Here is a 247,947-nt window from a genome sequence, read left to right on the forward strand (position 1 = left end):
TGCAGGTGGAGTCACTGTGTACATACATTACTTATCCTGTACTGACCCGGAGTTACATCCTGTATTATACCCAAGAGCTGCACTCACTATTCTGCTGGTGGAGTCACTGTGTGCATACATTACTTATCCTGTACTGACCCGGAGTTACATCCTGTATTATACCCAAGAGCTGCGCTCACTTTTCTGCTGGTGGAGTCACTGTGGACATACATTACTTATCCTGTACTGATCCTGAGTTACATCCAGTATTATACCCCAGAGCTGCACTCACTATTCTGCTGGTGGAGTCACTGTGTACATACATTACTTACCGTGTACTGACCCTGAGTTACATCCTGTATTACACTCCAGAGCTGCACTCACTATTCTGCTGGTGGAGTCACTGTGGACATACATTACTTATCCTGTACTGATCCTGAGTTACATCCAGTATTATACCCCAGAGCTGCATTCACTATTCTGCTGGTGGAGTCACTGTGTACATACATTACTTACCGTGTACTGACCCTGAGTTACATCCTGTATTATACTCCAGAGCTGCACTCTCTATTCTGCTGCTGGAGTCACTGTGTACATACATTACTTATCCTGTACTGATCCTGAGTTACATCCTGTATTATACTCCAGAGCTGCACTCACTATTCTGCTGGTGGAGTCACTGTGTACATACATTACTTATCCTGTACTGATCCTGAGTTACATCCTGTATTATACTCCAGAGCTGCACTCACTATTCTGCTGGTGGAGTCACTGTGTACATACATTACTTATCCTGTATTATACTCCAGAGCTGCACTCACTATTCTGCTGGTGGAGTCACTGTGTACATATATTACTTATCCTGTAGTGATCCTGAGTTACATCCTGTATTATACCCCAGAGCTGCACTCACTATTCTGCTGGTGGAGTCACTGTGTACATATATTACTTATCCTGTAGTGATCCTGAGTTACATCCTGTATTATACCCCAGAGCTGCACTCACTATTCTGCTGGTGGAGTCACTGTGTACATATATTACTTATCCTGTAGTGATCCTGAGTTACATCCTGTATTATACCCCAGAGCTGCGCTCACTATTCTGGTGGTGGAGTCACTCTGTACCTACATTACTTATCCTGTACTGCTCCTGAGTTACATCCTGTATTATACCCCAGAGCTGCACTCACTATTCTGCTGGTGGAGTCACTGTGTACATACATTACTTATCCTGTACTGATCCTGAGTTACATCCAGTATTATACTCCAGAGCTGCACTCACTATTCTGGTGGTGGAGTCACTCTGTACCTACATTACTTATCCTGTACTGACCCTGAGTTACATCCTGTATTATACTCCAGAGCTGCACTCACTATTCTGCTACTAGTGGAGTCACTGTGTACATACATTACTTATCCTGTACTGACACTGAGTTACATCCTGTATTATACCCCAGAGCTGCACTCACTATTCTGCTCTACATTAATGATGACACAAGGACAGACAAGCCGGTTGGAGGTTTCAGTGTTTTATCAGCCTGTAATAACGTTGTGTTATAATCCAGTGTGGAAAATCTGTTAGTAAAATGGGGCAACCAACAACCACATGAAGAACGGCTCCGGGTGCGATAACTGTAAGTCACTGATACAATACGGTAAGTAGCTGACGGCGTACGGCTTCTAAACATCACAGACAGCCAATCAGAAGCCACGGTTGGGATATTCTGCTACTACATGAGCTACAGGCAATGGCTGATGATTCCAGGGTCGCCCCCACAACCAATCAGAGTGCAGCGGTTACCCCTCTGATTGGTTATTGGCATCATCCTCCGGACGGTCCCACGCTGCGGTTCCTGTGCCACCGGTCGTGCCGCCGATCCTCCCAGCGCCCCACAATGATGCCAGTCCCTGCCGTTTTGCTAATGAATTACAGGGGGCTTCCAGGCTTTTACTATTGATGACCTTTCCTCATCTGATCGACTGGCATCTCTGCCAATCCTCTGTGTGCCGCCGCGGTCAGTGCAGACCCATCAACACCGCAGCCACCCAGTGTGTTAGACTACCAATGCAGTATACCTGCTTTCTGATTGGCCAGATCTACCCACAGTCCTGGCCAATCAGAAAGCAGTGTCCATGAGGACAGTCGAATATGAGACCTGTAACCGGCGGCCCGGAGAGACAGCAGATAATATACCCCTCCTGTCCTGAAACCAGAAGGTCACTTTAAGGCGCGCTCACACCGCAGAGGACATGGAGCCGGGATTCTGCATAAGAACCGCATCAAACTCTGCGCCATTAGAGATCACAAATATCAGCCCTCCCCACAGGGTCCTAAGGACGGATCCGAGCCGGGGGGCCGCCACTTGTAGCCAACATCATGAATGGAGGACAAACATGGCGGCCGTGCAGGTTGGCTGAGAGCCTCCTCACCATGTCTTCGTCGCTCTCGGTGCCGTGTTTGTGGATCAGCAGCACATTGCACCCTTTCAGTTGGGGGTCTGCAGTGGATCGGCACCCGTCATGCAGATTTTGCTGTTGTGGGATCTCCGCGCCGATGCCACCCTGTGAACGCACCCTACCGGGTTTTCCACGTTAGTACTTTTATATACTTTTGGCCCCCATGCCCAAAGCTACATACTAGTAATATACCGAGCGCTTCTGTAGTCCGCCGCCACATCTGACAGGGGACGCTAGAAGGCCGGGGGTCATCCCGCAAACCCGTCATGGGAGCCACTAATGTAGACACCCCACAGCAGATTTACGAGACGGCAGTGATGCCGTCACCGCTGCAGCCGATGTGAATAGAAGACCGCGGTGACGGCTGGGCAGTAATGTGGGCATCCCCCCCCCCCACAGACACCCCCTACTAATGCATTATCCCAGCAGAATCATTTATCACCCATTCACAGGGCAGCTGAGGATCGCCGCGGGACCAAAAGGGAGAACGGCGCAGCCTGATGAATGGCGGTCGGCGTGGGACTGAGCGCATCGACCACATGTCTCCACCGACAGCTGAGAAGTTCTCCTGCGCTGTATTATAATGAGCTGAGGCCTCCCACACCGGGCGATCCGGCTCTTGATTGCCGTACAAACTGATTTCCCGTCTTCGCTGTAATCCTGCGCTGGCGCCGTACTAAACCTCGTCTGCGCCTCCGCTCTCCTGTACTTGCGGCGTGGCACTGAAGGGCTCCAGGGTCGCCGTGGTGGCGCTGAAGGCTCCGGCGTTACGGAGTGGCTCCTCGGGCAGCGTTCTATCCCCTCTCGTGAAGCTCTTTGCTCCGCCTTCTCTTCCTTCCGGTTATGAGCTGGAGCCGCGCCAATCTCACATGTGCCAGATTGTCTGTATGCACGACCAAACCGGGGAAGAGAAGGCGGAGCGGGGAGCGTCGCGGGATGTCGGCCATGCTAGAGCCGACGTCACAACCGGAACAGGCGCGGTCCGTGGAATGATGTGGGAAACCATCAGCGCCGCCCCGGTGACTGCGGCGATGTCATGAGCGTACTGCGCACACCAGAATAAAGGGGCTCATTCACAAGGGTCTCTGCAGTTTCGGTCGCTGCGCGTGCGGCCGTGTTTCTTACATTCACTGTGTTTTTCACAAACGCTAAAAAGAAAACCGCAAAAAGACCCGAGTAATATTTTTTTTGCACCGTCTCAGAAAAACTGTGAATACGTACAACGGCGTCTCGGCTGCATTTTTACGCGATCCCGCAGACTGCAGCGCGCATTTCAGGCTGTAAATTAAGATGACAGACGGGCGTGTTGCGTTTATCTTTTTTTTTACGTGACCGACCGAATTCACGAAAATCCTGTGCGTCTGATTTACCGATTCATATCAGCGGCGTTGTAGGCTGAACGCATTACATCCGTGAAAACAGAGAGGGAGTGCGGGCAGAAGATCCGCCCCCTCGGGTGAACGGGCGCAGAATGGCACGCCAGCGATGCCAACAACACGTATGTAACAGCGGGTGCTGGGCGCTAAATACGCAAAACGATGTATTCCCCCCCCAGTGGCATTTATCGTAGACTCCTTTTTGGACCTCACAGCTGACGATTGCGCCAAAATGTCCCACAAGCGACGCTCCGGACAAACTAACCGCTCAGACGACGCGACGCGGAGGGCCTGAACCCCGAGATAAGAACGTACTTGACCCATCCCAAGTTGTATGATCTACTCTAGTCACCTCCAGAGCTGCAGCCACAAGTCTTCCAGTTACGGTGAGCAGCCTTGTAACTCGGGATCATTACCGCAAGGGGTTACTGGACACGGGCTGTAGATTGTGCGCAGAAGCGGACGGCAGCCATGATGGTTTACATCCAGTGACGTCACTCTGTGATGAAATTGGCGCGTTGTTGTTGTCTCATTGCAACATTTTGGGTCGTTTGCAGATAAAACGTTCACTTCAGGACTTCCCTACAAAAATCTGCCACATCTTCTCCGTGCGCGGCGCCGTTCACATGGCGGTTACCACCAGCGATCTGAAGCACAATCCACATGAAACCCTCAACCAGAAGCGCATCACGGAAATCCGCTCCGCACGCGAGGAAAACCAGTAGCGTCGCTTCTTGATTCCGTGCCGGGTCACAGCGCCGTGGACAGCGGCCAATCCGTGTGTATCTGCGGCTCGTGGTTTCTGCGCTGGATTTTTCTGCCATGTGAACAGAGCGTAAGGCTGCGTCCGCGCGGTGCAGATGTGCGCACTTCACCCCTGAGGGCTTATTCACACGACCGTATTTATGCAGGTACATGAAACGCGACCGTGCGAAGCCTCGGACTTCAGTTACTTCATTCAGACAAACGATTTTTTGCTGCATTAAAAAAAATCGCGCGAGAAAAAAAAAACATACGCAACGTTTCCGTGTTTTTTTTATACGGCGTGCGAAGCGATCGGTCCTGCCCTGTCCTTCACTGTGATACGCAGCAAGTTCTCATAGACTTCTATGGCAGCTGGAAAAAGGGAGGGGGAGGGGGTTACCCTGCGTACAACGACAGCGCGCCATAATTAGGCATTATTCGTCATTCCGAGCGTCTTATGGCGATCGCCGGTTCCCATCGCTTCGGCGTGGTTTCCTACATTCCCACAGCGGCGCCCGGGGGAATGGCTTGAAATATGTGAATTAAGATCGGGACTCATGCGAATAGATCGTGCGAACGTAAAAACGCATTCGGTTGCGTGAAGGAGGCCTTAGTGGAAGAAATGAAAATCCACCGCCTCAACCAACGTGCTGCAGATTTCAGCTGCGCGGATCAGTGTAAGCCGCAGTCTCCACCCTGTCCGGGCGACTTCTCATCCATACGGCCCGTTCTGTAATGCGCTGCCTCCGATCCCGCAGTGGAAAACCAACGCATTTCTGCTACATGATCATAAACTGAACCTTGGCCCTACAACAAAGCGCTATTTTCCGCTGTGGGCGGAGTTACCCTTTAGGCCGGGTCCGGACGCAGGTTTGTTTGCTGTGGATCTGTGGCAAAATCCCCGGCGGAAATTATCCGTCACGTCTGGACCCGGCTTACCTGGTGCATGCGCAGTCCCATGTACCAGCAGTCCCATGTACCAGCAGTCCCATGTACCAGCACAGGACGCATCCTAGGAAGACCCCAGAAGCTGTAACACCCTGCAGCGCCGCAGCGGTCGGCCCGTCACCGGCCTCGGTCAGCCGGTCTCTTTGTTTTCGGTTTTCTCGCTCTGTCGTAGCTGCGGTTCTTCAGCACGCACGCGGAGGCGGACACCCCGGCCACGGTCTTGGGTAAGTCTGTCCCTTTCACCCACCTCTTCCTCTCCTTGTCGTAGACTTGCACAGTCCTGGAGAAGGTGGTGTTCTCCCAGCTGTAGCCCCCCAGGATGTAGATCTTATTGTCCAGGACCGCCACCCCGGATTCGCTGTTGGGCTGCAGTAATGGCGCGACGCGCGTCCACAGATCGCACTGCGGGCTGTAGCACTCCACCGCCAGGATGTCAAAGCGTTCCATAGACTCCAGGTTGTCATCGCTGCCCCCTATGGCATATATGCTGTCGTCCAGCGTGCACATGCTGTGCCAGCCGCGGGCGACGCTCATGGGCCTCCTCTCCTCCCAGGCGTCGGCTCGCGGGTCGTAGCACAGCAGGTTCTTCCTGTAGGGTCCGATCTGGTAGTCGTGGCCTCCGGAGATGTAGACGTAGTCCTTGTGGACGGCCCCGGCGTGTCCGTAGGTGAACCTGCAGACAACAGAGAACGAGAGTGAGGCACATGAGCGTGCAAAACCCCTGCGCCAAACCTCCCACCGCGGACAATTGGTGCAACGAGTTCAAGAGGTGTTCTTTACCTGCAACACGGAGCCGCGGTATTGTGTGCGCAAAATAAGTGCTTCTGCATGAAAGCAATGGCTTCTATGTTCTGCATGTTCCCTTCATGAATACGCCGTGTGACCCAGGCCGAGGCGGCCGTGACCCCGAGATCTGTGAGAGGCGCACAAATATGCACCCCATTCTCTAGGCCGGGCGCACACGACCAGGTTGGATTCCATGTCTGACCGCGGCCGGCGACCCTGCGTACGGCACTATACTGTATTGCGGATGACCGCAGCGGCTCGCCGACAGTAATGCACCGTATGGGGGGGGGTTGGTTCGTATTTCCAGCGCCATCATTTAGCGGTGACGCGGTGAGTTGCTCATGGGCTGCGGATTGGATGCCTCCACTGACATCAATGGAGGCCGTCTGCGCGACTTCCACTGTAAAATAGAGCATGGAGCGCCTTCCAATGTCTGCATCTGACTGCAGAAAGTCCGCATGGACGCCAATCACACAATCCACAATACAAACCCGGTTGTGTGAGACCGCCTTAGGTTGGTGATGCTATTTCTGGTAAAGACCCCAAGGTGGCGCTGTGATACCAACTCCTGCCAGCAGAGAGCGGCCTGAAGGACCGCAGTAGCCGCATCCTGTTCGTGACGCTCAATACAGGGCGACCCGACCGCTGACCCGGGACTCTAGGACTCATCTGCACTACGCCGACAGGTTGTGTCCGCTGGGGCTAAAGATGCCGCCTCACGGCCGAGCGAACGTGTCCTATTACACGCAGCGCCGCCGCAGCAGGGATGGGAAGCTCTGACCTCCCATCAGCATCCATCCGACCAGATGTTTATAACGCACCCATCATTGTGACGGGCGAACACACTAAAACAGAGCAGACAGCGTTAGAAACGCCGCCCTGCGCGGCGGAGGCGTTTGGCGCAGCGTTTCCAACACCGCGCTATATGCTGTAAATAACAGAGTGTGAGAGCGGCCTGAATGTTTTTCCTCCATCGCGCCATTCTCTGTATACTCTCCACACCGTTACACGAGAAACCCCCGCGGTTGGCGTGAGACCCGGTTAGTCTGGCACCGATGACCGGGCTGCAGTAAGGCCGACCGCACACCAACGGGTTTGAATTGCGGAATCCACGATCGTCTCCCACACGGACGATCCGCGGCGTTCCGCAGCAATTCAAACCAATGGAGCGTCCGCGTGTCTGTGGAGGACAAATCGCAGCACAGAAGTCAATGGCGCCGTCCGGCCCGCGGCCCTGTCCAGGAAACATCTGTACCGCGCCGGCCGGACCATCCGCAGTACAGAGAATGACCGGACATAACAGGTACGCGCGGACGCCGCATCCGGAACCCGACCCGTTCGTATGCAGGTCATTCAGGAAAGCGCGCTGCCAACCCCTATGAACACCACGACGGCCGCCATGATTGCTGCTCACCCGCGGCGGCAATCAACATTGGATTCACCTTGGCAGTTCCGAGACGTAGCTCCAGGCGTCCAGCTGCGGGCAGTAGACTTCCACTGAAGACAACGCGCCATTTTCATTCCTCCCACCGACCGCCACAAGTTTGTCCGTTAGTGCAGCTAAATAAAAGTCCACGCGGTGCTGATTCATGGCGGCCACCTGCGAACGGCAAACAGGACACTCAATAAACAGCCCACATAGGGGGTGACTTCTCCCCCCCCCCCGATGAAAGGGGCTCATTTACAGCAGCGAGAAAACCGCGCAAAATCTGTCCTTTTGTGCGAAGTAAACAACTCGGATGAAATATTCACCTCCTGCTTCCAGGGGGCTCATCTACACGGAGAACTGCAGCATGTTCTGGCCCGAGAACCGCCCATTAGGCCAGCCTCACACGGGCGAGCGCGATATCGGGCTGTGAAATCCCCGTCACGGCTGCCACAACCACAATCGTGGAGTTTCTCCCATCGGGAGCGCGCACAAGATAGAACATGCTGCCATTTGATTCTCGCATCGCTCTTGTGTATGACCACTTTCAAAAGAATAAGGTTCATATTTGCGCATTTCGCAACGCACAAATCTTGCGCAATTTTCATGCAATGCAACTTTGACAATAGGAAATCCTACTGTCATAGCCGAAGCCCTGGGTGGGTGCAGGGAAAAAACAATACACCTTCTTCCCGGTCCCTGACACTTGTCTTCTTCTCTTCTGGCCGGCGATTGAAAAATCCCCGCCTCCTGGAAGCGCTTCCTCTGATTGGCTGACGCTTAGCCAATCCCAGCCAGCGCTTGATGAAGCCATTCATCAAGTGCTGGCTCTGATTGGCTATGTGTCAGCCAATCACAGCTAGCGCTTCCAGGAGGCGGGGATTTTTCAATCCCCGGCCAGAAGAGAAGATCAGTGCCGGGGGCCCGGGGAGAAGTTGCGGCGGAGCCACGGACAGCGCATCTAGGCAATCTATGATTTTTTTTTTTTTTTTAAAACCTTTTTCTTCGGCTACGGCTGATTTTCGGGGTAGGGCTTATATTTCAAAGTCGCGATATCGCACGGACGAGCGATGCGATATTGCTGCGATTTTCTCGCGGTGACGCCGTGTCACCTGTGTGAGTGAGGCCTTAACAGCAGCATTTAAAGCATAGACAGCCGCGGTCAGCGTGACGCTGGTAGTGGCAGGCGGTTGTCACAGACAGCCAGCACCCACCGTGCCCGGAGCAGGATTGGGAGCCAATCCCGCTCCATGCAAACCCTGAGGGTACATCTTAGGGCATGAAGGGGTTAAGAAATGCAACTTTGTTTCTACTACTTGCAGGCACTGACATGTATTGCAGGTAATGGCGTGGCACGGCTACATTGACCTGATGTGTCTCACCTGGATCCACTGACTCCAGCGGGGGTCGTACCTGTAGAGCAGGTTGGATGCGGCGTCCCCCCCGTTGTCCCTGGAGAAACTTCCTCCGGCCACATAGAGAAAGTTGCCCAGCGAGGTGACACAATGGTGGCTCCTCCGGGCGGGGAGCTGCGTCTCGGACATCCACTGCTCCTTCTGTACGTCCAAACTGTAAACGTCATCGCTCAACTCCAGACATAGTTCAGAGACCTCTCCGCCCACGAAGAGGAGGCGCTCCGCCGCCATGCGCAGGGTGCTGCGCGCGTTCTGCAGCAGGGGCTGCGCGGCCACGTTGCTGTGGTAGTACACGGCTTCCTCCACCAGACTCTCGCAGTTTGACTCCTTCGGCAGGAGAGAACATATGGCCGGCTTGACCCGATGCAATAGTTCGCTCTTGGCCATCAGCTGGAAGCGGACGTTCTGCAGGACCTGGTAGGCCAGGCCCTCGCGCTGCGGGCAGTGGGTCAGCCATTGCAGCGCGGACTGCAGGAGGTCGTGCTCGCTGGTGTGCTGCACCTGGCCGCTCATCAGGTACTGGCAGAGCTTCTGCACGGGGATGCTCTGCAGGAAGGCGCTGGTGAAGCAGAGGGCGCCGTAGTTGCGCAGGATGAAGGAGTCAATGTAGGAGCCCAGGCGCTCCAGGCTGTAGATGGAGGCCAGCTCCTGCAGGTACAGGTAGTTCTCCTCGTTGACCTCGTTCTCCAGGTACTCGCAGCAGAAGTCCACCACCTTCCAGATCTGCAGGAGGTGGGCCGTTTCCAGCACGTAATCAATGTTCCCTCCGTCCAGCGTCAGGTCCCCGCTGTACAGGAAGTCAACGGCCGATTTGAGGCCTATGAAGGAAGCGCCGACCAGCTCCACCTCCTTCTGGTGCGCCTCCTTCATGCCGATGGTGAACATGGAGTTGAAGTAGTCGCTGCAGGCGGACAGGTAGTTCCTATGAGCGGGCACCCGCTGGTCGTCGGCCACCAGTACGACGTCACAGAAATGGCCCTTCTGCCGCTGCTCGTTCAGCCTCTGAAGAACCAGACAGGAGAGGTCGGTCCACCGGTACAACTGTCGGAGCAAAGGAAGCGTTACTATATGTGGGGGGCGGTTACATGTATTAGAGGGGTCATCCATAAGAAGCAATAGGGCCTCATTCACACGGATGTATGTGCTCGGTCTGGAAAATACGTTTTTACATAGAATCTTAGAATGGTGGATTTGGAAGGGACCTCTGGGGTCATCGGGTCCTCCAGAGTCATCGAGACCTCCGGGGACATCCGGTTCTCCACAGTCATCAGGACCTCCGGGGACATCCGGTTCTCCAGAGTCATCGGGACCTCTGGGGACATCCGGTTCTCCAGAGTCATCGGGACCTCCGGGGTCATCAGGTGCTCTGGGGTCATCGGGTCCTCCGGGGTCATCAGGACCTCCGGGGACATCCGGTTCTCCAGAGTCATCGGGACCTCTGGGGTCATCGGGTCCTCCGGGGTCAGTGGGTCCTCCAGAGTCAGCGGGACCTCCGGGGTCATCAGGTCCTCGGGCCCTCCAGAGTTATCGGGACCTCCGGGGTCATGAGGACCTCCAGAATCATTGGGACCTCCGGGGACATCTAGAGTCATCGGGACCTCTAGGATCATTGGCACCTCCGGGGTCATCGAGTCCTCCGAGGTCATCGGGACCTCCGGGGTCATCGAGTCCTCCGAGGTCATCGGGACCTCCGGGGTCATCGGGACCTCCGGGGTCATCGAGTCCTCCGAGGTCATCGGGACCTCGGATCATCGAGTCCTCCGAGGTCATCGGGACCTCGGGTCATCGAGTCCTCCGAGGTCATCGGGACCTTGGGTCATCGAGTCCTCCGAGGTCATCGGGACCTCGGGTCATCGAGTCCTCCGAGGTCATCGGGACCTCGGGTCATCGAGTCCTCCGAGGTCATCGGGACCTCGGGTCATCGAGTCCTCCGAGGTCATCGGGACCTCGGGTCATCGAGTCCTCCGAGGTCATCGGGACCTCGGGTCATCGAGTCCTCCGAGGTCATCGGGACCTCGGGTCATCGAGTCCTCCGAGGTCATCGGGACCTCGGGTCATCGAGTCCTCCGAGGTCATCGGGACCTCGGGTCATCGAGTCCTCCGAGGTCATCGGGACCTCGGGTCATCGAGTCCTCCGAGGTCATCGGGACCTCGAGTCATCAGGTCCTCCGAGGTCATCGGGACCTCGAGTCATCAGGTCCTCCGAGGTCATCGGGACCTCCAGAGTCATCGCAGGATTCACCAAATCCTCCCATACAGATTGTGGGGCGTATTTGCTGTGTATGCGGTATTTTTGCGCAGGTTGCACCTGTGTTCACTGCATTATTACTCATACAAAAACACGTAAGAAGGCCAAATTCACGCCCCCTTTTTTTACGCTGTCTTCTGGCAATATCTGCAAGAACTGCAGCAACTACACACGCCACATTTTTTGTGCACCCATAGGGAATGTGCAGACGGCAGATTGCACCACAGGATCCCGCCTTTAGCGCTCACGCCCACTTGCGTTTTTTTCACGCTGCGATATCGCTGCGTTTTTTAAATGCGATTGTCGATGGGATTTTCTAATGTAAAATCGCATCACACAAAAGTCGCAGAGCGCAAAAATCGCAGAGCGCGAACGGACGATTCGTTAACATTAGAAAGTCACATTGACAATCGCATTAAAAAAACGCAGCGATATCGAAGCGTTTAAAAAACGCAAATGTGCGTGAGCGCTTATTCTGCAAATCGGCAAAATCCGTGTGCAGAATCCCACGGACAAACGAGGAGCCGCTGGTTTCAGAGTTGGAATTCCGTAATTAGATGTTGCCCACAAACGGAGCTGCATCTGCCCGCGGTTCTACGGCCGCGACTCGCGGACTTTGTCGTGATTTTTACATACTGAACACTCTGCGCCGAATCCCGCTGTGCGCCTCCAGACGTGACGGGACGTGCGGAATACGCACAAAATAAGTAAAAAACACGTCACAATGCACCAATGCATAAAAAAAATGCGCATAATACGGACCACAACACACCCGTGTGAGGGAGCGCCGCCAATCGGACTGCTGAGACGCCAATCTCTGGATGGGACTGAACAGCGCCGCCCGGACCACACCCACTACAATGGGGTCCGCCTGCTTTCCTCCCAGCAGGCAGGCTTTTGGACAGAAGAAGCGCTGCATTTCTGCTCAGCCGTACCTGTGACGGCACCTCCGGACAGCGGTTCCGACGCAGATGGGAAACCACCCTAGGCCTGTGTTCACACATTGCTGATGTGCTGCAGATCAGCAATGTGTGAGCGCACAATAAAGCACGTAGTGTTCTGCTTGACTCCTGAGCTCCCCCTAGTGGTGGCTGCAGGCTGGAAGAAGATCATCATGTAACGTTCTGCCCATACAGGGACTTCTGTACAGATACATTGTTACATCAGCAAAGGCAAAACATAAAGTTCTTCCTGTGCTGGAAAATTGCTACATTGTATACATTTCTGTAACATGAGGAGCGCGGCGGGGGGGAGGGGGGGGGGCTGTATAACCGGCCGTACCTTGGACGACTCACTGATCTTCTGGGGCCGAGAAATTCGGATATGCTTTGATCCTTCCATGTCTACTGAAAGGGTTAACTGTAAAGAGAATAAGACAAAGCTGATGTAATGTATGTACACAGTAACCAGCAGAACAGTGAGCGCAGCTCTGGATGTAACTCTTGTCCAGCTATTCACAAAGTAGAAACACAGCAGGAAACAACTACAATGTACAGCTGGTATAACCTGGGTATCTCCTGTATATAATTATATATGTACAGCTGGTATAAGTTATACATCTCCTGTATATAGTGATATGGAGCATGCTGGTATAACCTGGGGATCTCCTGCATGTAATTATATATGTATAGCTGGTACAAGTTATACATCCTCCTATATAGTGATATGGAGCATGCTGGTATAACCTGGGTATCTCATGTATATAATTATATATGTACAGCTGGTATAAGTTATACATCCTCCTATATAGTGATACGTAGCATGCTGGTATAACCTGGGTATCTCCTGTATATAATTATATATGTACAGCTGGTATAAGTTATACATCTCCTGTATATAGTGATATGGAGCATGCTGGTATAACCTGGGTATTTCCTGTATATAGTGATATGGAGTATGCTGGTATAACCTGGGTATCTCCTGTATATAATTATATATGTACAGCTGGTATAAGTTATACATCTCCTGTATATAGTGATATGGAGCATGCTGGTATAACCTGGGTATCTCCTGTATATAATTATATATGTACAGCTGGTATAAGTTATACATCTCCTGTATATAGTGATATGGAGCATGCTGGTATAACCTGGGGATCTCCTGCATGTAATTATATATGTATAGCTGGTACAAGTTATACATCCTCCTATATAGTGATATGGAGCATGCTGGTATAACCTGGGTATCTCATGTATATAATTATATATGTACAGCTGGTATAAGTTATACATCTCCTGTATATAGTGATATGGAGCATGCTGGTATAACCTGGGTATCTCCTGTATATAATTATATATGTACAGCTGGTATAAGTTATACATCCTCCTATATAGTGATATGTAGCATGCTGGTATAACCTGGGTATCTCCTGTATATAATTATATATGTACAGCTGGTATAAGTTATACATCTCCTGTATATAGTGATATGGAGCATGCTGGTATAACCTGGGTATCTCCTGTATATAATTATATATGTACAGCTGGTATAAGTTATACATCTCCTGTATATAGTGATATGGAGCATGCTAGTATAACCTGGGTATCTCCTGTATATAATTATATATGTACGGCTGGTATAAGTTATACATCTCCTGTATATAGTGATATGGAGCATGCTGGTATAACCTGGGGATCTCCTGCATGTAATTATATATGTATAGCTGGTACAAGTTATACATCCTCCTATATAGTGATATGGAGCATGCTGGTATAACCTGGGTATCTCATGTATATAATTATATATGTACAGCTGGTATAAGTTATACATCCCCTGTATATAGTGATATGGAGCATGCTGGTATAACCTGGGGATATCCTGTATATAGTGATATGGAGCATGCTGGTATAACTTGGGTATCTCCTGCATATAATTATATATGTACAGCTGGTATAAGTTATACATCCTGTATATAGTGATATGGAGCATGCTGGTATAACTTGGGTATCTCCTGTATATAATTATACAGCCAGTATATATGTTATACATCTCCCTGTATATAGTATTATGCAGCATGCTGGTATAACCTGGGTATCTCATGTATATAATTATATATGTACAGCTGGTATAAGTTATACATCCCCTGTATATAGTGATATGGAGCATGCTGGTATAACCTGGGGATCTCCTGTATATAGTTATGGAGCATGCTGGTATAACTTGGGTATCTCCTGTATATAATTATATATGTACAGCTGGTATAAGTTATACATCTCCTGTATATAACTATATGGAGCATGCTGGTATAACCTGGGGATCTCCTGCATATAATTATATATGTACAGCTGGTATAAGTTATACATCCTGTATATAGTGATATGGAGCATGCTGGTATAACCTAGGTATCTCCTGTATATAATTATATATGTACAGCTGGTATAAGTTATACATCTCCTTGTATATAGTGATATGGAGCATGCTGGTATAACCTGGGTATCTCCTGTATGTAATTATATATGTACAGCTGGTATAATCTAGACATCTCCTGTATATAGTGATATGGACCATGCTGGTATAACCTGGGGATCTCCTGTATATAATTATACAGCTGGTATAAGTTATACATCTCTCTGTATATAGTGATATGAAGCATGCTGGTATAACCTGGGGATCTCCTGTAAATAATTATATATGTACAGCTGGTATAAGTTGTACATCCTGTATATAGTGATATGGAGCATGCTGGTATAACCTGGGGATCTCCTGTATATAATTATACAGCTGGTATAAGTTATACATCTCTCTGTATATAGTGATATGGACCATGCTGGTATAACCTGGGGATCTCCTGTAAATAATTATATATGTACAGCTGGACTTGACAAAGACCCGTGTAACTTGGGTTGAAACGTTGTCTGTGGGCACAATAAAGATATCTCTTTGATATAATTCCCTGGAGTGCTGCTCTTCTCCATTTCGTTTAGCTCTGTTATATATGTACAGCTGGTATAAGTTATACATCTCCTGTCTATAGTGATATGGAGCATGCTGGTATAACCTGGATATCTCCTGTATATAATTATATATGTACAGCTGGTATAAGCTAGACATCTCCTGTATATAGTAATATGGAGCATGCTGGTATAACCTGGGTATCTCACGTATATAATTATATATGTACAGCTGGTATATGTTATACATCTCCTGTATATAGTGATATGGAGCATGCAGGTATAACCTGGGTATCTCCTATATATAATTATATATGTACAGCTGGTATAAGTTATACATCTCCTGTATATAGTGATATGGAGCATGCTGGTATAACCTGGGTATCTCCTATATATAATTATATATGTACAGCTGGTATAAGTTATACATCTCCTGTATATAGTGATATGGAGCATGCTGGTATAACCTGGGGATCTCCTGTATATAATTATATATGTACAGCTGGTATAAGTTATACATCCTGTATATAGTGATGTGGAGCATGCTGTTATAACCTGGGTATCTCCTGTATATAGTGATATGGAGCATGCTGGTATAACCTGGGTATCTCCTGTATATAATTATATATGTACAGCTGGTATAAGTTATACATCTCCTGTATATAGTGATATGGAGCATGCTGGTATAACCTGGGGATCTCCTGTATATAATTATATATGTACAGCTGGTATAAGTTATACATCCCTGTATATCGTAATATGGAGCATGCTGGTATAACCTGGGTATTTCCTGTACATAATTATATATGTACAGCTGGTATAAGTTATACATCCTGTATATAGTCATATGGAGCATGCTGGTATAACCTGGGTATCTCCTGTATATAATTATATATGTACAGCTGGTATAAGTTATACATCTCTAGTATATATGCTGGTATAAGCTGGGTATTTCCTGTGTATAATTATATATGTACAGCTGGTATAAGTTATACATCCCTGTATATAGTAATATGGAGCATGCTGGTATAACCTGGGTATCCCTTGTATATAATTATATATGTACAGCTGGTATAAGTTATACATCCCTGTATATAGTAATATGGAGCATGCTGGTATAACCTGGGTATCCCTTGTATATAATTATATATGTACAGCTGGTATAAGCTGGACATCCCCTGTATATAGTGATATGGGGCATGCGGGTATAACCTGGGGATCTCCTGTATATAATTATATATGTACAGCTGGTATAAGTTATACATCTCCTGTATATAGTGATATGGAGCATGCTGATATAACCTGGGTATCCCTTGTATATAATTATATATGTACAGCTGGTATAAGTTATACATCCCTGTATATAGTAATATGGAGCATGCTGGTATAACCTGGGTATCCCTTGTATATAATTATATATGTACAGCTGGTATAAGCTGGACATCCCCTGTATATAGTGATATGGGGCATGCGGGTATAACCTGGGGATCTCCTGTATATAATTATATATGTACAGCTGGTATAAGTTATACATCTCCTGTATATAGTGATATGGAGCATGCTGATATAACCTGGGTATCCCTTGTATATAATTATATATGTACAGCTGGTATAAGTTATACATCCCTGTATATAGTAATATGGAGCATGCTGGTATAACCTGGGTATCCCTTGTATATAATTATATATGTACAGCTGGTATAAGCTGGACATCCCCTGTATATAGTGATATGGGGCATGCGGGTATAACCTGGGGATCTCCTGTATATAATTATATATGTACAGCTGGTATAAGTTATACATCTCCTGTATATAGTGATATGGAGCATGCTGATATAACCTGGGTATCCCTTGTATATAATTATATATGTACAGCTGGTATAAGTTATACATCTCCTGTATATAGTGATATGGAGCATGCTGGTATAACCTGGGTATCCCTTGTATATAATTATATATGTACAGCTGGTATAAGCTGGACATCCCCTGTATATAGTGATATGGGGCATGCGGGTATAACCTGGGGATCTCCTGTATATAATTATATATGTACAGCTGGTATAAGTTATACATCTCCTGTATATAGTGATATGGAGCATGCTGATATAACCTGGGTATCCCCTGTATATAATTATATATGTACAGCTGGTATAACCTGGGGATCTCCTGTGTATAATTATATATGTACAGCTGGTATAAGCTGGACATCCCCTGTATATAGTGATATGGGGCATGCAGGTATAACCTGGGGATCTCCTGTATATAATTATATATGTACAGCTGGTATAAGTTATACATCTCCTGTATATAGTGATATGGAGCATGCTGATATAACCTGGGTATCCCCTGTATATAATTATATATGTACAGCTGGTATAACCTGGGGATCTCCTGTGTATAATTATATATGTACAGCTGATATAAGTTATACATCCTGTGTATAGTGATATGGAGCATGCTGGTATAACCTGGGTATCTCCTGTATATAATTATATATGTACAGCTGGTATAAGTTATACATCTCCTGTATATAGTGATATGGAGCATGCTGATATAACCTGGGTATCCCCTGTATATAATTATATATGTACAGCTGGTATAACCTGGGGATCTCCTGTGTATAATTATATATGTACAGCTGATATAAGTTATACATCCTGTGTATAGTGATATGGAGCATGCTGGTATAACCTGGGTATCTCCTGTATATAATTATATATGTACAGCTGGTATAAGTTATACATCCTGTATACAGTGATATGGAGCATGCTGGTATAAACTGGGGATCTCCTGTATATAATTATATATGAACAGCTGGTATAAGTTATACATCCCCTGTATATAGTGATATGGAGCATGCGGGTATAACCTGGGGATCTCCTGTATATAATTATATATGAACAGCTGGTATAACCTGGGTATCATTACATTGTTATTTTTGTTGTTCCCACAGTCTTCCAGCAGGTGGCGCCGCTGCACCTTGTGATAAATGCATATCGGCCTATTTTTCTGTATTTTTCTGCATAGCGGCCTATTATTTTAATGTGCATTCTGTAAATAAGCCGGCAAAACTCAGGTCCTCCACCTGTGACCCCCTGGACTACGAGCTGTGGCCCCTGGACTACGAGCTGTTCCTACTGGACTCCTAGCTGTGCCCCCCTGGACTCCTAGCTGTGCCTACTGGATTATGTACTGTGGCCCCCTGGACTCCTAGCTGTGCCCCCCTGGACTCCTAGCTGTGCCTACTGGATTATGTACTGTGGCCCCCTGGACTCCTAGCTGTGCCCCCCTGGACTCCTAGCTGTGCCTACTGGATTATGTACTGTGGCCCCCTGGACTATGTGCAGTGGCCCCCTGGACTCCTAGCTGTGGCCCCCTGGACTATGTGCAGTGGCCCCCTGGACTATGTGCAGTGGCCCCCTGGACTATGTGCAGTGGCCCCCTGGACTATGTGCAGTGGCCCCCTGGACTATGTGCAGTGGCCCCCTGGACTATGTGCAGTGGCCCCCTGGACTATGTGCAGTGGCCCCCTGGACTCCTAGCTGTGGCCCCCTGGACTCCTAGCTGTGGCCCCCTGGACTCCTAGCTGTGGCCCCCTGGACTCCTAGCTGTGGCCCCCTGGACTCCTAGCTGTGGCCCCCTGGACTATATGCAGTAGCCCCCTGGACTATGTGCAGTAGCCCCCTGGACTATGTGCTGTGGCCCCCTGGACTATGTGCTGTGGCCCCCTGGACTATGTGCAGTGGCCCCCTGGACTCTGAGCTGTGGCCCCCTGGACTATGTGCAGTGGCCCCCTGGACTATGTGCAGTGGCCCCCTGGACTATGTGCAGTGGCCCCCTGGACCCCCAGTGCCTGCTGATACAGGTGACAGTGGCCCCCCAGCCTCCATACTTGCCCCCCATGGCCTGTGCTCGCTGGTCCCTACCTGCAGCTCGGAGACTCCTCCTGCTGCTGCAGCGCCCTCTCCCCCGACATGGCCGGGCCCGGTGCCCTCCAGCTGCTGGGCATTGCAGTGCCAGGGGGGCCCGAGCTCACGACTCCCAGTAATGCTTTGCAGCTCGGCGGGCAGCGCAGGAAGCAGATGGCACCATTGCTGGCAGGGAGGCTCCGCCCACTGCTTGCAGAAGAATGAGCTGCCGGCCGGCGGCGCAGGGGTTAAGCTGTAGTCAGCGCTGAGAGCATCTGCTGCCAGAACTGCCAGAGGATCGGAGTCCGCACAAGCTGCACTACTACCCCCAGCATGGCCACCAAGATAGACAAGGAGCCGTGCAGAGAAGCCTACAACCTGGTGAGGGACGACACCAACGGCATCAGCTGGTGAGTGGCACCTCTGTGCCCACATGCCCGGGGATCCTGCAGTATTATAGCAGTGGGGGCATCTGTTCAGGCTATAACCCTGGGGGTGAGACTGTATATAGCGCTGGGGGTGAGACTGTATATAGCGCTGGGGGTGAGACTGTATATAGCGCTGGGGGTGAGACTGTATATAGCGCTGGGGGTGAGACTGTATATAACCCTGGGTGTGAGACTGTATATAGCGCTGGGTGTGAGACTGTATATAGCGCTGGGTGTAAGACTGTATATAGCGCTGGGTGTGAGACTGTATATAACCCTGGGGGTGAGACTGTATATAGCGCTGGGGGTGAGACTGTATATAGCACTGGGTGTGAGACTGTATATAGCGCTGGGTGTGAGACTGTATATACTGCTGGGTGTGAGACTGTATATAGCGCTGGGTGTGAGACTGTATATAGTGCTGGGTGTAAGACTGTATATAGTGATGGGTGTGAGACTGTATATAGCGCTGGGTGTAAGACTGTATATAGCGCTGGGGGTGAGACTGTATATAGCGCTGGGGGTGAGACTGTATATAGCGCTGGGTGTGAGACTGTATATACTGCTGGGTGTGAGACTGTATATAGCGCTGGGTGTAAGACTGTATATAGTGCTGGGTGTAAGACTGTATATAGTGATGGGTGTGAGACTGTATATAGCGCTGGGTGTAAGACTGTATATAGTGCTGGGTGTAAGACTGTATATAGCGCTGGGTGTGAGACTGTATATAGTGCTGGGTGTGAGACTGTATATAGCGCTGGGTGTAAGACTGTATATAGTGCTGGGGGTAAGACTGTATATAACCCTGGGTGTGAGACTGTATATAGTGCTGGGTGTAAGACTGTATATAGTGATGGGTGTGAGACTGTATATAGCGCTGGGTGTAAGACTGTATATAGCGCTGGGGGTGAGACTGTATATAGCGCTGGGGGTGAGACTGTATATAGTGATGGGTGTGAGACTGTATATAGCGCTGGGTGTAAGACTGTATATAGCGCTGGGGGTGAGACTGTATATAGCGCTGGGTGTGAGACTGTATATACTGCTGGGTGTGAGACTGTATATAGCGCTGGGTGTAAGACTGTATATAGTGCTGGGTGTAAGACTGTATATAGTGATGGGTGTGAGACTGTATATAGCGCTGGGTGTAAGACTGTATATAGTGCTGGGTGTAAGACTGTATATAGCGCTGGGTGTGAGACTGTATATAGTGCTGGGTGTGAGACTGTATATAGCGCTGGGTGTAAGACTGTATATAGTGCTGGGTGTGAGACTGTATATAACCCTGGGTGTGAGACTGTATATAGCACTGGGTGTGAGACTGTATATAGCGCTGGGTGTAAGACTGTATATAGTGCTGGGTGTAAGACTGTATATAGCGCTGGGTGTGAGACTGTATATAGTGCTGGGTGTGAGACTGTATATAGCGCTGGGTGTAAGACTGTATATAGTGCTGGGGGTAAGACTGTATATAACCCTGGGTGTGAGACTGTATATAACCCTGGGTGTGAGACTGTATATAGCACTGGGTGTGAGACTGTATATAGCGCTGGGTGTAAGACTGTATATAGTGCTGGGTGTAAGACTGTATATACTGCTGGGTGTGAGACTGTATATAGCGCTGGGTGTAAGACTGTATATAGCGCTGGGTGTAAGACTGTATATAGCACTGGGTGTGAGACTGTATATAGCGCTGGGTGTGAGACTGTATATACTGCTGGGTGTGAGACTGTATATAACCCTGGGGGTGAGACTGTATATAGCGCTGGGTGTGAGACTGTATATAGCGCTGGGTGTAAGACTGTATATAGCGCTGGGTGTGAGACTGTATATAACCCTGGGGGTGAGACTGTATATAGTGCTGGGTGTGAGACTGTATATAGCGCTGGGTGTGAGACTGTATATAGCGCTGGGTGTGAGACTGTATATAGCGCTGGGTGTGAGACTGTATATACTGCTGGGTGTAAGACTGTATATAGCGCTGGGTGTAAGACTGTATATAGCGCTGGGTATAAGACTGTATATAGTGCTGGGGGTAAGACTGTATATAGCGCTGGTGGTAAGACTGTATATAGCGCTGGGTGTGAGACTGTATATAGCGCTGGGGGTGAGACTGTATATAGCGCTGGGTGTGAGACTGTATATAGCGCTGGGTGTGAGACTGTATATAGCGCTGGGTGTAAGACTGTATATAGTGCTGGGGGTAAGACTGTATATAGCGCTGGGTGTGAGACTGTATATAGCGCTGGGTGTGAGACTGTATATAGTGCTGGGTGTGAGACTGTATATAGTGCTGGGTGTAAGACTGTATATAGCGCTGGGTGTAAGACTGTATATAGCGCTGGGTATAAGACTGTATATAGTGCTGGGGGTAAGACTGTATATAGCGCTGGGTGTGAGACTGTATATAGTGCTGGGTGTAAGACTGTATATAGTGCTGGGTGTAAGACTGTATATAGCGCTGGGTGTAAGACTGTATATAGCGCTGGTGGTAAGACTGTATATAACCCTGGGTGTGAGACTGTATATAGCACTGGGTGTGAGACTGTATATAGCGCTGGGTGTAAGACTGTATATAGCACTGGGTGTGAGACTGTATATAGCGCTGGGTGTGAGACTGTATATAGTGCTGGGGGTAAGACTGTATATAGCGCTGGGTGTGAGACTGTATATAGCGCTGGGTGTGAGACTGTATATAGTGCTGGGTGTGAGACTGTATATAGTGCTGGGTGTAAGACTGTATATAGCGCTGGGTGTAAGACTGTATATAGCGCTGGGTATAAGACTGTATATAGTGCTGGGGGTAAGACTGTATATAGCGCTGGGTGTAAGACTGTATATAGCGCTGGGTGTAAGACTGTATATAGCGCTGGGTGTGAGACTGTATATAGCGCTGGGTGTGAGACTGTATATAGCGCTGGGGGTGAGACTGTATATAGTGCTGGGTGTAAGACTGTATATAGTGCTGGGTGTAAGACTGTATATAGCGCTGGGTGTAAGACTGTATATAGCGCTGGTGGTAAGACTGTATATAACCCTGGGTGTGAGACTGTATATAGCACTGGGTGTGAGACTGTATATAGCGCTGGGTGTAAGACTGTATATAGCACTGGGTGTGAGACTGTATATAGCGCTGGGTGTGAGACTGTATATAGCGCTGGGTGTGAGACTGTATATAGCGCTGGGTGTGAGACTGTATATAGCGCTGGGTGTGAGACTGTATCTATATACTGGGTGTAGTGCTGGGTATTAGACCGGGTATAGTCCTGGGTGTAGTCCTGTGTATTAGACCGGGTATAGTCCTGGGTGTAGTGCTGGGTATTAGACCGGGTATAGTCCTGGGTGTAGTGCTGGGTATGAGACCGGGTATAGTCCTGGGTGTAGTGCTGGGTATTAGACCGGGTATAGTCCTGGGTATTGGACCGGGTATAGTGCTGGGTATTAAACCAGGTATAGTCCTAGGTATTAGACCGGGTATAGTGCTGGGTGTATTGCTGGGTATTAGACCGGGTATAGTCCTGGGTGTAGTGCTGGGTATTGGACCGGGTGTAGTGCTGGGTATTGGACCGGGTGTAGTGCTGGGTATTGGACCGGGTGTAGTGCTGGGTATTAGACCGGGTATAGTGCTGGGTATTAGACCGGGTATTGGACCGGGTATAGTCCTGGGTGTAGTGCTGGGTATTAGACCGGGTATAGTGCTGGATGTAGTGCGGGGTATTGGACCGGGTATAGTCCTGGGTGTAGTGCTGGGTATTGGACCGGGTATAGTCCTGGGTGTAGTCCTGGTCGTAGTTCTGGGTGTAGTGCGGGGTACTAGACCGGGTATAGTGCTGGGTGTAGTGCGGGGTATTGGACCGGGTATAGTCCTCGGTGTAGTGCTGGGTATTGGACCGGGTATAGTGCTGGGTGTAGTCCTGGTCGTAGTCCTGGGTGTAGTGCCGGCTATTAGACCGGGTATAGTTTTGGGTGTGGTGCTGGGTATTAGACCGGGTATAGTTTTGGGTGTAGTCCTGGTCGTAGTGCTTGGTGTAGTGCGGGGTATTAGACCGGGTATAGTCCTGGGTGTAGTCCTGGTCGTAGTGCTGGGTGTAGTGCGGGGTATTAGACCGGGTATAGTCCTGGTCGTAGTGCTGGGTATTAGACCGGGTATATATAGTCCTGGGTATTAGACTGGGTATAGTCCTGGTCGTAGTGCTGGGTGTATTGCGGGGTATTAGAGCGGGTATAGTCCTGGGTGTAGTGCTGGGTATTAGACCGGGTATAGTCCTGGGTATAGTCCTGGGTATTAGACCGGGTATAGTCCTGGGTGTAGTGCTGGGTATTAGACCGGGTATAGTCCTGGGTGTAGTACTGGGTATTAGACCGGGTATAGTGCTGGGTGTAGTGCTGGGTATTAGACTGGGTATAGTCCTGGGTGTAGTGCTGGGTATTAGACCGGGTATAGTCCTGGGTATAGTCCTGGGTATTAGACCGGGTATAGTCCTGGGTGTAGTGCTGGGTATTAGACCGGGTATAGTCCTGGGTGTAGTGCTGGGTATTAGACCGGGTATAGTCCTGGGTGTAGTGCTGGGTATTGGACCGGGTATAGTCCTGGGTGTAGTGCTGGGTATTAGACCGGGTATAGTCCTGGTCGTAGTCCTGGGTGTAGTGCTGGGTATTAGACCGGGTATAGTCCTGGGTGTAGTCCTGGGTATTAGACCGGGTATAGTCCTGGGTGTACTGCTGGCTATTAGACCGGGTATAGTCCTGGGTGTAGTCCTGGGTGTAGTGCTGGGTATTAGACCGGGTATAGTCCTGGGTATTAGACCGGGTATAGTCCTGGGTGTAGTGCTGGGTATTAGACCGGGTATAGTCCTGGGTGTAGTCCTGGGTATTGGACCGGGTATAGTCCTGGGTGTAGTAGTGGGTACAGGGCTGGCATCTCTGTTGCCCACATCCTCATGGCTCTGCTCCTTACATTATAGGGTTACATTCATATACAGCGGCTCCACAATCGTTCCCGGAGAGCAGGGCTCCAGCTATGAGGAGTTTGTGAACACCTGTACAGGTAAGTGGGTCGTCCGCTGCTCCTCGCTCTACTATTACCTGAGGACAGAGATCTGGAATGTGGGACAAGTCCTGACGGCACCGAGAGCCGAGCAGACAATACCTCTGCTATCACAGTCACCTATGTATACAGCGCTGCTTCCTTCCCCTCCTATATACTGTATGTGGAGCTGAGACAAATGTCCAGGATGTTATATGCTAACTTGTATACAGTATACGGGGTCCGATATGTCATATAGTAACGTATATACAGTATACGGGCTCAGCTGTGTTATATTATAGGTCGGAGGCTGTATACGGGCTCAGCTGTGTTATATTATAGGTCAGAGACTGTATACGGGCTCAGATGTGTTACATAGTATCTTATATACAGTATACGGGCTCAGCTGTGTTATATTATAGGTTAGAGGCTGTATACGGGCTCAGATGTGTTATATTATAGGTCAGAGGTTGTATACGGGCTCAGCTGTGTTATATTATAGGTTAGAGGCTGTATACGGGCTCAGCTGTGTTATATTATAGGTCAGAGGCTGTATACGGGCTCAGATGTGTTACATAGTATCTTATATACAGTATACGGGGTCCGATATGTCATATAGTAACGTATATACAGTATACCGGCTCAGCTGTGTTATATTATAGGTCAGAGGCTGTATACAGTATACGGGGTCCGATATGTCATATAGTAACATATATACAGTATACGGGCTCAGATGTGTTACATAGTATCTTATATACAGTATACAGTTTCACGTGTGATATATATAAAGTAATATACACTATATACAGCATGATGTGTTATGTAGTAACGTATATATTATATATCGGGTCAGGTGTCACAGCAGCCCGTATACAGGGTGAGGCCCGTCCTGTATATTATTACTAGAGATGTCATTTCCAGTCCCTTTACGTTGTCCGTAGCTCTGAGCCCAGCGCCATCCCGAGCCACAAGACCCTCTACCCGGGCACCACCACAATATTGTTACCCCCTCCTCTGACACCAGTGACTGACACTCTCATCCTCCGCAGTGACTGACACTCTCATCCTCCACAGTGACTGACACTCTCATCCTCCTCTCTTCAGTGACTGACACTCTCATCCTCCTCTCCTCGGTGACTGACACTCTCATCCTCCTCTCTTCAGTGACTGACACTCTCATCCTCCTCTCCTCGGTGACTGACGCTCTCATCCTCCTCTCCTCAGTGACTGACGCTCTCATCCTCCTCTCCTCGGTGACTGACACTCTCATCCTCCTCTCCTCGGTGACTGACGCTCTCATCCTCCTCTCCTCAGTGACTGACGCTCTCATCCTCCTCTCCTCAGTGACTGACGCTCTCATCCTCCTCTCCTCAGTGACTGACACTCTCATCCTTCTCTCCTCGGTGACTGACACTCTCATCCTCCTCTCTTCAGTGACTGACACTCTCATCCTCCTCTCTTCAGTGACTGACACTCTCATCCTCCACTCCTCGGTGACTGACGCTCTCATCCTCCTCTCCTCGGTGACTGACGCTCTCATCCTCCTCTCCTCGGTGACTGACACTCTCATCCTCCTCTCCTCAGTGACTGACACTCTCATCCTCCTCAGTGACTGACACTCTCATCCTCCTCTCCTCAGTGACTGACACTCTCATCCTCCACTCCTCAGTGACTGACACTCTCGCCCTCCTCTCCTCAGTGACTGACGCTCTCATCCTCCTCAGTGACTGACACTCTCATCCTCCACTCCTCAGTGACTGACACTCTCGCCCTCCTCTCCTCAGTGACTGACACTCTCGCCCTCCTCTCCTCAGTGACTGACACTCTCATCCTCCTCTCCTCGGTGACTGACACTCTCATCCTCCTCAGTGACTGACACTCTCATCCTCCTCAGTGACTGACACTCTCATCCTCCACTCCTCGGTGACTGACACTCTCATCCTCCTCAGTGACTGACACTCTCATCCTCCTCTCCTCAGTGACTGACACTCTCATCCTCCGCAGTGACTGACACTCTCATCCTCCTCTCCTCAGTGACTGACACTCTCATCCTCCTCAGTGACTGACACTCTCATCCTCCTCTCCTCAGTGACTGACACTCTCATCCTCCGCAGTGACTGACACTCTCATCCTCCTCTCCTCAGTGACTGACACTCTCATCCTCCTCAGTGACTGACACTCTCATCCTCCTCTCCTCAGTGACTGACACTCTCATCCTCCTCAGTGACTGACACTCTCATCCTCCTCTCCTCAGTGACTGACACTCTCATCCTCCGCAGTGACTGACACTCTCATCCTCCTCTCCTCAGTGACTGACGCTCTCATCCTCCTCAGTGACTGACACTCTCATCCTCCTCTCCTCAGTGACTGACACTCTCATCCTCCTCTGCTCAGTGACTGACACTCTCATCCTCCACTCCTCAGTGACTGACACTCTCATCCTCCTCTCCTCAGTGACTGACACTCTCATCCTCCTCAGTGACTGACACTCTCATCCTCCTCTCCTCAGTGACTGACACTCTCATCCTCCTCAGTGACTGACACTCTCATCCTCCTCTCCTCAGTGACTGACACTCTCATCCTCCGCAGTGACTGACACTCTCATCCTCCGCAGTGACTGACACTCTCATCCTCCTCAGTGACTGACACTCTCATCCTCCTCTCCTCAGTGACTGACACTCTCATCCTCCACTCCTCAGTGACTGACACTCTCATCCTCCTCAGTGACTGACACTCTCATCCTCCTCTCCGCAGTGACTGACACTCTCATCCTCCGCAGTGACTGACACTCTCATCCTCCGCAGTGACTGACACTCGCATCCTCCTCTCCTCAGTGACTGACACTCTCATCCTCCTCTCCTCAGTGACTGACACTCTCATCCTCCGCAGTGACTGACACTCTCATCCTCCTCTCCTCAGTGACTGACACTCTCGCCCTCCGCAGTGACTGACACTCTCATCCTCCTCAGTGACTGACACTCTCATCCTCCTCTCCTCAGTGACTGACACTCTGATCCTCCTCTCCTCAGTGACTGACGCTCTCATCCTCCTCTCCTCAGTGACTGACGCTCTCATCCTCCTCAGTGACTGACACTCTCGCCCTCCTCTCCTCAGTGACTGACACTCTCGCCCTCCTCTCCTCAGTGACTGACACTCTCGCCCTCCTCTCCTCAGTGACTGACACTCTCATCCTCCTCAGTGACTGACACTCTCGCCCTCCTCTCCTCAGTGACTGACACTCTCATCCTCCGCAGTGACTGACACTCTCATCCTCCACTCCTCAGTGACTGACACTCTCATCCTCCTCTCCTCAGTGACTGACACTCTCTCCCTCCTCTCTACAGTGACTGACACTCTCATCCTCCTCTCCTCAGTGACTGACACTCTCATCCTCCTCAGTGACTGACACTCTCGCCCTCCTCTCCTCAGTGACTGACACTCTCATCCTCCGCAGTGACTGACACTCTCATCCTCCACTCCTCAGTGACTGACACTCTCATCCTCCTCTCCTCAGTGACTGACACTCTCTCCCTCCGCTCTTCAGTGACTGACACTCTCTCCCTCCTCTCTTCAGTGACTGACGCTCTCATCCTCCTCTCCTCAGTGACTGACGCTCTCATCCTCCTCTCCTCAGTGACTGACACTCTCTCCCTCCTCTCTACAGTGACTGACACTCTCTCCCTCCTCTCTACAGTGACTGACACTCTCTCCCTCCTCTCCTCAGTGACTGACACTCTCGCCCTCCGCAGTGACTGACACTCTCGCCCTCCGCAGTGACTGACACTCTCGCCCTCCGCAGTGACTGACACTCTCGCCCTCCGCAGTGACTGACACTCTCGCCCTCCGCAGTGACTGACACTCTCGCCCTCCGCAGTGACTGACACTCTCGCCCTCCGCAGTGACTGACACTCTCGCCCTCCGCAGTGACTGACACTCTCGCCCTCCGCAGTGACTGACACTCTCGCCCTCCGCAGTGACTGACACTCTCGCCCTCCGCAGTGACTGACACTCTCGCCCTCCGCAGTGACTGACACTCTCGCCCTCCGCAGTGACTGACACTCTCGCCCTCCGCAGTGACTGACACTCTCGCCCTCCGCAGTGACTGACACTCTCGCCCTCCGCAGTGACTGACACTCTCGCCCTCCGCAGTGACTGACACTCTCGCCCTCCGCAGTGACTGACACTCTCGCCCTCCGCAGTGACTGACACTCTCGCCCTCCGCAGTGACTGACACTCTCGCCCTCCGCAGTGACTGACACTCTCATCCTCCTCAGTGACTGACACTCTCATCCTCCTCTCCTCGGTGACTGACACTCTCACCCTCCTCAGTGACTGACACTCTCATCCTCCTCTCCTCAGTGACTGACACTCTCTCTCTCCTCTCCTCAGTGACTGACACTCTCATCCTCCTCTGACACCAGTGACTGACACTCTCATCCTCCGCAGTGACTGATACTCTCATCCTCCACTCCTCAGTGACTGACACTCTCATCCTCCTCTCCTCAGTGACTGACACTCTCTCCCTCCTCTCCTCAGTGACTGACACTCTCTCCCTCCTCTCCTCAGTGACTGACACTCTCTCCCTCCTCTCCTCAGTGACTGACACTCTCGCCCTCCGCAGTGACTGACACTCTCGCCCTCCGCAGTGACTGACACTCTCGCCCTCCGCAGTGACTGTCACTCTCGCCCTCCGCAGTGACTGACACTCTCGCCCTCCGCAGTGACTGACACTCTCATCCTCCTCAGTGACTGACACTCTCATCCTCCTCTCCTCGGTGACTGACACTCTCACCCTCCTCAGTGACTGACACTCTCATCCTCCTCTCCTCGGTGACTGACACTCTCACCCTCCTCTCCTCAGTGACTGACACTCTCGCCCTCCGCAGTGACTGACACTCTCGCCCTCCGCAGTGACTGACACTCTCGCCCTCCGCAGTGACTGTCACTCTCGCCCTCCGCAGTGACTGACACTCTCGCCCTCCGCAGTGACTGACACTCTCATCCTCCTCAGTGACTGACACTCTCATCCTCCTCTCCTCAGTGACTGACACTCTCATCCTCCTCTCCTCAGTGACTGACACTCTCTCCCTCCTCTCCTCAGTGACTGACACTCTCATCCTCCTCTCCTCGGTGACTGACACTCTCACCCTCCTCAGTGACTGACACTCTCATCCTCCTCTCCTCGGTGACTGACACTCTCTCCCTCCTCTCCTCAGTGACTGACACTCTCTCCCTCCTCTCCTCAGTGACTGACACTCTCTCCCTCCTCTCCTCAGTGACTGACACTCTCATCCTCCGCAGTGACTGATACTCTCATCCTCCACTCCTCAGTGACTGACACTCTCTCCCTCCTCTCTACAGTGACTGACACTCTCATCCTCCTCTCCTCAGTGACTGACACTCTCTCCCTCCTCTCTACAGTGACTGACACTCTCATCCTCCTCTCCTCAGTGACTGACACTCTCTCCCTCCTCTCTACAGTGACTGACACTCTCATCCTCCTCTCCTCAGTGACTGACACTCTCATCCTCCGCAGTGACTGACACTCTCATCCTCCGCAGTGACTGACACTCTCATCCTCCGCAGTGACTGACACTCTCATCCTCCTCTCCTCAGTGACTGACACTCTCGCCCTCCTCTCCTCAGTGACTGACACTCTCATCCTCCGCAGTGACTGACACTCTCATCCTCCTCTCCTCAGTGACTGACACTCTCTCCCTCCTCTCTACAGTGACTGACACTCTCATCCTCCTCTCCTCAGTGACTGACACTCTCTCCCTCCTCTGCTCAGTGACTGACACTCTCGCCCTCCGCAGTGACTGACACTCTCGCCCTCCGCAGTGACTGACACTCTCGCCCTCCGCAGTGACTGACACTCTCATCCTCCTCTCCTCAGTGACTGACACTCTCATCCTCCTCTCCTCAGTGACTGACACTCTCATCCTCCTCAGTGACTGACGCTCTCATCCTCCTCTCCTCAGTGACTGACACTCTCATCCTCCTCAGTGACTGACACTCTCATCCTCCTCAGTGACTGACACTCTCATCCTCCTCAGTGACTGACACTCTCATCCTCCTCAGTGACTGACACTCTCATCCTCCTCAGTGACTGACACTCTCATCCTCCTCTCCTCAGTGACTGACACTCTCATCCTCCTCTCCTCAGTGACTGACACTCTCATCCTCCTCTCTACAGTGACTGACACTCTCATCCTCCTCTCTACAGTGACTGACACTCTCATCCTCCTCTCCTCAGTGACTGACACTCTCACCCTCCTCTCTTCAGTGACTGACACTCTCACCCTCCTCTCTTCAGTGACTGACACTCTCATCCTCCTCTCTTCAGTGACTGACACTCTCATCCTCCTCTCTTCAGTAACTGACACTCTCATCCTCCTCTCTTCAGTGACTGACACTCTCATCCTCCTCTCTTCAGTGACTGACGCTCTCATCCTCCTCTCTTCAGTGACTGACGCTCTCATCCTCCTCTCTTCAGTGACTGACGCTCTCATCCTCCTCTCTTCAGTGACTGACGCTCTCATCCTCCTCTCTTCAGTGACTGACGCTCTCATCCTCCTCTGACACCAGTGACTGACACTCTCTCCCTCCTCTCTACAGTGACTGACACTCTCTCCCTCCTCTCTACAGTGACTGACACTCTCTCCCTCCTCTCTACAGTGACTGACACTCTCTCCCTCCTCTCTACAGTGACTGACACTCTCTCCCTCCTCTCTTCAGTGACTGACACTCTCTCCCTCCTCTCTTCAGTGACTGACACTCTCTCCCTCCTCTCTACAGTGACTGACACTCTCATCCTCCTCTCTTCAGTGACTGACACTCTCATCCTCCTCTCTTCAGTGACTGACACTCTCATCCTCCTCTCTTCAGTGACTGACACTCTCATCCTCCTCTCTTCAGTGACTGACACTCTCATCCTCCTCTCTTCAGTGACTGACACTCTCATCCTCCTCTCTTCAGTGACTGACGCTCTCATCCTCCTCTCTTCAGTGACTGACGCTCTCATCCTCCTCTCTTCAGTGACTGACGCTCTCATCCTCCTCTCTTCAGTGACTGACGCTCTCATCCTCCTCTGACACCAGTGACTGACACTCTCACCATCCTCTCTTCAGTGACTGACACTCTCTCCCTCCTCTCTACAGTGACTGACACTCTCTCCCTCCTCTCTACAGTGACTGACACTCTCTCCCTCCTCTCTACAGTGACTGACACTCTCTCCCTCCTCTCTACAGTGACTGACACTCTCTCCCTCCTCTCTTCAGTGACTGACACTCTCTCCCTCCTCTCTTCAGTGACTGACACTCTCTCCCTCCTCTCTACAGTGACTGACACTCTCTCGCTCCTCTCTTCAGTGACTGACACTCTCTCCCTCCTCTCTACAGTGACTGACACTCTCTCCCTCCTCTCTACAGTGACTGACACTCTCTCGCTCCTCTCTTCAGTGACTGACACTCTCATCCTTCTCTCCTCAGTGACTGACACTCTCTCCCTCCTCTCCTTCTTGGAGTGTTATCTCGGAGATTAGACACTTTACTCACTTCCTGTTCATTGCGTAAATAATGAACCTATTGTGTTTTTTCCCACCGGGATCTATGAGAGCTGCTGCTGTATAACTACAACTCCCAGCAACTCCTATGCCAGCAGTTAGTGCAATCAGTGCTCAGTGTCAGATTAGTGCTGTAAAGCCAGCAGTTGTGTGAAGCGGCTGCACATGTGATACAGTGATATCCCCGCAGGCGTTGGATATCATCTGCTGCTCTGGAAGGGTGCGGCCGCTATTACAACAAAGTTTATTTCTGTTGGTCCAGTGCAGCTCAAATGAAAAACTGAAGCAATTTTGCAAACTCTGTGCCCCCCTTCAGACTCCTCTGTCTTCCCCCTCTGCCCCCCTTCAGACTTCTCTATCTTCCCCCTCTGCTCGCCTTCAGACTCTTCACTCTTCCCCCTCTGCTCGCCTTCAGACTCTTCACTCTTCCCCCTCTGCTCGCCTTCAGACTCTTCACTCTTCGCCCTCTGCTCCCCTTCAGACTCTTCTGTCTTTCCCCTCTGCAGACTCTTCTGTCTTTCCCCTCTGCAGACTCTTCTGTCTTTCCCCTCTGCAGACTCTTCTGTCTTTCCCCTCTGCACACTCTTCTGTCTTTCCCCTCTGCACACTCTTCTGTCTTTCCCCTCTGCAGACTCCTCTGTCTTTTCCCCCCTTCAGACTCCTCTGTCTTCCCCCTCTGCCCCCTTCAGACTCCTCTGTCTTCCCCCTCTGCCCCTCTTCAGACTCCTCTGTCTTCCCCCTCTGCCCCTCTTCAGACTCCTCTGTCTTCCCCCTCTGCCCCTCTTCAGACTCCTCTGTCTTCCCCCTCTGCCCCTCTTCAGACTCCTCTGTCTTCCCCCTCTGCCCCTCTTCAGACTCCTCTGTCTTCCCCCCCTGCCCCTCTTCGGACTCCTCTGTCTTCCCCCTCTGCCCCTCTTCGGACTCCTCTGTCTTCCCCCTTTGCCCCTCTTCGGACTCCTCTGTCTTCCCCCTCTGCCCCTCTTCGGACTCCTCTGTCTTCTCCCTCTGCCCCTCTTCGGACTCCTCTGTCTTCCCCCTCTGCCCCTCTTCGGACTCCTCTGTCTTCCCCCTCTGCCCCTCTTCGGACTCCTCTGTCTTCCCCCTCTGCCCCTCTTCGGACTCCTCTGTCTTCCCCCTCTGCCCCTCTTCGGACTCCTTTGCCCCCACCGCTTCCTTTCCAGAGTCTTTTGCTCCGCCTTTACATTAGTTGCAGGCAATAATAATTAACATTTTTTTGAAGTTTTGCGCTGGCACCTCCACTTGTGAGAAGTGGGCGGGGCTTAGTGCTCGGGGTGTGGCCAATTGGACTGTCCCAAACTGGCCTAAATTCTTGTATATGGTATATGGCGTTGATTTCAGATTTGGCACACGGGTGGCCCAGGAGATGCGACAAACATGTCCCAATACGTCTGGCGCCCTTCAGGTCAGCGTCGTCAGGACTTGGACCGCTGTATGAAACGCCCATGCAGTCTGTATCCAACCAGCAGACCGACACGATGGGTTTACATGATACTAACGAGATTCTGCGCTCATCCCCTCCGCTGCTCTGATGTGTCTGATAATTAATTGCCGCCGCTCCTCAATGTTCCCATTATCATTGTGCTAAATTAGATCCCGTCCGGACGGCCAGGAATCCTCCGGGTCTCTCTGGGGACAGACGGCCTCAATGCCAGCGCAGAGTTCTGCTCCTGAGGAGACAGTTGTCAAGAAGGAAACACTTTCTGCCTCCTCTGTGAGCGGAAGCTTGGAGGAAAGGAGGGTGAGATAACCGGCAGGAAGATGTCAGCAAGCAGGACTCAGAGCTGCAGGACTCTGCTGCATCGCTGTTAGCTCTCCGGCTGCAGGTTGTGACCTCTTCCTGCAACTCCTGCTGCTTCAGTGTCTGCACAGAGCGCCCCCTGCTGATTGTGCAGGCATACCAGATACTATATAGCGTGGTGCTGTTACTTACTGTATAGCCATATAGTAGTGCCAGCTGCAGAGCCCGTATAATGGTGGAATCTATGCTGCCCATATAGTAGCGCCAGCTGCAGAGCCCGTATAATGGTGGAAGACATGCTGCCCATATAGTAGTGCGAGCTGCAGAGCCCATATAATGATGGAAGCTATGCTGCCCATATAGTAGTGCCAGCTGCAGAGCCCCTATAATGGTGGAAGCTACGCTGCCCATATAGTAGCGCCAGCTGCAGAGCACATATAATGGTGGAATCTACCCTGTCCATATAGTAGTGCCAGCTGCAGAGCCGTTATAATGGTGGAATCTACGCTGCCCATATAGTAGCGCCAGCTGCAGAGCCGGTATAATGGTGGAAGCTGCGCTGCCCATATAGTTGCGCCAGCTGCCTACCCCCTGTAATGGTGGAATCTACGCTGCCCATATAGTATCGCCAGCTGCAGAGCCCCTATAATGGTGGAAGCTACGCTGCCTATATAGTAGTGCCAGCTGCAGAGCCTGTATAATGGCGGAAGTCATGCTGCCCATATAGTAGCGCCAGCTGCAGAGCCCCTATAGTGGTGGAAGCTACGCTGCCCATATAGTAGTGCCAGCTGCAGAGCCCCTGTAATGGTGGAAGCTACGCTGCCTATATAGTAGTGCCAGCTGCAGAGCCCGTATAATAATGGAATCTACGCTGCCCATGTAGTAGTGCCTGCTGCAGATCCCGTATAATGGTGGACGCTTCGCTGCCCGTATAGTAGTGCCAGCTGCAGAGCCCCGATAATGGTGGAAGCTACGCTGCCCATATAGTAGTGCCAACTGCAGAGCCACTATAATGGTGGAAGCCAGGCTGCTCCCATAGTAGTGCCAGCTGCAGAGCCCGTATAATGGTGGAAGCTACGCTGCCCATATAGTAGTGCCAACTGCAGAGCCGCTATAATGGTGGAAGCCAGGCTGCTCCCATAGTAGTACCAGTTGCAGAGCCCGTATAATGGCTGAAGCTACGCTGCCCATATAGCAGCACGAGCTGCAGAGCCCTTTCAATGGCGGAAGCTACGCTGCCCATATGATAGCGCTAGTTGCAGAGCCCATATAATGGTAAAAGCTACGCTGCCCATATAGTAGTGCCAGCTGCAGAGCCGGTATAATGGTGAAAGCTACGTTGCCTATATAATAGTGCCAGCTGCAGAGCCCATATAATGGTGGAATCTACCCTGTCCATATAGTAGTGCCAGCTGCAGAGCCGTTATAATGGTGGAATCTACGCTGCCCATATAGTAGCGCCAGCTGCAGAGGCGGTATAATGGTGGAAGCTACGTTGCCCATATAGTAGTGCTAGCTGCAGACCCCCTATAATGGTTGAATCTTTGCTGCCCATATAGTAGTGCCAGCTGCAGAGCCCCTATAGTGGTGGAAGCTACGCTGCCCCCCAAATAATGGTGAAAGCTGCGCTGCCCATATAGTTGCGCCAGCTGCCTACCCCCTGTAATGGTGGAATCTACGCTGCCCATATAGTATCGCCAGCTGCAGAGCCCCTATAATGGTGGAAGCTACGCTGCCTATATAGTAGTGCCAGCTGCAGAGCCTGTATAATGGCGGAAGTCATGCTGCCCATATAGTAGCGCCAGCTGCAGAGCCCCTATAGTGGTGGAAGCTACGCTGCCCATATAGTAGTGCCAGCTGCAGAGCCCCTGTAATGGTGGAAGCTACGCTGCCTATATAGTAGTGCCAGCTGCAGAGCCTGTATAATGGCGGAAGTCATGCTGCCCATATAGTAGCGCCAGCTGCAGAGCCCCTATAGTGGTGGAAGCTACGCTGCCCATATAGTAGTGCCAGCTGCAGAGCCCCTGTAATGGTGGAAGCTACGCTGCCTATATAGTAGTGCCAGCTGCAGAGCCCGTATAATAATGGAATCTACGCTGCCCATGTAGTAGTGCCTGCTGCAGATCCCGTATAATGGTGGACGCTTCGCTGCCCGTATAGTAGTGCCAGCTGCAGAGCCCCTATAATGGTGGAAGCTACGCTGCCCATATAGTAGTGCCAACTGCAGAGCCGCTATAATGGTGGAAGCCAGGCTGCTCCCATAGTAGTGCCAGCTGCAGAGCCCGTATAATGGTGGAAGCTACGCTGCCCATATAGTAGTGCCAACTGCAGAGCCGCTATAATGGTGGAAGCCAGGCTGCTCCCATAGTAGTACCAGTTGCAGAGCCCGTATAATGGCTGAAGCTATGCTGCCCATATAGCAGCACGAGCTGCAGAGCCCTTTCAATGGCGGAAGCTACGCTGCCCATATGATAGCGCTAGTTGCAGAGCCCATATAATGGTAAAAGCTACGCTGCCCATATAGTAGTGCCAGCTGCAGAGCCGGTATAATGGTGAAAGCTACGTTGCCTATATAATAGTGCCAGCTGCAGAGCCCATATAATGGTGGAAGCTACGTTGCCCATATAGTAGTGCCAGCTGCAGACCCCCTATAGTGGTGAAAGCTACGCTGCCCCCCAAATAATGGTGAAAGCTGCGCTGCCCATATAGTTGCGCCAGCTGCCTACCCCCTGTAATGGTGGAATCTATGCTGCCCATATAGTAGCGCCAGCTGCAGAGCCCGTATAATGGTGGAAGCTTTGCTGCCCATATAGTAGTGCCAGCTGCAGACCCCTTATAATGGTGGAATCTTTGCTGCCCATATAGTAGCGCCAGCTGCAGAGCCCGTATAATGGTGGAAGCTACGTTGCCCATATAGTAGTGCCAGCTGCAGAGCCCGTATAATGGTGGAAGCTACGCTGCCCATATAGTTGCACCACCATTAAACATGTGGCCAAATCAATATGGATTTTGCTCAGAATCCACACCCAACATGCGGTGACTGCGGCTCGAGGTGAAGGACGCTCAGTAATGGCCGCCATCGCTGGAGACTCGGGACGCTCGAATTCGCAATGATTTTGTTGTGACAAACAGGCGCGATGATTCCGGTCTGTAATTATGTCACCATGTAATTGTGGCGCCCCCCGGAGACCGCAGGAGGCGGAACGTGTTTACCTGCCTAGTTGTGCAGATTCATCACCTGAACCTCACACTGCGCAGGTTCACGGTCTTCGGCCGGCGGCGGCGGTTCGCTCCTGGCGTTTCGTCTTTTTCTGAAGTGAAGCGATTGGATCTCACCGGAATATTTGGGTTTTGTCGGTCGCCTGTAGACCCGCTGCGGGATTCCTTACAGGAGAGGCCGCGTCTCACGCTGATGTTTTACAACCTGCAGCTGTTCTGGCACTACAACTCCCAGCATCACATTAACTTCTGATTGCCGACATGCCCCGTTTCTCACCGCCGCTCCCTCACATTCCTCCTTTGGCTCGTCCTCAGTCACAGGGGTGCAGATACTGGGGGGCAGAGAGGTAAGAGGGCTCTGGTCAGCCACGCTGCGCCATTTTGTGCCTCTAATAGTCCAACCCTTAATAGGTTCCTTTAAATGATGGCATCTAGAAAAATCCGATCACAGCTGCTGACCTAGTGGTCAGACTGGGCCAACCCACAAGCTCCACCCCTATGACACTTTCTATTTCCAAAGAGTCAGGGATTTGTCATGTGACTTGTCTCTGCTCTCCTGACTGGTGGAGAGGCCTTTAAAGGGGAGGGGCTTATTTGACAAGCTATTTTCCAGCCTCCTGAGGGTGGCAGTTTAGTGGGTGCATGTGTGCCCTGTGTTATTGGGGCGTCTGTAAGGGTCTCAGCTACTGAGGGGTAATTACTATTGTATGAGGAAGGAGGGCAGAGGGAAGTGACTCAGGGGCAGTGCACAGGCTCTCTGTAGAGGGAAAGAACAAACTTCTGATAAAACTTTAATGCCCCCTCCCCCACCGCCTCAGCGTTCCCTGAGAAGTAGAAGCGGAGCTCCAGCAGAATAGTAATTGAGTCAGCACCAACGGATACTAACTATCTATCTATATCATATCTATCTATCTATCTCCTGTCTGTCTGTCTATCTATCTCATATCTATCTATCTCATATCTATCTATCTCCTATCTATATATCTATCTATCTATCTATCTATCCATATCTCCTATCTATCTATATCTCATATCTATCTATCTATATCTCATGTCTATCTATCTATCTATCTATCTATATCTCATGTCTATCTATCTGTCTATCTCATATCTATCTATCTATCTATCTATCTATCTATCTATCTATCTATCTATCTATCTATCTATCTATCTATCTATCTCATATCTATCTATCTATCTCCTATCTATATATCTATCTATCTATATCTCCTATCTATATATCTGTCTATCTATATCTCATATCTATCTATCTATATCTCATGTCTATCTATCTATCTCCTATCTATCTATCTATCTATCTATCTATCTATCTATCTATCTATCTATCTATCTATCTATCTATCTATCTATCTATATCTCATATCTATCTATCTATCTATCTATCTATCTATCTATCTCCTATCTATCTATCTATCTATATATCTATCTATATCTCATATCTATCTATCTATATCTCATATCTATCTATCTATATCTCATATCTATCTATCTATCTATCTATCTATCTATCTATATCTCATATCTATCTATCTGTCATATCTATCTATCTATCTATCTATCTATCTATCTATCTATCTATCTATCTATCTATCTATCTATCTATCTATCTATCTGTCATATCTATCTATCTATCTATCTATATCTTATCTATCTATCTATATCTCATATCTATCTATCCATCCATCCATCCATCCCTCTCTGTTACTACATTAGTCGTTGCCGCCCCTTCGCCCCATCCCCGGAGCGGATCAGCATTTCCTCTGGATGGATGTGGAGGGCAGCAGAATGTGCGCTAACAATATTTAGCTCCTAAATATTCTGTCCCGGTGGCGGTTTTTCTGCTGACTCCTCTTGGCACGGCCGGTGACTCTTCCTGCAGACTGACATTACTCGGCAGTCCGGGAATAGAACGCCCGGGGTCATTGTCTGCATTTGTAGAGGAACGGGCGCGAGTCGCTGCTGATTATCGGATCTGTGAGGTCATTTATCAGATCTATGAATGTTCATCATGTCCGACGGCAGAAGCCATATTGTTATGTAGATCCGTCTGTACGTCCGCCATGATGGATCCTATAACTCATCTGTATGGTGGTCGCATCCTGCTACAGAGCTCCAAATCCCCTGCGCAGACACAGGCCATGTGACCTCCTCTGTATCTGGGGGGCATAATGCTGCTGGCTGTGATGGATAGGATTACCCATGGTATCCAAGGGGTTAAACAACCCTGATCAACGCTGGCTCCTACCGCGGCCGATGTAGCAGGGCAAAACTTCTGAGCCGCGCCATCACAGCGCTGCCACTACCTACCAGCTGCGCTGCACATTTACGGAGCGGAGCGTTTACAGGGGGTGTCCAGGATTAGAAAAAAATGGCTGCTTTTTTTTCTTCAAAAAACGGCGCCGCATCTGGTTGTGTCTGGTATTGCAGGTTCAATATAAGGCTAGTTTCACATGGCTGATCGCAATATCGTGCGTGGCTGAAAGGATCGGCAAGTGTCTGCCATTGTTTTCTTGCATCACAGTGTGTTTCCCGGCCCCATTGAAAGCAATGGGTGAGGCGCTCCAAGGGGACGCCCCAAAATAGGACGGGAAAAAAAATCGCTGATTCAGGAGAACAGGCTTCTTATCCCTTCGAGGTTTCTGCGTCTCGCATCGCCCACGATCTCCCACGATTTTCTCGGCCGTGTGAATGCGGCCTAAGGGCTTCTTCACATGACCATTTGCGCCACTACGCTCACCGCTATGGAGCGTAGTCACGCATGAACGGGTTATTTTCTTTTTTTTTTTCTCAAACTCTGCGCAAGTTTCAGTAGAAAAGCATGGAGAGAGGTCTGCCCCATCTTTTCCCGCCCGGACTATAAAATCAATGGTTTTGTCCCGTTTTCCAGACGTTATTATCGCGGGACTAAATCACGCCCGTGAAGAAGCCCCAAGGAAGTGATCGGGGGAAACTGTTGTTCCACGCCCCGCCTATGTACAAGTGTGGCGCTGTTTCTGAGACCGCAGGAGGCTGTGACTTGCACATTGCCGGTCGCGGTGTTTGGTCTGCTTCAAGGACACCGCCCGCCGCCGAGTCCGCAGCGTTAATCCCTCCAGTCTGATCACATGACCAGGGCTGAAAAGCGGCAGTTTGATCTTTTCTTCTGCTCTGTTCATAGCTGAGGATGGGAACGCACTGCCATGGCGACCGGCCGAAGCCGACGGACAGAGGCTTAGCGCTGCGCTCTTTCCGTAGCCCTTATTGAAGTGAATGGGAGCTATGGAAACGGCGAAGCATCGAGCGCTGCGGAAAGAGCGAAGCGTTCATCTCCCTGCGACACACGGACGCAACAGAGCTCCCGCACTCTCCCATCTCGGCCATGGAAATACCCCTGTGTGTTCGCACATGCGGAAACGCTGCGGTTTTGTTGCGCAATTTCCGCAGCGGATTCACAGCGGAACGGCGGGGTAGAGTTCACATCTGCAGCGTTTCTTCCTCTACAGGATTTGCTTTCCATTCATTGTAATAATAAACGTTTCCGCTGCGTTTTTTCTGCGCTTCCGCAATGTGTGAGCACCCCCTCACTGTCTGAATGCCGATCCGTCATACACTTCACATCTCCGGTATTTCTTAGACGCGTCTCAGTTCTGCACCATTTTCAGTATCTCTGCTTCCTGTCAGTAACACGAACCCTCAGCTGTTAGAACACATTGGGCTCCAACTTAGGGCTCCCACACACTTGCGTTTTTGGTGCGTTGCGTTTTTAACATTAGAAAGTCCCATTGACAATTGCGTTAACAAAAAACGCAAACGCAAGTGTGTGGAAGCCCTTAGAGAATGGTGTCATTCACTGACAGCAAGTAGAAACATAGCGAGGAAAGGCGTGCCGGTCATGTTTCTAGAGCGTCTCTGGTAGTTTCGCTGTTCCGTTGTACCCAGGTGATTCGTGAGCATTTTGTTGCTTTATGGAATCCGTTATTTAATAAAGTTAATCAGTAGTGCGGCGCTGAGGTAAATATGGCGCATTGTGAGACGGCCCTCACTGATCTGCAGTGTCTGACCAGAGCAACCAATCAGAGCACAGCTTTCACTTTACCTCAGCACGATATGTAATGAAAGCTGCGCTGTGATTGGTTGCCACGGGCGACAGGGAACGTCAGGCTCTGCAGGTCAGTGAGGCCTAGTAATGGGGTTTTACAGGACTGCCACAAAATGGCTGCCGCCCTCGCCTATAGACTGAAGGTGGCGGGGCTGCGCAGCATGTGGGGGGCGGAGCCTAACATAACGCTGTTCTGAACTGTACGGCGTTACGATGCGTTCGCACGGCGGAAACCAATGTGGATTTATCAGTCGCTAAAATTCGCAACAGAAGTCCGCAAGGAAGCCCTGGATCTCCGCCGCAGCGATGCGCACGTAAACCCGCGGATTCACAAGGGGATTTAGCCATTTTAAGTTAGCAGATCCATCTGTGGAATTACCAACGCGGATACGGCCTAGAATTCACATTAAGAAATGCCACCAGCTGCGGCCCCGCCCCTTCTTCCACGGGCTGTGGGGATGGCAACCATTTTGTGGCATTTCCGTACAACCCCTTTAAGATGGGCGTACATCAGTCACAACAGACGCGGCATTTGATTGAGACGCACCTAATTTATTTCAGGGTCTTTTAAGCGCATCTCCTGCCCCACCCCGCACCCCTCCCCCACCCTCCTGTCTCATAATTTTTTTTTTAAAGTAGCAAGAAAAGGTAAAAGTCTGAAACTTTGGTGCCGATATGTGTGACTTGTAAACCCCAGTGACCGGCTCGTGCTTCGTGTTTTCGATCATTCACAGATCTTGCAATGATTTGGCTCTTTCAATCGAGCGTATTTCAGCCCGCCATTACACACATAAAACGGACAGCATTAACCCCATTGATGGGTATTGGGGTATTCGGACGCGCAAAATAGATCGCAGCACGGCCTGTCTTGGTTAGCGTTACAAACCGCCCATTAAAGTCACTGGGATTGCAGAAACACGTAGTGAATACGTACGATACATTCGTATGTGCGCATGCAGGACGGAGAAATTTACGGCGGAAAATCTTGCAGGTTTTTTTTGCGCAGAAATGCCGTGAGTTTGTATACTAAAAAAATTCAAGAAGGACCAAATACACAATAAATACGCCAAATTTTGGTTCGTGAAAATGCTGCGTATTTCACAGACCAAAACTGCGCCCCCGCGAGAATGAACTCTGAGGCCGGCGTCGCACATCTCGCACGAATATCATTCGTATCATATCGTTCTTTTTAATGTAGTCATAAACACGAGCGGTGTGTTCCTTCACAAAAGGTCGCTGCATGTCTTATTTTCGCGCATTCCTCGGAACGCTTCGCCCATTGTTTTCCGGTAAACACGTCGCACGCCGTGAAAACAATGGGAGACACTTGCCGCTCCTCTAACGTGGCTGAGAACGCGCCGGAAAATCGCTACTTTACTGAAGACAGAAAACCGCATCGCTGTGAAAACGCACGATGGCGAGCGCGAGATCACACCCGTCCGTGTGTCGGTGGTGTTCTGCGCCGAAGCTCAGAGCGCAGATCTGCTCTGAGGGTCACCGGATGGCGGCGTGGGGGGGGTGCGGCCGTCACATGGGAACTCGTGATTCCAGGGCAGACAATAGCTTAGTAAGGCACAATAGCCATGAATCTCCTCGTGGCGGTCAGCGCGCCCCGGCAGCCGTCACCTGAACGCAGCCAGAAGAACCTGTCCGACTAAGTAAATCCCTGGCTAGATCTGTTCCCGCGGTGGCGGGGCGACAACCAATATGGCGGCACCCAGCTGTCCTGGAAGGTGTAGGAGGGGCTGTACTGGTGGCCATATTGGTTGTCCCGGTAACCGGATGTGGTACAATAACGTCTCTGCCTTCTTCTCTCCGCTTACAGACGACATCCGGCAGTTCGCCTACATCAGATTCACCACCGGAGACGCGCTGAGCAAGAGGGTGAAATTCGCCTTAATCACCTGGATTGGTGAGAACGTCGGCGGACTGCAGAGAGCCAAGACCGGCACCGACAAGACCCTGGTGAAAGATGTCGTCCAGGTGCGTGAGCGGCACGCCGTGCCAGTGATAACGGCCGGTTCGCGCTCGCCGGACGCCGCTGTGAATGTCAGTTGTTCAAACGCTGCGCTAAACGCTGTAAAACCCCTCCATTGATCTCAGTGGGGCTTCTCAGACGAGCGTTCGAACGCGGCGTTCCTAACACGTTGATTTTCGAACGCTGTCAGCTCTATTTTAGTGCGTCTCAGCGCTTTTTAACGCACCTCATCACCTATCACAATGCTGGGTGCATTAAAAAACACTGTCGAACGCGTTTGAAAACATTCGAAATGCTGAAAAACGCTTTATTTTTACAGACGCCAGTGTATGGACAGTCGCACAGATACGCTTTTCACCGCGATTACTGCAGCGTTTTGAACGGCGCACTAATCGCGGTACACCACGCCCATTGATTTCAATGGGGCCTCGCAGACCTGCACTTAGAACACACCACGGTTTTTGAGCACTTTCTGCTTTATTTTGGCGCGTTTTCGTGCTTTTTAACACACTTCTTCACCCGTCAGGGTTGCGTTAAAAAAACGCTAAAAAATTCAGTAACCTGCGTTTAAAAACGCCAATAAAAATTGCAGTAAAATGCTGTGATAATAATCGTAGCGATTTACAGACGACCGTGTGTGAGAGCGGCCTAAGGGTCACCCGAAGTTACGCCCGTAACGAGCCCCACTTGTGGGTCCCAGGTTCACAGTAAAGGCTCATTCACACTTGCGTATTACGGATCCGTATTCTGTTTTTGCGAGGGGGTAATGGAATAGCCCTCGCCGCTGCACCTCAGTGGTTTTAATGACACGTCCGTTTTTTTGCGTACTGTGTTTTTTATTTCTAATATGCAGCACGTTCCCGCGGATCCGCACGGGAAGCCTTTTTAGTCCCTAGAAGTCGATGGGTTAAATTTAAGAGCGCAATACGTAACAAAGCTGGAATTGTGCGTCCGTGCGTGCTGCGAGAATGATCCCTAGTATGTAGGAGCGGCCGCGTTAACACCCTGCTAGGCATTAACAAGATGACTGTCAGCCGTGTGACTGCCATATGGCGCTCCAGCCTGGCAGCCTCGGCCGCGGGTCACCCTGGGTGGGCAGAGGCGGCCGGGGTCAGAAGGAAACCTCTCTGTACCGAGTCAATAGCGGTCAGTGTTCAGACCTGAACAAGCAGGCGTCTGTCTGCGCCGCCGGATTGTTTTGTTCCTTGCCGAATCTCGATGTGTTCTTTTCACATGCTGAGATATCCTTATCAGGATTACGCACGCCGGCGGCCATGTTTTTCTAGCCAGGACACGAAATGTACGTAAATGTATTCTTTCCCAATTGTGTGGTCTCTCTGCACATCCATGACTCTTAAAGGGGCAGTACACCTATATAATCAGCAGACAGCATCAATCTTCGGTGCTCATTATAGAGGGGGGTTGGTAGAGCCTGAACCCCCTTATGTGTCTCTAGCACGGCGCTCATCGTACGGCGCTACTAAGATGAAAAGATTGTGGCACGCTACGAAGAACCGCGGAGCCTTTATTTTGGGCATCAGTCTGTATGATGTCACAGGTTTATATGGAGTCGCCCCTTAATAGAACGTCATCTCACAATTGGGGGGCGCCTTCTAAATTCTAACCCACTAGGTAGAGCTGCATTATGGGGAGGACACACGGGGGCGGGGGAGGGGGGGGCGCGCGGATTTATCCGTAAATGATACGTTTTTATTTCTGTTTTGTAATTGAGTAACAATATGTTTCACCTTCTCTTAGAATTTTGCCAAAGAGCTGGTGATCACCGAACACAAAGACCTGGACGAAGAATACATCAAGGCGGAGCTGAAGAAGGCGGGAGGAGCTAACTACGACGCCCAAACAGAATAACGGGGCGACCTGCCACCGCTGCTCCGCGGAATTCACGACTGGAATACACGATATAAACTGGTTGTTTCTTTGCATTCGCCTCCCTATTTTGCTGCCCGTCCCAGGACTCTCCGTCCCTCGCTGCCACCGTGATGATGTCATCACACGGTCGTGCTGGTTGCTCCGCAGGCACGCGCCATTTTTAATTGGTCGCTTCTTTCAGATTGTTGTGAGGACGTCGTGGACGGAACCGTCGAAGCCGTGAAGTCTACTTCTTGCCTCATCGTCACTGAGAGTCACATGACCCTCCGATTCATTATCCATGTTTGTCATTTCAGAAGGGCAGCCATCATTGGGGGAGGAGCTCATTAACATACATAATGTGACGAATTAGGGCTCACTCACACGGGCATATGCTTCCCACGTATTATATGCGTATATGTTTCACACACGTAATACGCGGTCTAAGAGCCCGGTGATTTCTATTGGGCCACTCACACGGGCGTATGCTTCCCACGTATTATATGCGTATGTTTCACGCACGTAATACGCGGTCTAAGATTTCTATTGGGCCACTCGCACGCGGCGTTCCTAGTTTGCTTCGTATTACACATCTATATTGGCTGCGGGGATTTAACATACACCGCAAATACGTACGAGCGTAAAATATGCACATATGAGGTGGGACGCACACGCCCATGTGACTGAGCCCCGCGCACCCCACATGTCTCATTGCACTCAGAGGGGGCAGTAAATGAGCACAGAACAGTTGTCACATCCCTTCCCCCACTGCAGGAGGCGGTACTAAGCTGAAGAAAGCTCCTCCCACTGCATATAGAATATGCGCCCGATGTTGGGAGGGCTGCTATCCACGCGCCCGTGCTGTGTGACGCCTGCGCCATGATGTTTGCCACCCGCCATGTTGTCCTTTAATTCATTCAAACGTTTTTATTTGTAACTTCTAACCATTCCTGCCCTGATATAATCCCCGGCTGAGCCAAACCAAGATCTGCCCATCGCTGCCCGTTTTCCCATGCCCGCCCCTAGTTGCAGCCGCTTCGCGTTATCGGATAACCTGGCGCATATCATCTCACATCCACAATGTTGCTGCTGATCTTGTTTTGTAGATTTATAGCCCTTCTGCTTTTGAAATGAACTGGAATCCTCCGCTGCGGGTCGATGCCGCTTATCATCTGCAGGGAAAAGCGTCACAGATACGATATACCCAGAGTGCACTGCGCCTCATCGAAGGGACATAAGTTTTTTTTTATTTTAATCTTTATTTCTGGACCCCAAAACATGAATTGTCTGAGGGACCAAAACCTTGTGAACCGGACGGGAGAAACAATCACTGCTCAGAAAAACCGCCCAAGAATAAAATGTTTTTTTTTCCAATATTTGTCACTTTGTATTTCTTGGAGTTAGTGTCACGGGGGCGGGGCTGTGACTACCTCTTGTTATATCAGTGATGTCATCAGCAGGGGGTGGGGCTGTGACTACCTCTTGTAACAGTGATGTCATCAGCAGGGGGTGGGCTGTGACTACCTCTTGTTATAACTGATGTCATCAGCAGGGGGTGGGCTGTGACTACCTCTTGTTATATCAGTGATGTCATCAGCAGGGGGTGGGGCTGTGACTACCTCTTGTAACAGTGATGTCATCAGCAGGGGGTGGGCTGTGACTACCTCTTGTTATAACTGATGTCATCAGCAGGGGGTGGGCTGTGACTACCTCTTGTTATATCAGTGATGTCATTAGCAGGGGGTGGGGCTGTGACTACCTCTTGTAACAGTGATGTCATCAGCAGGGGGTGGGGCTATGACTACCTCTTGTTATAACAGTGATGTCATCAGCAGGGGGTGGGCTGTGACTACCTCTTGTTATATCAGTGATGTCATCAGCAGAGGGTGGGGCTGTGACTACCTCTCAGACATGATATGCAGGCTAGTTGTCAGCAGTTATAGATGAGGTCATTGTAGTATAAGGTGTCGGATCTCATGTCTGATCACATGTCATCATATCAGTGATGTCATCAGCAGGGGGCAGGGCTCTGGAGTAGTCATTACTGTAGTATAGGGTGAGCTGATGCCTCACACAGTGTAGTAATGATGCAGGGCGTGCAGTCCGGGCTACTCAGTATCACGGGGTCTGCACACACGTCACGCTTCCTACACGCTCCACCAAGTATGTGAATTTACATAGAAAACATCTCATCAGACATGAGAACCTTCTCCTCCTCCACAAGAGGAATTCAGGGGGTCACAGCGGAGAGTGAAGATCCGCGGATGCAGACAAAGAGCGATGTGTCTGATGTGGTGTGTCAGCCGCAGGCAGCAAAGTCTCACCGCACCAGCAGCATCTAGATGTACGGTTGTAGCAATTGTTAGCATGACAGGACAGCATGATAACTCGTGGTACTTCAATACATTGTAGCTATTGTAACACTATATATGTCAAGTTAACGGGTGCTACATCTGTAACTAGCGGTGCGGAGGCAACGGTCAGCTGCAGATACAATGTAGACCCTCCATGCCAGAGCCGCTTATAGACTTCTTCCTCTTCCTGCCGGAGCCGCTTATAGACTTCTTCCTCTTCCTGCTGGAGCCGCTTATGGACTTCTTCCCCTTCCTGGCAGAGCCGCTTATAGACTTCTTCCTCTTCCGGCCGGAGCCGCTTATAGACTTCTTCCTCTTCCTGCCGGAGCCGCTTATAGACTTCTTCCTCTTCCTGCTGGAGCCGCTTATAGACTTCTTCCCCTTCCTGCCGGAGCCGCTTGTAGACTTCTTTCCCTTCCTGGCAGAGCCGCTTATACACTTCTTTCTCTCAATGCCGGAGCCGCTTATAGACTTCTTCCTCTTCCTGCTGGAGCCGCTTATGGACTTCTTCCCCTTCCTGCCGGAGCAGCTTGTAGACTTCTTCCCCTTCCTGGCAGAGCCGCTTATAGACTTCTTCCCCTTCCTGGCAGAGCCGCTTATAGACTTCTTCCTCTTCCGGCCGGAGCCGCTTATAGACTTCTTCCTCTTCCGGCCGGAGCCGCTTATAGACTTCTTCCTCTTCCGGCCGGAGCCGCTTATAGACTTCTTCCTCTTCCGGCCGGAGCCGCTTATAGACTTCTTCCTCTTCCGGCCGGAGCCGCTTATAGACTTCTTCCTCTTCCGGCCGGAGCCGCTTATAGACTTCTTCCTCTTCCGGCCGGAGCCGCTTATAGACTTCTTCCTCTTCCGGCCGGAGCCGCTTATAGACTTCTTCCCCTTCCTGCCGGAGCCGCTTATAGACTTCTTCCCCTTCCTGCCGGAGCCGCTTGTAGACTTCTTTCTCTCCATGCCGGAGCCGCCTATAGACTTCTTCCCCTGCCTGCCGAAGCCGCCTATAGACTTCTTCCCCTTCCCGCCGAAGCCGCCTGTAGACTTCTTCCCCTTCCTGCCGAAGCCGCCTATAGACTTCTTCCCCTTCCTGCCGAAGCCGCCTATAGACTTCTTCCCCTTCCTGCCGAAGCCGCCTATAGACTTCTTCCCCTTCCTGCCGAAGCCGCCTATAGACTTCTTCCCCTTCCTGCCGAAGCCGCCTATAGACTTCTTCCCCTTCCTCCCGAAGCCGCCTATAGACTTCTTCCCCTTCCTGCCGAAGCCGCCTATAGACTTCTTCCCCTTCCTGCCGAAGCCGCCTATAGACTTCTTCCCCTTCCTGCCGGAGCCGCCTATAGACTTCTTCCCCTTCCTGCCGGAGCCGCCTATAGACTTCTTCCCCTTCCTGCCGGAGCCGCCTATAGACTTCTTTCCCTTCCTGCCGGAGCCGCCTATAGACTTCTTCCCCTTCCTGCCCGAGCTGCTCCTGCACTTCTGCTTCTCTTTTCTGCTGGATCCTCTTCTGTGTGACTCTGCCCATAACAATGCTTGCTGAACGGCTGCACATCTCTCGGTAGAGTGCAGCTGAGCGGTGACAGGCCCTCCGGGAGGAGTACGATCTGCCCCGTGAGGAATGAGCGCTGACTGATGGGCTTATTGTCACCGGCGGCCGCAGCGCCAACAGATTATCTACCTGAGTAAAGGGAGGCAGGAACGTAGAGATGTGACATCACCGTCATCCCCAGCGACACGACTAATACCCTCCACTACCGGTGGTAATTACCTGCCCCATGTCATGTGCCCACCTGCATCCGGGGCTGTGAGAGGTGGCTGCGTGCCCCCGAGCCTCACTGCGCCATCTGGCTCGGAGCGCTGAGAATATAATAATTCGGGGCCCTTTGTGTAATTTTTAGTAACACTTGGGCTTTGAAGAGAAATTCTGAGCGGGCCGCTGCGGCGGTAACAATGTACTCAGGAGGAGATCGCTGTGCTGAAGTTGGATTTTGACCTGCGAGGAGGCGGCGGAGGCGGCAGGCGGTGCGTTCAGCGGATCTAAGATAAATATTCTACCCAGTTAGTAAATACGCCGAGCAAATCAGATAATGAGATTTCCAGTGAGGACATGAAATGTTCCGCTACAATGTATCTGCTGGAATGGAAGGATGTTTACCCAGGAGATGGCATCACTCCCGTGTGTTACTGCACCGCGTGTTCACAGCAGGGCCGCCGCCACCGTGTGTTACTACACCGCGTGTTCACAGCAGGGCCGCCGCCACCGTGTGTTACTACACCGCATGTTCACAGCAGGGCCGCCTCCACCGTGTGTTACTGCACCGCGTGTTCACAGCAGGGCCGCCGCCACCGTGTGTTACTGCACCGCATGTTCACAGCAGGGTTGCAGCCACCGCGTGTTCACAGCAGGGCTGCCTCCACCGTGTGTTACTACACCGCATGTTCACAGCAGGGTTGCAGCCACCGCGTGTTCACAGCAGGGCTGCAGCCACCGTGTGTTACTACACCGCATGTTCACAGCAGGGTTGCAGCCACCGCGTGTTCACAGCAGGGCTGCAGCCACCGTGTGTTACTACACCGCATGTTCACAGCAGGGTTGCAGCCACCGCGTGTTCACAGCAGGGCTGCAGCCACCGTGTGTTACTACACCGCATGTTCACAGCAGGGTTGCAGCCACCGCGTGTTCACAGCAGGGCTGCAGCCACCGTGTGTTACTACACCGCATGTTCACAGCAGGGTTGCAGCCACCGCGTACAAGAAATGCACATGGGAAAAAAGGAAATGAAAACGAACCAATTGAAATCGATTGGCTCTATCCTCTGTGTACAGTGTGGGCAACCACGCCCGCGTGAAGGAGCCCTCAGTCTGAGTTTCTCGTCTTGCCTTCACCTGGGTAAACGCCACTTGAGGCCTCTTTTACACGAACGTCATTTTAGCGCTCCGATAGCTGTGCCAAATAATTGCGACTTTCAAAACGTAAAATCGTGTGAACGCAGAAAAGCCGTAACCAAGGCGCGGCTATTGTCCACGATGTTATCGTCCGTTCACATGCCTGCCGCGGTGAAATAACGACGCAGCCTGGAATCCTGCGGTTGGCAGAACAACTTTTGACTTAAATGCCTGAACTAGAAGCACCCGCCATTATTCAGCTGCGGCCACCGCTCTTAGACTCCTCCCCCTCCATTTACACGGAAGAGTCGCTGCGGATTTGCTTGTGGTGGAGTTTACTGATACAAAGGTACAAACATCAGTTCTGAACAGCGGGTGCAGCCAGAGCGGCATACGGGGGGCAGTATACACTGTGCAGCCAGAGCGGCATACCGGGGGCAGTATACACTGTGCAGCCAGAGCGGCATACCGGGGGCAGTATACACTGTGCAGCCAGAGCGGCATACGGGGGGCAGTATACACTGTGCAGCCAGAGCGGCATACGGGGGGCAGTATACACTGTGCAGCCAGAGCGGCATACGGGGGGCAGTATACACTGTGCAGCCAGAGCGGCATACCGGGGGCAGTATACACTGTGCAGCCAGAGCGGCATACGGGGGGCAGTATACACTGTGCAGCCAGAGTGGCATACCGGGGGCAGTATACACTGTGCAGCCAGAGCGGCATACGGGGGGCAGTATACACTGTGCAGCCAGAGCGGCATACCGGGGGCAGTATACACTGTGCAGCCAGAGCGGCATACTGGGGGCAGTATACACTGTGCAGCCAGAGCGGCGTACCGGGGGCAGTATACACTGTGCAGCCAGAGCGGCGTACCGGGGGCAGTATACACTGTGCAGCCAGAGCGGCATACCGGGGGCAGTATACACTGTGCAGCCAGAGCGCCATACCGGGGGCAGTATACACTGTGCAGCCAGAGCGCCGTACCGGGGGCAGTATACACTGTGCAGCCAGAGCGGCATACTGGGGGCAGTATACAGTATGTAGCCTTCTGATTGGCCCCCTACAGACTTCCATCTATGTGTAATTGAAGTCTGCGGGAGGCCCGGACCGCGACTCACGCCGCTCTGCCTACATTGTAACTAATGTCAGTGAATGCAGTCATGTTGCAATTCACAAGTTGCCACAACCGGACGACCACAATGTCACAATGCGACCACATTCAGTTACTTGTGATGCAGGCAGGGCCATGTGTACCTTGTAGTCAGGGTGGCCGTGTGGCTGAGGGCGCTGTCACTGAAGTCGGGGTGGCCGTGTGGCTGAGGGCGCTATCACTGAAGTCAGGGTGGCCGTGTGGCTGAGGGCGCTGTCACTGAAGTCGGGGTGGCCGTGTGGCTGAAGGCCCTGTCACTGAATTCAGGGTGGCCCTGTGGCTGATGGCGCTGTCACTGAAGTCAGGGTGGCCGTGTGGCTGAGGGCGCTGTTACTGAAGTCGGGGTGGCCGTGTGGATGAGGGCGCTGTCACTGAAGTCAGGGTGGCCGTGTGGCTGAGGGCCCTGTCACTGAAGTCAGGGTGGCCGTGTGGCTGAGGGCGCTGTCACTGAAGTCGGGGTGGCCGTGTGGCCGAGGGCGCTGTCACTGAAGTCAAGGTGGCTGTGTGGCCGAGGGCGCTGTCACTGAAGTCAGGGTGGCCGTGTGGCTGAGGGCGCTGTCACTGAAGTCAGGGTGGCCGTGTGGCTGAGGGCGCTGTCACTGAAGTCAAGGTGGCTGTGTAGCCGAGGGCGCTGTCACTGAAGTCAGGGTGGCCGTGTGGCTGAGGGCGCTGTCACTGAAGTCAGGGTGGCCGTGTGGCTGAGGGCGCTGTCACTGAAGTCAGGGTGGCCGTGTGGCCGAGGGCGCTGTCACTGAAGTCAGGGTGGCCGTGTGGCTGAGGGCGCTGTCACTGAAGTCAGTGTGGCCGTGTGGCTGAGGGCGCTGTCACTGAAGTCAGGGTGGCCGTGTGCCTGAGGGCGCTGTCACTGAAGTCAGGGTGGCCGTGTGGCCGAGGGCGCTGTCACTGAAGTCAGGGCGGCCGTGTGGCTGAGAGCGCTGTCACTGAAGTCAGGGCGGCCGTGTGGCTGAGAGCGCTGTCACTGAAGTCAGGGTGGCCGTGTGTCTGAGGGCGCTGTCACTGAAGTCAGTGTGGCCGTGTGGCTGAGGGCGCTGTCACTGAAGTCAGGGTGGCCGTGTGCCTGAGGGCGCTGTCACTGAAGTCAGGGTGGCCGTGTGGCTGAGGGCGCTGTCACTGAAGTCAGGGTGGCCGTGTGGCTGAGGGCGCTGTCACTGAAGTCGGGGTGGCCGTGTGGCCGAGGGCGCTGTCACTGAAGTCAAGGTGGCTGTGTGGCCGAGGGCGCTGTCACTGAAGTCAGGGTGGCCGTGTGGCTGAGGGCGCTGTCACTGAAGTCAGGGTGGCCGTGTGGCTGAGGGCGCTGTCACTGAAGTCAAGGTGGCTGTGTAGCCGAGGGCGCTGTCACTGAAGTCAGGGTGGCCGTGTGGCTGAGGGCGCTGTCACTGAAGTCAGGGTGGCCGTGTGGCTGAGGGCGCTGTCACTGAAGTCAGGGTGGCCGTGTGGCCGAGGGCGCTGTCACTGAAGTCAGGGTGGCCGTGTGGCTGAGGGCGCTGTCACTGAAGTCAGTGTGTGGCCGTGTGCCTGAGGGCGCTGTCACTGAAGTCAGGGTGGCCGTGTGGCCGAGGGCGCTGTCACTGAAGTCAGGGCGGCCGTGTGGCTGAGAGCGCTGTCACTGAAGTCAGGGCGGCCGTGTGGCTGAGAGCGCTGTCACTGAAGTCAGGGTGGCCGTGTGTCTGAGGGCGCTGTCACTGAAGTCAGTGTGGCCGTGTGGCTGAGGGCGCTGTCACTGAAGTCAGGGTGGCCGTGTGCCTGAGGGCGCTGTCACTGAAGTCAGGGTGGCCGTGTGGCTGTGTAGCAATTCCACCATAAATTTTGGTGCAAAGTTTTGGATGGTGCAGTAATTTGCCACATGTGGGCGCCCGAACCGCGACAAGACGCTGCGGAAAAATCTGCACCAAAATCCACATTTGTAAAAATGGCAAAATTCTGCCAGCGATTCCACTTCCAAATCTGACGGGCGTGAATTCTAATGCAGATTTTGGTTCGGAATTCTCCCCCCTCACTTGAAGAGATCTGCTGCTAGAGCTGACGCTCACCGGCGCTCGTCGGATTTACATTTCCATGGCGCAGTTCTTGTGCAGCGGTTTGCACAAGCGATCATTGAGACGATCACCTATGAACTGGTTGGCGTCCCTCGTTACGAGCGCGGATCTGCCGCTAACAAACAGAGAGTTTTGTGATTCAGAAATTTGCTCCGAGAAGTTGTCATTTACCCTCCGCCGCTCCTCCTCAGCAGGGGGTGACACTGAGCACAGGAGACCCCAGGGCAGGATGGGATGGAGTCCCAAGAGGTCTTCCCAGCGATGATCGCTCCTCTGCTTTTATACAAGAAGGGTCATTGCTGACTGAATGGAGGCGGAGCGTCCGGGATCGTTCCAGCCGCCTCTGTTCACAACGAACAGGCCGCCGTTCATAGATGATACCGCCTGTTCACACCGCGGATCCGGCGTTCAGTTTTATGCGCGTGTCAGAGAATCGGCAAGTGTTTTCACATCACATCGTACGGCATGCGAGTCCTTTCAGGTCCCATGGAAAAGGATGGGCAAGGCGATCTGAGGAGCGTCCAGAGAGAAAAAGCACAGCGATATTTATCTTTGTCGCTGCGAAGGAAAGTAATCGCTCATGTGAATAAGTCCTTTGAAAAGCATGGGGGGGGGGGGTTAGAGCGAGTTTTATGCGTCTCGCAACGCACAAAACTCCCGTGAGATTCTCGCCCGCGTGAACAAATCCTTCGGCTGCGCGTACAAAGAGGAGCGCAATATTGATCCAAGAAAATGTGGGCTGATATTGCGCTGATAATGGCGGTCCGTGCTGTTTTTACGTGCATGTATTTTCATTAGAATACATTACAAATGCCCTGGCATGAGACCGCGTGCGCGCGGCCGCGAGATGCGATTTTCTTCTCACCCATTAGGAAAAATGGCCCAAATTTCTGCAAACTCGCAGAAAAATAGAACTTGACACAATTGTACGATCTCGCAGCACCAGAGAATAACCAACTACATAAGCAGCTATTGCAACTAATCGGACGGATTTTCGTGTGAGTTCAGTGTAACTCCAGCCTGGCGGTTACACTGCGGCGCGGTATACGGTATATCCGCTGTCCGCTCGGCGCTCCAGGAATTCAGATGACTCTAAATTAATTAACCTACTTAGCCGAGAGGCTGGCAGCAGCTCATCCGTCAGCTACTATTACACAAGCGCCAGCGGTTACCTGATGATCGGCAGACTGCGCGGGCGCCACTTGTGTAATGTCACGCTGAAGGGCTTATTCACACGAACAAGAAACTCGCGCAAATATGGAATCTGGTCTTTCGAATGGATTTATTCACAGGAGCATCGCTGCGAGCGAAAAAATCACAGCAAGTTCTGCTTTTGTGCGTTCCAGCGAGAGGAGCCGCTCGCTGCTTCCTGCGGGACCTTGAAAAAAAATCATAAGGCGTTCGCATGTGTGTGAGTGCAAGTTTTCCCATTGAAGTCTATAGGAAAGCAGAAGTATGACCGCAGCTCTGGGTGTGACTGGAGGACGAACCGCCTCTCACTTTATAACACCTCCATCGCCTCCTCATTTGTACCCTACATTTTTAGCGGCGCCAATTTATATAGATTATTAGTGTTCCCGCCAATTTGCGACCATTACCAGAGCGCACGAAGTCCAGTCATGTGACGCCCCCTGGAATCTAAGAGCGCTCACGGAGATCATGAATTCGCATGCCACGGATCTGTTACAGAAAACTCATTCACCCGTCCTGTTCACCTAAATGAGGCCGCAGACGTGCGAGCGCAGCCCGCCAAAACTACTGCATGCTGGGAGTTGTAGTTGCACAACCGTGGGGGAGGCTCATCTGTGATCGGGGTCTCCTCGGGGGCTATTATTGAGTTTAGACCATCTAGAGGAGGCGCAGCTGGCTCTATAGGCAGTGGCGTGGGATCACATGACACCCGCGCCTCTCAGGCTGCAGCGGCTGTTGTACAGGCAGTTTGTGATCCGATCTGAGCTGTTATAATGTGATTACGCTCCGTCCCAACAATGGAAGCGTTAATGATTACAGGTGCGCCCGTTGGAGGCGATGCGTGCCAGGAAGCCTCCACCTGAGGGCAAAGTGCAAGACTAGACGGCAAACCCCAGTCTAGAGTCCCTATCTCTTACAGCCTGCAGGGAGGGGCCCACGCCCCGATATCCAGGAGTCTACTGCCCCCACACTCTATCCAGGGGGTCTCCTACCCTCACGCCCTGCTATCCAGGGGTCTCCTACCGTCAAGTCCCACTGTCCAGGTGTCTCCTACCCTAATGCCCTGCTGTCCACGGGTCTCCTACCCTGATGCCCTGCTCTCCAGGGGTGTTCCATGCTCATGTCCTGCTGTCTAGGGGTCTCCTACCCTCACGCCCTGCTGTCCAGGGGTCTCCTACCCTGACGTCCCGCTGTCCAGGGGTCTTCCACCCTCACGCCCCATTGTCCAGGGGTCTTCCACCCTCATGTCCTGCTGTCCAGGGGTCTCCTACCCTCACGTCCCACTGTCCAGGGGTCTTTCACCCTCCTGCCTGCTGTCCAGGAGTCTTCCACCCTCATGTCCTGCTGTCTGGGGTCTCCTACCCTCACGCCCTGCTGTCCAGGGGTCTTCCACCCTCACGTCCCACTGTCCCGGGGTCTTCCACCCTCACGTCCTGCTGCTCAGGGGTCTCCTACCCTCACGTCCCACTGTCCAGGGGTCTTCCACCCTCAAGTCCTGCTGTCCAGGGGTCTCCTACCCTCACGCCCTGCTATCCAGGGGGTCTTCCACCCTCACGTCCTGCTGTCCAGGGGTCTTCCACCCTCACGTCCCGCTGCCCAGGGGTCTTCCACCCACATGTCCTGCTGTCCAGGGGTCTCCTACCCTCATGTCCCACTGTCCAGGGGTCTCCTACCCTCACGTCCCACTGTCCAGGGGTCTCCTACCCTCACATCCCACTGTCCAGGGGTCTCCTACCCTCACGTCCCACTGTCCAGGGGTCTCCTACCCTCACGTCCCACTGTCCAGGGGTCTCCTACCCTCACATCCCACTGTCCAGGGGTCTCCTACCCTCACGTCCCACTGTCCAGGGGTCTCCTACCCTCACGTCCCACTGTCCAGGGGTCTCCTACCCTCACGTCCCACTGTCCAGGGGTCTCCTACCCTCACATCCCACTGTCCAGGGGTCTCCTACCCTCACGTCCCACTGTCCAGGGGTCTCCTACCCTCACATCCCGCTGTCCAGGGGTCTCCTACCCTCACATCCCACTGTCCAGGGGTCTCCTACCCTCACGTCCCACTGTCCAGGGGTCTCCTACCCTCACATCCCGCTGTCCAGGGGTCTCCTACCCTCACATCCCGCTGTCCAGGGTTTCCTACCCTCACAGCCCGCTGTCCAGGGGTTTCCTACCCTCACATCCCGCTGTCCAGGGGTCTCCTACCCTCACGTCCCACTGTCCAGGGGTCTCCTACCCTCACATCCCGCTGTGCAGGGGTCCTGACCACAACTGCCACGCTCAGAGGAAGGCACTGACTCTTATCATGCAGAGTCCACAAAAAAGGGTTTCATAAGACAGAACAGTTGTCACTTCCCCTCCCCCGCTCCACTTGGTGGCTCCTAGGCAGCATATAGCTCTGCAGGGGGCAGCACTGAAGACTATATGGAATCTATGCTGCGCCCTGAGGCATGATGGAAGATATTCTGAATACACGTAAGGGGCTTCAGTGAGGCGAATGAAGATATGGAAGTGTAACATTACAGCGACGGGGCCCCTCCACCTACTAGGGGCCACTTATAATACTGGTGTTTTCTTATGTGACAGATGGGTCTTCGGGCCCCTTGGGCTCCAGGGCCCGGGTGTGACTTCTGCACCTCGTTCCTCTTCGCTCTCTCCTTAGCGCCAAAGTCGCATCTGGGGGTCTGCACTGAGCATACGTCCTATAAAGCTGCAGACCCTCCAGCTGTTCCCGAAAGGAGGGGGGCGTCCTGTAGGAAGGGGCTGTCATCACTACAGAGCGCCTGGGATCTGTGCTGACAGGAGGAGCAGCAGAGCCCCTCGAAATATATTATCATCTGCACTGAACCTAGAATAGCGGTCTCAGAAGCGAGAGATGGGCGCCGGGGAGCGAAGGGTTAAAGACCCTGTAAATGAAGCTTCATGACTGCACCAGTTACAAGAAGTCTGCTTGCTGTCAGTGACTGGAATCCTATCCGCAGTTCCACTATTTCTGGGAATGACATCGCCTCGCGTTCTCTGCAGCGGTTTCTAACCAATATGGCCGCCATTACACCCGGCTTTCCTGCAGTCCTGAACAGTCATTTACATGATCTTATAGCAGCACCTTCGGACAGACTAACTGGTAGATCTCCCGCGGCCGCAGCGTGGCCCTCGCCGGGCGCTGACTCATTTTGGCGTTATATCTCACTTTGTGACCTTTTCGGCGCTGTCTCTGTCCCTGCAGTGACCGCCGCTCCCCGTCCAGTTCCGTATACAGACGGATCTTCAGATGAGGAAGAAGCGGGTCATAAATAGATGCTTCCCCTTTAATTGCGACAATTCCTTCTTCGCGGTTGATGATTTTGTCAGTTTATTGTCTTCCGCCGGCCGCTTCATCATTCGCAGACGACATCCGTGGTCTTAAACCGCGTTCGCATCGCCGCAACAATTATAATAAATGTGAAATGTCACGGGGTTTATGGCGGCGGCTCAAATGTCTCCGAATACTGACCCGCGAGGGCGCATTAACCCCTTGCTGATGGCAATGGCTTCTGAAGTGTCGCCCGTCGCCCCGAGTCATCGCCGCTCAGCAGTGAATGGGTTAACGGGCTCCGGCTCGGCGCCGGTCAGTTGTCGTCTCTGACACCATAAAAAGCGAATTCCATTTAAAATGTAAATGTCGGCGGTCGCGTGTTGTGCGCTGACCCGGCGCAGACGTGATTGGCGCGTACAGAAATAGAGTGACATGAATGGTAGCAAGGGGGGGGGGGGTAATAATGACCGTAATGCCCGCCCCACCCCCACACTGGCCATAGAGGCCCTTTTATTGCTGGATCCTGACATTACGGTGGACACCGCGAAAACACAACGTGCAGCATCCATGCGCCTAGACGTTGTACCGCGCAGCGTCTGTACGTGCACTGCGCATTTCCTGGGCTCCAGTCTCACACAGCGGCACATGCTGTAATATACTGTTATTACTCCAGCCTCTCTGTGTATAGCCCTGGTGCTGGGGGGGGGGATGTGTAGCTGCACAGTTCTGGTGAGGGGGATGTGTTGCTGCACAGTTCTGGTGGTGGTGGGGATGTGTTGCTGCATAGTTCTAGTGGTTGGGGGGGGTGTTGCTGCACAGTTCTAGGGGTGGTGGGGATGTGTTGCTGCATAGTTCTAGTGGTTGGGGGGGTGTTGCTGCACAGTTCTAGGGGTGGTGGGGATGTGTTGCTGCACAGTTCTGGTGGTTGGGGGGGTGTTGCTGCACAGTTCTGGTGGTTGGGGGGGTGTTGCTGCACAGTTCTAGGGGTGGTGGGGATGTGTTGCTGCACAGTTCTGGTGGTTGGGGGGGTGTTGCTGCACAGTTCTGGTGGTGGTGAGATGTGTTGCTGCACAGTTCTGGTGGTGGTGAGATGTGTTGCTGCACAGTTCTGGTGGTGGTGGGGATGTGTTGCTGCACAGTTCTGATGGAGGGGGATGTGTTGCTGCACAGTTCTGGTGGTGGTGAGATGTGTTGCTGCACAGTTCTGGTGGTGGTGGGGATGTGTTGCTGCACAGTTCTGATGGAGGGGGATGTGTTGCTGCACAGTTCTGGTGGTGGTGAGATGTGTTGCTGCACAGTTCTGGTGGTGGTGGGGATGTGTTGCTGCACAGTTCTGATGGAGGGGGATGTGTTGCTGCACAGTTCTGGTGGTGGTGAGATGTGTTGCTGCACAGTTCTGGTGGTGGTGGGGATGTGTTGCTGCACAGTTCTGATGGAGGGGGATGTGTTGCTGCACAGTTCTGGTGGTGGTAGGGATGTGTTGCTGCAGAGTTCTGGTGGGGGGGATGTGTTGCTGCACAGTTCTGGTGGGGGGATGTGTTGCTGCACAGTTCTGGTGGTGGTAGGGATGTGTTGCTGCAGAGTTCTCGTGGTGGTGGGATGTGTTGCTGCACAGTTCTGGTGTGTGTGTGGGGGGGTGTTGCTGCAGAGTTCTGGTGGGGGGACGTGTTGCTGCACAGTTCTAGTGGGGGGACGTGTTTCTGCACAGTTCTGGTGGTGGAGGGGGATGTGTTGCTGCAGAGTTCTGGTGGAGGGATGTGTTGCTGGAGAGTTCTGGTGGAGGGATGTGTTGCTGCACAGTTCTGGTGGTTGGGGGGGTTGTTGCTGCACAGTTCTAGTGGTGGCGGGGATGTGTTGCTGCAGAGTTCTGTTGGAGGGATGTGTTGCTGGAGAGTTCTGGTGGTGGTGGGGATGTGTTGCTGCAGAGTTCTAGTGGTGGTGGGGAGGTGTTGCTGCACAGTTCTGGTGGTGGTGGGGATGTGTTGCTGCAGAGTTCTGTTGGAGGGATGTGTTGCTGCACAGTTCTGGTGGGGGGGATGTGTTGCTGCACAGTTCTAGTGGTGGTGGGGATGTGTTGCTGCACAGTTCTGGTGGTGGTGGGGATGTGTTGCTGCAGAGTTCTGTTGGAGGGATGTGTTGCTGCACAGTTCTGGTGGTTGGGGGAGGTGTTGCTGCACAGTTCTGGTGGTGGGGGGATGTGTTGCTGCACAGTTCTGGTGGAGGGGGATGTGTTGCTACAGAGTTATGGTGGTGGTGGGGATGTGTTGCTGCACAGTTCTGGTGTGTGTGTGTGGGGGGGGTGTTGCTGCAGAGTTCTGGTGGTGGTAGGGATGTGTTGCTGCAGAGTTCTGGTGGGGGGACGTGTTGCTGCACAGTTCTAGTGGGGGGACGTGTTGCTGCACAGTTCTGGTGGGAGGGGATGTATTGCTGTACAGTTCTGGTTAGGGGGACGTATTGCTGCACAGCTCTAGTCGGGGGGGAGACGTGTTGCTGCACAGTTCTGGTTTGTGTGTGGGGGGGTATTTGTGTTGCTGCAGAGTTCTGGTGGGGGGGATGTGTTGCTGAACAGTTCTGGTGGGGGGGATGTGTTGCTGCACAGTTCTAGTGGTGGGGGGATGTGTTGCTGAACAGTTCTGGTGGGGGGGATGTATTGCTGCACAGTTCTGGTGGTGGGGGGACGTGTTGCTGCACAGTTCTGGTGGGGGGGATGTGTTGCTGCACAGTTCTGGTGGGGGGATGTGTTTCTGCACAGTTCTAGTGGTGGGGGGACGTGTTGCTGCACAGTTCTGGTGGGTGTGTGTGTGTTGCTGCACAGTTCTAGTGGGGGGGATGTGTTGCTGCACAGTTCTAGTGGTGGGGGGATGTGTTGCTGCACAGTTCTGGTGGTGGAGAGGATGTGTTGCTGCACAGTTCTGGTGGAGGGGGATGTGTTGCTGCACAGTTCTGGTGTGTGTGTGTGTGTTGCTGCACAGTTCTGGTGGGGGGATGTGTTGCTGCACAGTTCTAGTGGTGGGGGGACGTGTTGTTGCACAGTTCTGGTGGTGGAGGGGATGTGTTGCTGCACAGTTCTGGTGGGTGTGTGTGTGTTGCTGCACAGTTCTGGTGGGGGGGGATGTGTTGCTGCACAGTTCTAGTGGTGGGGGGACGTGTTGCTGCACAGTTCTGGTGGTGGTGGGGACGTGTTGCTGCACAGTTCTGGTGGTGGAGGGGATGTGTTGCTGCACAGTTCTAGTGGTGGGGGGACGTGTTGCTGCACAGTTCTAGTGGTGGGGGGACGTGTTGCTGCACAGTTCTGGTGGGTGTGTGTGTGTTGCTGCACAGTTTTAGTGGGGGGGATGTATTGCTGCACATTTCTGGTGGTGAGGAGAACGTGTTGCTGCACAGTTCTAGTGGTGGGGGGACGTGTTGCTGCACAGTTCTGGTGGGGGTGTGTGTGTTGCTGCACAGTTTTAGTGGGGGGGATGTATTGCTGCACATTTCTGGTGGTGAGGGGGACGTGTTGCTGCACAGTTCTAGTGGTGGGGGGACGTGTTGCTGCACAGTTCTGGTGGGGGTGTGTGTGTTGCTGCACAGTTCTGGTGAGGGGGATGTGTTGCTGCACATTTCTGGTGGTGGGGGGGGACGTGTTGCTGCACAGTTCTGGTGGGGGTGTTTGTGTTGCTGCACAGTTTTAGTGGAGGGGATGTATTGCTGCACATTTCTGGTGGTGGGGGGGACGTGTTGCTGCACAGTTTCGCTGGGGGAGGGGGGCCTTTATGTCTGTATCTCAGTGACCTCAGTCTACGTCCCCGGAGTGCTGTCATGGCAGCTGGCAGGGCGGCGGCCCGGACCCCGAGCATTGTGCATCAGACCAGAAGAATGTGCTGGAGATGATCATCCTGATCTCAGGGGGGGAGAAGGGAATCTGGAATCGCCGCCCCGTCTCAGCCTTAAAAAGTCAATTCTGTTCTTCCTGAGTTGTGTCTGTTCCTGGGAAAGCTGGGTGACAACCAACATGGCTGCCGGCCGGATCATTGTATCATCGGACCCCAGAGATCTGCAGAAGCGTCTGGGGGTCATTAACCCCTCCAGGGCCGTATAGTGCTGCCGCGGTCCAGTATGCGCTCTGCGTGCTCCGGCTCTCTATAGCCATCCGTCTATGTGTCAGTCTTAGGGCGCCTACCCACTGGCGTTGCCGATTTTCGTGCGTGAAAAACGCAGCGTTTTCCGCGCGTTTTTTGCGGCGTTTTTCGCGCCTTTTTCGTTAATTTCCATTGACTTTCATGGGTGCATTAAGAGAAAAATAAGGAGACATATGCAACTGACAGTTCCTATGTGAAAAATTGCAACGAAACGAGAAAAAAAACCCAAATGGACGAGAACACATTCTATGCTGATGGCTCTTCAGAAAAAACGCAAAACGCAATTTAGCATCACAGGAAAAAAAATCTCCAGTGGGTAGGTGCCCTTAATGCGGTTCTGGAGTTCCATTCATGAGCACTGGAGCTTCCAGAGCAGAGGATTATGGGAGGAGTTAACCCCCTCCTCACTGAGCTCAGAATGTCCTTCGCGTGGAGCGAGGATTTCCTGCAGATTACGGGTTACTTTAGGTGATATTCCAGGCGCCGCCGTCTGGCCGCTGTAGATTATGAAGCGCCGCAGCGATAACGCCAACTAGACCTAAAAGAACTGACGTTCCGGAAGTTTCCTGAGTCCAGTGAATGATCCCCCTCCCCCGCCTGCGCCACTTGTCACATGGACAACAGGATAATCCCGCCGCCTCGCAGGCGATGAAACATCAGATGTGAACAAGGCCGAACCCCGAGCATCCTGCCGCGACCGCCGACACTGTACGGACGAGCGCAAAATATCACCGGCTGCGGAAGACGTGGCGCCGACAAGAGGATTCTTAGGAGCCACTTTATCGGAAATTGTCCGTTATTGAAAGCCAATGGATCTCCACAAATGTCGCATCATAGAGGTGGCGGCGCTGCGTTCACGGGTGCGACTGATCATCCGCATTGTCGCCAATCACACCGTTACATAACGGTAGTTCACACGGGCGCCCGCAGCCTCGTCTGTGAAATACGCACGGGGTAGTGTGGTAAACACGCCCACGCACGCATCCGTAATACGCACCGTGGTAAACACGCCCACGCACGCATCCGTAATACGCACCGTGGTAAACACACCCACGCACGCATCCGTAATACGCACCGTGGTAAACACGCAATCATCCGTAATACGCACCGTGGTAAACATGCCCACACACCCATCCATTATACGCACCATGGTAAACACACCCACGCACGCATCCGTAATACGCACCATGGTAAACACGCAATCATCCGTAATACGCACCATGGTAAACACACAATCATCCGTAATACGCACCGTGGTAAACACGCCCACTCACTCATCCATAATACAAACTGTGGTAAACACGCCCACTCACTCATCCGTAATACGCACCATGGTAAACACACCCACGCACGCATCCGTAATACGCACCGTGGTAAACACGCAATCATCCATAATACAAACTGTGGTAAACACGCCCACTCACTCATCCGTAATACCTACCATGGTAAACACACCCACTCACTCATCCGTAATACGCACCATGGTAAACACACCCACTCACTCATCCGTAATACGCACCATGGTAAACACACAATCATCCGTAATACGCACCGTGGTAAACACGCCCACTCACTCATCCGTAATACCTACCATGGTAAACACACCCACTCACTCATCCGTAATACGCACCATGGTAAACACACCCACTCACTCATCCGTAATACGCACCATGGTAAACACACAATCATCCGTAATACGCACCGTGGTAAACACGCCCACTCACTCATCCGTAATACGCACCATGGTAAACACACCCACGCACGCATCCGTAATACGCACCGTGGTAAACACGCCCACTCACTCATCCATAATACAAACTGTGGTAAACACGCCCACTCACTCATCCGTAATACGCACCATGGTAAACACGCCCACGCACGCATCCGTAATACGCACCGTGGTAAACACGCCCACTCACTCATCCATAATACAAACTGTGGTAAACACGCCCACTCACTCATCCGTAATACGCACCATGGTAAACACGCCCACTCACTCATCCGTAATACGCACCATGGTAAACACACCCACGCACGCATCCGTAATACGCACCGTGGTAAACACGCAATCATCCGTAATACGCACCGTGGTAAACACGCCCACTCACTCATCCGTAATACAAACTGTGGTAAACACGCCCACACACTCATCCGTAATACGCACCATGGTAAACACGCCCACGCACGCATCCGTAATACGCACCATGGTAAACACGCCCACGCATGCATCCGTAATACGCACCGTGGTAAACACGCCCACGCACGCATCCGTAATACGCACCATGGTAAACACGCCCACTCACTCATTCATAATACGCACCGTGGTAAACACGCCCACTCACGCATCCATAATACGCACCATGGTAAACACGCCCACGCACGCATCCATAATACGCACCATGGTAAACACGCCCACTCACTCATCCATAATACGCACCATGGTAAACACGCCCACGCACGCATCCGTAATACGCACCATGGTAAACATGCCCACGCACGCATCCGTAATACGCACCATGGTAAACACGCAATCATCCGTAATATGCACCATGGTAAACACGCCCACACACCCATCCGTAATACGCACCATGGTAAACACGCCCACGCACGCATCCGTAATACGCAGCATGGTAAACACGCCCACGCACGCATCCGTAATACGCACCGTGGTAAACACGCCCACTCATTCATCCGTAATACAAACTGTGGTAAACACGCCCACTCACTCATCCGTAATTCGCACCGTGGTAAACACGCCCACGCACGCATCCGTAATACGCACCATGGTAAACACGCCCACGCACGCATCCATAATACGCACCATGGTAAACTCGCCCACGCACGCATCCGTAATACGCACCATGGTAAACACGCCCACGCACGCATCCATAATACGCACCATGGTAAACACGCCCACGCACGCATCCGTAATACGCACCATGGTAAACACGCCCACGCACGCATCCGTAATACGCACCATGGTAAACACGCCCACGCACGCATCCATAATACGCACCGTGGTAAACACGCCCACGCACGCATCCGTAATACGCACCGTGGTAAACACGCCCACTCACTCATCCGTAATTTGCACCGTGGTAAACACGCCCACGCACGCATCCGTAATACGCACCGTGGTAAACACGCCCACGCACGCATCCGTAATACCTACCGTGGTAAACACGCCCACGTACGCATCCGTAATATGCACCATGGTAAGCACGCCCACTCACTCATACGTAATACGCACTGTGGTAAACACGCTCACGCACGCATCCATAATACGCACCATGGTAAACACGCCCACGCATGCATCCATAATACGCACCGTGGTAAACACGCCCACGCATGCATCCATAATACGCACCGTGGTAAACACGCCCACGCATGCATCCATAATACGCACCATGGTAAACACGCCCACGCACGCATCCGTAATACGCACCGTGGTAAACACGCCCACGCACGCATCCGTAATACGCACCATTGTAAACACGCCCACGCACGCATCCGTAATACGCATCATGGTAAACACGCCCACTCACTCATCCGTAATACGCACCGTGGTAAACACGCCCACTCACTCATCCGTAATACGCACCGTGGTAAACACGAAATCATCCGTAATACGCACCATGGTAAACACGCCCACTCACTCATCCGTAATACGCACCGTGGTAAACACGCCCACTCACTCATCCGTAATACGCACCATGGTAAACACGAAATCATCCGTAATACGCACCATGGTAAACACGCCCACACACCCATCCGTTATACGCACCATGGTAAACACGCCCACGCACGCATCCGTAATACGCACCGTGGTAAACACGCAATCATCCATAATACGCACTGTGGTAAACACGCCCACTCACTCATCCGTAATACGCACCGTGGTAAACACGCCCACGCACGCATCCGTAATACGCACCATGGTAAACACGCCCACTCACTCATCCGTAATACGCACCATGGTAAACACGCCCACTCACTCATCCGTAATACGCACCATGGTAAACACGCCCACGCACGCATCCATAATACGCACTGTGGTAAACACGCCCACGCACGCATCCGTAATACGCACCATGGTAAACACGCCCACGCACGCATCCGTAATACGCACCATGGTAAACACGCAATCATCCGTAATACGAACCATGGTAAACACGCCCACTCACTCATCCGTAATACAAACTGTGGTAAACACGCCCACTCACTCATCCGTAATACGCACCATGGTAAACACGCCCACTCACTCATCCGTAATACAAACTGTGGTAAACACGCCCACTCACTCATCCGTAATACGCACCATGGTAAACACACCCACGCACGCATCCGTAATACGCACCATGGTAAACACGCCCACGCACGCATCCGTAATACCTACCGTGGTAAACACGCCCACGTACGCATCCGTAATATGCACCATGGTAAGCACGCCCACTCACTCATCCGTAATACGCACTGTGGTAAACACGCTCACGCACGCATCCGTAATACGCACCATGGTAAACTCGCCCACGCACGCATCCGTAATACGCACCGTGGTAAACACGCCCACTCACTCATCCGTAATACAAACTGTGGTAAACACGCCCACACACTCATCCGTAATACGCACCATGGTAAACACGCCCACGCACGCATCCGTAATACGCACCATGGTAAACACGCCCACGCACGCATCCGTAATACGCACCGTGGTAAACACGCCCACGCACGCATCCGTAATACGCACCATGGTAAACACGCCCACGCACGCATCCATAATACGCACCATGGTAAACACGCCCACGCACGCATCCGTAATACGCACCATGGTAAACACGCCCACGCACGCATCCGTAATACGCACCATGGTAAACACGCCCACGCACGCATCCATAATACGCACCGTGGTAAACACGCCCACGCACGCATCCGTAATACGCACCGTGGTAAACACGCCCACTCACTCATCCGTAATTTGCACCGTGGTAAACACGCCCACGCACGCATCCGTAATACGCACCGTGGTAAACACGCCCACGCACGCATCCGTAATACCTACCGTGGTAAACACGCCCACGTACGCATCCGTAATACGCACTGTGGTAAACACGCTCACGCACGCATCCATAATACGCACCATGGTAAACACGCCCACGCATGCATCCATAATACGCACCGTGGTAAACACGCCCACGCACGCATCCATAATACGCACCGTGGTAAACACGCCCACGCACGCATCCGTAATACGCACCATGGTAAGCACGCCCACTCACTCATCCGTAATACGCACTGTGGTAAACACGCTCACGCACGCATCCATAATACGCACCATGGTAAACACGCCCACGCATGCATCCATAATACGCACCGTGGTAAACACGCCCACGCACGCATCCATAATACGCACCGTGGTAAACACGCCCACGCACGCATCCGTAATACGCACCATTGTAAACACGCCCACGCACGCATCCGTAATACGCATCATGGTAAACACGCCCACTCACTCATCCGTAATACGCACCGTGGTAAACACGCCCACACACCCATCCGTTATACGCACCATGGTAAACACGCCCACACACCCATCCGTTATACGCACCATGGTAAACACGCCCACGCACGCATCCGTAATACGCACCGTGGTAAACACGCAATCATCCATAATACGCACTGTGGTAAACACGCCCACTCACTCATCCGTAATACGCACCGTGGTAAACACGCCCACGCACGCATCCGTAATACGCACCATGGTAAACACGCCCACTCACTCATCCGTAATACGCACCATGGTAAACACGCCCACGCACGCATCCATAATACGCACCATGGTAAACACGCCCACGCACGCATCCGTAATACGCACCATGGTAAACACGCCCACTCACTCATCCGTAATACGCACCATGGTAAACACGCCCACGCACGCATCCATAATACGCACTGTGGTAAACACGCCCACGCACGCATCCGTAATACGCACCATGGTAAACACGCCCACGCACGCATCCGTAATACGCACCATGGTAAACACGCCCACTCACTCATCCGTAATACAAACTGTGGTAAACACGCCCACTCACTCATCCGTAATACAAACTGTGATAAACACGCCCACGCACGCATCCGTAATACGCACCATGGTAAACACGCCCACGCACGCATCCGTAATACGCACCATGGTAAACACGCCCACGCATGCATCCGTAATACGCACCGTGGTAAACACGCCCACTCACTCATCCGTAATACAAACTGTGGTAAACACGCCCACACACCCATCCATTATACGCACCATGGTAAACACACCCACGCACGCATCCGTAATACGCACCATGGTAAACACGCAATCATCCGTAATACGCACCGTGGTAAACACGCCCACTCACTCATCCGTAATACAAACTGTGGTAAACACGCCCACTCACTCATCCGTAATACAAACTGTGATAAACACGCCCACGCATGCATCCGTAATACGCACCGTGGTAAACACGCCCACGCACGCATCCGTAATACGCACCATGGTAAACACGCCCATGCACGCATCCGTAATACCTACCATGGTAAACACGCCCACACACGCATCCGTAATACCTATCATGGTAAACACGCCCACGCACGCATCCGTAATACGCACCGTGGTAAACACGCCCACGCACGCATCCGTAATACGCACCATGGTAAACACGCCCACGCACGCATCCATAATACGCACCATGGTAAACACGCCCACGCACGCATCCGTAATACGCACCATGGTAAACACGCCCACGCACGCATCCATAATACGCACCGTGGTAAACACGCCCACGCACGCATCCGTAATACGCACCGTGGTAAACACGCCCACTCACTCATCCGTAATTTGCACCGTGGTAAACACGCCCACGCACGCATCCGTAATACGCACCGTGGTAAACACGCCCACGCACGCATCCGTAATACCTACCGTGGTAAACACGCCCACGTACGCATCTGTAATGTGCACCATGGTAAGCACGCCCACTCACTCATCCGTAATACGCACCGTGGTAAACACGCCCACGCACGCATCCGTAATACCTACCGTGGTAAACACGCCCACTCACTCATCCGTAATACGCACCATGGTAAACACGCCCACTCACTCATCCGTAATACGCACCGTGGTAAACACGCCCACGCACGCATCCGTAATACGCATCATGGTAAACACGCCCACTCACTCATCCGTAATACGCACCGTGGTAAACACGCCCACACACCCATCTGTTATACGCACCATGGTAAACACGCCCACGCACGCATCCGTAATACGCACCATGGTAAACACGCAATCATCCGTAATACGCACCGTGGTAAACACGCAATCATCCGTAATACGCACTGTGGTAAACACGCCCACGCACGCATCCGTAATACAAACTGTGATAAACACGCCCACGCACGCATCCATAATACGAACCATGGTAAACACGCCCACGCACGCATCCGTAATACGCACCATGGTAAACACGCCCACGCACGCATCCGTAATACGCACCATGGTAAACACGCCCACGCACGCATCCGTAATACGCACTGTGGTAAACACGCCCACTCACTCATCCGTAATACGCACCATGGTAAACACGCCCACGCACGCATCCGTAATACGCACCATGGTAAACACGCCCACGCACGCATCCATAATACGCACCATGGTAAACACGCCCACTCACTCATCCGTAATACGCACCATGGTAAACACGCCCACTCACTCATCCGTAATACGCACCATGGTAAACACGCCCACGCACGCATCCGTAATACGCACTGTGGTAAACACGCCCACGCACGCATCCGTAATACGCACCATGGTAAACACGCCCACGCACGCATCCGTAATACGCACCATGGTAAACACGCCCACGCACGCATCCGTAATACGCACCATGGTAAACACGCCCACGCATGCATCCGTAATACGCACCGTGGTAAACACGCCCACTCACTCATCCGTAATACAAACTGTGGTAAACACGCCCACACACCCATCCATTATACGCACCATGGTAAACACACCCACGCACGCATCCGTAATACGCACCATGGTAAACACGCAATCATCCGTAATACGCACCGTGGTAAACACGCCCACTCACTCATCCGTAATACAAACTGTGGTAAACACGCCCACTCACTCATCCGTAATACAAACTGTGATAAACACGCCCACGCATGCATCCGTAATACGCACCGTGGTAAACACGCCCACGCACGCATCCGTAATACGCACCATGGTAAACACGCCCATGCACGCATCCGTAATACCTACCATGGTAAACACGCCCACACACGCATCCGTAATACCTATCATGGTAAACACGCCCACGCACGCATCCGTAATACGCACCGTGGTAAACACGCCCACGCACGCATCCGTAATACGCACCATGGTAAACACGCCCACGCACGCATCCATAATACGCACCATGGTAAACACGCCCACGCACGCATCCGTAATACGCACCATGGTAAACACGCCCACGCACGCATCCATAATACGCACCGTGGTAAACACGCCCACGCACGCATCCGTAATACGCACCGTGGTAAACACGCCCACTCACTCATCCGTAATTTGCACCGTGGTAAACACGCCCACGCACGCATCCGTAATACGCACCGTGGTAAACACGCCCACGCACGCATCCGTAATACCTACCGTGGTAAACACGCCCACGTACGCATCTGTAATGTGCACCATGGTAAGCACGCCCACTCACTCATCCGTAATACGCACCGTGGTAAACACGCCCACGCACGCATCCGTAATACCTACCGTGGTAAACACGCCCACTCACTCATCCGTAATACGCACCATGGTAAACACGCCCACTCACTCATCCGTAATACGCACCGTGGTAAACACGCCCACGCACGCATCCGTAATACGCATCATGGTAAACACGCCCACTCACTCATCCGTAATACGCACCGTGGTAAACACGCCCACACACCCATCTGTTATACGCACCATGGTAAACACGCCCACTCACTCATCCGTAATACGCACCGTGGTAAACACGCCCACGCACGCATCCGTAATACGCACCATGGTAAACACGCAATCATCCGTAATACGCACCGTGGTAAACACGCAATCATCCGTAATACGCACTGTGGTAAACACGCCCACGCACGCATCCGTAATACAAACTGTGATAAACACGCCCACGCACGCATCCATAATACGAACCATGGTAAACACGCCCACGCACGCATCCGTAATACGCACCATGGTAAACACGCCCACGCACGCATCCGTAATACGCACCATGGTAAACACGCCCACGCACGCATCCGTAATACGCACTGTGGTAAACACGCCCACTCACTCATCCGTAATACGCACCATGGTAAACACGCCCACGCACGCATCCGTAATACGCACCATGGTAAACACGCCCACGCACGCATCCATAATACGCACCATGGTAAACACGCCCACTCACTCATCCGTAATACGCACCATGGTAAACACGCCCACTCACTCATCCGTAATACGCACCATGGTAAACACGCCCACGCACGCATCCGTAATACGCACTGTGGTAAACACGCCCACGCACGCATCCGTAATACGCACCATGGTAAACACGCCCACGCACGCATCCATAATACGCACTGTGGTAAACACGCCCACGCACGCATCCGTAATACGCACCCTGGTAAACACGCCCACGCACGCATCCGTAATACGCACCATGGTAAACACGCCCACGCACGCATCCGTAATACGCACCATGGTAAACACGCCCACTCACTCATCCGTAATACGCACCATGGTAAACACGCCCACGCACGCATCCGTAATACGCACCATGGTAAACACGCCCACGCACGCATCCGTAATATGCATCATGGTAAACACGCCCACGCACGCATCCGTAATCCGTACAAAAGTAGGGCATGATGTCATTTTTTTCGCACCCGAGAAAAACGCGTGTTTGAATACTTCAGTGCGAATCAATGCGGTTCCAGCTCTCCGTGTTACACGAGTAATAATACACGCGGTGCACAAATACGCCTGCCTATATGAGGCCTGACTCCGCCCCTAGACCCCGTACGCGGCGGCGTGCTGCGCTGATAGAGATCCGTGTTCAGATTCGCAGAGGGTTTAATTGCAGTTTAGTCGAAGGTGTTTTCGAATATGGCGTCATTCCTATGAAACACGTGCGGATTACATCCACGGTCACAGAGCCTCTGTGGAGGATGGGGACGTTCAGGAGCCTGGGAGAGCTGGGTGCCTCCTGTGTGACCTGCGGCGCGGAGACGCCCCCCTGTGTGGTAACTGTAAATGACGTGTTTCCTCGTGACACACAAGACGCTGAATCATGGAACTTCTCATCCCCTTATAAGGAGATTCCTCGCAGCCGCCTTCTTGTAGGTGAGGCGAGACACCAAGGGTTAACTGCAGCCGAGAAACATGAAAGGGCCTGAACCTGCAGGGGGCGCTGCGCTCGCCATGTCACATTAGTAACTAAACTGCTGCTACCTAATATGGAGAAAGAAGAGCGAGGAGGACAGGAAGCCGCGACAGCGGTGGGCCCGGAGCCACTGCTGCCCGTACGTGTTATGGGGGCCACCGGCATCCTTCAGGGACCCCTCTCCGACTGGTACTGGTGGACCTTGTCCTGCCATCAGCAGCCGCTGCAGCAGAGGATGAGCTGTCCGCTGGGGGGCGCTGTGAGCGCCAGCTGTTCACCCCACATGTGGGCACAACCCTATAATACTGTCAATATCGGGCAACCCATAGCCGCAGTCTCCTCACTGCCCATCACTGCACTGGGCAGCTGGACTGGCACTGTTCTGGGCAATAAGCCGCTCATCAGGCCAGTGATTGCCCCTCCCTGCAGGGTCCCGGGGAAAAACGTGGGGAAACAGAGTAATAATGTCCTAATTCTGCAAACAAAGTGCCCATATAATACCACCACATAGTGCCAATGTAATACCACCATATAATGCCCAAATACCACCGCATAGTGCTCACATAATACCATCACATAGTGCCAATGTAATACCACCACATATTTCCCATATAATACCACCATAGAATGCCCAAATGCCACCTCCTAGTGCCCTTATAATACCACCACATCATACTGCTCATAGTACTCCCATAGTTCCACAACTGCATAGTGACTAGATAATACCACCCTACAGTGCCCACATAGTACTGCCGTACCATGGTTACCTCTCACTGCACAGTGCCCATGTAATAGTGCCATACAGTGCCCACATTATGTGCCCTGAAACTATATCACCAGCTGGATGTGCAGCACTATATGGACGGGGCGGGGGCATCCTGGGGCAATTATGATTGCTGCTGTGCTTCTATAGCAGCTCTCTCTCCCCTGCGCAGCGCGTTGACACACAATATACCCAGCAGTCCGCGCTCGCGCCGCAGACCCTCAGCGTTGACTGCGGAGTGATGCAGGTCCAACAGGGGCCACAGAAGAGCAGTATACAGGGCCCGTAACTGGCGCCCTCTGCTGGAGGAGCTCTCAGAACACTTTAGGAAAAATTTATTTAACATTTTGCGCCGATTTTCTGCTGTTAAGAAGCCCCAAACTTTTGCGCAAATCATATAAAATACCCGTCTACGTAATTGTCCCGGTTTAGACTGCGGTAGTAACGCAAGAACTGTCACATAAGAAACCCATCACAATGCTGCCATCTAGTGGCAGAATCAGATATAACTGCGCTGCACAATACATTAATAATACTAAGCTTCACAGCACCAACATAGTCTGTGGCCATGTACAATCCAGGGGGACAAATACATCAGCCATCACACACTGAGACCAGAGGCATGAGGACCCTGAGCACAGGAGCTTACAATCTATGAGGAAATAGGGCGGACACAAGAGCTTACAGTAACATAATGTGTTAAAAAGCCCCCCATCCATCCAGTTCAGCCCATTACCCCCAATGTGGATCCAGAGGAAGGCAAAAACCCCAATGAGCTAGAAGACAATTTTCCTCATTGAGGGAAAAAATTTCTTCCTGACTCCAATCTGACAATCAGAATAATCCCCGGATCACCGATCCCTCTGAGTAATCAGTGATATAACATGTGATATTATTACACTCCAGGCCCTCTTACACTCTTATATCGTATCTCCATCCCCGCGTCCTCAGAAGAGATCTCTGTACTGACCCCTGATAGATCTATACATAGTTATTAGAGCGCCTCCTTGTTACAGTCCTGGGTATAATAGATGATGGGAGAGATCTCTGTACTGACCCCTGATATATTATACATAGTTATTAGAGCGCCCCCTTGTTACAGTCCTGGGTATAATAGATGATGGGAGAGATCTCTGTACTGATCCCTGATATGTTATACATAGTTATTAGAGCGCCCCCTTGTTACAGTCCTGGGTATAATAGATGATGGGAGAGATCTCTGTACTGACCTCTGATATATCTATACATAGTTATTAGAGCGCCCCTTGTTACAGTCCTGGGTATAATAGATGATGGAAGAGATCTCTGTACTGACCCCTGATAGATCTATACATAGTTATTAGAGCGCCTCCTTGTTACAGTCCTGGGTATAATAGATGATGGGAGAGATCTCTGTACTGACCCCTGATATATTATACATAGTTATTAGAGCGCCCCCTTGTTACAGTCCTGGGTATAATAGATGATGGGAGAGATCTCTGTACTGACCCCTGATAGATCTATACATAGTTATTAGAGCGCCTCCTTGTTACAGTCCTGGGTATAATAGATGATGGGAGAGATCTCTGTACTGACCCCTGATATATTATACATAGTTATTAGAGCGCCCCCTTGTTACAGTCCTGGGTATAATAGATGATGGGAGAGATCTCTGTACTGACCCCTGATAGATCTATACATAGTTATTAGAGCGCCTCCTTGTTACAGTCCTGGGTATAATAGATGATGGGAGAGATCTCTGTACTGACCCCTGATATATTATACATAGTTATTAGAGCGCCCCCTTGTTACAGTCCTGGGTATAATAGATGATGGGAGAGATCTCTGTACTGACCCCTGATAGATCTATACATAGTTATTAGAGCGCCTCCTTGTTACAGTCCTGGGTATAATAGATGATGGGAGAGATCTCTGTACTGACCCCTGATATATTATACATAGTTATTAGAGCGCCCCCTTGTTACAGTCCTGGGTATAATAGATGATGGGAGAGATCTCTGTACTGACCCCTGATATATCTATACATAGTTATTACCATAGATCGCACCCTTGTTACAGTCCTGGGTATAATAGATGATGGGAGAGATCTCTGTACTGACCCCTGATATATCTATACATAGTTATTAGAGCGCCCTCTTGTTATAGTCCTGGGTATAATAGATGATGGGAGAGATCTCTGTACTGACCCCTGATATATCTATACATAGTTATTACCGTAGATCGCACCCTTGTTACAGTCCTGGGTATAATAGATGATGGGAGAGATCTCTGTACTGACCTCTGATATATTATACATAGTTATTACAGCGCCCCCTTGTTACAGTCCTGGGTATAATAGATGATGGACGAGATCTCTGTACTGTCCCCTGATATATCTATACATAGTATTAGAGCGCCCCCTTGTTACTGTCCTGGGTATAATAGATGACGGGAGAGATCTCTGTACTGACCACTGATATATTATACATAGTTATTAGGGTGCCCCCTTGTTACAGTCCTGGGTATAATAGATGATGGGAGAGATCTCTGTACTGACCACTGATATATTATACATAGTTATTAGGGGGGCCCCTTGTTACAGTCCTGGGTATAATAGATGATGGCAGAGATCTTTGTACTGACCCCTGATATATTATACATAGTTATTAGAGCGCCCCCTTGTTACAGTCCGGGGTATAATAGATGATGGAGGAGATCTCTGTACTGACCACTGATATATTATACATAGTTATTAGTGCGCCCCCTTGTTACAGTCCTGGGTATAATAGATGATGGCAGAGATCTTTGTACTGACCCCTGATATATTATACATAGTTATTAGAGCGCCCCCTTGTTACAGTCCTGGGTATAATAGATGATGGGAGAGATCTCTGTACTGACCCCTGATATATCTATACATAGTTATTAGAGCGCCCCCTTGTTATAGTCCGGGGTATAATAGATGATGGGTGCCCCCATGTTACAGTCCTGGGTATAATAGATGATGGGAGAGATCTCTGTACTGACCCCTGATATATATATATAGTTATTAGAGCGCCCCCTTGTTACAGTCCTGGGTATACTAGATGATGGAGAGATCTCTGTACTGACCCCTGATATATCTATACATAGTTATTAGAGCGCCCTCTTGTTATAGTCCTGGGTATAATAGATGATGGGAGAGATCTCTGTACTGACCCCTGATATATTATACATAGTTATTAGGGTGCCCCCTTGTTACAGTCCTGGGTATAATAGATGATGGGAGAGATCTCTGTACTGACCCCTGATATATTATACCTCTCTGGGTATTGTAGTTCGCCCATTCCATTTATTACTTTAGTTGCCCCCTTTACACCCGCTCAAGCTCTGATATATCCTTCCTGAGTACCGCTGCCCAAAACTGTCCACAATATTCCATGTGTGGTCTGACCAGTGACTTGTAGAGAGGGAGAACAATGTTCCCATCATGCACCCCTAGACCTCTTCTGATGCCCCCATGATGCTATTGGTCTTTGCAGCTGCTGCCTGACACTGGTTGCTCCAGTTAAGCTTGCAGTTATAAACCCCCAAGTCCTTCTCCCTGTCGGGGTCCCCAGTGGTTTCCCATTTAGTGTGTAATGGTGACATGTATCTCCTGCCGCGTGCAGAACCTCACATGTATCAGTGTTACCCCTCAGCGGACACTTTACTGCCCCCAACTTCTCCAGATCCTCTTGCGATCTCCTTGCGTCTCTCTTGTATCTTTACGTAGTTTTGTATCATTTGCAGTCTATGAGGAAGCAGGGGGCCATGGAGATTGGTGGGAGGAGACATATGGTGGTGCAGCACTGGCACTGGTGAGGTGGGCAGGACTGGCATTTGTGCAGCGGTGACCAGTAATGTAAGCGCCTGATGTCACAGCTGGATCATCACCAATCCCTGATCAATCAGCGGCACTAAACTTGGTCACAGTGATTGGTCGGCACCAGACTATACACCAATGTCTGCGCATGCTGGGCGTAAACTCACCAAGTAGTTGCTGCCTGTCTGCACGCCGCTGCTGCCGCTTATCTGCCTGTCGTAGCTTATACTCATACATCTGATCAAATATTAAGGTTGATGGCCGCTATGCGGCAGTCACATGACTGCGGTCCCCAGTGGTGCATTGTGTATGATCTTGTGTCCCAAATCAGTGTTAATACGAGCGGCTCGGAGGATCGCCGGTCGCACAGTGTTTCAGTAAATCACGAATGATTCCATTTATTTGTTAACAAGCCGAAGTATTTATAGTCCTTCTGGACACTAGAGGTCACCTGACTGATATATGTGCAACATGTTATGCCCTATTACTGTTAGCACGCTTCGCTCGTGCTGGGCGCCGCTCTCTGGGTCTCGTGCCGGGGGCCGCTCTCTGGGTCTCGTGCCGGGGGCCGCTCTCTGGGTCTCGTGTCGGGGGCCGCTCTCTGGGTCTCGTGTCGGGCGCCACTCTTTGGGTCTCGTGCCGGGCGCCGCTCTCTGGGTCTCGTGCCAAGGGCCGCTCTCAGGGTCTCGTGCCAAGGGCCGCTCCCTGGGTCTCGTGCCGGGGGCCGCTCTCTGGGTCTCGTGCCTGGGGCTGCTCTTTGGATCTCGTGCCGGGTGCAGCTCTCTGGGTCTCGTGCCGGGGGCCGCTCTCTGGGTCTCGTGCCGGGCGCCGCTCTCTGGGTCTCGTGCCGGGCGCCGATCTCTGGGTCTCGTGCCGGGCGCCGATCTCTGGGTCTCGTGCCGGGCGCCGATCTCTGGGTCTCGTGCCGGGCGCCGATCTCTGGGTCTCGTGCCGGGCGCCGATCTCTGGGTCTCGTGCCGGGCGCCGATCTCTGGGTCTCGTGCCGGGCGCCGATCTCTGGGTCTCGTGCCGGGCGCCGATCTCTGGGTCTCGTGCCGTGCACCGCTCTCTGGGTCTTGTGCCGTGCACCGCTCTCTGGGTTTCGTGCCAGGGGCCGCTCTCTGGGTCTTGTGCTGCAGGCTGCGCTCTAGGTTTCGTGCCGGAGGCTGCTCTCTAGGTCTCGCGCCAGGCGCCACTCTCCGGGTCTCGTCTGTTCGCCAGCTCTCTGGGTCTCGCGCCAGGCGCCGCTCTCCGGGTCTCGGCTGTTCGCCGGCTCTCTGAGGCCGGTAATTGGAGATCTGTAAGGATTCCTGAGCGGAGTTAAGGTTTATATATGTAGAGGAGATGAAGTAAAACCGATGATATCAATTCTCTCGTCGCCGTCTGGCTGCACGTTGCCGTGAAGGTCGGTCGCAGCATCTTCCTCGTGCCGGGGGCCGCTCTCTGGGTCTCGTGCCGGGGGCCGCTCTCTGGGTCTCGTGCCGGGGGCCGCTCTCTGCGTCTCGTGCCGGGGGCCGCTCTCTGCGTCTCGTGCCGGGGGCCGCTCTCTGGGTCTCGTGCCGGGGGCCGCTCTCTGGGTCTCGTGCCGGGGGCCGCTCTCTGGGTCTCGTGCCGGGGGCCGCTCTCTGGGTCTCGTGCCGGGGGCCGCTCTCTGGGTCTCGTGCCGGGGGCCGCTCTCTGGGTCTCGTGACGGAGGCCGCTCTCTGGGTCTCGTGACGGAGGCCGCTCTCTGGGTCTCGTGACGGAGGCCGCTCTCTGGGTCTCGGGCCGGGGGCCGCTCTCTGGGTTTCGTGACGGAGGCCGCTCTCTGGGTCTCGTGACGGAGGCCGCTCTCTGGGTCTCGTGCCGGGCGCCGATCTCTGGGTCTCGTGCCGGGCGCCGATCTCTGGGTCTCGTGCCGGGCGCCGATCTCTGGGTCTCGTGCCGGGCGCCGATCTCTGGGTCTCGTGCCGGGCGCCGATCTCTGGGTCTCGTGCCGGGCGCCGATCTCTGGGTCTCGTGCCGTGCACCGCTCTCTGGGTCTTGTGCCGTGCACCGCTCTCTGGGTTTCGTGCCAGGGGCCGCTCTCTGGGTCTTGTGCTGCAGGCTGCGCTCTAGGTTTCGTGCCGGAGGCTGCTCTCTAGGTCTCGCGCCAGGCGCCACTCTCCGGGTGTCGTCTGTTCGCCAGCTCTCTGGGTCTCGCGCCAGGCGCCGCTCTCCGGGTCTCGGCTGTTCGCTGGCTCTCTGAGGCCGGTAATTGGAGATCTGTAAGGATTCCTGAGCGGAGTTAAGGTTTATATATGTAGAGGAGACGAAGTAAAACCGATGATATCAATTCTCTCGTCGCCGTCTGGCTGCACGTTGCCGTGAAGGTCGGTCGCAGCATCTTCCTCGTGCCGGGGGCCGCTCTCTGGGTCTCGTGCCGGGGGCCGCTCTCTGGGTCTCGTGCCGGGGGCCGCTCTCTGGGTCTCGTGCCGGGGGCCGCTCTCTGGGTCTCGGGCCGGGGGCCGCTCTCTGGGTCTCGGGCCGGGGGCCGCTCTCTGGGTCTCGGGCCGGGGGCCGCTCTCTGGGTCTCGGGCCGGGGGCCGCTCTCTGGGTTTCGTGACGGAGGCCGCTCTCTGGGTCTCGTGACGGAGGCCGCTCTCTGGGTCTCGTGCCGGGCGCCGCTCTCTGGGTCTCGTGCCGGGGGCCGCTCTCTGGGTCTCGGGCCGGGGGCCGCTCTCTGGGTCTCGGGCCGGGGGCCGCTCTCTGGGTCTCGGGCCGGGGGCCGCTCTCTGGGTCTCGGGCCGGGGGCCGCTCTCTGGGTCTCGGGCCGGGGGCCGCTCTCTGGGTCTCGGGCCGGGGGCCGCTCTCTGGGTCTCGGGCCGGGGGCCGCTCTCTGGGTCTCGGGCCGGGGGCCGCTCTCTGGGTCTCGGGCCGGGGGCCGCTCTCTGGGTCTCGGGCCGGGGGCTGCTCTCTGGGTCTCGGGCCGGGGGCCGCTCTCTGGGTCTCGGGCCGGGGGCCGCTCTCTGGGTCTCGGGCCGGGGGCCGCTCTCTGGGTTTCGTGACGGAGGCCGCTCTCTGGGTCTCGTGACGGAGGCCGCTCTCTGGGTCTCGTGCCGGGCGCCGCTCTCTGGGTCTCGTGCCGTGCACCGCTCTCTGGGTCTTGTGCCGGGGTCCACCCTCTGGGTTTCGTGCCAGGGGCCGCTCTCTGGGTCTTGTGCTGCAGGCTGCGCTCTAGGTGTCGCGCCAGGCGCCGCTCTCCGGGTCTCTTCTGTTCGCCAGCTCTCTGGGTCTCGTGCCGGGGGCCGCTCTCTGGGTCTCGTGCCGGGGGCCGCTCTCCGGGTCTCGGCTGTTCGCCAGCTCTCTGAGGCCGGTCATTGGCGATCTGTAAGGATTCCTGAGCGGAGTTAAGGTTTATATATGTAGAGGAGACGAAGTACAACCGATGATAGCGATCCTCTCGTCGCCGTCTGGCTGCACGTTGCCGTGAAGGTCGGTCGCAGCGTCTTCCTTGGGATCCTTCGGCTGTTCATGTGAATATGTACAATGGCGCGGTGAATACTGCGGTTGTAGATATGACGAGAGGCGGCGCGGTCCACTGACCCGGCCCGTCGCCAGCCCATTACTACAACTCCCAGCATGCACTGAGTCTACAACTGTCTGCATATGCTGGGAGTTGTAGTTCCATCGAACCACAGGCAGTAATGGCGTAACGGCCCGACGCTCCCGTCTGCTGAGATCTTCAGAGAACTACAATTCCCAGCAGTTTGGGCCTTCAGAGCATGCTGGGTGCTGTAGTTCTTTCTTGGAGTTTATTCAGGGTCCGTTCCCACATGGCGGAAAATCCACCCCAAAATCCGCTACGTGAGAATGAACCTTAAAGTGACCCTCCGGCCCGCGCTCCTGACTCTGGTCTGACATCGGGCGAGGCTGCTGCGCGGTGGGCGTTGTCATGGTAACCGCCGCCGTATACGGTGTTTAGGTCTTTACTGTAACTGATAGGACCGGTGTCGCAGCGATGTCTCCATGGCGACGGTGGCTTGCATGGACTGCAGCCCGCAGGGACATTTACGGCTCTGTTCACACGCAGCACGCGGACTTTGATGCAGATTCACCACAGACTTCATCCTGCTGTATTACAAGAGGGAAACCCACAATACAAACTGCGGCCCTGCGGGGAGAGCGATTCCTGCAGCAGGACAGGAGGGGGCGCTGAGCCTGCTGGGGTCACATGATGTGAGGAGGTTGGGGCTGCTGTGCAGGAAGGGGGGCAAGCGAGAGGCATGCTGGGAATTCTTGTCCTCCACCTTCCAGCAGTTCTACATGTCGGGCACTAGGACCCAGCTGGCCGCCCGTCTCCAAGATGGAGGAGTACGCTCACTGTCTCCGCCCACAAACCTGGCACTGATTGGAGAACGGAGCTGCCACTCACACAGACCTCCGGCATCGAGAATGAATGAATGAGGAGGGCATGGGGGCGGAGCAATGACGCCACGGGGATCCAGGGCGGGGCCTAAAAAGAAGTCGCAGGAGGAGGTGAGCAAGAGGGTCCCGAAACAGCAGGAAAATGGGGGGCTCTACCACTAGGACTGTATAACATGGGGGGGATCTACCACTAGGACTGTATAACATGGGGGGATCTACCACTAGGACTGTATTACATGGGGGGATCTACTACTAGGACTGTATAACATGGGGGGATCTACCACTAGGACTGTATAACATGGGGGGATCTACCACTAGGACTGTTTAACATGGGGGGGGATCTACCACTAGGACTGTTTAACATGGGGGGGGATCTACCACTAGGACTGTTTAACATGGGGAGGGGATCTACCACTAGGACTGTTTAACATGGGGGGGGGGGGAATCTACCACTAGGACTGTTTAACATGGGGGGGGGGGGAATCTACCACTAGGACTGTTTAACATGGGGGGGGGGGAATCTACCACTAGGACTGTTTAACATGGGGGGGGGGAATCTACCACTAGGACTGTTTAACATGGGGGGGGGATCTACCACTAGGACTGTTTAACATGGGGGGGGGGTCTACCACTAGGACTGTATAACATAGGGGATCTACCACTAGGACTGTATAATATGGGGGATCTACCACTAGGACTGTATAATATGGGGGATCTACCACTAGGACTGTATAACATGGGGGGATCTACCACTAGGACTGTATAACATGGGGGATCTACCACTAGGACTGTATAACATGGGGGATCTACCACTAGGACTGTATAATATGGGGGATCTACCACTAGGACTGTATAACATGGGGGGATCTACCACTAGGACTGTATAACATGGGGGATCTACCACTAGGACTGTATAACGTGGGGGAGGATGGACTGGAGTTGGTCCTACATTACTCCCTGGCAGTGAAGGGGTTAAGCCTGTGATCCCCAGCGATCCCTGGTGACTTATAATCACTGACACCTCACTGTTTTTGATGCAAATGTTCTGCCCCTGTGTCACCTGTAAATACGGGGGAGGAGAGAAGTGGCCGCCCTGCAGGCAGTGACCGCTGATCGCTGGTTACATCCAGAGCTGCGCTCGTTATTCTGATGGTCGCCATTCGCAGTAGACGGTGTTCGGACTAGTGGCACACCGCTATCAGTAAGGTGGATGTAGACCTGTGTGTGGGGGAGGTAAGGGGGGACTGGAGGAAAGAGTGGGGTCAGGGAGGGAGAGGGGGCGGAGGGGTCACGGGAGCTGAGGAATGGGGGGGGGGGGGGTGTCACAGGAGCCTGAGGGGGGCGGTGGGGTCACGGGAGCCTGAGGGGGGCGGTGGGGTCACGGGAGCCGAGGGGGCGGTGGGGTCACGGGGGGACGCCTCTTTACATGTAGGGTCTCACTCTGCTGTCGGTGCACCACACCGTCTGATCTGCGCCCAGCGCCGCTGCGTGGGACTTACGGATCCGTGTTTAGGCGCCAGGGAACATTCCTGGACAGATATTCGGCGCTGCTTATTTCTAGGGTGAAGGGGAATAACCGCCTGCGCCCTCCTGCGGGACACGATGCGTTCGTGGGGGTCATTCGCTGCGCGGACAGGATTATCCTGACCCCATTTGCTGACTGCGCGGTCTGCAGGAGGCGGCCAATCAGGGCACGGCGAGGCGTCTATAGACACAATACATACAGGGCGGCCACAGCACCGCGCCATTATGGAGAACGCCGGCCTCTGTCGCCCCTAGCAACCAGTCGCAGCGCAGCTTTCGTTTCACCTCACCAGTGTGTGATTGGTTTCTTGGACTGACACGGAGTTCTCTCGGACGGCTTCCACAATGGCGCGGGGGCTTCTCCGTGTCGGCCCTACGTAAAATACGTGTCCGGTTTTCAGACGCTTGTCGGGCGTGCGATCGCCCTCCCACCCAGCAGCGGTTTGCTTGCAGCTCTAGATGTGACTGGAGACGCCATGGACGTCGCGGCTCTCCGGTTAATGCAGGAATCTGCCGCGGGCGCCGTGCTGGAGTTTCCATTCGCAGTATTGATCGCCCTCGCTGTCCGTATCGATGGGTTCTGCCCGGGGGGGATTACCCCCCGCTGTATATAACGCTGCTCACAGTCTGCTCCGGCCATTCACCGCGCCGCTGATCTCTGCTGACTCTTGCTTGCAGTCTCCTCGGTGATGGGCAACGCGGAGAGCAGCGCCTACCAGAGGCGAACGGCGCGGGTGCCGCCGGAGGAGCAGGCGCAGATACAGAGAGGCTTCGACAACCTGACAAGGAACCCCAGCAAGAAATACTTGGGACTGGCGGCGTTCCAGGTGAGGCGCGGCGAATCCCCACGGGGCAGCGGCTTACTGACACTCATGCAGTTTAGTCTCTGCTGTTGTTCTCTGGTGTCAGCCAGTCAGGACTGCTGCTGGTTTGCATGAAGCGGTGATCAATATGACGGCCGCTGTTATTAATTGTATCCGCAAGTGGCGCTAATAAAGGGGAGGCGCCCGAGGGACCTGATCTGCTTGCTGTCAGTGAATGGAAGCATTTACATCCAGAGGTGGAGGAACCCATCCTGACCGCATCCTTCTCACAGCTGAGCGTTGGTTACAATGTAGCAGTGCAGACAACAGATCATTTGTATCAGTCTGCAGTCACAGAGGTTGTCTGCACTGCGACATTGTAACCAACCCTCAGCTGTGAGAAGGATGCGGTCAGGATGGGTTCCTCCACCTCTGGGTGTAAATGTTTCCATTCACTGACAGCAAGCAGATCAGTGATTCAGGCTCATTTACTGGACGCTGGCCCTTTTAAAACAACATGAGGAGGATTGTTCATGTCAGTTAGACTTGGCGCCCCCTGATGTGGCCGCCGCGCTCTGTCCCGGGCAACAGTGTGACCCCACGGTGAGGTCAGGCTCCACCCCCAGATGTTGTGACCCCACGGTGAGGTCAGGCTCCACCCCCAGATGTTGTGGCCCCCGCAGTAAGATCGGGCCCTGTCCCGGATGTTGTGACCACGCTGTGAGGTTAGGCTCCACCCCCAGATGTTGTGACCCCGCGGTGAGGTCAGGCTCCACCCCCAGATGTTGTGACCACGCGGTGAGGTCAGGCTCCACCCCCAGATGTGACCCCGCGGTGAGGTCAGGCTCCACCCCCAGATGTTGTGACCCCGTGGTGAGGTCAGGCTCCACCCCCAGATGTTGTGACCCCGCGGTGAGGTCAGGCTCCACCCCCAGATGTTGTGACCCCACGGTGAGGTCAGGCTCCACCCCCAGATGTTGTGGCCCCCACAGTAAGATCGGGCCCTGCCCCGGATGTTGTGACCACGCGGTGAGGTCAGGCTCCACCCCCAGATGTTGTGACCCCGCGGTGAGGTCAGGCTCCGCCCCTCATTCACAGATTGACTGCCCATTGGGCAATTTCCTAATACAGAAGCCACTGTGAGGGGAGGGGATGTGGGTGGGATCCTGTGCAGTGACTCCACCCCCTGCCCTCATTATAATATTACATGTTCCCCCAGAATCCTCTGCTTCTTCCTCTCAGGATTCCGTTGGCGATTCCCTCCCGGCCGCCATGTCTCGGCGCTTTTTTAATGGGATGCAGAGCGTGAATCTAACTGGAAAAATGGCGCCAGCGGCGTCCGGAGCGGAGGTGACGAGGGATCAGTTTGTTGTGTTCATCATCGACCTCTTGAAAGGGACGGCTGAGGAGAAGAGCGCCATCGTAACGCCGATGATCGCGGCTGACAACAGCGAGCAAATAACGGGACCCCAAGTGCAACAGGTGAATGTCAGTCCGTCCTGTACGGTATATATGGGGGGGGCTGTATGGTATATATGGGGGGGGGGGCTGTACGGTATATATGGCGGGCCGTCGTGTGGAGGAGACAGCTGTACGGTATATATGGGGGGGGCTGTACGGTATATATGGCGGGCCGTCGTGTGGAGGAGACAGCTGTACGGTATATATGGGGGGAGGGGCTGTATGGTATATATGGGGGGCCGACGTGTGGAGGAGACAGCTGTACGGTATATATGGGGGGGGCTGTATGGTATATATGGGGGGGGGGGCTGTATGGTATATATGGGGGGCCGACGTGTGGAGGAGACAGCTGTACAGTATATATGGGGGGAGGGGCTGTATGGTATATATGGGGGGGGGGCTGTATGGTATATATGGAGGGCCGACGTGTGGAGGGGACGGCTGTACGGTATATATGTGGGGCCATCGCGTGGAGGGGGCGGCTGTACGGTATATATGGGGGGCCATCGCGTGGAGGGGACGGCTGTACGGTATATATGGGGGGCCGACGTGTGGAGGGGACGACTGTACGGTATATATATGTGGGGCCATCGTGTGGAGGGGACGGCTGTACGGTATATATGGGGGGGCCGACGTGTGGAGGGGACGGCTGTACGGTATATATGGGGGGCCGACGTGTGGAGGGGACGGCTGTACGGTATATATGGGGGGCCGACGTGTGGAGGGGACGGCTGTACGGTATATATATGGGGGGCCGACGTGTGGAGGGGACGGCTGTACGGTATATATGGGGGGGCCGACGTGTGGAGGGGACGGCTGTACGGTATATATGGGGGGCCGACGTGTGGAGGGGACGGCTGTACAGTATATATGGGGGGCCGACGTGTGGAGGGGACGGCTGTACGGTATATATGGGGGGCCATCGTGTGGAGAGGACGGCTGTACGGTATATATATGTGGGGCCATCGTGTGGAGGGGACGACTGTACGGTATATATATGGGGGGCCGACGTGTGGAGGGGACGACTGTACGGTATATATATGTGGGGCCGACGTGTGGAGGGGACGGCTGTACGGTATATATGGGGGGCCGACGTGTGGAGGGGACGGCTGTACGGTATATATGGGGGGCCGACGTGTGGAGGGGACGGCTGTACGGTATATATGGGGGGCCGACGTGTGGAGGGGACGGCTGTACGGTATATATGGGGGGCCGACGTGTGGAGGGGACGGCTGTACGGTATATATGGGGGGCCGACGTGTGGAGGGGACGGCTGTACGGTATATATATGGGGGGCCGACGTGTGGAGGGGACGGCTGTACGGTATATATGGGGGGGCCGACGTGTGGAGGGGACGGCTGTACGGTATATATGGGGGGCCGACGTGTGGAGGGGACGGCTGTACGGTATATATGGGGGGCCATCGTGTGGAGGGGACGGCTGTACGGTATATATGTGGGGCCATCGTGTGGAGGGGACGACTGTACGGTATATATGGGGGGCCATCGTGTGGAGGGGACGGCTGTACGGTATATATGGGGGGCCGACGTGTGGAGGGGACGGCTGTACGGTATATATATGGGGGGCCATCGTGTGAAGGGGACGACTGTACGGTATATATATGTGGGGCCATCGTGTGGAGGGGACGACTGTACGGTATATATATGGGGGGCCATCGTGTGAAGGGGACGACTGTACGGTATATATATGGGGGGCCATCGTGTGGAGGGGACGACTGTACGGTATATATATGGGGGGCCATCGTGTGGAGGAGACAGCTGTACGGTATATATGGGGGGAGGGGCTGTATGGTATATATGGTGGGCCGACGTGTGGAGGGGACGGCTGTACGGTATATATGGGGGGCCATCGTGTGGAGGGGATGGCTGTACGGTATATATGTGGGGCCATCGTGTGGAGGGGACGGCTGTACGGTATATATGTGGGGCCATCGTGTGGAGGGGACGGCTGTACGGTATATATGGGGGGCCATCGTGTGGAGGGGACGACTGTACGGTATATATATGGGGGGCCATCGTGTGGAGGGGACGACTGTACGGTATATATATGGGGGGCCATCGTGTGGAGGGGACGACTGTACGGTATATATGGAGGGCCGACGTGTGGAGGGGACGGCTGTACGGTATATATGGAGGGCCGACGTGTGGAGGGGACGGCTGTACGGTATATATGGGGGGGGGGGCTGTATAGTATATATGGAGGGCCGACGTGTGGAGGGGCCAGCTATACGGTATATATGGGGGGCTGACGTGTGGAGGGGACGGCTGTACGGTATATATGGGGGGCCGACGTGTGGAGGGGACGGCTGTACGGTATATATGGGGGGCCGAGGTGTGGGGGGACGGCTGTACGGTATATATGGGGGGCCGAGGTGTGGGGGGACGGCTGTACGGTATATATGGGGGGCCGAGGTGTGGGGGGTCGGCTGTACGGTATATATGGGGGGCCGAGGTGTGGGGGGACGGCTGTACGGTATATATGGGGGGCCGAGGTGTGGGGGGTCGGCTGTACGGTATATATGGGGGGCCGAGGTGTGGGGGGTCGGCTGTACGGTATATATGGGGGGCCGAGGTGTGGGGGGTCGGCTGTACGGTATATATGGGGGGCCGAGGTGTGGGGGGACGGCTGTACGGTATATATGGGGGGCCGAGGTGTGGGGGGACGGCTGTACGGTATATATGGGGGGCCGAGGTGTGGGGGGTCGGCTGTACGGTATATATGGGGGGCCGAGGTGTGGGGGGACGGCTGTACGGTATATATGGGGGGCCGAGGTGTGGGGGGACGGCTGTACGGTATATATGGGGGGCCGAGGTGTGGGGGGGTCGGCTGTATATTATCGCTAATGGGGGGAGGGGTGTATTTGTTTTCTCTCACCAGTTCCTGGAGGATATGATTGGCGCGGCGGTTCACGTTTTACGTCAGCAGAATGCGCTTTCTGGATGGACTCTTGAAAACACGCGGGACTGTGACACCGGGGTCCGCGCCGTCGCCGCCCAGCTGGTGTCACAGATGAAGGCGGACGGTAATGCACTCAGCAATCAAAGGGTTAATCATACACCTTCCCCCCCCCCCCCCCACTGGTCATGTGATCCTTCATAGCAGGAGGGGATTTGTGTAATGCGGTGGAGGGGTGGCTGCTGATGCTAGGCGTGTACCCCGCTTCGCCCCCATATACCCCATTGTTTGTATCCGCGGCATGTGGGGGAGGGGCGCAGGACTAAAGGAGGACAGGAATGGCTATGAATTCCGCGGTTCGTCTGTGTTGGCGCTGAGCTCAGCTGTTCCTCTCATATTGCAGGTTTGCCGTCACCGGACGCGCCGGAGTCCTCGCACTTCTCGCGGGCGGCCATCGAGGACTGGCTCTACAAGGCTCCGATCGTGTCCGCGCTCCTCAGGGTCGTCGTCACGTTGGGTTTCTCAGTCTTACGGCAGAACGTAGAGCAGCAGAGGGACGTCGCCAGCCTGGTGCCGCGCTGCCGCGGGGGGCGGGCGCCGGCCTTCACCAGCCTCCTGGACCTGCCCGCCGTCATGTTCCTGAACTTCCACCTGCCCTCCGACATGCAGCACAAATGGCGGCTGCTCTTCTCCACGCGGCTCCACGGCGAGAGCTTCTCCCAGCTGTGCGGCCATCTTGTGGACCAGGGACCCAGCCTGCTGGTCGTCAGGGATGCCGGCGGCTTCATCTTCGGAGGATTCGCGTCGCACAACTGGGAGGTGAAGCCGCGGTTTCAGGGTGAGCGTTTACTGCGTGCGCGGCGAGCGGCGACAATCTAACCCCTTCATGACTGCCCGTCTTACGCCAGCCGAAGCCTGGCGCCGGTCTCCAGCGGGAAGCAGGCCTCCGATGTGTGATGGCGGCCCAACACCTGCTGCAGCGGTGCTGATCCCTGCTGTTTAACCCTTCACATGCCATGGTCAATGCGACCGTGACCTGTAAAAGGCTGACAGAAGGATGGGGGGCGCCCTTCACCTCTTGGAACCTGCAATGTGATCACAGCGACTCGATGGGTTGCTATGGCAGCACCTTGAGGATGGCCCCCAGGTCCGCCATCTACGGTGGCCTATGAGGCTCCGCCTCTGACTATAATACACTGAAATACGGATCATTTTGTATCTCGTCTCCAAAGGAACAGAAAGCGATCGAAGTCACATTAAAAGGTACAACTTATCCCACAAAAATACCTTTGCGCAGCGGCGCTGATGATCCGGGCGGCGCCGTCGGTGGAGGCGAACCGACCTCAGAAACCGCCAGTATAAATCTGATAGGATTAATTCAGCGCAGAATTTGTTTTTGTATTTTTTTTTTCCTTTTACGGGAATTTAGGAAAGTTGTGAAACATAAATGAGCGCCGCGGGTTTGGCTCCGCCTCCTTCAATGTGGTGATACAAAAAGTACATTTTACAAAAAAGCTGAAAAAAATCAGTCTTGTTGTACTAATAATAACAGCAGATGACGTGAACGTTATTTACGCCTCGCGGCGGAAGGAAATGGCGGATGTTGTTACTCCCTTAACGACCGACCGTACGCCTTCTGACAGCGGCCATTAAGGGCGATCTGCTCAGATGCGCGAGATGAAACGCCGTAAGGATGGAATGCAAATAAACAAATGGCGGATCTACAATGCAGTGTACCCCGACCCGATGCCATTAACCCCTTCACACCCTGGGATGTACTCCGGCATCATGGGGGGCTTGGCTACTATAGTGTGGGATCAGGAGCCGATTCGTTCCGTATGCGGCGGGTGACGGCTGTTTTTCACAGCTGCGATCAGCGGGATTGCTGATCACGGCTGTTAACCCTTTCAATGCCCTAATTGGTTTTCAGGGGTCCCGAGTTGCCGTTCGGTTGCCATGGCCGCTTGGGGTCTTCTGAAGGCCCCCAGGTTTACGGCTTGATAGACTGTCAGCATGCGGTATAATGCAATAATACGGTATTATACTGCATGAAGGATCAAACGATCACAAGTTCAAGTCCCCCGGAGGACTAAAGAAATGTAAATGAGAAAAAAAGGTAATAAAAAGAGATGCCGCGCTACCGGAGCGTCACGGTGACGTCATGCAGCTCTTATGGTGACGTGACTGGCTCTTTAAATTCCACATACGGGGAGGTGATGGCGCTGTAGTCGCTCCGCGCTGCTGACTTCTCCATGTCCGCAGGTGACAGCACGTGCTTCCTGTTCACCGTGTCGCCGCGTCTGGAGGTCTTCACGTACACGGGATATAATGACCACTACATGTACCTGAACCACGGCCAGCAGACCATGCCCAACGGACTGGTGAGTGCCCGCCGGGGCTGCCTGGGGGGTCATTCAGGCACATCCCCACCGTATGCTGGGAGTTATAGTTCCCCCTCAGCCACTTGTGTAAATCATTGCAGTTTCTGCCATCGTCCACAAGATGGCAGCAGATAGACGCGTAGAAGCCACAGACTGCAAAATACAAACCGCCTCCATCATTTAAAGGGGAAGTCGCCATCGGAGTGGGGGAGGTGCTGCAGTGGGAGATAATGGGGGGCTATAATGGCCGTCACCAATAACTTGCCTCCCTTCCGTCCCGCAGGGTATGGGGGGGCAGCACGACTTCTTTGGACTTTGGATTGACAGTAATTTTGGAAAAGGTCACAGCAAAGCGAAACCGCGGTGCACGACGTACAACAGCCCGCAGCTGTCCGCCAGCGAGGAGTTCACCATAGACGCCATGGAGGTGTGGGGGCTGGGAGACCTGACCGAGGAGCTGCAGGTAAGAGACCCCCAAACCCCTCAGTCACTGTATATACCGTATACTGCCCCCCTCATTGTAAATACCGTATACTGCCCCCCTCATTGTAAATATCGTATACTGCCCCCCTCATTGTATATACTGTGCCCCTCAGGCGCTGTATATATACCGTATACTGTCCTCAGGTGCTGTGTATATACTGTATACTATCCCCCTCAGTCACTATGCATATACCGTATACTGCCCCCCCCCTCAATCACTGTATATACCATATACTGCCCCCCTCAGTCAGTGTATATTCAGGGCAGAGTATCCAGTGTATGCCGCCATCCTGTGCTTCACTTCATGTATCACTCAGCCTCATTTTCTCATCTGCTGCATTGCATTGTGGGAGGTGTAGTCCTGTGAGCGCAGTCCCATGTAATATTCCCTCTCCATGCAGGTTAAGAACAAGAAGAGCATCCTGGACGCCGATCCGGAGGTGCAGGCGCTGATGGAAATGACGGGACGGACGCGGCAGAGCGAGGGGCTGAGAGATAAGGACGACGATGAGACGTAGGACGGCGGCTGCAGGCGACCGCCACAAACACGGACTCTACGGTGTTATATGGGACCTCCCGCCGCCATTGTGATTCCCACCCAATGGAGAACAAGCTTCAGGGCCTTCAACAAGATGGCAGCAGATGGATATAAAGGCGCCCCTCCAGCCCGGCGCTCGTCCCCGATGCACGATGTTATGGAAGAGCCTGTTTTATTACCTGATCTCACACTGCGCTGTCTGGTGGCGCTCCGGGACTCAGCGCCAATTTGGTATTTTTATATTTAAACAGCGTAATAAATGAAACATTATAATATGGCCTCCGGTGCTAGCCCCTCCCCCTCACGATCGTACAGGTGCTGACCCCTCCCCCTCACGATCATGCAGGTGCTGACCCCTCCCCCTCACGATCGTACAGGTGCTGACTAAGGATGAGCGAGTATACTCGCTCGAGTAATGTGCCTTAGCCGAGTATCTCCCTGCTCGTCCCTAAAGATTCGGGGGCCGCTGCGGCTGACAGGTGAGTTGCGGCGGGGAGCGGGGCAGAGCGGGCGGGAGAGAGGGATCTCCCCTCCATTCCTCCCCGCTGCTCCCCACCTCGCGGCGGCACCCGAATCTTTAAGGACGAGCAGGGAGATACTCGGCTAAGGCACATTACTCGAGCGAGTAGTGCCTTAGCGAGTATACTCGCTCATCCTTAGTACTGACCCTTCCCCCTCTCGATCGTACAGGTGCTGACCGCTCCCTCTCACCATCATACAGGTGCTGACCCCTCCCCCTCACGATCGTACAGGTGCTGCTATAATGCCTGTATGGCTTTGGGTTCCGTTCTTGGGCTTTTCGTGCTTCAGTTGGCTGTAATGATGCGGCAGTGACGTCACCCATCGCCCGCAGGGCCCCTCCCCCCGGATGTACAGGGGAAGCTCCGCCCATGCCAATGGAGAATTTGCAGTTGGTTCCAGTCAGATCCGCAGAGGATCACCGTATTGGATCTTCACCAGCGATTCATGATCTTCTGTATAATGGGGGGGGGGGGGGGGCGTCTGCGATGCATCATTTCCATCATGTTCGGTGGGGATTTACCGCCAGACCGTGCTCCAGGTCCAGCAGCACCACAGCCTCTACCTTCAGCGCCCGGCTGGTATGGGGTCTTTCTCTTGTGGTTGATGTCCTCACAGGGGGCGGCGTAGTTACTAAGATGAGCTGAACTGCCGGCCCCTGCGATGACGTCACGGATACTATGTGCCCCGGGGCCAGGAGTGGGGGCGTTGGCACCGCTGGGTCTGGACTGCAGCGAGTATTCTCTACCCCGCTGCTCCGTAATAATCATTATTAATGCCGTATCCGGTTCTGCTATTTTACTGAAGCCACGCCCCCTTGTTCAGCCATCCTGATACCCGCTGCAGTTAGTGTCATGTGACCGTAGCTGGAGTGCGGGGCACAGCGATGGCCAAACGAGGGGGCGTGGCTTCAGTAATTACACAGAACGGAATGCGTCATCAATAATGATTATTATTATACCCACAAATAAAACGCTCTTCTTGATGTTACGTATAAAGGGGCCTCCAGATTCTGGACCAGGAGAGACAACCGCTGGGCGCCGTTCACACGGGACGGAATTATTCTGCGCAGATATCTCTGCATCGCAGTGTTATCTCTACAGGGCTGGAATTCCGTCAGCCTCCTCGCCTCTCCTCCCCACGGCCCCAACCCGTCAGCCTCCTCCTCGCCTCTCCTCCCCACGGCCCCAACCCGTCAGCCTCCTCCTCGCCTCTCCTCCCCACAGCCCCAACCCGTCAGCCTCCTCGCCTCTACTCCCCATGGCCTTGCCTTGTCGGCCTCCTCGCCTCTCCTCCCCATGGCCTCACCTTGTCGGCCTCCTCCCCACGGCCTCGTCCTGTCAGCCTGCTCGCCACTCCTCCCTGTGACCTTGCCCCATCAGCCTCCACACCTCTTCCCCCCTGCAGCCTGACCCCGCCTCGCCTTTCCTCCCCACGGCCTCGCCCTGTCTGCCTCATAGCATCTCTTCCCATCGGCCTCCTCGTCTCTTCTCCCCATGGCCTCGCATCATTGGCCACCTCTACTCCCCACGGCCTCGCCTCGTCGGCCTCCTCGCCTCTCCTCCCCACGGCCTTGCCCCCCTCGCCTCTCCTCCCTGTGGCCTCCTCCCCATGGCCTCGCCTTGTCAGCCTCATCTCCTCTCCTCCCGTTGGCCTCCTTGCCTCTTTTTCTCCCCGCAGCCTCTCCCTATTGGACTCCTCGACTCTCCTCCTCATGACCTCCTCTCCTCCCCGCGGCCTCAGCTCATGCCTTCTCTCCTCCCCGCGGCCTCGCCCCGTCGGCCTCCTCTCCTCCCTGCAGGCTCGCCCTGGCGGCCGCCTCTTCTCCCTGTGGCCTCGCCCCAGCAGCCGCCTTTCCTTCCTCTTGCTGGATTTGTACAGGCAGGGCACGGGAAATTAATTTGGCTCCACTCTCTTATGATAGCAGTCTAAAAAGTCTCTGTTGCCCCAAACAACCAATCACAGCGCAGCTTTCATTTTTTTTCTACTGCTGAGGTAACATGCAAGCTGCACTGTGATTGGTTGCTCTGGGCGATAGCGACCGTGGTTCAGCTTCGGTGCGGCGCCGGCCCGCTCTATCGTATGATTTGCTCTTATAATCGATGTACCTCTTACAATATTGAACAGACTGGCGGAGGTTTACGTACGAGCGCCGCGGCCACGAGGGAATGGACGTTGGTGCAAATTTATTAGGAATTCCGGTGTCCAAAAGTTGCAATCTTAGTAAATGCGCCAAAACTGCCCCTTTCTGTTCGTGTACGCCAAGTGTCTTGGGCTGCAGGAGGCGTCACTTACTATAATCTACACCAGGAATTGGCAGATTATAACAAACAGACGAGGGGGATCCCCAAAGACTACAGGAATTGGGCCATATTTATCAAAGTTGTCTAGAAGAAAAACCATCCTTGTCGCCGCGAGCAACCAATCACAGCGCAGCTTTCATTTAACCTCAGCAGTATATGAAAGTAGAGCTGCTCTGTGATTGGTTGCCCGGGGCGACAGGACAAAATCTGTTTTAGATGGCTTTTCCATGGCCAACCCTGTACTAAAGCGTTCCTGGATGCAGCTGAGGCTCACGGAGTGCGGTGGAAGCCATATTACTGCCGCAGCCACGAGGAGCAGCATCCAACCACCGAACAGCCCTGTGTGAGTGGGTGCGATGCTCTGCTCAGCCTGCAGAGGGCAGCATCATCCCACCATGCCGTAATCCTGAGTGCGATGCTCTGCTCTGCTCAGCCTGCAGAGGGCAGCATCACCCCACCATACCGTTATCCTGAGTGCGATGCTCTGCTCAGCCTGCAGAGGGCAGCATCATCCCACCATGCCGTAATCCTGAGTGCGATGCTCTGCTCAGCCTGCAGAGGGCAGCATCATCCCACCATGCCGTAATCCTGAGTGCGATGCTCTGCTCAGCCTGCAGAGGGCAGCATCACCCCACCATGCGGTAGTTCTCTGTGTAAACTGATGTGATGCAATGCTCTGCTTCGCCTGCAGGGGGCGTCATCGTACCGCCGTCTTGACTCTCTTATTTAAAAAATAAATGATTCGTCTTTAATCGGAAATGAGCCAGAAAATACAAAAAACGGATAATGGCGGTGACGATGACGTTTCCTTCGGAGCGCTGGCGTCTTGTTTTACTCTTTCCGTTTTTCATGCCTGGTAAATGTTTTCTCCCATCAATCACAGCAGTGTCAACTTTACATAAATACATAATAAAGGGGACGGCGCGGTGCACATCGTGGGGGCGGGGCAGTGTCGGCGAGGGCGGGGCAACAGGAGAAACACGGTCGTCTTCAGATTTCTTCCTCCAGTACTTTCACGGTCTTCTTCCGGCAGCAGCACTGCTCGCAGAATTTAATCAGCTCCGACGCCACGAAGACGGAAGACGCCAAACCGGTGAGGAAGAGCAGATCTGCGGGAGAGAGGGCGGAGTTAGGGCGGGAGAGATGGGGATGAGCAACTCCCCCGCTCACAGAAAGCGGGGTGGAATGAACGTGGCCGCCATTATTGCTCATGGCAGTTTCTAGAGTGATGACGACCCATGGCTCCTGTATCACGATAGCGGTGGATAGAGACCCTCACGCCCATCCTCCTTTGCTCCCACCCCATTACTCCCCTCATCCTGTGTTCCCCACCCCCCTCATCCTGATCCCGCCCCCATCCCTCTGATCATCCTGGGATTTCCCCCCCATCCTCCTGTGAACCCACCCTCATTACTCTCATCCTCCTTGATCCCACTCCCATCATCCTGTGATCCCGCCCCATCCCTCTGCTCATCCTGTGATCCCGCCCCCATCCCTCTGCTCATCCTGTGATCCCGCCCCCATCCCTCTGCTCATCCTGTGATCCCGCCCCCATCCCTCCAATCAACCTGGGATCCCGCCCCCATCCTCCTGTGAACCCGCTACATCACTCCGATTATCCCACGTACTCATCCCATCATTATCCTGTAATTCCGCTTCATCCCTCCAATCATTCTGTGATCCCGCCCCCATCGCTTTGATCATCCTGTGATCCCGCCCCCATCCTCCTTTGATTTCCCCCCCCATTCTCATGTTCCCTGCCCCCATCCTCATGTGATGCCGCCACTCATCCCTCCTGTCCTCCCGTGATGTCCCCGCTACTCATGTTCCCTGCCCCCATCCCTCCGGTGATGCCGCCCCCATCGCCCCCGTCCTCCCGTGATGTCCACGCTCCTCATGTTTCCGCTCCCACCCTCCCGTGACGCCGCCCCCATCGCCCCCGTCCTCCCGTGATGTCCCCGCTCCTCATGTTCCCTGCCCCCATCGCCCCCGTCCTCCCGTGATGTCCACGCTCCTCATGTTTCCGCTCCCACCTTCCCGTGATGCCGCCCCCGTCCTCCCGTGATGCCGCCCCGCTCCTCATGTTTCCGCTCCCACCCTCCCGTGATGCCGCCCCCATCGCCCCCGTGATGCCGCCCCGCTCCTCATGTTTCCGCTCCCACCCTCCCGTGACGCCGCCCCCATCGCCCCCGTCCTCCCGTGATGTCCACGCTCCTCATGTTTCCGCTCCCGCCCTCCCGTGATGCCGCCCCGCTCCTCATGTTTCCGCTCCCACCCTCCCGTGATGCCGCCCCCATCGCCCCCGTGATGCCGCCCCGCTCCTCATGTTTCCGCTCCCACCCTCCCGTGATGCCGCCCCCATCGCCCCCGTCCTCCCGTGATGCCGCCCCGCTCCTCATGTTTCCGCTCCCACCCTCACGTGATGCCGCCCCCATCGCCCCCATCCTCCCGTGATGCCGCCCCGCTCCTCATGTTTCCGCTCCCACCCTCCCGTGATGCCGCCCCGATCGACCCCGTCATGCCGCCCCGCTCCTCATGTTTCCGCTCCCACCCTCCCGTGATGCCGCCCCCATCGCCCCCGTCCTCCCGTGATGCCGCCCCGCTCCTCATGTTTCCGCTCCCACCCTCCCGTGATGCCGCCCCCATCGCCCCCGTCCTCCTGTGATGCCGCCCCGCTCCTCATGTTTCCGCTCCCACCCTCCCGTGATGCCGCCCCCGTCCTCCCATGATGCCGCCCCGCTCCTCATGTTTCCGCTCCCACCCTCCCGTGATGCCGCCCCCATCGCCCCGTCCTCCCGTGATGCCGCCCCGCTCCTCATGTTTCCGCTCCCACCCTCCCGTGATGCCGCCCCCATCGCCCCGTCCTCCCGTGATGCCGCCCCGCTCCTCATGTTTCCGCTCCCATCCTCCCCGGACTCACCCAGCGCATGCAGGTTCTGAGTCTGGAACACTTTCTGCAGGGGGGGGATGTAGATGACGGCCATCTGACCCAGGATGGAGCCGATCACCGAGTACCAGAACATCCGGTTCTTGAAGATGCCGATCTCAAAGATTGTCTTATTCTGTAAAACACGGAAATACCGTAAAGAGGCGGAGCTAGGAGGCGCCATCGCAGGACAGCGAACCGTTCTCTATATATACACTGACCAGCGAGCGGCAGGCCAAGGCGTTGAACATGTCGAAGAAGACGAAGCAGGTGAAGGTCATCGTTGTGGTTCTTGGAGTCACTTTCCCATCCGGAATCTGAAGGTGGAGAATAAAAACGCATCAATCACAACGTGATCATGTGACAGCGATACGGGCGGCACGGATGTAGATGGCGGTAACGAGGGGGCAGGGAGCTGAGCGGCAGCTGTCTGACATCACTACGTGCTCAGCCGATGCAGCTCCTCGAGGGCGGTCCCAGAAGTGAGACCGCCCCCTCGTCATCACAGGGGCTCACTGCGTTTATACTCAGGTGCACGGAGCCCCCTAGTGGTGGCTGCAGGACCAGCAGGTCATCATATCACTGTGGCCATGCAGGGGATTTGGAGCTGCCCATACAGATATAGAATTATTCAGCGCCGACCACAATTCCCGGAGGGTCGCAGCGATGAATCCATTAATGCCGTTATCAGATCTGGTCGTTCATGAACTGGACCCTCCGACCATCTAGAACAACCCAGCGCCAAATCGTAAAAATGACTGCTGCGCCTCACATTAAGCTCCGCCCCCTCGCCGCATCCTTCTACATCCAGCGAATTGTCTGACCTCTTTCCAGAAGACGAAGAGCGTCCCGCTGATGATGATGGCGGCCGACAGCAGGATCTTCAGGAGTAAGGCTTTGCTGAGGATCGATTCCTTGGCGTTCCGCGGGGGCTGCTTGATGGCGTCTTTATCCACAGGCTCCACCCCCAAACTGGACAGAAGGTAAAGAGCGGTTACGGGGGTCGTCTGGGAGTTTAGATTCTTTTCTCTATTGATGACTGTCCAGAGGATAAGTCATTAGATGATCAGCGGGGGTCCGGCGCTCAGATCCCCGCGATCAGCTGATTACCGGTTGCGCAGCGCCCGGCTTGGTATTGCAGGCGCAGCTCTCATAGAATTCAATGCAGAACCAACCTGGACCGCTGAGATGGTCGGCCGATCTGCTTCCTGCGTTACCATAGCAACAGCAGCATTGGTAGTCAGCTGATCGGCGCAGATTGGAGGGGCGGCAGGGGTTGATGGCGTTCGGCTGCAGATCTGCGGTGGGGGTCAGTACTACAGAGATGCACAGCGCGGCGTGTAGACGGAACACGACTGCGACAACCTCCACAAGTGTCAGGTGACCACCGCCTCCGCCAGCCGCCTGCACTCCGATAGTAAATAGGGGTCTGCCGTTACCTCTGAGCCGGGGGGCCGTCCATGATGATGTTGATCCACAGTATCTGCATGGCGTTGAGAGGGTTCGGCAGATTCATGATGGTGGACAGCGTGATGAGGCTCAGCGCAGAAATACTCCTGCAGGAGAACGGGGGAGGGGTGAGAGCGGGTGCAGGACGGGCGACACGCGGGCGTATTAGCGGTGTTTTTGCTGCGCAGTTACCTTTGATGCATTTTTTGCACGTGTATTAGCTGCGTATTTTACACGCGCAAAATAAATGCAAGCTGCCCCAAAGGATGATGGAGCGTCCCGAGGAGGGCTCCGAACACACCTGTAATACCCTCTACGCCCCCTACAGGTACGCACCACCTGGATGACCCATCATCTCCCTGGGCAGCTTCTGACTGCCATGCTGTCCTCCACAGCTGCACTTACTGCTCGTGTCGCTCCTGCGCAGAGTCGGCTCTGCTGCGCTGCATGGTGGGAGATGTGGCGTTCTGCAGCACATCGCAGGAGCTCTATGCCTGTGAGCGGGCAGTTCGGCAGAAGTGTGACTGCAGCTCTGGATGTGACTGGAGTATAATCCAGGCCGCAGCTCTGGATGTGACTGGAGTATAATCCAGGCCGCAGCTCTGGCTCAGTCATATATTGCTATTAGAGCGCGCCCCAATATGGAGGCAGACGGCGCATATCTCATGGGCTCTGGGATCCAGCGGCGCCCCGCGTGAGGCTGTCGCCACTTACGTGCTGAGCTGGAATCGCACGAAGTTCTTGATGTTGTAGAATATTCCTTTCCCCTCCTCGATGGCGTTCCTGCAAAACACGGAAGCGTCACCGCAAACTCATCAACAGAACAGCAAGCAGAGATCCTGAAGATGGCGGACAGAACTGCTCATTATAAAGCCATTACGCTCCATGTGTACTAATCCGGTAATAGGAACTACTGGCAGGCATGCTGCTGGGAGCTGTAGTTCCCCTGGACACTTCCAGGAGATGGCTGCTTGCATTAGCGGACCTCCAGCTTGTGGTCCGCGGTGTCAGAGCGCTCCGGAACGTGACTGCGCCGCCCGCTGGGACCATCTGCGCCATTTCCAGGAAGTTACAGGGAGAAAATCTGAGAGCAGACAGACAAGAGCTCAGCAGTGAGTGACCCCAGTCTCGTCAGAGGCTTAGGCTGCTCCTCTGTCCGTCCCCCATGCTTTACACTGCAGCTCTGCTCCTTCAGTTTATAGTCAGTGTATGGAGAGATGATGACATTAAAGTAAAGACTGAAGATTATAAACTACAAGGAACTGTAATAACAGTGAGGGGTATTGTCAGGAAACTGCGGCAATAGACTAAGGGGAGGAGCCTCTATAAGAGGGAGGGGCCTGACGAGCTGTAGATAGAAGAGGAGCCGCAGCAGCTGGCGGATGACCTGTTTGCCAGGATCCTCTCATCGTCTCTGCAAATATAACTTTTTAGTGGCGACACTAATGACAGCGCAGAATGTGAGGAAACCGGCGCTGTTATATGTGGGAGGAGTTCTATAACCGGTGCTGTTATATGTGGGAGGAGTTCTATAACCGGCGCTGATATATGTGGGAGGAGTTCTATAACCGGCGCTGCGCTCGATTACCCAGCTGTACACATCAGCTGCTCCTTAATGCTGCCTAATGGTCGGGAAATGTTACATGTGTCAGCCGCTCACTGCGCAAACACTTCAAGAGGAAGGATGGAGAATACCCCCATCATCCCACCATCACTGAACCCGACCTACATGAGGACTACCCCCATCATCCCACCATCACTGAACACATCCTACACAATGACTACCCCCATCATCCCACCGCCGCTGAACCCGACCTACATGAGGACTACCCCCATCATCCCACCATCACTGAACACGTCCTACATGACTACCCCCATCATCCCACCGCTGCTGAACCCGACCTACATGAGGACTACCCCCATCATCCCACCATCACTGAACACGTCCTACACAATGACTACCCCCATCATCCCACCGCTGCTGAACCCGACCTACATGAGGACTACCCCCATCATCCCACCATCACTGAACACGTCCTACATGATGGCTACCCCCATCATCCCACCGCTGCTGAACCCGACCTACATGATGACCACCCCCATCATCCCACCATCACTGAACACGTCCTACATGACTACCCCCATCATCCCACCGCTGCTGAACCCATCCTACATGAGGACTACCCCCATCATCCCACCATCACTGAACACGTCCTACATGAGGACTACCCTCATCATCCCACCATCACTGAACACGTCCTACATGAGGACTACCCTCATCATCCCACCATCACTGGACCCGTTCTACATGACTACCCCTATCATCCCACCGCTGCTGAACCCATCCTACATGAGGACTACCCCCATCATCCCACCATCACTGAACACGTCCTACACAATGACTACCCCCATCATCCCACCGCCGCTGAACACGTCCTACATGGTAACTACCCCCATCATCCCACCATCACTGAACACGTCCTACACGATGACTACCCCCATCATCCCACCGCCGCTGAACACGTCCTACATGATGACTACCCCCATCATCCCACCATCACTGAACACGTCCTACACAATGACTACCCCCATCATCCCACCGCCGCTGAACCCGTCCTACATGATGACTACCCCCATCATCCCACCATCACTGAACACGTCCTACACGATGACTACCCCCATCATCCCACCGCCGCTGAACACGTCCTACATGATGACTACCCCCATCATCCCACCGCCGCTGAACCCGTCCTACATGATGACTACCCCATCATCCCATCTCTGAACCCGTCCTACACGATGACTACCCCCATCATCCCACCATCACTGAACACGTCCTACATGATGACTACCCCCATCATCCCACATCACTGAACACGTCCTACATGATGACTACCCCCATCATCCCATCTCTGAACACGTCCTACATGATGACTACCCCCATCATCCCATCTCTGAACACGTCCTACACGATGACTACCCCCATCATCCCACCATCACTGAACACGTCCTACACGATGACTACCCCCATCATCCCACCGCCGCTGAACGCGTCCTACGTGACAACTACCTCCATCGGCCCACCGGTATTCCACGAGGCAGACCCCCAGGCTCCTGAAGAGAGGCCAGCAGATACCACATAAGGCTCTGGCTTTCTAGCAGCCTTTGTGTGTTCAGGATCTCTGCTTGCTGTCAGTGACTATTCTCGTATCCTGCGGTGGCTGTGGTATACTTGTTTCCCTTCCGTTCTGGCGTCTGACTATCGCCGGGACCGCGGTTGGATCTCCGGGAGATTTATTTACTTACATGATAGTAGAGAAATCGTCGTCCACCAGGATCATGTCCGCCGCCTCCTTACTGACATCTGTGCCCGTTTTCCCCATCGCCACGCCGATGTCAGCTGACTTGAGAGCGACTGCATCGTTTACACCATCTCCCGTCATGCCGACGATGGCGCCGGTGCGCTGCAGAACCTGGAGATGTGCGCCAGTTATTACACGGCGGGCCATAGAAGGGGACAGAAGTCGCCGCCCCCCCCAGGCTCACGTTATACCGCGGGGGGCTAACGGATGAGGCGCTTACCTTGATGGTCTTCAGCTTGTGCTTGGGGCTGGTCCTGTAGAACACGGACACCTGGGGAGTCAGAGAGAGTCAGATGGGGAGTCGCACGACTAATGGCACATCCAGACTACAGGGCAACGGAGCAGACCTTGGTGACCACCGACGGCAGCGCCGACTCATCCAGGGCGTCCAGCTCCTCTCCAGAGATGGCCTTCAGGTGTCCGTTAGACAGACCGATGCTCCTGCCTGCAGAACACGGAGCAAGAGTGAGGGGGCGCTCCTCGGGGCCGGGCACTCTAGAGAGCTCTGTCTATAGCCACATGTAACACTAAGGGCTGCGTACATCCATCACCTTCTGTACCGCTCACCAATCCTAAATGACTTCATTTCTTATACAGCAGTCACATCCAGAGCTGCAGCCATAGTTATATCATGTATTAACACTCCAGTCACATCCAGAGCTGCAGTCATAGTTATAGCATGTATTAACACTCCAGTCACATCCAGAGCTGCAGTCATAGTTATATCATGTAGTAACACACCAGTCACATCCAGAGCTGCAGTCATAGTTATATCATGTAGTAACACTCCAGTCACATCCAGAGCTGCAGTCATAGTTATATAATGTAGTAACACTCCAGTCACATCCAGAGCTGCAGTCATTTTGCTACAGGTGCTCATGCGGTACAACTAGAGGAGGATCGCTGTTGTCTTGCAGTCCTATGCGGTCTCACCGATGGCCTGGGCGGTCTCCAGTGCGTCTCCGGTGATCATCTTCACAGCCACCCCGGAGTCCAGCAGGATCTGCACCGCCTCGCTCACCCCACTACGTGGCGGGTCGATTATTCCGATCAGTCCGAGGAAGGTGAGTTTTCCCAGCTCTGCGCCGGACGCCAAAGCCAAGACTGGAGAGACGGAGGAAGAAACACCATTATACATCAGTGGGAGCGCAGGAGCGTCCGCCGGCACGTCACTACGACCCCCATTATCCACCGCCGACACACCCTACAACTCCCATCATCCACCGTCGGCATGTCCCTGCAACTCCCATCATCCACCGCCTGCAAGTCACTACAACTCCCATCATCTACCGCCTGCAAGTCACTACAACTCCCATCATCCACCGCCGGCACGTCCCTACAACTCCCATCATCCACCGCCGGCAAGTCACTACAACTCCCATCATCCACCGCCGGCACATCCCTACAACTCCCATCATCCACCGCCGGCAAGTCACTACAACTCCCATCATCCACTGCCGGCAAGTCACTGCAACTCCCATCATCCACTGCCGGCAAGTCACTACAACTCCCATCATCCACTGCCGGCAAGTCACTACAACTCCCATCATCCACCGCCTGCAAGTCACTACAACTCCCATCATCCACCGCCTGCACGTCACTACAACTCCCATCATCCACCGCCGGAACTCCCCAACAACTCCCATCATCCACTGCCGGCAAGTCACTGCAACTCCCATCATCCACCGCCGGCAAGTCACTACAACTCCCATCATCCACTGCCGGCAAGTCACTGCAACTCCCATCATCCACCGCCTGCAAGTCGCTACAACTCCCATCATCCACCGCCTGCACGTCACTACAACTCCCATCATCTACCGCCTGCAAGTCACTACAACTCCCATCATCCACTGCCGGCAAGTCACTGCAACTCCCATCATCCACTGCCGGCAAGTCACTACAACTCCCATCATCCACTGCCGGCAAGTCACTGCAACTCCCATCATCCACCGCCTGCAAGTCACTACAACTCCCATCATCCACTGCCGCCAAGTCACTGCAACTCCCATCATCCACCGCCGGCAAGTCACTACAACTCCCATCATCCACTGCCGGCAAGTAACTACAACTCCCATCATCTACCGCCTGCAAGTCACTACAACTCCCATCATCCACTGCCGGCAAGTCACTGCAACTCCCATCATCCACTGCCGGCAAGTCACTACAACTCCCATCATCCACTGCCGGCAAGTCACTGCAACTCCCATCATCCACCGCCGGCAAGTCACTACAACTCCCATCATCCACTGCCGGCAAGTCACTGCAACTCCCATCATCCACCGCCTGCAAGTCACTACAACTCCCATCATCCACTGCCGGCAAGTCACTGCAACTCCCATCATCCACCGCCGGCAAGTCACTACAACTCCCATCATCCACTGCCGGCAAGTCACTGCAACTCCCATCATCCACTGCCGGCAAGTCACTACAACTCCCATCATCCACTGCCGGCAAGTCACTGCAACTCCCATCATCCACCGCCTGCAAGTCACTACAACTCCCATCATCCACCGCCTGCACGTCACTACAACTCCCATCATCCACCGCCGAAACTCCCCAACAACTCCCATCATCCACTGCCGGCAAGTCACTGCAACTCCCATCATCCACCGCCGGCAAGTCACTACAACTCCCATCATCCACTGCCGGCAAGTCACTGCAACTCCCATCATCCACCGCCTGCAAATCGCTACAACTCCCATCATCCACCGCCTGCACGTCACTACAACTCCCATCATCTACCGCCTGCAAGTCACTACAACTCCCATCATCCACTGCCGGCAAGTCACTGCAACTCCCATCATCCACTGCCGGCAAGTCACTACAACTCCCATCATCCACTGCCGGCAAGTCACTGCAACTCCCATCATCCACCGCCTGCAAGTCACTACAACTCCCATCATCCACTGCCGGCAAGTCACTGCAACTCCCATCATCCACCGCCGGCAAGTCACTACAACTCCCATCATCCACTGCCGGCAAGTAACTACAACTCCCATCATCTACCGCCTGCAAGTCACTACAACTCCCATCATCCACTGCCGGCAAGTCACTACAACTCCCATCATCCACTGCCGGCAAGTCACTGCAACTCCCATCATCCACCGCCTGCAAGTCACTACAACTCCCATCATCCACTGCCGGCAAGTCACTGCAACTCCCATCATCCACCGCCGGCAAGTCACTACAACTCCCATCATCCACTGCCGGCAAGTCACTGCAACTCCCATCATCCACTGCCGGCAAGTCACTACAACTCCCATCATCCACTGCCGGCAAGTCACTACAACTCCCATCATCCACCGCCATCTGCAGGAGTCTGCTGATGTGATCAGTTAACAGAGGAAGTAAACGAAGATTTATCATTGTATCAGGAAGCATTCTACAACTTTCTAAGATCTCTGCTTGCTGTCAGTAAATGGAAAGATAGTTGACAACCTGGTCTTCATCTAATACTTCTCCCAGCTGACGGTTTGTTACCTCATTGTCTAGACTGATACATTGTAACAGAGCAGCAGCACAGAAAGGGTTGGGACATCGACACAGAAATATCCATAGTATCGACTTATAAATGCTGTATAAAATAAAGCAACAATCCACAAAAAGAATTATAGTTTTCTTCTAAAACTTTAACCTGTTGGATTTTTTATTAACTTCTAATTACAGATGAAACCTATAATATGAGGTCTGCAGAGAAGAGTTGTATCATCGGCCCCAATAATCGTTATCTAGTATTAATCTGCTGGCCGGAGGGCAGAGAGATGATTGGAGGTAAACACTCTGATACAAGGTCCTGCCAGCGACAAGGAGGCCAGAAGCCGCTGCAGCTGACGGATGGGAGCGTGATCTCTGTGTGTGTGGGGGGCGGCCTGCCCTGCATTTTCTCAAGTTGCTGCTGAGGGACCAACGGTCTCCATGGCAACCTGTAAACAATGCGGGCCTGGTACAGCGAACGCAGCGCCCCGAACACAATTGTAATTGCGTTAGATGGGTCTCCTATCTGTCCTATGGGCACTGCGTTCGTGTTAGACGCTGAACACACGACATGTCGCGTCTCCTTTTCTGGATGTGACCTTCATGCGTTCGGCGCAGCCCTCCATCTTTAGTTAGAAAGCATTGCCCACAGCCATGGCGTTAGACGCCAGCGTTCAGAGCCTGCGTCTAAGGCGATGAACAAACGCATGTGGGGGAGGGGCCGAAGACCCCACTATTCTGAGAGTCGTTCTGCCTGCAGCAAACCTGATTGGTCACAAAGAGTCACCTGACACTTTCCAAAAGTTTCTAGAACTTGTTTATAAGTTCATTAGTGCCGCGAGCAAAACTGCATCCTGTACAACACAAAGGAAAGAAGATCCGGTCACCGGACCACAAGACACGCTGCTGCTTTACAGAAATCCATATTATATCGCCTTAAACTACCGATATATCAGACATAACAATATCGATGAAAAGTATCGCCAAAGCATTTCGGTTTTCGATGTCCCAACCTTAAGCATAGCTCTCCCTCCTGTCCCGGTAATCTGTTACAATGTATCAGTCTGCAGTCACAGAGGATTGTCTAGACTGATACATTGTAACAAACCCTCAGCATTCATCAAAGCCTCAAACAATGATGAGCGCAGCGCTCGCACCTCGCAGGCCCTGGCTCCCCATGTTCTTCTCCTCCTGCACATACAGGGACTTCTGCTGGGGGGTCAGCGCCATGGACATCCCCCCGCTGTTGTAGCTGGTGCAGTACTGGATCACCTCCTCGTACGCCCCCTTCAGGAAGTACATGTCCTCCTGGTTCTTTAAGAGGAGAACAACAATCAGTAGGAGAACGAGCCGTCGAACCGCTTCGCAGCGTCAGGGGCGGAGCTACCACGTTTTACCTCCAGCTTGTCCACGCATTTCACGGCCATCCACCGCTGCTCCGAGCTGAATGGAATTTCCTTCTTGCGGATGTAATTCTCACTGATGTTTCCGAGTCCCATCTGGAAGTGAGGAGAGGAAAGTAAATCGTCCATCGCGATAACAACCACCGCTGCAGTGGCGTAGCTATAGGGGTCGCAGGGCTCACAACTGTGACTTGGCCCCTAAGCTAGGGGGGCCCACAAGCCCCCCTCACCACATTATGGATGTCTGTTTTTTGTCTCCCAGCGTTACAATCGCCACTAATTTCCTGTCAACCAGTCAGTCACCCACCCGGCAGCACCGCCGCTCCTCCTCTGTGCCTGCAGCGCGGTCTGAGCTCTCCGATGCGGCTAGGTAGGTGACTGACCGGCGGTGGCAGCATCACTCAGCCATGTAACCTGGCAGCATCAAAGCCGACCGCTCCTCGGTGCCTCCAATGCTCAGACCGCGCCGCGGAGGAGGAGTCGGACGGCCGGATCGGTGACTGACATTATGGTAAGGGACCGTCTTCGGGGGTAATCTTGCTAGAGGGACACTTTAAGGACACTGTTACAAAAACGCAGCATATTGATGATTAGCGCTGCGGAATAAGATTATTATTATGGGGCTTTTATCAAAGGCATCAGAAAAGCGAAAAAATGTGCGTTAGAAATATGCGCCATTCTTATAGGATTCTCGGACATATGGGAGGGCCACCCATCTGGGGTTTCGTTCTCCTGATGAGCGAGGCCTCCATTAGGGCGCACTGAACCGCAGCGGATTTGGTACAGATCACCCAGCTCTCCACAACCCTGAACATCACACCAGGGAGCTTGCGAGGAGCAGAACTCCATGGCCCTCCCGGATAACAGAGGCTGCGGAGCAGGGGATTATGGGAGGGCAAACAACAGATCGCACTGACCTGTGCAGTGCTGATACCAGCAGGGGGCACTAGCGTCATCCTTCTGATACTCAGAACTGATTGCCCGGGGCCGCAGGCGTCAACGGGGAGCAAGAAAACAGGTTTTGCTTGAATGTTGCAATCAGGACACGGATCTTCCATTTATGCTTGTAAAGATCCCAGCTGATTAAACAGCAATCTGTGTAGAGACCCCGCCCACAACGCTGCGTCCAGCCCACGACATAAGGGGGCCGCACATCGCCGAAGACCCCATTATACAGAATTAGCCGCCATAAACAGTGGAGTCAGACTGTAGGTACTCAACCGCTACGCAGCGTAAAGCTCCCGCACCCCCTGCTTGATCAGTGTCTGCATCTGCTGTAGGAGAAACTTACTGCCCCCCAGCATTGTAGGGGTTCAGCTTAGCTCTTAGCAGGCGTCTGTCCACCAACTTGCCCATAGGTGGCCACTGACCTGTGGGGATCATCTTACCTTCATTGCCAGGACTAGTAGAGCGCCCTCTGTTGGTTGACCCATGAGCTTATCCCCCTGGATGATGGCGTTGTTGGCGACACAGCCGGCCTGACCAGACAAGACAAGGGGTTAATGAAGAAGTTAGCGCCCTGCAGTCAGGCTCCTCCCACTGTAAACACGCTAAATAATAAGCTGTAATACTCTGCGCTGCAGTTGCCATCTGGGTGATCCCCTTTATACATGCCTAGGGGCTCATTCACATGGGCGGATAGAAGCGCCGTATTAAGATCGGATGTACAGAATCCCCATTGATCTGCATTGGGGTATTCAGACCTGAAGTGGCAGCATGTCCGACGTTGGTCTGTATTATGGATCGGGATGGCCCTTTGAAGTCAATGTGGTTCCTGAATACGCATCATACATCTGTAATCACACATTAAATCAAGGAGACCGGAGCGGGCGCCTCAATACGCAGGGAATACAGGGTAAAAAAACGCGACCATGTCAGATACAGGGGATATGGAGGGCTTCGGTCTGTGAATACGCTGCGCATTAATGGCCAAACCACGTGTGTGAATGAGCCCCAATAATAGGAAGTGCTACTGAAATACTCTGTACTGCGGTTACAACTACAGCTGTGACGCCGTCCGCAGGCGCCGCTTCTCACCTCCACCAGTTTTCCTACAGAAATGTTGGAGAATTCTCGGATCTCGTCGTTTGATGGCAGCAGGTTGACCGATCCTTTCCCCTCGTAGCCAACGCCGGTGACCTGGGGAGATGGAGAGGAGATCTAGAGATCCGGACCAGGGCCCTAATCCTGGGGGCCCGCAGACCTGATACTCAAGAGAATGGCGGCTCTATGGAGGGAGGTATAAACGGACCAAGAGGGGGCCTCATTACCTCTGCGTGCAGCCCGTCTGAGGTGACTAATTTGGTGGCCGTCATCTCGTTGGCGGTCAGAGTGCCGGTCTTGTCAGAGCAGATGACGTTGCAGCAACCTGTCACCAGAGAGAATGCCAGGGGTCATGTGCAGCAGATATATGAATATACAGTGTGTGGCGACCGTCGGGCCCTTGTGGCCCTCATCACATCAATAACCCGGGCATCAGAGAGGTGCAAGCATACATGAGGCCGGTGCTGCCGCCATCATCGCAGTGCAGCCCACACCATCAGCGAGATCCCGCGGTTCTGACTCAGACGCCGCGGTGCTCACACTCACCCAGCGTCTCTACTATGGGCAGCTTCTTGACGATCACCCGCTTTTTGGCCATTCTCATTACCCCGAGGGCCAACGTCACCGTGACGACTATGGGGAGCCCCTCCGGAATAGCAGCAACGGCTAAACTGAAAGAAGAAGAGTCGAGAGTTCAGGATCCGAGGAGGAAGACCCCCATCATCCGGAATGTGAGGAGCGTACCTGACTCCGATGGTGAACATGCTGAGCGGAGGCTTCCCCTGCAGCCAGCCAATCAGCATGATGAGCCCTGCGGGAGAGACAGACATGGGTCAGCGAAGACTGCGGCGATACCCCCGCACCGAAACAAGCATGCCCCCCCTGAGGAACCAGAGGAGCTCATTTCTGGCAGCCCCCCGCTGTACCCCATGTACAATACAGATGTCTCCCCCCCGCTGTACCCCGAATACAGGCTGCCCCCAAATATAGACTTCTCCAGATACAACAGGCTGCGCTCCCCCCAGCTGTACCCCGAATACAGGGGCGCCCCCAAATATAGACTTCACCAGATACAACAGGCTGCGCTCCCCCCAGCTGTACCCCGAATACAGGGGCGCCCCCAAATATAGACTTCACCAGATACAACAGGCTGCGCTCCCCCCAGCTGTACCCCGAATACAGGGGCGCCCCCAAATATAGATTTCCCCAGATACAACAGGTTGCGCTCCCCCCAGCTGCACCCCAGATACAGGGGCGCCCAAAATATAGACTTCTCCAGATACAACAGGCTGCGCTCCCCCCAGTTGTACCCCGAATACAGGGGCGCCCCCAAATATAGGCTCCTCCAGATACAACAGGCTGCGCTCCCCCCAGCTGTACCCCAGATACAGGGGTGCCCCCAAATATAGGCTCCTCCAGATACAACAGGTTGCGCTCCCCCCAGCTGTACCCCAGATACAGGGGCGCCCCCAAATATAGACTTCTCCAGATACAAAAGGCTGCGCTCCTCCCCGCTGTACCCCGAATACAGGGGCACCCCCAAATATAGGCTTCTCGAGATACAACAGGCTGCGCTCCTCCCCGCTGTACCCCGAATACAGGGGCGCCCCCAAATATAGGCTTCTCGAGATACAACAGGCTGTGCTCCCCCCAGCTGTACCCCGAATACAGGGGCACCCCCAAATACAGGCTTCTCCAGATACAACAGGCTACACTTCCCCCAGCTACTTCCTTCCAGTAGCCCCGTATGTGATGAAAAAAATGCAGCAAAAATGATTTTGGCTAAAAAAAGATAAAAATAAATAATAATAATCGGGCCAAAAAAAAACCCTCCATATGGGAAAAACTGCCAAGCGCCTGGTCCTTAAGGGGTTAAATACAATACAGACCGCCCCTCCCCCGCTGCACCCCAAATACAAAATGACAAAACATTCAATAAACCTGATGGCGGTCCAGGTCCCCCCGAGCTTGTGCTGGGGCGGCGGCCGGTGACGGGGGGCTCGCTGAGTATTAGGGGGCTCACCTATTATGCCAAATGAGAAGAGGGAGAGCTGCTTCCCCAGCCGGTCCATGCTCTTCTGCAGAGGAGTCTTCGGAGTCTGAAACACAAGAGGAGCCAATGAGCAACAATGTCTCAGCCACCACCCTAGTGGTGACAGTGTGGTACTGCGGCTGATCGTGTATTACGGAAGACCCTATCCTATCCTACAAATATGGCAGCCGGGTGTGTAGGTTTTACTCCTCCGCCTCGTCCTGTAAACCTAAGGGTCCTTTTAGACGAGCCGATTTATCGTTTTAGCGAGTGACGCCGCCGCCAGCTCATTCGTTTGGGCGGCCTGTTCAGACCAGCAGATACATCGTTGGCCGTACAAACGTGACGGAACAATCGGCCAACCATGATCATGCCTGCAGAAGTAATCAATGTTGTTGGCTGCGTTTGCGCCCGGCGATTATCGCTCATTTTTGCTCACTTGAACGATTTTTTGCCTGATAATTATCATTCTGTCTAAAAGCCCCTGAAGACATTTAGTAGCAGCTTGTAAAGTAAACGAGCGGACGCGGCTCCGTTACACCAATCACAGCACGTAATGGACTGGTTGCTATAGCTACGGACGTAAGGGCAGCGCCGCTGCTCACCAACAACACGTTACATGAAAGTCTGAGGCGTTCCACATGACGACACCTATGATGTCATCGGCTCAGCGCAATAATCACAAATGACATCATAGCCCCAAAGCAGGAAGATCCGAGACACAAACCTCCTCTGCCTGCATCATCTTAAAGACTTCTCCGAACTGCGACTTCTCTCCGACACAGATGACGACACCCTGAGGAGCAAGACAGGAAGTGAGGAGCCAAATCTATAAGATTGTATGTCTATGAACCATATGGGGGGGTCAAAATCATTTACAGCTGCCCCGGCGGCATTCTCCATCATGTCACCGCTGCTCTCTAGAGATGGATAGGCGGCATTCTCAGGGATGTCACAGCTGCTCTCTAGTGATGGATAGGCGGCATTCTCAGTGATGTCACCGCTGCTCTCTAGTGATGGATAGGCGGCATTCTCAGTGATGTCACCGCTGCTCTCTAGTGATGGATAGGCGGCATTCTCAGGGATGTCACAGCTGCTCTCTAGTGATGGATAGGCGGCATTCTCAGTGATGTCACCGCTGCTCTCTAGTGATGGATAGGCGGCATTCTCAGTGATGTCACCGCTGCTCTCTAGTGGTGGATAGGTGGCATTCTCAGGGATGTCACAGCTGCTCTCTAGTGATGGATAGGCGGCATTCTCAGGGATGTCACAGCTGCTCTCTAGTGATGGATAGGTGGTATTCTCAGTGATGTCACTGCTGCTCTCTAGTGATGGATAGGCGGCATTCTCAGGGATGTCACCGCTGCTCCCTAGTGATGGATAGGCGGCATTCTCAGTGATGTCACTGCTGCTCTCTAGTGATGGATAGGCGGCATTCTCAGGGATGTCACCGCTGCTCTCTACTGATGGATAGGTGGCATTCTCAATGATGTCACCGCTGCTCTCTAGTGATGGATAGGCGGCATTCTCAGGGATGTCACAGCTGCTCTCTAGTGATGGATAGGCGGCATTCTCAGTGATGTCACCGCTGCTTTCTAGTGATGGTCAAGCGGCATTCTCAGTGATGTCACCGCTGCTCTCTAGTGATGGATAGGTGGTATTCTCAGTGATGTCACCGCTGCTCTCTAGTGATGGATAGGCGGCATTCTCGGTGATGTCACCGCTGCTCTCTAGTGATGGATAGGTGGCATACTCAGTGATGTCACCACTGCTCTCTAGTGATGGATAGGTGGCATTCTCAGTGATGTCACCACTGCTCTCTAGTGATGGATAGGTGGCATTCTCAGTGATATCAGCGCTGCTCTATAGTGATGGATAGGCGGCATTCTCAGTGATGTCACCGCTGCTCCCTAGTGATGGATAGGCGGCATTCTCAGGGATGTCACAGCTGCTCTCTAGTGATGGATAGGCGGCATTCTCAGGGATGTCACAGCTGCTCTCTAGTGATGGATAGGCGGCATTCTCAGGGATGTCACAGCTGCTCTCTAGTGATGGATAGGTGGTATTCTCAGTGATGTCACTGCTGCTCTCTAGTGATGGATAGGCGGCATTCTCAGGGATGTCACCGCTGCTCCCTAGTGATGGATAGGCGGCATTCTCAGTGATGTCACTGCTGCTCTCTAGTGATGGATAGGCGGCATTCTCAGGGATGTCACCGCTGCTCTCTACTGATGGATAGGTGGCATTCTCAATGATGTCACCGCTGCTCTCTAGTGATGGATAGGCGGCATTCTCAGGGATGTCACAGCTGCTCTCTAGTGATGGATAGGCGGCATTCTCAGTGATGTCACCGCTGCTTTCTAGTGATGGTCAAGCGGCATTCTCAGTGATGTCACCGCTGCTCTCTAGTGATGGATAGGTGGTATTCTCAGTGATGTTACCGCTGCTCTCTAGTGATGGATAGGTGGCATTCTCAGTGATGTCACCGCTGCTCTCTAGTGATGGATAGGCGGCATTCTCGGTGATGTCACCGCTGCTCTCTAGTGATGGATAGGTGGCATACTCAGTGATGTCACCACTGCTCTCTAGTGATGGATAGGTGGCATTCTCAGTGATGTCACCACTGCTCTCTAGTGATGGATAGGTGGCATTCTCAGTGATGGCACCGCTGCTCTCTAGTGATGGATAGGCGGCATTCTCAGTGATGTCGCCGCTGCTCTCTAGTGATGGATAGGCAGCATTCTCAGGGATGTCACAGCTGTTCTCTAGTGATGGATAGGCGGCATTCTCAGTGATGTCACTGCTGCTATCTAGTGATGGATAGGCGGCATTCTCAGTGATGTCACCGCTGCTCTCTAGTGATGGATAGGTGGTATTCTCAATGATGTCACCGCTGCTCTCTACTGATGGATAGGCGGCATTCTCAGTGATGTCACCGCTGCTTTCTAGTGATGGATAGGCAGCATTCTCAGTGATGTCACCCCTGCTCCCTAGTGATGGATAAATTACATTCTCAGTGATGTCACCCCTGCTCTCTAGTGGATAAATTACATTCTCAGTGATGTCAGCGCTGCTCTCTAGTGATGGATAGGCGGCATTCTCAGTGATGTCACCGCTGCTCTCTAGTGATGGATAGGCGGCATTCTCAGTGATGTCACCGCTGCTCTCTAGTGATGGTCAAGCGGCATTCTCAGTGATGTCACTGCTGCTCTCTAGTGATGGATAGGCGGCATTCTCAGTGATGTCACTGCTGCTCTCTAGTGATGGATAGGCAGCATTCTCAGTGATGTCACCGCTGCTCTCTAGTGATGGATTGCTTGGTCTCTGCTCTTACCTTTCCCTTTCCATATCGGACCAGGGTGCCCATGAACACGATGTTGCTAAGTGTTGTCAGGCCGCTCGCTTCGTCCACGGATCCGTGACTTTTGCTGCACGGTTCCGTCTCGCCAGTAAAGCTGGATTCATCCACTAACAGGTCGGTCGTCTGAGGAGAGAGAAGCCATCATGTTACGCTCAGCAATGACTGGTTAGGGGTCCGCAGCCCTTACTTCCCTCTCGGGCTGCTGTGGGGTCTGTTGCTCCCCCGGACTGCTGTGGAGTCTGCCCCCCCCCTCCCCCGCACTGCTGTGGGGTCTGTCCACCCCCCTCCCCCGCACTGCTGTGGGGTCTGTCCACCCCCCTCCCCTGGACTGCTGTGGGGTCTGTCCCCCCCTCCCCCGGACTGCTGTGGGGTCCCCCCCCCCTCCCCTGGACTGCTGTGGGGTCCCCCCCCCCCCGGACTGCTGTGGGGTCCTTCCCCCCCCTCTCCCCCGGACTGCTGTGGGGTCTGTCTACCCCCCTCCCCTGGACTGCTGTGGGGTCTGTCCCCCCCCCCTCCCCCGGACTGCTGTGGGGTCTGTCCCCCCCCCTCCCCCGGACTGCTGTGGGGTCTGTGCCCCCCTCCTCGGGCTGCTGTGGGGTCTGTTCCCCCATAACGTCGCCGCACTGCGTAGAGGATTCACCAGCTGATAGTCTATTTGTCTGAATGGGCTGATAACTGCGAGGATTTCTTGACCTCCGTGAACCAGGATTTCCGATCGTCGGGTGGAGGAGAACACTTCGTCCCTCTGTGGGATTCTGACGCTTATCAATGTTTGCGTGGAAAACTCCACTTCTATCCAGTCTGCTATTTGCTTTACTGTATTGACACAGCGGGGGAGGGGCGGCTCAGAAATGCCTTTGTGTGAGGCGAGAAGGCAGCCGTCCGTGACCTTGTGATGTGCGTTAGTAATAAACATGGCAGCCAGGAAGAGATTAATGGAAAGTACAACAAAAAGTTTGGGCTTAAGGTCACTTTGACAACCGCCGAGCCGTTTCGCACGCTGACAACTGCCGAGCCGTTTCGCACGCTGACAACCGCCGAGCCGTCCCACGCGCTGCCAACCGCCGAACCGTCCCACTGTACTCTTCGGCAGCCCTCCCGCTGTCCTGGGGTCATCTGTGACTCCGACATTTCCTTCACGCCCCATATTCAGTCACCTGCTCCCCAAAAACATCTCCTGAATCCGGCCTTTCATTATCAAAAACTCTTATTGTGGCCCTTATCCACTCTGACTAGACTACAGTCCCTACACCGACGCCTCCGCCCCATAACAGTCCCTACACCGACGCCTTCGCCCCGTAACAGTCCCTACACCGACGTCTCCGCCCCATAACAGTCCCTACGCCGACGCCCCTGTGCCAAGAAGTGCACCGATGCCTCCACCCTGTGCCAAGAAGTGCACCAATGCCTCCACCCTGTGCCAGTCACTACACTGATGCCTTCACCCTGTGCCAGCCACTACACCGATGCCTTCACTCTGTGCCAGCCACTACACCGATGCCTCCACCCTGTGCCAGCCACTACACCGATGTCTCCACCCTGTGCCAGCCACTACACCGATGCCTCCACCCTGTGCCAGCCACTACACCGATGCCTTCACCCTGTGCCAGCCACTACACCGATGCCCCCCCGTGCCAGCCACTACACCGATGCCTTCTCCCTGTGCCAGCCACTACACCGATGCCTCCACCCTGTGCCAGTCACTACACCGATGCCTCCACCCTGTGCCAGCCACTACACCGATGCCTCCACCCTGTGCCAGCCACTACACTGATGCCTCCACCCTGTGCCAGCCACTACACCGATGCCTCCACCCTGTGCCAGCCACTACACTGATGCCTCCACCCTGTGCCAGCCACTACACCGATGCCTCCACCCTTTGCCAGTCACTACACCGATGCCTCCACCCTGTGCCAGCCACTACACCGATGCCTCCACCCTGTGCCAGCCACTACACCAATGCCCCCCCCCATGCTGTCCCTTCGTCCTCTGAGATGTATTTGGGCCTTTAATATTTGTCTTTAGCCCATAGATGCCAGCAGATGACTGCCAGCATCAGCCGGGAGCTGCAGACCGCGCCAAATCTCCTAATCAGAAAACAAACAAGAGCTGAACGTGCGGCGGGAGCGTCCAGGACTCGTCACGCTGGCTGCTTAATAAGGTCACTTTCTAGATCATTAACTGGCAATAAAGACGTTTCCTGCGTGACGGGGCACTCCGGCCGAGGAACGCCACCTCATCAACAATGGCGTGGAAATCCCACATCAAACACGACCGCTTAGTTGTAACCGTGCGGGACTGACGGCGCCATGACACGCCGCAGGGAAGTCACCCGCAGAAACGCAAGAAGTGGATTCAGCCACAATATTAGGCTGCGCAAAAGAACCTCTCGTTCTAGAATAGTGGAGGGGCCGGGCGGAGGGGCCGGGCGGAGGGGCCGGGCGGAGGGGCCGGGCGGAGGGGCCGGGCGGAAGGGCCGGGCGGAAGGGCCGGGCGGAGGGGCCGGGCGGAGGGGCCGGGCGGAAGGGCCGCGGAGACATCTGACAAGCGCTGACTAGGTCACTGGTGACCTAACGCTCACCATCCAGTATGGCGGACAGCGGCCCGGTCCCAGATCTAACGCAATTAATTATTGCAACTGCTTAACAGAAAAAGCAGCATGCCTGCCGATATCAACCAATCAGAGCGTGCGTCCGTTGTTGCTATGGGTTACAAGCTCCGCTTTGATAAACGGTGCTGAATGTACATTACTTGGGTGCGCCGTTAGTACAGCCCCTCGCTGCCACCGCCGCCTCATATAATAAACCGCGCGGCGTGGTGACCCTCCGGGTTCGATTCTGTCCTGGGGGGCTGTCACCCGCAGTAGTTCTTTGCTGCCCCCCTGATCCGCCAGTTTCTGGGCCTCTTTTCAACCGTTCAAGACAGCAGCTACAATGTTTTAGCCATGTGATGCACACCGCACTGCTCTCTGATTGGCCCGTACTGATCACAGAAGCCTCTCCGATACAAAGCGGTTGCTCCTCCTCCTTGACACTGGTGGACACGCTGGGCTCGGCTGGGGAGGAGGCAAGTAAAGGTCAGACTCCTCCCAAGATGCCAGCCAAGAGCAAGGTCACGAGTGTGCGCTACTCACTGATTGTTCTACTAGAAGGGCTGCTGCAGAACCTCTTCCCTATAGTGTCTAACCACACAATGAATGTAGTCTGAGAACTACCTCTATCAGCCTGATGTCTGCAGGCACTCTGTCTCCGACCGCCAGACACACCACATCTCCAGGGACCAGCTCTCGAGCAAGTAGGTGCTGCAGATTCCCATCACGGACACTGCAAAGGATGAAACAAGAAGGAGCCATTACAGCTGAAAGAGCCGCTGCCCGCGAAAGAGTGCCGCCCCAGGCCAGAGAGCTGCCGCCCCCGAGAGAGCACCACCCTAGGCCAAAGAGCTGCTGCCCCAGAGAGAGTGCCGCTCCTGGCCAAAGAGCAGCTGCCCCTGGAGAGCGCCATCCCTGGCCAAAGAGCCCCTGCCCCTAAGAGAGTGCCGCCCCAGGTCAGAGAGCTGCCGCCCCTGAGAGAGCACCACCTTAGGCCAAAGAGCTGCTGCCCCCAGAGAGCGCCGTCCCTGGCCAAAGAGCCGCTGCCCTCGAGAGAGTGCGTCGCCCCTGGCCAAAGAGCCGCTGCCCCCGAGAGAGCGCCACCCCAGGCCACAGAGCTGCCGTCCCCAAGAGAGCACCACCCTAGGCCAAAGAACTGCTGCCCCCGAGAGCACAGCCCCTGGCCAAAGAGCCGCTGCCCCCGAGAGAGCGCCACCCCTGGCCAAAGAGCCGCCGTCCCCGAGAGAGCACCGCCCCTGGCCAAAGAGCCGCTGTCCCCGAGAGAGCGGCGCTCCAGTCCAGAGAGCTGCCACCCCCAAGAGAGCACCACCCTAGGCCAAAGAGCCGCTGCCCCCGAGAGAGCGCCGCCCCTGGCCAAAGAGCCCCTGCCCCTGAGAAAGCGCCGCCCCTGGCCAAAGAGAGGCTGCCCCTGAGAGAGCGCCGCCCCTAGCCAAAGAGCCGCTGCCCCCGAGAGAGTGCTGCCCCTGGCCAAAGAGCCCCTGCCCCTGAGAAAGCGCCGCCCCTGGCCAAAGAGCCGCTGCCCCTGAGAGAGTGCCGCCCCTGGCCAAAGAGCCGCTGCCCCTGAGAGAGTGCCGCCCCTGGCCAAAGAGCCGCTGCCCCTGAGAGAGCGCTGTCCCTGGCCAAAGAGCCGCTGCCCCCGAGAGAGCGCCGCCCCTGGCCAAAGAGCCGCTGCCCCCGAGAGAGCGCCATAAAAAGAGAGAGTGGCAATGAACAACCAGGGAGCACACCCCTAAACCTCTTTGCATCAGGGTCTGGCACAGAAGAGCTGCTAATGTTGCGCAAGGAAGTGTCTGTGCAAAAAGGTGCGACTTTACCTCTTTCAGAACCGGCCCTGACACTTTTTTTGAAAGTGGGTGGGGCTTTGAGGGGGCGGGGCCTCACTGAACTGATGTATAAACTACTCCAGAAACGTACGCTAGGTTCGGACCTGGAATACATTTCGCTGAAGGCGCACGGAGGAATGCTGGTCTTCGTAAATTTCCCTCCATATTAGTTACCGTCGGCGACTGCGGGCTTTCAGCGCACCGAACACAACCTGCTGGTCTGAGAACATAAAGGAACTTACGCATGCGCACACGGTGGGGAATTCACCTACTCCTATAAACCGCGCTGGAATAAGATGCGCCTAATTAAAGGGACGCACACCTCTTAATAAATGAAGTGCATCTCCGGCCATCCTTGCGCCAGACAGTCAGAACCCTCCAGACTTGCCAGTTTCTGGTATAAGTTCTGGTAAATTTGCGTGGCACGCTGTATGCCAGCAATGTTCCGCCTCGGCCGTGGACAGGGGGCTTAGCCTTGCCCTGCTCAGACTGTTACAATGTATCAGTAAAAGCAGTAATACAGTGCAATAAACTGTGAGCGAACGGAAGAGGTTCTGCAGCCCTTGGACAGAACCAATAATGTTCCCATTCACAGACAGCAAGCAGAGATCTCAGAGAGCAAAAGAAAAGTCTACTAAACAGTTGCAGAATGTTTCTGGCCGGTCTTGCAAAACAAGATGCAATGAACACGGTCACATGACCACGGGCAGTATTTGGGGGTGTCCATCAGGATGAAGCATCACTCACCAGTTACATTCGGGGGGCACCAGCTTGTTTAACTCCTCCAGAGACTTTTCGGAGCGATATTCCTGCCGGCAAAAGGGAATCCAATCAGGTTCAGATGTGCTAACTGACCGTTCATCAAGTGCAAGTAGAACCCTTCCCCCGCACTACAATAGGGGGCCACCATGATGGGGGGGATATATAATAATCGGGAGGTGGGGGACAACAAAACAAAAACTATAACAAACATAGAATTGCACTTTTTTGTTTTGTTGCCGTTTGTGTCACATAAATACCAACTAATTCACCCAAATACAGGCCAGCGCTTCCCTGGACGCCCCTTCTGGTGACTGCAGGGTGCAATACTCGCCTTCTGGGGGTCTCCATGGGGGGACCTCCTGCACAAGTAAGTCACTCGCATTGGGAACTTATGTATCGCTCCTCACGAAGCGCAGGATCTCTCTTTTTTACACGTTTTTCTTCTAATGTAATACGCTGCGATTCTGCACTTTGTGAAGCCGCCACTGTACCCTGCGGGGATGTCGATGGTAGCAGCGCCCGCCATCCGCCCGCCCCCCGATAACACCTGAGAACGCCTACCTGCACAAAAGCGACCGTCACCACGATTAATATCGCCTGCAGGAAGACAAGATCAGAGAATACATGGGTAACAGATGCGCCAATCGCAACTTCCGGGAAGAGCTGAGTGCAACATGGCGGCCTCTGACGTACCACAGTGATGCTGACGGCATCCTCGTACTCCTTGGTGATGACGCTGACCAGAGCGGAGCAGAGCAGCAGCAGGATCAGGGGGTTTGTGAACTGTGAAGGAAGAAGAAAACATCACATACAGAGCGAGAAATCCGCCCGGCGCTCTCCAGAGACGCTCAGCTAAAACCGCGCCGCGTCCATTATCATCCATTAATGCAGGGAGGTGAAGGCAGAGACTAAAACGCGGCTGCGCTGTGCTGGAAGTGGTTCGCCACATGTACGAGAGCAGAGATCACACCCGCTCCACCTGTCTGACGGTCTCTGTGTTAAAGGGCCGGCAGCCCGACATCCGCAGCGGGTGGATGTGAACGTCTCCGGCCTAGAGATGCGGGAAGTGGCTGATAAATGGGAACAACAGACTGCGGCAGAAGGGGGGGACGGTTTATACTAGACGCGCTTGTACCTGGCCCAGGTATTTCTTCCACACGGGATCGGAATTGTCCACCTGAAATTCGTTCCAGCCATGTTTCAGGCGGCGCTGCAGCACGGAGCACTCGGACAGTCCGGAGGTCACATCCACCTGATCACGGGGGAGACATTATAATGTTATAATGGTTCACTGCAGCGTCCGGTCACTGTGGGGTCACCCCCATGGTAGGTAGTGGGCGGAGCTCCCATTTACATATTATCGGGAGTTCTCCTTTAAATGGGTTCTCATTAAGTAACCTTAAACTACGATAACGTAACCGCAGAGATAAAGTAACCCGACGGGCGCGGCACGTTCCCACAACAGAAAGACAATAGCGCCAGGAATGTGCCGTGTGCACAGCAAGGGAGGGCGACCGGGGCAACAACACGTAACGCTAAACAATCTTATATAAACCACCGCACACAAGGGCGCAGCAGAACCGGACGACTGCTGAGAGATGGCGGGTGGGGGGGCACAGCAAGTGAGGGGGCTTCTGGGGGCACCCCTATCGTCTCCATAACAGAGGAAAAGTTATAGTCTGCATTGTAGACCATCTTTCTATTGTGCCCTGACAGATGCCGCCTGCACTGTAAAGAATGGAGGGTTTCATCTGGTAACCACGGACACGTCTAGATACCACAATCTATACAAGCAATGGACGTAGCCATGACAACCAGAATGAAAACCTCCATGCTTTACACTGCAGGATGCATTTAGAGAAAAGCACAAAATAGATACAAAGTTTATCCTACATATGTTTATAGCAGAACGTAGATTCCTCCGGCCACTTTGTAAGCCGCATTCTATAGGCCAATCTTTCCCACCCCGCCCCCTGCAGGAGACGCCCTCGTCTAACAATCTCTAGACACTCTGTCCAGAAACCTCGCCGTTCAAAAAATAATTTAAACGATCAAAACTGATTGCTAATCGTTGGGTCTAAACGAGGCGACGACTGAACGACCAATGAGAATCGTTCGCTTCTCACTCGTCGTTCAGTTTCAGACCAGGCACAAGAATCATCCTATGAGTAGACCGAAGGAGAAGTGAGCGATTCTCCTGTGAATCTGCCCGACTACTGATGATGTCACCGGCCCATCGCTCCTGAGATTCTTCAGAATTGTTCAGTGTAAAAGGAGCATAAAACACAAAGAAAACTACAAAAGGTATAAACATCAGGAAACACGAAGGACGGGATCAGACGCCATCGCTGCAGGAGAACGGAGGAAAAGCTCACATGTAAATATTTAAGAAGCTCGCTCTCGTCCAGCCGGCTCGCTTCCTTGGCAGGTAACGGGATGACATCATCTTCTTGTCCCACAGACTTCAGTTCACACTGGTCATCTGCCTGCGAGGAGAAGACAACATTTATAAACCAACACTGCGAGACTGTAGATTCTTGCACATAGGGGGCAGTATTATAGTAGTTATATTCTTGTACATAGGAGGCAGTATTATAGTAGTTATTTTCTTGTACATAGGGGGCAGTATTATAGTAGTTATATTCTTGTACATAGGAGGCAGTATTATAGTAGTTATATTCTTGTATATAGGGGGCAGTATTATAGTAGTTATATTCTTGTACATAGGAGGCAGTATTATAGTAGTTATATTCTTGTACATAGGGGGCAGTATTATAGTAGTTATATTCTTGTACATAGGGGGCAGTATTATAGTAGTTATATTCTTGTACATAGGAGCAGTATTATAGTAGTTATATTCTTGTACATAGGGGGCAGTATTATAGTAGTTATATTCTTGTACATAGCGGGCAGTATTATAGTAGTTATATTCTTGTATATAGGGGGCAGTATTATAGTAGTTATATTCTTGTACATAGGAGGCAGTATTATAGTAGTTATATTCTTGTACATAGGGGGCAGTATTATAGTAGTTATATTCTTGTACATGGGAGGCAGTATTATAGTAGTTATATTCTTGTACATAGGGGGCAGTATTATAGTAGTTATATTCTTGTACATAGAGGGCAGTATTATAGTAGTTATATTCTTGTACATAGGGGGCAGTATTATAGTAGTTATATTCTTGTACATAGGGGGCAGTAATATAGTAGTTATATTCTTGTACATAGGGGGCAGTATTATAGTAGTTATATTCTTGTACATAGGAGCAGTATTATAGTATTTATATTCTTGTACATAGGGGGCAGTATTATAGTAGTTATATTCTTGTACATAGGGGGCAGTATTATAGTAGTTATATTCTTGTACATAGGGGGCAGTATTATAGTAGTTATATTCTTGTACATAGGAGCAGTATTATAGTAGTTATATTCTTGTACATGGGAGGCAGTATTATAGTAGTTATATTCTTGTACATAGGGGGCAGTATTATAGTATTTATATTCCTGTACATAGGGGGCAGTATTATAGTAGTTATATTCTTGTACATAGGGGGCAGTATTATAGTAGTTATATTCTTGTACATAGGAGCAGTATTATAGTAGTTATATTCTTGTACATGGGAGGCAGTATTATAGTAGTTATATTCTTGTACATAGGGGGCAGTATTATAGTATTTATATTCCTGTACATAGGGGGCAGTATTATAGTATTTATATTCTTGTACATAGGGGCAGTATTATAGTAGTTATATTCTTGTACATAGGATCAGTATTATAGTAGTTATATTCATGTATATAGGAGACAGTATTATAGTAGTTATATTCATGTATATAGGAGACAGTATAGTAGTTATATTCTTGTACATAGGGGGCAGTATTATAGTAGTTATATTCATGTATATAGGAGACAGTATTATAGTAGTTATATTCTTGTACATAGGGGGCAGTATTATAGTAGTTATATTCATGTATATAGGGAGCAGTATTATAGTAGTTATATTCATGTATATAGGAGACAGTATTATAGTAGTTATATTCATGTATATAGGGAGCAGTATTATAGTAGTTATATTCTTGTACATTGGGGGCAGTATTATAGTAGTTATATTCATGTATATAGGAGACAGTATTATAGTAGTTATATTCTTGTACATAGGGGGCAGTATTATAGTAGTTATATTCATGTATATAGGGGGCAGTATTATAGTAGTTATATTCATGTATATAGGAGACAGTATTATAGTAGTTATATTCTTGTACATAGGGGGCAGTATTATAGTAGTTATATTCTTGTACATAGGGGACAGTATTATAGTAGTTATAGTCTTGTACATAGGGGGCAGTATTATAGTAGTTATATTCTTGTACATAGGGAGCAGTATTATAGTAGTTATATTCTTGTACATAGGGGACAGTATTATAGTAGTTATATTCTTGTACATAGGGGGCAGTATTATAGTAGTTATATTCTTGTACATAGGGGGCAGTATTATAGTAGTTATATTCATGTATATAGGGGGCAGTATTATAGTAGTTATATTCATGTATATAGGAGACAGTATTATAGTAGTTATATTCTTGTACATAGGGGGCAGTATTATAGTAGTTATATTCTTGTACATAGGGGACAGTATTATAGTAGTTATAGTCTTGTACATAGGGAGCAGTATTATAGTAGTTATATTCTTGTACATAGGGGACAGTATTATAGTAGTTATAGTCTTGTACATAGGGGGCAGTATTATAGTAGTTATATTCTTGTACATAGGGAGCAGTATTATAGTAGTTATATTCTTGTACATAGGGGACAGTATTATAGTAGTTATAGTCTTGTACATAGGGGGCAGTATTATAGTAGTTATATTCTTGTACATAGGGAGCAGTATTATAGTAGTTATATTCTTGTACATAGGGAGCAGTATTATAGTAGTTATAGTCTTGTACATAGGGGACAGTATTATAGTAGTTATAGTCTTGTACATAGGGGGCAGTATTATAGTAGTTATATTCTTGTACATAGGAGCAGTATTATAGTAGTTATATTCTTGTACATAGGGGCAGTATTATAGTAGTTATATTCTTGTACATAGGAGACAGTATTATAGTAGTTATATTCTTGTACATAGGGGGCAGTATTATAGTAGTTATATTCTTGTACATAGGGGCAGTATTATAGTAGTTATATTCTTGTACATAGGGGCAGTATTATAGTAGTTATATTCTTGTACATAGGGGGCAGTATTATAGTAGTTATATTCTTGTATATAGGGGGCAGTATTATAGTAGTTATATTCTCGTACATAGGGGGCAGTATTATAGTAGTTATATTCTTGTACATAGGGGACAGTATTATAGTAGTTATATTCTTGTACATAGGGGAGCAGTATTATAGTAGTTATATTCTTGCACATAGGGGAGCAGTATTATAGTAGTTATACTCTTGTACATAGGGGAGCAGTATTATAGTAGTTATATTCTTGTACATAGGGGGCAGTATTATAGTAGTTATACTCTTGTACATAGGGGAGCAGTATTATAGTAGTTATATTCTTGTACAGGGGGGACAGTATTATAATAGTTATATTCTTGTACATAGGGGGCAGTATTATAGTAGTTATATTCTTGTACATAGGAGGCAGTATTATAGTAGTTATATTCTTGTACATAGGGGCAGTATTATAGTAGTTATATTCTTGTACATAGGAGGCAGTATTATAGTAGTTATATTCTTGTACATAGTAGCAGTATTATAGTAGTTATATTCTTGTACATAGTAGCAGTATTATAGTAGTTATATTCTTGTACATAGGGGGCAGTATTATAGTAGTTATATTCTTGTACATAGGGGGCAGTATTATAGTAGTTATATTCTTGTACATAGGAGGCAGTATTATAGTAGTTATATTCTTGTACATAGGGGGCAGTATTATAGTAGTTATATTCTTGTACATAGTAGCAGTATTATAGTAGTTATATTCTTGTACATAGTAGCAGTATTATAGTAGTTATATTCTTGTACATAGTAGCAGTATTATAGTAGTTATATTCTTGTACATAGGGGACAGTATTATAGCAGTTATATTCCTGTACAGTTTTGTCTTCCTTGTGTAATACAGAAGTGTAGTGCAATGTGGGTTAGTGTAGTGATATGATCACCTCGTCATCAGTTGTGTTTGTTATGAGGGAGTATCTTTCACCAATGCACGGTGACATCAGTCTGCAGGGTCTATAGAAGTCATGAAGTGCAAAGGCTTCACTTGCAGCAGCTGGCGGTATTATATCATCTAAGACATCCTTATAAAACTAGGCAAATATAACCAATACTACAATGTATCAGCCACCTGGAGAACAGCCCTAGTGATGGCATTCCTAACCGTGGGATTACCTGCAGCTCACAGTCCAGGGATTACACCTATAAACTGCAGAGCATCGCTCTGTCCCCCGATTACATCATTTTAGATCTGACTCCCCTATCCGCATTCCCCTTCGGTGCCGGCCGTGCTCAGCCATTGCCCCACCTTATTTAACTATATTTAAGAGCTCCTATGTGACTAATTGTCCATGGAGGTCACGGCGAGGCGCGGATCAATCGCGTCTGATCTCTGCAGGCAGGAATGTGACCAGGTAACTGAGAAGCAGAGAAACCGGCGAGACGAGAACACAAGTGGCTCACGCGAATAACAGGCTGAGGGTCTGTCGCTGTCCGGGGGGGCCTGATGGATGAACATTCGGAAAATTCCTAACAGACTGCAGTCTAAATTACTCAACATGAAGCTCTGTTTACTGTCAGTGAATGAGAACCTTATGATGGAAAATGTGTCCTGCTCACAGCTGAAGGTTTGTTACAATGTTTCCAATCCTCTACAGAAATACAAATCTCTCTCTTCTGTCCGTCTCACAGCGTTGAGACATCAGCTTCATGTGCAGGATATGTCCTCAGCCTTTGGATGTAGACAAGGGTATTAGTATTCACTGACAGCAAGCAGAGATCTTGAACAAAATGGTGAGGAACTAAAACATAGTTTATTAGAAAGTTTCAGAACTTCTCATTAAGTTTTGTTTACAGCAAGTGACGCAAAGACATTGTCATAGGAACCATTGACCATGAGAGTTGACGTGGCTCTCATAAATTGGGCGTTTCCTATTGCTGTGGCGAGATTTTCCAATAATGTTGATATGGTGACAATTCAGTCCAGCTGGACTTGGCAAACAAGATGCGTTCCCTTCCTGGCATCAGAGTAATGGAAGAGGAAATAAATGTGTACCGTGCCTTTAAGAGTTAACAACTACCGCTATATAAAAGGAAGCGAGCAGAAGAACAGCGCAAGAGCGGGATTAGATCACCCAACATCCACCTGAGCGCTCCAGCGCCAGCGTAATCCTGCAGGTGACACAATGAAGCATTGTACTGCGCCAGATATCAGGACAACGGCGCAGCGCGTTCCGGTTGGTGCATTAATGCTCTTATTAGCAGTGAGCGAAACGCGCCGGATTTATTAAAAAGTATATGCCTCTCCAATAAGTTTGGATTTCTGTGTGCCAAACATGTAAATCTACGCCAGCGATGAGTCACAGCGGATTTGCGCTATAATCTATGCCAACTTCTGATATAAATTATAGTAAATATGTTAGGCTGTGAGGCCACACCCCCTCCACTAATCCCACCCACTTTTCACTTACTTTACCGTGAGGCCCCTAAAGTATGTAAACCCAGCAATTTATTGCCACAGAATTTGCTGAGGAATCTGCGCAAATTCCAAATCAAATCCGCACGCAAAAAAAATGCAAGAAGGCCAAAACGATGTCAGTTTTTTTATAACCCACAGAAAACATGGTGGGCAAACAAAACCGCAGTGAACACGGACGTTCATGTGCGCAGCATTTTCTTACGTACGCATAGACTTTCTGTTCAATGAATACAAACCAGAATAGAACATGTTGCGATTTTTTTTTTCACGCGCAACATCAATTCACGTAAAATTCCACGAGTCCGTGCGCCAATGTATGCGAGATCCAGCAGGTTTTCTCGCTCTGCTCCAGAATAACGGAAAATTGGAATGGCAGCAAACGCCGATCTGGACGAGCCGACCCTGGATAAAGTCATTGTCACTCGGTCGGCCTCCGCAGCAGAACCGCGACGCCACAGAAGAGCGAAGATGACGGATATTTGCTGCTCGCGGGGCCTGTGGTGATACAACCGTCATCTTGTGCTAAGTCTTCTCTGGACTCATCCTCACTAACGTGGAACATCCGGCGCTGGGAAAACCGCCACAAAGACGCTGCGCGAGAACCTGCGTTCAGAGGTAGAGAATCAGAAGATCTGTGAAGGATAAAACCTCCTCTCATCCGTCCCGCGTCCTCCTCCTCCTCCCGGTGACCTACTTCTGCCACAATTCAGCATCGGGAGGCCGCGCCGCCGCCAGGAAGTAGCGCCTTCCCCAAAAAAGGAAAATAATGAGAAGGTCTGAGAAATGCTTTCCCAGAACGTACCTGCACAGGTACACACAGGGCATTGTTCCTGGCCCTGGCACAGGTGGGCTTAACCCTACGGTGTCCAGAGTGACTCTGCACCCACTGTGATAAGATGAAGGCCCCCGAGATGGCGGCCGCCTGCACCCTGTAGATCGGATGGTATAACGTCCGCACACTTAGTTTACACCCCCATCAGCTGCCAAAATAGAGTGCAAGCTCTTCAGGGTGGAACAACATTCAGGAATCATGGTCACGGCACTTCAGTCTATATACCACATGATGGTATGGTCTACAGATGCCCAGGATGATACCCCTGCTTCCCCCATCGCAGAGTCATTTTCATCCTCTCAAACTGTGTAGTAGTAATTTTCCAGTCCCTCACGGGTAAGACTGAGCAGCTGGGCAATTGGGCAGCGTCCGTGACCCCTCCTGTAGTCACCCAGCTTAGTGCCACACACTATAGGACTGCACCCCGAATGGCGATGCGGACCTCACTAGCCTTAGTAAAGATGATTCATCGGTTCACTGCGGCATCATACTCTACAGCGGGCACAAGACATTACTGATGCAACGCCACCCCAGAACGCCATCACCCAGCTGTCAGGATGCACAGTGTTGACACAGATAACACAAGTAATCGCATCAGTATAAGGGGCCATAAAACTGGTAAACATGGGCGTCAGAGAGTGTGGGCAGCAGGGATGGTCCACTGGAGGACACATGGTGGTTTGTGGCATGCAAGTATAGTGTACCAAGATAAAGGCCTATCATATGATGATGGAGGTAAGAAGCCAGGATAAAGGTCGGTCATAGGGCAGGGGTACAGGGTGCCAGGATAAAGGTTGATCATAGGGCAGGGGTATAGGGTGCCAGGATAAAGGTCATATAATGATGGGGTAGAAAGCCAGGATAAAGGTCGGTCATAGGGCAGGGGTATAGGATGCCAGGATAAAGGCCGGTCATAGGGCAGAGGTACAGGGTGCCAGGGTAAAGGTCGGTCATAGGGCAGGGGTATAGGGTGCCAGGATAAAGGCCGGATATAGGGCAGGGGTACAGGGTGCCAGGATAAAGGTTGATCATAGGGCAGGGGTACAGGGTGCCAGGATAAAGGTTGATCATAGGGCAGGGGTATAGGGTGCCAAGATAAAGGCCAGACATAGGGCAGGGATATAGGGTACCAGGATAAAGCCCTATACTGAGCTGGTTGATATAGGGTGCCAGGATAAAGGTCGGTCATAGGGCAGGGGTATAGGATGCCAGGGTAAAGGTCGGTCATAGGGCAGGGGTATAGGGTGCCAGGATAAAGGCCGGATATAGGGCAGGGGTACAGGGTGCCAGGATAAAGGTTGATCATAGGGCAGGGGTACAGGGTGCCAGGATAAAGGTTGATCATAGGGCAGGGTTACAGGGTGCCAGGATAAGGTCGGTCATAGGGCAGGGGTATAGGGTGCCAAGATAAAGGCCAGACATAGGGCAGGGATATAGGGTACCAGGATAAAGCCCTATAATGAGCTGGTTGATATAGGGTGCCAGGATAAAGCACAGTCATGTTTGTGGGTAGAAGGTGCCAGGGTGACAGGTTAGTCATAGGTCAGGGATATACTGTACCAGGATAGAAGCTGGGTACTAGGTGGCACCAGCTGACAGGTAGGTGACACCAGCGCTGACCCTGGGCTCCCCCTCTTGTGGCCGTACTCCCGGGGTCTCCGCGTCCCGTCCCCTGCTGGTCCGTTCATACGATCTGCATTTCCTGACACACAGAAATAATCTATTGTTCTGTCGGATGATTCTCACAAACTGAACACCCAAAAGTCAAATAGAAGCCGCAACCAGAAACACGTGAAGGCGGAGACGGGTATATCGCGGTCAGCGGCTCTACTCACCCACGGAGTCAGCCTCATATACCATCACCCTGACAAGGTGACATCTGCACATGAATACCCCTGTGGTCACCTGACTGGCGGCGGCCCTCAGTGGTTGCCGGCTGACAGAGTGCGTTGCGCTCTTGGTGCTGGCGGCACGGAGAATTCGGGGTGAGGGAAGCGCTGCGCAGGGGGATACGGGCGTTATGGCAGCAGTCATCAGTAACCGCAGGGATGACGCTCAGCGACCAACACTGGGGAGGAAACTGTTTCCACAGCAACCAATCACAAGGCAGCTTTCATTTTTAACAACCAATCACAGCGCAGAAAGATCAAGATATGAAATGAAAGCAGTGCTGTGATTGGTTGCTAAGGGCAACACAGACATTTTCTCTCAGTTTTCATAAATCACCCTTAACGACCCCAAATAAACACAACAATCCCCTAATCGTGTGCCCTGTGACCGCTAACAACGATGTCACCACCTGACAGCGCCGTTGATTACCCCACAGCATTTGCCATGTCTGCCCACATGCTGCCCATTCAGAAGGCCTGTGAGAGCCGCCATCTTGTTTAAGGAGAGGATGACTCACAGACGTCTTGTGAACAAGGAGCCGGTGATGAAGCATTAGAGACTCGGTGGCAGACGCCAACCTGTGGCACCCGAGCTGAGGGGCACAGGGAGGGCGAGGGTTAAGTGCGCAGGATCAACGGGCATCTCACATTTACCGGTAATTACAGGTAAGGTTATACACCGCTATTTACGACGATCGCTTCAAAGGAAACATTATACGTGAGGGAAGCAGGGACCGCGCCAAAGTCTGTCAGCACAGACCTGATGAATGTGAACTCGATCCAAGCACCAGGTGGAGACTGTGCAGCCATAACGAGCCGCTTCGGACCGCGATTTCCCTTACACGATTTCCTGATGTTTCCGTTCGCAGCGATTTGAGCTCCGTGATTCTTGTGACATCCCTGGCGTTCGGTTCACATCCGCATTCCAATGGATCTCTATACAATCCAATACATGGATTAAAAAATGGACGCCAAATGGAAACGTAGGTTTGCGGGTTTTATTGGACAGAACAGTTTCACAGAACCGTACAAAAACGGAAACCGCAGCTTCCACGAGGGGCAGTTTGGCGTCGGTTTGCATCTACTTTAAAGGATTTATGTGCGTTTGTTCTCTAGTTTCTTTCTGAGCGCGAGTAGAAGAAAAACGGATCCGTGAAATGACACAAATACAACGGGGGGGGGGGGGGGGGCTGTCCGCTGGTTTCCGTTCTCCAATGACAAAGTAAACAAAAAAGCCCACAGAAGCCATTTTCTGACAATTTCCATTTGGGGGGGGGGGGGGGGGGCGCAGGTACATTATTGTATCCACAAACAAAAGATGGGAACCTGAAAGTTCGGACGAGCGGCGCCCTACAGACCCCAGAGAAATCAGTGCGAAATAAACGTTTGCTTCCGTTTTATGTCCCGATGAGGGAACAGAACGAAAACCCCCAACGTGGACGTGAGCAGAGCTTTATACCGGGGGGCTCACAGCGAACGTCTGTCAGCAGAGCATTGCCCCCCTGTACACACCGCCGGGAACACTTGACCCGACTTAAGACTCAATCATGAGAGGTCTGAGGGGGCCGCGGCCACCTGTCACATCTAATTCACCACCAGATGCTCCGCTGACAGCCGCCCACAGACATGACAGCCGCCTGCCAAGAGCTTCCCACTGACCACAGGGCCGAAAGCCGCTCACACAGAGGCACCGAGCACCTCACAGCCCTCCGATGCCGTCACACTGGGGGGACGGGATAATGACACGCTGATACATGGGGGGACGAGATAATGACACGCTGATACTTGGGGGACGAGATAATGACACGCTGACATATGGGGGGACGGGATAATGACACGCTGACACTTGGGGGACGGGATAATGACACGCTGACACTTGGGGGACGGGATAATGACACGCTGATACATGGGGGGACGGGATAATGACACGCTAATACTTGGGGGACGGGATAATGACACGCTGACACTTGGGGGACAGGATAATGACACGCTGACACTTGAGGGACGGGATAATGACACACTGATACTTGGGGGACGGGATAATGACACGCTGATACATGGGGGGACGGGATAATGACACGCTGATACATGGGGGGACGGGATAATGACACGCTGACACTTGGGGGACGGGATAATGACACGCTGATACTTGGGGGACGGGATAATGACACGCTGACATATGGGGGGACGGGATAATGACACGCTGACACTTGGGGGACGGGATAATGACACGCTGATACATGGGGGACAGGATAATGACACGCTGACACTTGGGGGACGGGATAATGACACGCTAATACTTGGGGGACGGGATAATGACACGCTGACACTTGGGGGACAGGATAATTACACGCTGACACTTGGGGGACGGGATAATGACACACTGATACTTGGGGGACGGGATAATGATACGCTGACACTTGGGGGACGGGATAATGACACGCTGATACATGGGAGGATGGGATAATGACACGCTGACACTTGGGGGACGGGATAATGACACACTGATACTTGGGGGACGGGATAATGACACGCTGATACATGGGGGGACGGGATAATGACACGCTGATACTTGGGGGACGGGATAATGACACGCTGACATATGGGGGGACGGGATAATGACACGCTGACACTTGGGGGACGGGATAATGACACGCTGATACATGGGGGGACGGGATAATGACACGCTGATACTTGGGGGACGGGATAATGACACGCTGATACTTGGGGGACGGGATAATGACACGCTGACATATGGGGGGACGGGATAATGACACGCTGACACTTGGGGGACGGGATAATGACACGCTGATACATGGGGGGATGGGATAATGACACGCTAATACTTGGGGGACGGGATAATGACACGCTGACACTTGGGGGACAGGATAATGACACGCTGACACTTGGGGGACGGGATAATGACACGCTGATACATGGGAGGACGGGATAATGACACGCTGACACTTGGGGGACGGGATAATGACACACTGATACTTGGGGGACGGGATAATGACACACTGACACTTGGGGGGACGGGATAATGACACACTAACACTTGGGGGACGGGATAATGACACGCTGATACTTGGGGGATGGGATAATGACACGCTGACACTTGGGGGGACAGGATAATGACACGCTGACACTGGGGGACGGGATAATGACACGCTGATACTTGGGGGGACGGGATAATGACACGCTGACACTTGGGGGACGGGATAACGACACGCTGACACTTGGGGGACAGGATAATGACACGCTGACACTTGGGGGACGGGATAATGACACGCTGACACTTGGGGGACGGGATAATGACACGCTGACACTTGGGGGACGGGATAATGACACGCTGACACTTGGGGGACGGGATAATGACACACTGAAACTTGGGGGACGGGATAATGACACGCTGACACTTGGGGGATGGGATAATGACACGCTGACACTTGGGGGACGGGATAAGGACACGCTGACACTTGGGGGATGGGCTAATGACACGCTGACACTTGGGGGGACAGGATAATGACACGCTGACACTTGGGGGACGGGATAATGACACGCTGACACTTGGGGGACGGGATAACGACACGCTGATACTTGGGGGACGGGATAACGACACGCTGATACTTGGGGGACGGGATAATGACACGCTGACACTTGGGGGGACGGGATAATGACACGCTGACACTTGGGGGGACGGGATAATGACACGGTGACATTTGGGGGACGGGATAATGACACGCTGACACTTGGGGGACGGGATAATGACACGGTGACATTTGGGGGACGGGATAATGACACGCTGACACTTGGGGGACGGGATAATGACACGCTGACACTTGGGGGACGGGATAATGACACGCTGACACTTGGGGGGACGGGATAATGACACGCTGATACTTGGGGGACGGGATAATGACACGCTGACACTTGGGGGACAGGATAATGACACGCTGACACTTGGGGGACAGGATAATGACACGCTGATACTTGGGGGACGGGATAATGACACGCTGACACTTGGGGGACGGGATAATGACACGCTGACACTTGGGGGGACGGGATAATGACACGCTGATACTTGGGGGACGGGATAATGACACGCTGACACTTGGGGGACAGGATAATGACACGCTGACACTTGGGGGACAGGATAATGACACGCTGATACTTGGGGGACGGGATAATGACACGCTGACACTTGGGGGACGGGATAATGACACGCTGACACTTGGGGGACAGGATAATGACACGCTGATACTTGGGGGACGGGATAATGACACGCTGACACTTGGGGGACGGGATAACGACACGCTGATACTTGGGGGACGGGATAACGACACGCTGATACTTGGGGGACGGGATAATGAGACGCTGACACTTGGGGGACAGGATAATGACACGCTGACACTTGGGGGGACGGGATAATGACACGCTGACACTTGGGGGACGGGATAATGACACGCTGACATTTGGGGGACGGGATAATGACACGCTGACACTTGGGGGACGGGATAATGAGACGCTGACACTTGGGGGACGGGATAATGACACACTGATACTTGGGGGACGGGATAATGACACGCTGATACTTGGGACTGGATAATGACACGCCGATACTTGTGGGACAGGATAATGACACGCTGATACTTGGGGGACGGGATAATGACACGCTGACACTTGGGGGACGGGATAATGACACGCTGACACTTGGGGGGACGGGATAATGACACGCTGACACTTGGGGGACGGGATAATGACACGCTGACACTTGGGGGACGGGATAATGACACGCTGACACTTGGGGGGACTGGATACTGACACGCTGACACTTGGGGGACGGGATAATGACACGCTGACACTTGGGGGATGGGATAATGACACGCTGACACTTGGGGGACGGGATAATGACACGCTGACACTTGGGGGACGGGATAATGACACCCAAGTCACCTAATGACCCTTTCTATTCCCCAAATGTTGATTCCCGCAAGAAACCAACGGGCGCCATAGACGAGACAGGGTGTTGCCGAATGGGATATGGAATGATAACAGGGCATTCCTTAGAGCGCTCTCCTCAGGTTCCTATTAGAATTACGCCCTCTACCAGTGGACAACTATCGACAAGATAGGCAGAGCAGCCTGTGGTGCTGCAGCGGTGGTGAACTACAACTCCCATCATCTAGGGTTGGCAAAGCGCAGGTCAGTGACCACAAACTATGGAGACCCCAGAAACCTGTGCATGAAGACGCACGGAGCTTGGGGTGCAGCCCTGCCATGACTTTTGGGGTCCCCTCTGCTATCTGGGTATTCCTATGTCAAAGTTCTTTTTCCAACTTTCCCCGATTCCAAAATTGTAAATCTGCTCAGTTACATTAAAGCGGGGAGATAAGCCGGGGTGGATCTGAGATGGCAGACATGCTGGTGGCCACCAAACTACCCCCACCCCAAAGATACAGCTATGAAGCTGGACAGAAGATATAGCAGCAGACAAGTGACTCATAGACTCTGGGGGGCTCCTCTATAGGGGTCCTGCTCCCCCACTGTCCTGCAGCATGGTTCTACACAACAACCCCACCGGGATATACAGGGATTCCTATACACTAATTCTATATATCACCCCGGAGAGGGCGGGCTGGGAAATAGGGTCAGCGGGGCAAGAACAGCAGCAAAACAACACTTATATAACCTCACTGCACAGAATGAATCACAGTCACATCCCTATATGTAACCTCACTGTATACAGCATATCCCTATATGTAATCTCACTGTATACAGCATATCCCTATATGTAATCTCACCATATACAGCGTATCCCTATATGTAATCTCACCATATACAGCGTATCCCTACATGTAACCTAACTGTATACAGCGTATCCCTATATGTAATCTCACCATATACAGCGTATCCCTATATGTAACCTCACCATATACAGCGTATCCCTATATGTAATCTCACCATATACAGCGTATCCCTATATGTAACTTCACCGCATACAATGTAGTACTATATGTAACCTCACCATATACAGCGTATCCCTATATGTAACTTCACCGCATACAATGTAGTACTATATGTAACCTCACCATAATCAGTGTATCCATATATGTAACTTCATAATATGCAATGTATACAGCAATATATGTAACCTTACTGTATACAGCATATCCCAATATGTAACCTCACCGTATACAGTGTGTCCCTATATGTAACCTCACCATATGCAATGTATACAGCATTCATATATATAATTTACCGTATACAGTGTGTCCCTATATGTAACCTCACCATATGCAATGTATACAGCATTCATATATATAATTTCACCGTATACAGTGTATCCCTATATGTAACCTCACTGCATATAATATAGTCCAATATGTAACCTCACCATATACAATGTAGTCCTATATGTAACCTCACCATATACAATGTAGTCCTATATGTAACCTCACCATATACAGCGTATCCTTATATGTAACCTCATCATATACAGCGTATCCCTATATCTAACCTCACCATATACAATGTAGTCCTATATGTAATCTCACCATATACAGCATAACCCAATATGTAACCTCATTGTATACAGCATGTCCCTATATGTAACAGTACCATATACAGCATATCCCTATAAGTGACCTCACCATATACAGCATATCCCTATAAGTGACCTCACCATATACAGCATATCCCTATAAGTGACCTCACCATATACAATGTAGTCCTATATGTAATCTCACTATATACAGCGTATCCCTATATGTAACCTCATCATATACAGCGTATCCCTATAGGTGACCTCCCCGTGTACAGAGTATCCCTATATGTAACCTCACTGTATACTGCATGTGCCTATATGTAACCTCACTGTATACAGCGTATCCCTATATGTAACCTCACTGTGTACAGCATGTGCCTATATGTAACCTCATCATATACAGTGTATCCCTATATGTAACCTCACTGTATACAGCGTATCCCTATATGTAACCTCACTGTGTACAGCATGTGCCTATATGTAACCTCATCATATACAGTGTATCCCTATATGTAACCTCACTGTATACAGCATGTGCCTATATGTAACCTCACTGTATACAGCGTATCCCTATATGTAACCTCACTGTATACAGCATGTCCCTATATGTAACCTCACTGTATACAGCGTATCCCTATATGTAACCTCACTGTATACAGCGTATTCCTATATGTAACCTCACTGTATACAGCGTATCCCTATATGTAACCTCACTGTGTACAGCATGTGCCTATATGTAACCTCATCATATACAGCGTATCCCTATATGTAACCTCACTGTATACAGCATGTCCCTATATGTAACCTCACTGTATACAGCGTATCCCTATATGTAACCTCACTGTATACAGCGTATCCCTATATGTAACCTCATCATATACAGTGTATCCCTATATGTAACCTCACCATATACAGCGTATCCCTATATGTAACCTCACCATATACAATGTAGTCCTATATGTAACCTCACCGTATACAGCGTATCCCTATATGTAACCTCATCATATACAGAGTATCCCTATATGTAACCTCACTGTATACAGCGTATCCCTATATGTAACCTCACCATATACAATGTAGTCCTATATGTAACCTCACCGTATACAGCGTATCCCTATATGTAACCTCATCATATACAGAGTATCCCTATATGTAACCTCACTGTATACAGCGTATCCCTATAAGTGACCTCCCCATGTACAGAGTATCCCTATATGTAACCTCATCATATACAGCGTATCCCTATATGTAATCTCACTGTGTACCGCATGTGCCTATATGTAACCTCATCATATACAGCGTATCCCTATATGTAACCTCATCATATACACTGTATCCCTATATGTAACCTCACTGTATACCGCATGTCCCTATATGTAACCTCACTGTATACAATGTATCCCTATATGTAACCTCACCATATAGAGTGCAGCCCCGCCGCCCCGCACTCACCTCCGCCTTCAGCTCGCTGCCCCCCAGCAGGTGGTACTTGTGCGGCAGGCGGCGCACGTTGTGCAGGAGGCGCTGCAGCCGCTTCCCCCCCATGTTCCCTGGGGAGATGAGCGGCGGCTCCGGCGGGAGAGGGGCGGGGGGCTCCGGACTGTACCTGGGACAGGTGAGCGCAGCCCCGCCCTCCTCCAGCAGGTGCCTGCCCATCCCGCAGCCCGAGCACTGGGGACAGGAGGAGGAGGCCATGCCGGGCGGAGGAGGAGGAGGAGGACGGGGAGAGCAGCTCTTCATCACCGGCCGCACCGCGCATGTGTGGAGCCAGCACCGAGGCTGCGGCGGAGCCCGAGGAGGGGTCTGCAGAGCATCACCCCCACAGAGCGTCATCCCCCTCAGTGCAGAGCATCACCCCCACAGAGCGTCATCCCCCTCAGTGCAGAGCATCATACTATAAGTGCAGAGCATCACTCCCATCAAAGCATCATCCCTATAAGTGCAGAGCATCATCCACCAGAGTGCAGAGCATCACCCCCACAGAGCATCATCCCCCTCAGAGCAGAGCATCATACTATAAGTGCAGAGCATCACTCCCATCAAAGCATCATCCCCATCAGTGCAGAGCATCATCCCCCAGAGTGCAGAGCATCATCCCTATAAGTGCAGAGCATCACAACTATCAGAGCAGAGCATCATCCCCTCAGTGCAGAGCATCACACCTGTCAGATCAGAGCGCCATCCTATAAGTGCAGAGTTTCACTCCCATCCGAGCATCATCCCCATCAGTGCAGAGTATCGCAGCTATTAGAGCATCATCCTCATCAATGCAGAGCATCACCCCTGTCAGAGCAGAACATCACTCCTATCAAAGCTTCATCCTCATCACTGGAGAGTATCAACTCCATCAGAACATCATGCACATCAATGCAGAGCATCATACCTGTCAGAGCAGAGCACCGTCCTATAAGTGCAGAGCATCACTCCCATCAGAGCATCATCCCCATCACTGGAGCGCATCACACTTATCAGAGCATCATCCCCATTAATGTAGAACACCACCTCCATCAGAGCATAACCTGATCAGTGCAGAGTATCGCCTCCATCAAAGCATGATCCCCATCAGTGCAGAGCATCGCATCCATCAGTGCAGAGCATCGCCTCCATCAAAGCATGATTCTCATTAGTGCAGAGCATCATTTCCATCAGAGCATCTCTCCCATCATTGCAGAATGTCACCTCCATGAGAACATCACTCTCATAAGAGAGCATTACACCCATTAGTACAGAGTATCACCCCTAATAAGAGCATCATTCTCATCACAGCAGAGCATCACCCCCATCAGAGCAGAGCATCATCCATTAGTGTGGAGCGTCACGCCTATCAGAACACCATCCTCATTAGTGCAGAGCATCACCCCCATCAGAGCATCACCCCCATCAGAGTGTCACCTCCATCAGAGCATCATACCCAGCAGAGTGTCACCTCCATCAGAGCAGAATGTCACCCTATTAATTAAAAAAATTGGAACTTTTGCAGCATGGCCCATGAAGCTTTAGCTCCGCTCCTGTATCCAGGTGTGCAGTCTTCATACATGAAGGTGATGGCTTTCTCTCCCTGCTGCCCCTGTAGTGTATAATACCAAGTCATGGGAGAAGTCATGGCAGAGACTTCAAGATGTGCACCATGAATATATATACATGTACCTACAGTATATATGTGCACCAGTGTCCCACCTGCACTGATAGAAGCTGCGAACTGTGGCCCCCTGCTGGTCTTTAGTAGACAGTGACACTACAGGGGGGCAGGGTGGACATCCCCAGGGTGACGGCGCTGCCACCAGTCTTGTGGCTCCTTCTGGGACTTTTTCAAACAAGTACGTTCGATTTTGGTCTCAGCCTTCCATCCTTCCGAGGTCGGTAAAATGGGTACCCAGCTTGCTGGGGGGTAAAGATGACCGGGGAAGGCAAGCCACCCCGCAAAACAGCCTGCCGAGAAAACGTCACAATGTGCCACCCCCCTAGGAGTCGGTCATGACTTGGCGCCTGCACCAGGGTCTGCTTACGTACCGCGATGGGTTTACCTGTTCGTCATTATGTCTCCGGAGGGGCTAAGTGTGGAGTATAAGTGCCTTATAGACAGGACGAGGTTTGGGGTCCCTTTTGTGTGATGGGTTTTTATCACCCTATTTTAATTTTGGGTTTGTTCCTTTGCTGCCCTCATGGAGGTCGCGGGCGCCACCCGTGTGCCTACCTACTGCCTGACCTGCGGGTGAATCATGGCTGTGGCATTTTTATCCCTTGATTGAGGGTGTTTCCTTTTAGTTATTTCTATTTGTGTCCTGTATGTATAATGTATCTATTTGTAGCCGGCGTTGTGGATGTTACCACCTGACTGAGGTGGCGCCACTCCTCTAGTTTCGCCATTTAGATTGATGCACTGCGCATTGATCTTGTGGATCATGTGATCAGGTATTGATCAGTTACATGGGAGCTGCTAGAACAGCATTTAGATGAGTAAGTAATAGCGCGTGCGCTCTGGCGAGGGGCACTTTTATTAAAGCTGTCCAGAAATCTGTGTTGCCCATAGCAACCAATCACAGCGCAGCTTTCATTTTACCTCAACTGTTTAAGAAATAAAAGCTGCGCTGTGATTGGTTGCTATTGGTAACAAATTACAGGGGAAGTCGGTGAGTTTTCGATTTTTAATTACGCCAGTATTTGTCGCCCGGTGCTGGAGAACAATCATGCAGAATGTCACTGAAATCGGACCAGGACTGTGGATTTATATATACGACTCAAACAGACAGATTTGTGTTTTATATAGAAGACTAGCCGTATACAGGACTGTATATAAAGCATAGCAGTAAATAGGGCTGTATAGAAGACACTAGCCGTATACAGGACTGTATATAAAACATAGCAGTATATAGGGCTGTATAGAAGACACTAGCCGTATACAGGACTGTATATAAAACATAGTATATAGGGCTGTATAGAAGACACTAGCCGTATACAGGACTGTATATAAAACATAGCAGTATATAGGGCTGTATAGAAGACACTAGCCGTATACAGGACTGTATATAAAACATAGCAGTATATAGGGCTGTATAGAAGACACTAGCCGTATACAGGACTGTATATAAAACATAGCAGTATATAGGGCTGTATAGAAGACACTAGCCGTATACAGGACTGTATATAAAACATAGTATATAGGGCTGTATAGAAGACACTAGCCGTATACAGGACTGTATATAAAACATAGCAGTATATAGAAGACACTAGCCGTATACAGGACTGTATATAAAACATAGCAGTATATAGGGCTGTATAGAAGACACTAGCCGTATACAGGACTGTATATAAACATAGCAGTATATAGGGCTGTATAGAAGACACTAGCCGTATACAGGACTGTATATAAAACATAGCAGTATATAGGGCTGTATAGAAGACACTAGCCGTATACAGGACTGTATATAAAACATAGCAGTATATAGGGCTGTATAGAAGACACTAGCCGTATACAGGACTGTATATAAAACATAGCAGTATATAGGGCTGTATAGAAGACACTAGCCGTATACAGGACTGTATATAAAACATAGCAGTATATAGAAGACACTAGCCGTATACAGGACTGTATATAAAACATAGCAGTATATAGGGCTGTATAGAAGACACTAGCCGTATACAGGACTGTATATAAAACATAGCAGTATATAGGGCTGTATAGAAGACACTAGCCGTATATCAGGATGTATCTATAGGATATAGAAGAGCTGGGGTATAAGTCCTTCCTCTGGTGTTACTGCAGAATGTGTCCACCTAAGGCTTGTAATAAAGAAGCAGTCAAGAAACAATGTCACACAACAAGAAAACAAAAACAAAAAGTTCTTGTTGTGTTACATTGTTTCTTGAGTGCTTCTTTCTTACAAGCTGCAGTTATATACCGTCCTGTGATCACATGAATGGAGACCGTGCAGTATATACTGGTAATATCTGTACGCCGGGGGCCATATGCTCTTTGTGTCCCCTAGTGTTGTTCCGCCGGTCCTCAGTACACGAGTCATTATAAGCAGGCGGAGACGGCCCGGCCACATTCCTTTCTACATGAAAGGTATTTTGGAATTCCCCGCAGCGGCCCCTGAGGTCAGCAGTAATGGCCCGTTCACACGGACAGGTGCGCCGCGCGATTGTTTACTTCTATTTACACGGAACAATAAACAAATGTTTCACAGACATGTTTACACGGGGCGGTGACCACGAAGGACAGCGCCTACGAAGGCGCGGGTGATCATCGGGCCCTCTTGTCATCGCAGAGAGCCGATGTAAATCACGCGGGGGCACTCCCCTCTATCCACTCATTTAATGGGCATCACAAAACCCATTTTCAGAATGGATTCTCTCCCGCGATCCTGTACATGACATCCATTAATAAACTGAAAGCCAAATCAATATTGGCGCTGTCGGCGCTCCAGGACGTTCCCGGAGGAGACTTTCTACTTCTTCCCGTGTTTACTGGCAAAAAGCTACAAAGTTCTCCCCTTCTGGTTGGAGCTCTACGGAGACCCTAGGAAGCTGCTACCTGCTCCGATACCTGGTATACCCAGTACAGGGACAAAACTACCGCTGTAGCAGCCTCTACGGCGCCCACATCTGGCCATGTGCTGACAATTGACCATTGCGGCCAATCCCCAACCTCAGCCGTATGGCGCCGTGGAATGGTTGCAGCAGTCAATTGCATCTGAGCATGTTGGGAGTCAAGGGCAGAGCTACTGAGCAGGGGCATAAAGAGGGGTATTAATACTGAACGGGGGCAAGAAGGGGGCCACAAATACTGAGCAGGGGCCTAAAGGGCTTGTACCACATTTACAAGTTCTCCCCTATCCATACAGTATCCACAGGTTAAGGGATAACTTGCTGATCATTAATTGGGGGTCAATGCTGAGATCCCCCTGATCTGCAGAATGGGGGTCCTGTGTCCCACTCTGCCTGTCACTGTGGGGGTCGCTTCTTCCCTCAATGTGACATCATGAAGGCAGCACTGGCCAAGCATGTGCTCATCATTCAGTATCCCCCTGGATGCAGTAACCCTGCAGTGAGGAGGACATGGAACCAACAGGGGTCTCAGTGGTGAGACCCCCACCGATCAGTTAGTTATCCTACATCCTATGGATAGGGGAGAACTTTAAACCTTGATACAACCACTTTAAGGAGGCATTATTGCATTATTACTAAATGGGGGGAAAAGGAGGCACTTTTACTGTATGAGGTGCACTAAAAAGAGCACCCTGGATGGGAAAACCGTAGAGGAAATGCTGGGAGGGTGTTGGAAAAGTGAAAAGATGTCTCTAGAGACTGTTAGGGACAGTGAGTGTGGACCCACTGAGTCAACCTACCAGTTTGGCAGCTGACCCCTGGTGGTCACAGGCACTGCTACATGGTGGTGTTAAACAGACTGACCTATGAGCAATGTCAGATGGGAACTCTTGGCCTTTGCTAGTCAGGGAGATGAGGGAACCCCTGCCTAACAGCAGGGTAAGCGTCCCTACAAGGACGGCCCATGGTCTTCCTCTCAGGCCTGACTATCTCTGCATGCAGCACTTTCTTTTCCAGTATGTTAAGCCGGATCTGCGATGGAACCTCCAACCGAAGGTTCTAATGCAGATGTGACACCGGCCTTACACATCCGACATGTCTTGAAAGGAAACAAGACTAGATGGAAGTAACTTGCTGGCTTATAATGCACAGAAACCAGACAAGTAAAAGAAACACAAGGGAATTAATAACAAGAATGCTCAGCTGACCGGCGGCGCCAACTGGGAGCCGATACATATGCAATGCCAAACTAGATCCACATAAGAACAGCTAGGAGTAGGGGGGCAGCATTTTTCAACCACTAATGGGGTCTTCCTCAGGCGTAAAAAAACACAGACATCACGCATGTTTAACGTGTTCCGAGTGCGATTTGACATCAGACCAAGTCTGAAATATAAAAATGCATCACATCAGAGTTTGATCCGCAAGGACAGGAAGGCCAGGAGGTTCGGGTATGGTAAGGTGACCGGACGTCCTGATTTAGGTGGGACATTCCCGCTTTGGGACGTTGTCTCCCGCTTTCCCCAAGGTCCTAAGCAAAACAGACATTTGTCCCACTTTTGGGACGTCAAGTCACCATGAAAGTGATGACCAGCAGGAGTGCCGCGGCTCCGGACTAGTAATAACTCTGCAGCGCTGACCTCTCCTCATTGGTTCCACAGGAGCAGAGGCGATGGGAGGAGGAGTCCTGGCGCACACTCTTCCGCCCGCAGCAGCGAGTACAGGAGCAGCGGCGCTCTGAAGACCAGGAAAAGGTAAGTACATCAGTCTCAGGTGGGGCTCTATGATTACTGGGGCCACACTGCACATGGCAACGTACCTCCAGCTGACGGGGTATATTGACACGAGGTGGAAATGCTGTAAAATGTCCGCAGCAGAAATTCTGCTGCAAATTCCACATCCAAAAAACAGTGAAGCGGAGGAGGTGTGGGGGAGTGTCTCATAGTATGACATCAGCTGTGGGTACGCGGCTGATTTCCAGTCATTTGCATCAATGGTACAGATTTTGACTGCTTTTTGAATGCAGAAATGCTGCGGAATTTGCTGTCTGTCTTTTTTGAAACATCCCAGTACTTTTTATAATGACGGAGGTAAAATGATACATTGTGGTAAGCCCCGCCCCTGACCACACCCCTCTGTCCCGCCCCTGACCACACCCCTCTGTCCCGCTTTGACCCTGGAAAAACCTGGTCACCGTCGGTCTGATGCCTAGTCACACTCGTAACGCGTTAAACACGCGTGACATCTGTCTCTTCCCAGTTGTCCAACTCTTTAATATTCTTTAATAAAGGTCATATTTAATTAGGGATCGTCTCTGTGATCTTTTGCTCATTTTGAGGTTTCGACTGCCTTCAGTGATTTAATAACAAACTCAGGGCTTAAACGGACGGGCGTGATAATCAGGGTCACATAACGGGATGAAACAAAACCATTGATTTCAGTGGATTCAATTCCACCATCGGGATTCTCGCGCATTAATGCTGCGCATGAAGTGGGGCCGGACGAATCCTCCCGCTTTCTATTGTTGCGCGCAGAAGGGTGGAGATTGACTAGTCAAAAAAACAAGGGATCGTGCGCTAATACGCTTTGTAGTGGCGAAAATATTAGCGCATGCCCCAAGTGTTTGTGCCCTATACGGCTATCATACACTTTAGCCTTTTTGCACGCGACAATATCGTTCAGGCTCCGGCGCTCCCACGGGAATCGGGACGATAATCGTCCTGTTGGAAAGCAGCAGCGACTGAACGCGGAATGTGCAGATCAGTGTAAGCCGCGGTCGGTCACTTTAGAACAACTGTCTACTTACTGTGAATGGTGGGGGGAGATCGCTGCCCGGCGCCCCGCCTCCATGCCAGCAGCGCTGTGAGCGATGCCAACGATACCTGCTCCTGTGTAACAGCATCACTGGGACGAGGTGTTGGGCATCGCTTGCCCGCTAGCTAATACTGTGTAAAAGGACATTCCATCAGCTTCCGCCGGGTTTAGGGGCACGGTCACATGTGTAAATTCTGTGGATTTTCTGCCAATCCACCGCTGATTTCAGCCTGCATTGGCACCTACTACTGAGTGCCACGTAATGCCAGTGTGTGCGGCGCTCTGGGTACGGCGCAGTCCAGGGAGGTGAGAGCAGCGCGGTGCAGGCTGGAGTCATCTTGCGGATCTGCAGCTGATTTTGAGTGAAAATTGCAGATTTTCGCAGGGTTTTTGATTGGAAATGCTGCAGATTTTGAAACAGAATTTTCCAGCGCAGTTCCGCTACGTGTGGAGATACCCTAAAGCGGGTCTCCAGGCGACTGTAATTGATGACCTATCCCCGGATAGTTGACCAGCTGGGTCTGTTGCTCAGTAGCCCAACTAATCAGCTGTTCCGGTGCCCGCTGTTACCGGGGGGTGCACCTATGTAGCGTACCCCCTTGTAGAGGTTGGCGCTGGTAATTATAGGCTGAGAGTTGTGCATCGCCACTACACAAAGGGCGGAGCTATCTGCGTCCCTCCATACCCCGGGACATCTGACCGGTTGGGGTCCTGCCAATCAACTACTGATGAAGCCTCCCGAGGAGAGTGCAACGATAGCAACTGTCTGGAAAACCCCTTTAAATCTGGAGCCAGCGATGTTAGTTATAATCGCCTTCCGCTTGTTATTAGTTAATGCTACATTGTTGCAATAAGGAAGGGAAATAAGGAAGCGGAAGTGTGTGTGGGGGGGGGGGATTATGAAGAGGGGCTTACCATGGAATTTTAGGCCAATTGTAAGCTGTCATCACTGGATGTGACACCTGAGGTACCCTGATCTCCACCCCTTCACCCCATCAGTCAGGATGTGGGCTGTGCTGCGGACCCCAGGCTGTTAGTACTGTGGCAGATGGTGCTGCTATAGACCAAGGAGCGGTGAACAGGAGCGTAGTCAGACAGTCCAGGCTGCGGCTAACAGTACGCCCTCATTCACACGAGCATTTTTACGCGACTATTTAGCCGTGATAGAATGTCAGCCGAAACCCGTGACCGTGTGAAGCTTCGGATGCCAGTGCAGGCATTCATGTGAGCGATTTTCGATTACGTGAAAAAAATCGCAGCGTCAAAATTTCAAATCCACGACTATTTCCGTTCGCCAATTTTTCACGCTGCGTCAAGAGACAGGTCTTCACTTATCCGTTAATGAAAAACGCAGGAGGCTCCCATAGACTCCTATGGGACCTGAAGAAGAAAAGGGAGGGGGTTTACCTGCGTCTGGCGCTTGAAAACAAAGATAGTTGGCTTTAGTTAAAACTTACGACTATTCTATATTGATGCAATGTTCAGCCGGCGTAAGATGGCATAACCCATGTGAGGCCTGAAGCATATAGAACAAGCCAGGGCTGAATCATGGAAAACAGGTTCTACACAGCAAGCCAAAAGTCAGGACACGTGGCAGACAGATGCGTATCAGTATAATGAGCTGTGTACAGCCGCCGGGGAATGATGGGAACTGAGGATGGAGGTTTTATTACATACAAGTGGATATTGGGGGTAGAAGGCAAAAAAGGGTATTATTACTGAGTGCGGACGTAAGGCGTTATTGCTGAATGCGGGCACTTGTATTGTGCGAGGGTCACTATAAGCAGCACTTACTGTGTATGGCCTACAGGGGGCACAAAAATGCGGACAGTCCTACTGCAGGGTCCCAGAGGTAGCAGTACTACTATCTTGGGTACTGTAGAAGGGGGGGGGGGGGTAACACAGGGTCAGCCTCAGCTATACAGGCATCAAATACCAACATCGGGGTCTTCAATAAGCCCCTAATGCCCAGCGGCTGAATCTGTAAGCAGTTGCCATCTGATAGCCGTGCGCCCACCTGGGAACATACAGGAAGCCACAACTGTAAGCTCGGGTAAGACTGTGGCGGCCCGAGGGTTGGCAGCAGAGGCGCGGGGGCGCTAGCAGGCTGTTCACACGGACAGCCGTGATATCGGTCAGAGAGACTCGGACTGATCTGAGGCTGCTGACCGGGATGTTCTGGTGACTGGGATGCGCTTTACTTGTGATTTTCACGTTATTTCAGTAGTAAGAATAACTATTTGCCTCTGCTCAGCGGTGCGATGTGATTTTTTTGTGCTGCCATAGAAGATACCGCGGTCTATGTCACAGCATGTAAATAGGCTCACCGCAAATAACTGGAGGGAGAATATCAGCAATGCAAATACCGCCTGCAGAGAGACAGAAGAGGTCTGATCTGTGAAGAACAGAGAAGCTCCCTACTGGGCAAGGAGTGTCCTGCAGTCCGGGGGGGCCAGGATACTAATAGACTCCTGCAGTCCGGGGGGCCTGGATACTAATAGGCTCCTGCAGTCTGGGGGGCCTGGACACTTATAGGCTCCTGCAGTCTGGGGGGCCTGGACACTTATAGGCTCCTGCAGTCTGGGGGGCCTGGACACTTATAGGCTCCTGCAGTCCAGGGGGGCCTGGATACTAATAGGCTCCTGCAGTCTGGGGGGCCTGGACACTTATAGGCTCCTGCAGTCTGGGGGGCCTGGACACTTATAGGCTCCTGCAGTCTGGGGGGCCTGGACACTTATAGGCTCCTGCAGTCTGGGGGGCCTGGACACTTATAGACTCCTGCAGTCTGGGGGGGCCAGGATACTAATAGACTCCTGCAGTCAGGGGGGCCTGGATACTAATAGACTCCTGCAGTCAGGGGGGGCTGGATACTTATAGGCTCCTGCAGTCTGCGGGGCCTGGACACTTATAGGCTCCTGCAGTCTGGGGGGCCTGGATACTTATAGGCTCCTGCAGTTCGGGGGGCCTGGATACTTATAGGCTCCTGCAGTCTGCGGGGCCTGGATACTTATAGGCTCCTACAGTCTGGGGGGCCTGGATACTTATAAACTCCTGCAGTCCGGGGGGCCTTGATACTTATAGGCTCCAATAGTCTGGGGGGCCTGGATACTAATAGACTCCTGCAGTCTGGGGGTCCTGGATACTAATAGACTCCTGCAGTCTGGGGGGACCTGGTCACTTATAGGCTCCTGCAGTCTGGGGGTCCTGGATACTTATAGACTCCTGCAGTCTGGGGGGCCCGGATACTAATAGACTCCTGCAGTCTGGGGGTCCTGGACACTTATAGGCTCCTGCAGTCTGTGGGGCCTGGATACTTATAGGCTCCTGCAGTCCGGGGGGCCTGGATACTAATAGACTCCTGCAGTCTGGGGGGCCTGGATACTTATAGACTCCTGCAGTCTGGGGGGCCTGGATACTAATAGACTCCTGCAGTCTGGGGGACCTGGACACTTATAGGCTCCTGCAGTCTGTGGGGCCTGGATACTTATAGACTCCTGCAGTCTGGGGGGCCCGGATACTAATAGACTCCTGCAGTCTGGGGGTCCTGGACACTTATAGGCTCCTGCAGTCTGTGGGGCCTGGATACTTATAGGCTCCTGCAGTCTGGGGGGCCCGGATACTAATAGACTCCTGCAGTCTGGGGGGCCCGGATACTAATAGACTCCTGCAGTCTGGGGGGCCTGGATACTTATAGACTCCTGCAGTCTGGGGGGCCTTGATACTTATAGACTCCTGCAGTCTGGGGGGCCTGGACACTTATAGACTCCTGCAGTCTGGGGGGCCTGGACACTTATAGACTCCTGCAGTCTGGGGGGCCTGGATACTTATAGACTCCTGCAGTCTGGGGGGCCTTGATACTTATAGACTCCTGCAGTCTGGGGGGCCTTGATACTTATAGACTCCTGCAGTCTGGGGGGCCTGGACACTTATAGACTCCTGCAGTCTGGGGGGCCAGGATACTTATAGGCTCCTGCAGTCCGACTTTCAGTTTGTAAGTCTCATTTGATTTTTGTATCCTTCCTGCTCCACTAATAAGATATTTGGGCGGTCTTTACATGGAGTCTATGGAGTGGCCAGAGACGTCTTATAGCAAGAGGCATTTGGGCCGAGTGTAGATGTGAGGCTCGCTGTATTATATCATGTGTACTTCGTGTGTATAATAATATTATAATGTACTATATATACACACATACTGAAAGACCCCTTTATTAGACCCCCCGGCCCTCTCATGATTGGCGCCCCCTGTAGGTAATTCCCCCTGTGAGCCCGACGTGCGGCATAAAATCACGTGACAAGTTTTCCGCGGATCAGTTTCAGTGTGAATCCACATTAGATGGAAGATCCAGCGATCGGAGCGACTTCCAACGAGGCCGGTCATCGGTGCTAGACTAGCCGGGGGCTCACCACCAACCGCGGGGGGTTTATCATGTAACGCTGTGGGGAGTATACAGAGAATGGCGCGATCGAGGAAAACATCCAGCGAAAGGGGATCCTGCGGACGGGAACAACTCATCACTGAAAGGGGTCGGAGGAGGATGTCAGGAATCGTTCTGACCAACAGGCTGCACAGTCAGCTGAATACAACACTGGAGCTCCAACTAACGTGTCCGAAGCACAACTCGCCGCTCCTCCGCACAGATGGTATAACAGCGGGCGACCAGTTCCAGCGCCATTGTGTCTAAGAGACACAGAAAGACTCCAGCGGGCAAAAGAGCGCAAAACTTGTATCACTGAGCAGCGGGAAAACATCTCCTGGTCAGATGGATGCAGATTTATGTGCTGATGGGAGGGCAGAATTTGGCGCAAGCAGCATGAATCGTTGACCCCTTCCTGTCAGCCGGTCAGAACATGTCAGCACCGCCATCTAATCTGCAGGGACTACAAGAAGCTTCCTGTCCACAGGGGCCGGGATTCCTGCAGAACGATCTCATCACCGAGTGGAATCTGCATTGCAACGAATTGCTGCGGGTCTGAAGACCAAAGGAGTCCAACATACTAGATGGGTGTCTAATAAAGGGGCGGTCAGTAGATGGGGGTCTCTAATAAAGGGGTGGTCAGTAGATGGGGGTCTCTAATAAAGGGGTGGTCAGTAGATGGGGGTCTCTAATAAAGGGGCGGTCAGTAGATGGGGGTCTCTAATAAAGGGGCGGTCAGTAGATGGGGGTCTCTAATAAAGGGGCGGTCAGTAGATGGGGGTCTCTAATAAAGGGGCGGTAAGCATGTAGAAGTACGATAATATTACAGCAGTCATTATACGAGTATGTACAGGTAGTGTAGGTGTGTTGGTAAGTACATGGACCCACTAGCTGGCAGGATGGATGCCCGCAGTGAGTGCGCAGGGTTACGTATATTGACAACCCGCAGCTAAACCTCATTTCCATGTGGATCTGTGACTTCTGTGTCCGGCAGTGATAATGGATGAGTGGACTATATACCGTCTAATGGGCCCGTATAGTGGAGGCCGCTGACTCCACAGCTCGTTGTCAGGCGGCACCCGGTATTAAGGGCATGTAAGTGGCGCTGGCAGCTGCTGGTGTTTGTAATATTCGCTCACAGAATAATGAGGCTTTATCTGCCCAAAGCCGCTCGCTAATTAACAACAGGAAGCGTAGAGTAATTATCCGCACTGACGAGTCATCACCGCAGCGCAGCGATCACACTTCATACACTGTCAACCCCCCCCCCCCCCCCCCGCCCCCAGAAGAAGCCGTCGTTCTGCTGCAGACCCCATCCTGCGGCTCCATCTCAGGCAGATCTGTAAATGATGGGAGTTGTTGGATTAGATGGACGGTCTTGTGGTTCCCCCCTTGGCCTATAAGAGGCTCTCGGAGGCTCCTTGTGTGTAGTGACCTCTTCTTCCACTTGTAGAGCTTGTTGGCCACTAGACGCCTCTATGCTGCAGAGAAGAGATTTCACCCCGTTACCAGAGGGGGGCGCATTATTGGGATGGGAGGAGCTGGATGGTCGTATCGATGAATTGTCCCCCACCGACCTTTCTGACGAGACTGTTAGGGGGTGTTGGGACCAGTGGGGGCACACTAGACGACTGGGCTTAGGACGCCCCCTACAGACCAGTGGATGGGGGTACACAAGGTGGCCGGGCTCAGGACGCCCCCTACAGATCACCAGTAGTGAAGAGCGTCTGATTGTCCGACAAGCACAAGCAGCTCCAACTGTCTCATTGTTTGCCACCCAGAGACAGGGGGCACCATCGTTACACCCCTGTGTCTGTCGGACCCATTTCTAGGCACTTGGCTGAAGGATGACCTCCACCGTCGCCCCCATTACATGCACGGCCTCTGATCCCCACCGTCGCCCCCATTACATGTACGCCTCTGACCCTCACCGTCGCCCCGTAACATGTACGGCCTCTGACCTCCACAGTCGCCCCCGTTACATGTACAGCCTATGACCCCCACCGTCGCCCCCGTAACATGTACGGCCTCTGACCCCCACCGTCGCCCCCATTACATGTACAGCCTCTGACCCCCACAGTCGCCCCCATTACATGTACGGCCTCTGACCCCCACTGTCGCCCCCATTACATGTATGGCCTCTGACCCCCACCGTCGCCCCCCATTACATGTACGGCCTCTGACCCCCACAGTTGCCCCCATTACATGTACGGCCTCTGACCCCCAGAGTCGCCCCCATTACATTTACGGCCTCTGACCCCCAGAGTCGCCCCCATTACATGTACGGCCTCTGACCCCCACCGTCGCCCCCATTACATGTACGGCCTCTGACCCCCACCGTCGCCTCCGTCTGCAGTGATGTTGTGAACGGTGAAGCTGGATGCCATGGAGGGAAACCGGATTGTCTGCAGCGATGAATCCAGGTTTAGTTTGGGCACTGAAGACGGCCGTGTTCATGTCTGGAGACCCCAGGGTGACGCCTCAGTCCTGCCCCCTGCTGGTGTGATGGTCTGGGGGGCCATCACATACAACAGTCGGTCCCCCTAGTGGTGGTACGAGGGACAATGACAGCTCAGCGATATGTTCAGGACATCCTGCAGCCACATGTGTTCCTCTCCAGCAGGATAATGCCCGGCCGCACACACAAGGGGGTCACAGAAGCCCCCCAACATTGTACACTACCATGGCCGCCCGGTCACCAGGTTTATCACCAATAGAACATGTATGGGACCATCTGGGACACCAACTTCTACAGCCTCCATGCCCCCCATATCACATCTTGTATCCAAGCTAGAGGCGGTACAACAGGATACTAGAGCCCCTATGCCCACGCCTATGGGCACTATAAGGGCAGTCTGTAGTTGCTGTGACTCCTGGACCCGCTGCTCTGCCCACATAGAGCAATCACATCCTGGCGCTGCGGCTCATTAGGGGCGGCTAGGTGACTTGGGAGTATGCAATCCTCCGCTGACCCAGATACCTGCGCCCGTCTCCCATTATTCCCGCCCGTATGGAATTCCGCCTCTGGGTGGGCGACACTCTTCTCCTTATAAGTGATAACATCAGGATTCCTCCGTGTTCTGTAAGTCCCGCGCTACGTGGCGGCTTCCAGCGTGTCATGTGATCCAAGGTCATGTGACAGCAGCAATCATAAGAAATGGCCGGGTCACCATATATTTGACCCCAACGCGACAAAGTTGTGCACAATAGTAATCAGCGGCAAATGCTGGGGACGGACGTGTTTGCCATGTGCAGGTGAACTGAGGTTTAGGGGCGGAGTTTGCAGGTGATGACCGTTTCCATGGAAACACATAAACCAGGACAATGGCTCCAAACATGAAAGCTTTATTAGATTTGGCGCTGAGCTCCTTCTACAATATTTGGCAATTATGGCCCCGCCCCCCTCGCCGGGCCGGTGACGCTCTATACAAACTGGAGATAAAGACTAACGGAAGTGCTTTTCAGGCTTCATTCTCTTTGGTCTCTCGCTTCATTCCTTGCGCAATTATTTCTGTGAGATGCGAAAAATCCAAGTGTCCATCCATCCAGACGTGACCGATAAACAACGCAGTTATATCCTTCATCTAATTGGTCAGACGGAGGATCCAGCGCGGAAATGAGCATAAGATTTGGTTCCGAGATCCTTGTTGTAGCACCAGGGTGATATGTGAAGTCGCGGCTGATGGCGGATCGCGCTCTGTTAGTCCTCCACAGGGGGTCGCTGACTACCTGCGGATACAAGAGATGAATGACACCAGGTGGCCGACGGAGATTTTCACACCTCAGTCTAAAACCAAAATGCGTTAGGGTCAGATTTGCCTCTTAATACATTTGGCGCATCTTAGCCGATTCGTGCACCAGAAATTGGAGTCTACGAGCAGGCGTGGATTTGCCCTATAATTTACACCACTTTCCGATCTGAAGTATAGTAAATCTATTGATCTACAGAGGCCCGCCCCCTCCATAAGCTCCACCCACTTTCAAAAAGTTGTGAGAGAAGCGCAGTTTGCAAAAAGTCCCAAATTATTTTGCAAACATGGCAGGTGCCCTAATTTACCCCTCTTTTTGTCAAAAAACTGTCATAAAGTCTTTAATTAGTCCCCCCATTAGTCTTCGAGTAGTCACCGCTTTCAATATCTCTGTTTGCTATCACTGAATGGAAATATTGCTGTTTCGGTAAAGCAGCTGAGAACCCCTCTGACCTAATGCTTCTTAGACTCTGGTCACATCTGTGTCGGAGGCTCCATTCTGGGCGGCTTTACTTGGTTTTGGGAAATGCCGAAGAGCAGAATGGAAGCCGGACGGACCCCATATAGTCAATATCATCCCTCCGGAGCCTCCACTTCTGTCAGCCGTTTACTGCAGGATTTCCATTCTTCTGTTGCGATGACATAAACGTAGAATGGAAACCCAAGTGCAGATGTGAATAGAGCCTCACAGCTGAGGGCTCGTTACAATGTATCAGTCTAGACAATCCTCTGTGACTCCAGACTGATACAGGTTATCTGCACTGACACATTGTAACAGCCTATCAAGCCAGAGGTAGAAAAGCACTAGGCTTGTACAGGTTTTCAGCCACTAGATGTCAACAAGAATGTCTCCATTCATTGATAGCAAGCAGAGTTTTGAACATGGTGAAGAACTGGAACATAAAATGTATACTAGAAACTTGCAGAACCTTCCGTTATATACAGTGATGAAGAATCCCTTCTGCAGTGACTCTACAACGTGCGACAACTCCAGTCAGAATCTACGGAAAGCCTGAATTACCTCAGGTCTTGTGCTCCAGTCACATCCAAAGCTGCTAAATTCATGTCACCAGAGAGCAGTGCATTGTGGGAGTTCAGTGCAGAGGTTATGTCACATAGCTGACAGGAGGTTACAGCTAAACCAGCTCTGGATGTGAATGGAGAAAACAATGCAAAATAAACAACATGGATGCAAAACCAGAATGTCTGCAAATACACAGCGGACCCTGCGGCAAAATGTCAGAATCAGAAGTGGATCCTGTGGAAAGGAGGAGTCTAGAAGTGTCTCTAGCAGGAAGAAGGAGAAGTCAAGGAGTGGATCCGACAAAGAGGAGAAGAAGAAGTCCAGTAGCGGATCCGACAAGGAGGAGAAGAAGAAGTCCAGTAGCGGATCCGACAAGGAGGAGAGGTAGAAGGCCAGTAGCGGATCCGACAAGGAGGAGAAGTAGAAGTCCAGTAGCGGATCTGACAAGGAGGAGAAGAAGAAGTCCAGTAGCGGATCCGACAAGGAGGAGAGGTAGAAGGCCAGTAGCGGATCCGACAAGGAGGATAGGTAGAAGTCCAGTAGCGGATCCGACAAGGAGGAGAAGTAGAAGTCCAGTAGCGGATCTGACAAGGAGGAGAAGTAGAAGGCCAGTAGCGGATCCGACAAGGAGGAGAAGTAGAAGTCCAGTAGCGGATCCGACAAGGAGGAGAGGTAGAAGGCCAGTAGCGGATCCGACAAGGAGGATAGGTAGAAGGCCAGTAGCGGATCCGACAAGGAGGAGAGGTAGAAGGCCAGTAGCGGATCCGACAAGGAGGAGAGGTAGAAGGCCAGTAGCGGATCCGACAAGGAGGAGAGGTAGAAGGCCAGTAGCGGATCCGACAAGGAGGAGAAGAAGAAGTCCAGTAGGGGATTCGACAAGGAGGAGAAGTAGAAGGCCAGTAGCGGATCCGACAAAGAGGAGAAGTAGAAGTCCAGTAGCGGATCCGACAAGGAGGAGAAGAAGTCCAGTAGCGGATTCGACAAGGAGGAGAAGTAGAAGATCCGACAAGGAGGAGAAGTAGAAGTCCAGTAGCGGATCCGACAAAGAGGAGAAGTAGAAGTCCAGTAGCGGATCCGACAAGGAGGAGAAGAAGAAGTCCAGTAGCGGATCCGACAAGGAGGATAGGTAGAAGGCCAGTAGCGGATCCGACAAGGAGGAGAAGTAGAAGGCCAGTAGCGGATCCGACAAGGAGGATAGGTAGAAGGCCAGTAGCGGATCCGACAAAGAGAAGTAGAAGTCCAGTAGCGGATCCGACAAGGAGGATAGGTAGAAGGCCAGTAGCGGATCCGACAAGGAGGAGAGGTAGAAGGCCAGTAGCGGATCCGACAAGGAGGAGAGGTAGAAGGCCAGTAGCGGATCCGACAAGGAGGAGAGGTAGAAGGCCAGTAGCGGATCCGACAAGGAGGAGAAGAAGAAGTCCAGTAGGGGATTCGACAAGGAGGAGAAGTAGAAGGCCAGTAGCGGATCCGACAAAGAGGAGAAGTAGAAGTCCAGTAGCGGATCCGACAAGGAGGAGAAGAAGTCCAGTAGCGGATTCGACAAGGAGGAGAAGTAGAAGATCCGACAAGGAGGAGAAGTAGAAGTCCAGTAGCGGATCCGACAAAGAGGAGAAGTAGAAGTCCAGTAGCGGATCCGACAAGGAGGAGAAGAAGAAGTCCAGTAGCGGATCCGACAAGGAGGATAGGTAGAAGGCCAGTAGCGGATCCGACAAGGAGGAGAAGTAGAAGGCCAGTAGCGGATCCGACAAGGAGGATAGGTAGAAGGCCAGTAGCGGATCCGACAAAGAGAAGTAGAAGTCCAGTAGCGGATCCGACAAGGAGGATAGGTAGAAGGCCAGTAGCGGATCCGACAAAGAGAAGTAGAAGTCCAGTAGCGGATCCGACAAGGAGGAGAAGTAGAAGTCCAGTAGCAGATCCGACAAGGAGGAGAAGTAGAAGTCCAGTAGCAGATCCGACAAGGAGGAGAAGTAGAAGTCCAGTAGGGGATCCGACAAGGAGGAGAAGTAGAAGTCCAGTAGCAGATCCGACAAGGAGGAGAAGTAGAAGTCCAGTAGCGGATCCGACAAGGAGGAGAAGTAGAAGTCCAGTAGCGGATCCGACAAGGAGGAGAAGTAGAAGTCCAGTAGCAGATCCGACAAGGAGGAGAAGTAGAAGTCCAGTAGCGGATCCGACAAGGAGGAGAAGTAGAAGTCCAGTAGCGGATCCGACAAGGAGGAGAAGTAGAAGTCCAGTAGCGGATCCGACAAGGAGGAGAAGTAGAAGTCCAGTAGCATATCCGACAAGGAGGAGAAGTAGAAGTCCAGTAGGGGATCCGACAAGGAGGAGAAGTAGAAGTCCAGTAGCGGATCCGACAAGGAGGAGAAGTAGAAGTCCAGTAGCGGATCCGACAAGGAGGAGAAGTAGAAGTCCAGTAGCAGATCCGACAAGGAGGAGAAGTAGAAGTCCAGTAGCGGATCCGACAAGGAGGAGAAGTAGAAGTCCAGTAGCGGATCCGACAAGGAGGAGAAGTAGAAGTCCAGTAGCGGATCCGACAAGGAGGAGAAGTAGAAGTCCAGTAGGGGATCCGACAAGGAGGAGAAGTAGAAGGCCAGTAGCGGATCCGACAAGGAGGAGAAGTAGAAGTCCAGTAGCAGATCCGACAAGGAGGAGAAGTAGAAGTCCAGTAGGGGATCCGACAAGGAGGAGAAGTAGAAGTCCAGTAGCAGATCCGACAAGGAGGAGAAGTAGAAGTCCAGTAGCGGATCCGACAAGGAGGAGAAGTAGAAGTCCAGTAGCGGATCCGACAAGGAGGAGAAGTAGAAGTCCAGTAGCAGATCCGACAAGGAGGAGAAGTAGAAGTCCAGTAGCGGATCCGACAAGGAGGAGAAGTAGAAGTCCAGTAGCGGATCCGACAAGGAGGAGAAGTAGAAGTCCAGTAGCGGATCCGACAAGGAGGAGAAGTAGAAGTCCAGTAGCATATCCGACAAGGAGGAGAAGTAGAAGTCCAGTAGGGGATCCGACAAGGAGGAGAAGTAGAAGTCCAGTAGCGGATCCGACAAGGAGGAGAAGTAGAAGTCCAGTAGCGGATCCGACATGGAGGAGAAGTAGAAGTCCAGTAGCAGATCCGACAAGGAGGAGAAGTAGAAGTCCAGTAGCGGATCCGACAAGGAGGAGAAGTAGAAGTCCAGTAGCGGATCCGACAAGGAGGAGAAGTAGAAGTCCAGTAGCGGATCCGACAAGGAGGAGAAGTAGAAGTCCAGTAGGGGATCCGACAAGGAGGAGAAGTAGAAGACCAGTAGCGGATCCGACAAGGAGGAGAAGTAGAAGGCCAGTAGGGGATCCGACAAGGAGGAGAAGTGAAAGTCCAGTAGCGGATCCGACAAGGAGGATAGGTAGAAGGGCAGTAGCGGATCCAACAAGGAGGATAGGTAGAAGGGCAGTAGCGGATCCGACAAGGAGGAGAAGTAGAAGGCCAGTAGCGGATCCGACAAGGAGGAGAAGTAGAAGTCCAGTAGCGGATCCGACAAGGAGGAGAAGTAGAAGTCCAGTAGCGGATCCGACAAGGAGGAGAAGTAGAAGATCCGACAAGGAGGAGAAGTAGAAGATCCGACAAGAAGGAGAAGTAGAAGTCCAGTAGCGGATCCGACAAGGAGGAGAAGTAGAAGTCCAGTAGCGGATCCGACAAGGAGGAGAAGTAGAAGTCCAGCAGCGGATCCGACAAGGAGGAGAAGTAGAAGTCCAGTAGCGGATCCATAAAGGAGGAGAAGTAGAAGTCCAGTAGCGGATCCGACAAGGAGGAGAAGTAGAAGTCCAGTAGCGGATCCGACAAGGAGAAGTAGAAGTCCAGTAGCGGATCCGACAAGGAGGAGAAGTAGATGTCCAGTAGCGGATCCGACAAGGAGGAGAAGTAGAAGATCCGACAAGGAGGAGAAGTAGAAGATCCGACAAGGAGGAGAAGTAGAAGTCCAGTAGCGGATCCGACAAGGAGGAGAAGTAGAAGTCCAGTAGCGGATCCGACAAGGAGGAGAAGTAGAAGTCCAGCAGCGGATCCGACAAGGAGGAGAAGTAGAAGTCCAGTAGCGGATCCATAAAGGAGGAGAAGTAGAAGTCCAGTAGCGGATCCGACAAGGAGAAGTAGAAGTCCAGTAGCGGATCCGACAAGGAGAAGTAGAAGTCTAGTAGCGGATCCGACAAGGAGGAGAAATAGAAGTCCAGTAGCGGATCCGACAAGGAGGAGAAGTAGAAGGCCAGTAGGGGATCCCACAAGGAGGAGAAGTAGAAGTCCAGTAGCGGATCCGACAAGGAGGAGAAGTAGAAGTCTAGTAGCGGATCCGACAGCATCTAGAATTGGCTCTGACAAGAAAAAGTTGAAGTCCAGAAGTGTCACTAGAATGAAGGAGAAAGTTATCTCTAGAAGTGGCTGCAGCAGGGGAGAAGTCCAGAAGTATCCAGAAGGGAGGAAAATCAGACATCTCTCCTGCAGGAAGAGAAGTTTGGATCCACCTCTGGGCTTGGCTCAAAGAAACAGAGTTATAAACTACAATGATTTTACAAAACCCGCTGTGTGTGAGACTCGATCTGAACTGCGGCGGACAGACCCGCTGACCATAATGGGGGTCCGTACGTTTTCTTTCCAGCTCTCCAGATTTTTCCTGGATGGAACGGCACAAGACGCTGCGCTAGACCTGAACGAAGCCTCCAACACAGATGTGAGCAGAACCCCAAAGAGAAGACGTGGGATCCCTGGGATCGGCCATCATTGCCCACATAGTGGTGGTCCTGGGTTATTGTAAGCACTCCATGGGATCTGTCAGCCACTGATGGTTGGCCCAACACTAGGGGTCACGAGCAGCGGACCCCCACGATCAGCTATTGATGACCGATCCTGAGGATAGCTCGTCAACCTTGAAGAGAGAAGTCCTAAAAACCTGTCCAAGCTGTAAATGGTGAAAAAGAGGTGGTGGGGGGGGGGTGTGATGGTTGCTGAGCGCGGAGCGACGCGGACTTACCTCTATCCCAGCTGCTTCTGGGTCTGTTTATCGACTGCGACCACCACGTTGTTAAAATTCCCACCTGCAACACAGAGGAGTTGCGCCAATTATATTACGATGCTATGAACGCCTTCTGTTTATAATCAGTAATCCGATATTCCACTGATCGATCGTGAGCGCGGCCGGACAGGAGTAGCTGAGCAGCCGCCAGACTGACACACTGTAACAAACCATAAAGACAGGATAGGATTGTCTAGACCGGCCGCGGTCCACCCACCACATTTTGGGGGCTCAAATACGCCCCTGACTCCGTCCGCACATTCGGCAGGTTGTCTCACATGTCCTGTCATAGAAACTACCTGCAGGCCGCCACTGGTCTAGGCTGCTACAGTGTAACAAACCCTCTGCTGTAGACAGTATTAGCTCAGGACATGAAGGAATTCACTGACAACAAGCAGAGATCTTGCAACCAGTGAAGAATGTAACACAAGCGCTGCGAACGTATAGAATAATGAAGCTTTATCTCTAGGAGGTGACAATCGTAAGAGAAGCTGCCATGTTTGGCCGCAGCGCGGTGACTGCGGTTTCCGGATTCGTCCGCTCACCGTGGTAATCCTTGGGGTACTTGTGCCTCAGGCTCCGCCCATCTGGGAAAAAACAAAAAGTAAGCAACAGAATTACTGATGCCATACTGGGGGGAGACGAACGCCTCCCTATCACCCCTAAGCAGCTGCCCTAGGGGTCATCACCCAGCTCGCCCCAACCCCACAATGACGTCTACAGCTTTACATTTGCCCAGCCCTAAACTGCTCAGGATCCCGGGCGAGCGGGGTGACCCTTGTAAGAGCTGATGCCCCAGAGACCTCCCCATACTGACCTGAGTTACCCTTCTGCTTGATACACTGCCCTCTGTTGGGGATGCCCTCCGCCGGGCTGCCGGGGTTTATTATGTGACATTCGTACCCCGTTGGACAGTGCAGCGGCTCATCCCCGTCCTCTGTAGTGCTGCAGGCCTCCGCTGCCAAAGACAAAACGGACAATTCTCAGCTGAGGGAAAACTGACAGCTCACAGATTTCCATCTTCCGTCATCACCCATAGTCATCAATCATCATCCATCCCCCTGTGATCACTACTCATCACCCATGAACATTACCCATCCACTCAAAATCACTATTCATCACCAGTAATCATCACCCATCCCCCTGTGATCACTATTCATCACCAGGCATCACCAGTAATCATCATCCATCCCCCTGTGATCACTACTCATCACCAGTAATCATCACCCATCCCCCTGTGATCACTATTCATCGCTAGGCATCACCAGTAATCATCACCCATCCCCCTGTGATCACTCTTAATCGCCAGGCATTATCAGTAACCATCACCCATCCCCCTGTGATCACTACTCATCACCCATAAACATTACCAATCCAGCAAAAATCACTAATTCATGCCCCAGCATCATCAATCATCACCAATCCACTGGCATTATTACTCATCACCTGCCATCTCCTATACCCCTGGCAGCACTACTAATCATCAGTCATTATCTATACCCTAGCATCACTATTCATCATCTAGCATCACCCATAATCACCTATCCATCCATCCGGTATCATCTATTCCCCCAGAATCACTACTCATCACCCTGGCATCACCCATCTCCCTGGCATAACGAGCTCTGGGGCATAGACTGTACCTTGTAACGCTTCCTCCGGTCCGTCCAGTAACCAGCCGTTGCCCCCCAGCCAGCGAGGTTTGGGCTGCACCAGCCAGTCCAGCACTGCAGTGACACAAAGGGTGATGCGTTCAGTAACCAGCAGGTGGCGCACATGAGGCACAGACAGGGTCATCATCCGTTAGTGTTGGGGACTGTACTTACTGATGACCACTTACATCACACAGATGATCCATAATGCTCAATGACCCCCCCAAGATCCTGCTGGAGGCACTACATGTGAACGGGTCGGGTCCACTGCCCCCCGGTACAGCATGCACATGAGGGGTTAAATCCGCCAGGAACGGAATTATTCATATCCTTGTCTTTCAGGGAGGGACGGCAGAGAATTTAGGGGTGCAGCGCCCCTTCTTCCCCGCCTGGTGAATGCCCCAGTTTACCCATCAGATGCGCACCCCTTCAGTGCTGGTATACAGGGCTCGGCCCATATCAGGGCCCCATGTGGCCCCGCAAAACATTCTAACAGCCCGAGACGTCAGAAACCCAGAGATGTCTGCAGAGTCTCCGCGCCTAATTCATGCAGACATAACGATCTCCTACTGCGCGAGCCGGGCGACACGGCCGCCATTACAGCCCCAGAACCGCGGTCACCCGGCGCGCCCAGGAGCAGGGAGCGCAGAAGTGACGGCTTGGTCTGGATGCAGCATGTGAGGATGTGAAGTGCTGCAGTACTGGGGTATTGCGCTACCTGGTGGCGGCTGCACGGACTCCAGGCAGGCATAGATGCATCCATTGAAGCAGCAGCGCTTGTGAAGTTCACATTCCGAGTCGGATCTGCAGCTCAGGACGTCGCAGGCGCGCTCCGGCAGGGTCTGCGGCGGGGGCGGGCAGCGGTCGTTCTTCTGGTAGTTGGTATTGTAGGGGTGCAGCGGGTATTCATAGTCCTGAGGAGATAAAGCGGCACAAGTCAGCGGGATGAAAGGTATCACAGATCATCCGTGAATGAGGCGGAGCGACGCGCATAAAGTGCGACTCCGTAATATCGGATGGACTGCGGACGGCCGCATCGCCCAACAGACACTGCGGGAATCTGCAGCCATCATCTCCGCACACAGTGCCGCAATACCACCTGTGGCCTGCAGATGGCGCTGAAGAACAAGGAATGAGAACATCCCAGGAATGTCGCCAGTCACATGACACGAGGGGACATCTGCTGCGGAGATGATGGGAGTCGGCGCTATATTTACTTCACCTCTAATGAGAACATTGCGGGGGGGGGGGGGGGGGCTGGTCCTGACATTCGTGGAAACAGTAACACTAGATTGTCAGCTCTGAGGCCGAGGGACGGCAGCAACAGGAATGTCTACAATGATAGAGGTGCGCGTCACCTGAGCCTCCGACCCGCGGCCGCAGGCTCAGGTTTTGGGGCTGGACTCCCTTTATGTGGGGCCTCCTATACCAGAGCTCCCTGACAGGAAGCCGCGCCTCATCACCCATAGCAGCCAATCACAGCGCAGCTATCATTCTGCCTTAGCAGCTAACGAATGAAAGCTGCGCTCTGATTGGCTGCTTTGGGTGACGAGGCGCGGCTTCTGTTAGGGAGCTCTGATATGGGAGGCCCTCTATCCACACATCGTGGTGGATATGCTGCTGTCATGGCGATCCCAGCATATCCACCGCTACCGGAGGGCGGGGCACCAGGGTAACACGTACCTCGCAACGTCCGAACAACGAAAAGAGGGAGAACTGCGCCCACGCCCTCGGCATCTCTAGTGGGGGATAGTCACCCCCTCACAGTAATAGTGATCCCCATAGTGGCCTCAGTAGTCATAGTGATACCGTTAGTGACCCTAGCAGTAATTGTGACCCCCCCCCCATAGTAGCCCCAGTAGTAATAGTGATACCATTAGTGGCCCCAGTAGAAATAATGATACTGTAAGTGGCCCCAGTAATAATAGTGACCCCTATAGTGGCCCCAGTAATAATAGTGACCCCTATAGTGGCCCCAGTAATAATAGTGACCCCTATAGTGGCCCCAGTAATAATAGTGACCCCTATAGTGTCCCCATTAGTAATAGTGACCCCTATAGTGGCCCCAGTAGTAATAGTGACCCCTATAGTGGCCCCAGTAGTAATAGTGACCCCTATAGTGGCCTCAGTAGTAATAGTGACCCCATTAATGGCCAAAGTAGTAATAGTGACCCGCATAGTAACCCCAGTAGTAATAGTGATACTGTTAGTGGCCCCGGTAGTAATAGTGATCAGTTTAATAGCCCCAGTAGTAATAGTGACCCCCATAGTAGCCCCAGTAGTAATAGTGACCCCCATAGTAGCCCCAGTAGTAATAGTGACCCCCATAGTGGCCCGAGTAGTAATAGTGACCCCCTTTAGTAGCCCCAGTAGTCATAGTGACCCCCTTTAGTAGCCCCAGTAGTAATAGCGACCCCCATAGTGGCCCCAGTAGTAGTAGTAGTGACCCCCATTAGTAGCCCCAGTAGTAATAGCGACCCCCATAGTGGCCCCAGTAGTAGTAGTAGTGACCCCCTTTAGTAGCCCCAGTAGTAATAGCGACCCCCATAGTGGCCCCAGTAGTCTTAGTGACCCCCTTTAGTAGCCCCAGTAGTAATAGCGACCCCCATAGTGGCCCCAGTAGTAGTAATAGTGACCCCCATTAGTAGCCCCAGTAGTAATAGCGACCCCCATAGTGGCCCCAGTAGTCTTAGTGACCCCCTTTAGTAGCCCCAGTAGTAATAGCGACCCCCATAGTGGCCCCAGTAGTCTTAGTGACCCCCTTTAGTAGCCCCAGTAGTAATAGCGACCCCCATAGTGGCCCCAGTAGTCTTAGTGACCCCCATTAGTAGCCCCAGTAGTAATAGCGACCCCCATAGTGGCCCCAGTAGTCTTAGTGACCCCCTTTAGTAGCCCCAGTAGTAATAGTGATCCCAAAGTGGATCTCCAGCCACCTGACAAGCATTTAACTCCCTTGTGGTCCCGGTGGCCCTGCTGCTGCTGTCAGTGTGACCTCTGACCTCTCCACCAGCATCTGTGTGCAGGACCGGGTCCTGCCCTCCTCCCTGATAGGGACCAGAATTGGACAAGCCACAACTTATTTTCACGTGGACCATCGCTTTCCATGTGAGTAGCCTAATAATGGGTCATGTGATGTCTGTGAAGTACACGGACAGCGCAGGGGTGAGATATACGCTGGCCTGGATGAGGGGCCGCCGCACGTGCGATCGCCACAAATGTCAGCAGGACCTTCTAATGTTACATACGCAGCGCACAAACATGGCCATCCGAGTCCGCTCTGCATCACGCAGACCAAGATGGCGGTTAGTCGCACACTCGGTAGGTGAGGGCGGGGCTACGTGTGATTGGTGTGTGAGTTGCTGCTCGTACTGAAGTCACATGACTATCGCCGGCCGCCATTCGGCTGTAAGTTTTGTGCGATTTATAATACCCTTTAGATACAAACATCGCTAACGACGCAAACGCTAATGAGACGATGCGACTCATCCCGCCACCACAGCCGATAATTCAGCACTTTTGGATTTTTGGCGACGGTCGCGTGGCATCCCATTCGCAGTCGTTACTGGTGGTCGCAGCGTGTCCTCGTCTTCCTCGTGTCGCACTCGCCTAAAAGGCGTTTCTGATTCTGTGGTGAAGGAGTTAATAGTCTGGGTTTGGCCCGGCGCTGTGACGCAGTCACCCGGGCGCTGCTGATGTTACCGATCGGCTCAAGTGGAATATTTTAGGATTTGCTATAGCGCCGGCCGCCTGCAGCTGTGCCCCCTTCTCCTCAATGACCGCGCCCAGCCGCCCCTGGCACTGCCAGCATCTATTCTCACGTCCTCATCCGAACTCCGGGGCTGCAGACGGCTGAGCAGGGAAAAGATCCCAGACACAACCTGAGCCGGATCATCCCTAACACAACACCGGAAAACCAGCGTACCGCGTAAAGTCTGCGGGGGGCGCTGCGACGTCCTTCAGGGTGAAGTCATTTAATGGCAACTGCGAATCGCATCACTGCGCCCGACGGCGTTGTCACCCAGCTCTCCGCAGACTCTGAGTGACGTATAAGATTACATCCCCCTCCATCCTACTACTCTCACAGTGTGTCAGTCTCCACTGCAGTTCTGGCATTCTGTTCATGAACTAGGGAGCACAGGATGAGCAGGGAATTGTGGGTATAACTGGTGAGATTGTAAGCCCCTGTGACCCCTATGGGATGGCCAGCGCTGTGTATGTTAGGGCTCAGCACAGACACAATGCCGCGGCTCCGACCTCTTGCTGCGCACTTAACCCCTTCCTGGCGGAACAAGCAGTGCTTCAGCGCAGAACGCAATCAGCACAGCCTTAGGCCTCAATTAGATGCATCCCAGCCTGACCGCGAATCTACGGACCCGGACGCGGTATTCTGGGGGTCCACTAGAGCCGCCATCTTTTATAATCTGATGTGCAGGACAATTCTTCAATCCGTATCCGCGGTTTTTAGCCCACAGAAGTCAACGGGCCGACTGTAGAGCGGTCCGCCTGCGCCGCGGACTTACGGACGGGCGGATTTACTATCATCCAACATTATGAGAACTAATAGGATTCGACAGAACGGTGGCGGCGGCGCGGCGAGTCCTCAGAGTGCGAACACGGATCGAGCCGCGCCGTACCAGGCCCAATGTCTGGTTACAAATGTGCGCCATATTTATCCACTCACAGCCCATTCTAACCCCGGAGCAGCCATCATTAGTAGCAGATGGTCAGTCCGCACGGTTTGGGATCCCCTGAAGCCGACGCGTTTCCTGCTGGCGCCCTGCAGCTCCCGTATAAGTGATAGCGGAGCGCGAAACTGTATACAGCAGGAGAGAAGCGGTGCTGTGCAGTATATATATATGTACTGTCCACATATACAGACTATGTACTCTGCTCTAGCCATATACAGACTACTGTATATACTGTGCACCATCCATATATATATATATATATATATATACATATACAGACTACTGTATATACTGTGCACCATCCATATATATATATATATATATATATACATATACAGACTACTGTATATACTGTGCACCATCCATATATATACATATATAGACTATATACTGTTCTATCCATATACATGTTATATATTGTGCACTGTCCACATATATATAGAGAGAGTATATGCTGTACATTATATATATAATCTGTTCTATCCTTTTACAAACTACTGTATATACTGTGCACTGTCCATATATATATATAGAGAGAGAGAGAGAGAGAGTATATCTGCTGTACATTATATATAGACTCTGTTCTATCCATTTATAATCTACTGTATATACTGCGCACCATTCATATATACATACGGACTCTGTTCTATCCATATACAGGTTGTATAGTGTGCACTGTCCATATACAGTATACAGATTATATACTGTGCACATATATACAGCCTCTATACATTGACACATGACGGCTGGCCCCGTACCTCGTCCTTGTCGGCGACCCTCAGGTGCAGCGCCCTCTTGCTCCGGGCGGCAGCGGCGGCGCACAGGCTGCAGAGCAGCAGGCAGCCCAGCAGCGCTCCCCGGCTCCGGCCGCTCATCCTCCGGCTGCTGCAGTAAGAGCCGCCCGGCCGAGGGGCTCCGGCACTCAGGGGGGATCAGCAGACGGGGAGGAGCCGCGGGAGTCACAAGAAACGGCTTTTTGCTTTTTCCTCCTCCGTTAATGAAGAGAAGTTCTTCTGCTGCTCCCTGGTGCGGCTGCAGGGGGCGCTGCGGGGGCAAACTGCTGCAAGGGTAGGCATTAATGTGGGCACGGGGAAGGGGGGGCACACTAAGACTGCTGCAAGGGTAGGCATTAATGTGGGCACGGGGAAGGGGGGGCACACTAAGACTGCTGCAAGGGTAGGCATTAATCTGGGCACGGGGAGGGGGGCACACGAAAACTGCTGCAAGGGTAGGCATTAACCTGGGCACAGGGGGAGATTTAAAGGGTTAAAATAGTTTAAGCCATCGATCTAACACTGCCAACACAGAAAGGATAATGCCTCCCATCAAGTATAGCTGGGATCAGACTGGCCCAAAGTGGTTGTTGGCATGAAAGCTGGCATCAAAGTGGGCAGGCTGCCACTTCTTACTGACATTAATAAGTAACTGTTGTTTTTAAAGGGTTAAATGAGTTTGAGCCACTGATCCATCACTGCCAACACACAGCGGGTGATGCCCTGACTCAAATATAGATTATTTCTGCCACCTCCAATCTGGTTCTTGGCATGAAGGCTGGCATCAAAGTTGGCAAACCGACAGTTTTTACTGATTTGAATAAGTAACTGGTGCTTTCAAAGGGTTAAATGGTTGGGGCCCACTGATCTGCCCTGCCAGCGCACTGAGGGCGATGCCCAGCATCAAGTACAATTCAGTCTAGCCTGATCCAAAATGGTTCTTGGCATAGAAGCTGGCATGAGTGTGCGTAGACCGCAACTTTTTACTGACTGTAATAAGTTACTGGTGTTCCTGAAGGGTGAAATGGGTTTGGCCCACTGATCTGCCCCTGCCAGCGCACGGAGGGTGATGCCCCGCATCCAATACACACTCGTTGTCAAACAAATCGAGCCTCCGGAACACAGCAAACTCATTCTATGTTGCCTGCCGGCTGTACGTTAAGCCTTAAAAGGGTTATCACCCAGGGCATCACCCGCCGGGATACATCGGGGTTGGATAGGAAGAACTGCTCCGACTCCTGTCTAGTGGCCGGCGCTTGTAATTGCAGGATCACCTCTTATTGAAATCAATGGGACCCCAGCCTGCAAATAAGAGCGACGGCCACTACACAGGGGTTGGAGCAGCGCCTCCGCTCCGACCCTGAGGTATCTCGGTGGGTGTTGCCTGCATAACCCCTTTAAAGGCATTCTACTCACCCGGCCTGCAGCTCCAGTCTGGCAGCGCAGTGCAGAGTCTGTGACCACTGACCGCTGAATTCTGCGCCACAGTGAAAGGTCAGCAGTCAGACTCTGCAGCAACAGCTACTGCCAGACCGGAGCGACAGGCGGGGGGAGTGTAAAGCCTGTAAGGATGCTGTCCGGCCAGAGGCCAATAGATGGACTGTAATGGCCTGTAGCCGAGCTGCATCTCTGGGACTACTATGGGGGTCATTATGACAAATGGGACCACTATGGGGGTCATTATTACTAATCAGACCACTATGGGGGTCACTATTACTACTGGGACCACTATGGGGGTCATTATTACGACTGGGACCACTATGGGGGTCATTATTACTACTCGGACCACTAGGTGGGTCACCATTACTACTGGGACCACTATGGGGGTCATTATTACTACTGGGACCACTATGGCGGTTACTATTACTACTGGGACCACTATGGGGGTCATTATTACTACTGGGACCACTATGGGGGTCATTATTACTACTGGGACCACTATGGGGGTCATTATTACTACTGGGACCACTATAGGGGTCATTATCACTACTGGGACCACTATCGGGGTCATTATTACTACTCAGACCACTATGGGGGTCATTATTACTACTCAGACCACTATGGGGGTCATTATTACTACTCAGACCACTATAGGGGTCATTATCACTACTGGGACCACTATCGGGGTCATTATTACTACTCAGACCACTATGGGGGTCATTATTACTACTGGGACCACTATCGGGGTCATTATTACTACTCAGACCACTATGGGGGTCATTATTACTACTGGGACCACTATGGCGGTTACTATTACTACTGGGACCACTATGGCGGTTACTATTACTACTGGGACCACTATGGCGGTTACTATTACTACTGGGACCACTATGGGGGTCATTATTACTACAGGGCCCACTATGGGGGTCATTATTATTACTGGGACCACTATGGGGGTCATTATTACTACTCACACCACTATGGGGGTCATTATTACTACTGGGACCACTATGGGGGTCATTATTACTACTGGGACCACTATGGGGGTCATTATTACTACTGGGACCACTATGGGGGTCATTATTACTACAGGGACCACTATGGGGGTCATTATTACTACAGGGACCACTATGGGGGTCACTATTTGGGCTCGTTCACAAGGGCATTTTGGGCGCCTGTTTTTTGGGACTGCACCAGCAGAGCGGCTCACAATTGGCGCTGGTCCAGTAGCTGAACAGAAGAGTCTGATGGATTCGGACCCCCACAATGTGATGCTGGTGACCTCTGAGGATACATCATCACCAGCCTCGGTCGCCCCCTTTAACCCCTTCTCTTCGCACCTATTCTCATTCTTTTTGATCCCAGCCTTAAGATCCATAATTTTTTTTTTTAATTTTCGCATTGACGCGCCGACGGCGCCGTGACGTCCTGGTCGCGGGTTCTGGTCCCGGGTGACATCACGGCATCAGCCGTCGACCATGTGACTCGCTCGCTGACGGTGTCATTCTGCTCTGGACACTGAAGGAGTAACATCCTGCTGCGGTCCCAGTGCCGATATGCCGGCCACCAGCAGACCACTAGGGGTAGCAACAGCAACCCAGCGCCTTAGCGAATTTCATCGCTGATTGGGCGGTCTGCGGGCGCGTTTTGTGGGTTCAGCCGCAGTTTTTATTATTACCATTTCAGGAACGAACATCTTTTTGATCATTTATTCACATTTTTTGGGCGCCCGTATTCCAAATAAAGTTGGCATTCCGTCCTTTTGTATTTCGTCCTCCGCCGCGCGGCATAAATATCGTGATCTCTTAATAGTCTGCATTCTTATGTTCGCGGCGATCCCAAATATCTGCGGTTTCAATTGTTTTGTTTTTCTATTGTAAAAATAGGAAAAGAGGGAATTTTTAAACATTTAATATTTCTTCACACTTTTTTTTGGCCCCCGCGGACAACCCGAACTCGGGAATATTTGTTCGCTTGTACTACGTATTACAATACCTCAGTATTGCAGTATATAGTCATTTTTGATGTTGCCTATGAAGCCCTGATGGCAACCTGGGAGCTTTCAGTAGGCTCTCAGCTGCCACGCTAGCCCATCGGCAGCTTCCGATCCCACTGCAGGGTGTGGGAGTAGACCCCACCCTCCTGCTGACTGTTTAGACATGTGGTCAGCTTTGACTAAACTGTTACTGCCGCAATCAGAGCTAAAAGCTGCTCGCCGCTGGTTATGGAGCGGATGTGGCTTCCAAACCCTCTCCATCCGCACTTGGAGACCACAGGGCGCTTATAGTTGTTCGGCGGCCCTGAAGTGGTTAAACCAGCTCCTTTGCATTAAGGATGCCAGTTATACTTCCTGTGTAGCGGGCACTAGCTGTGCCAGTGTGTTCTGCGCTCGGTGATTATAGCGCTCAGGTTCTGTTCAGCTCCGAGTCCTGAGCCCAAATACTCGGCGGTTAGGTGAAAAGAGATCGGTGTTGCCAGCTTGTTTCAGATCGGGTCTCGGCTTCTTTCCTGTAGTGGGGTCACCCTTCCCGGGGTGGATGCTCCGCTTGAAGGGCTGGTCCAGTTTGGGCGGTCTGCTATACTTGTCTTTGCCACGACATCTGCTTAGAGTCCGTTGTTTCCTCCTACGTTAGATCATGATTATCCCTTTTGTCCACCGATGAGCTCCTGAATTTGTCCCCATGGGTTGTATAACCAGTCGGCACAGACGTGACTCCCTGTGAGGACCGCTCTTCTTGTGGGGGGGGGACTAGTATTTTTTTGCTCTTCTTGTGGGGGACTAGTATTTTTTTGACAAAACATTAAGAATGATTGAAGTGGGATGAAATGGAAAAAAGAAGTCGTGGCGATGTACTTGGGGGCGGGGCTTATTATTTAACAACCTAAATGTAGTGGGGGCCACATTACCGGAGGGGCTGCGTATGGGGGCCCAGTGCAGATGAATGCTGCAGGATTTGGGGGTACAGGGGTCTGGCGGTCACTATTATTTGGGGGTTCAGAGAGACAAAGGTGTACGAACACCAAGCCTATTATTGTTATAGGTGCCCGTTAAACGCTCCGACCCCGGAGGTATCCACCAATCCCAGAGCAGTTCTGCCTGCAGGCACCGTTACCCCGTGGTTGTCGGAGATCCATCTGCATTCATTTGATAGCCTGGCCCATAAGTATCGTCACCCCCTCCCCATGAGGCTTGTGGATCCTGCTCACCAGAGGCGGCAACTGGGGGCGCCTGTTAACTCTAAATGTTCCATCCAGCAGAAACCAGACCAATATCCGATCTTTATTTGGGGGGTGAGGGGTCTGTTCTGTATTTTGGGGGTGAGGGGGGTCTGTTCTGTATTTTGGGGGTGAGGGGGGTCTGTTCTGTATTTTGTGGTGAGGGGGGTCTGTTTTGTATTTTGGGGGTGAGTGGGGGTCTGTTCTGTATTTTGGGGTGAGGGGGGTTGTTCTGTATTTTGGGGTGAGGGGGGTTGTTCTGTATTTTGTAGTGAGGGGGGTCTGTTTTGTATTTTGGGGGTGAGTGGGGGTCTGTTCTGTATTTTGGGGTGAGGGGGGTTGTTCTGTATTTTGGGGTGAGGGGGGTTGTCCTGTATTTTGTAGTGAGGGGGGTCTGTTTTGTATTTTGGGGGTAAGGGGGTCTGTTCTGTATTTTGGGGGTGAGTCAGGGGTTCGTTCTGTATTTTGGGGTGAGGGTTCTGTTCTGTATTTTGTGGTGAGGGGGGTCTGTTCTGTATTTTGGGGGTGAGGGGGGGGTCTGTTTTGTATTTTGGGGGTGAGTGCGGGTCTGTTCTGTATTTTGGGGTGAGGGGGGTTGTTCTGTATTTTGGGGTGAGGGGTCTGTTCTGTATTTTGTAGTGAGGGGGGGGTCTGTTTTGTATTTTGGGGGTAAGGGGGTCTGTTCTGTATTTTGGGGGTGAGTCAGGGGTTCGTTCTGTATTTTGGGGTGAGGGTTCTGTTCTGTATTTTGGGGTGAGGGGGTCTGTTTTACATTCTTGGGGTGACCATCAGATCCCTTGCAGGTTCTGCCATGAGGCCGTGTTGGGTCGGCACAACCCACCATGATGAGGTTCTGTTCTGTTGGCGCCTCCCTCCTCTCGGCACATTCCTGTGTGGGGGCACTAGTCCTCCTTCGGGGTGATGTTTGGGGCATCAGCAGAGTGGACGCTAATTACAAGTGCTGCTTTCTAAGCCAAAACATGGGGCAATTAGCAGGAGACCTGGATTAACCCCTGAGCACCTGACCAGTCCTGCACACCGAGTAGGGGGGCCGCCGGGTCACATGACGGGTCACAGACATAATGACAGCGATGGCTTCTCCCAGAAATTATCACAAGACATCAGTAATGACCTCCGATCTCCGACTCCATGGAAAGTGCTATCCATTCCACAGCTGCAAAGATCAGCATGGTGAAAATGTACTCAATAGGGGGTGCTGATCCACAGCATCTGATCACTAGGGGGCGCTGATCCACAGCATCTGATCACTAGGGGGCGCTGATCCACAGCATCTGATCACTAGGGGGGCGCTGATTCACAGCAGCTGATCACTAGGGGTGCTGATCCACAGCATCAGCTCACTAGGGGGGCGCTGATCCACAGCATCTGATCACTAGGGGTGCTGATCCACAGCATCTGATCACTAGGGGGTGCTGATCCACAGCATCTGATCACTAGGGGTGCTGATCCACAGCATCTGATCACTAGGGGTGCTGATCCACAGCATCTGATCATTAGGGGGTGCTGATCCACAGCATCTGATCACTAGGGGTGCTGATCCGTGTGAATCTGATCACTAGAGGGCGCTGATCCACAGCATCTGATCACTAGGGGTGCAGATCCACAGCATCTGATCATTAGGGGTGCAGATCCACAGCATCTGATCACTAGGGGTGCTGATCCGTGTGAATCTGATCACTAGAGGGCGCTGATCCACAGCATCTGATCACTAGGGGTGCTGATCCGTGTGAATCTGATCACTAGAGGGCGCTGATCCACAGCATCTGATCACTAGGGGTGCAGATCCACAGCATCTGATCACTAGGGGTGCTGATCCGTGTGAATCTGATCACTAGAGGGCGCTGATCCACAGCATCTGATCACTAGGGGGCACTGATCCACAGCATCTGATCACTAGGGGTGCAGATCCACAGCATCAGATCACTAGGGGGGCGCTGATTCACAGCATCTGATCACTAGGGGTGCTGATCCACAGCATCTGATCACTAGGGGTGCTGATCCGGAGCATCTGATCACTAGAGGGCGCTGATCCACAGCATCTGATCACTAGGGGGCGCTGATCCACAGCATCTGATCACTAGGGGGGGTGCTGATCCACAACATCTAATCCCTAGGGGGCACTGATCCACTACAGTGTATGACAGCATCTGATCACTAGGGGGCACTGATCCACCACATCTGATCACTAGGGGGTGCTGATCTATTACATCGCATGACAGCACCTGATCACTAGGGGGCGCTGATCCACTACATTGCATGACAGCATCTGATCACTAGGGGGCGCTGATCTACTACATTGCATGACAGCATCTGATCACTAGGGGGCGCTGATCCACTACATTGCATGACAGCATCTGATCACTAGGGGGCGCTGATCCACTACATTGCATGACAGCATCTGATCACTAGGGGGTCCTGATCCACTACATTGTATGACAGCATCTGATCACTAGGGGGCAGTGTCCCATTATAGTCCATGAGAAGAGCTGTTGTACTGTCAGGATCTCTCTTTTTGCACCCTGCAGGTCTCCGCAGGTTCCAGGCAGCGCTTGCAGCAGACTGTCGTGATGCGCTGGCCGCACTGTGGCGCCCGCAGTAGTGGTGGGGATGTTGAAGTCTTATCGGTTTGCTTTAGCTGTGAACAGAGCAGTTCCGATAACTTTCACTATATCAGGCAATCGCTCGCAGAGCACTTCCATGCACTCTATTCTGGCCTCAGTCTTCCTGGGGCCCCTGGCCCTATATATTATATAACGCCTTGTTTTCCTGTCGCCGTTGCTTTAACAGAACGGAGACTCCTGATCTTCTGAGCTTAAAACTTGGCACCAGAGTGAGACTATTGCAGCCCGCTGCCCCGGCCCATATAAGGCCATCGGCTGGAACAGGAGCCGCGCCAGATGGATCGTAATAACAGTCCGGAAGCCCTTCTGGAGATACCTGAGAACTGCACTGATACACAGAGACGAAGCTGCTGCTGCGCCTCAAGCACCTCACATCCTCCCATTTATATTGGGGGCTCATCCTAAGGACCTACATAGTGAAATAACAGAAAATCCCAGAAAGCGGACGACTACTTACTGATACAAGATAGTCGCCACATGGAGGCGCCACCGCACAGGTGAAGGCACTGATGGACAACCCCTCACACACCCTCCTTATACTGAGGGGGGCGCTGCATAAAGAAGGATATCCAAGGGTCAGACCACATGGTACGTGTAGTGCAGCATACAGGCTTACAACCTATTACTGCCGCCATATTTGAATCCAGCAGGTTGAACTGCACCTCACAGGTGAACCCCACCGGCCCCCCGGGCCCCCCAGTGTTCAAAGCCACAGTGCATGCTACCGATAAATACAAGGTATTGGTTAATACCCCGGCCAAAATACCCACGCTCACAACCCGCGTCAAGGGTCCTCGTGTACTCGCTCACAACCCGCGTCAAGGGTCCTCGTGTACCTGTGGGTCCCCACAGTAACATCAATCAGAAATCTCAGAGAGGGAAATATAAACAGATCCCAGGCAGCGGCCGTATACTTACTGATACAAGAGGGCAGGTAAAAGAGGGGCCGGGGTGTCAGTGTGGGTCACCTTCGGGGTGCAGGGCAACCTGCTGGATTAAAATATGCCGTCGTTAATAGGCTGTAAGCCTACAGGGTGCACTACATGTACCATGTGGCCTGACACCAAGTATAGTACTCAGCAGCCGCCCCCTCGGTGTAAGGAGGGTGTGTGGGGGGTTGTTCATCAGCGCCCTCACCTGTGCGGTGGTGCCACCATATAGCAGTCTGGCTGTCTGCATGCTGGGCGTTGTGGTGCTTCCAGCGGCCCTCTTGTATCAGGATATCAGTAAGTATACGGCTTTCTGGGATTTTTTTGTCTGTTTATATTTCCTTTGTAGGAAGATGGCTCCGCCCAATCTCATTACATCACCCTGCAACACTATGATGTCATCACCCCTCTGCTTATGTCTGACACTAAAATACAAGTCATTGTCCTCTGTTGTCAACCCGGTCTAAAAACATTCCCACAATGTCGTCCAGAAACCCATCAGGAGAAGCATCTGTCAGCCGGGGTCAGAAGGGACCGGACTGGACGGAGATATGAGCATTGGGAGTCGCCGCGGTGAGGGCGGTGAGGTTTTGGTGCCATCGGTGATCCCGGCAGCTGAGGCGATCCCCCTGATAACATTATATTGGGGAGCGGCTAGTTAAGCCAATACTAACAAGAAAGAAGCTTGGGGGCGGAGCTTACGTGTGAAGTAAGTGGCTGGATCGGTGGGATGTGACTCCGCCCTGAGCGACCGTCACCTGATCCGCCTGCGCGGACATCACGGCTGAGGCTTCTATAGGTGACTGTATAGGGTTACGGTACAGGCTGATGTCGCCCAATGACTCCCTGAAAAGCGCAGCCTCCGGCTTATTCTGCAGACACGTGAAGAGAGGCGAGTCGCTTCTGAGGCCGCAGTGACTGCACGGCATGACATTGGCGCTGAGCGCCCCCCGCGGCGCCTCCGGAGTTACCGCACGTGTTCTGGGTTATAGAGAACCAGATGTAATGAGAGAACATCATCTGCGCCTCATTACTGAGCGGGGAGCGGACGGGGCCTCAGGAGGCTGGGGTACTGTATATAGGAGGCTGGGGATATAGGGAACTGTATACAGGGACCATGTATATAGGGAACTGTATATAGAAGTAGCTTTATATAGAGAACTGTATATGGGAAGCACAGTATATAAGGGATTGTATATAAGAGTAACTTTATATAGGGAAACTATATATAAGAGGCTGTGTATATAGGGAACTGTATATGATAAGCACAGTATATAGAGGGTTGTACAAGGGACTCTGTGTATATAGGAGCCTTTTATATAGGACAACTATATAGGAGCGCTGTGTAGCAGGGACTGTATATAGGTGATTGTATATAGGAGTCACTGTATCGAGGAGGCACTATATATAGGAAACTATATAAGAGGCTCAGCATATAGGGAACTGTCTACAGGAATCACTGTATATAGGATGCTGTGTATAAAAGGAACTTATATACGAGTAACTTTATACAGGGAAACTATATATAAGGCTGTATATGTAGGGAATTGTATATGGGAAGCTGTGTATATAGAAAATTGTATATAGGAGGCTGCATATCTAGGGAAACTGTATACAGGAGGCTGTGTATATAGGGAACAGCATATAGGAGGCACTGTATATAAGGAATTATATATATTAAACTGTACATGGGAAGCACAGTATATGGGGAATTGTATATAGAAGGCTGTGTACATAGGTAAATAGGAGCCATTTATATAGATACATTGCACATAGGAGGCTGCATATACAGGGGAATATATATAGGAGGCTGTGTATATACAGTAGGTAGTTATGTATACAGGAGGTGGTCTATATGGAAAGCAGGTAGATGTGTATGTTTCAGGCACTGTATATAGGTAGGTCTGTTTATAAAAGGCGCTCTTTGTAAAATTGCAGGGCCTAGAAGATGTCATTTTGCTGTAAAACTGGGCATGCAGTACTGATGGGGAAGCACAGGGGGCAGTGTTGGAGTGTTATTTAGTTTAGAAAAGAGTCGACTGAGGGGCGACCTAATAACTATGTATAGATATATCAGGGGTCAGTACAGAGATCTCTTCCATCATCTATTATACCCAGGACTGTAACAAGGAGGCGCTCTAATAGCTATGTATAATATATCAGGGGTCAGTACAGAGATCTCTCCCATCATCTATTATATACAGGACTGTAACAAGGGGGCGCTCTAATAGCTATGTATAGATATATCAGGGGTCAGTACAGAGATCTCTCTCATCATCTATTATACCCAGGACTGTAACAAGGGGGCGCTCTAATAACTATGTATAGATATATCAGGGGTCAGTACAGAGATCTCTCCCATCATCTATTATATACAGGACTGTAACAAGGGGGCGCTCTAATAACTATGTATAGATATATCAGGGGTCAGTACAGAGATCTCTCTCATCATCCATTATACCCAGGACTGTAACAAGGGGGCGCTCTAATAACTATGTATAGATATATCAGGGGTCAGTACAGAGATCTCTCCCATCATCTATTATATACAGGACTGTAACAAGGGGGCGCTCTAATAACTATGTATAGATATATCAGGGGTCAGTACAGAGATCTCTCACATCATCTATTATACCCAGGACTGTAACAAGGGGGCGCTCTAATAACTATGTATAATACATCAGGGGTCAGTACAGAGATCTCTCTCATCATCCATTATACCCAGGACTGTAACAAGGGGGCGCTCTAATAACTATGTATAGATATATCAGGGGTCAGTACAGAGATCTCTCCCATCATCTATTATATACAGGACTGTAACAAGGGGGCGCTCTAATAACTATGTACAGATATATCAGGGGTCAGTACAGAGATCTCTTCTATCATCTATTATACCCAGGACTGTAACAAGGGGGCGCTCTAATAATTATGTATAGATATATCAGGGGTCAGTACAGAGATCTCTTCTATCATCTATTATACCCAGGACTGTAACAAGGAGGCGCTCTAATAACTATGTACAGATATATCAGGGGTCAGTACAGAGATCTCTCCCATCATCTATTATACCCAGGACTGCAACAAGGGGGCGCTCTAATAACTATGTATAGATATATCTGGGGTGAGTACAGAGATCTCTCCCATCATCTATTATACCCAGGACTGCAACAAGGGGGCGCTCTAATAACTATGTATAGATATATCTGGGGTGAGTACAGAGATCTCTCCCATCATCTATTATACCCAGGACTGCAACAAGGGAGCGTTCTAATAACTATGTACAGATATATCAGGGGTCAGTACAGAGATCTCTCCCATCATCTATTATACCCAGGACTGCAACAAGGGAGCGTTCTAATAACTATGTATAGATATACTGTATCAGGGGTCAGTACAGAGATATCGCCCATCATCTGTTATACCTAGGACTGTAACAAGGGGGCGCTCTAATAACTATGTATAGATATATCTGGGGTCCGGGCAGAGATCTCTCCCATCATCTATTATACCCAGGACTGTAACAAGGGGGCGCTCTAATAACTCTAAATAAGGTTTCTACAACATAGAAGGGGGTTCTTTACTGTAAGAGCAGTGAGACTGGGGACCTCTCTCCTGAGGACGCAGTGATGGTGATATGATGTAAGAGTATAAGCGGGGCCTGGAGTGTAATAATATCACTGATTACTCAGGATGGTCGGTGATCCGGGGATTATTCTGATTGCCAGATCAGAATCAGAAAGGAGTTTTTTCCCCTAAAATGAAGAGAATCGTCTTCCACCTCATGGGGGCGGGGGGGGGGGGGGGGTTGCCTGCCTCTGGATCAACATTGGGGGGTAACTGGGGGATTTTTTTTCGGCTTTATATGCTAGATTACCATGTTATATATGTGTAGCTCTGTCTATAGGAGTTGATTCATATAGGAGGCACTGTATGTAGGGGGCGCTGTATATAAGACTGTATATAGCAGTCACTGTCTATAGGGGGCAGTGTATGTAGGGGCGCTGTATATAAGACTGTGTATATAGCAGTCACTGTCTATAGGGGGCGCTGTATGTGGGGGGCGCTCTATAGGATACTTATGACTCCAGTCACAGGACGCAGATAATATTCTACCATCACACGACCTGATATCAATCATTTTCGGTCACTTGCGGCTGTGATCGCTCCGGTTGCCGCCATGTTCCTGCCATCTCACTAGACGTCTGCGGGACCCCCGAACGCTCATGGAGACGCGCTGACCGCCGCACATATGGCTGCAGCTTTCTGTCATTTAATCAGCTCTCTTGCAGAACACGCGTGGGATGGATGTTCCTTTAATAACCCCCCCGCCGGCGGTCCGCAGCCCACCGTCACCTCTGGTGGAGCAGAGACCTCATCTTGTGATTGGAGAGCAGAAATCATCCATCAGCGGACCCCCAGCGCAAGCAGAAGGGCCACCGCACAGCAAGCGGTGATCAGCAGTTCCATGTAAAGAAAGCTGAATCGTTGTACAATGTAAAGTTCTGCAACTTTGTAATAGATTTGGTTTCAATTCCTCATTCTCAAGACCTCTGCTTTCTGTCAGTGAATGGGACCGCTGTGTACATGAAGAGGCTAACCAACCCCATATAGGCCTACGGCGCTATTACATGTTCGCTGGCGGCCATGGGCAGTACTCTGTTTACTGCTTCTTTCCTGCTGTACTTGCAATTATAGCTGAAGGTTTGTTACAGTGTGTCAGTGCAGACGCTCCTCTGTGGGGATCAGCAGCACAAACCTCCCTCCTCTCTGTTACAATGTATCAGCGCAGGTGGAGTCCGGGAGGTTGAATTTCCCGCTGTTGTTTCCCTTTATCAGCCTCTCCTCTGACAGGTGCGGTGTTGGGGGGCCTGGGCCCATTATATGGAGCCCCCAGCTGGCAGTCGGTGCCCCTCCCACTAATGCCGCTTTTTTGCGCCAATGTCTGACTCATCTTTCTAAAAACGTTTATGGCCTTTGCTTGAAAGGACGGAACGAGCGCCGGGACAATCATTCCGCTCGTGTGACTTGCATGTCAATGTGGGGGGAGGCGGGGAGCCCCTCTCTGCTGGAGCTGGGGCCTCGCCGTCTGCAGAGGTTTTGTCTCTTCTTGTCCTGCGAGGCCTCAAGTGTAAAGAAAGAGGGAAAACGATGAGACGAGCGAAGAATTCCTCACATTCCGCGTCTTCCCCCATAAGCAGCAGCTGCTGCCGCCAGGCCGTGTCACGCCACCCACCGCCATAAGTGCATCGCTTTCAGGGTGACCGGCGCAGGAGACGTTCCCGTCATCTCAATGTATAGATCAGTACTGACCGTTACCAATTGGCTGCTGCTCACACATCCAATCTACATGGGAAGACCCCAGAACTTCATCCGAGACCCCCAACCCCGAGAATCACCAGCCGTTATCAGTGTTATAACAACACCGCGACTGTAAAACTATCCTGTGACCGCAGCGCTATAAACGCTGAACAGCGCCTTTATTACCCGCTTCTAGTAGCGTTGGGCTCCTTCGCCCTCCAGATCCACAGCCATTCGTCACAATGCAGATCCCACACAGTGGTGAAATCCTCCTGCAGGAATACCGGCCCCTGCGGACAGGAAGCTTCTTGTAGTCTCTGCAGATTAGATGGCGGTGCTGACATGTTCTGACCAGCTGAAAGGAAGGGGTCAGCGATTCATGCTGCTTGTGCCAAATTCTGCCCTCCCATCAGCACATAAATCTGTCTCCATCTGACCAGGAGATGTTTCTCTGCTGCTCAGTGATACAAGGTTTGTGCTCCTTTGCCCGCTGGAGTCTTTCCTAGACACAATGGTGCTGGAACCGGTGTTATACCATCCGTGCGGAGGAACGGCGAGTTGTGCGTTTGGACACGTTAGTTCATAGAATCCTAGACTGGTAGAGTAGGAAGGATCCTCCAGGGTCATCGGGACCTCCAGGGTCATCAGGTCGCTGAGGTCATCGGGTCCAACCCCGTGCTCAGTGCAGGATCACTAAGGGCCCATTTACACGGCAAGATGATCGCTTTAAATTTACTCAAACTGCAGTTTTAGTGACGGCTTTGAGCGTTCACTTTGCATACGTGTGTAAGAGAAGCTCACGCTGTATGGAGGAGACAATTAGGACCGCTATCTTCTGCATACAGCTGTTGTCTTCACTGAGCGCTCCGAGCGGGGTATGCAGAAAACAGAGAATTACTCCTGCTGCGTTCTCCGAGTGGGATACCAGCTGAAACAATAGTATCTGCGGTATCCCGCTGAGAACTCAGCCACGGCCATGCTTGCTGAAAGACAACGATGAGCAAATCATTAACGAAAACTGCGTGATGTCTGTGTGTTTAGACCAACGATTCTCACTCAAAAGACGGCTTTGAGCGAGAATCGTTGGGTCTAAATGAGCCTTAAATCATCCCAGACAGATGTCTGTCCGCCTCTGAAGACTTCCATTGAAGGAGAGCTCCCCACCTCCTGTGGCAACCTGTTCCACTCATTGATCCCCCTCGCTGTCTAATATCTAATCTGTGTCTCCTCCCTTTCAGTTTCATCCCATTGCTTCTAGTCTTTCCTTGTGCAGATGAGAATAGGGCTGATCCCTCTGCACTGTGACAGCCCTTCAGATATTTGTAGACGGCTATTAAGTCTCCTCTCAGCCTTCACTTCTGCTAATACGTGAGCATTGAAAGGCATGTATTTTCAAAGTTTCCCTCACACCTGCGAGTACAAATGGCGTATTTCACGAGTGAAAGGTAAATCGCAGCATGCTCTCTTTTACCGTGGGATCCGTGACCATAGAGCCCATTGTGCGCAGGCTGTGGATCCCAGCGTGATCGCTAAGCGACGGCACGGGAAATACAATAAAGAAAGCTGTAATGTGCAGGACCGCCTGCGTAAGTACACAGTCACACAGTACAATTACACGCCGCTCACAGGGTCACCGACCAGGCTCACAGACAGAATCCACTGCGGACCTCCCTCATGCGGAATCCGACCCGTTGTGTGAGTCCGGCCTTAGGAAGAGTAGAGGGGGATAATTACCTCACGTGATCTAGACTTTGTGCGTGATACACCAGCTCCAGCATTGTGTTCAGCTGACTGTGCAGCCTGTTGGTCTGAACGATTCCTGACATCCTCCTCCGACCCCTTTCACTGATGAGTTATTTCCGTCCGAAGGATCCCCTCTCACTGGATGTTTTCCTTGATCGCGCCATTCTTGGTATACCCTCCACACCCTTACATGAGAACCCCCCACATGGTTGGCAGTGAGCCCCCTGCTAGTCTAGCACCGATGACCGGCCTCGTTGGAAGTCGCTCCGATCGCTGGATCTTCCATCTAATGTGGATTCACACTGAAACTGATCCGCGGAAAACTTGTCACGTGATTTTATGCCGCACTCTGGGGTCACGGGGGGAATTACCGTACAGGGGAGCGCCAATCATAAGAGGGCCGGGGGTCTAATAAAGGGTCTGCAGGGTATATAACATCTGCCACAGTCACAAATAAGGGAAGCATGACGCACATGACTTGTATCTTCCCCACAGTTACCTTATATCAGGGATTGCCCATCATGTAGGATATGGAACCAGGATAGCAGGTGATCAGGAGCAGAACTCAGGCTGCAGCCTCCACACAGACATCAGGAAGCAGAAGGACAAGTTGCAGCCACTGAAGTTTCATTTAGTTTTGGTGCCATCTGGCGGCCACTCCTGTAATTACACCTCTGTGATTCTAGACGTTCCGCAGTGACATTGATTACATTATTCTGAGCTACATCTGAACATTTGTCATAATCTGTAATCCCTTCATTGGGCTGATAAGTAGAGCGGCCTGCAGTTATATATAGATATCACCTATATATAGCCACTGTCACCTACATACACCCGGCCCTGGCAGTATGGGCTCTTATTATGGGGTCCGGCAGTGGGGCGGTTATTATTTCCAGGGCTGATATGAGGGGCCGTCCGCACTGCTTTATTGTTCCTCCATTGTATGTACAGACTTCGTAACAAATGCGCCCTGAACGCCCTCGCCATTAACCCCACCAGGTCCAACTATGCTTAAAAACAGTGGAGAATTGGAAACGCGATTTACCACCGAGATGACAGAAAAATTGAGCCACCGAAGAAATCCGGACACCGCCGTAGCGGGGCAGCCACCCCACCTGCTCCCTCCTTACCACGTGCATTCCAAGTCAATGGCGCCACAAATGACTGGACTAAATGGACGTCTGGTTTCCATCATAACCCAAAGGGATTCCGCACAAGGGGTCCCCTCTGAGCCCCCCATGGGGCAGTGCGTCAGCAACAGAGGTATTACCTCCTTCTGCGGCGCCAGGTCCCAGAAGTCCAGCTATTTATGGCTTACACCGCACCCCTAAGCACCAACCTGTTGGCCATACGATGCCACCATAGTGCGACCACAACCACGCTGAGGCGGGCCAAGAATCCACAGCTGATGGCCCTTCTATTTTTTCCGCTGACAGAGGTACGCCAAATTTAGCCGTGATAGAAAGAAAGGAGTCCAACAAAAAAACAACATTTTGGGGCGTCCCAGGACCTTAGGGGGGCAAAACTGTCCACTCAGTGAGTCATGGTACTGGATGGCATCTCAAACCGCACAACCCATTCTAAAAAGGAGCGGAGATCGAACTGCCCGCGGGTAAAGACACCATCTGACCGCCGAGGAGGTGAAGACAGAAGCCATGAAGGGGAACCGAATCAATATCGGATTTTGCCATGAACGCACCCGCGCCGCTCGCTGAACACGCAGGGCCGACTGAAGGGGGGCGGAGAGACTGCTGCGGAGTCAGCAAACATCTGTGGCCGCTGTAATGCCAACCCAGCTCCGGCCGCATCAACGAAGTTCCTCCTTGTACCGCCGCCATGCGGCTCCACCGTAGACCCTGTGTGCGCTAGAGACAGTGTCAAAATACATAAAAAGCTGGAAATGCAATGACGGCCACGGCGGTGCCCTGTATGTGAGAGTAAAAGCAGGACCCAGGTCACCTGCTGCCATGGCCGGAACTAGGGGCACAGGAATTGTACAGCATGACATCACATGACATCACACCTCATGACATCACATGACATCACACCTCATGACATCACACCTCATGACATCACATGACATCACACCTCATGACATCCCATAACATCCCACCTCATGACATCACATGACATCACTCCTCATGACATCACATGACATCACACCTCATGACATCACATGACATCACACCTCATGACATCACATGACATCACACCTCATGACATCACACCTCATGACATCACATGACATCACACCTCATGACATCCCATAACATCCCACCTCATGACATCACATGACATCACTCCTCATGACATCACATGACATCACACCTCATGACATCACATGACATCACACCTCATGACATCACATGACATCACATCTCATGACATCACATGACATCACTCCTCACATCACCTGACATCACTCCTCATGACATCACACCTCATGACATCACATGACATCACTCCTCATGACATCACACCTGCAGCTAGTGATTCCCAGTAGTATTTCCATGGGGAACCCCCTTGAACTTTTTATTCACTGAAGTCCTCTTGGCAGTAAGCCTGGACTCCACCAGGGGGCAGCGCAGCGCTGTAATTCTCCAATGTGCTGTGAGGGTAATATACTGAACGCCGGCGGTCTTGTCTCTAATCGCATCGCGCTGGCATAAAACGCTCCAAATTTATTAAGAGGCGCACGGCCAAAAAGTTAAATCTCCACCAGCTATGAGTTCACGGATATTTCTGCTGAAATCTACACTGGTTTCTGCTGTAAATTACCGTACGTTTTCCTGGAGGCCACGCCCCTTCGCGCTAAACCCCTTTTATTTTTTGGAAACGTGTGCGCCAAAATGTGCGCCTTCTTTGTGATACAATCCTGGCGCACGGCCGGTGATAAATCCCCAGAACTTCCTTGGCAGCGTCTTATGGCGGACGGAGTCTCGTCACTCCAAGACATGGATGTAACAGAAGATCAGCCCACAGCTGTCAGTGGGCAGAGAATCACCTGACAGCTGGTAGGTTGTTACAATGTATCAGTGCAGGCAGGAGCTCTCAGGCTGGAGGATGAATAGCGAATGTTAGAAATGGCGCAGAGTTCTCGGCTCCGGCCATTGACGCTTCATCCAGGATCGCTCTACAAACGAGAGGATTGGGAATAAGACACAAGGTGTTGTATTTGAAGGCATCTGTTGGGGGCTTCCTATGGGGGGCGTCCTGCGGGAGCGTCCTGTGGGGGGTGCTCTGCGGGGGTGCCCTGTTGGGGCGTCCTGTGGGGAGTGTCCTGCGGGCCCATCCTGTAGGGGGCATACTGTGGGGCGGTGTCCTGTTGGGTGCTCTGTGGATCCCATCCCATGGGGGGTGTTCTGCAGATGCCGTCCTGTTGGGGGCGTCTTGTAGGGAGCTTCCTACAGGGGGTGTCCTGCGGGGAGTGTCCTGCAGGGCGCATCCTGTAGGGGGCATACTTTGGGGCGGTGTCCTGTTGGGGGCTTCTTACGGGGGGGCATCTTGTGGGGGGCTTCCTACAGGGGGTGTCCTGCGGGGGGTTCTGTGGATCCCGTCCTATAGGGGGTGGCCTGCAGATGCTGTCCTGTGGGGGGCGACAGTCATTAATAATGGATCTGAGGGGTTTCACAGCTCTATCAGACATGACTGATGCCATCAGGTGGTCCGGAGACAGATCCCCCCGCGGCCGCTGGTGTGACGTGTGGCAGGATTGTGTGATGTGGCCATATATGTTTGTATGACTATATACATGTAATAAGACCCATCCCCCGCGCTACATGTGATCAGTACAGCATCTGCCTTACCTGTGACTGTGAGCTATTGCTCCCTGCTGTCAGCCTGCAGTGACGTGATGATGGAATGAGATCGGTGAATGTGATGTATATTTGGCGCGGCACCTGTGATTCCGCCTCAGCAGATGTGAGCGCGACGTTATTTATAGTGGAACCGTTTGGCATCGCCGCGCCTGTCCTCACTATCCGAAATTACCAGCGTGACCGCGCACATCTAACGAGCTCTCTGCGAGGTCATCAGGACCTTTCATCACGTCTTATACTCCAGTCACAGCCAAAGCTGCAAGTCTGTGGTCACATCAGGGCGTACGCGCCTCTTATAACGCTCCAGTACGGATATAACCTGCAGGGACATCATATATGTGATATCAGCCTCTTATGACGCACGGGGAAGTATCCGCAGCTCTGGCTGTAGGGTCCCTTTAAGAGGCTCGTCTGCGGGGATGAAGCCATTAGCATGTATCTGCTTGCGGAGGGAACAGTTACAAGTTGGTGTCGCATTGACTTTACGGCTGATCGGTCACACACGCTCGTTCGCGGGATTTATATATGGAGGGGATCCGTGTAATGATACGTCGCCCGTCGGATATGGGGGGGGGGGGGGCTGTTCTGAGCCGCAGTTTCAATCATGGCAAATAATGCAATCCGTGTGATGAATCCCCGCGGCGGCAGCTGATTACAGAGGGAAATAGATTGAGGGGCGAAGCTGAAAGATGGAGGATGTGGAGGCGTCTAATTTGCCGCGGAGACCTGAGCGCCGCGCCGCGTGCTAGAATGGCGTCCTCTGTCTGCCGGCGTATAACTTACGGTGTCCATGGGCCACCCTTCACCAGACAGAGGAGAAACGTGCGACCTTGTGGCCCCCATCTGGCCGCGTCACACTGATAGCGCAGCATGCAGAGGGCCACCGTGGAGGGAACGTTTACCCAGGCTAGGCTCAGGTACAATTTACACACAGGCTTCCATCTAGTCTTATCCTCCAGTCACAACCAAAGCTGCAGTCACAATTCCGCAGTTACATTGTATCTTTTCCTCCAGTCATATCCAGAGCTGCAGTCACTGCTATTACATCATCTACTCCAGTCACAACCAGAGCTGCGCTTTATTGTACCTGATAAAGTATCTTAAAGCAGTAGAATTACTGGAAATGCATACTAGACTGCAGCTCTGAGTGTGACTGCAGTAGAAGACGTGATGTGACTACAGCTCTGGGTGTGACTGAAGTACAAGACGTGATGTAACTGCAGCTCTGGGTGTGACTGAAGTACAAGACGTGATGTAACTGCAGCTCTGGCTGTGACTGGAGTAGAAGACATGATGGGACTGCAGCTCTGGGTGTGACTGCAGTAAAAGACGTGTTGTGACTGCAGCTCTGGGTGTGACTGCAATAGAAGATGTGATGCGACTTCAGCTCTGGGTGTTAATGGAGTACAAGACATGATGTGACTGCAGCTCAGGGTGTGACTGCAGTAAAAGACGTGATGGGACTGCAGCTCTGGGTGTGACTGGAGTAAAAGACGTGATGGGACTGCAGCTCTGGGTGTGACTGCAGTAAAAGACGTGATGGGACTGCAGCTCTGGGTGTGACTGGAGTAAAAGACGTGATGGGACTGGAGCTCTTGGTGCGACCGGAGTAGAAGATGTGATAGGACTGCAGCTCTGAGTGCGTCTGCAGTAGAAGATGTGATAAGACTGGAGCACGGGGTGTGACTGGAGTACAAGACATGATGGGACTGCAGTTCTGGGTGTGACTGGAGTAGAAGAAGTGAGGAGACTGGAGCATGGAGTGTGACTGGAGTACAAGACATGATGGGACTGCAGCTCTGGGTGCGACTGGATTAGAAAACGTGATGGGACTGCAGCTGTGGGTGCGGCTGGAGTACAAGACGTGAGGTGACTGCAGCTCTGCGTGTGACTGGAATAGAAGATGTGACGCAAATGCAGCTCTGGGTGTGAATGGAGTACAATATGAGATGTGACTGCAGCTCTGGGTGTGAATGGAGTAGAAGATGTGATAGGACTGCAGCTCTAAATTGGACTGCAGTAGAAGATGTGATGAGACTGGAGCACGGGGTGTGACTGGAGTACAAGACATGATGGGACTGCAGTTCTGGGTGTGACTGGAGTAGAAGACGTGATGGGACTGCAGCTCTGGGTGTGACTGGAGTAGAAAACGTGAGGTGACTGCAGCTCTGCATGGGACTGGAATAGAAGATATGATGCGACTGCAGCTATGGGTGTGACTGGAGTTCAAGACATGATGGGACTGCAGCTCTGGGTGTGACTGGAGTAGAAGAAGTGATGGGACTGCAGCTCTGGGCGTGACTGTAGTAGAAAGCATGATGGGACTGTGGCTCTAGGTGTGACTGAAGTAAAAGATGTGATCCGACTGCAGCTTTGGGTGCGACTGGAGTACAAGACATGATGTGACTGCAGCTCTGGGTGTGACTGGAGTAGAATAAGTGATGGGACTGCAGCTCTAGGTGTGACTGGAATAGAAGATGTGATGCGACTGCAGCTCTGGGTGTGACTGGAGTACAAGATGTGATGGGACTGCAGCTCTGGGTGTGACTGGAGTAGAAAATGTGATTGTACTGCAGCTCTAGGTGTGACTGGAGTAGAAGACGTGATGGGACTGCAGCTCTGAGTGTGACTGGAGTACAAGACGTGATGGGACTGCAGCTCTGGGTGCGACTGGAATAGAAGATGTGATGCGACTGCAGCTCTGGGTGTGACTGGAGTACAAGATGTGATGGGACTGCAGCTCTGGGTGTGACTGGAGTAGAAAATGTGATTGTACTGCAGCTCTAGGTGTGACTGGAGTAGAAGACGTGATGGGACTGCAGCTCTGAGTGTGACTGGAGTACAAGACGTGATGGGACTGCAGCTCTGGGTGCGACTGGAGTAGAAGATGTGATATGACTGCAGCTCTGAGTGCGACTGCAGTAGAAGATGTGATGAGACTAGAGCACAGGGTGTGACTGGAGTACAAGACATGATGGGACTGCAGTTCTGGGTGTGACTGGAGTAGAAGTGATGGGACTGCAGCACTGGGTGTGACTGGAGTAGAAAACGTGAGGTAACTGCAGCTTTGCGTGTGACTGGAATAGAAGATGTGATGCGACTGCAGCTCTGGGTGTGAATGGAGTACAAGATGTGATGTGACTGCAGCTCGGGTGTGACTAGATTACAAGACGTGATGTGATTGCAGCTCTGAGTGGGACTGCAGTAGAAGATGTGATGAGACTGGAGCACAGAGTGTGACTGGAGTACAAGACATGATGGGACTGCAGTTCTGGGTGTGACTGGAGTAGAAGACGTGATGGGACTGCAGCTCTGGGTGTAACTGGAGTAGAAAACGTGAAGGGACTGCAGCTCTAGGTGTGACTAGAGTAGAAGTCATGATCAGACTGCTGCTCTGGGTGTGACTGGAGAACAAAACGTGATTTGACTGCAGCTCTGGGTGCGACTGGAGTAGAAGATGTGATAGAACTGCAGCTCTGGGTGCGACTGGAGTAAAAGACGTGATGGGACTGTAGTTCTGGGTGTGACTGGAGTAGAATACATGATGTGACTGCAGCTCTGGGTGCGACTGGAGTAAAAGACGTGATGGGACTGCAGTTCTGGGTGTGACTGGAGTACAAAACGTGAGGTGACTGCAGCTCTGGTGTGACTGAATTACAAGACGTGATGGGACTGCAGCTCTGGGTGTGACTGGAGTAGAAAATGTGATTGTACTGCAGCTCTAGGTGTGACTAGAGTAGAAGACGTGATCAGACTACTGCTCTGGGTGTGACTGGAGAACAAAACGTGATTTGACTGCAGCTCTGGGTGTGAATGGAGTAGAAGATGTGATAGGACTGCAGCTCTGAGTAGGACTGCAGTAGAAGACATGATGTGACTGCAGCTTTGGGTGTGACTGGAGTATAAGATGTGATGAGATGTGCAGCTCTGGGTGTGACTAAAGTAGAAGACATAGTGTAGCCCAAGATCAGTCATTTCTAGGATCCGCTAGCCCCCCTGGAGCTGTGAGGTGGGATCAGAGGGAAGTCACTTTGCGCTCTCCTTGAGGAGGCCGCTGACACTTATTTCTAGGAACAGCAGATGGCGGCTGAGAATCTGGCGGAGTAATCGTACAGTGACAGGAGAGAATCCATCTGCAGCTCCGCGCACCGACTGCGCCGGCCGCCTCCCAACCATCATACATTACCGGCAATGATAATGAGAGAAACTAGATGTCAGAGAGAGGAGAGCAAACGTGTACGAGGCAGAGGATACAGTGACATATAGGGGATGGTCACATGAGGAAGAAGGCGGCCACATATGGAAGACCCGGTCACATATGGAAGACGCGAGGAGACGCGGCCACATATGGAAGACGAGAGAAGACCCGGCCACATATGGAAGACGTGAGGAGATGCGGCCACATATGGAAGACGCGGCCACATATGGAAGACGCGGCCACATATGGAAGACGCGGCCACATATGGAAGACCCGGTCACATATGGAAGACGTGAGGAGACGCGGCCACATATGGAAGACCCGGCCACATATGGAAGACGTGAGAAGACCCGGTCACATATGGAAGACGTTAGAAGACGCGGCCACATATGGAAGACGTGAGAAGACGCGGCCACATATGGAAGACGCGGCCACATATGGAAGACGCGGCCACATATGGAAGACCCGGTCACATATGGAAGACGTGAGGAGACGCGGCCACATATGGAAGACCCGGCCACATATGGAAGACGTGAGAAGACCCGGCCACATATGGAAGACGTGAGAAGACGCGGCCACATATGGAAGACCCGGCCACATATGGAAGACGTGAGAAGACCCGGCCACATATGGAAGACCCAGCCACATATGGAAGACGCGGCCACATATGGAAGACATGAGAAGACGCAGCCACATATGGAAGACATGAGAAGACGCAGCCACATATGGAAGACGTGAGGAGATGCGGCCACATATCGAAGACCCGGCCACATATGAAAGTCATGAACACGTATGGAAGACGCGTCCAATGTCACACATGGACGGTATAGGAGATGCAGCTACGGGCGGTGCAGGGGTAGCAGTCAGTTTCAGCCTCTGGAGCCTGTAAGAGGACCCCAGTATTATGTGATGGGTGGTCTCTCTTGCATTGAGGTCCCGCAGCTTCATGTTCTCCTCTGCAGAAGAGACGGTCAGACATGAGGTGTTACCCGTCCCGCCGTCTGATGGGAGGGGCTTGTGGGGCGCGCCGAGACGGGCGGAGAAAATGTAACAATCAAACTACGCAGAAAACAAATTGCACGTTTTGCCGCACACTGCATTTGCGCATAAACTCGACCACTTTTTAACATTTTCGCACTTTTGGCACACGCAGCCATCTCAAGAACAGAGACCAGCTGGTCCGGCGGTGAGCAGTGGCCAGGAGTTACGGAAATCGTGCGCTTACAGCCCCGTCAGCCGTTTCTATAAGACTGCCGGGAGATACAGAAAGAACTACCCCCATCGTAGTGGTGATACCGCTGTGGACTGGCATATAACACATCAGTCCTCGTGGGCACCCCGCCGGGACTGCGCCAGAAGAAAGAACATTCAAGGCAAAAGGTATGTTCTGTCAGGATTCTCCCGCCTCGGGCGCTGCAGGAAAGGTCGGCCTCACATTCGGGTTACAGCTGTGACAGAAGTCCGCGGCATGCTATCCCATTGCTTTCTGCCAAGACCCGCAGTATGATTATCGGAGAAGGGCTTGAAATATAAGCCCTTCCCTGATAATCATCAATAAGTGGTAAAACATTTTTTTTCTAAATTACTCACCTCTTCGCCACGTCCTCCGGCTGGCTCCCTGACACTGCTGTCCAGCACTTTCAGCAGAAGGGGATTTAAAAATCCTCACCTCCTAAAAGGGCTGTGCTGATTGGCTGAGGGCTCAGCCAATTACAGATAGTCTTTAGCAATTCATTCATGAATAGCACTATCTCAGCTATTCATGAATGAATAGCTATGGGAAATGTGTCATTGGCTGAACGCTCAACCAATAGCTAAGCACTAGCTGCTATTGGCTGAGCACTCAGCCAATCAGCACAGCTCTTTTAGGAGGCGAGAATTTTTAAATCCCCGCCTGCTGAAAGTGCTGGACAGCAGTTCCGGGGAGCCAGCCGGAGGACGCGGCGAAGAGGTGAGTAATTTTTTTTTTTTTACCACTTATTGATGATTATTGGGGAATGGCTTATATTTCAAGCCCTTTCCCGATAATCATACTGCGGGGCTTGGCAGAAAGCAATGGGATAGCATGCCGCGGACTTCTGCCACAGCTGTGGCAGACGTCCGTGACATTCTCGCTATGTTTTCAATGGGGCTAGCGCTGCTGCCGCTGGCCCCATTGAAAACACTGGCGACATGCTGGTTGTATTTCGGCGTCTTTCTTGCGCTGCGGGGCGAGAGTTTTCACGTGCTCTCGCAGCGCAAGAAAGAAAATATCGCCAGTGGGTGTCCACCCTTATAACGATTACGGGGCTGTAGTCCCCTCACCAGCCAGGCCAGACACCTACTGCAGACTGATGAGGGGGAATCACCCCGAAGCAGCTGTCTGTGCATGGATCGTGGCTTGGCTTAGAATTCGCAGTCAATGTTATAAGACTTGTCTATAGACTTGCAGGAATGCTGCCCTGCAGTAGGTGGCGCTGTAGAGGTAATGTTCCATGTTCCCTATTTGCATATTTCCCAGAGGAGCCTTCCTGGCCATAAGTCTCCTCACTCACCTTCTAGGTGCTTAAGGAGACACACCTCCGTTTTTGTGTTCTGGAGAATCAGCGCTGTGGTTTCTCCGCATCAGAATGAAGCGCGGCGGTCGGGGCGACTTCCATGGATGAGGGCAGCGATTCCTGCGTCTTCATTTCTGAGTCCATCACCCCCTGCGCTCCGTGCAATAACATGAGCATCGATCCAATTCCCAGAATCAATATGTGCAGGCGCCGTCAGCGGACGACTATTCAGCCAATCACAGGAATTACCTCTAATTAAATGGCGCAATTTATTTTAATGTAGGAATGGATTTCTTTGTCCTTCGCGGTTTTCCAGCTGATTTGTACTTAACAAACAATTACTGAAAAAGCGACAAACAATTAAGGGTCAGTCAACAAACGATGCGCCGCAGCTGCACAGCAGTGCTGCAGGAACAGCTTGTTATACACTGTGTCAGTCTTCACTGCGGCTCTGACATTCTATTCATGAAGCTCAGGCTGAGCAGAGCTGTATGTCCCTCTCTGAGGTTATAGGCGTGACTTTTGGCTCCGGACATAATAGACGTATAATCTGCTTTGTGATCCGATCTGACAACCGGAGAGATTCAACTCATTGTGATAATTCACAGCCCAATTTGTCCCATTCTCCGCGTCTCGTCTTCTGCGTTCAGGCGAGATAATCAGACGTGATGTCCGCACTGGGGTGGTCAGTGCTGGACCCTGCGATCCCCAATAATAGGGATGTGAGCAGCGATAACAAGCGGGGGAGGGGTTCAGGTCATCGCTTGTTCTTCGCTGTTGGTGGCGCTCATGTGAATATGATCGTGGCTCAGGTCGCCGGATAATAACTCAGCACAGCGAGGGGCCAGATAGCCGTCAGGCCATTATTTCTTGGGGTTCGTCTGAGGACAGGGGCGCATGCTGTTTTCCAATTTATATGGCTGGTAAAAAATAACGACGGCCTGGGTGGCAACCTGCCGCCCCCCTGAGGTCCTGCAGACCACCGACTGAGGCACAGGCTCGCGCTGACTGCAGTCTATATTGTGCAGGTGATACAATGTATCGCTCCGTTATCAGCTATTTCAGGCTTCCCCTATGACTGAGGCCAATCGCCGGCTCCGCTGTGGGGTTAGTGACCCTGGGGTGTACAGTCTGAGCTCCGTCATCCCGTCACTCTATCCCAGTGACTTATGATCTGCAGCACATGAAGGGTTAATTATCGCCGCAGTCTTTGCTGTTCTGACATAAGTCGCTGTGACCCCGGGCCGCGGCTGCAGCTGCTGCGGATCATCTCTTCTCACCGGCTCATTGTTCATTTCCATCTAATCCCAGCAGTGATTTCCTGGCTGTGATGGAGATCTGCGCAGTAATCCTGCGGCCGCGCATTATATCCGATCGCTCCGAGATTGGGATACTCAGTAAGAGCGCAATCTGCGGAACGTTTACCCCAGTCGCGTAACGTCGGTCTGACGCTCTCTGTGATGTCAGCAGTATCCGGGCTGAGAAATATTTGTGGCTTTCATTTTAATTACAAGTCCCCTGCGGAACAAGATATTGTTACACAATAACATTCTGCTGCCTGCAGCCACCACCAGGGGGAGCTCGCCGCATACATATATATACATCCACCCACCACTAGAGGGAGCTCACTGCATACATATACATCCACCACCACTAGGGGAGCTCACTGCATATATATACATCCACACACCACTAGAGGGAGCTCACTGCATACATATACATCCATCACCACTAGAGGGAGCTCACTGCATACATATAACATCCACACACCACTAGAGGGAGCTCACTGCATACATATACATCCACCACCACTAGGGGAGCTAACCACATACAGATATATACAGCCACCACTAGAGAAATCTCCGTGTATACAGATACAAACATCCACCACTAAGGCTGCCCTCACATATGAACACAGCAAAGCGCGGCAATTTAAATTGCCGCACTTTGCCACATTTTACTTTCATTTTCGTCCACAGCATTGATGAGGTGCACTAAATGCCCAAAAATAGAACAACCTCCACTCGAGAATCACGGCTAAACTCTAAAAAAAAAGGCTGTGTGAGGGAGGCCTTAGTGAGCTCCCTGTATACAGATATATACAACCACCACTAGGGGGAGCTCACTGAAGACAGATGTATACAGCCACTTCTAGGGGGAGCTCACTACATACAGATATATACAACCACCACTAGGGGGAGCTCACTGAAGACAGATATATACAGCCACCACTAGAGGGAGCTCACTACATACAGATATATACAGCCACCACTAGAGGGAGCTCACTGTAACCAGATATACGCTACTCACTAGAGGGAGTTCACTGCATCCAGAGCTCACTGTATAGCGATATATACAACCACCACTAGGGGGAGCTCACTGTATAGAGTTATATACAACCACCACTAGGGGGAGCTCACTGTATACAGATATATACAGCCACTCTAGAGGGAGCTCACTGTATACAGATATATGCAGAGACCACTAGGGGGAGCTCACTGTATACAGATATATACAGCCACCACTAGTGAGAGCTCACTACATACAGATATATACAGCCACCACTAGAGGGAGCTCACTACATACAGATATATACTACTCACTAGAGGGAGTTCACTGCATCCAGAGCTCACTGTATAGAGATATATACAACCACCACTAGGGGGAGCTCACTGTATAGAGATATATACAACCACCACTAGGGGGAGCTCACTGTATAGAGATATATACAGCCACCACTAGAGGGAGTTCACTGAAGACAGATATATGCAGAGACCACTAGGGGGAACTCACTGTATAGAGATATATACCACCACCACCAGGGGGAGCTCACTGTATAGAGATATATACAGCCACCACTCGGGGGAGCTCACTGTATAGATATATACAGCCGCCACTAGAAGGAGCTCCCTGTATACAGCTATATACAGCCACCACTAGGAGGACTTCCCTGTATACAGCTACATACAGCCACCACTCGGGGGAGCACACTATATATACCCTGTTCCCTGAAAATAAAAAAAACACTGAAAATAAGACATAGCATGATTTTCCAGAATTTTTGAGGATGCAAAATGATTTTTCAGGCTTTTTGAGGATGCTTGAAATATAAGCCCTACTCCAAAATTAAGCCCTGCTAACAGTTAATTTAAAAAGTCAATTTAAATAGTGTCCAGGCAGCTTTACATGTAAAAAAGTTAAACCTTTTTGAACAAAAATTAATATAAGACACTGTCTTATTTTCGGGGAAACACGGTAGATATATACAGCCACCACTCGGGGGAGCTCACTGTGTACAGATATATACAACCACCACTAAAGGGAATTCAACGAAGACAGATATATACAGCCACCACTAGTGGGAGTTTATTGCATATAGATATATGCAGGCTCCAATGTCTTGAAACTGGTGTAAAACCCGGCATGCGGAGGAGGGGGGGTAAAGATGGAAGCAGGTAACACCCCTACCGGGGGTGGGGGGGGGGGACCACAGATTACTGTAACCTGAACCTGGAGATCTTAGAAATAATCCTCCGAGGACATTAGAGACGTAACAAGATGGAAAAAGGAGGCTTCGGGCTGAGGGGGGGGGGGGGGGGCATCGATGCACATGGAGCACGCCGGTCTTCATCGCACTTCTTGCCCTTCATTGATCGTTCTCATATCCGCACCTTCCATCTTTTTCCTTCCATTACATTTGGCCCAAATATTCGGTGCACTGATCCCATAAATCAGGAGCACAAGAGCTGACAATTTAATTGGTTTGTACAAAAGTATTAACAGAGGAGAGTTGAAGATCTGGACACCTCCGAAGGGGGTCACCCGAAAGGAGCCCTGTCATTCCCTGTGGATTCTGAGGTGATTAACACCCCGAAATACGAGAGGAACCAGGTGAGGGCGGAACAAAGAGGGACCAGAGAAGGGTTGAACAAAGAGGGATAAGGTGAGGGCGGAACAAAGAGGGACCAGAGAAGGGTTGAACAAAGAGGGACCAGGTGAGGGGGGAACAAAGAGGGACCAGGTGAGATTAGAACAAAGAGGAACCAGAGGAGGCCAGAACAGAGGGACCAGGTGAGGGCAGAACAAAGAGGTACCAGGTGAAAGCGAAACAAAGAGGGACCAGGTGAGGGCGGGACAAAGAGGGACCAGGTGAGGGCGAAACAAAGAGGGACCAGGTGAGGGCGGAACAAAGAAGGATCAGGTGAGGGCGGAACAAAGAGGGACCAGGTGAGGGCGGAACAAAGAGGGACCAGGTGAGGGCGGAACAAAGAGGGACCAGGTGAGGGCGGAACAAAGAGGGACCAGGTGAGGGCGGAACAAAAAGGGACCAGATGAGGGACCAGGTGTGAGTAGGATGAGAGGGATCAGGTAAGGATGTAAAATGCAGGGTGGTGGATGGTGTTAGGTGCGGCGCTGACAAGATGGAGGTAGGGGCGGCACATTTTTGTTTAACATTGATAGAGGTGGGGTTTTCATGCCATTGCAGGGCAGGTGATGCTTAAATGTTGCTGAACAGATAATGCCGTTTCATTAGAGCATTACGCCGCTACCATCGCCCAACACTGCAGCCTAGCGGCTCCGCCATATGAAGAGACCTCCCACCCACATCTGTCCACTGGCTGCTGATGGGCCCCTTACAATATGACTAGCTGCATCTCCTGCGCTCTCTGATGGCGCACACAAAAAACTTATATAGCAATATGGCCACCGGAAGGCTCGCGTGAGGGGGCGGGGTTCACACCTGTGATGGTAGATTTGGGCAAATGTTTGCCCGTGCAAATAAATGTTTCAATGAATTAATAAATATTCCCAATTGCCTTTGCATTAACCCCCCTTACAAAGACAGGACGAGGGGCACCAGGTGAGGATGGAACAGAGAGGGACCAGGTGTGGCAAGATGAAAAGACCAGGTGTGGACAGAGTGAGAGGGACCAGGTGGGTCTGTGACAAAAGAGACCAGGTGCATGGTGAGATGAAAAGGACTAGGTGTGGCAAGATGAGAGGGACCAGGTGGGGGCGGAACAGAGAGGGACCAGGTGTGGCAAGATGAAAAGGACCAGGTGTGGACAGAGTGAGAGGGACCAGGTGGGTCTGGGACAAAAGAGACCAGGTGCAGGGTGAGATGAGTGGGACCAGGTGTCAGTGCAGCTTGAAGCTCCTGGGCCCCAATGCAAAATCTATCACAGGACCCCCAAACATCACCTGTCATTTCCAGCAGGCTCCAAGACCAGGTGTGACTGCTACCTGTGCACCTCTCAGGTGATGCACCCTGAATGCCCACCTGGAGCAGCCGCCCTGAGCTCTGCGCCCCTCCAGTACAGCACATGGAATATGAGAGCGCAGGAGAGAGGGAGGAGGTGACAGCGGGAGGAGGAGGAGAGGAGACGACAGATGAGCTCCACAAATTCCCTCTATTCTGCTGGCAGCAGTCAGTGAGGAGATGGGATGGAGAGAGCGGAGCTGCCAGGAGGACGAGGAGGACCGAGACCACTGCACACACCTGGTGAGAACTTTACTGCAAGCGTCTTGTGATCAGTGCATCATCCACTACTACTAGTGCTCCATTCATCATCCCCATCATTCACTACTACCTGAATCGTTACCCCATCATCCACTACTACTAGCACTTCATTCATCATCCCCATCATCCACTACTACTAGCTCTTCATTCATCATCCCCATCATCCACTACTACCTAAATCGTTAACCCATCATCCACTAATAAAAACCCAACTCATCACCCATTACTACTTGAGTCACAAAACCCAGCATTCACTACTAGTACCTTATTCATCACCCCCCACCATCTACTCAATCACCCAGCAGTATGCATGATAGAAATAATCACATTACATGATGGGAAAGTAGTGCAATGTGCTTCTCTGGGACAGTATCACACACGATAGGCTTAGATACAGAGGTTCAGCAGACAGTATCACACATGATAGGCTTAGATACAGAGGCTCAGCAGACAGTATCACACATGATAGGCTTAGATACAGAGGCTCCGCAGACAGTATCACACATGATAGGCTTAGATACAGAGGCTCAGCAGACAGTATCACACATGATAGGCTTAGATACAGAGGCTCAGCAGACAGTATCACACATGATAGGCTTAGATACAGAGGCTCCGCAGACAGTATCACACATGATAGGCTTAGATACAGAGGCTCCGCAGACAGTATCACACATGATAGGCTTAGATACAGAGGCTCCGCAGACAGTATCACACATGATAGGCTTAGATACAGAGGCTCCGCAGACAGTATCACACATGATAGGCTTAGATACAGAGGCTCAGCAGACAGTATCACACATGATAGGCTTAGATACAGAGGCTCAGTAGACAGTATCACACATGATAGGCTTAGATACAGAGGCTCAGCAGACAGTATCACACATGATAGGCTTAGATACAGAGGCTCAGCAGACAGTATCACACACACATGATGTGATTAGATACACAGTTCAGCAGACAGTATCACACATGATAGGCTCAGATACACTAGCAGAGTTGCCCTTCTTCCATATGCCTTGGCTCTGTACGTTGCTGGTACTTGTAGTGATCGTCTTCCTCTCCCGCAGTTCTCCCGTGTGAAGTGTCAGCTCTGCGTCAGAGATGCCGATAATCTCGGGAAGCAGCGAGCACGACTACAGCACCCTCAGCTACACGTCCAGCAGCACCCTCAACCACTTCTTCCCTGCGGCCGTAGAGTCACAGACACTTAAGGGGGTGAAGTACCAGCGGGCGCAGAGAGTCTACGACCCCGACGATTTGTACACGTCCGACTTCAAGCAAGAGATCGTCATTAATGTGGGAGGCATCCGCTACCTCATGCCTTGGAGTACGCTGGACGAGTTCCCGATGACCAGGCTGGGCAAGCTGAGGTTCTGCAGCAGCTACGACGAGATCATCCAGATCTGTGATGACTTTGATGAAGACACCAATGAGTTCTTTTTCGACAGGAACCCGTGTGCCTTCAGCATGATCGTCAGCTTCTTGGCGGCGGGGAAGCTGCGGCTGCTGCGGGAGATGTGCGCCCTGTCCTTCCAGGATGAGCTGATGTACTGGGGCATCGAGGAGTCCAACCTGGAGCGCTGCTGTCTGCGGAAGCTCTTCCAGAAGCTGGAGGATCTGGCCGACATCAAGAAGGAAGAGGAGGCGCAGAGAACCCGGGAGACCATCTGTGTGCTGGAGGACCACTCCAGGATGGGCCACTTCATGAGCAAGCTGCACGACATGGTGGAGAACCCGCAGTCCGGCCTCCCCGGGAAGGTCTTCGCCTGTCTGTCCATCTTATTCGTGGCCACCACCGCCATCAACCTGTGTGTCAGCACCATGCCGGACCTCCGCGCCGAGGAAGACCGGGTGAGTCTACGAGGCGCCACTAGACCGGTAAATCAACCGCTAGGCGCCACTGGGAGGTTGGAGCCAGTAGAGACTCGGCAGTGTATATAGAGCAGATACTGCACAGTATATATCGTCATGGTAACTGCAATATGATGTATGTCAAAAATATCAAACTTTACAGGAGAGACAAAAAACATTCCATTTGGCCCCCATCATCTTGATGTGTCCCATAGAGGGAATCTGACGGCTTCTCATTGGTCTGCTGACATAGGACATATTGCAGTTGGTGTAGTGCACTAGTTTGGCCACCAGGTTTTGGTTTTGCAATAAACCAAAATTTGATTTTTTTTTTACATACGACCTATTGCAGTTACCACAACGATATATGTATATAGGGGGGAGCCGTACAGGGATCGTGTGCTCACATGGAGGACAACTGTCAAATCACACGCCGTGCAAAGCCACAACCACAAAACCGCACCCTTCTTAACTCAGCTAGGATTTTGTGGCGAGGAAGGTGGTAACCCTAATTGTAGCGCATGAACGGACAAAGCCGAGGCTCCACCCAGATGAGATTCCTGCAAGGAGCAGTAATCTTGTGGTCCTCGTGCGGCCCTCCTTCTGTTGTATCGGGGAGTAGTGATGTCAGCGGTCCTCCTTCTGTTGTATTGTGGAGTGGTGATGTCAGTGGGTTCCCTTCTGTTGTATTAAGGAGTAGTGATGTCAGCGGTCCTCCTTCTGTTGTATTGTGGAGTGGTGATGTCAGTGGGTTCCCTTCTGTTGTATTAAGGAGTAGTGATGTCAGCGGTCCTGCTTCTGTTGTATCAGGTAGTAGTAATGTCAGCGGTCCTCCTTCTGTTGTATCAGGTAGTAGTGATGTCAGCGACCCTCCTTCTTTTATATCGGGGAGTAGTCATGTCAGCGGTCCTCCTTCTGTTGTATCAGATGAGTAGTGATGTCAGCGGTCCTCCTTCTGTTGTATAAAGGTGAGTAGTGATGTCAGCGGTCCTGCTTCTGTTGTATCAGGTAGTAGTGATGTCAGCGGTCCTGCTTCTGTTGTATCAGGTAGTAGTGATGTCAGCGGTCCTGCTTCTGTTGTATCAGGTAGTAGTGATGTCAGCAGCCCTCCTTCTGTTATATCTGATGAGTAGTGATATTAGCGCTCCTACTTCTGTTGTATCAGATGGATAGTGATGTTAGCGGTCCTCCTTCTGTTATGTTTGATGACTAGTGATGTCAGCAGTACCCCTTTTGTTGTATCAGATGACTAGTGATGTCAGCAGTCCTCCTTTTCTTATATCGGTTTGTAGTGATGTCAGCGGCCTTCCTTCTATTATAACGGGGAGGAGTGATGTCAGCAGACCCCCTTCTGTTGTATTGGGGAGTAGTCATGTCAGCAGACCCCCTTCTGTTGTATTGGGGAGTAGTCATGTCAGCAGCCCTCCTTTTGTTGTATGGGACAGTAGTGATGTCAGCAGCCCTCCTTCTGTTGTATCGAGGAGTAGTGATGTCAGCGGTCATTCTTCTGTTGTATTTGGGACTAGTGATGTCAGTGACCCTCCTTCTGTTGTATCGGGTTATAGTGACATCACCGGCCCTTCTTCTGATGTATCAGAGAGTACTGACATCAGCGACCCTCCTCCTGCTGTATCGGAGAGTAGTGACATTAGCAGCCCTCCTGTTGTATCAGTGTGTAGTGATGTGAGTGTCCCTCCTTCTGTATTATCTGATGAGTAGTGATGTCGGCCGACCTCCTTCTGTTATATCGGGGATGAGTGATGTCAGCAACCCTCCATTTGTTGTATTGGGGAGTAGTGATGTCAGTGGCTTTCCTTCTGTTGTATCTGATGAGTAGTGATGTCAGCGGCCCTCCTTCTCTTGTATCGAGGAATAGTGATGTCAGCGGTCATTCTTCTGTTGTATTTGGGACTAGTGATGTCAGTGACCCTCCTTCTGTTGTATCGGGTTATAGTGACTTCACCGGCCCTTCTTCTGTTGTATCAGAGAGTAGTGACATCAGCGACCCTCCTCCTGCTGTATCGGAGAGTAGTGACATCAGCGACCCTTCTCCTGCTGTATCGGAGAGTAGTGACATTAGCAGCCCTCCTGTTGTATCAGTGTGTAGTGATGTGAGTGTCCCTCCTTCTGTATTATCTGATGAGTAGTGATGTCGGCCGATCTCCTTCTGTTATATCGGGGAATAGTGATATCAGCAGCCCTCCATCTGTTGTATCGGAGAGAAGTGATGTCAGCGGTCCTCCTTCTGTTGTATTTGATGAGTAGTGGTGGCAGCGGCCCTCCTTCTGTAATATCAGGTATAGTGATATCAGTGACCGTCCTTCTGTTGTATTGGAGAGTAGTGATGTTAGCAACACTCCTTCTGTTGTATCAGATGAGTAGTGATGTCAGCGGTCCTCATTCTTTTGTATCAGATGACTAGTGATGTCAGCGGCCCTCCTTCTGTTATATTAGGGAGTAGTGATGTCAGCGATCCTCCTTCTGTAAAATCAGGTATAGTGATATCAGTGACCGTCCTTCTGTTGTATTGGGAAGTAGTGATGTTAGCAGCACTCCTTCTGTTGTATCAGATGACTAGTGATGTCAGCGGTCCTCCTTCTTTTGTATCAGATTACCAGTGATGTCAGAGGTCCTCCTTCTGTTATCAGATGGGTAGTGATGTCAGAGGTTCTCCTTCTGTTATATCAGATGAGTAGTGATGTCTGCAGCCCTTCTTCTCTTGTATCTGATGAATAGTGATGTCAGTGGGTTTTCTTTCTTTTATGTTTGATGAGTAGTGATGTCAGCAGTCCTCCTTCTCTTGTATCAGATGAGTAGTGATGTCTGCAGCCCTTCTTCTCTTGTATCAGATGAGTAGTGATGTCAGCAGCCCTCCTTCTCTTGTATCAGATGAGTAGTGATGTCTGCAGCCCTTCTTCTCTTGTATCAGATGAGTAGTGATGTCAGCAGCCCTCCTTCTCTTGTATCAGATGAGTAGTGATGTCAGCAGCCCTCCTTCTCTTGTATCAGATGAGTAGTGATGTCAGCAGCCCTCCTTCTCTTGTATCAGATGAGTAGTGATGTCTGCAGTCTCTCTGTGTTATAGCTGATGAGTAGTGATGTCAGCAGTCTTTCTTCTGTTGTATCAGATGAGCAGTGATTTCAGCGGTCCTCCTTCTGTTGTATCAGATGGGTAGTGATGTCAGCGGTCCTCCTTCTGTTGTATCAGATGACTAGTGATGTCAGCAGCCCTACTTTTATTATATTAGATGGGTAGTGATGTCAGCAGTCCTCCTTCTGTTATATCTGATGAGTAGTGATGTCAGCAGTCCTCCTCCTCTTGTATCAGATGAGTAGTGATGTCAGCGGTCCTACTTCTCTTGTATCTGATTAATAGTGATGTCAGCAGTCCTCCTCCTCTTGTATCAGATGAGTAGTGATGTCAGCGGTCCTACTTCTCTTGTATCTGATTAATAGTGATGTCAGTGGGTTTTCTTTCTTTTATGTTTGAGTAGTGATGTCAGAGGTCCTCCTTCTCTTGTATCAGATGACTAGTGATGTCAGTAGGCTCTCTGTGTTATAGCTGATGAGTAGTAATGTCAGCAGTCTTCCTTATGTTGTATCAGATGAGTAGTGATGTCAGCGGTCCTCCTTCTGTTGTATCAGATGAGTAGTGATGTCAGCGGTCCTCCTTCTATTGTATCAGGTGAGTAGTGGTGTCAGCGGTCCTCCTTCTGTTGTATAAGGTGAGTAGTGATGTCAGCGGTCCTCCTTCTGTTGTATCAGATGAGTAGTGATGTCAGCGGTCCTCCTTCTGTTGTATCAGATGAGTAGTGATGTCAGCGGTCCTCCTTCTGTTGTATCAGATGAGTAGTGATGTCAGTAGGCTCTCTGTGTTATAGCTGATGAGTAGTAATGTCAGCAGTCTTCCTTATGTTGTATCAGATGAGTAGTGATGTCAGCGGTCCTCCTTCTGTTGTATCAGATGAGTAGTGATGTCAGCGGTCCTCCTTCTCTTGTATCAGATGACTAGTGATGTCAGTAGGCTCTCTGTGTTATAGCTGATGAGTAGTAATGTCAGCAGTCTTCCTTATGTTGTATCAGATGAGTAGTGATGTCAGCGGTCCTCCTTCTGTTGTATCAGATGAGTAGTGATGTCAGCGGTCCTCCTTCTGTTGTATCAGATGACTTGTGATGTCAGTAGGCTCTTTGTATTATAGCTGATGAGTAGTAATGTCAGCGGTCCTCCTTCTATTGTATCAGGTGAGTAGTGATGTCAGCGGTCCTCCTTCTATTGTATCAGGTGAGTAGTGGTGTCAGCGGTCCTCCTTCTGTTGTATCAGATGAGTAGTGATGTCAGCGGTCCTCCTTCTGTTGTATCAGATGACTAGTGATGTCAGCGGCCCTCCTTCTGTTATATTAGGGAGTAGTGATGTCAGCGATCCTCCTTCTGTAAAATCAGGTATAGTGATATCAGTGACCGTCCTTCTGTTGTATTGGGAAGTAGTGATGTTAGCAGCACTCCTTCTGTTGTATCAGATGACTAGTGATGTCAGCGGTCCTCCTTCTTTTGTATCAGATTACCAGTGATGTCAGAGGTCCTCCTTCTGTTATCAGATGGGTAGTGATGTCAGAGGTTCTCCTTCTGTTATATCAGATGAGTAGTGATGTCTGCAGCCCTTCTTCTCTTGTATCTGATGAATAGTGATGTCAGTGGGTTTTCTTTCTTTTATGTTTGATGAGTAGTGATGTCAGCAGTCCTCCTTCTCTTGTATCAGATGAGTAGTGATGTCTGCAGCCCTTCTTCTCTTGTATCAGATGAGTAGTGATGTCAGCAGCCCTCCTTCTCTTGTATCAGATGAGTAGTGATGTCTGCAGCCCTTCTTCTCTTGTATCAGATGAGTAGTGATGTCAGCAGCCCTCCTTCTCTTGTATCAGATGAGTAGTGATGTCTGCAGTCTCTCTGTGTTATAGCTGATGAGTAGTGATGTCAGCAGTCTTTCTTCTGTTGTATCAGATGAGCAGTGATTTCAGCGGTCCTCCTTCTGTTGTATCAGATGGGTAGTGATGTCAGCGGTCCTCCTTCTGTTGTATCAGATGACTAGTGATGTCAGCAGCCCTACTTTTATTATATTAGATGGGTAGTGATGTCAGCAGTCCTCCTTCTGTTATATCTGATGAGTAGTGATGTCAGCAGTCCTCCTCCTCTTGTATCAGATGAGTAGTGATGTCAGCGGTCCTACTTCTCTTGTATCTGATTAATAGTGATGTCAGCAGTCCTCCTCCTCTTGTATCAGATGAGTAGTGATGTCAGCGGTCCTACTTCTCTTGTATCTGATTAATAGTGATGTCAGTGGGTTTTCTTTCTTTTATGTTTGAGTAGTGATGTCAGAGGTCCTCCTTCTCTTGTATCAGATGACTAGTGATGTCAGTAGGCTCTCTGTGTTATAGCTGATGAGTAGTAATGTCAGCAGTCTTCCTTATGTTGTATCAGATGAGTAGTGATGTCAGCGGTCCTCCTTCTGTTGTATCAGATAAGTAGTGATGTCAGCGGTCCTCCTTCTATTGTATCAGGTGAGTAGTGGTGTCAGCGGTCCTCCTTCTGTTGTATAAGGTGAGTAGTGATGTCAGCGGTCCTCCTTCTGTTGTATCAGATGAGTAGTGATGTCAGCGGTCCTCCTTCTGTTGTATCAGATGAGTAGTGATGTCAGCGGTCCTCCTTCTGTTGTATCAGATGAGTAGTGATGTCAGTAGGCTCTCTGTGTTATAGCTGATGAGTAGTAATGTCAGCAGTCTTCCTTATGTTGTATCAGATGAGTAGTGATGTCAGCGGTCCTCCTTCTGTTGTATCAGATGAGTAGTGATGTCAGCGGTCCTCCTTCTCTTGTATCAGATGACTAGTGATGTCAGTAGGCTCTCTGTGTTATAGCTGATGAGTAGTAATGTCAGCAGTCTTCCTTATGTTGTATCAGATGAGTAGTGATGTCAGCGGTCCTCCTTCTGTTGTATCAGATGAGTAGTGATGTCAGCGGTCCTCCTTCTGTTGTATCAGATGACTTGTGATGTCAGTAGGCTCTTTGTATTATAGCTGATGAGTAGTAATGTCAGCGGTCCTCCTTCTATTGTATCAGGTGAGTAGTGATGTCAGCGGTCCTCCTTCTATTGTATCAGGTGAGTAGTGGTGTCAGCGGTCCTCCTTCTGTTGTATCAGATGAGTAGTGATGTCAGCGGTCCTCCTTCTGTTGTATCAGGTGAGTAGTGATGTCAGCGGTCCTCCTTCTGTTGTATCGGGGAGTAGTGATGTCAGCGGTCCTCCTTCTGTTGTATAAGGTGAGTAGTGATGTCAGCGGTCCTCCTTCTGTTGTATAAGGTGAGTAGTGATGTCAGCGGTCCTCCTTCTGTTGTATCAGATGAGTAGTGATGTCAGCGGTCCTCCTTCTATTGTATCAGGTGAGTAGTGATGTCAGCGGTACTCCTTCTGTTGTATAAGGTGAGGAGTGATGTCAGCGGTCCTCCTTCTGTTGTATAAGGTGAGGAGTGATGTCAGCGGTCCTCCTTCTGTTGTATAAGGTGAGTAGTGATGTCAGCGGTCCTCCTTCTATTGTATAAGGTGAGTAGTGATGTCAGCGGTCCTCCTTCTGTTGTATCGGGGAGTAGTGATGTCAGCGGCTCTTGATGAGTCTGAAGAGTGAGAATATAGTATCAAACAGTAGGAATCAGGAGACGCTCAGATACACAACATTCTGCTCTCGTTACGGGCGAACGGGATATTATAGAAGATAAAACGACCACTAGGAGGCAGCATCTCATCACCCCGGCTGCGCAGAATGTAAACTACAGGTGCTAATATGTACCACACTGGGCCACTGTATCTAATCCTATCATGTGTGATACTGTCTGCTGAGCAGGATGTATCTAATCCTCTCATGTGTGATACATCTGAGGGCTGCTGGGTTGGTCAGCGTCTCTTGTGCCTCGTACAGATCTGGACCCCTCGCAGAATACCAACGATATCCCGTGCGGTGCGGCTCCCCGGCGCGTTATGGGGCTTGATGAGGAACAAATGGGCATCAAGGCCGAGTCGGCGTCTAAAGATAGAAAGAACATTTCCTTCGTCTGCCGTCCGATGATTCATTGATGAGGCTGAAGTTCTTCGCCGTCCGGAATGAGCCGCGCGGGAACATTGTAATGTGTAATAGAAAAGGGTCAACGTAACCGCGGGTAATGCAGAACCCAGCAGCGCAGAGGATGTCAGGAGAGCAGGGAGCGGATGTGATCTGACCCCCCCAGAATGATGTGTGACCCCTCAAATAAGGCCTGACCCCCCACAGCACGATGTGTGACTCCTCATATAATGCTGGACCCCCCAGCACGATGTGTGACCCCTCATATAATGCTGGACCCCCCAGCACGATGTGTGACCCCTCATATAATGCCTGACCCCCCCCCCCAGCACGATGTGTGACCCCTCATATAATGCCTGACCCCCCCCCCAGCACGATGTGTGACCCCTCATATAATGCCTGACCCCCCCCCCAGCACGATGTGTGACCCCTCATATAATGCCTGACCCCCCCCCCAGCACGATGTGTGACCCCTCATATAATGCCTGACCCCCCCCCCCCAGCACGATGTGTGACCCCTCATATAATGCCTGACCCCCCCCCCAGCACGATGTGTGACCCCTCATATAATGCCTGACCCCCCCCCCCAGCACGATGTGTGACCCCTCATATAATGCCTGACCCCCCCCAGCACGATGTGTGACCCCTCATATAATGCCTGACCCCCCCCCAGCACGATGTGTGACCCCTCATATAATGCCTGACCCCCGCCCCCAGCACGATGTGTGACCCCTCATATAATGCTGGACCCCCCCCCCCCAGCATGATGTGTGACCCCTCATATAACGCCGGACCCCCCCCCCCCAGCACGATGTGTGACCCCTCATATAATGCCTGACCCCCCCCCCCCAGCACGATGTGTGACCCCTCATATAATGCCTGACCCTCCAGCACGATGTGTGACCCCCTTAGTGTGATGTGACCCCCAGCTGATGTGACATTATTACCGCCCTCAGCTGGCAGATCGTGTTCCCCGCGGTTGTATCCTCTTCTGGTCGGTGTCTCGCATTGTATTCCCTCATGTTATAATCAATCAGCTGATTACTTTGCATTCGCCGTCTCCACTTTCTGCAGTTTCTTGCCGCTCGTCTTCTGTCAACCTTCTTCCTGAATATTTCATGCTTTGCTAGAATCATCCAGACGGCCGCGGCCCTCGCCATCTGAACGCGGATTGTACGCTGTAGATGACATGACGTTCCTGAGAATGATCATCTCCATCTCGAGGAACTACAAGTCTCATCATGCCCACTAACTGAATGAGTTACAGGGCTGTTCTGGAACTTGTAGTCCTACAGCAGACGGTAACCGTGCCGCTCATTATACCCAGAAATTACGTTTACATGTTATAGCGCCATTAACCTATTGGTGACGCCTTTTTACAGCGCCGCGTCCGAATCCCAGTACAAATGTGGCATGCCGGGTCTAATGGGAGCGGAGCTGCTGCTCTATAGCCCAGGATCAGAGCCGGCTCCAGTGCTGGCCGTTTAACTCCTTATACGCCATGGTCCATGTTGACTGCAGCATCTAAGTGGTGACGCTCTGATCCGCATCCGGTCTCGTTCACACGGACAGATTTGCGCTCCGTATTACGCACATAATACGGACGGCATAAAATCCAGTGATTTCTCTTGGGGGATTCAGGTGTGTATTCCCCTATATTGGTCCGTATTACATACTGCAGTGGGCCATTAGGGGGCGTTCACACGGTGCGTTCAATACGCGTACCATGAATCTGTAACGGGATGCAGGGCCCGGCCTGATGGAGCGTTATCTCCCAATATGCATTGAAAATTTGCATCGTGCAAAAAAAAAAGTCGTGACTTCTGTTCTCGCGTGTTTTTGCCATAAAAGTCAATGGGACTTTAAAATATGCGCCAAACGCAAAGACCGCGCCTAAAACCCCGGAGTGTTTTGTGTGGTTTACTTAGGAGGTTTGTTTCGCCCCATGAACTCCGTCGTGTGAACGGGCCCTTAAATACTATGGTGTCACGTAAAAGCGCGATATACGCATGCTCACTGCATATTTACGTATGAACGCAGGAGAAGCCAGGAGGACCTGCTTGTATTTTTTTTTTTCGCATGTAAAAAATACAGTGAATATGCGCAAAAATGAAGCAAGAACAAAACGCGCAGTAAATACGTAGTGGTGCACGAAAACGCAGCGTACTTCACCCATCAAACCGCATCCGACCGTGTGAATGAGCGCTGAGCGTGTAACCGCCCCTCTGGTTATTACAGACAGTTCATTCCACATGACGTTTACGATGCGCGGAGATCTGCGGCGCTGCGGCTCACGGATCATATTGACAGAATAAAACACGCTGGCGGTTGACATTGGCGCACATTCCGGCACGAGATGTGGAATATTCCAGCCAGTCAGGAGCGGGAACGACTCTCAGGGGACACAAGACTTTGGCTCCTGCAGGTGAAGCATCTTCCTCTCAGTCTTATGGGCCACGACCGGAGCGGCTGCGCCATTTATAAACTGGAGCGAGGAGATTGTGTTCTCCCTTGTATGCAGATGTCAGCAAGGAATCCGCAGGCGCTGATACTGATCGCAGCAGATCGGGTTCCTGGGACAAAGAAGCTGCAATGACACCTTGAGTCACCTTACAGATGATCTTAAAGATTAATGCTGCGTAACTGTGCCGATACTCCAGTCACATCCAGAGCTGCAGTCACCGTTCTGCTAGCTATAGCCTCTACTCCAGTCACATCCAGAGCTGCAGTCACCGTTCTGCTAGAAGACTGGCTCATCCAGAAAACCCGATTTCCAGCACTGCAGCCGCTGTTGTTAAGTTACTGTGACACATGAAATAAGTTATCGTTAGCTACATCTGTATCCATAGAACTCGTACCTCACTGCCCAGGTCTTCACAATACACATGCACCACGCCATACATATACCCCGCTGTGCGGCTTTCCGCCCTCCCCCTGTATGGGCGCTGTCCGCACTTCGCCTGCGTCGCCGCTGTCCGCCCTACGCCTGCGTCGCCGCTGTCCGCCCTACGCCTGCGTCGCCGCTGTCCGCCCTACGCCTGCGTCGCCGCTGTCCGCCCTACGCCTGCGTCGCCGCTGTCCGCCCTTCGCCTGCGTCGCCGCTGTCCGCCCTTCGCCTGCGTCGCCGCTGTCCGCACTTCGCCTGCGTCGCCGCTGTCCGCACTTCGCCTGCGTCGCCGCTGTCCGCACTTCGCCTGCATCGCCGCTGTCCGCACTTCGCCTGCGTCGCCGCTGTCTGCCCTACACCTGTATCCAGGGGCGTAACTAAAGGCTCAGGGGCCCTGATGCAAAACGTGAGCTGGGGCCCCCCCTCTATCTGTATCTGTACCCGTACCCATACCTAAACCATGCTGCTAAGAGACATAACTTGAAGCTTCTGGGCCCCAATGCAAAACCTGTAACAGGGCCCCCAACTATAATGCTTTATTCATAGTACTGGGCTCCCTATATAGAGAAGAGAGGCCTTATGGGCCCCCTAAGGCTCCTGGGCCCGGGTGCAACCGCATCCCCTGCACCCTCTATAGTTATGCCCCTGCCTGTATCGCTGCTGTCTGCACTAAGCCTGCGTCGCCGCTGTCCGCCCTTCGCCTGCGTCGCCGCTGTCCGCCCTACGCCTGCGTCGCCGCTGTCCGCCCTACGCCTGCGTCGCCGCTGTCCGCCCTACGCCTGCGTCGCCTGCGTCGCCGCTGTCCGCCCTACGCCTGCGTCGCCGCTGTCCGCCCTACGCCTGCGTCGCCGCTGTCCGCCCTACGCCTGCGTCGCCGCTGTCCGCCCTACGCCTGCGTCGCCGCTGTCCGCCCTTCGCCTGCGTCGCCGCTGTCCGCCCTTCGCCTGCGTCGCCGCTGTCCGCCCTTCGCCTGCGTCGCCGCTGTCCGCCCTTCGCCTGCGTCGCCGCTGTCCGCCCTTCGCCTGCGTCGCCGCTGTCCGCCCTTCGCCTGCGTCGCCGCTGTCCGCCCTACGCCTGCATCGCCGCACACCGATAGAATTTGTCACAGTCTCTTGTGCCGCCTCCAAGTTCTCATGAAGACATTTCATCTCCGTGTGACGGCCGGTGATAAATGGCGCCCGTCTCCTGTACATTCAGCACATCCAAAAATAACCGCAGCGTGTGGACCGCGATCCGTCTTCTCTGCTCAGACATCACTGACACCAACTCATCTGCAGCAGAGCGACTGCAGCCCTCATCATCCTCGCTCGACTCATCATCCTCATCACCGTTGTCCTAACACTCCTCCTTACCATCATCCTCCAGATCCTCGTCATCACGCTCATCATCTTCATCATCCTCACCATCTTTATAGTTACCCGAGTAGTCATACTCCTTATCCTCACCCTCCTCTGCCTATTTTTATCCATCACTTGTTGCAGCCACTAGGGGCGCTGTGCCATCCCATGTGCCGCTATAGCCGGTTACAATAGGATACATATATAATACTAATCTTTATTTGTATAGCGCCAACATATCCCGCAGCGCTTACATAGACGGGGGATACAGAAAGACAAAAGTACAAACATTACAGAACCGCGGTTACATAGTAATCAGCTGATGGAAACAATAGGGGTGAGGGTCCTGCTCCAACGAGCTTACATACTACAAGTAATGGGGGGGATACAGAAGGTAAAGGGGCTGGAGATGTGCACGGTATGGTGGGGTGGAGATGTGCACGGTATGGTGGGGTGGAGATGTGCACGGTATGGCGGGGTGGAGATGTGCACGGTATGGCGGGGTGGAGATGTGCACGGTATGGCGGGGTGGAGATGTGCACGGTATGGCGGGGTGGAGATGTGCACGGTATGGCGGGGTGGAGATGTGCACGGTATGGCGGGGTGGAGATGTGCACGGTATGGCGGGGTGGAGATGTGCACGGTATGGCGGGGTGGAGATGTGCACGGTATGGCGGGGTGGAGATGTGCACGGTATGGCGGGGTGGAGATGTGCACGGTATGGCGGGGTGGAGATGTGCACGGTATGGCGGGGTGGAGATGTGCACGGTATGGCGGGGTGGAGATGTGCACGGTATGGCGGGGTGGAGATGTGCACGGTATGGCGGGGTGGAGATGTGCACGGTATGGCGGGGTGGAGATGTGCACGGCATGGGGAGGTGGAGATGTGCACGGTATGGCGGGGTGGAGATGTGCACAGTATGGCGGGGTGGAGAGTGAGCGATGTTATACACATAGACAATGGTCAGACATTTAGCCATGTGATGGCAGAATCGGTATGACTGCAGGAGCGGTTTATGATGGCTAGCAGGGATTGCAGTCAGTAGGTCAGGGAGCATGTTATCAGGGGAGTACAGAGGGGTTTGTTTAGGGAAGGCGGTATGCCTCCCTGAAGAGGTGCGTTTTTAGAGCACGCCTGAAGTTCTGCGAGTCCTGGATTGCTCGGGTATCCTTTGGTAGTGCGTTCCAGAGGACCGGTGCTGCTCTGGAGAAGTCTTGGAGGCGGGAATGAGAAGTTTGAATTAAAGGGGCGCTCAGTCTGGTTTCATTAGCAGAGTGGAGAGCCCGGGCAGGGTGATGGATTGAGATGAGGGAGGCGATATAGGGGGGCGCTGCACTGTGGATGAGGGATACAATATAGGGGGGCGCTGTGCTGTGGATGAGGGATGCAATATAGGGGGCGCTACGCTGTGGATGAGGGATACAATATAGGGGGCGCTGTGCTGTGGATGAGGGAGGCAATATAGGGGGGCTCTGCGCTGTGGATGAGGGATACAATGCAGGGGGGGGGCACTGCGCTGTGGATGAGGGATACAATATAGGGGGGCGCTGCGCTGTGGAGGGCTTTATGGATGAAGGTGGCGAGTTTAAATTGAATTCTGTATGTAACGGGCAGCCAGTGCAGTGACCGGCACAGGGCAGAGGCGTCCGAGTAGCGGCTGGACAGGAAGAGGAGCCTGGCTGCCGCATTCAGGATGGATTGTATATAGGTATATCCTACAGCGCTGCACCTATTGTGTACCACTCACACGGGTCCCTGCCCCCAGGAGCTTACATTCTAATTCCTCTATCTCAGCTGAGCACTCCCTGCAGTAAAAATCATAGAAAGACAAACTGAACCTCAGAAATGTGCCCAGAGCCGTTGTCACCTCCCTTCCCCCGCTCATAAACAGCACTTTACCTGGCACAGTCCCCTCCCACCGTTCCGAGACTGAGACCCGTACCACCCTGATGCATGATGGGAGGGACGCCTGTGATATGATGTGACTTCGGTGCCACCCTGTGGTGCCCGTATCGGTAGGGGATGGAGTTGCCCTGCATTGACTTCTCTCTCTTCTCCCAGGGTGAATGTTCTCAGAAGTGCTACAACATCTTCGTCATCGAGACGGTCTGCGTCGCCTGGTTCTCTCTCGAGTTCCTGTTGAGGTTTGTCCAAGCCAAGAGCAAGTGTCAGTTCTTCAAGGGTCCGCTGAACATCATCGATGTGTTGGCCATCTTGCCGTATTACGTGTCTCTTGTCGTGGAGGACGAGCAGAAAACGTTTGATAGGCCGGGCAGCAACTCGTACCTGGAGAAGATCGGGCTGGTGCTGCGGGTCCTACGTGCCTTGAGAATACTGTACGTCATGCGCCTTGCCAGACACTCGCTGGGCCTGCAGACGCTGGGCCTCACGGTGCGGCGCTGCACCCGCGAGTTCGGACTCCTCCTGCTCTTCCTGTGCGTGGCCGTCACACTTTTTGCTCCGCTAGTCCACCTGGCAGAAAATGAAATGGGCCGATGCCAGGAGTTTACCAGCGTCCCTGCGTCCTACTGGTGGGCCATCATCTCCATGACGACGGTTGGTTACGGCGATATGGTGCCCAGAAGTATCCCGGGTCAGGTGGTGGCCTTGAGCAGCATCCTAAGTGGGATCTTAATCATGGCCTTCCCCGCGACGTCCATCTTCCATACGTTCTCGCGCTCCTACTCCGAGTTAAAGCGAGATCAGGAGAGACTCCACAGCCGTCTTATGAGGCTGACAGACGCCAACCAATCAGGGGACAGCGACACCTTCAACGACACGGACAGCTTAGTCTCAGAGGAAACGTACAAGTATTTCTAAGCGGGGAGGCAGACGAGCGCAGGGTTATAGGACAAGCCAATATTATATGGAGCCAAGCCATTCGCCCCGATAATCACGGGGAATCGCCGTCCAGCAGGTATCGCATTATATCAGAAGAGTCGGATCCATAAACTGTATATCCGCCGGAGACGAGCGCCGCTCATGTAATAACGCAGATAATAATTGCATTTAAATAAAAAGCCATACGATTCTATTCTGTGTCGCATCACTTTGAGTCGGGAGGGGGATCATGACTCCTTAGGGAGAGCAACAAGGTGAGTGAGGAGACTTATAAGGCCACCCATGCTCCTCTGGGTAATATGCAAATAAGGGAGATGGAACAATACCTCTGCAGCGCCACCTATTGGATGGCAGCATTCCTGCAAATCAATGCTTGACCCTTTATACAGATCTGTAGAGCAATGATTGGGAATTGACCACAAGCCAGCATCCATCCACAGACAGCTGTTTCGGGGTGTTTGCCCCTCATCAGTGTGCAGTAGGATTTCGGCTTGGCTAGTGAGAGGCCTGTTACATGGGTAGGGAGGAGTAACATCAGTTGTTAAGGAGGGAACCTAGAAGGTGAGTGAGGAGATTTAGGAAATTTCTGCCATCCAATAGGTGGCGCTGCAGAGGTATTGCTCCATCTCCCTTATTTGCATATTACCCAGAGGAGTATGGGTGGCCTTACAAGTCTCCTCACTCAGCTTGGTGGTCTCCCTAAAGAGTGATGTTACCCCTCTCAACCCACATCACAGGGCTCTCACCAGCCAAGCCAGGATCCTACTGCTGAGGGGCAAACACCCCCAAATAGCGGTCTGTCAAGCATTGATTTGCAGGAATGCTGCCGTCCAATAGGTGGCGCTGCAGAGGTATTATTCCATCTTCCTTATTTGTGTTTCACTTTGAGACACGTATCGAGGTGAACCCTGAACCCCAAAGATCCAACAGAGCAGCACATCATGGTGATCGGCGTTTTCCACTGACCTTCCCAATAATAAGGAATCATTTCTCCATGCACAGACATTCTGCAATCTGAACAGGCAGAGCTGCAGTGTAAAGCATAGGGGATAGAGCAGCAGTTGCATGAACCTCTGCTGAGACAGAAAGTACAGACAACCTGCGATTCCAGCACAGTGTAGTATTTATGGAAACAACCATCATTGCTGCACAATTATAGACAAGTACAATGTAACTAATAACACACAGCTGTACCGCCCATCGTCCACAGTGCAGGGAGAAAAAGTAAGTGACCCCCCCCTATGTAACATAACTAATAACACACAGCTGTACCGCCCATCGTCCACAGTGCAGGGAGAAAAAGTAAGTGACCCCCCCCCTATGTAACATAACTAATAACACACAGCTGTACCGCCCATCGTCCACAGTGCAGGGAGAAAAAGTAAGTGACCCCCAATGTAATGTAACTAATAACATACAGCTGTACCGCCCATCATCCACAGTGCAGGGAGAAAAAGTAAGTGACCCCCAATGTAATGTAACTAATAACACAGCTGTACCGCCCATCATCCACAGTACAGGAGGAAAGTAAGTGACCCCCTATGTAATGTAACTAATAACACACAGCTGTACCGCCCATCATCCACAGTGCAGGGAGAAAAAGTAAGTGACCCCCAATGTAATGTAACTAATAACACAGCTGTACCGCCCATCATCCACAGTACAGGAGGAAAGTAAGTGACCCCCTATGTAATGTAACTAATAACACAGCTGTACCGCCCATCATCCACAGTACAGGAGGAAAGTAAGTGACCCCCTATGTAATGTAACTAATAACACACAGCTGTACCGCCCATCATCCACAGTACAGGAGGAAAGTAAGTGACCCCCTATGTAATGTAACTAATAACACACAGCTGTACCGCCCATCACCCACAGTACAGGGGGAAAAAAAGTGACCCCCTATGTAATGTAACTAATAACACACAGCTGTACCGCCCATCATCCACAGTACAGGAGGAAAGTAAGTGACCCCCTATGTAATATAACTAATAACACACAGCTGTACCACCCATCATCCACAGTATAGGAGGAAAGTAAGTGACCCCCTATGTAATGTAACAAATAACACACAGCTGTATCGCCCATCATCCACAGTACAGGAGGAAAGTAAGTGACCCCCTATATAATATAACTAATAACACACAGCTGTACCGCCCATCATCCACAGTACAAGAGGAAAGTAAGTGACCCCCTATGTAATGTAACTAATAACACACAGCTGTACTGCCCATCATCCACAGTACAGGAGGAAAGTAAGTGACCCCCTATGTAATGTATCTAATAACACACAGCTGTACCGCCCATCATCCACAGTGCAGGAGGAAAGTAAGTGACCCCCTATGTAATGTAACTAATAACACACAGCTGTACCGCCCATCATCCACAGTGCAGGAGGAAAGTAAGTGACCCCCTATGTAATGTATCTAATAACATACAGCTGTACCGCCCATCATCCACAGTACAGGAGGAAAGTAAGTGACCCCCTATGTAATGTATCTAATAACATACAGCTGTACCGCCCATCATCCACAGTGCAGGAGGAAAGTAAGTGACCCCCTATGTAATGTAACTAATAACACACAGCTGTACCGCTCATCATCCACAGTGCAGGAGGAAAGTAAGTGACCCCCTATGTAATGTAACTAATAACACACAGCTGTACCGCTCATCATCCACAGTGCAGGAGGAAAGTAAGTGACCCCCTATGTAATGTAACTAATAACACACAGCTGTACCGCCCATCATCCACAGTACAGGAGGAAAGTAAGTGACCCCCTATGTAATGTAACTAATAACACACAGCTGTACTGCCCATCATCCACAGTACAGGAGGAAAGTAAGTGACCCCCTATGTAATGTATCTAATAACACACAGCTGTACCGCCCATCATCCACAGTGCAGGAGGAAAGTAAGTGACCCCCTATGTAATGTAACTAAAAACACACAGCTGTACTGCCCATCATCCACAGTACAGGAGGAAAGTAAGTGACCCCCTATGTAATGTATCTAATAACATACAGCTGTACCGCCCATCATCCACAGTACAGGAGAAAAGTAAGTGACCCCCTATGTAATGTATCTAATAACACACAGCTGTACCGCCCATCATCCACAGTACAGGAGGAAAGTAAGTGACCCCCTATGTAATGTAACTAATAACACACAGCTGTACTGCCCATCATCCACAGTACAGGAGGAAAGTAAGTGACCCCCTATGTAATGTAACTAATAACATACAGCTGTACCGCCCATCATCCACAGTGCAGGAGGAAAGTAAGTGACCCCCTATGTAATGTAACTAATAACACACAGCTGTACCGCCCATCATCCACAGTGCAGGAGGAAAGTAAGTGACCCCCTATGTAATGTAACTAATAACACACAGCTGTACCGCCCATCATCCTCTGTACAGGAGGAAAGTAAGTGACCCCATATGTAATGTAACTAATAACACACAGCTGTACCGCCCATCATCCACAGTACAGGAGGAAAGTAAGTGACCCCCTATGTAATGTAACTAATAACACACAGCTGTACCGCCCATCATCCACAGTACAGGAGGAAAGTAAGTGACCCCCTATGTAATGTAACTAATAACACACAGCTGTACCGCCCATCACCAACAGTACAGGAGGAAAGTAAGTGACCCCCTATGTAATGTAACTAATAACACAGCTGTACCGCCCATCACCCACAGTACAGGAGGAAAGTAAGTGACCCCCTATGTAATGTAACTAATAACACACAGCTGTACCGCCCATCATCCACAGTACAGGGGGAAAGTAAGTGACCCCCTATGTAATGTAACTAATAACACACAGCTGTACCGCCCATCATCCACAGTACAGGAGGAAAGTAAGTGACCCCCTATGTAATGTAACTAATAACACACAGCTGTACCGCCCATCATCCACAGTACAGGGGGAAAGTAAGTGACCCCCTATGTAATGTAACTAATAACACACAGCTGTACCGCCCATCATCCACAGTACAGGAGGAAAGTAAGTGACCCCCTATGTAATGTAACTAATAACACACAGCTGTACCGCCCATCATCCACAGTGCAGGAGGAAAGTAAGTGACCCCCTATGTAATGTAACTAATAACACACAGCTGTACCACCCACCATCCACAGTAAAGGGAGGAAAAGTAAGTGACCCCCTATGTAATGTAACTAATAACACACAGCTGTACCGCCCATCATCCACAGTACAGGAGGAAAGTAAGTGACCCCCTATGTAATGTAACTAATAACACAGCTGTACCGCCCATCATCCACAGTACAGGAGGAAAGTAAGTGACCCCCTATGTAATGTAACTAATACCACACAGCTGTACCGCCCATCATCCACAGTACAGGAGGAAAGTAAGTGACCCCCTATGTAATGTAACTAATAACACACAGCTGTACCGCCCATCATCCACAGTGCAGGAGGAAAGTAAGTGACCCCCTATGTAATGTAACTAATAACACACAGCTGTACCGCTCATCATCCACAGTACAGGAGGAAAGTAAGTGACCCCCTATGTAATGTAACTAATAACACACAGCTGTACCGCCCATCATCCACAGTACAGGAGGAAAGTAAGTGACCCCCTATGTAATGTAACTAATAACACAGCTGTACCGCCCATCATCCACAGTACAGGAGGAAAGTAAGTGACCCCCTATGTAATATAACTAACACCACACAGCTGTACCACCCATCATCCACAGTACAGGAGGAAAGTAAGTGACCCCCTATGTAATATAACTAATAACACACAGCTGTACCGCCCATCATCCACAGTACAGGAGGAAAGTAAGTGACCCCCTATGTAATATAACTAACACCACACAGCTGTACCGCCCATCATCCACAGTACAGGAGGAAAGTAAGTGACCCCCTATGTAATGTAACTAATAACACACGGCTGTACCGCCCATCATCCACAGTACAGGAGGAAAGTAAGTGACCCCCTATGTAATGTAACTAATAACACACAGGTGTACCGCCCATCATCCACAGTACAGGGAGGAAAAGTAAGTGACCCCCTATGTAATGTAACTAATAACACACAGCTGTACAGCCCATCATCCACAGTACAGGAGGAAAGTAAGTGACCCCCTATGTAATATAACTAATAACACACAGCTGTACCGCCCATCATCCACAGTGCAGGAGGAAAGTAAGTGACCCCCTATGTAATGTAACTAATAACACACAGCTGTACCGCCCATCATCCACAGTACAGGAGGAAAGTAAGTGACCCCCTATGTAATGTAACTAATAACACACAGCTGTATGGCCCATCATCCACAGTACAGGAGGAAAGTAAGTGACCCCCTATGTAATATAACTAACACCACACAGCTGTACCGCCCTTCATCCACAGTACAGGGAGGAAAAGTAAGTGACCCCCTATGTAATGTAACTAATAACACACAGCTGTACAGCCCATCATCCACAGTACAGGAGGAAAGTAAGTGACCCCCTATGTAATATAACTAACACCACACAGCTGTACCGCCCTTCATCCACAGTACAGGAGGAGAGTAAGTGACCCCCTATGTAATGTAACTAATAACACACAGCTGTATGGCCCATCATCCACAGTACAGGAGGAGAGTAAGTGACCCCCTATGTAATATAACTAATAACACACAGCTGTACCGCCCATCCCCCACAGTACAGGAGGAAAGTAAGTGACCCCCTATGTAATGTAACTAATAACACACAGCTGTATGGCCCATCATCCACAGTACAGGAGGAAAGTAAGTGACCCCCTATGTAATGTAACTAATAACACACAGCTGTACCGCCCATCATCCACAGTACAGAAGGAAAGTTAGTGACCCCCTATGTAATGTAACTAGTAACACACAGCTGTACCGCCCATCACCCACAGTACAGGAGGAAAGTAAGTGACCCCCTATGTAATGTAACTAATAACACACTGCTGTACCGCCCATCATCCACAGTGCAGGAGGAAAGTAAGTGACCCCCTATGTAATGTAACTAATAACACACAGCTATACCACCCATCATCCACAGTGCAGGTGGAAAGTAAGTGACCCCCTATGTAATGTAACTAATAACACACAGCTGTACTGCCCATCATCCACAGTACAGGAGGAAAGTAAGTGACCCCCTATGTAATATAACTAATAACACATAGCTGTACCGCCCATCATCCACAGTACAGGAGGAAAGTAAGTGACCCCCTATGTAATGTAACTAATAACGCACAGCTGTACCACCCATCATCCACAGTGCAGGAGGAAAGTAAGTGACCCCCTATGTAATGTAACTAATAACACACAGCTGTACCGCCCATCCCCCACATTACAGGAGGAAAGTAAGTGACCCCCTATGTAACATAACTAATAACACACAGCTGTACCACCCATCATCCGCAGTGCAGGAGGAAAGTAAGTGACCCCCTATGTAATGTAACTAATAACACACAGCTGTACCGCCCATCATCCACAGTGCAGGAGGAAAGTAAGTGACCCCCTATGTAATGTAACTAATAACACACAGCTGTACTGCCCATCATCCACAGTACAGGAGGAAAGTAAGTGACCCCCTATGTAATGTAACTAATAACACAGCTGTACCACCCATCATCCACAGTACAGGAGGAAAGTAAGTGACCCCCTATGTAATGTAACTAATAACACAGCTGTACCGCCCATCATCCACAGTACAGGAGGAAAGTAAGTGACCCCCTATGTAATATAACTAACACCACACAGCTGTACCGCCCATCATCCACAGTACAGGAGGAAAGTAAGTGACCCCCTATGTAATATAACTAACACCACACAGCTGTACCACCCATCATCCACAGTACAGGAGGAAAGTAAGTGACCCCCTATGTAATGTAACTAATAACACACAGCTGTACCGCCCATCATCCACAGTACAGGGGGAAAGTAAGTGACCCCCTATGTAATGTAACTAATAACACACAGCTGTACCGCCCATCATCCACAGTACAGGAGGAAAGTAAGTGACCCCCTATGTAATGTAACTATTAACACACAGCTGTACCGCCCATCATCCACAGTATAGGAGGAAAGTAAGTGACCCCCTATGTAATGTAACTAATAACACACGGCTGTACCGCCCATCATCCACAGTGCAGGAGGAAAGTAAGTGACCCCCTATGTAATATAACTAACACCACACAGCTGTACCGCCCATCATCCACAGTACAGGAGGAAAGTAAGTGACCCCCTATGTAATGTAACTAATAACACACAGCTGTACCGCCCATCATCCACAGTACAGGAGGAAAGTAAGTGACCCCCTATGTAATGTAACTAATAACACACAGGTGTACCGCCCATCATCCACAGTACAGGGAGGAAAAGTAAGTGACCCCCTATGTAATGTAACTAATAACACACAGCTGTACAGCCCATCCCCCACAGTACAGGAGGAAAGTAAGTGACCCCCTATGTAATGTAACTAATAACACACAGCTGTATGGCCCATCATCCACAGTACAGGAGGAAAGTAAGTGACCCCCTATGTAATGTAACTAATAACACACAGCTGTACCGCCCATCATCCACAGTACAGGAGGAAAGTAAGTGACCCCCTATGTAATGTAACTAATAACACACAGCTGTACCGCCCATCATCCACAGTACAGGAGGAAAGTAAGTGACCCCCTATGTAATGTAACTAATAACACAGCTGTACCGCCCATCACCCACAGTACAGGAGGAAAGTAAGTGACCCCCTATGTAATGTAACTAATAACACACTGCTGTACCGCCCATCATCCACAGTGCAGGAGGAAAGTAAGTGACCCCCTATGTAATATAACTAATAACACATAGCTGTACCGCCCATCATCCACAGTACAGGAGGAAAGTAAGTGACCCCCTATGTAATGTAACTAATAACGCACAGCTGTACCGCCCATCATCCACAGTGCAGGAGGAAAGTAAGTGACCCCCTATGTAATGTAACTAATAACACACAGCTGTACCGCCCATCATCCACAGTACAGGGAGGAAAAGTAAGTGACCCCCTATGTAATATAACTAACACCACACAGCTGTACCGCCCATCATCCACAGTACAGGAGGAAAGTAAGTGACCCCCTATGTAATGTAACTAATAACACACAGCTGTACCACCCATCATCCACAGTACAGGAGGAAAGTAAGTGACCCCCTATGTAATGTAACTAATAACACAGCTGTACTGCCCATCATCCACAGTACAGGAGGAAAGTAAGTGATTCCCTATGTAATGTATCTAATAACACACAGCTGTACCGCCCATCATCCACAGTGCAGGAGGAAAGTAAGTGAACCCCTATGTAATGTAACTAATAACACACAGCTGTACCGCCCATCATCCACAGTACAGGAGGAAAGTAAGTGACCCCCTATGTAATATAACTAATAACACAGCTGTACCGCCCATCATCCACAGTACAGGAGGAAAGTAAGTGACCCCCTATGTAATATAACTAATAACACAGCTGTACCGCCCATCATCCGCAGTACAGGAGGAAAGTAAGTGACCCCCTATGTAATGTAACTAATAACACAGCTGTACCGCCCATCATCCACAGTACAGGAGGAAAGTAAGTGACCCCCTATGTAATATAACTAATAACACAGCTGTACCGCTCATCATCCACAGTGCAGGAGGAAAGTAAGTGACCCCCTATGTAATGTAACTAATAACACAGCTGTACTGCCCATCATCCACAGCACAGGAGGAAAGTAAGTGACCCCCTATGTAATATAACTAATAACACACAGCTGTACCGCCCATCATCCACAGTAAAGGAGGAAAGTAAGTGACCCCCTATGTAATGTAACTAATAACACACAGCTGTACCGCCCATCATCCACAGTACAGGAGGAAAGTAAGTGACCCCCTATGTAATGTAACTAATAACACACAGCTGTACCGCCCATCATCCACAGTACAGGGGGAAAGTAAGTGACCCCCTATGTAATATAACTAACACCACACAGCTGTACCGCCCATCATCCACAGTGCAGGGGGAAAGTAAGTGACCCCCTATGTAATGTAACTAATAACACACGGCTGTACCGCCCATCATCCACAGTGCAGGAAGAAAGTAAGTGACCCCCTATGTAATGTAACTAATAACACACAGCTGTACCACCCATCCCCCACAGTACAGGAGGAAAGTAAGTGACCCCCTATGTAATGTAACTAATAACACACGGCTGTACTGCCCATCATCCACAGTACAGGAAGAAAGTAAGTGACCCCCTATGTAATGTAACTAATAACAAACAGCTGTACCGCCCATCATCCACAGTACAGGAGGAAAGTAAGTGACCCCCTATGTAATGTAACTAATAACACATAGCTGTACCACCCATCATCCACAGTACAGGAGGAAAGTAAGTGACCCCCTATGTAATGTAACTAATAACACACAGCTGTACCGCCCATCATCCACAGTACAGGAGGAAAGTAAGTGACCCCCTATGTAATGTAACTAATAACACACAGCTGTACCGCCCATCATCCACAGTACAGGAGGAAAGTAAGTGACCCCCTATGTAATGTAACTAATAACACAGCTGTACCGCCCATCACCCACAGTACAGGAGGAAAGTAAGTGACCCCATATGTAATGTAACTAATACTTTGCTGTTCATAATTCACAATGCAGGGAGGAAAGTAAGTGAACCCTTGAGTCAATGACTGCTTCAAGAGCTATTTGGCAAACGGTGTCCCCATAAGGGCTCACACCTTGTGAAACCGATGATTCTTAATGGTTTCATTCTCATTTGCGATGTTTTCAATATAATCTTACTTCACAAAGCAGTATGGCCGACATCGCCTAATGATGTTAATGGGGTCGGCGGCAGCAGCGCCAGCCCCATAGAAAACATAGGGAGAACATTGCGCTCCCCTGACACAGCTGTGACAGCTATGGCAGGGGATTCCTTCACCCCCACGGGGACCACAGGGATTAAGGAATCCTCTGCCACAGCTGTGACAGAAGCCCGTGGTGCTATCACATCTCTTTTAATGGGTCTGGCACTGCTGCGGCACCATTGAAAGTAGTGGTTTTGCAGCGATGATTTTCGGGGAAGGGCTTGAAAATCAGCCCTTCCTTGAAAATCATAGCAAGCTGTAAAAAAAGTTAAAAAGTTTAACTCACCTAGAAGAGTCATCTGGCTCTTCTCTCCAGCCCTGGCAGTGTTCTTCTCTGTTCTGGAGGCCGGGAATTGAAAAATCCCCGCCTTCAGAAAGTGCTGCCTCTGGTTGGCTGAGCGCTGTGGCCAATCAGAGGCAGTGCCCAGCCGTCATTGAATGACAGCGGAGTACTGTTACATTGTGACATATTAGTAATCAATGCAGAATCCAGCGAACTCCAAGGAGGATGTAGTAAAAGTCGCTGCACTTCTTGGTTCTTTAATCCAATCCTCCATTGTGCTCCTGACCGAGGTCCTCTCGTCCTGCTGGCTCTCCCTATAGATTAGGGATCCGTATATTGGTTACCCTTCAGCGGCTCCCTCGGGCTGGCGGCGTGGACTCCCGTCACCCCAGGTGACTCCCATCATATATTATACATTGATTGGAGCGCGTATCCATTCAACTATAGAGAACTCCACAGGGTTCACTTACTTTCCACGGTTGCAAGGACAAGTATGAGCCCGTGATAGTAGAGGGGCTCTGCGGTCACACGGAGGTCTCTCCCCACATTCGCAGTCGCCTCTCACCAAGGACAGGATGGGGATCCCCTCGCTCCCCGGCGCCGTCCCCATCACATCTCGTCACGCCGCTCTCGTTCACCCGCAGTCACTTCTCTCGGACTGACGGGCGCCGCAGGCAGCTTCTGCGCTGAAACAAGATCTCCAGATATGTTATCGCAGGGAAGAACAGAAGAGAATCATTAAAACTAACCTGCGGCGGAGACGATTACAGCGCGGAGCGTAATCCACTGATGGTAGCGATACAGCGAGAGGAAGGAGGCCAATAATCCAGAATCCATTAATACGGAATATAACAACAAGATTCCCAATCCCCGGATCAGCGGGAAAGCAATGATGGAGAGAGCAGCGGCCATCAGCACAAGAGGTTCTTCAGCAGCCGGAAATACCGTGGGAAAGGGTTAACCATTCTTTAACCTCTAGACAAAGATGAAGCCTCATGGCAGCCTGCAGAGTGATGAGCAAGGCATGCTGGGAAGTGCACAATGGCATCGGCCCGGCAGGAGGTAGATGGCGTCAGCTGTAACATATTACACTCATACAGTTGGAGCAGCCTTGTCTCCCGGACCCCCAGCGGACCCCCAGCGGACGTCTCTCTACTGACCCTTTATAACCCTCACATGATCCGTCACCTCGTTGGTTGTCGGCTCCGATGGCCGTACATATAACCAGGTGCTGCCGTACAATTAAAGGGGCGGTCTGGGAAGAAACCGTTACCTTAACGTCCACTCCGCACTTTATGAAAAATATCCGCTGCAGCAAGTTACCGGAGGATTCTGAGTTACATAGAGCCAGTAATTGGCTGCAGCGGTCACATGACCCTACAACTGCAGCGGGGGAGGAGGTACCTGCAGAGCAGGAGATCGGGCACTGATGAAGTGGGAGCTGCACAGGACTGAGCAGGAACTGCAGGGGAGTGGGAATTTGGGCAATGTTGGAGTAAGGGCTGCGGGGGAGCGGCAACAACAGTGCAGGGGCTGCGGGGGAGCGGCAACAACAGTGCTGGGGCTGCGGAGGAGCGGCAACAACAGTGCAGGGGCTGCGGGGGAGCGGCAACAACAGTGCAGGGGCTGCAGAGGAGCGGCAACAACAGTGCAGGGGCTGCGGGGGAGCGGCAACAACAGTGCAGGGGCTGCGGGGGAGCGGCAACAACAGTGCAGGGGCTGCGGGGGAGCGGCAACAACAGTGCAGGGGCTGCGGGGGAGCGGCAACAACAGTGCAGGGGCTGCGGGGGAGCGGCAACAACAGTGCAGGGGCTGCGCGGAGCGAGCACAGCTAGAAAGGAAGATCAAGCACCCTTGTAGCAGGAACTAGGGCACAGCTAAAGTGGGAGTGGTGAAGGACTGGGCAATGCCAGATCGGGAGCTGTGGGGGATCGGGCGCTGTGGGGGATCGGGCGCTGTCTGCGCGGGAGATATACATTACGTTTCTATACAGCACTGAGATGGGTTGGGTGTCTTCTCTCCCCAGACGGCTCCTTTAATCAGTACTAGAAACATTATTAGTGATTCATCTCCTCGTTAATATGAACATTTATTTTCCACTTCAGGATTTGGCAGGAACTTCGAGAAAACAATTAGTTATTCAGTCAGACGCCAAAATCTGGAAGAGCTTCATCGCTGGCTGCTAAAGAGAGAACAAACAGATCCGAAGACGAGCAATAATGTTACCCCGGAAGATGCACTGCGCAGGCGGCTGATACTGTGACATATTACTTATGTATGGCTCATCTGATACACTACTGCTTGCTGTTATCAGCCGTTCTGACTATATGAGAGAGGAGGCCACCTCTGTGGACTGTGCGGGTCATTTCCACCTCTAGTCACTGACTGCGGGTCACACCAGCTGCACTCTCCACAGTCGTACATTTTGCCCTGTGTACTTGGAGCGCGGCCCCGCAGGAGTTACGTTTCCTTTGCATCATCCTAGAGGAAGTAACATAAGAATAATATCCGCATCGCCGCACATCATCTGCACCCCTCATTATCGGACAGCGAGGAGGAAACTGGCAGCTCACAATGTAACTTCCCGATAAACACTCCCATCATCCCCGACCCCAGGAGCTCACAATCTAATCCCCCATCACACACCATGTATCACTCCCATCATCCCCGACCCCAGGGGCTCACAATCTAATCCCCCATCACACACAATGTATCACTCCCATCATCTCTGACCCCAGGAGCTCACAATCTAATCCCCCCCATCACACACATTGTATCACTCCCATCATCCCTGACCCCAGGAGCTCACAATCTAATCTCCCCATCACACACCATGTATCACTCCCATCATCCCCGACCCCAGGGGCTCACAATCTAATCCCCCATCACACACAATGTATCACTCCCATCATCTCTGACCCCAGGAGCTCACAATCTAATCCCCCCCATCACACACATTGTATCACTCCCATCATCCCTGACCCCAGGAGCTCACAATCTAATCTCCCCATCACACACAATGTATCACTCCCATCCTCACTGACCCCAGGAGCTCACAATCTAATCCCCCATCACACACAATGTATCACTCCCATCATCTCTGACCCCAGGAGCTCACAATCTAATCTCCCCATCACACAATGTATCACTCCCATCATCCCTGACCCCAGGAGCTCACAATCTAATCCCCCATCACACAATGTATCACTCCCATCATCCCTGACCCCAGGAGCTCACAATCTAATCTCCCATCACACATTGTATCACTCCCATCATCCCTGACCCCAGGAGCTCACAATCTAATCCCCCATCACACACAATGTATCACTCCCATCATCTCTGACCCCAGGAGCTCACAATCTAATCTCCCCATCACACAATGTATCACTCCCATCATCCCTGACCCCAGGAGCTCACAATCTAATCCCCCCATCACACATTGTATCACTCCCATCATCTCTGACCCCAGGAGCTCACAATCTAATCTCCCATCACACAATGTAACACTCCCATCATCCCTGACCCCAGGAGCTCACAATCTAATCTCCCATCACACACAATGTATCACTCCCATCATCCCTGACCCCAGGAGCTCACAATCTAATCCCCCATCACACATTGTATCACTCCCATCATCCCTGACCCCAGGAGCTCACAATCTAATCCCCCATCACACAATGTAACACTCCCATCATTCCTGACCCCAGGAGCTCACAATCTAATCCTCCATCACACACATTGTATCCCTCCCATCATCCCTGACCCCAGGAGCTCACAATCTAATCCCCCATCATACACAATGTATCACTCCCATCATCCCTGACCCCAGGAGCTCACAATCTAATCCCCCATCACACAATGTAACACTCCCATCATCCCTGACCCCAGGAGCGCACAATCTAATTTCCCTATGTGGAATGGGAGCCATTTAATCTTTAAATCTGATGCACATGATGTAAGAGCAGGATTAGGTCAGGACAAGAATGATTCCATTCATTGGCAGCAAGCACATCTATTAGAATGTCACGGAGGTGTTCCATATATGAGGGCGCCGGCCCTTTAAGGCCTGTTTGCCTTTTTCATGTACATTTTCTGTACTTGGAGAAATGGTATAATACCAGAGCGATAAGGGGCAAAGCTGCGGCGCCCAAGGGAAGGATGTGACAGGCGCTGCCCCAGCCCCGCAGCGCCGCCTCCAGGCAGAACTGTCAGCAGGTTTACATAACGCCTCTAGTGCTTTATATGTGACAGGAATAAAGATCGCCAGAGCTGCAAACCGGACCGCGACCGCAGGAAGGGCGCAACCGTATCACCGGGATACAGTGCAATACTGTCTGCTGAGCCGTGTATCTAATCCCATCATGTGTGATACTGTCTGCTGAGCCGACGTATCTAATCCCATCATGTGTGATACTGTCTGCTGAGCCGACGTATCTAATCCCATCATGTGTGATACTGTCTGCTGAGCCGACGTATCTAATCCCATCATGTGTGATACTGTCTGCTGAGCAGACGTATCTAATCCTATCCTGTGTGATACGGTCTGTTAAGCCGTGTATCTAATCCCATCATGTGTGATACTGTCTGCTGAGCCGTGTATCTAATCTCATCATGTGTGATACTGTGTGCTGAGCCGTGTATCTAATCCCATCATGTGTGATACTGTCTGTTGAGCAGTGTATCTAATCCCATCATGTGTGATACTGTCTGCTGAGCCGTGTATCTAATCCCATCATGTGTGATACTGTCTGCTGAGCCGTGTATCTAATCCCATCATGTGTGATACTGTCTGCTGAACTGATGTATCTAATTCAATTAATGAGATACAGTCTTCTGCGCTGCGTTATCTGATTATTCTATGCAGTCTTTAGATATCCCGTGTCATACATCACCCATATACACGCAGACAGGAGGTGACCGCGGGTAATGAGGGTCTGTTACACGCCTGCCGGTCACGCTTTACCACAATGGTCACCCCTGATTGCAGTAGATTGGTTATTATAACCTCGTGCCACCTGCGATGTTGCTGAAGTAACACGACAATTCCACAACTTCTGCTCCTCAGTGGAATATTTGCGCCATTTTATTAACACGTTATTAATTATTCAACCCTAATGGAGAAACGTGCGGCCTGGAAAGGAATGCTGATTGGCTGTGATGGGTCACAAGGTTAATGTCCCAATTACAGGGCGGGGCTCAATGCTTCATTAATACGCGCCCCCATCTGAGGCGTGAATGCGAGTCGTAGTCCAGAAGCCGCACGTCTCCAGCCGTCACTAATGATGGATCGTAAGAGCCCGCAAATGACGATATGAGATGGTTAGAGTTCAGCAATACACAAGTACACCAACATATATCAGCAGGTGGAGCGATCCTGAGCCCGTAATGAGCGCCATCAGAGCGTGACACAGAAGAGCCGCCATCGCACAGCACTCGTCAGGCCGCAGTCTATAAATTAGGTCCACTGGGGCTCATTTACGATTTTTTTTATCTCTGGGTGCCGCATAATAAAGCACAGAACGTAACAAGGAACATGTTCTCCAAACACGGGTGATTTATCACTGTGCCGTAGGAGGCCATTGTTGTATGAGGACGGAAGTGCGGAGATGGGAATAACTGCGAATATCACGGTCGCCACCACGGAAAGAGCAAAACCAACTCCGCATAGAGAGCCTAATACCAGCGCTGAGATGGCACAGGGGCAAATCGGGCAAATATACCCTAAAAAACAATTACTATAATACTGCTGTGGTGCCGCCACAAAGCGCTATGGGGGCACTATTTTTATTATTTGTGGCTGGCAATTAATTGTGATTTGTTCGTACGCCGATGCCCTTGGGCACACTTGGTAGTTGTGAGTGGTGAGGTGTGGTATCATACTCGGAGCCAGAGATTTAGCTTAAATTGTTGTAACCACGATATTATTTAATAAGGCCGTGAGATGAGGGGGTTAATTCATCACATTCAGTGCATAATAACTGATACACAAATTGCAACAATGTAGCCACCTGTCCAGCTCCTCCATACACCGGCAGCTGACTCTGGATGTCTCCTCTCTGTCCTTCTTTGTATTTACATCTCTTTTAGTTTATTTTTTTATTCACTGTCAAAGCTGTCTCTCCTCCTCAGTTACTCACGGTGTCTCAGACTTCTCTCTCTGTCACGGCTGATCTCTGTCTCTTTTCACTGCTCTCTCCGGCGTGGCACTTTCTTTTCTCCTCTCGGGCACTTCTTTTTTTTGGCGCTCTCTCTCTCTCTCTTTGCCTGGCACTCCTCTGCCTGACACTTCTCTTTTCTCACTACTCTTTACTTATTGCTTAAACTTAACCTACCTCTACTCTCTGGCTCCTACGACCATTGTCCAGCTATTTATCATCTCTGTCACCTGACCAGTTTGTCTGCAACCTGCCTCACCTGAGTCTCTATGCATTCTTTCCATCTTGTGCAGATGGATAAAAAAAAGTCCTAACTGGTTGCTAGGTAACCTGCATCTCTTGTGTAAACTGACTCAGATTAAACGCCAGCACCGGTTTTTATATTACTGGTCCCCATTACTAAACAGTGCTATGTAGTGCCAATTTTTAGGCCAATACACTGCCCCCTATGTACAAGAACATAACTACTATAATACTGCCCCCTATGTACAACAATATAACTACTGTAATACTGCCCCCTATGTACAAGAATATAAGTGCTATAATACTGCTCCCTATGTACAAGTATATAACTACTATAATACTGCCCCCTATGTACAAGAATATAGCTACTATAATACTGCCCCCTATGTACAAGAATATAACTACTATAATACTGCCCCCTATGTACAAGAATATAGCTACTGTAATACTGCCCCCTATGTACAAGAATATAAGTGCTATAATACTGCTCCCTATGTACAAGTATATAACTACTATAATACTGCCCCCTATGTACAAGAATATAGCTACTGTAATACTGCCCCCTATGTACAAGAATATAGCTACTGTAATACTGCTCCCTATGTACAAGAATATAACTACTATAATACTGCCCCCTATGTACAAGAATATAGCTACTGTAATACTGCCCCCTATGTACAAGAATATAAGTGCTATAATACTGCTCCCTATGTACAAGAATATAACTACTATAATACTGCCCCCTATGTACAAGAATATAGCTACTGTAATACTGCCCCCTATGTACAAGAATATAAGTGCTATAATACTGCTCCCTATGTACAAGAATATAACTACTATAATACTGCCCCCTATGTACAAGAATATAACTACTATAATACTGCTCCCTATGTACAGGAATATAACTACTATAATACTGCCCCCTATGTACAAGTATATAACTACTATAATACTGCCCCCTATGTACAAGAATATAACTACTATAATACTGCCCCCTATGTAGAAGAATATCACTACTATAATACTGCTCCCTATGTACAAGAATATAACTACTATAATACTGCTCCCTATGTACAAGAATATAACTACTATAATACTGCCCCCCTATGTACAAGAATATAACTACTATAATACTGCTCCCTATGTACAAGAATATAACTACTATAATACTGCCCCCTATGTACAAGAATATAACTACTATAATACTGCCCCCTATGTACAAGAATATAACTACTATAATACTGCCTACTATGTACAAGAATATAACTACTATAATACTGCCCCCTATATACAAGAATATAACTACTATAATACTGCCCCCTATGTACAAGAATATAACTACTATAATACTGCCCCCCTATGTACAAGAATATAACTACTATAATACTGCCCCCTATGTACAAGAATATAACTACTATAATACTACTCCTATGTACAAGAATATAACTACTATAATAGTGCCCCCTATGTACAAGAATATAATTACTATAATACTGCTCCCTATGTACAAGAATATAACTACTATAATACTGCCCCCTATGTACAAGAATATAACTACTATAATACTGCCCCCTATGTACAAGAATATAACTACTATAATACTGCCCACTATGTACAAGAATATAACTACTATAATACTGCCCCCTATGTACAAGAATATAACTACTATAATACAGCCCCCTATGTACAAGAATATAACTACTATAATACTGCCCCCTATGTACAAGAATATAACTACTATAATACTGCTCCCTATGTACAAGAATATAACTACTATAATACTGCCCCCCTATGTACAAGAATATAACTACTATAATACTGCCCCCTATGTACAAGAATATAACTACTATAATACTGCCCCCTATGTACAAGAATATAACTACTATAATACTGCCCCCTATGTACAAGAATATAACTACTGTAATACTGCCCCCTATGTACAAGAATATAACTACTATAATACTGTCCCCTATGTACAAGAATATAACTACTATAATACTGCCCCTATGTACAAGAATATAACTACTATAATACTGCCTCCTATGTACAAGAATATAACTACTATAATACTGCTCTGATGTACAAGAATATAACTAAAGCTAATGCTGCTTACATGACCCAACGACCAGCCATGATGTCACCTCAGCCACCAGCTGAAGTTCATAAATCACCTGCAGCTCATATGGAAAAGCAATGTAGCAGAGCTGTGTGTGTGTGACATGAATGTAGTAGAGAGGTGTGTGTGATGTGTATGTAGCAGAGCTGTGTGTGTGTGACATGCATGTAGCAGAGCTGTGTCGCGCATTGCGCCACCAGAAACACTGGTACCATAATTTCCTAATAATTACTAATATATATATACACACACTCATTACACTTCAGGGTGCGCCGGCTCTTTAAATAATAGGTGTTGTGATGTCCTTACATCAGATAACGCTACAAAGCTTCGGCGCAGACAATGCCTGGGCTCTGTCCCCCTGAGTGTCTGTGGAACGTCTCCGGATGAACAATAATGGACACAATAGCCGGAGACAATAGATGTTCGCTGTAATCATCCCAATCGCAGGATTCATCTCTTCATGTCCTTGAAGCACATCTGAGAGGGGCACTCCAGCGCCCCCTAATGGGGGACTCGTTGGCACTCAGGACTGGCAGTCAATGTAGATTGTGACGTGTCTTCACACATGGGGTGCGACGGCTCCTCTGTTGGCCCTTCATCATGAGGGGGCCCCGGGGCGACACGTTTATTAAACTCCGTAAATCAGTCTGTGAGCCGTTCACTAAAACCTGCACGAAAATGGATCAAAGTGCGTGCGCCGTTCGCATCAGATACTACAAGCGCCGCGCCAACCGCCGCCTCTAATTAACTTCATATCTGCAGCGTGCTGCGAACAATCTATCGCCGCATCCAGATATATGCAGATCTCTGCGTCATACATATGGATGGCGGCTCGTTCCAATGTTACAGGGAAGTCACCCCGCCGCACAGAGGCCGCCGGCCCACGTCTGCTAAGCAGTATTACCAGGTCTATGAGATCACGTAAAAGCGAAGCAAATACGCAGCTTCACGTATATTCACTGCGGTTTTACACACGTTGGCAGGAGAGGTTCAAAAAATAGTGACATCACAACGGGGGCGTGAAAAACGCAAACGCACAAAATACGTGACAAATACGTGTATATACATGCACTAATAACGCTGTGTATTTGGCGCACTGAATATACGGGCGCCATAAAGGCGCTTTTATAACTTGTTCACAGCAACATTTTTGCTTTCCGTTTTACTTTTTCATCAAAGATGCAGCAAAACAAAATAGCGGCGGTTCAGGCTGACGTCCCGCCGGCGTCACGCGGTTCCTGAGCTCCGTTTATGATCCATTCAATTCCACTCCGGTCGTTTTTAATTTTTTTTCGCAGAAGTAACAGCGCAGATTACCGCGCCAATGTTCCTCTTTAAAGAAAGGAAATTCAACGGATCTGGAACGACGGAACTGAATGGAAGGACGCCCGATGGGTCCAATGTTTTTATGTCTGTTGAATGTTTCTTAAAGGGGCGTGCGCAGACCGTTAAAATGACAAAGGAATAGAAAAAGTGATCTGTTAACCCCTTAAGGACTGCAGCCTTATGTTTGTTCCATTTTTGTTTTTCCTGCCCACAATCCTAAGTATTTTTCATCCGTTGCCGTCGCGGTCGGAGCGCGTCTGGTTGTTTGCGGGACGAGTTGTGATACTATTTAATGTATTGGGAAAATTCTCAAAGTAGAATGAAATGGAAAAAAATGCTGTTCCGCCATCTGTGGGGTCTTGCTTCTGCGGTGTACACACTGGAGTAAAAGTCACATGATAACTATATTTTGCGGTCGGTTCGATTCCTGCGAGACCAAATTTATAGAGTTTGTTTATTTGTTGTACTATTATAGGGCTTATTTACAGGAGTGTACATCGGTCAGGTTTTCACGGCCGGCCGACTAACGCTTCCATCTAAGCAGTCCCTCCTTCCTTCTCCCTCCCCGACTCTATGCCTCTCTCCTCCCCTCTGAGCGGTTTGCAATAAGAGTGGGTGGGACAGGGGAGGAGCTTAGCCCCGCCCCCATCCTGCCCCCTCCAATTGCAAACACAGGACTGGAGGAGAGAGGCAGAGAGTCGGTGAAGGCGAGGGAAGGGGAACTGCTCAGATGGGAGCGAATATCGTGTAAATAAGCCCTTAAAAAAGTATCGGAAAAAAACTAAAATTATTTTCTGCCGCCATAACCTTTTTATTTTTTCCATCGCTGTCATTCCGTGCGGCTCGCGGTTTGCGGGGCGGCCCGTAGTTTGTATTGGTATCACACTGGAGTTTATGTGGCCTTTTGATCGCTTTTTATTGCATTTATTCTCGGGTGATCAAAAAAGTGCAATTCTGGCGTTGTGCGTTTTTCTTTCACCGTGGGGGATAAATAATCTGTTACTTTTATAGATCGGACTTTTCTGGATGCAGCGATAACAAATGTTTTTGCTTTTTTTAGTTTTTTTATTATAATTATGGAAAAAGGGGAGGGGCTAAACGTTGATTTCCATTTTTTTACTCATTATTATATTTTTCTTAGTCCCTCTACGGGACTTGAACTCGTGAGCGTTGGATCGCTCCTGGATTATGATGTACATTACATTATGCCACAATCTGGCAGGCAGTCTTCAGAAGCAATGGCCGCCCTGGTAGACTTCAGAACCCCCAAACTGCGATCAGCATTTACTTGCTGCTCTCAGAATTGGCTGTGGCACTTAAAGGGTTAACAGCCGCCATCCATGCGAATAGTCGGCACCCGCATTGTATGGAGCCGGATTGACACCCGATCCCCCCCATACAAACCCTGAACCTCCATGACGTTAACTGTACATTGTGGAGTGTTAAGGGGTTAAAAACGGACGCAAACTGATATAATCCGTATATAAGATCCGTTCAACCAATCGGATTCTGCGGTTTCTGTTTTAATTTTTGTTCCATAAAAAAGGCAGAAAAACCAAATCAGTTCAAAAAATAAATCCAGACGCTGATGAGCGCCCCCACCTGTTCAGAGGGAGGAAGAGAAACAGCGCTGAAACCAGCTGCACGTGGGGCTCATTCATAGAGGCCAGTTTTCACGGCTCGCCTGTCTATTTGTTAAAAAAATATAGGAAGCAGCGATGTCAGTGACAACCCGCAGAAAACCGGGTGCGCAAAACCGCACTGCGAGCGCGGAGGCCGATGCTTGGTTGCTGTATTTTTTACGCATCCATTGACATATCCGGTGATTACGGCGCGATATACAGCAGGACCCGCCGCTACATGGATAGAAAATAGTCCCAACACGCAGAGCAGGCAACTGCTATATGGGGGAGGGGCGCAGGTGCAAAACGCTGAACGCACCGCGACACACGGGGGATGCACACTGGTACGGCCGTATCCCCGTATCAGTACAGGCGGCCACTTCTGTATGGACTTGATTTAGGGCTCATTCACACGAATGACTTTCTGCAGTGAAGGCCAGCTTCACACAGACGATCGCGATTTTGCTGTGAGAAAATCGCGTCTTTGTTTCCACGATTTTTGAGCGCCAGCGATGCTTTTTCTTAAGAATAATCTGCAGGGGACCCCGGCATCTCGCTGCTGGGGAATCCCTCCATCTCCCCTGCAGGGAAAAGGCATGCCGGGCGATGAAGGGAAGCCTTGGAGGGAAACCCTTCAGCTTCGCGGCGGGGCTTCCCTTCACTAGAAAGAGAGAGATGAAGGGGGTTCCCCCGGGGACTCCCTCCATCCCTTTCTCTCAAGGAGTGCATCTTTTCGGTCAGTCCTAGCTGTGTGAACGCCCCTCACCCTCACAACTAGCGCTGCAGAAAATTGTCCATTTAGATGATTGCCAGCTGCAATTTTTTTGCACAGCTAAGGCCCAAAGCACTCGGCCGGATTAGTATTAAGGATTCCGGAGCAAATATTGTCCATAGCATGCAATGTGAAAGCAGGTTTCCACGCCAACGAGCGGAAATCAATCAATTTTCGGCTCGCTGGGGGAAAAAATATAATAATGGCAGCATGCTCTATTTTGAGCCGGATTCCGTGCGGACAGCTTACATTGAAATCAATAGAAGCCGTCCGTGCCGCAGCCCTTCCGCAATCATCACTGCAGAAAAGCCGTGGGATCCGCGTCATCGCCTAGCGACGGCGCTGTCACATCAGTACTGCGCATGTGCGCCTGCCGGGACATCTGCAGCGCAGACAAAAACCATCTGGACAGGTACGCGGGGGGGGGGGCACCGGCGGGGACTGGGTCTGATCCTGCATGCAGAATCCGACTTGGTCATGTGCAGGAGGCCTAATAGTCATCAATGGAACTGTACCACATGCTCCCACGGGGGAGTGTCTCAATCTGTTATTGCATGGACTGTACCACACAGACTTTCCACAGGGGAGACACAGCCAGGGTTTCTGGACTTTTCCGAAAATCCCAGACAGATAACATTTTTTACGGACACTTTGGCAAACCATAATCTTTTATTATAAGAGATACATGTGTTTAGGTCAGATTAAAGTAGAGGTGATTGGGGCGACCACTCTGGGCCTGGGGCTTCAATAGGCTTACTGCCGTCCCAATCACCCCTCCCAGCTGCAGGGAGGAAGGGGTTAAACGTGTTAGTACTCTCACAGCCTTCGCTCCCTGCTGCTGGAGCACCGCAGGACGTCACCACTCCTCACCCTCCCAGTACTCCAAGAACAGTAAGTGCTGGGGAGAGGAGTGGTGACGTCCTGCGGTGAGCCGGTAGGTAGTAAGCAATGAAAGCCCTTCCTCTCCCTTCATCTAGAGGTTTAGTAGTAGAATTAATTAGGGCCTCTGATTATTTAGTTACTAAGTGGGGCCACAGAGGAGGATTCTATTACTAAGTGGGGCCACAGAGGAGATTACTATTACTAAGTGGGGCCATAGAGGAGGATTCTATTACTAAGCGGGGCTACAGAGGAGGATTCCATTACTAAGTGGGGCCACAGAGGAGGATTCCATTACTAAGTGGGGCCACAGAGAAGGTTTCCATTACTAAGTGGGGCCACAGAAGAGGTTACCATTACTAAGTGGGGCCATAGAGGAGGATTCTATTACTAAGCGGGGCCACAGAGGAGGATTCCATTACTAAGTGGGGCCACAGAGGAGGATTCCATTACTAAGCGGGGCCACAGAGGAGGATTCCATTACTAAGTGGGGCCACAGAGGAGGATTCCATTACTAAGTGGGGCCACAGAGGAGGATTCCATTACTAAGTGGGGCCACAGAGAAGGTTTCCATTACTAAGTGGGGCCACAGAAGAGGATTCCATTACTAAGTGGGGCCACAGAGGAGGATTCTATTACTAAGTGGGGCCACAGAGAAGGATTCCATTACTAAGTGGGGCCATAGAGGAGGATTCTATTACTAAGCGGGGACACAGAGGAGGATTCTATTACTAAGTGGGGCCACAGAGGAGGATTCCATTACTAAGTGGGGCCATAGAGGAGGATTCTATTACTAAGTGGGGCCATAGAGGAGGATTCTATTACTAAGCGGGGCCACAGAGGAGGATTCCATTACTAAGTGGGGCCACAGAGGAGGATTCCATTACTAAGCGGGGCCACAGAGGAGGATTCCATTACTAAGCGGGGCCACAGAGGAGGATTCCATTACTAAGCGGGGCCACAGAGGAGGATTCCATTACTAAGTGGAGCCACAGAGGAGGTTACTATTACTAAGTGGAGCCACAGAGGAGGTTACTATTACTAAGTAGGGCCACAGAGGAGGTTACTATTACTAAGTGGGGCCACAGAGGAGGATTCCATTACTAAGTGGGGCCACAGAGGAGGATTCCATTACTAAGTGGGGCCACAGAGGAGGTTACTATTACTAAGTGGGGCCACAGAGGAGGTTGCTATTACTAAGTGGGGCCACAGAGGAGGTTACTATTACTAAGTGGGGCCACAGAGGAGGATTCCATTACTAAGTGGGGCCACAGAGGAGGATTCCATTACTAAGTGGGGCCACAGAGGAGGATTCCATTACTAAGTGGGGCCACAGAGGAGGATTCCATTACTAAGTGGGGCCACAGAGGAGGATTCCATTACTAAGTGGGGCCACAGAGGAGGATTCCATTACTAAGTGGGGCCACAGAGGAGGATTCCATTACTAAGTGGGGCCACAGAGGAGGATTCCATTACTAAGTGGGGCCACAGAGGAGGATTCCATTACTAAGTGGGGCCACAGAGGAGGATTCCATTACTAAGTGGGGCCACAGAGGAGGATTCCATTACTAAGTGGAGCCACAGAGGAGGATTCTATTACTAAGCGGGGCCACAGAGGTGGTTACTATTACTAAGTGGGGCCGCAGTGAGCACATTATTACTATGGAGGGCGCTGACGAGTTGTTTAGGGGTTGCAGCAGGCTGGGGAGCGGGAACCTGGCGAGGCTGGAAAAAATCTGGGCCCAGAGAGAAGAAAGCTGAATTCGGGCGACTCCAAACAGAGACGACATGAGCTGTGATCCCAGGAGGTAACTGCACTGTAAACACTATTGGGGTACGGTCACATATAGCAGAAATTGGTGTCAATTTGCCTGCAGCAAAAAATCTGTATCAAAACCCACATCCGTTCTGCATCAAAGACCGCGCCATTTGTGTGGATTTCGATCCGGATTTGGTGCAGATCCACAGCCGGCCTCCAGTGAGAAGTAGAAATCCGCTACGAATCCGCACTAAAATCTGCAACAATGTTGCAGATTGTGACACAGTCTGTGATGTGGAACTCAGGCTAGCTTCACAAGGGCGATCGCGGTATCGCCACGAGCAAATCACCGCAAAATTGCAGCTTTTTCCCCGGGATTTTTGAACCTGAGTGCTGCTTTTACTCACAAAAACATCGCTGCTACTTGCCATTTTCTCAGTTGGTATCTCTCGTCATGTAGAATGGAGACGCCGCGTGTGCAGCCTCGTCCTCCAGAGCCGGGGGTCACCTGTCAAACACTCAATATGCCATGAATGTCTTGGATGGGAATCCTCCATTAAGGGACTTACAGGGGTCCTCTGGAGGGGGGTGGCCCTGAGACCACAGATGACCAGCTGTTTGAAGAGGTTGAGTGCCATGACCAGTGACCTCACGTTCAGTCCTATTCTGGGACTGAGCTGCTATACCAGGCACCACCACTGTGAAATGTACGGCGCTGTGCCTTGTATGCTGTGAGGAGGCTGTAGCGCTCACTGCCAGAGCACCGTAGCCTCCTCCAACAGCTGATTAGTGGGGGATGTGAGCCGTGGATGGACCTCCCAGCAATCTGATGACCATCCTGAGACGGATGCAATGATACAGGTAGATTAGCACTCAAAGTTGGGTGACGATCTGCCACCTTTCTGATCTTGGAAAAGTTGAGTGGATCTAGACAGAGAGGGTTCAGTGTATTTCCTGTCAAGCTCATCAATAGTCATTCCACTGCCGGTCACACCTGTCCTGGACGGGTGTTTGATCCCATTTGTTCCTTTTTGGTCCAGCAAGGAATCCCTTGGTTGTAGTGAAAACAAAATGAGCCATTTGCTGGAGATCCCGTTATTTCCCGGCCCCTCCAATACACATCCTCCAGACCTGCTGGCTGCGATTTCCCTTCACTGAGATGGAACAAATAAACAATTAACAATGTGGATTATGGGTAATCCTAAAGTCTCAGCTCAACAGCAGTAATATGTTTGAAACGGTGGGAGTACCAGGGACCTGATGCATTCACTCCGTGCGACCCCCGCAACCCGCAGAATCACCTATGAAGCTAACCTTCTGTCACCTATCGTGTTTGGTATCCACGGGTAGGTAAATTCATAATATGAAACATGGCGGACATAGCTTCCCAATTGCAGGGTCTCCAGGGGAAATATGGCCGAAATGTTAAATTGGGGTCTATCCAGAAAATCTGCGCATCTACTTATCATGAGGAGGACGGCGGAGGTGGGACCCTGATGGACTTCAGAACTAAAGGGGGATCTTTCCCCCATTGTCAGACCCAGGACTGGCATCTAATAGCGGCCTGCCCCTCCTTCCGTGCGCCCCTCGCCCGGACGGCTGGAGACAACTGCATTTACTGGTATTTTCTATTATTTTCGCTTTCTGTATTTGTAGCTCCTCCCCTTTCTGGAAATCTCTGCTTTTGTATATTTTTATCTAAGCTCTGCTGATCCTTCTTAGAATAAAGCTTAAAACTCTATTAGGCCGGGATCCCACGAGCGCGCCGTATAATGCAGCGTTTTACCGCCGTGTGAGCCGGCCTATTGCCGCATACCACCGTGGTTTTGCGTATCTTACTGACAGCGGTATGACTTTTTTTCCCCTCGCTGTCGCTTAGCGACGTTGTGTATAAATGCCGCACATATGCAAATTAGTTGTGTATATGTAGAGTTTATTACGCACCCATAGAGAAGCCCAGGGCGTTATACGCCGTACAATAGAACATGCTGCGCGTATTATATGTAAGGAATATATGCAGGTGGAGACTGAGGCGGCTGACCTCCCTGTCAGGAGTGGTCGGTGGTGGCGGCGAGGGGTGTTGGGGCGTGCAGGGCCCAGCAGGGTGCGATTTGGGCTGCATTTTGCATGGCTGCAGGATACGGGGGGGGGCTGGAATAATCGGACCGCGTGGTTTTGCCCCAGATTAGTGACTGTCGGCCCCGTATCTGTGACCAGGAGACGCTATCTATATCCCGGAGCGCCCTCCACCCTTGAGCTGTCCTTACACGGGCGAGTTTCATGGGCGACTTCTGTGCGCTGTGATCACGTGACAAGATCCTATGGTTCTCAATGGGTTAAATTACGAGCCATTTCTTTGCTTACGACAATTGCGTGAGCTCGAGGCATCGCGGCGCGGCTCGCGGGCGTTTCTGCTGGAGCCACAATGTGATCTTCATGCGCGATCTTCTCCGGCATTAATATTCACACGTGTGCTGCCATGTAACGTCCTCGCAGAGCGCACTGCGAACACGGAGAACACTCGCAGGGCTACAGGTCTGACCGAAATCACATCTACCCCTGCAAATATAGAGGATGTGGCCCTCAGACCAGGAGCAGCCCTGCAGTAGGGGCCACCAGAGATCCCACCGTGCCCTGACAGGATGCCAGCAACATTTCATCCACCTCCAAACTGCCAGCATGTTCTTCTGTAAACACCGCCGAGGTCTGTGCTGACACTGAACCAGCAGGGGGCAGCAGAGAATGGAGATCCTGCAAAAAGTGCAGCTTTGGATGTGACTAGAGTATATGATATGATGTAAGAGCTGAACTGTGCCTGCAGCTGTAGATGTAACTGGAGTACAAGACACAATGTAAGAGCAGAATGGTGCCTGCAGCTCTGAATGTGACTGGAGTATATGATGTAAGAGCAGAACAGTGTCTGGAGCTCTAGATGTGACTGGAGTACAAGACATGATGTAAGAGCAGAAGGATGCCTGCAGCTCTTGATGTGACTGGAGTATATGACATGATGTAAGAGCAGAACAATGCCTGCAGCTCTGGCAGTGACTGGAGTATATGACATGATGTAAGAGCAGAACGATGCCTGCAGCTCTGGATGTGACTGGAGTATATGACATGATGTAAGAGCAGAACGATGCCTGCAGCTCTGGATGTGACTGGAGTATATGACATGATGTAAGAGCAGAACGATGCCTGCAGCTCTGGCAGTGACTGGAGTATATGACATGATGTAAGAGCAGAACGATGCCTGCAGCTCTGGCAGTGACTGGAGTATATGACATGATGTAAGAGCAGAACGATGCCTGCAGCTCTGGCAGTGACTGGAGTATATGACATGATGTAAGAGCAGAACGATGCCTATAGCTCTGGATGTGACTGGAGTATATGACATGATGTAAGAGCAGAACGATGCCTGCAGCTCTGGCAGTGACTGGAGTATATGACATGATGTAAGAGCAGAACGATGCCTGCAGCTCTGGCAGTGACTGGAGTATATGACATGATGTAAGAGCAGAACGATGCCTGCAGCTCTGCCAGTGACTGGAGTATATGACATGATGTAAGAGCAGAACGATGCCTGCAGCTCTGGATGTGACTGGAGTATATGACATGATGTAAGAGCAGAACGATGCCTGCAGCTCTGCCAGTGACTGGAGTATATGACATGATGTAAGAGCAGAACGATGCCTGCAGCTCTGGATGTGACTGGAGTATAAGGCATGATGTAAGTCTTCATCAGTAAAGCAGGGCAGTTCTATTCCCGCAGTGCGGACATGTGGCGGCTCTCGCTGTGGTTTGCCTGCGCCTCGTCTTGCGGACGCTTCCTCGTGGTTATACGGAGATCTCAGTGGACGCTCCATGTTTTCTGTAAATGTTCGAAGTTTCCCCTCTGAGTGCGACCGTCATGTGATCTTCATCCTCGCACACGATTAATCCAGTAATGAGTCGCCGCTGATCTGCCCTCCATAACGATGACGCCTGACGAGTCGATCCGTCCGTCACTCACCGCAGTTCACCATCTGTAAACATGATTAATTCTCATGTCGGCGCTGGCGCGGCTCCAGCTGCCGCCGCTGTCCGTGCTGCCATAGTAATGCCCACTGACCTCTGGCTATATTATACAGCGTACTATACTGGCCCAGGGCGGGGGCATGCTGGGACTTGTGGTTCCACTGGTGTTAGATGAGCCCAATGACATTGGGGCAGTTTTTTGGTATAAATACACAAAAAAAATATGGCGTTTAGAAAAAGTGGGCGGGGCTTCAGAGTTGCATCGAATTATCTAACATTTCCGACCTCTAAGGAGACGACGGTCCGACCTGCTGCTTTTATACTCGAGCGGTTGGTGCATTTCTCTTATAAAAGCGGCCCTCCGGTCCTGTCCGCGACTGGGCGGAGTTATATTACCCACCGGCCGCCTATCCCTTATCCGGCCTCTGATCAGCTTCTTCCCGAGGTCCCGCCTATTACACCAAATGTTGATCCAGAGGAAGGAAAAAACCCCAATGAGGCAGAAGCCAATTTACCCACATTTTAGGGGGGGAAAATTACCTTCCGACTCCAGTCTGACAATCGGAATAATCCCCGGATCACCGACCCTGCTGAGTAATCAGTGATGTAACATGTAATATTATTACACTCCAGGCCCCACTTATATCATATCACCATCACCGCGTCCTCAGGAGAGAGGTCCATAGTCTCACTGTGCTTACAGTAAAGACCCCCTTCTATGTTGTAGAAACCTTCTTTCCTCTAGATGCAGAGAGCGCCCCCTTGTTATAGTCCTGCGTATAATAGATGATGGGAGAGATCTCTGTACTGACCCCTGGTATATCTGTACATAGTTATTAGAGTGCCCCCTTGTTACAGTCCTGGATATAATAGATGATGGGAGAGATCTCTGTACTGACCCCTGATATATTATACATAGTTATTAGAGCGCCCCCTTGTTACAGTCCTGGGTATAATAGATGATGGAAGAGATCTCTGTACTGACCCCTGATATATTATATATAGCTATTAGAGCGCCCCCTTGTTACAGTCCTGGGTATAATAGATGATGGGAGAGATCTCTGTACTGACCCCTGATATATTATACATAGTTATTAGAGCGCCCCCTTGTTACAGTCCTGGGTATAATAGATGATAAGAGAGATCTCTGTACTGACCCCAGATATATTATACATAGTTATTAGAGCGCCTCCTTGTTACAGTCCTGGGTATAATAGATGATGGAAGAGATCTCTGTACTGACCCCTGATATATTATACATAGTTATTAGAGCGCCCCCTTGTTACAGTCCTCGGTATAATAGATGATGGGAGAGATCTCTGTACTGATCCCTGATATATCTATGCATAGTTATTAGGGCGCCCCTTTGTTACAGTCCTGGGTATAATACATGATGGGAGAGATCTCTGTACTGACCCCTGATATATCTATACATAGTTATTAGAGTGCCCCCTTGTTACAGTCCTCGGTATAATAGATCATGGGAGAGATCTCTGTACTGACCCCTGATATATCTATACATAGTTATTAGAGCGCCCCCTTGTTACAGTCCTCGGTATAATAGATGATGGGAGAGATCTCTGTACTGACCACTGATATATTATACATAGTTATTAGAGCGCCCCCTTGTTACAGTCCTGGGTATAATAGATGATGGGAGAGATCTCTGTACTGACCCTGATATATTATACATAGTTATTAGGTCGCCCCTCAGCCGTCTCTTTTCCAAACTAAATACCCCCAGTTTTGATGACCTCTCTGGGTATTGTAGTCCTCTCATCCCATTTATTACTTCAGTTGCCCCCTTTGTACCCGCTCAAGCTCTGATATGTCCTTCTTGAGTACCAGTGTCCAAAACTGTCCTCAATAATCCATGTGTGGTCTGACCAGTGACTTGTAGAGGGGGAGAACAATGCTCCCATCATGCACCCCTAGACCTCTTCTGATGCCCCCATGATCCTATCTGCCTTGGCAGCAGCTGCCTGACACTGCTTGCTCCAGTTAAGCTTACAGTTATAAACCCCCAAGTCCTTCTCTATGTCAGTGTTCCCCTGTGGTACCCCAGTAGTAACGGTGACCCAATCAGAGTACTGTATATACTCGAGTATAAGCCAAGCTTTTTAGCACATTTTTTGTGCTGAAAAAGTCCCCTTCGGCTTATAGTCGAGTGCGGTTAAAAAAACCCCTGCAATACTCACCGCCCAGCCGGCGTCTGTGTCCCGGCGCGATGGTCTCCTGGGCGGTACGGCAAGCTGCTTCAGCATTCTCCCTGCCGTTATCTCCCTGCTTGGCTTTGAATTCCTCCGCCGTCAGCACTGTGTAAGTAAGCTCTGTGATTGGATCGAGCGCCAGCCAATGGCAGCCGGCGCTCGATCCAATGACAGCGCTTACTTACACAGCGCTGACGGCGGGGGAATTCAAAGCCGAGCAGGGAGATGACAGCGGGGAGAATTCTGAATCAGCTTGCCGTACCGCCGGGAAGACCATCGCGCCGGGACACAGACGCCGGCTGGGCGGTGAGTATTGCAGGGTTTTTTTTACCCAGTATATACTCGGGTAAAGCTGGGCTTATACTTGAGGCAATAAGGTTTACCAATTTTTCGTGGTAAAACTTACTGACTCGGTTTATGCTCGGATCGGCTAATACTCGAGTATATACAGTATGTACCATTTATACCCCCCTCTGCTTTCTATCACTGACGAGTTACCCCCTTACACACATTCTCCCCCAGACCAAGCATTCTCATGCTACATACCAACCTTTTATGCGTAGTAGCCAGCGGTTTGGAAGAGTCCATATACACAAGATCCAATAACTCTCCCCGGTCCAGTCTAGAACTTACCTCCTGGTAGAAGCTGGTCAGGGTGGTCTGACAGGAGCGATCTCTCATAAACCCGCTAATTTGGACTTATACAACTATTGGTATTATTGTATCTTGTCACCACCAGAAGTAGAGGTGGCGTCAAGATACAGGGGGTTTGACAGGGTGGTGACACCCCCTTTTTTTGTAATTGGCTGCATGGCCTTCATCCCTTCCTCGTGCTCACAGGTGCTGCTTCTGGCTCCGGTGTGACTGTAGCACTGAACTTCAGCGCTGCTGGGAGGGCGCCAATGCCTACAGTTACAGCGGACCCAGGAGCAGGAGCTGTCAGCAGTGCGGCCAGCAGTGGGAGCTGTAAGGATAAGAAGGGGCGGCAGGGAGAGTGACAGCGGGCCCCCTACTAAGAAGCGGAGGTGACATCGGCGGCAGGAGCTGTCAGCAGCACGGCCAGCAGCGGGAGCTGTAAGGACGAGGAAGGGGCAGCAGGGAAAGTAACATCAGACCCCCTACAAGCTATCAGAGGTGACAGCGGCGGCAGGAGCTGTCGACGAGCAGCAGCTGCAAGGATGAGCAAGGGGTGGCAGGGAGAGTGACAGTGGCCCCGCTACAAGGCAGTGGAGGGCATTAGCTTAAGCCCTGTTTCAGCACTGCTGGCACGCCAGCTACAGTCACAGCGGGGCCAGAAGCAGGACCTGTGAGCCCGAGCAAAGAGAGAATGCCATGCAGCGAATCACAAAAAGGGGGCATCACTGCACTGTCAAACCCCCTGTATCTTGACTTCACCACTACTTCCGGTGGCGTAAAGATACAACAATACCACAGCTATTTTCCTTGAGGTCCTCCAGGATGGCGTCTCTTAGAAACCCTTCAGACATTTTGCCCTCAATAGAAATCAGACTTGCTGGCCTTTAGTGTGGTGTCCCAGAGTAGGGGCCCTCCAGCACTTTAATATCTGTCTCCTGTAGTGTGTCTATCTGTCTGCACTGTTGAATGTGTTAGACTGTGTGTTGTTATGTGTATTGGCTCTCTCTGGGCCAATGGTAGGTCATCTGTCTGGTGTCTGTGTCTTGTCAGTTACCCTAAGTAGGCCTAGGATTGGCTAGGTAGGTCACCCATAGTTCGGGATTGGTTGTCAGAGCAACTATAAAGGGAAAAAATTCTTAACCTGCTTAAATTCTTGTTGTGTGGAAGGACCCTCAGATAACTTGGACTGATGGCGCATCTTCCTGAATTGAGAAGTAATTTGGTACGTGTGTTTGCTGATGATTGCTAAACTGTGGAAGTTACTACTAAATGAGAAACTGCCAAGTTGGATCTGTTTGTTGAAGCCTTTTGCAAGTGTGGAGTAAACTGTGTGCCTTCGGTTTACGTTATCAAAGCTGGTGTGGACTCTTTATTCCGACCCGACCGGATCGCTTCCACTCAAGGGTGTCACAAGGACAATTACACATCATTGTCACCACTATTGCTTTTTGCGACTGTGCGCAGTCGGGCCACATCCAGCCACTACGGAGAGGGATGGTAGAGCCACCGTTGATGACCATCTTATTTTCCTCACTGTTCCCCCACAAGGCCTGCACTCGGTCACCCAGTAGTTTCCAGGTTCACTTTTTGACCCCTTTGTGAATATCAGCACCCCACTGGTTATGCGCCAATCCAGTGGAAGAGACCCATCACTATAGAGGCCGGAAATGTAAGAAACAAGGGTCTGTCTATCACTGCTTTCTTCCCTCAGAGCCCGGCCATGACTCCATCTACACAGTGTCAGTAGTCTGTAGGAAAGTAGGAAAAATAAAGAGGG

General features: G+C 51.5%; 7 protein-coding genes across 11 annotated transcripts; 3 read left to right on the forward strand and 4 right to left on the reverse strand.

The window, feature by feature from the left end:
* Window positions 1-1,491: 1,491 nt before the first annotated feature.
* KLHL36 (kelch like family member 36) lies at window positions 1,492-19,323 on the reverse strand. Its single transcript, XM_066583508.1, has 5 exons — window positions 19,195-19,323; window positions 12,660-12,737; window positions 9,098-10,171; window positions 7,732-7,889; window positions 1,492-6,176 (listed from the first exon to the last, which is right to left on the reverse strand). Exons 2-5 carry the CDS (start codon window positions 12,717-12,719, stop codon window positions 5,621-5,623), a joined length of 1,848 nt encoding a protein of 615 aa, XP_066439605.1. The 5' UTR covers window positions 12,720-12,737; window positions 19,195-19,323; the 3' UTR covers window positions 1,492-5,620.
* Window positions 19,324-19,391: 68 nt separating this feature from the next.
* On the forward strand, window positions 19,392-46,492 carry COTL1 (coactosin like F-actin binding protein 1). The gene is made up of 4 exons (XM_066583509.1): window positions 19,392-19,586; window positions 24,569-24,651; window positions 43,097-43,254; window positions 45,008-46,492. Exons 1-4 carry the CDS (start codon window positions 19,510-19,512, stop codon window positions 45,116-45,118), a joined length of 429 nt encoding a protein of 142 aa, XP_066439606.1. The 5' UTR covers window positions 19,392-19,509; the 3' UTR covers window positions 45,119-46,492.
* A 32,028-nt stretch (window positions 46,493-78,520) lies between these two features.
* On the reverse strand, window positions 78,521-83,334 carry LOC136582661 (basic proline-rich protein-like). Its single transcript, XM_066583838.1, has 3 exons — window positions 83,086-83,334; window positions 79,545-80,558; window positions 78,521-79,456 (listed from the first exon to the last, which is right to left on the reverse strand). The coding sequence occupies exons 1-3, from the start codon at window positions 83,332-83,334 to the stop codon at window positions 78,521-78,523; spliced, it is 2,199 nt and encodes a 732-aa protein (XP_066439935.1).
* Window positions 81,596-91,965, forward strand: MEAK7 (MTOR associated protein, eak-7 homolog). 3 transcript variants are annotated; one of them, XM_066582486.1, is made up of 8 exons: window positions 81,596-81,697; window positions 83,789-83,937; window positions 85,156-85,395; window positions 88,273-88,417; window positions 88,694-89,128; window positions 90,553-90,671; window positions 90,955-91,134; window positions 91,556-91,965. In XM_066582486.1, exons 2-8 carry the CDS (start codon window positions 83,800-83,802, stop codon window positions 91,670-91,672), a joined length of 1,374 nt encoding a protein of 457 aa, XP_066438583.1. In that variant the 5' UTR covers window positions 81,596-81,697; window positions 83,789-83,799; the 3' UTR covers window positions 91,673-91,965. The 3 variants fall into 3 exon arrangements, with proteins under 3 accessions (XP_066438583.1, XP_066438586.1, XP_066438584.1); XM_066582489.1 differs by lacking the exon at window positions 81,596-81,697 and adding an exon at window positions 82,423-82,819; XM_066582487.1 differs by lacking the exon at window positions 81,596-81,697 and adding an exon at window positions 82,423-82,787.
* Window positions 91,966-95,236: 3,271 nt separating this feature from the next.
* On the reverse strand, window positions 95,237-138,428 carry ATP2C2 (ATPase secretory pathway Ca2+ transporting 2). Its single transcript, XM_066583861.1, has 27 exons — window positions 138,171-138,428; window positions 122,136-122,246; window positions 120,896-121,012; window positions 120,454-120,543; window positions 120,322-120,357; window positions 119,746-119,807; window positions 117,779-117,887; window positions 114,538-114,687; window positions 111,931-111,999; window positions 111,195-111,270; window positions 109,916-109,982; window positions 109,718-109,842; window positions 109,399-109,496; window positions 109,166-109,267; window positions 108,517-108,606; window positions 107,123-107,224; window positions 106,883-107,039; window positions 103,185-103,355; window positions 102,599-102,696; window positions 102,472-102,522; window positions 102,196-102,362; window positions 99,604-99,672; window positions 98,880-98,996; window positions 98,265-98,412; window positions 97,662-97,757; window positions 97,435-97,576; window positions 95,237-95,623 (listed from the first exon to the last, which is right to left on the reverse strand). Exons 1-27 carry the CDS (start codon window positions 138,411-138,413, stop codon window positions 95,505-95,507), a joined length of 2,982 nt encoding a protein of 993 aa, XP_066439958.1. The 5' UTR covers window positions 138,414-138,428; the 3' UTR covers window positions 95,237-95,504.
* Window positions 138,429-144,440: 6,012 nt separating this feature from the next.
* KCNG4 (potassium voltage-gated channel modifier subfamily G member 4) lies at window positions 144,441-214,448 on the forward strand. 3 transcript variants are annotated; one of them, XM_066583059.1, is made up of 3 exons: window positions 144,441-144,520; window positions 199,321-200,104; window positions 213,494-214,448. In XM_066583059.1, exons 2-3 carry the CDS (start codon window positions 199,355-199,357, stop codon window positions 214,250-214,252), a joined length of 1,509 nt encoding a protein of 502 aa, XP_066439156.1. In that variant the 5' UTR covers window positions 144,441-144,520; window positions 199,321-199,354; the 3' UTR covers window positions 214,253-214,448. The 3 variants fall into 3 exon arrangements, with proteins under 3 accessions (XP_066439156.1, XP_066439157.1, XP_066439155.1); XM_066583060.1 differs by lacking the exon at window positions 144,441-144,520 and adding an exon at window positions 185,322-185,345; XM_066583058.1 differs by lacking the exon at window positions 144,441-144,520 and adding an exon at window positions 197,752-198,235.
* WFDC1 (WAP four-disulfide core domain 1) lies at window positions 153,325-167,131 on the reverse strand. Its single transcript, XM_066582715.1, has 7 exons — window positions 166,897-167,131; window positions 162,169-162,364; window positions 161,442-161,525; window positions 160,616-160,756; window positions 160,344-160,385; window positions 159,757-159,820; window positions 153,325-153,724 (listed from the first exon to the last, which is right to left on the reverse strand). The coding sequence occupies exons 1-6, from the start codon at window positions 167,011-167,013 to the stop codon at window positions 159,759-159,761; spliced, it is 642 nt and encodes a 213-aa protein (XP_066438812.1). The 5' UTR covers window positions 167,014-167,131; the 3' UTR covers window positions 153,325-153,724; window positions 159,757-159,758.
* Window positions 214,449-247,947: the final 33,499 nt, after the last annotated feature.

This window comes from Eleutherodactylus coqui, chromosome 11 (assembly GCF_035609145.1).
Source record: "Eleutherodactylus coqui strain aEleCoq1 chromosome 11, aEleCoq1.hap1, whole genome shotgun sequence".
NCBI lineage: Eukaryota > Metazoa > Chordata > Amphibia > Anura > Eleutherodactylidae > Eleutherodactylus > Eleutherodactylus coqui.

Bases quoted from the DNA above. Each gene is read 5' to 3' on its own strand.
- ATP2C2 (XM_066583861.1), bottom strand. From the start codon at position 138,413: ATGGCCTCCTCCTCCTGTCCCCAGTGCTCGGGCTGCGGGATGGGCAGG. The intron at 122,247-138,170 runs GTGAGTGCGGGG...TTCTCCTCGCAG, and splicing joins GCAGCGAGCTGAAGGCGGAG to GCAGATGACCAGTGTGAACT. The intron at 109,497-109,717 runs GTGAGTGTGAGC...CTCTGGTGACAG, and splicing joins GCCCATAGTAGAGACGCTGG to GTTGCTGCAACGTCATCTGC.
- WFDC1 (XM_066582715.1), bottom strand. From the start codon at position 167,013: ATGAGCGGCCGGAGCCGGGGAGCGCTGCTGGGCTGCCTGCTGCTCTGC. The intron at 162,365-166,896 runs GTACGGGGCCAG...TTATCTCCTCAG, and splicing joins GGGTCGCCGACAAGGACGAG to GACTATGAATACCCGCTGCA. The intron at 159,821-160,343 runs GTGAGCGGACGA...TCTGTGTTGCAG, and splicing joins GTACCCCAAGGATTACCACG to GTGGGAATTTTAACAACGTG.
- COTL1 (XM_066583509.1), top strand. From the start codon at position 19,510: ATGGCCACCAAGATAGACAAGGAGCCGTGCAGAGAAGCCTACAACCTG. The intron at 19,587-24,568 runs GTGAGTGGCACC...CTTACATTATAG, and splicing joins GACACCAACGGCATCAGCTG to GGTTACATTCATATACAGCG. The intron at 24,652-43,096 runs GTAAGTGGGTCG...CTCCGCTTACAG, and splicing joins GTTTGTGAACACCTGTACAG to ACGACATCCGGCAGTTCGCC.
- LOC136582661 (XM_066583838.1), bottom strand. From the start codon at position 83,334: ATGGCGCGGTGCTGTGGCCGCCCTGTATGTATTGTGTCTATAGACGCC. The intron at 80,559-83,085 runs GTAAGTCCCACG...AACTCCGCTCAG, and splicing joins TGGCGCCTAAACACGGATCC to GAATCCTTACAGATCGCCAA. The intron at 79,457-79,544 runs GCAACGTGCAGC...AACTCCGCTCAG, and splicing joins TGCTGCGACCGACCTTCACG to GAATCCTTACAGATCTCCAA.
- KLHL36 (XM_066583508.1), bottom strand. From the start codon at position 12,719: ATGGAAGGATCAAAGCATATCCGAATTTCTCGGCCCCAGAAGATCAGT. The intron at 7,890-9,097 runs GTGAGACACATC...TGCCGTTCGCAG, and splicing joins GCTGGAGTCAGTGGATCCAG to GTGGCCGCCATGAATCAGCA. The intron at 6,177-7,731 runs GTGAATCCAATG...TGTTGTCTGCAG, and splicing joins TACGTCTCGGAACTGCCAAG to GTTCACCTACGGACACGCCG.
- MEAK7 (XM_066582486.1), top strand. From the start codon at position 83,800: ATGGGCAACGCGGAGAGCAGCGCCTACCAGAGGCGAACGGCGCGGGTG. The intron at 83,938-85,155 runs GTGAGGCGCGGC...TCTTCCTCTCAG, and splicing joins TGGGACTGGCGGCGTTCCAG to GATTCCGTTGGCGATTCCCT. The intron at 90,672-90,954 runs GTGAGTGCCCGC...TCCGTCCCGCAG, and splicing joins AGACCATGCCCAACGGACTG to GGTATGGGGGGGCAGCACGA.
- KCNG4 (XM_066583059.1), top strand. From the start codon at position 199,355: ATGCCGATAATCTCGGGAAGCAGCGAGCACGACTACAGCACCCTCAGC. The intron at 200,105-213,493 runs GTGAGTCTACGA...CTCTTCTCCCAG, and splicing joins TCCGCGCCGAGGAAGACCGG to GGTGAATGTTCTCAGAAGTG.